Raw genomic sequence first — 270,369 nt, forward strand, 5'->3', positions numbered from 1 at the left:
AGGCTGAGATGTTTAATGTATTTCTTAAATTTGTTTTATGTATTTAATAATAGTTATATTTTATTTATTTATTTCTTATCACTAGAATGCTCTCACATTCAAACATATATTATTTAAACCGCTGAATAAACTTTTTTTTAGTTGCAATTTATTTTTCACGTGACCACCTCTAGGGTGACCAGCAAAACTTTCGATGCAGTGCATCATGGTAGTTGCCGTTGTTGGTGTTGCAGCGAGGCAAGACCATTGTCTGCCCGTCGGCGGTGGCCTGTAACTGTAACTGTAGCTATGCGAAAACCGGGTGCATATATGTATGGGTTCAGCCTGAAAAACTATGCCAAACAATGGCGCCTCAATGCCAAAGACCGAACTGCACTCCGCCGAATCAGAATCTGAATCTGAAGTTGCAACTTTCGGCCTCGCTTTGCATACATGCCACATAGATACATACATACTTGCAATGTGAAGTTGCTTCAATCCGCATCTGAGTCTGAGTCTGAGTATAAGTTTGAGTTTTAGTTTGAGCCTAAATCTGAATGTGAATCAGAGTTCGAGCCGTGTATCTGGCAGCTAGTGGTTGCCGGTGGCATCTTCCAGTCGCCTTTGGGGCGGTAAAAACAAAAACCGAAATTTTTCGTTGTAATGAAACTTGTTCGTTGCTGTTTTGTTGTTTGTTGCTGGTGTTGTTTCTGCTGCTTCTGTTGTAGTTGTTGCTGCCGTTGCTTATGTTGCTGCTGCATGTATCTTTTAGATAATCTTCATTTCTCGTTTGCGGCTAATGGCCTGGCACACTGGACTCGCACTCAAGGATATCGCCGCCTGCCGGAGTCATGCTTTATGGCCACTATCTTCTTGGGTACTAGCTGTTTTTTCTTTTCTCCATTTTGGTCTGCCCTACACTACACTGTCAGAAATTTTATGATTAATTTTCAGCATCAGCAAGATGCCTCAATTAGATGCATGTTTTAAAATTAACAAAAGAGCTATAAATTCTATGTCATATATGTTATAGTTACACATCATAATCTCTCTAATTTCTCTCAGTGTACTCATCTTCTCACTAGTCCCATCACCTCCGTCTCCTTCTTCCGCTATATCTTTTTCATTCTCCTCTAAATGGGACACGTTGCGGTCTGTGTGTTGATGAGTGCGCTCCGGCTAAGAGGACCAGCATCATCATCCTGGCCTGCATTTCGGCCCCGGACTTGCCTTTTTCCGCCGCACACACACCACACCACACCGTACCGCACCACACACACACTCACAAACATATGCATATTTAGAGATACTCAAAATGAGATACAAAGATACATTTGGATTTCCTACCATTTTAGCAGCGCTGTTTGATGGGCGGCACACACGACTTGGCCAAGAATGAGAATGAGAACGTTACGGAACGGGAACTGGCAACTGGGAACAGGGTACAGGGAACTGCGAATTGGGAAACTGAGATTCCCTGGCCAACAACAGCTTCCTGGGACCCAAAAAGTCCCCGAGACTGGGTCGCCTTACATTCCCGGCTCTTAGGCTTGGCCGAAAAGATGTGTGCCAGATTTTTGCGCGCCGCACTGAAATTTGAGATATTCAGCCTGATATTAATACAAAAAGGCCGGGCCTTGGATCCAAAGTCAAAAGTATCCAAAGGAGCGGCCTCGCCCAGCCCAGCCGAACAGACAAAAAAAAACCCACTTACAGTTAACCGGGATAACTGCAGACGCATCTTCGTCCCGCTTTTGGTCGCGTGGGCGTCTTCCCAAGATTGCTTTTTGTTTTTTCGGTTTTTTCTTTGACGACGACCGAGAAGATAGTGAGTCTGGAATGTTGCACAAACGGCTCGAGTTCATAATTTTCATGAATTTCATTTCTTAGCCGAAAAATAAGAGACTTGAAAAAACTTTGGTGGTGGTTCATAAAGCTGACAAAAAAGTATGTAGCTTTTGGACAAAGGTCTTCGCCATTTTTAAAGGGACTCCATCAGAATTTTTGATTGCAAATCCAAAAAAAATTGAGTCTGAAGTTCAGTCTCAGATTGAAGTATCTGATCTGATCCGAGTATCTGATCTGATTCCGAGTATCTGATATCTGAATATTGGCCAAGATATAGGCTTCGATGTGGCTCATAATGACACTATGTTCAACAATATCGGTCCCCAGGATCTTTCCAATTTTTAAAGGGGGTCCATCAGAAAATTTGATGGAAAATCTAAAAAATATGAAGTGTTAATATTTTTATGCAGATTGAAGGAGAATCGGCCCACAATTCATTTAAGGTAATCCGTTTAAGAATCGGATGAATATTGGCCAAGATATGGCTTCCGCAATGTGCCCCATTGTGGGTCCCCAGGATCATCCCAATTTTTCCCAAATCAGAAAATTTGATGGAAAATCTAAAAAATTTGAAATGTTAATATTTTAATGCAGATTGGAGGAGAATCGGCCCACAATTCATTTAAGGTATTCCGTTTAAGAATCGGATGAATATTGGCCAAGATATGGCTTCCGCAATGTGCCCCATTGTGGGTCCCCAGGATCATCCCAATTTTTCCCAAATCAGAAAATTTGATGGAAAATCTAAAAAATTTTAAATGTTAATATTTTTATGCAGATTGAAGGAGAATCGGCCCACAATTCATTTAAGGTAATCCGTTTAAGAATCGGATGAATATTGGCCAAGATATGGCTTCCGCAATGTGCCCCATTGTGGGTCCCCAGGATCATCCCAATTTTTCCCAAATCAGAAAATTTGATGGAAAATCTAAAAAATTTGAAATGTTAATATTTTAATGCAGATTGGAGGAGAATCGGCCCACAATTCATTTAAGGTATTCCGTTTAAGAATCGGATGAATATTGGGCAAGATATGGCTTCCGCAATGTGCCCCATTGTGGGTCCCCAGGATTTTCCCAATTTTTGAAGGGGATCCATCCGAAAATTTTATGGAAAATCTAAAAAATATGTAGTGTTAATATTTTTATGCAGATAGAAGGGGAATCGGCCCACAATTCATTTAAGGTATTCCACTTTACAATCGGATACATATTGACCAAGATATGGCTTCCGCAATGTGCCCCATTGTGGGTCCCCAGGATTTTCTCAATTTTTGAAGGGGATCCATCCGAAAATTTGATGGAAAATTGTAAAAATATGAAGTGTTAATATTTTGATTCAGATTGGAGGGGAATCGATCCAAAATTCATTTAAAGTATTCCGTTTAAGAATCGGATGAATATTGGCCAAGATATGGCTTTCGTAGTAAGCCATATTTTTACCACAGGATCCCCAGGATCTTCCCCATTTGTTTTAGGAAAATTTCCATTTTTAATATTAAAGTTGACATTTAATTAGAAAGCTAGTCAAATAACATTATCTGACAATTCGCTGGTCTAGACACAGTTGTCAGATTCTGGGCGGAGAGTCACGTGCAATTAACAGATTTATCAAATGCAGCACTTTAGCCGGGCATTAACATTCAATTCCATTACCTGTCGTGCATTAAAAATGTATTTAATTAAAATTTAAATGTGCGACTGCCACAAATTAAATAAACAATTTTTAATTGAGCTGGGCAAAAAGTTTAAGCAAATATCACAAAAATCCATAAAACAATACACGTCGACCACATCGTACTGGACTGGATCGGACTGGTCCGGACTGAGGACTGCGGACTTCGGGGACTGGGCAGGACAGAGCTCTGGCCAAATATAACATACATGGGACAATTGTTGGGCATCTGAGTGTATAATAAATATGCAAACGCATATATGCATATTGGCCTGCTTTTTCATTTTCTGTCAATAAACCAATTACAACAAGAACTGCAATCGAGGAGAAGAGCAGAAGCAGAAGCAGAAGCACCAGAAACAATGGTAATAACATGCTCTGGCATGCGTGCAACAAAATGCAATTAAAAAATATGCTTTTTAATTGGGTTCCACCTTTCACCCACCTGCCGTGACATTAATTTGTGTTAGCCAACACAACACCAAATGTGAACACGAACAACTGCTGTCCAAAATGCGAAATTCGAGACTGGGAATCGCCAAAAAAAAAAAGGTGGAATTCCAAGCAAAATAAAAGGGACGATGGAGGGCAGAGTTCTTAAAGTTCTTTCGCCTTATTGTGGAGCGAAAGTTTCACGTAATTTGAGCTGATTATTTATCATAAGAACTCATGGGGGGCCCGGTGTCATTGCCATTGTCACATTCAGTCGACTGGCGCCTTTTAAATCAAAGTGAAACCAAAAAGTAAAATGAAGACAAATTTTTGAAAGCAAAGGAGAATTGATGAGCCTCGGATTTCGGTTAGCGTATTGTTTTAACCGAATCTTATGGCATTGTGGTAAAAAATATGAATATGCCAGAGTCATGCATACTTAAAAGGTAAACTTTCTCAGGCTGGGAATATTCATATTAAAGATGCCAACTTTTGTGGGGTAGTTGTGTGCATTACGGGGGTGGTATTTAAATTATTTTAAGAATATTCAAGAAGCCAAAAGTGCTGAAGTGACGGAAGTTTATTTTTAATATGGATGCTTTCTCATCCTTATTGCCAGATAGATCTTTTAAGGGATGAAAATGGCAAAAAGAAAACTTAAAGATGTTCGAGGGTGTATTTAATATTCTAGAATCGTGATTATTATGAAAATGTTTGTGAAACTTTCTAAAATGTTAAAAAGTCTAATTGAAGCGTAATAATTTATACAATTTTTCTGGTAGCCTTTTAAAGTCCAATGGGAATGAAACTATAAATGTAAATTGCAGATACAAAAGACATTTTTTTGAACCACTCAACAGCAGATATAATCCCCCAAAAATGCCTAAATCCTAAATCCAGTTGGAAAAAAACCCCCTTGACTTGATTAGCATCCAACTGGCCGTAGGCAGATGCTATTTCTTTGGATGCCCGGGCCATAAACTATTTGGGCTTGTACGAAAAGATGGCCAAGGCAGGCCAAAGTCATCTTCATCTGCGGCCCCATTTCACTTTGACCCTTTTGGCCTCTGTCTGTCTCCCTGCTCCCAGCTCCCTGCACCCTCGCTCCTCTTAACGGCTCGTTCGTTGACTGGCCACATCCACTTTTGGCTTGACGCAAAGCTCCCATCATGGCCAAACATTCAAACATTACCAAACATTACAATCCCCAGCAGCGGCAGCGGCAGCACTGATAGGTGGGGCAAGGGGCGACGAGGGCAGCGTCATTCATTCGGCATGCAAATGCGCAGATCGAACTGATAACATCATGCCATATAAGTCGGGCCCCTAAAAATTGGGGGCATGATGCGGGGGCAGGGATGAATATTCGCGCATAGTTGCTTTTTTCTTGCAAATTTTTTTTCATAGGGTATTTGAGTTATTTGAAAGGTTAACAGATTTTACAAGAGTTTAGTTGTGAGTTTAATATTTGAGGAAATAAATTATGTCTAAGACAATCTTTCATAGAAATTAATTAAAATTGGATTAGACAATATTTTAGTTTTTATAAGACATATTTTTAAAATAATAGTAAAATAGGTTTAATAACAGTAGCGTAGATAGGGGGGGGGGGATCAGGGGGATCAATCCCCCCCCTTGCGTCTGAGAATTATAAGATGATATAATCTCAAAATTGAAAAGTGCAGTACAGCATTATTATTATTATTATCGCAGATTGCGGATTATTATCGCAGTGTAAAATAAAACTTACAAAAAAACAGGATATTATTCTGAGTCATATCCCCACCCATATCAAAAAGCTATCTACGCCACTGTTTAATAACATTCTTAAACAAAAGTAACTTGAATTTAAAATGTCATATGGTTTATAAAGTAGCTTATATAGTAAGGAAATTACACAAATATCATATCAATGCATATAGTAATAAGAATACAAAAATATCTATTTAAGAAACCGTAAAAAATCTAAAAAAATATTAATAGAGTATCCATTAATAGACTATGACTTTCACGGCTCTGTTCATTTCTCCATTTGGTGTGCAAATAACACACGACTAGATGGTCGGGCTTTCTCGCCTAGTCAGAAGCGGCAACAATGTGGTAGACAAACTTTTGGCAGAACACAGATAGTTTCGCAAATTAAATTGCGCCGACGGGGCCGGGGTGGGCGGGGGTGCAGCCGTCAGGGGGTGGGGAAAGTGCTGGTAGTGGGAGGTGGGAGTGCTAGGAGGGCCGCCCAAACAGAATGAGGTCATCATCACGACGATGGCGGCGACGGCAGCGGCAGTTCAAGCCCCGAAAAAGCCAATAGGCCAAAAAAAAAGACAGCCCTAATAAAAAGAACAAAAAAAAAGTAAAAGAAATAGCTGCCAGAATAGAAGCAACAACAACAACAAGAGCAACAGTGACAACACGAAGCCGTCAAAAACAGCAGCAACACAACAACTACAACAAGTGCAACATCCGTGGATGTGTGGTAACTGCAACACTTTCGCTAACAACCAACCGGCAACCAACTAACTTCGTCGGCAGTAATGTATTGTTGTCTGCCTGGCCCAAAAGCCCTGCCACGCCCCTGGCTGTTCCCAGGCTGTGGGAGGTCGTTTTTGAAAATGGTGGGAGGTCGAAGGTGGCGCCACCGCTAAGTGCAACTTTTGACTTTTGCCGGGCAACGCGCAACGTGCAACGTGCAACATGCGTGCATGTAACACATCACGTGTGTGGAAAACCGAATTTAACCCCAAAAGTCTTCTACACATAAGAAAATGGTTAATAGAAATTAATAAATAATTCTTTAATAATGGTTATGATTATTTTTTTAAATATTTTATTAAAGAAACTAAGAAGGTAGAGGAACTCTAAGATAATAACTAAAATTTTACATGAAAGATTTTGGCCTTGTGGAATTCCTTCATGCCCCTATTTAAACTCCAAGTTTTCCCAAAAATTTTTTATTTTAAATCAATATTTTTTGGCATGTACCGCCCAGCTATGAAAAAGTCGCGCGAGACGCATAAAGTTCGGTTATAAAAATGTTAACAACGCTGTCAACGACATGTCGACGAGCCCGACGTGCATCCACCAATAACAAAAAAAACAACAACAACAATGGCCCAAAACTTGCAACACAGGCGATCGCAGGCAAAGTAATAAAGTCTCAAGTAAGTTTCTGGTGGCAACCCTGCGCATCATCTATGCAAACACTCACACACACACTCACACACCCATCAACTCTGGCTCTTACACACCAACGTACTTCCATAAAATTCGCATTTTTATGGCAAGTTTTCGGAAAATGAATTTTTGATCAACTGCAGCAAAGTTCAAACGGACTCACATATTTTCATCCTGTATGAGTGTATGTGTGTATGAGTGGGGGTATGCAGATGTATGAAGGTGTGAGTGTGTCACACACACACTCTCACACACAGAAACGCAGTGGAAGCTTTCTTTGAAGCGGCAACGTCATCTTCATCTTTATTCGCCTGAATTCCAAATGCCGGTTGGGGGTCATCCAAGGAAAAAAATTAGTACCAGTGGATGGAGGCTTTCGGAAAAAAGTGGAAACTTTCATATGAACTTGGGGGATTCCAGCAAAAAAAAAAATAAGAAATGGGGATGAAAATGTTAAGACAAAGGAAATGATTGGGGATGGAATCCTAAAAAAAAGGGGGCATAGAAAACTGACAAAATAAGGAAAAGACTTGAAACGGCTTTATTTTTTAAATATAGAAAAGAAAGATTCAAAAAGGTAAGATGATACTCTTAAAATAGAATGAAAAGGTTATTGATTTATTAAACATTACCAAAGAAAATAAATTAGACTTTTAAATATCCTAAATTTTTAATAAAATCAAGAAAAAATGTTGTAACTTTCATTTACAAATAAAAGAAGCAAATGTTCCTACCAGCCAATTCCTGCCCCATTGGACTAGCCTTGCCTCACTTACCTCTCTCTCTGGCGAAGCATCCTTTTACCCATCCTCCATTCAATTAAGAGTCCTAGCATCGAGTCCTTTCTCGCACCCCGACTTCCACTAACATTTCCCCATTGGCTTATAAACTATATTTCCGCCACATACCCACACATGTGGTGGGCGGGGTGGATGGGCTGAAAAAGGGTCCAGAACAGAGAGCGAGAGTGCAAAGAAGCCACTGACAGACCTCCGGAGCATTTGCCATTATCAAAGCAAAAAGGCGCCGCACCAGTCCACCATTCCCCATACCCCACCCCCGACTCACACCCCTTTGGCAGCAACGAACACACCTCAAACTCATTTTGGTCGGTGGTTACTTTAGCCATTTGCCCCACGGCACAGCTTACAGATGTTGCTGCTGCTGCTGCTGCTACTGTTGCTCCTGGTACTAGTAATGCTACTGCCACTGCTACTAGTCGCCACTGTTTTGAGCTTGATGCGGTCCTGCAGCAACTTTGGCAAGGACAAACGTCAGGGAGCCAGCCCATCAGCTTGACTTTCTATTACACTTACACATGCCACACACGCACGCACACAGCGGCAATTGTCGCCCTCATGGTGACCCCAAGTGACATGCCAACAAAAAAAAAATAAAGTAGCGGCAAAAATTGCGTATAAGAAATTGGGAAGAAAAGGCTTCAATTGTATACCCTGAAGGACTAAATTGTATACAAAAAAATATAACTTTTATTTGATAATAAACTGCTACTAATACTAAGAACTGTTTCTACTAGAACTTTTACTAGAAGAACTTTTTAATCCTTAATAAACATTTTATTATATAACTATAATAGCTATAAATAACAAATTTATATTATAAATTATAAGTTTAATATAAATGAAAACTTGAAACTTTTATTTAAAAATTTCCAAGATGAACTACCAGAAACAACTACCAACCGTAAGAGTATGAAACGAATGTCGAAACGTTGTAAATTCATAAAATTTGCTGTTTGATGCGTTTTCAAGTAAATTGAGTTCCAACCCTCGAACGAAGTGAAATGAAATAAAAACCGCACAGACACTGGAAAGTGGAGGAAGTGGAGCTGGGCCGAGAGCAATAAGGGGGGAGCCTGAGACAAACCCCAAGATGGGAGACGAGACGGCGACGCCTGCCGCATGTTAAATGTCATTTTTATGGCGCTTTGATTATATTTTCTATTATCGAAGACATTTCGGGCCCCACACACAAACCATACACCATACACCATACTCCATACACCATACACACTCGCAACCGCCCCCTTCGGAAGTGAATGAGAAAAAAAAAAAAAACACCATCATCCCTTACCGCCTCCAAAGCCGCACACACGCGATGGAGAGCTTTGACTTAAGCTCTGGGAAATTGGTACGGGCATAACTGAAATCAAATTAAATTCAATAATATAATCATAATAATAATCATAATCAATGCTAAATTATGTGGACCAGCCAACACGGCGTATGCATAATTTCGCCCAAGCCCAAGCTCATGCCAGGGGAATGCCAATGCTCTCTGACGCTCTTCATGTAATCGGTTTGAGTGGTATGATGGACAGCTTGATGGATTTTACATATACCAATATTCCAATATACCAATATACCATATATGCATATATAGATATTTTCCTATTCGCATCGATATGAGGGAGTGGTGTATAGTATAGTATAGAGCCATCAAATTTTTGCATAACAAATCAATGTGAAATATTAAAATGCATTTGCCGCAAAACAAGACAGGCTTCGAATAAGCAATAAAAACAACAAGTACGACGATGAAGTGTACAAGAGCAGCAATAAATAACTAAAATTCATGTTTAAATATTAAGGGGTGGTGGCGGAATTATTTGCATTTTGGCTAAAAGTAGGTGGAAGAACAAAAGCACTTTGAAGCAAATGCAAATGTTTCTAGCATAATCAACAAACAAGCACATACTATATATAGACATGTATATATTCCTCTATACTTTATTTGTTGCCATTTTGTTTGCCAATCTCCTGTATTAATTATGACTTTGGCCTGAACGTCGCCCCTCGAATGTCTTTGGCCAATTTTCATTCTCTGAGCCAAAATCTTATCAATGTTTCAGGCCAAGATGTTGGATATTTCCGAACGATTTTATGCCGCCTCCGGTGTCCATGGATTGGCCATGCCGTTAATCTGGCAACATCATCAAATATGAAAGGCTCAAAGCTCCTAAGGATACGTTAACAAATACACACAAATCCAAAAGGCGTTTCGGCAAATATATGCAAACTTGTTGTTTGAACTAACCAGCTTGACTTTTGTTTGTTGTTCTAAACACGTCTCGGAAATTACAATATTAAAATCATGTTTGTAGATTATAGGTTATATAATATTTAATTTATTGTTGAATTTCATTAAAGGCTTTTAAATGGGGTATAAACTCAACTAGAATTCTAAATTCAATTATTTTCTAAAAAAAGAAACACTATAGAACCCCTGAAATACAAATTGAATTCAAAACAAAGCCGTGAGAATAATTTTTTTGAAAAACAAAAAATAAAATTTAATCGATGCTCCGGCCATGGATTACAATTGAAATTCATTTGTTTGCATTTAAATCTGTTTGTTCTGTGACACTCTATCTATTTACAGAAGGTAGACCAAATAAACTAAGCCAAAACAAACATGGGAGGGGAAAAAATGGTTTTTAAATTTCAATGTCTTTTGCAGAGATTTGCAAGCAGTTTGTCGATTTTCTCTAATTTATACTCATATCGATTGCAATTGAAAGCGTTTCCCTTCTACTTCCCTACTTCTAAAAAAAAATCAAATACAAAAAAAATAAATAAGACGGAGCCGAAGGGGATTGCGGTGATTGTGGGGAAAAACCAAAGCTCTTTTTCCAGCTAACCCAATCACTCGAGCAATAAATCTTGCACACAGCGCTCAGCGCCCCTAATAAAAAGAATAGATATATATAATCCAGATACATGGAAAGCCAAAGATTTTTGCTTATGTGCATTTTGGGGGGAAAAGATATTTGGGTGGCGATCGGGAGGTCGTGAAGTCGGGCGGTTCTCAAGTGACGGGAATAATCCGCTTGGCGCTTAAATGCAAACAAGTGTAGTTCTGTGTATGTAAATACTAATAGATGATTATGTAGTTGAGCAAACACCAACAAACAGCAACTATAAGCAAGGACAATGACAGGCAACAACATCGGTCACACATAGTTACATGTACACAAAGTGCACTCAACCAAGGGAAAGCTCCATTTGTTGTTTAGTTGTTGGCTTGTTGGGTGGATTTGTTGCCTTGAGGTCATTATATCGAAAACAGCAGTTGCCCAAAATGTTCCCAAAAGCTTTTGTATGACAATTCTCCCGAGGGCAGCACGGAGGATACAGGGGAAAGTTGCTGCATTACATGCTTCAATTACAACAGCAGCAGCGGGGATTGTTCGAATGTGAAACATGTGAACAAAAAAAAAAGTTCTATAAAACATGGAAATAAATGTCATTGACTAAATGACAAATAACTTGACAGTTTTATATATTTTTTTCACAGAATTTATAGCAAATGTATTGGACAGTTCGGCACTTGAAAAAATTACTAACAGTTCATAAATCATAATATTATTAAATTCAAATTTCAAAGCTTCTTTTTATTTAAAATTGTATTCTCAATTAATATTTTTTAGTGCACTTGTATTTCTATTATTTTTGACCAACAGTCTGTAAACTTATCCATAAAGACACAGCTTTAATGACAGGACATGTTTCCAAAAAAAATGTTTGCCATCTTGCTTTAATATATTTGTAATTGTATGCGTGTTTTCTTTGTGGTAATGTGCGTGATTTTGGCCAACACAAAGCATTTCAGATTTTAATGCATTTGAAAATCATGCCACCAACACACCCAGGCACACACAAGGGCTGTCAAAGACAAAATTACAAAATGCTAAAACCCAAAAATGAAAAAGGGGAATACCAAAGCAAAGCAAAATATCAAAAGCGACAACTCAATGCCTCTCAAAAGTTGTTGACTCTTGTGGTGGTATCAACATCAACAACAACAATAACAGCAACAACATTAACAATAACAATGGCTCGTGCTATAGAAATGCAAAAGAGTTGAGCTATTCATTGTTGGCGGGTTTATTGAGTGGTGATTGACCTGCCCCACCCCGAAAATCGTGAAAAGTTTCAAGGGATAGCCCGGCGACGCTGAGAAGTATGCTACAGTTTTTGGGGTCATGCGGGCGCTCAAAATTTAAATTTTGCGAAAATATAAGAAAACTGGCAAGAAAAACATACAAGTCTCTGCTACTTGTAAGACGATAAACTAAATACCCTTTATTTCAGTTATAAAATTAAAATATAATTATAATAAAGGGAAAATTTCTAACTAAAATGGCAAAAATATATGTTTAATAATGTGAAAACTTGAAGGACAAAAATAATAGTTATAAAATATTTTTTTTCTTTAAATCAACCAAATATTAATTTTTTTATTATCTAAAATTTGTTGAAACCCTTTCAAAATTCTTACAAGACCCTCCAACAAAAACTTTGTCCGCCCAAGAAGGTCAACAGAATTGGAAAATTAAATTCAAGTCCAGACAGAGATCAACTGAGGCGTTCGCATCTCCCGATACTGATAAAGGCATTTCTTTGGCTTGTCGATGGCAGTATCCCCATCAATGCCACGCCCACTTAGCGCCCCAATCCCTCGGCAGACAGAACAACTTCATCGTTGTCGGACCGGAGATGCCACAAAAGGTTATCTCCGTGTCAATTTATATTTGTTCGACGAGCCATTATATTTATTGTTAATGTCTCTCAGCTAGTGTGGTATCTGCATACTATCCATACATATGTGTGGGAGGAAGTGTCGATGTGTTTGTGAGGTGTAGTTTTCATGCTTTCGTATGAATAATAAATACGTTTTTGGTAATCGTAAACGTTTGTGCTGCACTTTTGACCCTCAAGCTGCTGTTGCTGCTGGGATCATAAAAAATTATTTTACCATCCATGTCGAAACGATAAATGTACACAGAAACAAGTTTTTATCAAGAAATATTTTAATATTTAATAAGAAATAAATGTTTAACATTTCAACATAAAATTCCAAATTTAATATGTGGGTTATACAACTAACATTTTTTTTTTTATAGAAATCTTTATAAATTTAATATTTTTTATGCTTTTTGAGTATCAGCATTGATGGCTGGGGCGTGAACAATTTGAGTAGTTTTGTGACCTTTCCGCTGCAATGGGATCGGGGCGGGTCACAACTCGTCGAAGACAACATCATAATCCATTTCATTTATATCTGCCCAGATTAGGTTAGCTCCGCGCCAAGGCCAGACTCATTTAGTTAATGTCTCGGCTCGGGTTCAGTGCCGTCAGAAGGATGCCTTAATTATTTGCATAACTCATAATGGACAGGGGCCGCGGGGCAGGACATTCGCCCACACAATTGATTGATGAGTGAAGAAAAAGGGGTTTTGCAGCTGAACGAGTAAGCCGGCAGACAATTCAATTGGTTTGGGCGACAGTCATTAATGTGATGGGCATATTAATTTCAGGCAAATTAGCCCCGAACCAGTGCGCCGAATAAAATGTGAAAGCAAATTAATTATTTTGAGAACTTTTACCCACACCACCAAAATGGTTTTAATAATTCATAAAAAAAAATACGGAAGTGTTGTGGCTTTTAGAATTCCCACCTAAAATATTGTCAACCGCAAAACCCACAGACCGGCACGATTTCTATGCGGTACTACTGGAAGAGGAAATACCAGGAATATTATAATAAATAATTCGCAATTTAAATATTTAAAGAATGAAAGCTTTCTATTTGATTTTGACAATTTTTATTTTTAATTTGTATAAAGAGAACGCTATGGTATTGTTTTATTTTGATGAATAATATGTTTGAAAAGTAGTACCATTGCCCCAGAAAACTGAAATTCAGTTTCACTTGAAACTCAAATGGATGCCGATGCCTATTCTTTCACCACCCACTCCATATCTCACCTTCAGCATTGACCTAATGGAGATCCCATCTGTGGCTAGATTTCACTCAGCCCCTCCTCAGTCCACACCACCCCCCCTCTTTATTTTCCATCTTCCACCTGGAAGCTGGAACCTGGAGCCGGGGACACAAAAGCCGCAACACAATGCCCGACCGCTGACGCCCCAAATATCAAATTCAGCTTGCATTTGGGCAATGCCACAAGCAGTAGCGTCAATTTAAGATGATGGGAAGTGTGTGGTGGGGGAGGCAGAGCCTCATGCCCCATGCCCCATGCCCCATGGCCCATCAATGCGGTGGCAGAGGGTGTTGGGTATGGGGTCGGCAAAACGGCATCACGAAGCCAGACAATATTAATGATTGCACATTGTCAAGAACTTTCACTGAGCCTAGGCCACTTCCATTCGGAATGCGAATGGCACAAGGTCTGGCACAGGCACAGGCACTGGAACTGGCACTGGCATTGCCACTGGCACTCCGGCTCTATGACTCTGGATTTGACCCCGCTGTTGCCCCCAAAAACCCTCTTCTACTTAATACACTGACATATATAATTTAATATCATTTATTTAGATGATTTAGGCAGTTTTCTCTGATTTGTGAGACAAAGTAAGAAGTCAAACTCGCTATGAATGACCTATATTAAGAACTACCTCCATTTTTGGTCAGTGCAGCTCGAACCGCAACCCCCAGACCCTCGATCTGGGGCCAAACCACAATGACACGCGTCGCCTGAATTGAAACCTCGGGCCGTCCGTGGACGCAAAAGATGCCGGAGGAGCTGAGGGGGCACGTGGAGCCGGAGCGGTGCAAGAGCTCCAATTGAGACGCACTCTAATGGCAATAATTATGCGGCAGCAACAGCTTCACCACCGAAAAGAGAGAAGCCAAGGCACGAGGGGAGCCAAAGAATCTCCATTAAAAAAGACAAAAACGATGATTGAGTGTGCGTATTTTGGGTTTCAATGGTGACCCACAATGCCGTAAGATGAGGTGGGGAGGGTGCAACCGGGAGTCGGTTTGGGTTTCTATTTTTTTTTTTTGGAGCAGCATTCACCGCAAAGATGCTGAGAACAACGGATAATGCACTTCAAGAGCAGCGGCTCATTGTGTCTGGCAGCTGGCTCCCTCTACTGCCCCCACATTTGTCGACTCTTTCGCTCAGAGTCACTCCGTCTCTATCTGGAGACTAAGTTCCAATTATTTGTGCGGTCGATGCTCAACGAGGGCCCTTCGATTGCAAATGTCGTTTGTTAGAGCGCTTCAAAGTGGGTGGAAGTGTGTTAAAGTGATTACACTGGGAAAACTAAATGAGGTCAATTTATTTTTAAGGCTTTTATTTCAAATTAATACTAGTAAGTAAAAATTATAGTTCTCTTTGTTGATTTTGTAAATTTAAGTCCAATTGTATATCTTAACTTATAATTCTCAGTGCATAGATGGGAAAATAAGGTTGAAGGTTCAAAGACGATTGCTTTAAAGTGAAGACCGTGGGGACGAGCGGTTCAAGGGGGCGTGCCTGCCTTCGTCACCAGTTGTTTTGCAGGAAATGGTATTTTTTTTCTAGCTGCACTTTACTCCTCCTTCACTCTTCAGGATTTTATTGTTGTTATATTTTATAGTTCGGTTGTTGCTGCCCCATTTTGTTGTTTCTGTTGGGGTTTTGACTTATATGGCCGCTTAATTGTTGTTAAGAATTGGGGGCCCTAGCACCGCTGCGGTGGCTGAAAGTGAAATAAATTCTTTGAAATAAAAATAATGCAAGTGAAATACGGAAATTAATGCGATTTTCACTCAGACGGTACTTTCATTATTATTGGGAATATTTCAAAATACTACAAAACCCAAAATACCTAAAGAATTATTAGTTAAGATTAACTCCACAAATGTTTACTTAAAGAAAACTTTATTATTCAAAATACAATAACATTTTAAAACCATTTAAATTTTCACGAAACGATTAATATAAGTATTTAAATATGTAATTTAAATCTATTTAATTTTTGGATGTGCACTATATGATCCAGTGGGCTTAGAGGAACTCATATCCATGGTCATATACGGGCTATCCATGTTTTGTGGTACAAAAACATCACTTCTGTAGGAATCTGTAACTTGGGCTGCTTCCATATTTTCTAAAGAAAAGTACAGACTTTCCTCGTTTGGTGGCCCATCAGCTTGAAGGGTTTCTTTGGACTTAAAAAGCACGCTGATATCCCGTATTGCTTTCGGAAAGAGATATCTTGGGATAGGAATGGATTCCTCGGTTGGGATAGAGGTCTGACATGAATCGGAAGTTTTCATGATCTCAAAACCCTCTGGAAGGATAACCTGAATGTCGGCCATTTGTCGTAACCTTCGGTAGGCGTAAGATATCAGGACTATCAGTACTGCGACCATAACAGGAACTATAAGGAAACTAAATCCATGATCTGAGTATAATGTCTCGTGTGAATGGATATTAATCCACTGTATTCCACCTGAGTTTTGATCACTGTAGTCAGCAGACACTCCCAGGTGGCTCAGGTACATCGATCTAGGGAAATGATATTTATTCTCTGATGCAGGCACCTTCAACCACGGAGAGTCTTCTTTTTCATGGCATAGCCGTGGATTTATCTCGGAGGCATTACACCAATAGACAACATAGCCTATCAGATTTTTCTGTTCAGTCGGTGGGTTCCAGCTGAAAGTGAAGTGTTCTTCAACATACCGAAGATTATTCGGCTGATGTAGTTTCGAACTGATTGGGGAGTTCACTCTCAGTTCACTGTAGCTGACCGACCGACCCATTGAGTTCTGACTCCTAATAAAAACGCTCTCGGAGAGTGAGTCATCCCATTCGCTAAATAAAGCGGTATTATTATTTAGAATTTGTCCCTCTTTTCTGAAAAAAAATTAATGAGAATTCTATTAATTACTACTTAATAAGTAGATTGCTTCAGCAGCTTACCCATTTTTAGTGTACGCATAATATGTAAAGTTCGGTCCATTCCATTCCAGCTCTTCTAGATGTATCCAGAATATGTAAAGCAGGTTCTCTCTTGGAACGTGAAAAAATCCGTTTGGCAAAATGGTTGGCGCCTTTTCGGGCAACATAGCATAAGTAATAGTTTTTATATTTTTTTACTTTCCGGGATGATGAAACATAGCCACAAGTTGCATTGAATAGATAGGGCTGGAAGGCTTTAAGAGGTTCTTTCATGCAATTGAGAACTGGACACTCACGAATGCAATTTGTTACAGCGTCTTCCCTTTTTGCAACATTAGAATTCAAGGGGATCATATTCCATACACATCTATATGGATAAATTAAACTACGGGAATAGTTAAAGAACAAACATGCCGTATTATTAACGGCTATTTTCACACCCAACGGAACCAATGATGACTCAATGATATTACGTATTTCAAAGTCAAATTTTTTAGTTTGTTTATCGCCATGGTACTCCATTTCAAGAGTCACATTAATGGTTTCGGCTCTATAGTCTACGGGAATGTTAGTGCACATCACTTTCGTGTCATTTTCAGCAACTTCCATGCACGGCGTTTTTATAAAATTTTCAATCACAGAGTACCTCTTTTGTCTGAACTTCCAGGATCCTACGCTTGTAAAATGACAAGTTGCAAGTCCTTCTCCTTCTCTTACAAAACAATCAAAGTCCTTGACATCCAACAGGGGAATTACATGAAGTGTATTAATAGCAGTTAAAAAGTGGAACTTTTCCGGGCATCCACAGGTGAATATTTCAGTTTTTTCAAAAGAATCCGTAACTTTGGTTTTGATGGTTTTATTATCAACAATAGTTATATTTATATCGTCAACGATGGGATATGTAATAATTCTTATTTCGGTCGGCTTTTCAGCGTTATTGCAACTGCAAAATAAATATTCACCAACTCGTACGACACTTTCACGCTTCGACCATATTCGACAAAGGGAGTGCTCGGCCCTGCATATCGTAAGCACTGTCAGATGGAAAAAAATATATATCCTAGTCCAGTCCATTAGGAAATAAGGAGAGATCGAGCTGATACATTCAAGTTTGTCTTGAAAAATAAAAGAGATAAATTTTATTTTTAGAACTTCAATCATTTGAGGAAGAAATCTATTGGGGATTTTAATAAATTAACTCAGCATAAACACATAAATCACATTAATTGATGTTAAATTATACAATAAATTTAATTTTTTCATTTATGTTTACTCTTTAAAACGGAAGTTTAAGATAACAAATCAAAACATACATATTATCGCTCATACGCCCCGTGATACAGAAGTCTACAGCAGTCAGAGTGTTTTAATTCTTGAAATACTGCCCTTGAAAAAGTAATTAAACCCAATTTTAACTCGGATTGTTGAAAAATAATTGTAAAGAAGTTAAGGCGAGGAGATAAGACGACCTACTTGAGTAGACTTTTATAGTTCGCTGGCGCAGCAATGTCCGACACGTATAATATTCAAAAATCGACTAATTTAAGTACAGAAATGTTTTTAATTCTAGAACCTAAATGTTCTTATCGCTAAAGCAAGCCCAATAGCTCAACCCAAGACCATTGAGCACGTGTCTTGCGACTATATTTTTTATTTCGTAAATTTGATGCTGGGTGTTTGTGTTAACTTGCATGCGGCAAGGCTCAGCCGCAATCATTTCGACGTTTTTGCATATTTTCATGCAGTTTTCCAGTTTGCCAAATTCCACTGCAGGCTTTATTTTTCGAACAATGGGATGAAATTTTAATTTTTAAGGCAAAACTAAAATAGTAAATAAAAACATTTAATATTTGCTATATTAAATATATTATATTTAATAATAATATTAATGTTCTTTAAATCTTTAATCAATTTTGTTTAAAATATCTATTGATAATTTGTAAAACTTTGTTAATTAGCGGTTTTAGTTGGGCCACCATTTATCAAAATCTTAAAAAATTGTCTAGTTTTTATTTCACTCACCATCATCACTTAGTGTGCTATTAATCACTTATCGATTTGACGGGCAGGCAGCCATTCCGGCCCACTGTATTTGGCCGCTTTGTTGTTGCTTCGTTTGCTATCATCAACGCCTACGAGCATGCCAGCCAAAAAATGTAAAAAAAACAAGAAAGGAAAGCTAACTTCGGGCGGAGCCGAAGTTGATATACCCTTGCAGTTCCGTCGCAGTCCGCTAGGTGGCGCCACGCATCTTATATTATTAGATATATAGAAGATCGTATATAGTCGGCCGATCCTTATGAAATTTGGCAAATCAGATTATTTTGTCCAAAATAGAATCTGTACCAAGTCCCATCTTTCTAACTTAAAAAACACCAAAGTTATGCCAATTCCGATCGTTGTATGACAGCTATAGGATATAGTCGGCCGATCCTTTGAAATTTTGTACACAAGATATTTTGGTCAAATATAACATGTGTGGAAAGTCCCAACCCTCTAACTTAAAAAACACCAAAGTTATGGCATTTCCGATCAATCAGTTATATGGCAGCTATAGGATATAGTCGACCGATCCCGGCCGTTCCGACTTATATACTGCCTGCAAAGGAAAGAAGGGTGTGTGCAAAGTTTCAACTCGATAGCTTTAAAACTGAGAGACTAGTTTGCGTAGAAACGGACAGACGGACAGACGGACAGACGGACATGCTCATATCGACTCAGGAGGTGATCCTGATCAAGAATATATATACTTTATAGGGTCGGAGATGTCTCCTTCACTGCGTTGCACACTTTTGACCAAAATTATAATACCCTCTGCAAGGGTATAAAAAGAAGGCAAAAAAAGCTGCTGCAACTACAAAAGGAATGGAGCCAGAGGAGAAAAGAAAGGAGAAGTGGTGGGGGTGGTGTGGGAAGTGGGAAGTGGGAAGTGCAGCACAGTGGCCGTGGTGTGGGGGCATTGGGATGGGAGCGCGAGAGTGGAACAAACGGCATTCATGGCATCGTCGCCAGGCATCCTCAGCGAATATTCAGTTGGTAGTTGTTGGTACTTGGTAGTTATGCGCCGCTTAGTCACAGCTGTGGCGTTGACAGTCTGCCTCACATCCCCACATCCCAATCCCCATCTCCATCCCCATCCTATCCATCTCACTCCTTTCTCCCGCGTATCTACACATCTGCCCTCCGACCGACCGACCAACTGCTTGCATATGCATACTCATTCACATGCTCCCAGCCACACCAGCAGTAACAATAATGCACTCGAAATAAAAATGTGTTCAAGAAAATAAATTTTTAAAATATTAAAATAAAAATATTATATTATCAACTGATAATTTTTATGAAATTAAAATCATTAGGATTTTTATATTGTATTTTATTTGATACTGGTTCAAGGTTATATATTTGTTATACATTTTTAAAACTATATGTTATTTTAGATTACTTTTGGGTTATAATTAACACACTTTTTTTTCAAGTGCCTGGCCCACAAAAAAATCATCGAAAAAAATTCACTCGCATATTTCTTAATCTTTTTCTTGCGCCGGCTCTGGAGCTCACTTCTTCCTCCGGTTGTGTGCGTTTGCGGATGAAAGTGTGTGTGCATATCCATCATGCTTGGCGAAGCGACCTCTGCTCCACTGCTGGCCCCCCCACCAACTGCATCTCCCTTTTTGCAATGCCGCCTCCTCCAATGCCGCCGCTGCCACGCGCCGCTGCATCCTCTGCTCCTATTTCCTCTTCTTCGCAACTCTATTTCGCATCTCTGCCTCACTGCGCTGAGCTCTCGGCTCACAGTTCCGCTCTTCAGCTTTTGTTGTCGCTGCCGCTGAGCTCCACTTGATCTTTGACCCAATTTTTATTGCATTGTTTGAATGGGAATGCAAAATCTCCATCAGTTCGGGCACTCTCCCTTTTCCCTCTCACTGATTTTTTGATTTTGTTTATTGATGTCGCCCTCTGTTTCTCTCTCTTCGATTTAATCCTGCTATCCTTTTATTTTAACTTTATTAATTTTTATAATTTATACACATGTATCCTTGTTTTATTAGAATTTTAGAAGATCTCTCCCAGTACCTAAGTACCCAAGGACTAGTCCCTGTATAAGAAATCAAGAAAAATATATGTTTAAGATCCATTCTTTATGGAGAAGATAAAGTAATTGGAGTATTTAATAAGCATGATATATGGAAAATTTAATATATAGCTATAGATGCAATTTAGTTTGTATCTATATTCTCTAGGCAACTCTAGATTCCAATCCTAATAGAAGTACCTAATAGTAATCCTAGTAGTCCCCAAAGACTCCAATGGAATCTGCCCGCTTCAGGGCCCACTTTTGATAATCGTTTAGAAACTTTTGGGCAAAGATGGCATCCATCTTGCGCTGCTTAAAGGCTTCATCCTGCATATTTTCTATACTATTGTCCTGGGCCAGTTCCTTGGGCATAGTGATCAGTGGTAGGAAGGCAAATAGGCCAAACAATCCGCATATTTCGCGGCTGCGAAGCTCATATAGTCCTCATAGGTGGGAATATCCTCGAAGCGGGCGTATTCCAACGTATCCTTGAAGGCAGCATAATAGACTTTTATTAGTTCCTCCCTACGCTCCTGGACAAGTTCGAACTTTAGACTAGTGTTTAGGAAGAAGTTCAAGTCGCACGCTGGACTGCCGTAGAAGCTCAGTTGAAAATCGACAAAGATGGCCCGCGTGGGGACCTCCGGCTTGAAAGTGTTCTCATACGCATACATGAAGTTGTTCGTCCACATATCACCATGGTTCAGAACAACATACCGATCTCCGGGCTTTGGCTTAACTGCCGCCACGCAAACTTGCCGGAAGTTGTCCATAAGGCGCTTCAGATGGGCACTAATCTTCTCAAAGCCGGCCCAGCCGGCTGAGCTCTTGATGAGACCCTTGAGAAAACCGCCAAACATATGTTCCAAGGCATCACTCTTCATCAAAATATCTTCGCTTAGCATGCCTCTGGAATACTGCTTCACAATGGCAGGATCCTGTAACATTATGTTTTATTATAATAATCCCTAAGACAAGTGCAATGCCTACCTTCTCAGCCAATGCCATTGAGGCGGCGTGGAACTTGCCCAGTTGTTGCAGAATTAGGGAGGCATGGTTCCAGTCCAGGCCACATTCCCGAGAAGCTACTTTAAAGCCCTCCACTTTTAGGTCACTAAACACAATAGTTTGCACCGGGGTCTTCACCGAATGATAGTACCTGGTAGAATTTTGACATTAAGTGATCATATTCCAGAGTATCGCCTTCGTACTTACTTCGCCCCGAACTGCTCATTGCGGCTTAGAATTTTCAACCGTGGAAGGACTTCGGTGTAGATCTGTTTCTCCTTGATAAACACACTGGCGTCCTCCAGGAACTGCGTGGCCTTTGTGATTGGAATGGTCTTCACAATTAGCGAGAGCTGCTCCTCCACTGGCCACTCCTTGCCATCTACCCATTTCGCAAAAGAGACCTTGACTCGATAGATTTTCGAGCAGTAGTTGTCCCCCGGATTACTGCCCCATTCAAAGTTTATCTCCTTCAGGGTCACCTTAGTCCCGTAGTCCCGTAGACCCTCCTCTAAAGTATCAGTGAAAAATTGTTCATTCAGATACTCCGGTATGGTGATCATCTGTTTGTGTCTTATGACTTCCATCTGGAAAGTATATCAATAACACAACGTAATCAGAAAAATCGATTCTCTTCAAAGCAATACACTCGCCCAGTTCTTGTGGGATAGACTGCGGGTAAGACTCCGATCGCCTCGCTTTATATAATTCGGCTACAATTGGTCTATATCCAGCAGTATATCCGTAGTCCGTAGACGTATCAGTCAGTATATCCGTTGTGGATGTTTTCAAATAGGAAGATCAAATCCATACTGACAATTTTATATTTAATATGTAAATAATTGGCAATTCTATTACCGGACTACCTACCAGGAATGTTAGGCGCGATGATGAGCTTATAAGAACAATCCCGGTGCTTGGCGACCTAAGTTTCAGCGCTCCCACACTATGGGCGAATAAGAGATAGCGGCATAAGCTCCCTAAGCTAAGAACACCCGCGAGAGACGAGGCTGATCAGGGAAGCAATGCATTCCGCGATAATGCACCGATAGCTGATAAGACTGCAGCGATAAGAGATGCGCAAACCGACCAGAGATGCCCAATCGACCGAAACTACAGCATATAAAGATATATATGAGTATCGTTAGATAATTTGTTGCTTACAATCACATAATCTTAAAAAGTATATACCTTGGAGTCCTTGGTTAGGATAAAAGGATTCTGCTACCCTATGAGGAATTCTGGCCCGGAATTTCCAGATGCCTTACTTTAAACCACAAAATTGATGAACAAAAGGACACATAAAGTTTCTAGGCAAATATGACATTAAATTAACTTTTAGAAATTTTTTTAAAGGAACTAGTCACTGGTTAAATTATGTTAAAATCCCTACTTTGTTTTCCTAATGAACAAAACTTCCGTTTAAGCGAATTCCTCTAAATAGTGAAGGCCTATTTATTTATTTAAGATAATCAGAGGTTACAGATTGTTCTTAGTTAAAATGAAAAAGCTGCAATAAAAAAAATTTTTTACATAATCTTACAAATATAAATACCTCCGTGGTACAGTCGCTGCTGTTGACTTTCAGGCGCTACTTTAATTAAGCGCATTAATGTCAAAAACTCACGGGCTGGCAGGACAATAAACTGTATTCATGTGTGTGTGAGGGGACACGTTCGAAAAGAGAATCATTGAGAACTTTAAGCGTTTTGTTGATCTTTAGTTTTAAGCCTGACTGAAAATATGAGGGACCTACCTTGAGGGACCTACCTTAAGGGACCTTAAGGGGCCAGGGTCCTGCCAGCTTAAATTTAATAAAGGATTGTTAATACCTTTTATATACTAGTCTTCTTTTTTAATATATGAGCTAAAATATTATATCTATAATTAAAAAAGGAAAAATATTATTTATCCAATTTTAATAATCAATATTTGTTTAATTAACAAAATTTATAAAAATTTGTTTTATAGAGATTTCCTCATAAAGGGCATTTCTTGTTCGGTGAGTTTATATCCCAGCTTAATTCTTATTTTTTTCGTTGGTGTCCCATGCAAATTTACGGCAATTGGCCGCTGCCATTGACAGACCCTCTCGCTTGGCCCCCCTTCCCTTAAACCCTGCCCCTGGCAACTCGCCCCCAATCCCGGTGGCAGTGGTGTATTGACAGTGTTGTCATCGCTCGTAATCTGCCTTTATTATGAATGCTGAAGATGCGCGTTGCATTAAACGAAATCAAAAGCTCTGCAAATTGCATATTCTCCCTTTTCTGTATATAAAGTTGTTTGTTGACGGGAATTTGCCCAACCACACACACACCCACACACAATGCCATTCAGACACACACATACACACACACAGAAGCCAATTCCAGTGCGTTTACATTTCTATGTGGCGCTATCATCCAACACCTCGATGGTAGAAGGTCCTTTATTACAGGACCTGTGTTGTCACTTTGGCTATTATAATTTTTCTGGTATCTACATTAAGGTCTGAAATTTAAACATACAATTTTTATTTTCTCATTAAAACAACTTTTGAGTTTAGACTTTCTATAAATTTTTGAAACAATAGATATAAAAAATAAACTTGTATTTACACAAATAAATTCTATAGAAAAAACATACATTTTATTGATAATATTTTCAGTATTGAAAACATTATAAGCCCAAATAGTCACGTTCATCATTTTTGCTATTGACAATAATTTTCTTGGCTTAGTAAACGGTGGTTGATTCGGTTTTGGCCATAGAGAGAATGGATGTCAACACTGCACCAGGCCCCATCCCAATTTCCGGCATCACCCCCACCACCGCCTCACCTCACCTGATTCAGGTGTGCTGCGAACCGCCAAGTTTGTGAAATTTATGTTATTTGCGGTAGCCGTTTGCATAATTTGCGTGCTTGTATACATACATGGGGAACACACGCATATTTATGCCAACACACTGCCATATATGGGTGTGTCCACTACCCCAAAATCTTAAATAATTTAAAAACCATCTTAATCTTTTTAAAAATATATTAGAAAAAAAAAATCTTTAAGTTTGCTAATTTTATTTTAATAATGAAATTTTTAAACAATTTTTTTCGGTGCATGTCGCACACGTCTGGCCCCTGGCTATTGGTATTTCATTTTCACGGAAATTGTGAAAACTATGTGTGCTCTACATAGCCAAAAACGCAACAAAATAAACTAACAAAATAATAAAAATACAAAGAAAATGAGCCAAATAAAAACAAAACCTGGCCAAAATACAAGCTCAGGCACAAAAAAGTGCACAGTCAACGATGTGAGAATTGGGAAACTTTTTTTTAAACCCAAATGTAATCATGGATGATATTTTAAATCCTTAAATAGGATTTTCCAAGAGATAATGGGAACAGTAATCAGGATAGAACTTTTTAGCTTTTTTAAGAAATATATTTTTATGATCTCTGATAACTTAAGCCTCATAATAAATCTCAAATTAAATGATATTTTTGTATATAAATTATATATTTAATATATAAAGTACATATGTATATTTCTCAATTAAAATTTGTATTGTATAACCTTTTTAGTTTAATCAAATTCAAAAAACAAGAGCCCGACAAATATATAATATATGTCAAAAATTTAACCAGTAAATAAGGCAAACTTTGCCACCAAACCGAGTGGGTAAAACCCACCCACAACGCGGCTTAAATTGAGCACAGATGAAACTTTTATTATTATGTATGTGGGAGGAGAGCTCACACAATTTTTTGCGTTTGAATTTTGGTAAACTTTTGGCTTTTGTTCTACTTGACACAAAAGTTTTGTATGGAATAACAAAATAAATATGGGAAATTCGGGCCGAACATGATAAATCAGATGGGAAATGTGATAACAGCACATTAATTAATGTTCAGCGAGGATTTAAAATTGTTGAATTGTGAAACAACCGGAGGGGAAGCTGGATAGCTGGTTTATGTATGACTTCCGTGACCTGGGACCGCCCAATCTAACGTATAATTCGATATTGTCCAAACACTAAACGGAATGTCAGATACAGTTTCCTAAATGGGTCAATAATTGAACTGCAGCTTCGGCAGCCGCCCATCCTACGAGACCATTGTGCTGATTATTCTACATGATATTTTGGTTAATTAAATCATTTAGGTCATACACTTTGGGTTTAGTCAAAAGCGCACTCAAATACCATCCATTGTCCTTTTCCATGGAATGGATTATAAAAACTACGTTTTGATAAATAACTACAGTGTTTATCTGTAATTTATCTTTAATTAAAATAGGAGTCTAGCTTATACTTAAGCTGTCTTTAGAGTATCTTTAATAATTAAAATATTATTAACATTTTTTTGCATGATTTTATTGTCTTATTGTTTGGCGTAATGAGGGCTTCACTGTTGGAGCTTTATCGTCGTTTGCATAATGCAGCAATTCCAATTAGTTTTGCCAACTAAATTTCAATTACATTTCAAACACACTCCCACATGCGCCAATGAAGTTGTCCAAAGATGATTACGCTCCACAGAATGTTGCATAGTTTTCAGCGCACGTTTTTAGCGGAAATATTGAAATAAATTTGGAAAAGCCCAGATATATTCGTTTGAGGTTTTTCGATAGCGGCCAAGTGGGTGGGCCGTGGAAAGCCTAAAAGCATATCATTTGTTGCTCATTTAAATACAGTAATTAAGTGATATCATGCTATCTAATATGAGCTCCCATTCCCCCACCGAAAATGGGGCTCGCGTGCCGCTTGCCACGTTCCCGATGAAAATGCTGGGGCTTTCAAGCGCAAACAGTTGCTTATTTTGAAATTTTATTTAGAGCTAATTGTTTCCTGCCGCCCAGCACTCCCCGCACGTCCTCAATTCTTGGCCAGGTCAGCACCAGGGTTTGTATAAGCCACTGAGCAATCAACCCAGGAACTTAAACACACACACAGACACACACACCGAGGGACGGATGGACACACACACAAGCATGCACATATGCATACGCACCGCTGGAAAAGCCAAAGGACGAACACTTTCCGCCCATTGTCCGCCGCCCCTCGATTGTTTGTTTATTTGCCTGTTTGCCATTGCCCGTTCACACCGCACCGAATCCTCATCGAATGGAATCGATGGGGGAAACGGATTTAAGAGGATGGGATTTAATATTTTCCTGCCCCGGCAGCCCAAGGGGGTAAGCTTTGAACTGTTTAAAATACATACATCGAAGCTGGTGATACTCCCACAAATTTATACTCTAATTCCTAAAAAATAATGATTTTAAGATACTTCTTGATTAATTATAAACTTAAAAGTAACTGGCCCATAAACTAATTTAAATAAAATACAATATTTTGATATCTTTTAATAGAATTTTTCATCTTAATGAGCTCATTATCTGTTTTTGATAGTCCGAATTATATAAAACGGTTGGTTGTCTTATACAACCCTTTCCGGCATTTAGAACAGGATTAGGCTCTGACAGATCCACATGGGGTCCCGGAGTAAGCCTTATTTAGTAGAAATCACCCGCTGTGAGAGAAAAGTCAGCGGTTGCCACCGGACAACCCTTAACCCCATAATGGTACTTAGCACATGCTTTCCCCTTTCAGAAGCCCCTCTTACTCCATCACTCATATACACTGACCGCATAACTACGCAGAGAATTATTTTTAATAAATAAAATGTTAAATTTGGAATAATTTTTGAAAGGGAATTTCTAAATAAAATATGTATTGAAAGATTACATTATATAGTTTATAAATAATTTATAATAAATATCTAATAAATAATATATCTTTTTTCTCCCCAGTGCTGGACAGCAGCGAAAGGGATGGCACGAAAAATAAAAAAGATGGAGCCCCGTTGCAGCTGCAGCTAATGAAACACATCTCTCCGCTGGGTGGACCGCAGCAAGACGTGTTTAAATTTAGTTTTCGTTAATTTTCGTTTGTTGTCTTTCATTGTCCAGCGGTTGCCTTGCCCTTGCCTTCCGCCCTCACCCCCAACCACTCTGGCCGCGTTGTTGTTGTTATCAGCAGCAGCCACTGATAAGAGAGAGTTGCGGTCGTCAATTTGTAACGAAACATATGTCTGCCCCAAGTGACAGGCGCACTCACGCTGCGTTCTCGTTCACTGATAAGGGGAAAGTGGGTATGGGTAGACAGTGATGGGAGCTGGAGTGGGTGCTGCAGGATGCGGGGGAACGGTAATGGCACTGACTCAGTGAGCGGTCAACGTCCGATGGCTGGCCAAGCGCCACATATTAATATACATATTACGGAATCAGTCTTATTAAGAACCAAGGAACTAAGAATTCATTTTAAGTACGATTTTTAATTATGACGAAAAAACTTATATTTAATTTTAGAAATTATATATTTTATGAATATTTGTGAAATATGTGAAATAAATTAATTCCTACTTTCAATCTCAATTATTTTCAGGGAATGCTTCACTGGAAAGTGGATCCTTCGGATAGTTATCATCTTACAAATACCTACTCACACTTTCATAGTATCTGTGAGTTCATGTATCTGCATCTGCTGTCCACATATTTACCTTATTACTCCGTTTAATGCCAATACACTCTGTCCTCGTATCTATTTCCCCATATATTTATTCTTCGTCGTGTAATTTTTCTTCATGTTTACGTTTTGCATTAACTCACATATCACATTTTTTATACATATATTTTTTATTTTTTCTTTCCTTTTACTTCTCAGCGTTGGATACATATTTATACTTTTTTTTTTAAATTTTTCCTGCCACTTTTGCGGTTAATTAAACCTTGCGGTCGCTTATTTTATGTAAATAAATGATAAAATACACACATGAGTTGAGGGAAAAAAAAGGAAAAGTCCGTGACCAGCTGAATCCGACTGGAAATTGTGAGAGACTCACATAAGGACGTGTGTGCGGTTCAATTTGTTAGTTAATTTTTATTTGCTTATTGATAACCAGCTAAGTAAACCATTCATAATAAGGGAGGTTTTGTTGATTCAGCTTATAAATATTTAAAGAGTGAACCATACTGGAGATTTTTTTTTTTTAAAGAATGGAATTCAGAACACAGATAACAGAAATTCAAATTTTTACCGCCCTTTTACTTTTACCCGAGACATAGGTGGCGCCAGTAAAGCGGCATGGCGCGTAACACGTCTTTTAAATTCTATTACATGATTAGGATATAAATTTAATGAATAATAGTTAAAAACTTCACTTAAAAAGAATAAAAAATTAAGCAGTTATATAATATATTATATTTCCACCAACAGGTTCTTTGATTTATTTCATAATATTAAATAATTCCTTTTATATTTTAATCCACTTATAAAAATCTATTTTTAGATTTAATCTTTATAGATAACTTATCTAAGTTGTAAAATTATTACAAATTCTTATGAAATAAAACTAAATGTTTCCAATTTATTGATTTATCTTTAACATATTGGTAAGTTAAATCCCTAAATCTTATGTTAAATAGTCTTTAATGTCCCTATCTCTCAACATCAGAACATAAACAAATATAAGTGCCCTTTGTTACTAACATAGAACGTCAAGTTTATCTCTAAGATAACCTACGTCATCCAGGTGAGAAAATTCCATGACTTTTATCACTTGGGGGGTATTTAAAAATGGACCAGAAGCTGCTAATAAGCAGAACGCATCGGACGGCTTTTATTCAAGGCTTTTAATTTTTGGAATGGAAAGTTTATAATTATTAATTCAGTGAAAATAGTGAATTAAGCCAAGTGAACCTTAAACTTTTAAATATATGTAGAAAACTTGATTCTTCTTAAGATAAATAATTCATAGTAACTAAATAATATAACTCAATAGTTTTATTACCTATTTAATGCTTTAAATCATAAAAAATAATGCAAGCTAATAAGCTTCCCAAAAATCCTCGCGAATCGGCGGGGATTTTTTCCACCTTGATGTTTTGGTATGTTTTTTAAAATTCAAATTACATAATCATGTAAAATTGGACATATTTTTAAGAAGAAAAATCGCAAATCTTATCTTGTAAATGCCCCCGGAAAATATGATAATGTTATCAGAAGATAAAAGATGCCACACAATAGATCACGTCTGTCACATTTGGTTATCTCTAGTTTAGATAAACATTTACAGCTTCCATCAAATAAAACCTAAGTTAACATAATTTAATAATATTTTTATTTATAAACAGCTTCGCGTTGCCCATCCTCTTCAAAGGCAGAAAGAAGACGTTACAACCCACGGACCTATATCAGGCCCTAAAAGGACATAAGGCTGAGACTCTGGGCGATATTTTTTTTAAGACTTGGCAGGCAGAGGTCACGTCCTGCAAGGATAATCCCAAAAAGGAGCCAAGCATTATAAAGGTTATACTGAAGGTGTTCGGATGGCGTTTGTTTGTATCTGGACTTTTGATTGGTATTCTGGAAGTGGGAACAAAGTAAGTATAGAAGCAGTTAAGTATTTAAGATAATGCATTTATATTTATTACTTTATTACTATTAAATAATTAACTTATATTTTCTTTATAATAGAGCTACCTTACCTCTTATTTTGGGAGCTTTGATATCCGAATTCACTGCCAATGGAAATGGCGATGGAACAATGGCCCAAATCTATGGAATCACCTTGGTATTGGCCTTCTTGATTGGTGTGGTTTTTCTTCATCCTTTTATGATGGGAATGATGGTGAGTACCAAACAACTAACTAATATTTTATTTATTTAATTTTTTATCTCTATCTCTTTAGCTCTTGGCCATGAAGATGCGAGTGGCAGTGAGCACGGCTATCTACAGGAAGGCACTTCGTTTGAGCCGAACCGCCTTGGGAGACACAACCACGGGCCAGGTGGTTAACCTTATTTCCAATGATCTGGGCCGATTCGATCGGGCTCTGATACACTTTCACTTTTTGTGGCTGGGACCATTGGAGCTACTGATATCCTCGTATTTTCTTTACCAACAAATCGGAGTAGCTTCACTTTACGGAATAGGGATTCTATTACTGTTCCTTCCGTTCCAAACATATCTCAGCCGGCTCACTTCAAAGCTAAGGTTACAAACCGCTCTGAGAACCGATCAGAGGGTGAGGATGATGAACGAGATTATATCCGGAATACAGGTGATTAAAATGTACACCTGGGAGAAGCCATTCGGCAAGGTCATAGAGCAACTTAGACGCAGCGAAATGAGCTCCATTCGCAAGGTGAACTACATTCGAGGGACTCTGCTCTCTTTTGAAATAACTCTGGGCAGGATTGCCATATTTGTTAGTCTTCTGGGCTTCGTCCTGATGGGCGGCGAACTGACCGCCGAGAGAGCCTTCTCGGTGACAGCCTTCTACAATATCCTGCGACGCACGGTAACCAAATTCTTTCCAAGTGGAATGTCCCAGTTTGCCGAAATGCAGGTAACCCTGCGGAGAATCAAGACATTCATGATGCGGGATGAATCAGGAGTCCAGGCAGGTACCCACAAAAAGGATATTGGCGCTTTGGAACCTCTGGTGGAACTAAAGTCTTTCAGAGCGCATTGGACTCATGAACATGCCGAACCAGTTTTGGATAATATAAACATCTCTCTCAAACCCCCACAGTTGGTAGCTGTCATTGGACCTGTGGGTTCCGGGAAGTCGAGTTTGATTCAGGCTATTCTCGGTGAGCTCCCGCCTGATACGGGAAGTGTTAAGCTGCAGGGTAGCTTGTCCTATGCCTCCCAGGAACCCTGGCTGTTCAACGCCTCCATTCGGGACAACATCCTATTTGGCCTGCCCATGGACAAGCACCGCTATCGGAGTGTGATAAGAAAATGTGCCCTGGAAAGGGATCTGGAGCTGCTCCAGGGTGATCATACAGTGGTTGGGGAACGAGGAGCAGGGCTATCCGGTGGCCAAAGAGCCAGGATCAGTCTGGCAAGAGCCGTTTACAGGCAGGCGGATATATATCTACTCGACGATCCCTTGAGCGCAGTGGATACTCACGTGGGACGCCACTTGTTCGAGGAGTGTATGCGAGGCTACCTTAGAGACAAACTGGTTATCCTGGTTACCCATCAATTGCAGTTCCTTGAACATGCAGATCTCATTGTGATCATGGACAAGGGCCGGATAACAGCTATCGGTAGCTACGAGGAAATGCTAAAGAGTGGCCAGGATTTCGCGCAGCTCCTGGCCCAGCAGACGCAGGAGGAAAAGGAGGTTTCCGATAATGAGGATAAATCAGTCAATGACAGTAAATCCAACTACTCCCGTCAGAGTAGTCGACAGAGTCGGAACAGTGTCTCTTCGGTGGATTCTGGCCAGGATTCTGTAATGGAGGAAACCAAACAGCCCCTGCAGGAATCACGATCCAATGAAAAAATCGGACTCAGCATGTATAGAAAATATTTCTCTGCTGGTTCCGGTTGTTTCCTCTTCGTCCTGGTCACTTTCTTCTGTCTTGGCACTCAGATTCTGGCTTCTGGTGGGGATTACTTTGTGTCCTATTGGTGAGTAGAATAAAAATATAATTTTATATGAAATTAATAAACCTTTTCTTCCACAGGGTTAAGAACAACGACTCCTCAACCTCTCTGGACATTTACATGTTCACGGGAATCAATGTGGCCCTGGTCATCTTCGCCCTCATTAGGACTGTATTGTTCTTCAGCATGTCGATGCACTCATCCACGCAGTTACACAATTCCATGTTCCAGGGCGTTTCCCGCACCGCCCTCTACTTTTTCCACTCGAATCCTTCGGGCAGGATACTCAATCGCTTCGCCATGGATCTGGGACAAGTGGACGAAGTCCTTCCCGCCGTGTTGCTTGATTGCGTCCAGATCTTCCTGACGATCAGCGGCGTTATCTGCGTCCTGTGCATTACCAATCCCTGGTATTTGGTCAATACGCTAATGATGTTTGTGGCCTTCCATTTTCTGAGAAAGTTCTACTTGAGCACTTCGCGCGATGTGAAGAGACTGGAGGCGGTGGCCAGGTCACCGATGTACTCGCATTTTAGTGCCACCTTGAACGGACTACCCACCATCCGGGCACTGGGCGCCCAGGAGCTGTTGACCAAGGAGTACGACAACTACCAGGACCTGCACAGCTCTGGGTACTACACATTCCTGTCCACCAGTCGGGCCTTTGGCTACTATCTGGATCTGTTTTGTGTGGCCTATGTGGTGTCGGTGACCATAACCAGTTACTTTAATCCTCCGCTGGACAATCCTGGCCAGATTGGATTGGCCATCACCCAGGCAATGTCTATGACAGGCACTGTGCAGTGGGGCATGAGGCAATCGGCTGAGCTAGAGAACTCCATGACGTCGGTGGAAAGGGTTCTGGAGTACAGGAACCTGGAGTCTGAGGGGGAGTTCGAGTCTCCAAAGGACAAGCAGTCTCCTAAGAATTGGCCGCAGCAAGGACAAATAAAAGCGGAACACTTAAGCATGAGATATAATCCAGATCCCAAAACCGACAACGTCCTGAAATCTTTGAAATTCGTAATCCAACCGAGGGAGAAAATAGGCATTGTGGGTAGAACGGGTGCTGGGAAGTCCTCGCTTATCAACGCCCTCTTCAGACTGTCCTATAACGATGGATCCTTAGTGATCGATAACCAGGATATCGGACAAATGGGTCTGCACGATCTGAGGAGTAAGATATCGATAATCCCACAGGAACCAGTGCTGTTTTCCGGAACTATGCGATACAACTTGGATCCCTTCGAACAGTATTCAGATGCCAAGTTGTGGGAGGCTCTAGAAGAGGTATGATATTGCATTAAATAAATGTTTTAAATTATAATTAATTATAACTTTGATTGTCAGGTTCATTTGAAAGAGGAGGTGGCCGAGCTGCCCACGGGTCTCCAGAGTCTGATTGCCGAAGGAGGTGGCAATTACAGTGTCGGCCAGAGGCAGTTAGTCTGCCTGGCGAGGGCCATTCTCCGCGAGAATCGCATCCTAGTGATGGACGAGGCCACGGCGAATGTGGACCCCCAAACGGATGCCCTGATTCAGTCCACCATTCGCAGGAAGTTCAAGGAGTGTACTGTGCTGACCATTGCCCACCGTTTGAATACGATTATTGATTCGGACAAGGTCATGGTTTTGGATGCTGGCAACCTCGTAGAATTCGGCTCACCCTACGAACTTTTGACCCAATCGGAACGGAGGGTCTTTTACGGTATGGTTATGGAAACGGGCCGATCCAGCTTTGATCATCTTTTCAAAGCAGCTCTACAGGTGAGTCATGGACATAAATAAATTTATATATGACTGAAAAGTTTTAATATTTTTCAGGTTCATGAAAGTAAACTGCGAAGCAAGTCAGAATAATCCATTGATATTGTATGATATCTCAATAATACATTTTCTTTAATTAAATACAATAAATTAATAAAATGATTACACTTATTCCTTTTAATATAATCAAGTCAAACTTAAGAATACATCAACAGTGGCTCGAAGAATTCCATATGCTATCCAATTAGATCTGAACAAATATTCTCCCTCTGGGAAGGGCAACAATTTCGTGAACTGATAATTAATGAAAGTCGTAGAAACCTTATCCACAATAAGGTCATGCTTCGAAATAATCAAAATATTGATAAACAATAAATAAATTATTATACATTTTAAAACTTACATCGAAGGGGCATGTGTGGTTCATATTAGAGTGACTTTTAAACAAACCGTACATATAGCCTAGAACCGGATTTGATTTTTGATTTTTCAAAAACTTGCAGCCATCTGCGGTAATATTGTAGAGAAATGGTTTGTAGCCATTCGAGCGCTTCAAAAACGACCAATTAATCTAATGGATGAAAATTTTAATGACTTTTAGATAGATAACTAAGACTATTTTTACATACAGTGACATTTGTTATGGGTACTTTGTACAATTTCACTTTTAATGAAATGTATTTGTAGGTCCTATTTATGGATTTTATACAGTAATTTGTAACAGTAATCGAAGTCGCAAAAATCTTTGTCCATGGATGTGCATTTTATGTTTGTAAACTCACTTTTGGAGAAGATCTGGAAGTCTCAGAAATAATTTATAAACTCTTGTAATATTTATATTTTTAATTAATTATTGCTTTACCATTGTTACTAAATAACAAATCAAAACAAGTTGAAAAATATTCACTCGCCAAAAAATCATCGTTAATACGAATTTGTATAACTTTATTTAACGTCGGTCAAAAATGGACTAAGACCAGACGACGGGTTTATAAAGAGCTTTTTATGTTTAATGAATCATTTTATAAATATAAAGCAATTAAAAAGAAGTAATTATGCCGTGCAACCATGTGTCACTTATAGCTCAAAGTTAAACCAAGATCATTATCCTAAACACCATTAAAATCGTTTTATGAAGCAATACCATTCAATTACTTTTCATTGAAAGAGTTTCTTTAGAAGATTTACAATAAACCTGAAAAAAAAATAAAAAATATTCCAGATTTTGGCGGAAGTCCTAGGTCCTAGTCGCGTAAAATCCTTGTCCGAGGATGTGCATTTCATGTTTGTAAACTCAATTTTTAAGGTGGTCTGGAAGTATAAAAAGTAAATAATAAACTCTTTTGATATTTTTTTATTAAATATCATATGCTTTGATCATATTTTCAAAGCAGCTCTACAGGTGAGTCATGGATATAATTAAAATTATATATGACATAAAAGTTTTAATATTTTTCAGGTCCATGAAAGTAAACTGCGCAGCAAGTCAGAATAATCTATAGATATTTTATGATATCTCAATAATACATTTTCTTTAAATTTAATAAAATAACTTTATATAGTAATTGGTTTAATTCCTTATAATATTATTAAGTCAAACTTAAGTATGCATCAACAGTGGCTCGAAGAATTCCATATGCTATCCAATTAGTTCTGAACAAATATTCTCCCTCTGGGAAGGGCAACAATTTCGTGAACTGATAATTAATGAAAGTCGTAGAAACCTTATCCACAATAAGGTCATGCTTCGAAATAATCAAAATATTGATAAACAATAAATAAATTATTATACATTTTAAAACTTACATCGAAGGGGCATGTGTGGTTCATATTAGAGTGACTTTTAAACAAACCGTACATATAGCCTAGAACCGGATTTGATTTTTGATTTTTCAAAAACTTGCAGCCATCTGCGGTAATATTGTAGAGAAATGGTTTGTAGCCATTCGAGCGCTTCAAAAACGACCAATTAATCTAATGGATGAAAATTTTAATGACTTTTAGATAGATAACTAAGACTATTTTTACATACAGTGACATTTGTTATGGGTACTTTGTACAATTTCACTTTTAATGAAATGTATTTGTAGGTCCTATTTATGGATTTTATACAGTAATTTGTAACAGTAATCGAAGTCGCAAAAATCTTTGTCCATGGATGTGCATTTTATGTTTGTAAACTCACTTTTGGAGAAGATCTGGAAGTCTCAGAAATAATTTATAAACTCTTGTAATATTTATATTTTTAATTAATTATTGCTTTACCATTGTTACTAAATAACAAATCAAAACAAGTTGAAAAATATTCACTCGCCAAAAAATCATCGTTAATACGAATTTGTATAACTTTATTTAACGTCGGTCAAAAATGGACTAAGACCAGACGACGGGTTTATAAAGAGCTTTTTATGTTTAATGAATCATTTTATAAATATAAAGCAATTAAAAAGAAGTAATTATGCCGTGCAACCATGTGTCACTTATAGCTCAAAGTTAAACCAAGATCATTATCCTAAACACCATTAAAATCGTTTTATGAAGCAATACCATTCAATTACTTTTCATTGAAAGAGTTTCTTTAGAAGATTTACAATAAACCTGAAAAAAAAATAAAAAATATTCCAGATTTTGGCGGAAGTCCTAGGTCCTAGTCGCGTAAAATCCTTGTCCGAGGATGTGCATTTCATGTTTGTAAACTCAATTTTTAAGGTGGTCTGGAAGTATAAATAGTAAATAATAAACTCTTTTGATATTTTTTTATTAAATATCATATGCTTTGATCATATTTTTAAAGCAGCTCTACAGGTGAGTCATGGATATAATTAAAATTATATATGACATAAAAGTTTTAATATTTTTCAGGTCCATGAAAGTAAACTGCGCAGCAAGTCAGAATAATCTATAGATATTTTATGATATCTCAATAATACATTTTCTTTAAATTTAATAAAATAACTTTATATAGTAATTGGTTTAATTCCTTATAATATTATTAAGTCAAACTTAAGTATGCATCAACAGTGGCTCGAAGAATTCCATATGCTATCCAATTAGTTCTGAACAAATATTCTCCCTCCGGAACGGGCAACAATTTCGTCAACTGATAACACTAGTTTACAAATTTAAATGTAATCGAGTGAACCTTAAAATTGATGATTGTTTTATAGTAATTTGGGGTCGGAGAACACGAAAACGACATCCGTTTATTTTTCTTAAGAACCGTTTTTGAGATATTTTTGAAAATCGTGTTTTTGAGGTCCTTTTTCAGTTTTTTGGTAATATCTCATGAAAAAAACTGTTTACAAACAAAAAAAAGGATATTGATTGACAGGTATTGAAGTAACGTTTACGTGGATATATAATATGTGCAGATTGAATCAAATCTCTGTAATGCACAAGCGAACAAAGTACAATTGCGTGAAGAGAAAATTGATCACAAACGAAAAAATTTGAGTGATAAATGTTTTTTTCGACCTAATTTATGAAGTGTCAAAATGTTAATATTACTATAACTTTTAAACTTCTTACTCAATTTGGATAATCTTAGGCTTAAATTGTTGGTAAATAATAAATCTTTTCCCTCAAATATTGAAACCTTAGAAAAAAAATTGTTTTTTTTGGCAAAAATCGATCTGAAAAATTGAAATTTTCAAAATTGGTCGAAAATGACACTATTTTTGTACTTTGTTCGCTTGTGCATTACAGAGATTTGATTTAATCTGCACATATTATATATCCACGTAAACGTTACTTCAATACCTGTCAATCAATATCCTTTTTTTGTTTGTAAACAGTTTTTTTCATGAGATATTACCAAAAAACTGAAAAAGGACCTCAAAAACACGATTTTCAAAAATATCTCAAAAACGATTCTTAAGAAAAATAAACGGATGTCATTTTCGTGTTCTCCGACCCCAAATTACTATAAAAAACACTTTTTTATGGAGGTTCATTTTTGGTGTAAACTAGTGTAATTAATAAAAGTCGTAGAAACCTTATCCACAATAAGGTCATGCTTCAAAATAATCAAAATATTAACTAACAATAGGTAAATTATTACTAATTTTAAAACTCACATCGAAGGGGCATGTGTGGTTCATATTAGAGTAGGTTTTAAACAAACCATGCATATAGCCTAGAACCGGATTGGATTTTTGATTTTTCAAAAACTTGCAGGCATCTGCGGTAATATTGTAGAGAAATGGTTTGTAGCCATTCGCGCGCTTCATGAACGAACAATTAACCTATTGGATGAGAATTTTAGTGCCTTTGAATAGATAACTCAGATTATTTTTACGTACAGTGACATTTGTTATGGGTACTTTGTACAATTTCACTTTTAAAGAAATGTATTTGTAGGTCCTATTTATGGGTTTTATATAACAGTAATCGAAGTCGCAAAAATCTTTGTCCATGGATGTGCATTTTATGTTTGTAAACTCAGTTTTGGGGGAGATCCGGAAGTATTAGAAATAAGTTATAAACTCTTTTAATATATTTATATAAATATATTTATATATAATTATATTTATAATGTTTAATTAATCATTGATTTACCTTTGTTACGAAATAAAAGATCAAAACAAGTTGAAAAATATTCACTCGCCAAAAAATCATCGTTAATCCGAATGTGTATACATTTATTTCTCGTCGGTCAAAAATGAACTAAGACCTCATATATGGGTCTATAGGGGTTTATATAGAGCTTTTTATATTTAATGAAGCATTTTAGAAATATTAAGCAATTAAAAAGATGTGATTATTATGTGCAACCATATGACATTTATATCTCAAAGTTAAACCAAGATCATTATCCTAAACACAATTGAAATCGTTTTGTGAAGCCATAACCATTCAGTATACTTTGTTCGTCCCATTTTTTGAAAGAGTTTCTTCAGAAGGTTAACAAAATATGTGAAAAAAAGAAAAATACTCCAGATTTTGGCGGAAGTCCTGGTTATCGAATTCGTGTAACAATAATCAAAGACGCTAAAATCCTTGTCCAAGGATGTGTATTTCATGTTTGTAAACTCAATTTTTGAGGTGTTCTGGAAGTATAAAAAATAAATAATAAACTCTTTTGAAATTTATTTATTAAATATCATTTGATTTGATCATCTTTTCAAAGCAGCTCTACAGGTGAGTCATGGACATAGATAAATTTATATATGACTTAAAAGTTTCAATATTTTTCAGGTTCATGAAAGTAAACTGCGCAGCAAGTCTGAATAATCTATTGATATTGCATGATATAATAATACATTTTCTTCAAATTTAACAAAATAAAGTAATAAAATGATTGCACTTATTCCTTTTAACATAATCAAGTCAAACTTAAGTATGCATCAACAGAGGCTCGAAGAATTCCATATGCTATCCAATTAGATCTGAACAAATATTCTCCCTCCGGAACGGGCAACAATTTCGTCAACTGATAATTAATAAAATTCGTAGAAAGCTTATCCACAATAAGGTCATGCTTCAAAATAATCAAAATATTAACTAACAATAAGTAAATTATTACTTATTTTAAAACTCACATCGAAGGGGCATGTGTGATTCATATTAGAGTAGGTTTTAAACAAACCGTGCATATAGCCAAGAACCGGATTTGATTTTTGATTTTGCAGGCATCTGCGGTAATATTGTAGAGAAATGGTTTGTAGCCATTCGCGCGCTTCATAAACGAAAAATTAACCTAATGGATGAAAATTTTAATGACTTTTAGATAGATAACTAAGATTATTTTTACATACAGTGACATTTGTTATGGGTACTTTGTACAATTTCACTTTTAATGAAATGTATTTGTAGGTCCTATTTATGGATTTTATGTAACAGTAATCGAAGTCACAAAAATCTTTGTCCATGGATGTGCATTTTATGTTTGTAAACTCAATTTTGGAGGTGATCTGGAATTATAAGAAATAAGTTATAAACTCTTGTAATACATTTATAATGTTTAATTAATCATTGCTTTACCTTTGTTACTAAATAAAAGATCAAAACAAGTTGAAAAATAGTTACTCGACAAAAAATCATATTTAATACAAATTTTTATACGATTTTTTTACAAAATTTTTATTTTAACGTCAGTCAAAAATGAACTAAGACTTGACAAAGGGTTTATATAGAGCTTTTTATGTTTAATGAAGCATTTAATAAATATTAAACAATTCAAAAGAAGTAATTATGTAGTGCAACCATGTGTCGCTTATAGCTCAAAGTTAAACTAAGATCATTATCCTAAACACCATTAAAATCGTTTTGTAAAACCATAACGATTCAGTACACTTTTGATTAAAGCTTGTAGTATTGTTTCTCCCATTATTTGAAAGTGTTTTTTTAGAAGATTAACAATAAACCTAAAAAAGGCGGAGGTCCTAGTTTCGGATTTTATGTAACAGTAATCAAAGTCGCTAAAATTCTTGTCCAAGGATGTACATTTCATGTTTGTAAACTCAATTTTTGAGGTGATCTTGAAGTAAAAAAATAAATAATAAACTCTTTTGATATTTATTTATTTTTTATTGCTTATTTATTACGGTAAAAATTAGACAAAAAGTTGATTTGGAATAGAGTTATTTTATGTTTATCGGGGTAAAAACCATAAAATATATATATTTATTATTATATATTTGTTTTATTTCAAAGTTCAGCAAGTTCACAATAATAATTTTCTACTCCTAGAAATTCAATTATTTTCTACAAACAATTTGAATTGCCCGCCAGTTAATATTCAGTATTTGAAAAATACTACTTTTTAATAAAAATCTGCAGCCACACTGAAAAAAATGTAAACAAACATCGTAAACACAAATCGCACAACAAATTAATAATATGGCTAAAAACGTTAAAAAGCTATCATTGGCCAACAAATTGGCCAAAAAGGGAGGTGTCATTACGCCAACAGAAACAATAAATAAACAGAATCCGGCCGGAAATTTGAAGGTAAGCGGGAATCAATATGTTTTTTACCCTCTTATTATTTTATTTTGATTATTAAAGGATATAGAGGATCTGGTGCAAGCATCGTCCTCTACTTCTTTATACTTCTCGCCAATTCAAACTCGAAAGCAGCGCAATTTAAATGGAGAGCCTCAAAGGATTACAAATATTAAATCCGAACCATTATCACCAACTCGAGTGCCGCCCAAAATCAAAAAGGATGAACCCTTGTCTAGAATTGCAATGGGTTCGGCAGTGGTGGTCAAGTGTAAGGTGATTCCCGATATCGTGGACTCGCCCATCAGAACCAACCACATTAAAAAGGAAAATGAGCCTCTCGTTAAACAGGAAATCATTCAGGAAATGATCGAAAAAATTAAAAGAGAAATAGATCCGCCAGTGGAACCACAAATAAACCCAGATGTGAATGCACCTAATCCACTGTGGCAGCAGCACCTGGCAAACATTCGCACCATGAGAAGCTTCATGACTGCTCCAGTGGACACTATGGGTTGTCATAAATGTGCTGACGCCACTGCGGATGCAAAGGTAAGACGCAATTAACCAGAGAGGGAACTATTTAGATTGAAAACTTAACAAAAACTTTAAGGTTTTTAAAGTAGAGATATACCATTAAAGACTCATTATTTTGTCTAGGAAATAGTCAAAGCAAGAGACTCTATGAACTTAATCCTTTCGACGTGGAATTTTGTTTGCATTCTTTTGATTTATTTTAAAAATTATAAAAATATTAACGATACAAAAAATAACACACAGAAGTCACATAAACAGATTGTAATTCACAGTCGGGTTAATTATAGAAACTTCATTAGTTTTTTTTTAAGATTATAGTATAAATGTGGATAAATTACTGGCGCGATTCAAAATCCAACCAAATACCTCCTCGAAGGCTGGCCAGGATCCCGGTGGCTTCAAGTTCGTTGTCTTTGCGGGTCTTGGGATTGACCCGGACGTTGAATTTGGTGATGAGCTCCGCAATGGCAGCCTTGACCTGAACAGTGGCAAACCGCATACCTGACAATGAAAGAAATTCGTAAATAAGTAGAACTTATTTAATTGAAAATTAATTTCTAACCAATGCAGATTCGTGGACCGTCTCCGAATCCCATGAAAACGCCACTGTCTTTGTACTTTTTGGCGGCATCAGGCTCCAAGAATCGTTCAGGCTGGAAAGCCTGTGAGTCGTTGAAAAACTCCTCGTCCTGCATGAAGCAATAGTGCGGCACAATCACAGTGGTGCCCTTTTCCACCACAAAGTTGGGACCATCCTTGTTGGGCAACTCAATGGTCTCAGTGCACAGTTTGTTGGACATGAAGGCGGGTGGGAAGAGCCGAAGACTCTCTAAAAGTGTCGTATTATGTCAGTAATCGTAAGTGATTTGTTTTAAAAATAATCGTACCATTCAGGCAGGCATCCAAGTAGGGCAAATCGTTGAGCTCGTCGAAGGGAATGATGCCGTTTTTGAGACGCGGTAGGATCTCCTCCCTCAAGCGCTGCTGTGCCTCCGGATCGCGTCCAAGGAGTAGCAACATATGGGCTAGAACTCCGGCCGAGGTCTCAAAACCATCCAGAAGGAAGGTCATGGTGCGGGCCAGGAGTTGGCGATTATTCAGGTCCTTCTTGTCGGCCAGTTGGAGGATGTAGTCGAGGAAGTCGGTCCGTTCAAATTGCTTTCCACCGGCTTGCTGTGCACGGCGAGCCTCAACCGCCGAGGCCATCAGACCGAGGAAGAACGACTCAGCTTTAATTGGAACAAATCGCAATTTAATCAAGCGACTCAGCAAGGGAAAAGTGTTGGTCAGGATGAAGAAAATCATAAAGGTCCAAGGCTGGTTAAAGAGGTTCTTGATATGCGACATTATAGGGGTCGGCTTGTCCGAGAAACTGTCGGCCTTTAAGCCCAAAACACAGTCGGTAACCGTCTCCGAGGTGAAACGGAGACTCATCTAAAGAAATTAAGTTTTATTAATTATAGTTAGGAACTCTTTATGTCCTTTACTCACATCCTTGGCATCAATGCCACCAGTTGCCGAAGCTCCAAGACGTATTTGCTTCTCAACCCACTCACTTAGTTGTTTGCAAACAGTGTTTGTCACTGGATATACGGTTTTTACCTACATTTTTGTTTCAATAATAACTTGTTTAGGGCCTACACTGGGAAGGAAAATATTTAAAAACTCACTCTTCCCATGGTCAGGCCGGGCGTTACTTCGGCACGCCTTTCCTTCCATTCATCCCCGGTCAGTGAGAACGGATTGTTGGCGAAAATAAAATCGGTTTTCTCATCTATAAACTTGGCCACCTCATTGTCATGGAAATGCTTGAAATCAGAGACGAATACCCGATGGGCCAGGTCTGGATTAATAACCAGCAATTGAGGAAGTCGACCTCCGTATACGCCCACTGCGTCGTATTTGCTTTTGTATTTCCTAAGTTGAATAGAATATTGCATATTATGACATCATAATTCATACGAAGCTTCGAGCTTACCTATATATGTCTTGCAGATCGTATATGAGATGACGCTTCATCGAAAACATGTTGGGATAGTTTCCTACAAATAGCTTGGGCTTTGGCCCCGGAACCCTTCGTCGTCTCCAGTAGTTAAAGTTCCATGTCATCATCAAATAGAGCAGCCCGACGACCGCCAGGGTCAGGGCCAGAGTAATCAGAACCATTCTCGTTTCAATTGGAGCTCCGTCTGCAGCGTTTAACGCGAATGCCGCAACGCTTCTGAGCTGCCTTCCCACCTAGTGGCCTCTATTTGTAGCTGTTGATTGGATCCGGTTCCCGGAGAGCTGAGTGACCAACACACTGATTGGGCTCCTCTCGGAGATAGTGACACCAGCCACAAATATCGGCACCCACTTCTCAGAGAGAATACTCCTCACCTTTCCCGTAATGGACGCTGTTGGGGTACCAATTACAGATAACAAACTAATCTCGATTGCACCCCCATATATTTTATTGTTTATACCATTATTGTTTGCTGTCGCAATTCGGCCAAACAATATGAAATTTCAAAACTAAAAAGCTTCTGACTTCTGATAAATTAAACTACAAATAAAAGAAGAGTTTAGATATTGTTATGATAGTAATATTATTATAATGATACTCATTTTGGTTTATATTTCTATTCTATTTTATAAAGGTTATGAAATAGTTATAAATTTCTATCCAATGCTAGTATCTAGTAGCTTTATTTATTATCATTTTGATTTGATTATCAAACATATCTGAAGTACCTGAACTTGAGTCCTAATCTCCATTACCAAATACAAAAAAAAACGAGGTCATTTAACTATTTAAACATGTTAACTTATTATTATAAATCTAACACATATTTTAATTTTATTTCACAGACCCAACGTTTTCAAAACCTGGTGGCCCTAATGCTCTCCAGCCAAACCAAGGATCAAACCACATTCGAGGCCATGAATCGCCTAAAAGAGCGAGACCTTTCCCCACAAACCTTAAATGATATGCCGGTAGAAGAATTGGAGGGTCTTCTGCATCCCGTTTCTTTTTATAAGGTTTAAAGAAACTCTAAATATTGACTCTATCTCTGACTTAATTTATATTTCAGAACAAAGCCAAATACCTTAAGCAAACTGTGCAAATACTAATAGAAAAATACGATTCGGATATACCCGACACTCCCAAGGAACTCAAAGCCCTGCCAGGAGTTGGTCCAAAGATGGCCCACATTTGCATGGCCGTGGCCTGGAACAAAGTCACTGGAATCGGAGTGGATGTGCACGTCCATCGCTTGTCCAATCGCTTGAAGTGGGTGCCAAGACCCACCAAAGAACCGGAACAAACTCGAGTTGCTCTGGAGAAGTGGCTTCCCTATAGCCTTTGGTCGGAGGTGACTCCCCTTCTTGTGGGATTCGGGCAAACAATTTGTACTCCCTTGAAGCCAAATTGCAGGGAGTGTTTGAATAAGGACATTTGTCCGTCTGCCAATATCGAAGCCCAGCCAAAAAAGAAGAATGATAGATAAAAATTATTTTATTGAAAAGTGTATACAACTATTCATCAGTGCCATTCATGAATTAAAATCTGTTTAGTTTTAAGAACTAGTTTTTAGTAAGCCAACTCAGGAAAAAAGAGATAGAAATGGAATGTAAAATATATATATTTATAAGCCATTATTTAAGTACAGATACAATCTCAGGAAATGAATATGAAATGGTAATCCAAGCCATAAAAAATTAATCACACTCCACTTATAGAGATAAGAACCTGAAATGTGATTAACATCAAAATGAAGCACACTATTTGGCAAAATAAAAACTAAATTCTTCTAAAAGGAAATAAAAATATAAGCCTTATATTTAATCAGTTTTTGGTTTAATATATATTTAATAATTAAGTTAAAATATTTAAATTGAAAAATAATAATTAACTTATTTGCCTATTTTACGAGAGATTCAAAGTCAAGCCAAACGCCTCCTCGCAGGTCAGTGAGGACACCGATCGGCTCGAACTCGTTATCCTTGCGGGTCTTGGGGTTGACTCGGACATTGAAATTGGAGAGAATCTCCACGATGGCTGCCTTGACCTGAACTGTAGCAAATCGCATACCTGTGGGAGAAAATTATATAATATTTCTTCAAGGATAAAAAATGTCTTCACTAACCAATGCAGATTCGAGGACCATCTGCGAATCCCATAAAGACACCACTTTCCCGATACTTTTTGGCGGCATCGGGTTCCATGAAGCGATCCGGCTTGAAAGCCTGGGCATCTGGGAAGAAGTCCTCGTCCTGCATGAAGCAGTAAAGGGGCACGATGACGGTGGTGCCCTTGTCTACGACAAAGTTGGGCCCATCCTTGTTGGGCAGTTCAATGGTCTCGGTGCAGAGCCGGCTGGACGTGGAGAATGGCGGGAAAAGGCGGATCGATTCTGCAGGATTCTTCGTTAACAACAAGGACCTAGCTTGACTTCAACTTGAACTCACCCTGCATACAGGCGTCTAAAAATGGCAAGTTGTTGATCTCGTCGAAGGGAATAGTGCCCTTCTGCAGACGTGGCAGAATCTCCTCTCGTAGGCGCTGTTGCGCCTCCTGATCGCGTCCCAGCAGCAGCAACATGTGGGCCAGTACCCCGCCCGTCGTCTCTATGCCACCGAGCAGAAAGGACATCATGCGAGTGAGAACCTGTCGAGTGTCGAGATCCTTCTTCTCGGCCAGCTGCATGATGTACTCGAGCAAGTCCGTCCGCTGGAACTTCTTATCACCGGCCAGTTGAGTCCGACGCGCCTCTATCGCTCTGCCCATTAGCCCCTGGAAAAACTGCTCCACGTGCCTCGGGACGAAGTTCACTTTGATTAGGTGGCTCAGCAGTGGAAAAGAGCTGACCAGCATGGAGGATCGTATGAAGGACCAAGGCTGGACAAACATTTCCTTTATGTAGGACATGACCGGCGTGGGGGTATCCGAGAAGCTTTCAGCACTCAGGCCCAAAACAGAATCAGTGACCATTTCGGAAGTAAATCGCAAGCTCAACTATAAGAATTATTTTAATTTTATTAATATTTTTATTGAAATTGGGAGGAAAGTTTTGAAAATCTTACGCACATCCTTGGCATCAATACCATCAGAGGATCCAAGGCGTATCTGCTTGCTGATCCATTCACCCATTTTTTGGCACACAGAATTGGTCACAGGATACACTGTTTTTATCTATTTAACACAGGACTTTAGTTTTATCTATCACCTTTAAAAATGAATCCAACTCACCCTTCCCATTGTCAGTCCAGGAGTTACTTCCGCTCGCCTGTCCTTCCAATCCTTGCCAGTCAGGGAGAATGGATTATTAGCAAATATATAGTCCGACTTTTCGTCCAAGAACCTGGCCACCTCGTTGTCATGAAAACTCCTGAAATCGGCCACGAAAACACGACGAGCCAGTTCCGGATTAATTATCAGCAATTGCGGAAGTCGACCACCAAAAAGGCCCACGGCATCGTATTTTTATTTGTACAGGCTGAAAAAAAAATTAAATTAAATTATTGTATATTTGGCTTTAGTTTAAATTATTCTATTTAAAATCACAGGACCGAAAACTCACTTGTAAACATTGATCAGACCATACAAAGGATGTCTTTTAAACATTGAAAAATTCGTAAATATCGAAAGGATTCTGGGCGAAGGACCCGGCACCTTTCGTTTGCTCCAGTAATCAAAGTTCCATGTTATGAACGTGTAGAAAAGACCGACGGCCACCAGGCCTAGGATTAAGGAAATTATAGCCATTCTTCGATTAGAATTAACTTCAGCGTGCGTCTTTCCCAAATGCAGAAAACTTTCTAAACGCAATTGGCTTTAAGAGAGCTCTTAATAAGAGCTTATAAATGCCTGTTGCGTAACTATAAGTATAATCTACCATATCTGCCGGCATATCTTGCACGAACAAAAAACAATAATCTAATCCCAGACAGCAATTTTTTGGGGACCATTAAATGCAAGTTTCAAAAACTAATAAATCATAAATTTAATCAACATCAAAAATAAAAAATAAAATGCATTATTCCTTTAATTCAAATTTCTTATATTATATATTATATCCTATTTCAGGATAATTTTTAGAATCACTTTCACCCAATAAATTTATTAAAAATTTTATTTCAGCAGGTGATGAAATGAATTCGCTGTTGCCATTAAAAATTAATCAGTTGCAAAAGATCTTGATAAGAAATCCCAATAAATCGTGGAATCGTCATATTAATGTCAGATTAAAATCACTTGATGATTCCATTTTTTATTTTTTAATGTTCAAATAAAATAGGGATACGAAATGAAAACGTTTCACCAGGATTTTACTTTCATTTTCAGAAAAAAAATTGATTTTAAAAATTTAAATATATTTATAACTGATTATAATCAGGTTTAAAAACTTATATAAAAAGAAATATAAAAAAAGACAATTTGATTATTCAATAATTAAAAATTACATGCTTTTTCATCAAATTTGTAAAAATATACACTTTTTTAGGCTAAAATTTGTGAAATAAACAATTTTTGAATGATTGAACCTCAAATTATCTGGCACTGTAATGATTATAATTTGAAAACAATCAAAAAATATTTTAGCTTATAATCTAGGAAATAAATATTTCCAATTTAAAATTCACGAATTATAACGTATTTTTTTAATTTAAATAATTTGATAAAATTCTAAACTTTACAAAATGGGCGGTACTCTACAAGGAAGTATACTGAAAAATACCAAATAGGTAGTATTTTTACATATTTTTCCAACAGGCCACATTAATGCAGAATTTTCGCGCGTTTTGTTGTTTACTGCGAGACCTTGTGAAATTAATTTAAAAATCACTATTTCTAATAATTAAAAAACAAGCAACATGAATGATTCTTGTAAGTAAATAAATTTTCTCAAAGTAAAGCGGGTAATCAACTGTTTTGATCTTCTAGTTGGTGATTTCAATGCCACTCAGACGGCACCGGCTGGAGCGGCCAGCAGTCAAAAGGGAGAGGTTCGTAAAATAAAGAATATTTAATACAAATATTTATAATTCATATTGTTAAATCTCTATCCTTAGGGTATAGTTCCCTTGGTCGTGAAGCAGATTGTGGACGCTCCTGAGGGAAACATCGAGATGTTTGGCATGCAATATGCGATGGCCTGTGTGGTGGGAATTGTTCGAAATATCGAGACCTCTTCGACGAAGATTACATACACCCTGGAGGACCACAGCGGCAGGATCGATGCACACTACTGGTTGGAAGAAGGCGACACTCTCAAGGCTCCCGAAGTGATGGTCAACAACTACGTAAAGGTGTATGGTACAACGCGCTCCCAGGCGGGCCAAAAGACGCTAATGGTGTTCAAGCTGCTGCCCATTTTGGATCCCAATGAGGTGTGCACCCACCTCCTGGAAGTGCTCAACGCGCGCTACAAGGCGGAGGACTACCAGAGCAAGGGTGGAGCAACTGGTGGTGCTGCATATTCAGGAGCGGGCTCCATCGCAGACTTCACAGCTTCGCAGAGCAACGCCATTGTCAGCGGATTGGATCCCAAACAGCAGGCTGTGTTCCAGGCCATAAAGGGCAACGTTTCCGAAGAGGGAATCAGTCGCAAGGAGCTTAAAGCCAAGTTCTCGCACATCAGTAACTCCGAATTGAAGTAAGAAAATGTATAAATATTTGAGTATATGTTTCTAATTACAATTTTTTTCAGCAATATTCTCGACTTCATGATCTCTGAGGGTCACATTTACTCCAGTATTGATGCGGATCATTTTATATGTACAATGTAAATCGAATCTTTATTCCAAAAATGTAAATGTGTGGGAAGAATTAAATTTATTAAGTTTTGTAAAAATTAAATTTGTTCCAATTGGCTAAATTTAGTGTGACCATTTTTGTGAAAAATTAGTAAACCAGAATCTGGTTGCAAACGAACTTGAACATGTTGGAAGGCGCAATGTTATCGATGTTGTGCCATCTCTATTACACGGCCAGCTTTATTTTGATTTCGTTTAAAAGTTCATCGGAAGCCGGCTCGGCAACACGTCTTATCAATTATCCCTTATCAATGAATTAAATTTGAATACCTAAGTCTAGTCTAACCTAAAAATAAGTAAAAAGTCGAACAAAAGCAACAACAAACACAATGAACAAGCTCAAAAACTCAAAAGAGGTGCACTTTCTGCTTCTACTATCATTCTTTTTGGGATGCTTCGGTAAGTAATAATGCGAATATTTAATGATAAATTGGGTAAGTTTGTTTAAGCGAATGCCAGGCACGTAGAAAGTGGTTAAGTAAAGTTGAATGAACTGTTTACGAGGGGGTTTAAGCCCACACACACAGCCAAAAAATTGGTAACAACAAAGAAGCACACAAAGAAATAAAATGGAGAGAACTTTTATCTGACACACATTCCTAATGGAGCAGCTGATTTTGGACAGTGGGCCCAAAGGCAGTAAAAAATGTTAATTTTGAAGGTCAAGGCAATTAAAACAAGGGCTTTAGTCAACAGAGAACTACAAATTCAAGCCCAAGAACCCTAGTTTTATCTCAGAATTCTATAATCTGAAATAATAGAATCACTCCACTCATATTTGTTCTTATCACTACCCAAAAACTAGTTTTAATCATAGAGAATGTGAGGGTCCCACCCACTGTGCAGGGCCACTTGTTGATAACCTCAGCCTATGCTGATTATTGCTCGCTTCTGGGTGAAAGTTATAGCAATCCGATGGACTAATGAATGACGTGTTCCAATCTCTTTCCAGCCGAAGGAAGTTCTTTTCTGGTTCCCCCGCAAAGTCAGCAGATCTTCAAGCTACGGAATCAGGTGATTCTTGAGGATGCGGGCAGGGAATCCAGTTCCCAGGAGACCGGATACATTTTTGAAACGGATCTTCATGTAAACTCAGTTTGGAGCCGACAGGAGGATCAGTTGCTGGAGATCTTTATCAGCGAAAGTCGAGTGCTGGCTTCGGGAAAGGATCGCTCCATCACAGCCATTCCGGACAGACCTTTCTACGTTAGTCTGGTTAAAGGGCAGCCTGATAAGGTTATCGCCCATTCCGGCAGAGATCAGTCGCTTCTGAACTTGGAACGTGGCATCGCCTCGCTCCTGCAGTTGCGATTAGATGGACCCGTCGAAGAAGAACTGGATGTTTCTGGTCTCTGTCGCGTCTCCTACAACGTCAAGTCATCCACGAAGATTGAGAAAACCAAAAGAGATTGTGCCCTTTGGGATCTGAGGGTTAACTATCATCCCGAGGAAGCCCTGGGAGTTACCCAGCGGTCGAAGGAGCTCACCAGCTACGAACTCTCGTCAGATGGATCTCTTCTCAAAGCGGAATCTGTGGAGGAACACCAACTCACCCTGGCAGCCAAGCCGGATGTGGGTAGCTTGGTAAAGAGCACTTTTACCCTCCAGCATGTGTCCCAGGGACCGGAGAATGTGAAACAACTGGAACAGGACACCTTGGATGGAGCCATCGAAAGCCTCTTGGAATGGTATCGTGTCTTCCAACTGGAATCCGACATCGATGGGCTAATTAGTGCGATTAAAGAGCAAACTGTAAGGAATAATAACTATATTTCCCAAACTTATTGTCTAAACCATATATATTTTTAGCTTGAAGAACAGCTCAAGGCTTCTCTGGATGATTTGCAGTCTGTTGACGTGGGCAAGTCGTCCCTCGCACTAGCCTACGTTAAGCTCATCCCCCTGGCTCGCATTGCCAGGCAGGAACAGATCGAGGCGCTACTCAAGGAGCACACGGAGCTGTTACCCCAGTTGGTGGATTTGTTTGGAGCTGCTCAGACATTCGATGCCCACAATGCCACCTTCAGTTTTATTTACAAAGAGGCGGAAACCACAGACGAAGAGCTGGAGCTACTGGAGAAGTATTTGCAGTCGTTGGCGGTGGCCACCCACCCGGAAAGGAAAATTGTTGAGCATCTGCACGACTTGCTTCAGTTGGAAGCCATCAAAAAGCAGGCCAAACTGTCGGATAGTATCATCCAAACCTTGTCCGTCTTGACTCGACAGAGTGAATTTGATGTGAATGATGTCTTGTTGGAGAAAGTGCGCGCCTTCCTCCTCCAGGGACTGACTTCCAAGGAGCCCACCTTGTATATCCGGGCATTGCAGAATCTTCGAGACCCTGTTACCATCGAACCCCTGCTGGATCAGGCACAAAGTCGCGAGGAGCCTAATTTATCGGTGGCCGCTTTGCAAGCTCTGAAGGCCTTCCCTGTTGGCTCCTTCAACTCCTCGCACCGCCAGCAGTTTGAGGGAATCTTCTATCAGCGGCGACGCCGTTTCGATAGCTCCGCTCGTACCCTGGCCTTGGATATTATCCTTTCCCTGCGACCTAGCCAGGAGCAGTTGGGCCATCTCTTGGACTACCTGGCCTCCACCGATCGTCAGTTCGAGATCAAAACCTACGTGTTGCAGAAGCTCCGAATGCTGGCCGAGCAGTGCCCGCGATTCAAGGCATTATTCAAGACGGAGTTGGTTAAGCGCAGCAGGGTAAACAACTACAATGTCCTGGGACAGAAGGGTAAGTATTTGTTGTGATTTGAGAGACTTTCAGTAAGTATTACTTTTAATTCTTGCAGGTCTCACCACAGTGCTTGCCCGCCAGCTCTCCCTGTCTCCCGCTTTCAATGAATCCCTGCTAAGCACGCAGGAGGTTTACCAGGGCATCCTTAAGCGTGGATCTGTGGAATTCCTGTTGCATGCCGGACGCGCCCAGGCCAGCAGCTTCAAATTGGGAATCTATACCGCCGGATTGGGCTCCATGGTGGGCGATGGCGGCACCGATGATGGCACGGATAATATTCCCGCTGATGATGACCTGGGCGGGGAGGACACTATTACCGCCGGCATGGAGATCAGCGTTCAGGGCTCCCAGCTGCGACCATTGGTCTTCTTCAACGGACAAACAGAGCTGATGGGCCATGTGTGGGGCGGAACTGCCTCAGACACGACCCCCGCCTACCAGGCTACCACTTTGGCCCAAGATAACGAGCACTACATCGTCTTGGCATCGGGAGCCACTCTCCACTGGCAGGTTCTGGGAGCTAGGAGTGTGGATCTCAATGGCAAAGTCGGCTTCAGTCTTTGGAATCGTAACGCCCAGACGGAGATCCAGCAGAAGTAACTAATAGAAATCATAACTTTAATACTATTTTACAAAATATTTCCCATTTTAGTGCTGGAAGTGCTGTTCTTGGGCATCTGGCCGTCGGATTCACATATGCCAAGTTGGTCCAGGACTTTACGCTCACCCACGAACCTAAACTGAGCCTGGAGGCGCATCTGGACTTTTACAGCGGCATTAAGCTCTGTATGCAACTGCAGCGGCCGGAGCAGCTGCTCAAGTAAGCCCCTAAAATGTATATTTTTTATTTCTTTTGTAATAAATATCTTTTTTCAGACAAACGAGCATTCGTTCAGTTTTCCTGCAGGCCGTGGCCCGACCTTATGCCAAACATGTGCGCTCCACTCTGTCCCATAAAACTGCGGGCTGCACTTTCGCCCTCAATCAGAAGAACAATGAGATGTGCAACATAATATTTAATGATTACTAGAGATTTTCTAGAGATTCGTGTTATATTCCACACAAAATGAGATTCAAGCAATGGCTTTCAGTAACGAATCTGTATGCACTTTAAAACTATGTGAAACTCACAGAGATTAAGACTCGAAATAGTTGTAAACTCAAACGAACAAAGATTAAATTTTCTAAAGTTTTGTAAATTTTATTTTGTTTTTATTTTGAAAATTTAAATAATAGCGGGGAGAGCAGTTTTTTCAAAACGGACTTTTTGGTATTTTTTTTAGTTTATCGAAGTCCCATCTCTAGCTGTCATCTCTAACACAATTATCGAATTCCTCAACACTTTCAAACACCACGGCGTGCTTCTTCTTAGACCCGCGGCATTAATTGCAAAAAAGTAAATAACAATTGTGAAATCATCAATAAAAGAGCATCGGAATGCGAAAGAGAATCGAGCAGATGGTAAACGCGCGTGCCTCAAAACACGCTAATTGTGCGAACAAACCGTGCGAATAATTAGGCCAACAACTGCTTCTTCTTTTTTGGAACATTAGAAGAGGAGGCCCGTCCTCTAACACACACACGCACTACACACTCACACACACACACACACTTGTGGATGGTGGCAACACAAACGTATTATCAAAATACCCAATACCCAATTGTCGTGCGAAATATAAATAGTCTTATTTACCAATTTAAAGCGGGCGCTAATCCTTGTTTACATGTCATAAATCGATAATTTTGTCACCCATTTTGGCACACAAAAAAGCGTTAACTAAATCTTTAATAAAGTGCTTGGCGGATTACTTAAGTAATTTAATTATTTTTGTTGTACACATTATTTTTCTTGCCTTTTTTGGCACAAACACATGCATACAATTGGAGTGAGCCAGAGCAAGAGAGAGAGAGCGGGAGATCGAAAGAGAGGGAGTTGTTGTTGTTGTTTGGCTATGTGACGTGTTCCGTTTATTTGTAGACCTTTGGTAGTGTGTGTTTGGGAATTTCTGTTGCGTGAAGTTGCAATAAATAAAATAAGTAAGAACCTCTTCTAGTTAATCTCTCGACTACACGATACCTGGGTTATAGATCATCCAAAAAATCGATGTGTATGTGGCCATAGCTCCTAGGTGATCCCTAATATATTCCCTTTCCGAACAAACACCCTCTTGTACAGAACATACCCTAATTTCTTCGCCATCGATCCCTTTGAAAACCACGTGTAAAAATTACTCAATATCTGCAACTATCTTTGATAAAAATTATAGAAAAAATGCACAACCATAGTACAATATTGCTGAAAAATGTGTGTTTTGTTTTGTGACCAAATTTAAAGTCCTAAACAGACGCTTTTAACATAAATTAGCCGGCGAAAATTAGCATTTGTATTTATCATTATCGCACCCATACACAAATAGAGATTCTCGAAGAAAGAGTGTCCAATAGAGAGAGTAATGTTTACATAGAAAATGGTTCTCTCAGGTAGTTGTTCTCTTTTTACAGTGCGATCGTGTGTGTTTCTTATAGAAATCTCTAAGAAATCCCAAATAATCATCATAATGTAATGCTAGAGATAGTCAGAGAAACATGCAAGACCATAATTATGATAGTTTTCATAGATATTTCATAAATTTCTAGAAACTTCTGAGAAAAGACACCTGCAATTGCATCCAACGTGTATCTATTCGCATGGACACCACTGTTAGTGGGCCATCTCTAGCTCCCACACACACTTGCGCACTCAGCGGGCGTTCTCTTGCCCAGTCTCCCGAGCTCCCACTTTGGTAACGGTATCACGCGCCCAGCTCGGTACGTTCCAATTGGATTTCAACTCTCGCAGCGAAAAGTCGACGTCGCTCCGCAGATCCGCCAGCTCCACCAGCACTCTCGTTCCCGCTTTCAGTCACTCAGTCAGTGCTGTGTGAGTGTGTGTTTGGTGTGTGTGTGTGTGTAAAGGCCAAAAGCGCCCCGTCGCCTCTCCCGCACACCACACCCCCGCGACTAACGCGACGGGCAGCAGTAGAATATTGTATTTTCGGGAAAAAATAAAAAAAAATAAATCCTCGTCCTCTTTTTTAGAATTTACCTGTGAAAGTGAAAACGTGACAAGCCGATAAACGAACGAGGCAAGCAAAACAAAAATCAAGTGCATAAAAAACGACGACGAGGCACAAGAACAAGTGCAGCAAATCAGAAGGCAATCCGAGGGCCTAAAAGAGAAAAAAAAACAAAAAACAAAAATAATCAACGAAAGAAGGGCAAGAAAAGAATAAAAACAACAATAACAACAGAACACAACCCTTTACAGGTAAGAGAGGCACTCGAATTGTATTTCTTCTTCTTGCCAAATTCTTTTCTTTTCTCCTCCCCCCACCCACTCTTGACCAGAAATATCCATATCTCTCTTTTTTGTCTCCTTTTTTTCTCTTAGTGTTCTATGATTCTGTGATTCACTTCTCCGATAAGTTCCTGCAACTCACGGGTAGTAGCCCGATTTCTGCATGATTCACAGTGATTGTAAATTTTATTTGAATATTTTATTTATTTCACGAAATCTAGCCACTTTTTTATAAGCCATAGTGCCTTAAAAAGTGTACTTTTTTCCAGGTCTTCATGTGCCTGCCTCCTCATACGTAACTGATTAGATAGACCTTATTTCTTTTTTTCTTTTTTTTTCGTTCTAACCTTGCACAATTTATGACGGTGGGCTAGCATATTTTTTCCAGTTTTTGATAATAGGTTTAAAAAAAGCATTTTTTTTCTTGTTTTGAAAAAAAATGCTCTAATAAAAGTTTACAAGTGGCTTTAAATCATATCTGACTGGGAAGATGGTTTCATTATTTATGATATTTGAGGGTTTATGTTGGATTTTAAGTATTTATTTTGAGAAACCTTAAATAATTAGGTTTTGTTATGATTTTCATTTTAAAACTTAGAAAATAATGATTATGGATCATTTTCAGGTATGGATCAGGTCATAAAACGTAAAATATGATTATTTTTATGATTATTTTTATGATATGAGAAAATAATCACTATGTATTGCTTTTTTTGCTCAGAAGTTAATTATTCTTTGAGAAAAAAAAAATCAAGCCTAATCATAATTTTTTTCTCAGAAATATTCTAAGTAAATCAAGATTGCTTATTAAATATTTTAGATATATTTTTGATTCCTCATGTTCATAATTCCTTTTGTGATTTTTTTCAAGATATAGTTCCCCGAATGTCATAGACATAGATAAATATTTGATGTCTAAGCCCATTACTGCCCGTGAGTCATCAGAGACCTATGAGATATTTCCACAGAATATCCCACCATGTTTGACATTTCCAACAGTTGTTTTCAACTCCCTAACCCTGCTAACATTTGTCGAAAAAAATCAATTTGTTTGCTTTTTTTATCTTATCTAGAGTAGATTGGCCCAGAAACCAACCAATTAAATCTGTTACTGTATCTTTATCCTAATATTTCTGACTGGTAATGGACAAATTGTATTTTTTGGTTAAGCAGACTAGGCTCTAGACTCTATCACGTGAGTTGTCTGATTCAAAACGACTTTTCAAACTCAACTCACAAACTGACAATCTGACAAACTCATAAACACAGTCAGTCGTGCAATTTACAGATCCGGCAGGCAAGTCGTCTAGGGTAAAAAAAATGGAATAGAAACCAAAGCCGACAGACTGGAATCAGAATCAATCGATTTCAATAAGTCACCATAAGCTTAGAGACTCGGATCACATCCATCTAGCTGGGCAGCTAGCCAGCGAGCTAGTCGCTTATCCATTAGACTGTCCATATCTCGCATATTCAAAGATTCGAACGTGCCTGGGCGACGACAACGTGATTTATTCGGTGATTCACGTCGATTATTGTCCAAGTGCAGCTCTGGGCTGAGTTGGTTGCTCAGTTCATTGAACTGTGGGCTGGTCTGTCTTTTAAACCCCACGGGTAGTAACCAACTAACCCAGTGCCCAGCCCTCCTCAACCCTTGACAGAAAATCAATAATATTCTTGGCCTAAAAATTGGTCGTTTGTTGTGAGTCTGACTAGGGGTTGTGGCGAAATATGCCTTGTTTTTAACCCTCTTTTCCAGATATGATCACCTGACTGTACCACCTCCTAAATATAAACCCCCACTCGGCCATAAATCCTAATCAAATTTATTAAATCAAGTACTAACCGCGAGAACCGAGAGAAGCGAAAACAAAACTACGCCCACTCGATGGAAAAAGCATAAAAATGAAAATAAAACAGTTTGCTCGCTGGCATGAAGAGCAATTTAAGCGATATGAGCTACGTATAGTATAGGACTATACCCGATATAATGTATAAATCCCTATATAGCAGCAGGCATATGCCCGAGATACCAAAACAATCAATTGTGCCCGACTTTGGGGATCTGGCTTTGTCGCTTCCCGGTTGCCATTAATTTGTGCAAGTGGGGTAGAAAAAAATATTAAACAGATGTCTGTTGAGGTATGGCGATATCTATACCGTATATAGTGCATATTATATTATATTGAATAAAAGTTAATAACAGGCTGGAGGGTAAATATTTTTTTTACATTTCCCTTAACTGCCTTGATTAAGTAACCTTGGTTTTGGGACAACATCGAGTTGAGAGATACTATATGCTAGAGTAGATACTAAGTAATAGATACTATATGGTATAGTATAGCTTGTGTTGTTATAGTATCTATTGCTGTTATAGTATCTTTTGGGCTAGTTATGATGGGTTTTCGGGGATAAGAAGTGTAGATAGAACTGTCCAAGTCTATAATCTAAAGAGCTATTTGTATTAGTTCCTTGAGGTACTTGTAGAGTTAGTAGCTCTGTAGTTAGTACTTCTGTAGTACTTATCTCTCAATAGCCTCAATTATCCTCTTATCCTCTGGTATTTCCCTTGACAGTCTCCTAGGAATATATGGACTGCTCCCCATGGACTGCAGCCGCGACACTTTTCATTCCCAAGCATCATCCAAGTGATGATGCTCCGCCTTGTCACTCTTCATTGAGGAGATTGTAAGTTCAGATCGCACAGAGCCTTAGTTAGTTGGGGAATCACTTGAAAACATCCGGCCTGTGGTCTCTGGTCTCTACAAGCTTTTATTTTTGAATCTGAAAGTGAGAAGGCTGCTAGACTGCCCTAGAATGGCACTTGAAGAAATAGAATACTATTTTAAATTTTTATTAAAAGTATAAGGAGAATATGACTTCTCTATAAACTTCTCTAAAAGATTAAATAAAATATTGCTTTAATGAAAAACCGAAACTATAGATCCTTTTTCTCTCTGCATGTGAACAGTTTTTTGGTTCTACAATGGTCTGCGTAGTTCTCTTTTTTTTGCCATTGTGCCTGGCTGGCATACAGGCGTTTATTTTATTATACTCATTCGCTCATTTGAATAAAGTGAATTATGCGCCGAGCAGACAGGCACAAAAAGCAGCAAAAAGCTTAAAAAAAGGTCCCCCAGTCGCCAGGTTCAGACGAGTAAGGTTGAACTCCGCCCGCCAGAGTGCCAGCGTGCCAGTCTTTAATTGAATTGAAAAATTGAAAATAAAAAACTGAAACTGAACTCTGAAGGAAATTGAACCAGAGAACCTGAGTTCTTGGCTGCATATCTTACTCGTTGCTTGTTTTTTGGATTTATGTATTTTCCCCCAGCTATGTAGTTGAAAGAATTCAATGAATTCGTGGCCCCCCAATTGCAGATTTGTTTTAATTAATAATTAGACTACTTGGCCTCCGGAAGTGTCAATCAGGGTCACTAATTATTCAGCATCTGCTTTGCTTTCCGTTGGTTTTATTTTCTAAATTGAAATACTAAATGGAAATGAAAATTGCTCAGATTCTAGGCCTTAGTTTATACTATAATTTATAGAACAAGATATTTAGCTCAAAATCGAACTAATTCTTCTTATTAACTCTACACTTTTCTTCCTCAGCTATTAGCTCTAATGTTTTTCACATTCTTGTGCTAAAAGATTAACTTTTTAAAGCCTAATTATCAGGGATTTATGTTAGAAATTATAATAATGTTTATCCCTAAGTAAGAGTCACTCTTTTTGGTAAAAATTTCCATTACAAAGCCTGCAATTGAAGCTGGGCTTTGGGCCTCTAGGCTCTGTTCATTTTGCGTGTCTGGGAAATTAGCGAGTCTTGGTCTGCCTACGCATCCATATTCCGGCCATTTGGCGAACGTGATCGCACAATAAGAAGGCGGTATTAGGCGGATTAAGAAAGTTTAACACGCCCACCTCAAGCCCAACCATCCAACCACCCAACCATCCAAGTGAACTCGTGCCTAACCTAAAATGGTATTGTATAATAAATGATATACCGAATTACACAAAATACACATTGGCTGGGGTGGGAGGGAGGGCTATATGAGGCAGCCAGCCACCCAACACTGGCACGCAAATGAACACGCTATAAATATTTAGAAACAAGCCTCCCATTGTTTACAAAACCAAAAAAGCAAAAAAATTAAAAACAAAACAATTGCTGCAAAAAGTGAGCGAAAAAAAGGCGGCGATAAAGGCGAAAAAGCGAATCGATTTGAAAAGCACGTGACGCTTTTGGCGGCTCGCTGATCCCCCAGCTCCACAGCTCCACAGCTCTGTAGCTCAGTGGCTCACCTTTCGTAGCTTAAGCTCTCGAATATCAGAGCAGAGTTCGTTGGAATGCCGAAAAAAAAACATACACAGAGTGTGTGTGTGCTGGAACTTGAGTCACTTTATGGGCAGGCTTTTACACATTTTGGCAGAGTTTTTGGCGAAAAAAATGTGCCATATAGGTAAGGTATAGGTACTCCTGGTATATATGTACCGGCCGAAAGTAAAAAATACATTATGATGCCATGATGATGGCATCGAACCGGTTCCCACCTGGTCGATCGGTCTACCAGTCGGCTAAAAGTTCAATATCAGAGATTGCACATCGATGATGATGAGGCGACAGTAGCTAAGGCACTAAGGTCGTCTAAGGAGGTAGTATTACAAAAATAAAGAACTAATAATGATGTAAGGAGGAAGCTCTATCTAGAGACCTGCCACTGCCAAGATTTACAATCCCACTTATGCCATCCTCTGTTAGTTCTCAGAACTATTTCCAGTCAGCAGACTGGACCTTCCAACTATCAGTCTCTGTAGGCCAGAGTCTATAGTTTCTTCCCTTATCTTGCTACCAAAATATGCCCCTCGTTTAAAAATAAATGCCAACTCCCAAACTCTTATCAACTAATGTCGAACAAGTAAGTTCCACACGCATAGGCGCCTATCTTTTCGAAGGAAATATAAATATTGTTCTATGAGTTCTATGAATATTTTATGCTTTTAGCAGGCACGTGTTTAAACTCAAAAAATTTACATCACACTCCTAAACTTTTGACATAATAGCTTAATTTTTTATGATAAATGGATATGCTAGAGTTTCATTTAGAGATAAGATATAATATTTTACATTTTTAATAAGTCAGTGGGAGACCTACTACTTGAATAATAATCTCGCTTTTTTTTTTTTGCAGAATTAAGCTATTAATATGCCAGCTTATCTTGTCCACGTTCTCAAGGATTTCATTGATTGCTAATCGACCCTAAAATCATTCAGAGTTATAGTGTTCCAATGAATTATAACAGATTGGCTTGAAGTTTAAACTTTATAAGAAAAAAAAAGTAAAAAAATATTCCTCCAAAATAAGAATATTTATGATATTATTTAAGAAGTTATAGATTGCAATTGGGAAGGGTAAATAAGCCACCATCTCCCGCTGTTTCTGGCCCCTGGAATGTTATATAACAACGCTTCTCTTGCCCCGATATACAAGTAGTTTCTGGCACTCACATTTCTCCAGCCATTTGACGTCGTTTTAGGGTCCATTAGCTGCCCCCGAGGCGACATATGGGAATGTCTATTAAATTGCCCGTGTAATTAGCCATAATGCGAGTGCAGCGGGGCGAGGGATGGGATGTCTTAATAAAATCCACACTGACCAGAAGGCCAGAAGGCACACACTAGTCTATGATGGCCACAAGGCGCCTTCTTTTCGGATATATAATATTTGGAAATTCCCCCATATGGCCAGGATCAAATGAGTAATTATTTTTGGTTTTATATGAGTAGAATATTGATATTCGAGAGGCATTCCCTTCCATAAAAAATAAAAGAAGTAAAGACCAGCAGCCCACATGTCGTATGAGTAACAAAAATTACCCATACGCCCTGTGGTACTCTAAAGTAAACAATAATAGTTTTCCCTACACATCTCTGGATGATTCATTTTGGCTTCATTTCGAACAAAAAAAAAGAGAATTCTTTGGAGAAAAATGCTGCTAACGTTGCATTCTTTACTTTCCAATTTCCACTGTTTCTGCTTCTCTGTTATTTCTAGGTTGCATTGCAAACTTTTTCTTTATTTTCTTTCTTTTTTTTGCAAGTTGAGCAAAAAAATGTTGAAAATGCTCGCTTACATAACACATGCAGTGGAAGAGTTGGTGGCTCCTTTGGGGAGTTGGGCGGTGGGATAGTTTTGGTGTTGGGTGGCCAAAAATGGGAGGGAAAGGGGGTGGCAGAAAGCCAAATCCATTCCAAGTGGCTCCAAGAGTTACGAGGTTGCCTTTGTTTGGCGGCTTCTGGTTTTGCTTTTTTTTATTTTTTATGAATTATGCAGTTTACAGTCTAAAGTTGCATAATTTTATGCAATTTTAGTTTATTTTTGGTTTAATAGAAGTATAATAGTACTAAAAAATCAAAAATAATAGAGTAGTAATATAATAAATATCATTAAATATCAGTAATAATATAAATATAACATGAATCTTCTGACATGAAACGATAAGAAGTTAGATTCTTAGAGGTGGAAAGTTATAATTCTGAAGGACTATATCTCCCCTAGACCAGTTCCTATAATAATCCCATTTGGTTACCCAACATCAGAGACCCACTTCCCAGGGTCTATCGGTTCAGCTGACTTGTTTCCTTGTGTCTAGGCCAAGTCAAGTTGCTTTCAGCCGGAGATCCAGAGGCCTGGCCAAGTGCCCAGGGCTGCTGGTGGCTGCCTCGCTGCTCATGTGCAATGATTATGAAATAAAATGCTGCCACAGCTACTGTTGCTGTTGCAGTTGCTGTAGTTGCTGCAGTTGCACTTTTTGTTCAGTTTTCCTTTGTGGGTTCAGTGACCCTCTAGTCGAGCATGAGCCGCCCGATTGTGGCAAGTGCATTGTACAGGTTTTCTTTGTTGCCAAAAAATCAAAAAAAAAACAAAGAAAAAAATACTCAAGAGAGACCCATAAAAGCCTTGCGTGTGTAAACTGGCTCTGGCATTTCCAGCCGTCACGAAGTCTGCCGCCAAAAAAAAAGATATATATATATATCTAGAGATATGTAATAAAAACATTAAAGAGGAGGGTAAGGGAGACTCTGAAATCAGGTCAAGCTTGATGGCAGCAGCAGTGGCAGTTGGCAGTGGCAGTAGTAGGAGGCTCTTGGGGCTCTGTTTTAATTGTTGGCGGCAATTTCTGACAAATTTCAGTTTCAGTTTCAGTGGCCGTCCTTGCGCCGTCCACAAGTTGAAGTTGATTTCCTTGCCAATCTGTACTGTGTCCTCTGCTTGCCCTTAGACCTCCTCCTCCTCCTCCTCCCTCTTGATTCACGAGGGAAATAAATGGCTTTCAATTACGTCAACAGGAAAAAAAGTATCTTTAATACACTTTACTTTAAAAGATAGTAAGAGCTACTAGTTAGTACTTCCCCCTCACTAACTCCATTAACTAAAATTGATTTCTCCTCCAGCTAATCCATTTATTTTTAGAAAATTGCCAGAAGACTCTCTGAGAAGCCATCAAGGAGGGGGACAACTTTGTTAGAGAACCTATTCCCGGCTGTCCTTAAATGTACATTCATTCATTGATTCCAACATCCTGTCTCTCTCTCTCTCTGCACCCCAGAGGTCCTCTCTTTTAAGGACACACGCCCTGCTCGAGTTGCCACTACGCAGTTGGGTGCGCTTTTGTTGTTATTTTTCGGTCTGGCGCTGCTGTTGCTGACTCAGAGTGTCCTGTCACACCCACGCATTTAGTCCTGCCTTGTCCCACATTCTCGGCGCTTTAAGGACTCGCTGAATTCCACTTCCCTATTGACTGGAACAGTTTCTGAGCTGAAATCGACACAGTTTACAGCCAAAGGGGCCTGGCCTAACTAGAAGAGTCATTGCACTTTCTCAAGGCATTCGAGGCTTTTTCGTTCAGTATCCTGACAGCTGCTTGGCCTAGTTAGAAGCCCTTGTGGCCCTCGTGCTTCGAAGGGCTTAAATGGAAAGCCTGCCACTCACAGAGCTCTCCTTATAAGGTAAGCAGGTTGCCACCTACCAGGTATGACCTACTTACATTATTAATTAGAAGGGTTTTGAATAAAAACATATATTTATAATAAAGCAAGAACTCTCTTCCAAGTTTAATAAGGTTTGTCATCTCTTCCAGTATTACTTATTAAATGGAGATTAACTTCTCCCTTCAACTAACCCCCAATAACTACAAGAGCAACAATCCACCAAACTCTAAGCTAATGGCTTTGTGGAAAATTACTTGGAAACCTCAAAAGTTGTCCCCATATTCCCTTGGCCAACTGACGCAAATTGCAGCAAGAGTCGAGAATTACGTGGCAAGAGTCGATAGTTGGATTGGAATAAATAGGGCTCTCGACTTGACCCCAAAACAAATGTTGCACTTGCGTCATAGATGGCCAGTAGCCACCCACTAGCCACGATTTGGCCTAAGAGTTGGCTTTTATTAATCATAGATTAACCAAACTTTAGTCCTTCTAGCCAGAGTTAGTTGTCAGGTTTAGTTTCTAAGACTGTCTATTGTAGAATAAATATTTTAGAGCAACTTTAATGCCACTTTGCAAGCAATTATAGTCGGATTTTAGATTAAAATATTTCAAGCTATTAAAAAAGATTTTCTAGCCACCTCCCATTTGCTATTTTTTTGGCTTTTCTCTAACACATTGCGACATGGACATGGCGGCGAGGTGTCTCATTAGCATAAACGTTTTAATTAGCAGCCCCCGGCTGGCGAACGTTAATCGATTCGAGGCCCAAACATTTCTAGCCCAGCTTAGCCACGTTAGCCAAGTCAGTCACATTGTAAACTGTCCAATTGAAGCCAATTGAGTTGTGCTCCGGTCTGTTCTGTTTGATTTCATTAGCGTAAATGGATGCATTATGGCATTATAGTGTTCAGATAACGTTCTCAAGTCCAGTGGCAGTCAGCCAGCCGACCTGCCAGCCGGCGAACAAACAAACAAGCTGGTAACTCGATTGTTAATAACTCCATATACAAGTCCATTCGATAGCTGTGTGTTTGGCTTTGTTTTTTATTTGTAGTTGTAGAGCTTGTAACCCGAGGCACCTTGAAAAAACTAGACATAGCATAATATTGACATACATATGAAAATTGCACAGCGAATCGAGTCGGGGAGTATTTATTATAAAATGAAACTGTTGGGGTAATTAGCGAGATATTGGAGGAGCTTCTAACAGAAGGCTTAAGGAAAGGGCTTATAGCCAATAGAATAGTTATCTTGGCCCACTTTTCTTTCATCCTTTCTCGGCGATAACTACAAAGAAACATTCCTTTTTAATTATGAGCCACTCGAAGCACACTACTCTTCTTATCTATCGACCAAATAAACTTGGCTCTCCGGCTGCCATAGATACAACCTGTCTGGGCCACAAATCCAACTGTCAGTGACTGCCTGCCTCCCTCCAACCGACGACACCTTCTATCGGACAACCAATCAAGCAAACGCAGCGATCTATCAGACCTGTCTGTCTCTCCATCCGACCTCTCAGACCCGATAAAGCCCCCCTCCTGAATCGAATTCTGTTCTTGGCTGCAGTTGACAGGCGAAATCATTAAGAGTGTCACAAGAAAAATAATAAAAAAATAGAAATATATAAAGTGGCACCTCCGTTTGGGGTTCAAATGCGTGCTTGGAATTTTGTTGGAAATTTGCAATTCAATTGAGACTTTGAGTTGTTTTCTTGTTTCCGCCCTCTGTATAGCTTGGAGAATCGTGACAAAAACAGAGAAAATCGAGAGCAGTTTTGGGTAAAAACAATTTAGATAAATGGCAGAGAGGTTCTGGAGATTTTCCAAGCGAGAGACACTGATTTTCCAAGTGATTTATTTCGATTGGCAATTCTCTCTATAATATTTAGTCATTATGTCGGTTTTAATTAAAAGTCAAACCGGTAGCTCCATCACAACATCACATGCGTGCAATTTTTGTAGAAATATATTATTATATATGAACACTGGGACAGTTTTTATGGCCGTCTTGCAATTAATGAGATGCCAAGTATTTTATGGCCAAACGGCGCCGGCCTTTCGGCCATGCCATTGAACTGAAATTTGAAGGATTTGGATTTGTTTCCATTTACCGATTGATGTTGATTGACTCGCGGACTCGCTGTTTGTTTGTGGAAAGCGAAACTCATTCGAAAATAATAAACACACTTTCAACCGCTTCTCTATCTTGTTGCAGATCCGATTATACGATTATCCAGCTATGCTTGCCCAGTATTGGCTCTAAAGCGTTCTCTATAATGAATTCCGCGCGGCATCATCGTATTGGAGTGTTTCTGTCTCCATAAGTTGGCCCCGAACACGGCACACAGTATCTACAAATAGAAAATAATCGAAAACCGATCCAAACAAGGCCAGCAACCAATACTTCTAAATCAAAAGCTATCTAGTCAAACGGAAACATCGAAGGAAATTCGCACATCAACTGCCTGAAGGAGTCTGTGGAGTGACACCAGTGGAGGTGGTGTAAGTAGGAACCCAAATCACAGCTTGACAGACGACCCGGAGACGACCCGACCGCAAAGCTGGCGAGGAAGATGCCATACCACAGGGGCGGAGATGCCTCGTCCCAGGCCGACAAGCTGAGCGGCATTGTTGAGGAGAGCGACCTGTACGAGGGTTTCGCGCCGCATGTTGAGACCTCGGAGATCAAAACCCTCGACTTTTACAATCTACCAAAGCAAACTGGTGAGTGGATAATTATTATTTTAATAATAGTGGTTTTTAATAGATATTTAATAGATTTGAAGAAAAAATCAGATTTTAGACAAGAGAGGTTCTATAATAGCTACCAAGTATGCCTTATAATATGAAAAATTTAAAAAAAATGCTGTTTTTTTTGGATCATAGCATTTAATGAGTTTTCACGTGCCTCCCTAACATAAACATTCAAGAGCTCATGTTTTCTTTTAGTCAGAAATTTTAATTTATGCATTTTTCGAAAGCATATTTGTTTGGTTTTTGTTTCGGGCCGCTTTCGGGCTAAATACATTAATCAATAAACAGGCCCAAATGGACGACGACTGAGACTGAGAACGGAGAGTAAACACCAAAATAAATTAATTGTAGGTATTTGAAAATAATCAAAGCCAGTATGTAGTATGTAGTATGTATTGCAAAAAAACCAGATTCGGTTCTCGGTGATATATATTCGGCGAATGCGGCGAATGTTGAGTGCTTTTTAGACAAATATATTTTAATAAACCATTACGGCATGTAGTCGTAAAAAATGTATAATTTTTAATTAAATTTTATTGCCGTTTTGTAAGGATTGGACTGTTTTGAAAGTAATAGAAATTGATCTTGATTTTATTTTTAACATTCTAACTATTTTTTCTATCCTTCCTAGTCCTATCCTTCCTAGTAATATTCTACACTTTTTTATTGATCTCCGATCTATCCCCTCGATTCCAGCCGTACGCTATACGGCAGCGCCCCTGTACAGTTTGAAACTCATTATATTTTAAATATGCCCACTTTATTGTGCAATTCTAGAAACAAATTGCAACATAATGTGCACAACTAGCCATTAAATATAATTATGTGGCCAAAAACTGAAACTGCGACTCATTTTTGATTGGAAATTGTGCCAAAAGCAATCGGCAAATGGCAGATTCGATTTATTTTAATGCGCCATCCATAGAAATTGCACTTGAAAGCTCCAAAGAATTTGTTTACGCTGCATTCGATTATGGAACCAGCTGAACCAGGGGTTGCTTGAGTAATTTCCTGCCCCGGCACATAGTTCTGCTTTAATTTGCAGGCAACTCTCGCTGTCAGAATGCCAGAAAGACGAAAGAAGACACTAAATGAATTTCTGATTCCAAAAGCAATCGGGCGATACATCCAATCGAGCTATTAGTCGAGCTGACACTGGCCTTGAATGGCCAGTCTTGTGCACTGAATCACTCACTATATACTATATAATATGAATAATTGGATAAAACCCATCTATATCCAACCGAATTCCTGCACTTTAGATCTAAGAATAGAAGAAAGCGGGGGACGATCGATCCGATTCGGAATATAAATCGAAATATTTAGTTTCAAAATCTTGATTATCTTGGATAATTTATCTATATTCCGATTATACAAATATTCAATATTCGCGGAGCATTATGGATTCAAAGTAGAGATCTCTTCTAGCCTCTAGCTTTAGCCCGTGGGAAATAAAAACATTCACGTTTTTATGGCACTTGGCCGCTGGCCAATTAATTTGTTTAAAAATAAATGCAACTTTTTCCTCACTCTCGTGCTTGTTTTTTTTGCGTTTCGATAAAAGTTCTTTGATTTGTATCAGCTGCTTGGTCATATGATTAGGATTTGGAATATTTTTCTTACTAATACTATAAGTTTTTTGAAGAAATGTATTTTTAATAAAATCTATATTAATATATTTTTCTAATAAATTACTTAAATCCCACGCTCGCATTCTTTTTAATAATGAATTAAGTGAAAACCCCAATTTCTTGGCACACTTGCCACGTGCCATTCCAACAACGGACCATATTTTTAAAAAAAATATACAAATATTTATTAAAATAGAATACAAAAATTGGGATCTTTATGGCTTAAAATTGAGAATTTATTTGTTATTAGCAAAAACACTTGCTTACGTAAGCAGAATTGGAAACAGAATATTTTACCCCATTTTTTTTCTTCAAGCCTGTGACGTCCAACGAACCCAACGGGAGGAAAGAATCTTGTTTTGCCATTTAATGCCCAATGAAATGCCAAATTATGTTTTCTTTTCCCCAAAAACAAATATTATATAGAGAGAGGGTGGGGAATAAATTTTCATTCAAGAGGCATATTCTTTTTTTATTATCCTCTTGTCCGATTGGAAAAATATTTCCCTTCATAAAAAAATTTAGAATTATATACATTTTTGCGAAATAGAAAATTTTCCACTGATCAGGCGATGTATTTTTTTGCGAATAAATATTATTTTCTCGATACCCCTTAATAACATATGCCTCACTTGTGGCACACGACTTCCGAAAATGATAGAAACACGTGCCTTTTTGGGTGGAAAGTGGGTGAAATGGTTCTATGAATGAGTATTCAGAAATTCTGTAACTGACTGAAACTGGTTTTCGCAATTATCTTTCGATCGGTGTTGAGTTTGTTTATGTTTTTCCTTGGCATTTCATTTTGTTTTGGTTTTCCCCATTATTTTTGGCTAATTGGTGTTTAATTTTTCAAGAGGATTCCCTCTTGAAAGTCACCTATTTTCATATTTTACAGTCAGCACTAATTAAATATTTCTGTTTTGTCCGAATAAACATTTTTTATATTCATGTTGCTTATGGTTTTTTTTTTTATATTGACCGCTTTGACCGCTGTCTCGGAATAAGACTTCGAAAAATGGGAAATATCCATACTATACCTATAAGAAAATCCCCCAAAGTTCCTACAACAGTTTGTTGCTGACTGCCATTGCCACTTCAAAGTGGCTTTAAATTTTTTATTTGATTCGTGTTTTTTGATTAGATTAACACAATTAGGAATTGTTCTTTTTTGGAGGCTTCCGAGATATCATTTTGTCTGTTTTATCAATATTGCCATGTTTTCTGGTCTGGTCTGGTCGGTGCTATAAGGAGGAATATTTATCGTGCAAGATGGCATAGCTGTGTCATGTTCTCGGCAAATGTTGTTTTATTTTAGTGCTGTCAGACAACAATTTATTACAGCTTGTTTTTGTCAGTTTCTTTCCTAAAATAACTTTTTAAATAATTTTAATATATAGTGTGTTATGTTATATATTAATTTTAGGGTATTAATCCTATATGATCCCTTCAATATGATCTCTTCAATTTGAGGTCAGAGATCACTGACTATCCGCCAAAGAGACAAAACCGCAACGCCCACTTGTCTTTGGTCTTTTGATCTTCGGTGTCATAAAACAATCAACGGCCCAGTCTTGGGGATTTGGATGATGGAGGAGCCGAGTGATGGGGCGGCGGATTTATTTTTAATGAATCTTTGTGTCGGAGTGTCTCTATCACGATACTTTGCGTGTCAACCGATCGTGAACAGTTCTCCATGGGTTTTTGGTTTTGTGGGCCAAGTTCTGGATTCTAATTAAGAGCGGAAGGTCTTTAATCAAAAGTGAAGATTACTTTTTTATAGTAATTCTCTAATGCTATTTTTTATTTGCAAATATTTTAACTAAAACTAATGCCACTGTCAACCTTTGGGAATAAATCATTAAAACTAGTAAGCGTAATCCCCAGTCGATAAGGTCTGCTAATAGGAAGTGCCTACACTGTAGGGGGATGGTGGGTTGGCTTTGCTCTTTTGGCCTCTCTGTCAACAGCGGCGCCTCTAATTAGCCGAGTGTGTACATTCTACATAGATATCTCACAGATAGAGTGGGTGGGTGTGAGTGGGAGGTCACTCAGCATACGAAGCTTTTTTCTTAAGCAATCTTTCTTTTTGTTTACATGCTCTTTGATTTGAAAAAAAAAAAAAACAAAAAAATAAAAGTTAAATTAAGTTACAGAAAAAGCTAAAGAGTCAGCTGGGTCGGGGCCCTCCCACACATGAGAGAGGCTCTCTTTATTTATTTTCGTTGAATTCTTTCTCCGCCTGTGATAACATTGTTTGAGTTGCTCGCCGTTATCTAAACAGCGTTGTTGGAGCCAGCCCGCTCCTCTGTCTCTATTTTTTCACACAATTTGGCTTCATGGTGGGTGTCTCGTAAAACTTAATATTTATTTTAACCTCCCCACCTGACTCCTCCTATCCCTTTGAGCTCTTAAGCAGGAAGGCCCTGCCTGCCTGCCGGTCTGCGTGTGTGTGAGTGCGAGTGAATGATAATTGAGTTGCCTGCGCCCGGGAGCTGTATTTTAATGAGCTGCCTGGAAGTATGCTTTGAAATTTCCATTTGATTGCCCACTGCTGTTGCTCTCGAGCAGGTGTTTCATTAATTGAATGAGACTGTGACACAGTGGTGGTTCATGTGGCCTGCTCTTATAATGGCGGATGTCAAGAAATTAATAATATTACAAATACTTTAAGATCTTACTTATAATTTGTTTACGATTTCCTTCAAACGTCTAAACCATTTACCCTTTAATTTCCATCTCACTTGCCTTCCAATGCGACACTTTTGATTCACACTTTGATCGCTCCACCCGAGTAACCACAAATCCGCAATCACATGACACTTACAAAGTTGCTTTTCTCTAAAAAGACTTTATGGATAGTTTCAAAAGCGATTAAAATCGCGGTGAATGATTTTATTTGTGGCTCATTGAATTGCTGATGCTGGGGCTCGACTAATTGCTTTCCAACACGCTAAGGGCCAACCCTTTGTTGTCATTTTTGTGACGCGCCCCCTCTTTAATATCTCAGCCTGAAGTTGAACGAACTTCCGAGTGCCCATCCATAAAAAAAACACAAACCTTTATTTGATATTTCCGATTGAAGCTTTTAATTAGGCAGCTTTTTTCTGGCTATCATTGGGGGAGAGCTTTTATTGAAAAATGTATGTTGCTGCCCCGTTGCATCGTTCACCTGTCGCTCGATCACCGATTTCTCGCTCTCTTTCACCGCTCATTTTCACCGGGGAAAGAGATACCCGGGGGAAGAGAGACTCTCGTGGCGATCGGTCGAGGCGTCTCAGCCTTAATCTCAGTCTCGCTTCAACCCTCGGGCCTGGTGGTTGCTCTATAGATCGATATTACTATACTCGTATGCCCAAAAGTTGTCAATTGTTAGATCACGAAAATCGAGAGAAACATACAATACAGAAAGGAAAAACATACAAACTCGCCGATAAAGAAAAAGAAAAATCGAGAAAACAAAACGAGCAGGCGATCAATTGGAATAGTTTTCGAAACAAGTCGCGTGTCAACGTAATTACTTGATATGTTTACAAAGTGCGTGAGTCAACATACACTCATATATCTCTATACTATAGTATAGAGGTATATATGTTAGTGCCTGTGTGTTGCAGCCTCCAAAAACTGCAATTGGAATTCACATTAAAAGCAAATCGACTTTTAAATCACGGCTCGTTAATTATCACGCCTAGCTGCCAAACTGAAAAGTAAACAAGAAAAAAAATTTAAAATACTTGCATTTTCAGTTGAGAAAAATTTTACATAAAGATTGATCTTAAATAAATATATATATATAAAGAGATGTATATAAATCGTGCGTAGCGTTCAGCGGTCAGTCACTCGATCAGTCAGTCAGTCAGTCATTACGCATACGCCCTGTGTGCTCTGCAGAGTTACTACTAAAACAGGGTTAATTCATAAAAAAAATCAATGCTTTGTTTATCCACTTGTGTTTTGTGGAGCAAAAACTAGTCGCAGATAATCAAAAGTGAATGAATCGCCGGCACGGTTTTTTCCTAGCCATTTAAATTGAATGCAAAATTATGCCCATTATAAACGAAACGTGTTGCACTAAATACAACAGCCAACAATTGAATATATAATTCAAAAGATTAAGTACGATATATTGACAAACCAAACCCGTTTTCAACTCGATTCATCTCCAGAATAAGGGCCAAAAAATATATATTTTTGTGGCAAGCTGTGGGTTGCAGCGGCGTCCGTCAATGCGGTTAGCACTTCAATAACTTAATTAATTTTCATTATGGACCGGCCATGTCCGGGGCTCGTGGTTCGCAGCGAATCAGAGCCACCCACTACCGCCCAGTTGGGCCCGGCATTATACGATCCTTGGCAAATGGCAATTAATACCCATTTGCGAATACTCTCCCTCTGGAGATCGATCCCAAAGGTCGGCCGTCATGTGGCTGGTCCCTCGAAATTCGGTCCACACACGGGCCACAGAATATGACAGAGTGGAGAACACGATGCTAATTGGCAAATAGTTAGCTCACGATCGATCAATCGATCGATCGATCGGGCAGAGATATTTATAGCGCGTGCTAAACAATCTGAACAATCTGGCAGAGCCGATGCAGGCTCGTTGACTTTATTCTTCGCTTAAAACGGGCTTAATTGATATGAATAATAAATGTATATTTTCAATGTTTATTAGAGAGTAAGGGCTTATAAATATTATTCAAATAAGGTTCTATCTTTGTAACCTTAAAGTCTCAAGTTCAGGAAATATTTTCCACTGACTCATACTGTCATGGTGTTGATTGAATTAAAAGGACACTTCCTAAGGTCTCTTTTCCCAGGTGACTTGCCACTATGACACTATGTTCTGCCCAATGACGCCTTTCTGTTCTCTTGATGCAATTAAGCCGAAAAACGCTGACAACTTGGAAGGGAAAAAACACGAAAAACGGTCGCAGGGCACCGAGGGGCAATAACAGCATTAATCTGCAGTTTGCCAAAATGAAAAACGGTCGAACGTTGTCAAATTAAATTTAGCCCCAGCCGGCGATTGTTACCGTGTTCTATGTATCTATGTATTTCTGTTTTCAGTTTCTCTGTGCTTCTGTTGTTGTGTTTCCCATCGGGTTATCGAGTCTCTGTCTCGTTTGGCAAACGGCGACAATGTCGTCAGAGGGGAGACTTAAGACTAAATGTAATAAATTGCATTTGCAATTGCAATTTGCATGCCCAGAATGTGTTTTTGTTGCCTAGCGCCTAACCTTTCGCTCTTCGGTCTGGCCCCTTCAACAGATCGCACTTCTTGATTCCGCTTAATTGTATTGTTTCCGCCAGTTTTTCCTTCTAAAAATTGCCCATTAGATCATGTCACAATTATTTTCTATTCCTTGTATTCCCCTTTTGTGTATCTGAAAGATATTTCGTACCAATTATAACTAGTCTTCACAATTTTTCAAGAATTAATAATTCATGAGAATCTAATATTCTGGACATATTCTTGTCGTGCTGATCCTATTATTTCCTCACAAAAGACTCACGATTTTCTTAATAAACTACGTCAATTACCATTCAAATTAATAAAACAGTTGATTGGCAAGTCCTGTACTGGCTTCGAACTCGAAACTCGATCGATAAGCAATCTCTATCGATAATTACTTTATGGCCTCTCCAGTGATACAAATTAAACAGCAATTGGCTTGCAGATAGCGTATTTTGGTAGACTGTTTATAGATTCGATTTCAGAATCTAAAGACGTAAACCCAGAGATGATTAATGGGCCAGGTTTCCATATAGTATGCGAACTGGGAGAAGGTGTGTATCTCTATCTTTATATCTGTTCTATAAGGCGTTATGGGGCAACACTTAAGTGTCGCCGAAATTCTTGGCAATCGTCCCCCCATAAATATACCTGCCCAGAGAAAACGCAAACAAAATCCGATACAGCCAAGTGAAAGATAATTGCCATCGGGTTTATATTGTTTTTGGGTTTTCCTCCTGATTTTACTCATTTCAGAATTTTATGTTTGAACATTTTGGTTAATTAATCATTTTCTCGGCTCGGTGGCATGTGTGAGTGTCATGAAAATTGAGTTTTTCCCCAAAACGATGGCCAATGGCCACGCGTTGTTTATTGTACCCCGTTTTATTTATACATTTCTGGTATAAACAAATGGCACAGAGTAGCTATCTTTCGTTGTTTCGTCGTCTTATTTATTTTATTTCATTTCGCCTGACGAAACATGTGAAAAATCAATTTGTGATGTCGCTAAAAAAAGATCAACGGATCAAAGAAAGAAAAAACAACACATTAGCCAGCCTCCTATACTGACTTGTGTGAAAATTGTGTTGAAATGCGTTTGAACAGAGCATCTCGTGATTTTTTCACACTTGTAGCTGGAATTAGTGGGTTAGATATCTGATGTTTGCATATTAATCGGTTATAATCGATTATAATCGATAATTGATAGATAGGGGGAGAGAACTAACAAGTTCTTGTTAGATTTGTAACTATTTTAACAAGGTAACTTTACTTACCACTTTTAGTAAGAATTAGCAGGTTAGATATCTAATATATGTAGGTGAAAAGTAATATTAATCGATTATAATCGATAATCAATTATAATTCGATAATCGATTATAATCGATAATTGATTGAAGTAGGCAAGACTTTATTCTAAAAACTAACAAGTTCTTGTTAAATTTTTAATATTTTAACAATGTAACTTTACTTGTAGTTAAAATTAGTGGGTTTGATATTTGCATATTAATCGATTATAATCGATAATAATTGAAAAGGAGTGCGCGATAATAACAGATTCCTAAACAATTTTGTAACTTTGTTTGTTTTTCAAAATAATACCTTAAAAAAAAAACATTCTTTTAAATGTAAACCCATAAATCTTTTTCGCAATAGAAGCCATAAAATAAATACCCTTTTGTGAAGTTCTCCATTTGTGTGTTTATTTTCGCAATCCATTCAAAATAAAAGAAATTCCTACCACAAAGTTTCTTTCATAAATTCGTTTGTTTGCCTTGCCGTTGACTTGGTCAGAAATTTTTCCATACCATATTGCCAAGATTTTCTCCGCCAAGACCGCATTTATACAGGTTTATGGAGAAGGCTCATAAATTAGGCTTCGCACATAAATATTACGTATACGTAAATATTACGTATACGCCGGGATGGCCGAGAATTTGCTTTGTGGCAAGAAATTCTTGCCTGGGATTTTCCAAGCATATTTTCGCCATTGCTTACGAAATTTCCCACAAAAGCTATTTCTGTGAAAACATTTACACTAGATTTGGGTAACCCGTTACGGGGGGTTGGGGCGTTCTCTCTTCATCGCCCCGAAGGGAAATTTAAATAAAATAGAGATAGAGCCTCGAAGAGAGACTGCCGCCACAGTAGGGAGAGAGCGAGGGAGGACAACAGAAAACAGCTGTTTGTTCTACGGCTCTGATAGCGAAAATGTGAAAACAAAAATATGTGGAAAATGGAAAATAAATCAGAAAACAAATATATAGAACAGAGCAAACGGTGTATAGACCCTGCGGAAACGGAGCTTTTTAAAGCTTCTGTGATCTTTTGCTCAATTTTACGGACGCTCTGCTCTCTGCTCTTTCCCCGCGGCGGAGCTTTCATTCAGAAGGCAGGCAGGGCGGGCTATATCGAAATGAAACCGGCCTGTCCGCCGGAAAATATCTGAGAACACTGAACGCATTCGAACGCTCCGCACGTAGGCCTGGCCGAAAAATCCGCCGTACTCACCGATCGAGTATCTCGAATGTATGTATAAGGGCAGTCGCGAGATGATTTTGGTTAATGATTTCTTTCAACCCTCGTTAAAAAAAAATAAATATTAAAATTAATTCAATTCAAAATACCAGCAGAGGCGCAAAAAACGAAGAAAAAAAATAAAAAAAAATGTGAATTGAAAATTTAAATGTGCTGCAAATTAAATTCAAGTGCTGCCGACGTCGCTGCTCGGGCGACAGCAAATTGCAGATCGCAATAAATTAAAACAATAAAAGGCAGCAGTGAACAGTGAATAAAAAATACGAAATACGAAAAAAATTAAGAAAGCAACAAAAACAACAAAATAAATTTAAAAAAAAAAGTCAACAACGAGACTGAGAAATCTACATAAATGATGTCGTTGTTGCTGTTGTCGTTCGTGTGGCGGTTGACAAACAGCGCGAAAAGTACTCGGTGCCAAAAAAGCGAGTGAACAAACAACAAAAGAACAAATAACAAATAAATAAATACATTATACAAACAAAAAAAAGCATAAAACTTAAGAAACCAAAACGGAAACCCTGTAAAACCGAAACAAAACAGAGAGACTACACTGAATAAAAAAAATGGTTGGCAAAGTCTTGGGCATCAAAGACTTGGAGCAGTTCAGCAGCCGGCGCAGCAGTGTCTACGTCGATCCCGAGTGCGACAAGTTCTTCGAGCTGCCCCTCTTCATAGCGGCCAGCTCGAACGACATAACCACCAAATGCCAGTGCTGGCAGTTCAGTCCAGGTAATAAAAGCCACAAATCAAGCCTCAAAGTCCAATGGGTCTCATAAAAACCTCAAACCCCCCCAAAAAGCCACGATAAAACTTAGTGATAAAGTGTATATGGTTGGAAATAATATCTAAGAGTTTCTAATAATATTTATAATAAATATTTAAGAAGAACAAACTCTTTTTTTTTATTATAAACATAAATCCAAAAAGTCGAACTTGAACTGTCAGTGGAAAATGGAAATGTTTCAATTAATTCTGAAACGATAATGTTTGACCTAAATTCATAAAATTTTGTGTTTTCTGTTTATAAAATTTTCTCTTACAACCTTGTACATAAGTATAATATTCTTTCCATTCTTTAGGGCCCTAAAAAGTTGCCTTGGCCCGAAACATATGGATTTTTTCTCCTTGTTTACAAAACAAAAACATTTTTTAATATGTTTAGCGGCAATAAAAATTAAGGTGGTCATAAAGTTTTAAGAAAAAAAAAAACAACAAAAAATCAATCAAAAGTGTTAAGTGTAAGTGTTGTGAAAAATTCTCTCAAAAAGTGAATGATAAAAGCCATAAATGTTTAAAATCCGATTGCGGTTTAAATTACATTTTTGGCTCCTAATCAGATTGCACAATTTTAATGAGACTTAATATGCATTTAAAATATGCAAATAATTAGTTAATTAAGGCAAGTGCTTTGTGCCATTGATGGCTCATCATTGTCTATTATTTTATACGTGTTAGAGTGAGTTATAAGCCATCGCCTGACATAATATCCAATTATGGAGCTTTCACAAACCAATAATATTGATTGCGTTGATCGGAAAATTACTGCTGCGTTGCTGTTGTAAATGGAAAATGTATTATATGGAAAGAGAGGTGACGATATATACGAGTACATCGCACAATTTCCATATTTGTTTCTGTTTCTGTTTTGAAAAATGCAAATGGATCCGAGATGCTGTAGATGGGGATGGGGATTAATTACCCCCACAGCCAGCACTCAATTATACCCGTTTTTATTATTGTTATTGCATTTATTATCTTATCGCTCCCCTAAAAGTAATAGAATCCGCCAAACTTTTATTGGACTAATGCCATTTAGCTAAACGCTTTTCTGTGACATTCTAAACAGTTTTTAAATCGTAATAAGGCGAGTGAGTAAATAAATCAGAGGCTCTGCAACTTAGTAACTGATTTGTTAGCTGATATTGATATGGCGCTGCCTGCTGTTCGCTGGTTACCTGGATTTCCACCTTATCAGTTATCAGATGATAACAGAAAAGTGGGCTATGGAGGACGGACTGGGTGGACTAGGGGACTGGGGGAGGCATGCAAAAATCGATCAGCTGTCGATGCCTGTAATGAGACATGTCCGCAGCGCAATCAATTACCCCCATGCCGATGAGGCCGATAGCTAATCAATATGCCAGCTCCGATGATGATGAGGTTCAATGCGGCATTGAGGTGGCAGTGGCAGACCGACCACAGGGGCTGGGTTCTCGGGGTTGTCCTACATTTGACGCAGTTGACCAGCTGACCAGCGAGATAGTCCATCTACGGTTGTCACTACTATAATTGACACATCTATGGGACAACGAACACTGGCTATTGACAAATATCGGGCTATTTTATTCAAAGACAAAGGTTTGGGTGGTTACTATATAGATTTAATAGATAGACTAGCTAGCCTCATTTATTCCATCAAAATAATCAAAAAAGTAGTGACAAGTTTTCCCAGAAACTCAAGTATTTGATAAAATTCTATCACTTTTGATATCAAAGACTCATAGGAAGCAACCTTTTCAGGGAAAAAACTAAAACTGCAAAATTCCAAACAAATTACAATCATTATAATATATAATTTCTATTTTATCAATACTTATCGGATGGCCGGACTTATCAGATGCACTTTTTCAAGTATTTTATTTTGACCACTCGGGCGTATGAGTAATGCGGCGTCCTTACACACGAAATTTAACTACTTATCGGTGGTGCCATGGGGCACACAAGTATTTATTATATCTTGAGCGTTGTTTGGCCGAAAGCGACTTTGATGATAGTGGAGAAGGTTCCCCATAGAGCGGTGATAACCTCAAGAACCACCATTATTATTAGCAGTAACAATAACAATCGTGTCATATGATTGCTAAACTGAAGTGGCAGGCTCCTGGCCACTTGGGGACTTTGTTTTCAGGCAGTTCACTACGGCGCAGACTATATGGGCCAGTAGTAATGTTGATCGGGCCTCAGTTAATGACCTAACCTAAGTGGGATTAACTTAAAGTCTAATCGCATGCAAAGTGTATTTTTAGCCCTACAAATGGTTTGTACTTAGACTTAATCAGAGTGTGTGTGTAGAAAGCCAATTGAGATTAGATGATAGCTGTTGAATAGTTTTTCTTACTTTTAAGTAGAAATAAAATGAAATATAAAGGCAATAGAAGGTACTTGAGTAGTTATACCGTCAAGAACCATGCTCATCGATTGCTTTTTTAATATTTTTCAGGCAAAGAGCCGGCACTGCGCTCTCACACCGAAATCCAACAACTCCTGCAGCAGGGCAAGAAACGTGACGTGAAGAACATACTCAGGGAGAACTCGTGGCCCATCAACTCCCCCATCCGATCCCAGCTATGGCCGACACTCTGCGGCCAACACCAGACAAAGCAGCAAATGCTAGATGGCTTCTACTGGGAGATGGTTCACCAGGTGGGTTTACCTTTTAATACATACTATAGAGAATGGAATTTAATCAATATTTATGTCATTCCCATTATGAAGGTCTTTGGCACCACGGAGCTCTCGGAGAAGCCGATCATGCTGCCCGCCTTTGTGGATGCCACCCACTGTTTGCCGTATCACTTGACCAGCACGGGCAGGGCCGTCGCCGATCGCATTGTGAATGTGCTGGGCTACGACTGTCCCGATATTACCTATAGTCCAGTATTGTATCCCATTACATCGATACTTTTGCATTTCATGTCGGGTAAGTTATCGATTCTACTCTCTAGTCCGACAGTCCAATCCACTCCACTCCGATTTTATTCCATCGCCATTCCATACTTCAACGCCTCGCACGTGAATGTCAATATTTGGTCAAGTCATTTTTATCGCCTCTACAAAACACACAAAATAAGTGGCACAATTGTAAAGATCCCCCCTTGGAACAGTCTTCTTCCCTTCCTCTATATCAGTCTATTTCGTTTCAGTATCTCTCTATATAATATAGAGCCTATATATGAGTGCTATGTCGGCGCGTATCGCAGATGGTTGCAAATTGATGTATCGTGATTTTCTGGCTAATTGATTTGGCCAACATGCAATGAGCCACCAAATAATTTCAAATGTAAATCTTGTTACTCTTTAGACTGATTGATACAGTAAGGAATATGAAGTTAAAGATAGTATTTGTTTGGAAAGTGTTCTGAATTTCAATTTCCCGGGATTTCAGTCGGGTTTCAAACCTTCGGGTTATCTAAATAAATAAATTTCCCTCAAAAGGAAATCCTGGGAAAGAAATTAAGTTCCTGACAACTGAAGCCTTCCTGTCTGATAACCTGACTATCTTTTCATAAAATATATATATTTTTTTTGTTTTCCTGTCTCTGTTTGTAATACTTTATAGCTATGTCCGCCACTGTCTCGCCCTGTACTTGACCATAGTCAAATGATCAACGTCTAACTGTCTGCTTTAGTTCCGCATTTGTTATTGCTATTGCCTTTCCCGTACTACTTTATTATCAGCTAATCACTATTTGATTGTTGTTAGCGGCGAGGCGACACAACAACCGACACAAATATTAAACGAACAGTGTATATTGTTTACTTGGAATTTGGTTTCATCCAGTCAGGTGTGGAGTAAAAATCCGCCAAATACCGCTCCGTCAATGAATGGGGAAATTTTCTGAATACGAAATGAGACAAATTTAGTGGGGATTATGAAGTATAGTTCGTAGGGAATCGAGGTTCCCAGGTCTAACCTCGGATTAACTTAACAATTGGTCATGTGCTCGACCCCCTGATAACCCCTGATACCCCAAATGAGGGCTCTTATCTCTAAAATCGAATCAATCGCAGATGTTTCCCAATAAAAAGTAGAACAACCCAGGGGGACTGATCGATCTCTCAGAGTTCATAGAATATTATCTCATGAGGATTTCCAATTATCTGGGTGTTTATTTTTTGAATATACTGTATGGACTGGGACTATGGAGGTAAGGAAAGCTCATGCGCCTTATTTGCGGGAGCTGTGCTGATAAGACGATTTTTGAGGGGGAGGTCAGACAGGCGGCTGTCATTTCGAAGGTTTGTTTACACTGAGAGAAAAACCTGTCAAGGTCTACTATTACAAGAATTCTGAAACAGGAATTGTATTTAATATTGCTACAAATCTTTAACAAAAGCAGATAAACTGAAGGGCACTTAAAATAAAACAAAAAAAATTCAATTGAAAATGAAAATGGAAATGAGTGAAGCCTTCAATCAACGCACTCCAGTATTATTTATTCCCTGAATATTTTCACGCCCGGCTCTTCCTTTTTTCGCGTGTGCACTTTTCAAGTTCAAGAGTCGCCCATAAACAAATGTTTAAAGTGATATAGATAGCATATGGTATGTCTTTCAGTCTTTCTGTCTGTTTGTCAGTTTGCAGTTTGTTGACGTCATTGCAGTTCGATTCGAATTCGATTTCGATTCGTTGTTCTTGTTGTTCTTTGCAATTTGCGAATTTTCGCCTTTTAGCCACTTAAAGTAAACAGAACAATTCAAGGCTCTCCCTCCGCATTTGCATTCGTTTGGATTCTTAGTTTACTGACACATATTTTAAAGTTGTCTTATTTCTTGGCCCCATAATCTCTACACATTTGTTTATACTGGCATCTAGTATAGGCGGGTGTATATATTTAGACCTTTCAGGTTTGCTTTGCTCGCCGCTTCTGCTTTTCGGCCAGTTGTGCTTTGCTTTGGCTTTCTGCTGGCTGGCTAGTCGGCTAATAATGCCAACACGTGAGCATAAAATTCACATAAAACAGGCAGGCAGACGGGCGTACTCTTTCGTTTATGGATCTGTTTGGCAATTCTATACTATTTAGCTCCGTTCTCTGTCATAAGACCCCTGGTTTTTGTTCCGCCCTACCCAAACATTGTGTCGCCTTGTGTGCATATTTGCTTTGCCCGATTTCTATATGGAGTGCTCAAATAGTGGTTGGTTGGCTATTCCTGGCACGCACAATGCAGATTAAAATATATGGAATATTCTATCTAAAGTACTCACTTTTAATGGCCAACAGTCTCTGACGTCAGTCTTCATTCAGGTGGCATATATAACCCGGACCTCGCCCATTTGCATTTCTTGGCCCCCATTTTCTACCCCCATTCATATTCATTTTAGGTAATGAAAGAAAAGGGTTTCCAGACGCTGCATAAATAAAAAATTAAACAAAAGAAAGGTCTCTTGGAAAGTAACCCTGAATAAGAAAATCTAAGAGTTAGACTTTAAGGAACTCTACACATTTTATAGACTTCCATCTTGTGTTTTGTTTTGTATATTTTTCTCAAATACTTTTATTGTTTGTTTTCGAGTTTGTTGAGTTAATTAAACCAGAGCTGCTATCTGGATAGAAGATGTTTAGATTGTCAGATTGGCGGCGGGCTATTTTTAGTTGAAGTTTAAGTGTGAGAACCGCATAAATTACTCGACACGTGCCCTCTGACGTCTGTTGGCCCGGAGCTGTGCCTGATTTGAGGCTTTGTTGCCATTTATTGCAACCATTTGAATTTAGCTCGCCGCTTATCAAAAGCGATTTATAGTTTATAGTTATAGTATATAGTACTCCTTGCCTAGATCTTTAATTGCCTAATTAGCGACTGCGCTCGCCTGCTTCTTTGATTAAATTCAATTGGAAGTTATTTACTCGCCGGCTGACTGATAATCATAATGATAATGGTAATGGTGGGTCATTAAAATTTGAGCTGCATGCAAATGTTTGCAGAATTGCAATGCCAACTGAGCCTTGCGGCTAAAGCCTTAGCTCTCAGACGTACGTCATGCTCTATAAATATCAGTTCTTGGCAAAAGGGCCACCAAGTGCTGTCTTAAATATTTAATAAACTTATCAAATATTTGTCCACTCACTAGGCGGACTCGTTCCGTTCCGCCACAGATAAAGTTCAAGTCGGTGTACTCCAGTCCCGACAATCGCTCGGCAAGAGCAATTCCAATCCGAAGGAACTAAGCCGAACAAACCGCCTTGGGCCAGTGTAATCCACTGATAAGCCGGCAGAATCCACTGATAAAGTAGCAAAAATTCATTTTGCGCTTTTGTTTACCCCGCTGCCGAGGCATTTGAATGTAATTAAACTTTGTAATGCGGCAAGTGACTCCTCCCCCTCCATCCAATCCTCTTGCCAAAGTTCAGTATCTTAATTGATTTTAAATCCCCGTCGAACTCCATCCATTCGAATGATTGCTAATTGATGAATCGCACGAAGAGTTGCCACAATTACACTTTAAATGCCTGACAAATTTTCGCCACTGCCTTCTGATTCTGATTGTTGAATCATATCTTCAATTACGCTAATGAATCGTTCACGACTGTCCGAAAACTGAAAATAAAAACAAACAAATCGAGCTAAGGTTCTGAGTATTATTTTTAGACCCTCGATACTCGATAGCCTCGTTGCATAATTTGCTCTAATTCCCAAATCAAATAATCGCAAACGGACGTTGGAAACTAAAAATTGTGCCGACTAATTATGGGAATATTGAAGGGGGACTTGGGGGCACTCGATGGTCAAAGTGCAGTTCCGAGTATTCTCCAATTGAATTTTCGCTGCGTCACTGCGGCATTGCAATGCCGCACCACCGCACTCGCATCATCCCCCTCTTCTGCACCACCTTGAGATTTCTCACACCGCAGATGCCATAAGCCTTCACCATTAATTGTGGCTAAGGCCTAGGCCTGTTATTAAATAGATAATTGCGAGGAAAGTCTGCCATACGATCTTGTTCGCCGGCCAACGGGGCGTATTGAATATCTAATATTACGTATACGACGTGTTGGCTTATTGGCTTGTTACATGAAATTGATGAGCCAAAATAAATCAATAAATTTATATTCTAAATTCTAAATCAAATACAAGTGCTAACTAATTCATGTGATTAAATGAAACATAATCTCCTTAAACTCATCAAAATCATTACTAATTGGACAGTTTGTGGAACAATTAATGTCGTGACTATCACCCATTCGGGGTTTATCATTTAAACTTTAAACTGTGAACTAATACATCCCCTTTATGCTTTACAGAGGAGGAGGCGTACATTTGTTTGGCCGGACTGGTGGGCAGCAAGGAGAAGGTATTCATCAATCAAACCAAACTACAGCACGAGGTCACCTGGAAGACGGTGATGCAGATAGCCAAAAAGCACACGGTGAGTGTCCAGAATGTCAACCCCCTAGAACCAACCATCCATCAATTGATAATAATTAAATTGGTTTTTTTTCCTCCTCCAGAAAAGTGCGATTTCATATTTCCAACGTATTTGCCCGGGCCTGAAGCTGGAACGCGTGTTTATGGACTGGTGCTGGTGGATTCTAGCGGGCCTACCCTTCCAGCATCTGGTGCGGATAATGGACTGCTATTTCCATGAGGGCATCAAGGTCCTGTACCGTGTGGCTCTCGTCATACTCAATCTGTTTCACAAGGAGTGCCAGTCGAACAACGAATGGAGTCCGGATAATATTAAAAACGACATTGGCAATGCGCTGATCAAGTTCTGCAAGAAGATACCAGTGTCGCCGGCGAAGCTGCTCCATGCCGCTTTTAGTATTAGGGGACTCAGGTAGATAATTACAAATATCCATTAACTATTTTGTATTTATTCTAATTAATTGTTTCTCTATATTTCAGTACCCAGTATATTTCTAGAATATTTATCAAGACTGAAATGCTATTAAAAAGCCGTTCCGTGCTCAACAGCGGTTCGAAGCAATTAATCAAATCGCGTTCAAGTGATAATCTGCCCACTAGTCAGTCGCAGGTCAACATCCAAATGATGTCGCACACCTTGACCATCCGCGAGGTATGTAGGATATTCCCGATTATCCAATCGACACTTTCCCCAGCCCACCCCCAGCATCACACAGAAATCAGAAAACGAAATACAAACAGAGAAACCGAGCTAGGCACCTTTTCAGTTAGTAATGTCCCAAAAAAAAAAAAAAATATAATACTTACCACACAGCACCTATAAACACTATCTCTAATGGTATACTCTCTGATTTATTTTTCATTCGTTTTCCGTTTATGTTCCTTTCGAATAAAACAAAAACTTCTTCAATTCTGCACCCAAACAAATAATCAAAAACCAGAAGCTGCACTCCGAGAGCTGTCGCAATTTGGTATGAGGCTAAAAAAAATTATTATAAATCAAAAATAATGATTATTGATTACTGATTACTGATAATGCTGATGTTCGATTGATTCTGCTTGTTTTATTGGTTTTTATTTCAATACTACTGTCTATGAATGAGTTGAAACTGATTTCGGTTCGAGTCGATGAGAAGTTGTTTCAACTGCAATTGCTTGAATGTGCCGCATGTTGAGAGGATTCTTAAAGATAGCATTTTGTATATAACTTGCGCGGCGAATCAAATCCAGCAATTTTTCGACTCGATTCTTTTCATTTTGTTCTGCTTTCACTGCGATTTTATGTTGTGTTTTCTGACATTCTGACATTATTTTTTTTCGCTGAATAATATCTATTATTTATCCATCAAAGCAAAAGCACAGCCTCAACAGTAACCACATCTATAATAACCACACAATAAAGCTTCTTAAATTCGTTCAATTATTGGTTTTGCTTTTTTCCGTTTATCGATTATCGTTTGTAAAATGCATAAAATTATTGCAAAGCGAATTACTCACAAACAGAATTACATAAACAAACAAACAACAATCCTCAAGTTTAATTGCTCCTTACAAGAAATCTATATATAAAAATTGTATTTCTATTTTTCTTGTACTTTTTTTGCTGCCTTGGCAACGAATGAATGAATATTAACAAAAATCCAACCAAAAAAAATAATAATAATTGCGAATAATATAAAATTTGCAAAACGCTTGATCAATGTATACATACATCTATATATATATAAATATTCGAAAATGGGTTTATTTTCTACATTCTGGGGTGCATACTGTTAATTATTCCATCCATTCATCCACGATTATGTATGTGTTATGTGATTCAAACCGATAGGGCGAAAAGTCGCCGGGTCATAGAGCCATCGCGATGGGCGTCTATCCCATACACAATCTGAAAAGTCAAGTTTGTACGAACGAAGATGTAAGTGAAAGTGTCCAATCCACTGAAATGTCAATCAAAAACCAATCCTCCACCGAGATAAACACACACTTTTAATCCTGCTATTTATCTATTACCCGTATATCTATCGAAGCTTTTGGCTCCACACTTTATGATTCCACATTCCATCCAAGTCATAAAAACTGCATGGATTGCCGGATACAATCGCCTTCAATCTAATAGCAATTATTTGATTTTGATTTGAGTTACTCCCATGTGTTTTATGGATTTATTATTACTTATATATTGTTTTTGTTTGGTTTTAGTTAGGAAATATTAGATAAGAATAGGACAAGAAGTCAAGGAACTGTGTCGTTTTCATGAGTCCCCCAAGTTCTTCATCCGCCATATTGCATATAATTTTTTGCTATATCTCCATCTATATCTTTTCATAGCATTTTGGTTTGCCGGGCACAAAGAATTTCATAAAAACCTGGACGGATAGACAATTTGTAAGCATTGCATTGCATATTGAAGACCCTCCAATCTCTCCAACTTGTCCATTATCCCTTATATCATACATTACTTCTTCCATGTTGAATGCAATTTTCCTCCAAAAACCCATCCAAAAACTACCATGCCATGTCTTAGAAACAAATTTTGGGAAAGTCTTTTGTCTATGTAAAGTGTCCTTGTCCTGACGTCCTTGAATGTTTTTGGTAGATCCCATAGTTCATCCGAGAATTGGAAAAAACTTCAAAAAATTGAAATCACAGAACAGCTTACAGTTTGAGAGCCAAGCTACAGTTGGACAAGCGCTGCTGCTCTGCCGCCGCCGATGCTGCTGCTTACAGTTTGAAGCGTACTTCGCCGTAGCTTAATTAATTCCGTAGTTTTTAGTCATTTTAGTCGAGAATTTATGTTTTCTCGTTAATGTTAATACATATTTTTTGTTGTTTTGAAACCTAACCCCTGGCTTTTAGTTGTTTTCCGTTGAATTTTGACCTTTTAGTTCATGTTCTTTCACTCTACTTTACCCGCGCCCAAGTATTTTGTTTTGTCATTGGCTAATTGCTACCCTATTTCAATCGTTACTCGTAGTTGTAGCTTATTTGAAGTTATAATTTTAAATATTCAAATAGATTTTCTAACAAATATTTTGTCTGTTTCTAACATAGCTATTTACGCTGTGGTCCTGGCTGCCCGTGAGGATAACAATGTACCAACCGGTGCTGCTCTACACCACCGAGGAGCACGGCTGCTCACTGACCACCTTCTATGTCCGGGTGGAGCAGCACGAGCCCACGCTGCTCATGATTAAGACGTGCAATAATGAGGTAACTTATATTCATAATTCTAAAGACTTTAAAATAAAAATATTAAAAAATATTAATTTTTAAAGGTATTTGGTGCCTATTGCTCCTCCCGCTGGTTCGAACGAAATGTTAAAGATGACAAGGGCCAGCGACAGGCCTACTTTGGCACCGGCGAAACCTTCTTGTTCTCACTGTATCCCGAGCGAGCCAAGTACCCGTGGGTGGGAATCGAGGGCGACAAGGATCTGGGACACAGTTCCGAGCTGTTCATGGCGGCCGATTCCAAGATGATAACCATCGGTGGAGGGTATGTTTGTGTCACTGCTTATTGTCATAAAAAGTATTCTAACTTATGATTTACTTTCAGAGAGGGTCAAGCCATTTGGATGGACGAGAACATACGATTCGGCAAGACGGACAGCTGCAAGACTTTCAACAATCCGCCGCTTTGTCCGTCGGGCGACTTTGAGATCCGGGTGCTGGAGGTCTACGGCTTTGTTGGCATCTAAAATACCCCCCTTCCGCTACTTCAGTCTGACCGATATTGCCCGCCGATGATCAAGTGCTCAGTCAACCTGCTCGACCTCCCCCCGCGTTTCCATCAACCCACTCAATACCCATCAGAATGCTTTCGCTTCCGCAGCTATTGGCGGATGCTGATGATGATGATACCAAGATGATTAAATGTGTAAACATTTATTAAAAAAAAAAAAAAAAGAAAAAAAAACAATTATTTATAAATATGTATCGAAAGTGGCCAAGCATCGCCGTCGTCGTGTTAATGTTAAATGTGTTTATGAAGAATAACAACTAAAAGCAAACAAACTAAAACAAAATTATATATTATATAATGGAAATACTCTGTGAGTTCATGTTTCAAAACGCAAAGCTTTGAAATTACAATACACTAGTTGTTATAACCCCTTTACATATATATTATATATACATAATATCTATACAACTACATATATACATAATGAATTACTATAAAGTGTATATCTAAATGTAAATCGTATTTCTATAGCCATATATCGCAGCAAAGAAACAAAAAAACAAAAAATGAACTATTCCTTAAACGAACGCAGAAAAATAACAACAAAAAACCTAGGCTGCGATTGATTTTTGTTTATTAGAGTTAATGTTTCGTTTAGTTTATAAATATGTATGTATTTTTTTCTTTCTGCAAACCAAATTTACTGACTTGACTGAATTCGTTATTAATATGTTATTAATATTATTATTGCTATGTGTATAGAAAGTGTAACTTGTAAATTTCATTGAAAACCGAATGTTTATTTGGAATTTGTCTCCCATTGGTCGCAAAACAAACAAAAAATATACCTATAGTTAAAGCATTAACCAAACATCTTTCGATTAGTGTTGCTGCCGACAATGATATGCTCAGATACTACAGATATATATTGTGTAGCTAAATAACCTAAAATTAATTCATAATTGTATGGGGGCTAATGCCCCGCTGAACCAACACCATTTGCAGTCATTTCGAAGTGCATTACGAGCGAATAATTATAGACGAGGGAAAGAGAGTTTTCATTCATGTGGAATTGATCTCAAACCGATAAACAAAAACGAAAAAAAAAAGTGAAAGAAATTATTACAAGTTGAAGGCTAAACGAGTGTACATAAGCACACAAAGGAGAACAATCAATAATTATTTTAAGATTCCATTCCAATTTCAGTTCCAACGAAATTCTTTTGCTCACCTCCTCCAGACACACTTTTTGCGCACAAACAAAATTTTTGCACATATTTCTAGTCAATTTTTATGTTTAACAAAACGAACATGGTGTGTTTCCTCTCAAAGTACCTCTCATCTCTATTATTATTGGCCGATGAGTGACTGCAGATTCTGATGGTTTATTGATCTTTGCACTACTCAAGCGAATTGTTACAACTTAATGGCAGAAACACAACGAACATTGGGGAGACGGACGTGGGCAGCCACAGATTGCCACAGTAAGCGATAGACACAACACTCCACTACAATTGCGGAGCTGGTACTCCACAAATCCTCCCACCCCCAGTCCATCAGTCCCTGCCAAGAAAATGAGAAAACAAACTATATATGTATTGAAGATCAGGTGCAATCTGTGGCGGCATAATTAACGAAGAAAAAATAATATATGAATAGTTTTAGGTTTTAAACAAACTCTCTGTGTTGTTGTTACTATAATTCAAAGTATATGTACACATTATATAGTACGGCATATGAAATAACCGAACTCTACATTATATACCACAACTAAAAATAGTTGAAACAAGTTGATCCATTCAATGCGAAAGCAAATCGAAAATATGCGAAAAAGCAAATCTGTTTGTTATTTGTTTCCGAGTGCGAATTGTAATAAATTAATAATTTTTACTCTATTTGGTTGACTAATTCTTATAAGCCGATTGATTATATAAATTGTTGGTAGAGCTTAAGTCGGGGAGTGCTTGGAGAGGAGATTGTTTGTGGCATTGACTCGGCAGTTGTCCATCTTTAAAAAGATTCTTGGAGACTCTTCGGGACGCTGCCAACATGGACAGTATTTGGTATAAAAGCAAACAAAGCAAAAAATTTGTAAGAGATGAATTAACTCTAAAACTCTTTTGTACATAAATTGTTTTCTATCTGAATTGTTCTCAATGTGTAGTTTAAACAATATCTTGACAAATATCCATATATTTATATTTGAATGTTATTTATGTGACACGAATAATCAGCAGTTAAACGGTAGACGATGTTATATCTACTTACCTACCCACATACAATAATTTATCCCTAAAACTGGAAAAGTATGTCCATATATTTGACTTTAAAAACCACTATGTGTATTTTTTAATTGAAACAGCGATCGTGTGTCGATTTTGAGATGTTATTTTTATTTAATTTATGCATATTTTGTAATACATAAATCCTGATTATAATACACACAGTACATGTACACACACACGCCGATAAAGTAGGAGGACGAGTAAATTTTATTCGATAATAAATTATATTAAATCAAACAAGAATAATTATATTATATAAAGATATATGTATGTTAAATCATTTTAGTGGATGTATAAAAATCAATGGAAACAAGATCAAATAAAATAAAAAATTACAAAAATATCTCAATGCTGTTAAAAACATTTCTTTTTTTAGGATACTTGGACTTGACGTGCTTTTCGATAATCGTTATAGTTTCCAATAAAGATAGGGTCTTGAGTATATTAATATTATACGGTAGAATACAAAGGATGCTCTTTAATTATAGTTTACAAAAAGCATTCCAAACACGAAAATCATGGCTAATATTGAAAGGGGAGTTCCTTTGCCAGACGCGTTGCATAGATCCGTGGTGCAGACCTTGCATCCCAGGAAATTCAGATAAGGCACTACGGGATCCGGAGTCTCATCGCAATTGAGTTCCAAGGGCGAGGAGTCGTCGTAGTAACAGGAACGTCGCATGAATAGCATTTCTCCGGGCACTGCGAGCAAAGGGCAATATATATTTTACGGTCGATGGATAAGGACGTCCGTGGGATATATACTCACTTCCGCCGTAATACTTGGTCAAACACGTGGGCTCCATTCCGGGCGCTCGCATGTCCGCCACCGCTTCGCAGTCCGACGTAGCTATGTCATCGCCCGCGAAATTCTCCCCACACCCTGGATTATTGACGGAATCGCATTCGTAGCAGGTAATGGCCCGAGCTGATGACGACATGCGTAGATATGTGTGTCAACGAGGGCACACGCAAAAAAAAAGCACACAGAAAATTACCATCAGTTTTTGTCTACGGACAGTCACTGTTTCTCATTAAGACAAAATAACACAAAAATATAGAGCTTTTATCTCTTGTTTATATTGTTTCTTCTTTAAAGCAAAAAAAAAACGAAAAGTTTGCTGGGTTATCAGTTTTTTTTTTTGGAGAAAAAATTCTTTTCACTGTTTATCTCGATGTTTATATTAATGTTTGTTTTCAGAACTAGTCACTGGAATTTATTGTTTATTTGTATTTGTAATTAAACTAAAATCTGGGCCTTTTTAAATGAGTAAATGGTATGTTTCCAAAACATTAAAAATTTTATTTTAAACGAATGATATTAACCGAACCCGACCATCATACGTGACGGTTTTTTCCGCAAAGATTAGCGATTCTTTTGTATGTTTTTTGTTGAATACATTATTTTGTCTGTTGTTTTTGAAGTTTAAAGATGCGAACGGGCGGGAATGGAAGTTCGGTCGGTATGGTGAGCTTACCTGTGCTGGCCAGCGTGACGAGCAGAAAGAGAAGGAGAAACGCACGCAACGCCATCGCCTCCATCGTACCGCCCCCGAAAACAGTTGATCCCACTGTCCGCTGTCGCGGTGATTCAATAGGTATAGCTGCTATATGGCGATACGACTACAGATGTTGTCTTCTCAGCTGCCGATCTGCTCCGATCACAATCACATGATAGACCCACTATATAGCCACTGAATAGCCAACCGAACCGCCACCGACTCGTAGCGTTGCACACACGAGACTAAACTGAACTGAATTGAAATGAACTGGGCGGGCGAGCGAACAATCGCATTTAGAGTGTGATTTCCATGGCAGATTTTCGTGGCAGACTTCTCCTTCGTTCGCATATATATTGTATGTGTTTCCTGCGGTGTTGACATTGCGGTTAGCGCGGAGGAGGCGGATACGATGGGTGGTGTCTTTCCAAAGATATAGCCAGGTTTCCAGAGTCAACCCTACCCTACCCACCCCCAAACACATCTATAGGATAAATAGCAGGAGCCATCATTTATTTCAACGACGGCATCAGACAAAAGTTCATTAGTGGCATTTTCGAACAAATAAACAATTTTGGCATTCTGTGTAAAATTAGTTTTTATTAGTTTTGTATTTGGATCGCTTGATATTTGTTTGCCAGCTTTTCGGCTTGTGTCTGCTAATGTTACTCATACGCCCTGTGTTCGCCATTAATTGGCCATTAACACAGTGGGGCATAATCCTAGCTAGCTTGTCTACTTGAGGTCTTCTACGTGAGGATTGTGAGGTGCTGCTTAAATTGAACTATGTTTACTAACGTTTCATGTCTGTTGTTTGTTTTTTCATTGTTTTTTTTTCCATAGATGCCTCATTTCGGCCAGTGTCTTCCGAAAACTGTTTCAGGGTACTTGCGCTGCCAAAAGAAACAAGACCAAACTCGAGAATAATTTCCATTTATCCAGTCCATCCCAGCCGATGACTGCCTTCGCTCCGTTGCAGAAATTTTCATCATCGCACACATGACAACTGACATTCTGCACTGCAGTCAGAGTGGGATCCATTTTGCATCCCACATCGGTGGCATTCACCTCGCCAAAGAAGCATCCTCGGACGATTTTCCGCACGCCATTTTCTAAGGAAATCAAATATTTTGTTAGTCTACTTTCGGGCACTCTCCAAATAAACACAAGATTTTTAGTAATTCAAGTTTTTATGTTTTTATATGTATTGTTTCTAAACCGAACTATTAAAAAGATATCAAAGACACTCGACAAGATTACCGGAAAGTCTATGACAATTTTAAAAATAAGGTCACGGCTGTTTTTATATGAAAAAATATATTTTTTTTTTTTCTGATAATTTGCGTCACAATTCTTGAGGGGGAATTCTATAATCCTTCATAATTATTTTGTATAATATTCGAAATTCTTCGAAAAATCATTAACTTGAGTATTTAAAAAAAGGCAGCTGTTTTCATTTTATTTCTTTTTTAAATTTCACTTCACGGGCAATAAAAAGAACATAAATCATTTAGCAATGTCTGCTAATCTCTTAAAATTTTACAAACAAACACTATGAGAAACAATAAATAATAGCTTAGCTTGGGTTTATGACGAGACATAAAAAAAACTTTTCTGTAAAAATAGTCTTTAAATATTTTTAAACAATTAACAAATAATAATATTTAAAACCCCTAAAATAAAAATAACATTTTGTCTAAGTCTTACCTTTGAAAACGCGTTTTAGGCAGGCCGTGGCATTTACGGTGAGAAGATCGCTCTCCAAGAACCGAGGCGGGGCAATAAAGGAGCAATCGTACTTGAAATGGTTCTCGACTTCAAAGTCCTCGCCACAACTCTCCTCGTAGACGGACTCGCAGGCATAGCATTTGATGGCGTAAGCTACATGGCATTGAAAAATACGCAAAAGATCAGAGATTGGTTTTATTTATGGCAAAAATAAGATCAGACAGAGGACAGCCTGTCTAATGGCATTATTCACCACTTGGCAAACACAAAATACAAAAATACAAAATACAAAAATCCAAAAACAAATTCAAAAAAATTCGAATGGAAATTCTAAAGCAAAACAGAGAAAATACAAACCTGAGGCCGAAAGTGAGATGAGAGCGCTAAACCAAAGTAAATATTGTTGCATTGTTGCAGAGAAGAAAATAGTGTTTTTCCACTTGCAGGTTTGTATTTTGTTGGAAGGTTTTATGAATAAATAATGCTTATATATAACTCTGCTCACTCGCCACTCAAATACCGCACTTGAAATGATCCATTCGCACAAATTTTATAAATACGAAATATTTCCTCTGACGTACACGAATTAAAATATATATTCTCAAACAAATGAAAAGAGTACTTATTACTGGGAAAATGATTTAAACTGATTTGGTTTGAATAGAAAACGAAAAGTAAACACTAGTCTATGATTCTTTTTTGAGTTTTTAGGATTCTAAAGATTTCAGTTTTCCCGGGTAATTTTTTTAGAATCCGCCAGTCTTTCGACGGCCGCCAACGAAATCGAACTAAAAGAATTTCCAAATTCAACTCCTTGCCACCATGCCTGGTCGCTCTTTTACGCTGGCTCTCTTTTATTTTTATTTTTTGTGAGTGTGTGGTGCGGGAAAAACTTTATGGCCATTTTGCCTGGCGTCATCGCTTCGCCTGTTTTAATTTGTCTAATTTTAATGAACATTTTGTGTTTCCCTTTTCTTTTAGATTTCCCACTTTTTTTCTGGGGGGCGTGCGCCGCTCACTTGAGCGAATTTATAGCACCCACGAGGGGCTTGGGATGGGTGGGAAATGTGTCAAAAGTGGGAGTGTAAATTGAGGAAAATCACAGAGAAAACTGTTCACATATTCGGACTATTCTGGTATCGTCTGGCAAGAGAAAATTCCAAAATAAATCTCAAAGAGTGAAGAAAGCCAAGAGAAAGATATTGTGCCTGTGGATATGATTTGAAGTGTGGCCAGGCACGCAAGTTTTCCGATTTATTCCTTATTCTATTACTTGAAAATCAATTAAATAGGGTGCGTCAAAAAGGCAGCGATTAATTACATTAATACTAGGAAATAGAAATTAATTGGGCAATCAAAAATAACATAGCCCTTGTATTTATTGCGATTATTAATACCCTTAGAGTCAAGTCCAAATTGTCTAACAAGAATTTATATAGTTTAAGCAACTCACTGTAAGTCGGTGCCCAATAGGTTTTTACAAAAAGGTTTAAATCTTAAATAATTAAATAATCTTTATTAAAGAAATATTTTTATTGGAAACAAATTTTATGGTTTTACGATACGATACTGTTAAACGATAAGATTTAAATATAAAATAAATATTGTTGCTTATAAAATGAAATAAAAATTTATTTTAGAATGAATCTTTATATTAGTCATTTAGCTTCCGTCAGAGAATAAAATTTGTCACATCCTTAAAAGATGATATCATTCTAAGCCAGGAATCGTGCAACTCCCAACATTAAAAGGATGCCACCGACCATAGGAAGAAGTGATGAAGAGCTGTTGCATCCATCCGTAAAGCAGACTGTGCAATTGCTTGCATATGGAGACTTATTACATTCAGCCGTTGCATTCCGTCTATTTCCGTAGAAACACTCTCTGGTCACAGTTGCTAGTATATAAAAAATTAAATATAAAAAGTAATTATAATAGTTTAAATAGCTTCCATTTGTGTACTAACTAGAATTCATATATTTTGAGCATCCCACTGCGGGTCGATTCCCATTCGCATTTGGGCAGTTATAAAGTGAATTATTGGCCTTAAGGAAGTGAATTCCACAAGAATTATTATACACGGCGGAACTGCAGTAGTAGCATTTGATAGAATATCCTAAAAAAAAGGAATTTTATATTCATAATAAATCGAGGGATATGTAACCCAGATGGCTTACCAGAACAGACAAAAGTGGCCAAAATGGCGACAGTCAGAATTATTTTAACACTTGGAAACATTTTAAACTTAGGTTTTGTATTTTTTTTCAAAAAGGACTATTAATTTAAGAAGATCTTTATAGCTTGGACGCTGAACTTTAACTGCGATCATTTCAATTATTTTCAACAAATGTAATTTCACAAACCACAAGACTCTGAATAATGAGAGATATCTCCGAATGAATAATTTTGGGATTATTTTTTTTTTTGCATTTTGTTATTTGATATGAAGTTCAAACATAAGTCATCATTTGGGTGATGGAAAAAACATAAATTCGCATTTTTATTGCTCAAGCGAAAGGTGTACAACAATTAACAGAGATTCAAAAAAGTGACTTAAGCGTATCCTTGAGGGGATTTTAATCGTAGCATGCTCACAACATCTAAGATATGGATGGGGCAGATGGGTTATTCGTCCACAATTCGTCCTTTAGGCCAGGATTCGGGCCACACCAAAGAAGAGCAGGATGGCAGCGGCAATAGGGGCCATGGCTGCGGATCCATTGCACTCGTCCTTGGGGCAGGCTTCACAGCTGAGCTGCTTGGCGAATGGAAGGGAAGGATCTGCCTGGCAGCCAACCTGTGTGTTGCTGATGTCTCCAAAGTAGCAGCTCCTCACAACCTGGTTCTTGCCGATTCCTATTGGAGATAGATAAAAATTTGAAATTTTAAATCTTAAAAGTATAAAAGGAATTTTAAAATATAATTTCATTACATTTTTAGTCCAATCCGTAAAATAGTTTTAATCTATATTACTTTTCTTGACTTTGTACGTGCTTTTATTGAAATTTATTCCTCTAAATTCCGGATACTCATTTTATATTTTGCTTGAACTTTTCCCTTCAATAGTCTAAAATTTTCTTGATCGTTTTGTTGTACATCATTACTTAGCAAGCAATTAAAATTTTGTAATCAGATGTTTTATTCATTTATGCTAAAGATTCCTTTAAAAAATTGTGAGAATGGCAGAAAGCTAAAAATGGACCAATAGCGGTAAGCCACTTAATGATTTGTAGAAACATTTTCATAAATCATTTTTGTTTTTTTCTATCGGGCCCTATAGCTTGTATAAAGCGTATAATCCTTTATTGATTAACAATACTATTCCCTATGAAAAGGCAAAATAGTTGCTGAACAAGAAATAACTATGAAGTAGTTTTAATTTATCCCAACCCACGCTATTAAAACAATAATTCTACCCACCAATAAAAGAAACGCTTGTATTCCTCACTTAAGTGATTAAGATCTAGAACAGTCCTATGAATAGCTGTGACTAATTAATTGATGTTTTTTTGCCTGTCAGTTAATTGAAGCTGTCACTCCCTTATCCCGCCTTCAAATGATTTTGCAATGAGAACTGAGGCGTGCCTTGAATGTTAATGCAATTAACAAATAATGGTGGAAGGTGATGTTGCGGTCACTGAGCATAAATACTCCGCGGATCCCCAAGAGAAATCAATGGAAAATACTTGAAAAAAACAACGCCCGCATTAATTATTCAGACAATAATCGAGAACTACGGAGCGAAAGACTCTAGGGAATATTTATGCATGGCAATTACTGGGCAATCAAATAAATTGCCTGAAAGTATCAAGCAAATAACTCAAATACTATTGATATTAATATTCCAAGCTGGCGATGCATTTATAATCGACCCTTTATATGTATACTGTGGGATAGGTTTTAATCTTCTCTGGGTTCGGTACTTATCGTTAGCCCTTCATTGAAAACGAAATGAGTAATTCCAACTTGGGAAACTTTGATAATAAGAAAAGGGAAAGCATAAATGGTAAAAAAAATATATTTCCACTATCGGTTTACTTTCCATTCATATATGTACTTCTTCTCTGCATTGTGAGGCTTTATAATCTATAGAGAAATGCCGCATATCAAACTGGAAAGCGTCCAATAAAGACTTAAATATTTTGAAAATTTCTAAATATAAACTCTAGTCTCTAACAAGATCGCTGCATTAGCTTTTCTGCTGTTCGATTTTTTTTTGGTTCATTCATAATACGTCATACATTTTTAAATGAAAATAGGAGAATTGTTTATAGATTCTATGGTCTTTGGGTTTATATTTTAGTAAAAAAAAAAATGGTTCAGCCCATTGTAGTAGCATCTACTAATTTAATCAATAATTTTCTTTCTTATCAAAAACCAATGTTAGATCATTTAAGTTTAAAACTGATTAAAGTATAGTGCTTAATAAATTCCTGGTATTTCTAAATATTAAACAGTTTTCATATTAAGGCCAAAGGTCAAAGACATTTGAACAGTGATTAAAGTTAATCAAGTCAATTGACTATGTGCTGCCTTAATGGCGGGGGCGATCAATACGATGAGATCACAATTGTCATTTTGATCGGAATACTCACCAGTTTCGATGACCTTCCTCATGCAACCCGTGGCATTGCGGACGGGGAAGAAGCTCTGGAGGAACCGCGGCGGGGCAATCCTGGAGCAATCGAATAGCAATTTTTCATCAGCCTCGAACTTCTCGCCGCATGCGGGAGTTGTAATGGAATCACACTGATAGCACTTGATGGCATAGCCTGTGAAAGCAAAGATCTGCAGATGAATGCGGCGGGAGAACTGCGGAAGTTGGCATACCCGTGCAGGCCAGAGTGGCCAGAATGGTAAGACCCAAGAAAAGTTTTACACTTGACACCATTTTTCCAGATTCGAAAGAAACTCTTTGGGTTTCGAAAAGTCTTGTGTGTGGGAAATATTACAAAAAACAGACCTTGACGGAACGACGGCTGGCGAGCGTTTGTTGGCCACTACTTGGCGTCGAGAAGCGTCCGGTCCCCCATCAATTTTTTCACTCACAAAGTCACTCAAGCAGCTGCCCCTCACTCAGTGGCGTTGAGTGAGAATATTACGTATACGTTGCGTGTTGGAATAGTGTTTTTAAAATTCTTTAGAAGCTGGCACAATGTTTTTTTCTGTTCTGTCCCACCATTTGACATACAAATTGTATATACAGACATATACGCATGAATATATCATACATTTTTTTTGCCAACTTGTTTGGGTGATGTCAGCCGTTTTGTGTTTTTTTTTGTTTATTTTTATTTTGTTTAGAAGACGCTCAAAAATGCCGCAAAACTCTTTGAGTTATATTCTATATTTTCGGCGTATTGTGTAAGCCTTATAATTATTATTGAATGGACTCCTTATGAGTCCATTGGAATTCCAGAGGGGTCTCTCCAATTTCGTTGGACTTCATCGCTGACTTATATTTTTTTGCGAAACCGGTTGCCATTTTTGACTTTTTCATTCAAATGCGCAGTTTTGCACAAAAAAAAACAGAAAAACGGAAAAATACTCGAATATTTCACTCAGTTAAAAGTTCAAATTCTCATTATTGTGCAAATCACAGCAATTAACAAGGCTTGGATATTGTCATTTGTTAACGAAAGCTGTTTTATAGTATATACTATATAGTATACGCAGTTCACACCCAAAGCCCTTTTTGTTTTAAAACTATTTGAAAATATAATATTATATTATAATAATATCTAGTCCAAAAATTCAAATAATAATATATCCTCTCATGTTTTTTTTTTAGCTTAAGTTAATTAAAAACACTGTTTAATTGAATATGGATATTTAATTGATTCCAAATATAGGATGCACTCGGTTTTCAACCCTCATAACGTATTACTTTTCTTAAATTGGCTTTGTTTTTGTTCAGTACAAGTATTCTGTTTCCTAATTTGGAACTTGAACACTCACTCATTTAAGTGGCTTGCCCACAAATTTCTATTTTCTTCAATTAAGTAATTTTTCAAATTATGCTAAATGAGTTTGGGTTAATTGGGCAGGCGGGGGTGGAGTCTGCAGCCAAGAAATTATACATGCTGCATCTGGGGAAGTTCTTTCCGATCTACGATCTTTTCTCAGGTTCTTGAACTTTTGCTGAACTGCAGTTAACACTTTGTAAAGTCGTTTTGGAAGGGTAGAGCGGCATTACTGGAACTCATGATGCAAATGAAATTGAACCCAATTAAAAGAGATTAAAGTGGCAGACAAACATAAACCCCACTTCCCGCATGCCGGCCTTTTGTCTGAACTGACAAATTTTCGGCTGCGATGTGGGTGCACATACTAATTGGATCCCAGGTGTTTCATTCAAAAATATTTAAATGTAATGTATAATGATTCTGGAGTTGGAGTTCTGAGTCATTAGGCCGCAGCCTTTGGAAAAGTTTTTGCTATATGTGATGACTCTTTATGAGAAATGAGTTCTCCGTAGAAATTGCGATTCGGTGAGGTCTACTAATGATCGACTTATTTTTCTACCTGAAACCTTACTCACGTACGAAAGTGAGATAATTTTTAAGGGATTGGCCATAGTTACAAATAGTTTAAATATTCAAAAAATATATTTTTTTTAAAACTATGAATGCGAGGGAAAAAAACTTACTCATTGAGTTGAGACTTACACTGTTCTGTGAAAAACAATTATAGTTTCAAGAACAGCTGTATGTTATCACAGTTTTTATAGCCCCAAAGACCAAAATAAATGAAAATTCATATTAGTTTGGCATATTGCTAGGATTTGGTTCTATCCTTCTTTTATTAATACATAAATTTTATGAATTTACAAAAAAACAAGATCTTTCCATTAAGGCTGGGTTTTAAAATTACTGAGGGAAATACAAATTAAGAGCTAGGTCTTAGGATCTATGCCAGGAGACGGGCCACGCCGAAGAAGAGCAGGATGGCGCCGGCAACAGGGGCCAGGGATGCGGATCCGTTGCACTCGTCCTTGGAGCAGACATTGCAGTCCAGTTGCTTGACGAAGGGCAGGGAAGGATCCTGCTGGCAGCCAACCTGGATGTTGTTGATGTCACCGAAGTAGCAGGACCTTATGATCTGCGGGTGTCCGGCCACTGAAATGATATGAAAGTCGGGTTAATATTTCGGGTGAAAAACTTTCACAATTTAAACGTAAAATGAAGCGATTGTTCTCTGGCACAATAGTAACTTGTTAATTGTTTGTTTTCACGTCGGATGTTTGCTTTTTAATGAATCAACAGCACCTAATTGTGGCAAAACATGTAAAACACAATTCGCTGAACCCCTTTTTGCTTTTCTGATCTCATCGTTGAGAAATAAAAAAGTAAAATATGCTCAATTGAAGTGCTGCAATAAATTAAAAAGCTCAGATCTGGGATGCAAATAAATTCGGAAATGCAAATGAGAGTAAGAAATTGATGGGGCTTCAAACCGCAGCAAACGTCACAGCTCTATTGCCATAATACATTTTTAAAAGACTCCGGATTAGGATTCATGGTTGATGTAATTACACATAAAAAATTCATAAACAAGCTCAAAAGAAACGTGAGGAGAAATCATGACAGAAAATTCACGCATGACATCAGAGTCTGATTATCTAAACAAATTTCCTACGATGATCTCAGGGGTACGACCTAACCTTTCGGGTTTAGGTAGGTTGGGTCTTGAATTGTGGTACTGCGGTAGAGAGAATTAATCATTTTATTAAAACTTACCACTCTCGAGGGTCTTCTTCATGCAGCCAGTGGCGTTGCGCACGGGGAAGAAGGTCTGCAGATATCGGGGCGGTCCAATCCGGGAGCAATCGAGCAAAAGGTTGTCATCTCCCTCGAATTTCAGACCGCATTTTGGTGTTGTCAACGATTCACATTGGTAGCACTTGATGGCATAAGCTATAAGGAAAAAAATACGGAAAAAATCATTATATTCATTCTTTTGAAATACTGTATTATATATAAGTAAAAAGTTTAAAAATATAATCAAGTTTTTACTGTTTCCATTTAATCATCTGCTTTGAATAATGCTTAGAAAATTATTAAGAAATGCATAGAAATTTTATGACCTTTGTTCAAAAAATAATCAATATTGAAAGATTAAAAGATTGCTTGAGAGACAAAAACAAATGAGAGACATAAATCACACATCGATTTCACAATTCAATGAATTTAATTTCCTAATACTTTAATAATTTCTAAAATACGTATGCTGTATTCGTATAATGAAATCCCAAGGATCTTTAAGGAGTAACTTTTTCCTTAAAGTATCCTTGAAATTCAAAGAACGAAAACCGGGTCTCCACGCCCAAAACAAATCACTTTCAAATGCAACGCACCCGAACAGGCCAAACTGATCATAACGGCCACGGCCAAACTGCATTTCAGAGCGGACACCATTATAGAAACACTTGGGATATTTGGTTATAAGTATTTTTTTTTAACAATTTCAACCGTGTTCCAACCGCCTCAAACGAAGATTGCTGAACGTCTGTTTCTTCTGACAGAAATCGAAACTGAAACGTTCGGCAAATGCGACTCGAAGTGAGTTGTAATGAGCTCCCCACTCCGCAAAAGTTGCTCAATAAATGGGGGGAAATGCGCCGTATTGTTTTGAGTCGAAAGCTAATTTTTTTGTGTTGTGGAAAACCGGTTCTAATGTTGTTCAAGCGTTGTTTATATAAACAACCAAGTGTTTGATTCAATAGGGCTATTTTTAAGTTGCAACTTAAAATTTTGAGACAAAACAAAAAACTCAAACCGGAAAAATAGGGAAGATCACTTGGGAGCAAATAGGATGATTCAGGAGCAGGTTAGCATTTGGTCGCTAAATTGTTGTTTACACTAGTCTCAGAACAGTGACAGTTCTAAGTTTATGACTTAAAGTGTTAATTAAAAGCTTAAATGTGCAACGGATGTTGAATTTCGCTCCCACAGATTGAGTGAGTGCCTTTTGAGATATGTCGCTCACGTCCTCCTAAAAGTATGCCACAGAAATGTGCAACGAAGGAAACTAAAAACAAGAAAGGAAAGCTAACTTCGGGCGGAGCCGAAGTTGATATACCCTTGCAGTTCAGTCGCAGTCCGCTAGGTGGCGCCACCCATCTTATTTTATTAGATATATAGCGGATCGTTTATAGTCGGCCGATCCTTATGAAAATTGGCAGATCAGATTGTTTTCCCCAAAATAGAATCTGTACCAAATCCCATCTTTCTAACTTAAAAAACACCAAAGTTATGCCAATTTCGATCGTTCTATGACAGCTATAGGATATAGTCGGCCGATCCTTACGAAATTTTGTACATAAGATATTTTGGTCAAATATAACATGTGTAGAAACTCCCAACCCTCTAACTTAAAAAACACCAAAGTTATGGCATTTCCGATCAATCAGTTATATGGCAGCTATAGGATATAGTCGACCGATCCCGGCCGTTCCGACTTATATACTGCCTGCAAAGGAAAGAAGGGTGTGTGCAAAGTTTCAACTCGATAGCTTTAAAACTGAGAGACTAGTTTGCGTAGAAACAGACAGACGGACAGACGGACAGACGGACAGACGGACCGACGGACAGACGGACAGACGGACAGACGGACAGACGGACATGCTCATATCGACTCAGGAGGTGATCCTGATCAAGAATATATATACTTTATAGGGTCGGAGATGTCTCCTTCACTGCGTTGCACACTTTTGACCAAAATTATAATACCCTCTGCAAGGGTATAATAAGTAATTTTTTTTATCTCATTGAGCACGATCGTATCTTGATGATATGACACTATTTTGCATAAATTTAATTAGAAATGACCAGCTGGGCCAGATTCATGAATGGAAGGCTGCCAAGTAAACAAGGACAATGGCAGGATATCCGTGAGGGTTGCATTGCCTCGTATCTAGGTCGACTAATTGGATTCCACTTCTATGGCTATCCGAGTGTCACTACGGATTAGTGAGAAAAGATACACAGAAGCAATAACAACAGGGGGCTGGAGTCTATAAAAGTGTCACACTATATTTTGTACTTTCTTTTTAAATAGACTTAAAGCGAGATTAAAGTCGAAAAAGAATAATTTATTCATATTTCACTGCCATTATAACAAAGTTTGAGAATCAGGGACTTTAATGCTAAAATGTCGGACAAAAGCTAACTTCGAGTAGAGCCAAGACTCTTTAAGCAAGTTAAGAGTATGGAAAAGCCAAAAATTGAAAATTGGGGTCGATTTTGGCCAAAATCATGATATTACCCCTTTGAATATTTTCGAAAATCGGTTCAGATTTTAGTTGGCCAGGTTTTAATGTAGAATTGTGGTACTCGGTTCTGCGAGCTTTGAAAGATCGCAATGCGAGCTAAAATCTGGGAGGCAATTTTTTTTTTACATTTTCTTCAAAATTTTCTGATGGACCCTCTTGGAAAATGGGGTCAGCCAAAAAAACCCACAAATGCTCCCTTGCGAGGGATGTATCTTGGAAAATATCCATCTGATCCTTAAAAGGGATACCGTTTTGGAATTGTGGATTAATTCTCTTTTAAACTGCATTAAAATCTGGGAGCTCATTTTTTTTTACATTTTCTTCAAAATTTTCTGATGGACCCCCTTGGAAATTGGGGTCAGCCACAACAACCCACAAATGCTCCCTTGCGAGGGCTGTATCTCGGAAAATATCCATCTGATCGTGAGAAGGGATACCGTTTTGGAATCGTGAATAAATAAATTCTCTTTTAAACTGCATTAAAATCTGGGAGGCAATTTTTTTTTACATTTTCTGATGGACCCCTTGGAAAATGGGGCCAGCCACAAAAACACACAAATGCTCCCTTGCGAGGGCTGTATCTTGAAAAATATCAGTCTGATCCTTAAAAAGGATACCGTTTTGGAATCGTGGATTAATTCTCTTTTAAACTGCATTAAAATCTGGGAGGCAATTTTTTTTTACATTTTCTTCAAAATTTTCTGATGGACCCCCTTGGAAAATGGGGTCAGCCACAAAAACTCACAAATGCTCCCTTGCGAGGGCTGTATCTTCAAAAATATCCACCTGATCCTAAAAAGAGATACCGTTTTGGAATCGTGGATTAATTCTCTTTTAAACTGCATTAAAATCTGGGAGGCAATTTTTTTTTACATTTTCTTCAAAATTTTCTGATGGACCCCCTTGGAAAATGGGGTCAGCCACAAAAACCCACAAATGCTCCCTTGCGAGGGCTGTATCTTCAAAAATATCCACCTGATCCTAAAAAGAGATACCGTTTTGGAATCGTGGTTAAATTCTCTTTTAAACTGCATTAAAATCTGGGAGGCAATTTTTTTTTACATTTTCTGATGGACCCCTTGGAAAATGGGGTCAGCCACAAAAACCCACAAATGCTCCCTTGCGAGGTCTGTATCTTGAAAAATATCAGTCTGATCCTTAAAAAGGATACCGTTTTGGAATCGTGGATTAATTCTCTTTTAAACTGCATTAAAATCTGGGAGGCAATTTTTTTTTACATTTTCTTCAAAATTTTCTGATGGACCCCCTTGGAAAATGGGGTCAGCCACAAAAACCCACAAATGCTCCCTTGCGAGGGCTGTATCTTCAAAAATATCCACCTGATCCTAAAAAGAGATACCGTTTTGGAATCGTGGTTAAATTCTCTTTTAAACTGCATTAAAATCTGGGAGGCAATTTTTTTTTACATTTTCTTCAAAATTTTCTGATGGACCCCCTTGGAAAATGGGGTCAGCCACAAAAACCCACAAATGCTCCCTTGCGAGGTCTGTATCTTGAAAAATATCAATCTGATCCTTAAAAGGGATACTGTTTTGGAATTGTGGATTAATTCTCTTTTAAACTGCATTAAAATCTAGGAGGCAATTTTTTTTTACATTTTCTTCAAAATTTTCTGATGGACCCCCTTGGAAATTGGGGTCAGCCACAAAAACCGACATATGCTTCCTTGCGAGGGCTGTATCTTGGAAAATATCCACCTTATCCTTAAAAGAGATACCGTTTTGGAATCGTGGATAAATTCTCTTTTAAACTGCATTAAAATAGTACTCGATAGTACTCGAAGCTTCAAGATTGGGAAGGTATAACAACTGATGGGAATATGGCGATTTTCCCGAAATAAATGGATGGCGAGGACCTTCTGGACAAGTTAAAATAGGGTTCAAAAATGGCAACTTTTTTAACACTTTTTAGCCAATATTAATCCATTTCGTATCGCATTTAAGAATCAAATACCATTCATTTATCAGGGTTTTAATTGCCGCCAATCTATATTCAAATTTCATGAAAATCGAGAAGAACTTTTTTTGGTTTATTTTTTGGCAAAATCATGAAATATTCAACCCTTTCAAAATATTAGAAAATCATGTCAAATTTTTGTTGGCCAGGTTTTGAACTATAGAAGTAAAACATCGGGAGGTAAAAATCGTTCCCAAGAACGGGAAGGAATAACATTCACGGATCGGCCCACAATAAACTGAGTTATGGCCTTTGGAAATGTCTGTTATGCCAAAATGAAAGAATTCAATAGTTTTAACTAATAATTTCTTATCTCTTTTAATTCTGATTCAAAATAAAAATTTAATTGTTTTATTCAAAGTTAAGATTCATAAGTTTTGAATGCATAAGCTTTTAAGTATACCTACAGTGGATTTTCTGTTACAAAATAAATATAAGTAACAATAAATAAAAGATTGTGAATGAGATTGCTTGAATTATCAAGAGCGCACTTCTCGCAAAAGCTCTGATAAGCCACGAATAGATGATAATCCAATTCAATCCATAGTTTAGTAGCATTTTAGTCGTCAAAATGAACACAAAATTATTATTTTTCATCTCGATGCTGTGTGTGCTGGAAGCTGTTGATGCTCTGGGTACTCAAGTGCCGAGCTACGACTACAATAAGATGCTGGAGCTGATCGAAAATCGAAAGGGACCCGTTGACGAGCAGCTTTCGTTGGCGGCCATCACTTGGGGCAAGTTGAAAGCTGATTATCCGAAGGATGTGTCCAAAATGGAAGACCTGGATGGGACGCTGATCCGGGTTCTGTGTCGTGCCGAGAGTAATACCACCCTACGCCAGCATTTGAAAGGATATCTCATACGAGAAAGCATCCGTGAGCATCTAGCGGTCCAGAATACAACAGAAATTTTCCAAGAGGCTCTTGAGGCTGAGGAGCATGAGGTGGGCAAATGGCAACTGGCCATTGGCAGGCACTCCCAAAGACTTCACTACCTCTTCAAGCCGGAGAAACTGAAACAAATCATGGAGATAGTGATCCGTAAACTGTATAAGCTGCAATCTTCCGGTCAACTGGCTTCGTTTTTGTATCAGCTCTATATAGCCGGTAATCGGGACTCGTACAAGTTAATGGTCCAAACCGAGCTAATGCTCTATAATCGGTACAAAAGTTTCGGAAAACCCAGCCCCAACTTCAGCAGTTATATGGCCAAGCTCTGGCAGAGTCTTCAAATGGAGGATTTCTACGCAGGACTGGATCCACTCACAAAACAAGAACTCATAGACGCCATTATCGATTTGTTGGGATATCTTTAAAAGTCAAATTTGTAGTGTATACTTTATTCGGTGTGTTTCTTTTTTTAAAGTGCTATATAGTTATTTGATTTGAGTTGTTTTTGTTTGTCTAGCAACTGTGATAATTACATATGCGAGTGTTCTTTACATTCTGTTAGGCTATTTAGTGAGCGTTTACTGTGCTTTGGACTTCTAAACTCTATTACTTTAGTTTTGTTTAGTTTGAGTTGATAGTGTTTATTGTTTTTAAATTTCTGGGCTTTGAGCTTGGCAAACATTGACAAAATAACTTATAACGAAACCTTAAATATCATCCGGAATTTAGGCTAAATGAGTGCGGAGAACTAGAGTCCCGAAACTAAACTAATTTAAATCGATTTAAACTTAAGTCATTAATCAGCAACAGCTGGGCACTTGTGGCCAGGCAAAATATCACGTTCCAACTTAAATAGAATGCAGAGAGGTGTGTGTTCTTGGCCCAAGGTAGTTCCTTTAATTAGCCAACTGTAAGATTAGGGCCAGAACTGGTAAAAGGAGTATGAACTCCATGAAGGACACTCCCGGATAGGCGCCATTGCAGCGATCGGTTAGACAGTCCTGGCAGAAAATCCGACGCACATTTTTGTCCGGAGTGGTAATATTGCAAAGATCCACGGCATCGGACTTGTTGGTGTAATAGCAGAAGCGTTTGGTTATTATTTTTCCATTATCTGAAAGATAGATTAGTTATTTATAAGGTGTAAATAATAAAGATATTTTTAATGCTCTTTTCTCAAATAATTTTTATTCAATAAAGTAAAGACTTTACTTACTCTCCTCTACAGTTTTTCGGCACACAGGTCTCTCGTGATCCGAATTAATAGTGCTATTACAGGTTCTGAGCAAATTGATGTTCCTTTCTCGGATCAAATCATTGGGTATATTGTCCTCCTGGAAGGTCACATCGCAGAAGTCCTCGGCCCCATAAGTGTCAGAGCTGCAGTGCCAACATTGCAAATGATGGCGATTATTTTGCTCATTTCCAGATGCTAAAATAGAATTGAAAACACTCCATTAGTTTTGAGAAGAAAAAAGATTTAAATGACCTTTGACGGGGTCACCCAGAGCAGACAATGAAACTTTTTGCTCGCAAAGTAAAAATAACATCAGTGACATAGTTTTCTTTTTGGGAAGTTTTCTTTACCAAGGATTGTTCAGGGGTTGACATCATCGTCATCTGTGAACTTCATGTGCCGCCCCCTTTTTTTGGGGGGGTGGGAGCTCGTGGCCAGTCAGGGTGGCGCCACAAACAAATTTTATTACGTATACGCAGCCATGAAGAAGACGCTATTAAAATGGTAAGTAATTTGTGCGTCCATTAGCAAAGAAATTCGGGAATAATAGAGCTACACAATATATTCACTTTAAGTTTCATATCCCCTCTTAATAAAGAAAGAAATATATATATTCTTTTAATTTAAAAGATTTTTTTGTAGCCAATTTTGTTTAGGACTATTGTACTTCCTTCCTCAACAATTTTAGGCGGAAAAAACAAAGTGCTTTTCTGAAAATGTTGCTCTATTTATTCTCACCTGATAAAATCAGAGAGTTTAATCATTTGATTGATCTTTCTTTCATTTTCTATTTAAAGATCTCAACGTTCTATAAATTTCTTTTAAAAGTTAAAAAATGATTCACTTTATAAAAGACTATGACCTCTTCTTCTGTATTTTTTTCCAGCTTTTTTTGATTTGATTATATTGACTTATTTGTTTATTTGCCTTTTCATTATAATTTGTTTTTCTTGGTTTGCTTCGCCACACACCCATTTTATTTTCACATTTCACACCTCCATAATTAAATTTCTTGTATCAAACTGATTGCCAACTATTTATAGAACTGTAATTAGTGAATGGATTAATTAAAGAGGTAATTTATTTAGTCGGCCCGCAAACTGGCCTAATTGGGTTGATAAGTTGGCGTGATTTGCCGTGACAGTAAATCAAGATCGTGTTGTGTCCTTGGAACATTTTTGCATGTCCTGGCAGGCGAGAGTGCTGGGACTCGCCTTGTTTGCTTTCCACCAAAAAGGGGAAAACGCCAACATGCCAAGGGACCAAGGAACCAAAGGGTCACTTCGGCACCTTGAAGACAAACAGTCCTAGAGGTAAGGGCACTAGGAGTGCTGGCCTGTCAAATATTGACTGTAAAACATTTATATTTTACTTTTCCCAGCTCCTCTCTGGCAAATTACATTATAACATCGGAGTTGGAGACCCGGGAATATTACGTCTACGTGTTCTAAGGCTTTCAATTGGCGCGGCCTTGGCGTGTCAGTGGTTTTAGTGGCTGGTGGTTGGGTGGTTTGGTGGCTCTAACCCTTTTTAAACTGGACATATGCATAAACAAGCTAAGACTATTTCTTAGCATTCTTCTAAGCCGCTTTCTTAAGTTTTCTTTAAGTATTTTTAGAACAGTTTCTTGTAATTGGCGAATACCTATTCTTGATTTTGTTTGTAATTGGTTTCTTTTTGGCAATTGAACACTTGAAATAATTGTTTAAATAACATAAATGTTTCTTAAGCAAATTAATATTAAACAAGTTTCAAGGCTGCAGCCAAAAATCGAGTCTTTAAAATAGGTTTCGAAGGTCCTTTTTAGTATTTTCTTCCTATCTCAAATATGGCTTAATCTCAGCCCTTGTTCATGGACTCTTTTTAATGATTTGAATGTACTTTTCAGTGTAGTTTATAGCCACATCAAGGTCGTCTGTCATGGGTCGCCCCCGCTTGCCATTCTGGAAGTATTCGCTGAGGTCACGCATATGCCTCGGCCTGGTTTGGCTTCTTTTCTGTTGTTTCTTTTTTTTTAGCTGGTAATTGAAAGCTGAGACTTGTCTGAAGGAAGTTGCACTCCACACCCCTGAACCTGACTTTTGTTTGGAACTTTGAAACAACCCCGAAGACACAGAAATTCAAAACAGTAGAAGCAAATTAAACATCCCCCGAACCATAACAAAATATGACACGATACGGATCGGATGTGTGTCAGGACAATCTCCGCTTCCGGAATAGAAGCTCTCATTATCAGTTTCAGAAAATTACGCAATTCATGGTATTGACCAGGGGTTAGAGCCCTGAAGAACTAACCCCCAAAGAAGAGGACCACGGCCAGACTCTGACATAGTTTTCAGAAGCTGACGCAGATGGGGGGCGGAGGCTGTCAAATGGCAAAGACAGCGGGAAACTGGAGCAGACGACATCCTGGCGCCACTTGGACATGCGCAGTCTCCACTACTCGTAAATCCAGATTTACAAACAACATAAAGGCAACAAAAAATTAAAGCAATTAGATAATTACAGGACATATAGCCAAGTTAATTGAGAGCAACAGGGTAGCCCCTAACGACCCAATCACAATCATCAATGGCTCTTGTCTTCGGAAGACGATTTGAAAACGCTAATCGGGGCATAAAAATGTGCAAACTGCATTCAAAATTGTACATTCTGTTTGGGAAATCGAGTGAGAAACACAGAAATGTCTGGGAAAATAAATAATGGAATGTCTGGCAGATGGATAGGAATATTTGTATTTGTAAGGCGTACAGGTTGCCAATCACTAGAAAGCGTGAAAATCAACAAAATTGTAGAAAAGCAATGACCCCAAGAGCATAAGAAGAAAGTGTTCTCAAGAGAGCTTCGATAAATGGAATTTTTCTTAATTTTTTCCACGTTAATTAAATTACTTTAAAACGCATAAATCTTTTTGAGAAATGTTTGCCTTCATATGGTAGAATAAATCATTTCAAGGAATTTGCTTGTTTTTATTCCTTTCACGCGTGTTGGCCATCCAAAACAAACACCTTCCTCTATTTCTGAGCCACATCACCCCTATTAATATTTCATTATAGCCTCCATTCGATATTAATTTGTTTATGACAGATAAAAACAGCGAGAACCTCCATCATTCTGAGTGCTAAGCAAAGTGTCGCACATAAATCTTAAATCAAATCGCGAAAAGCCCACAGAATGTGTTAAGTAAATCTAATGGATATTACCTGAAAACACTTTTTTTTTATTTTCAATTTTTGTAAGCCATTTCGTTATGGGCCAAGAAAACTATTTGAAAGAATTTTAATAAACACCGCAAGGGAAAATCGTAAAATCACGAGCTAAATCTACATAAACAAAAATGTGCGGAATATTGGAAACAAAAATTTCATTCATGGGCTTTGTGCTTAAAAACCATAAGTTTGAAAAACTTTATGCGCATCTGTGACCTTGGAGGGCAGATGGAATTACAGGTGCACTGAGTACAAATTTTAAATATAATTATTAAGAAAAATCAAGTATAATTTTCTCAGTTTATTCAAACAATTATGAAAACTGTTTACAAGAAAATTAAAGAGTGTGTTTTCATTAACTGATCGACACTTGAGGTGAAAAAACAGAAACATTTCTCACCTGTGATGGACCAGGCATTGGCCAGCAAGAAAGTGGTGGCCAAAAGGGCTTTCATGGACATGGCGGACATGGCTTCCTTTTCTGGAATGTATATCAAAATCCTTTTCGGGATGCGGAATGCGACTAGCTGGCGCCTTTGAAAAGTTATCTATGCTGTTGTATATCCTTCGAGGGGAGTGCGAATTATGGCAAAAAATCGAAAGCTTCGAGAGCTGCGCGCGATGCAGACGGTTGCTCGGCCAAATAACGACTGAGGATTTTGCCGAAGCCCAAGAGCCAATGTTCTGAAAGCCATAAATGCCTCGGTCGCAGCGCTGCTGATGCTGCTGCCCCTGAAGGCAGCGCAGTTGTTGACGTCGCTCCTGGGGAATCCCCCAAACCCTTCATTTATGGTCCTTTTTTTCTTGCCTCTGCGACAGACAGTTGGCCAGACAGTGACTTTTGTTTTTACTCGGAGTTTTGGCGTTTCTTGTAATTTCTTTGAGGAAATTAAATGCAATTTGATTGATAAAGTTTTTACTATTTATCTTAATTTATGAATGAGATTGTAGTGTTTATGAAATGGAATCGAATAAAAATGCAGAAAATAATGTTTGACTATATAAAAATGAACATACATTTTAATATATTTTTCCTCTTACCTTATAATTTCTCTTAAAGCATTGAAATGCTTATTTTTGTAAGCAGCAAATAGTATAGGCTTCAAAGGCTTATTACGTAAAATATTTTAATATCTCTTATAACCAATACTTAAAATAAATACTATAATGCATTTAAATAAAATCCAATAAATTTATACTTTAGGCTTCAATCTTTTAGCTTTTAGGCTAAAAAATCTGGGTAAATTGAAAAACTTATAACTACTTAAAATAATTCAAATAAACAGCGGTTACATTTCTTTAGAAGCTCTTAGCTTTTCAATCTGGTCACACCAAAGCAAAATGGTGGTGAACTCAGCTAAAAGCTTCATAAGTTTTCACTTTCCAACGCATCTTGAAAAGTTTATAAAAGGGCTGTAAAAATACGAATAATAAATATTATAAACTGTTTATTAAAATATAATACTTTATTTATCTATTTAATTCAATTATATTCAAATTATCTTAACCACTTCCACCCCATTTGGCACTGACATATCTGGATCTGGATCTAACGAAGCGTAAGTGATTCATATCAGCACCATTTGGTGGCAAATGATTCATGAGCTCTGGACGCAAAGTGCAGTGACATTTGGCAATTGCAACTTTGCAACTCAACGGAATTAGCCAAATTTGGCAACACTCTTACCAAATTGGCAACTCACGCACCTGACAGATATATGCGTCTATCCATATAGTATATATGATTTCGTATGCAAATCTTGACACTAATCTGCGGCGTTACTCTTGCTCCTCCCCGGCCACAAAAAAAAAACCAAACTATAAGAACCAAAGAGTTGACAAAAACTGTATGAAAAATGGCAAATCGAGGGTTAAAGCCTGTGCAGTGAAAAATTAAATTCGAAATTCGAATCGGTGACTGCGCATGAGCAGCTTGAACAGCCAACAGCTGCCCTCCGGGGCGTATGCGTAACATTCGATTCGATTGTCGATTCTCAATATTTTCCAGGCCCCACCAGCCCCATGATAAATGGCCAGTTTTATTGGAAACTCTGTACGACATTTTCGCCTAGCCAGTAAGCCAGCTAGATAGATGAATAGAAAAAAAAAAAACTAACAAAATAAGATGAAAAACGAAACTAAATCCAAAACAAATAAAAGCCGTGCGACAAGTTTAAATGGCCAAAACGTTTTATTCGTGGCTTAGACCTAGTGGCCACCCATTTTTATAGTTTATTACATTTTTATTTATTTTGTAGGTGTTTTTTCTACACATTTTTTATTTCTTATTTTTTTTCGTATGACAGCCTTCGCTTTTTCGCCATGCCATGTGACAAAATTTATTTATATTCACCGCTGGTTTTATGCGATTTTAATTAAAGCATAATGGAATTATCACGCTGCCAGCCTACCAGCCTTCCAGCTAACTTCAACAGCTATTTGTCTTTTTTTTTTAAGTTTTGATCGGGAATCCCTTGGAAGTCCTACGTTTAATTGAAAGAGTTCAAAAGTCACCCAGGCCCGAAGACCACAGAGGGATTCAGAAAATTGCGTGGTTGCCAATTAAGAAATCTCACAAATTGAATGTCGGTCTGAACTCATTTCCGCTTTGTGTGGCGGTGACTGAACCGATTTATAAGAATGTACATATATAGTACATTATAATACGTTGTATAATAGAAGGCTGAGCCAAAGAAACAGCAGTTTGTTCCTCAAATCAAATGCATCGCAGTCAACGGCAATGTCAAGCGCACTGATGTGAGACAATTACTTTTGATTTGTCTGACAAAATGTGTTTTTAATGTGAGTTACATTGGGGGCAGGGACTATAAAGCCAGTGACTATATACCTAACTATAGAATTACAAAAATTTACATTAAAATGGGGATTCTCCGGGTGAATATTGAAATATTAGTATTAGAGCATATGACTTGTATTTTAAAAACAGAAGTATCCTGAATTAAATATTACGTATAGAAATGCGGGAGGTTTTTTCTTTTTTTTTTAGAATTCTTCCATAGTAGTTGAACAGACCGAAAACTATTTGGAAAATTTTGTGATCCCCCATTAAGAATCGAGAACTAGGTCTTGGGTACACAGGCGACCTTATAGATCCGGAAGGGCACGTTGTGCTGGCGCTCGTCCAGTGTTATAAGGATGCAGTACAGAAGCTGCTGCATCTGTCGCATCCGCAGGACATACGGAGCCCTCTCGGAGTCCTTGAAGAGCGGTTTGCCACTGGCCTGGCAGTGGAACATGAAGAACGCCCCGCCCGCAGAGTATTCCGGTATAAAGCCGAAGGCCAGGGCCTGGTCTTTCACCTGCAGAATACCCGTCTGGAACTGCTGGCCAAAGAATAAACTTAGTGCCCCGCCGAGGCTCTTGCTCCTGCTGTACAGCTTGCCGCAGACCAGTTTCTCAGTGTCCACCCAAAATTGCTGGCTCTGCAGGGAGCAGGACGTGTGCAGATTTTCCAGCGCCACATCGCCGTTTGGGTCCCTGCGCTGGCGGAGCCCAAGGCTGGCATCGTAGTACTCCTGCCCGCATTCCATGATGCTGTCCAACAGCTTCGCGTCCCAGGAGTCCAGATCCAAAAAGCTGCCGGCACAACAGGCTACCACGCAGCAGGCCAACATGGGGCCCGGCACCGTGGCTGACCCGGCACTCAGTTGGGAGCTCCGTGGCTCCCTGGGCTCCACCGCTCGGGGTGTGCCCCACAGCGACCACAGTCGGTTGGCGATCTCCACCTCATAATGATCCGACTGGCCACTGCCTTTCTTGCGGTGCCGCCCATCAGCATTGTGGTCCAGTAGGCGACTCCACAAGGGCAGCGGCTCCTCCCGGTTACCTCTGGAGGTGGACATGGCCTTTGCAGCACTGGAGTGGGGTTTTCAGTATATGGGGGAACGACAACAGTAAACGACAGACTAAATGGCAGGAACATCAAAGCCATCGAGATAAGTAAGGATTGTAATTTATGATTTGAAAATAGCATACCTCTCACTACACCTTTCCATCATAACTACTTCCAAATAAATAATAAGTCACTTAAATATTTACGATTTATTTATTTACGTAAAGAACAGCATCCCAAGAGGAGCTGAGGCGTTTCAATTACAAATACAATATTAAAGATATTACAAAGACGTACAAATTACAACAAAGTTAAGTGTGATTGAGTGATTGAATGATCCTTGTGGTGTGTTGTTGTGGTGACTACGAGTGATTGCTTCGATTGAGGGTGGCCGAGTAACATTTACATGATGCTGGGATCCTGGATGACAAACGAATGTGAGACGTTTTTTGTGTGATTTTTGTGCGGAATCGGGTGAAGGGCAAAAGTGACTAAAAACTCGTTGAAGAAATTCAGTTAAGTTCGGGTCTGGGCCCCGACAATTCCCCGTCTTTAAGTCTGTATCCGGATGCCGGGTGCTCCGCCTTAGTTCATTTGCATATCTGCCGGAAACCCGCGAGGAGCAGGGGTATCAGGATAAGTGCCGCCAGAGGAGCAGAGCCAGTGCCGCCGTTGCAGCCGTCGGTGGTGCAAGTGCGGCAGTAGACTGTCTTAATGTAGGACGAGGTCTGGTCCATGGCGCACTTGTCGGATGGATCGTCCACGTCCTCGTAGAAGCAGGAGCGCGACACCACCCGCTTGCCATAAACTGAAAGTGCAAAAGAGTTTAAATATTTTCATTTAGCCAGTTTAATTAACGTCTGCCGAGTGAGCATTAAATTTAATTTATGTGTACGTGCCGGCGTGGGCTTACTCTTTACCCTGACTTGTTCTCGTTTCTATGGGTCATGAAAAAATCTCAGAAATGACATTTCGAATAGCCGCGAGTCAAAAAGCAAAAATAGACATGTGGTCATGGTTTTCATTTAAGAGAAAAAACGGAAAAATCCAGTTGATGGATTGGTCTAGGAATTCTACAGAAAATACTATGTTTTTTATGCGATTTTTGCAGTAAAAATAAAAGTTTTAAAGTTTAAAAAGATTCTCTAAAATTAAAATAGTTCACAGTATCTATAAGCCATCTTAATACAGCCACTTTTGAGGCAGAAAGAACTCCCCTTTAAAGAAAGTAACTTGAGATCTGACTTCTCAGAAACCTGGAACGGGTTCAAGGCTTCAACAAATTATATACATTTGGGTTCAGCAAAAAGTGGCAACAAAATGAGGCCTGCAAGTTGGTCTGCGAAACGCACACGATTTGGCCAAAACGAACATGAGACTCGGCGAGAAACTAGAGACAATTTGCAATCAAACAGAAAATGAAAACCAGAAAGAGCAAATCTCATGGAAAAAAAGCCAGAAATAATAATAAAAAAGCCTACAAATTGCGTGTATGAGTCTTGCAACAAATAGAACAAAACAAGTCAACGACAAAACTACTAAAAAATAAAAAAAAAATCCAATGGAATGGAGTAAAATCAAAATCAAAACTTTAAAAGCCGCTCGAAATGGTCAGTACTGGCCATATTTGTGATTGGCTCGGACAGACAGTGGACAGACAGTGGGACAGACCCAGACAGAAAAGCTAAGCCAAGCTCACACGCACCACGTTCGGGCTAATAAAATTGTTGACAATTGTCGCCTTATCACGGCCGTCGCATCAAACATGGCTTAGAATGCATTGCGCATACGCCGCGTGCTCCGCTCTTGCCACTGCAACGCGACAACGCAACAAATTCCACAGAGACAGCCAGCAACATCGCTTTGATGTTTCATACCGCACACACCGAGCAATAAATTTAAATTTTAATTAATTTAATTATTTATGGCTCGTTATGTGTGTTTTTTCTACCAAGACAAAAAAACTAAAACCAAAAAACATATTTATAGGCGAACATGGAAAATAAAATTTGAAATAAATGGTGACAGTTTAGGTCGATTCTTTTAATACTCTGATATTTTTTAATAAATAAATGAATGTTTATTTTAATATAAAAATAAATCTATAATAGCTTCCTCTTTTTTATGTGAAATATGTATTAAAAATATCCAACAAAACCCCATAATAAAGAGCTATTACTTTCCAAAAATCACAGCAATTATGAATCCTTGCCAATTATAATAAATCATGTTGCTGTTCAGTGACTTGTTAACCGAAACTTTTATAGCCAAGTGACTTTATAACTCTCCCTTTTGGACTGGCAGCGGTCCCCCCAGAGAAAAGTGTGTGCATGAAATAGGCTTATTGCCGGCCAAAAATGGTCACTGGGCCGGCAATCCACTTTCCGGGCAACAGGTTGCAAAATATTTGGCCAAGTAAAATCGACAAGCGGCAGCTAATTGCTTGGCTTCATATTTTGGCTTTAAGCCGTTGGTAAAATTATGGAATACATTTTTAATTTGACATTTTTGCCAAAAACTTTGCCAGTCAGCTAGCCAGCCTCTCAGCTTCATAAGCAATTAATTTAACGGCATATAAATTGAGAGGTTGCAGTGGCAATAATAACAGACAACAACAAATACATAGTTGCATCGCCTAGTTGTATTTTTCTCAGACACATTCTGCTGCCTCCCCCCCTTCCCCGGTCTATGATTGCCGCAGCTTCTTATGGCCGGTAATTGAGCGCTTCACGCTGTGCAACAACTTAATTAATTTATATGTATTTTGTGTTTATTTTTTCAAACTCGACTCGTATATTATGTATTTTGCGCATTACAAGCGCTGCTCATGTAGCTCGGGGACTTAAAAACCCAGCCAGAGATATAGATAGAGCCTCCGATTCATTTGAGAGTCTGCAATTGAAATTTTAATTGCCAAATGGCAACTGGCCACTGACCACTATCCACTGGCCACTGCCACTAGCCGGACAAGTCGAGTGTAAATCTTGCAAATATTCGCCAAACCAATTTGTAGACGCTTGATTGCAAAAATTTAATGGTGTTCATTAATTGGCCATCAAAAATATGTCTTAAATACTGCCGCCAGAGAAAAAAAATAATATAAAATCCCTGCAGTTGTTTGCTTTTAGATGATTTTTTAAGTGTAATTAATACATTTTTAATTTATAGATCAAAATGCTGTTTATAGAGACTATTGTGTTCAATAAACTAGACACTTTATGTAGAAAACTTGCATCTTATAATTATTATATTATTTTTAACAAAACTTACACTATAATTTATTTTTACGAGGCCTGAAAATTGCTACTTTGACACTTGCAATTACATAATTTTTTTGTATTTTTTGTTGATTTGAATTCATGACCCACATCTAAACAAATAAACAAAGCCTGACTCGTCTGCCGGCCGACAAATTTATGCAGTTGTCGTGACCAAACGACAGTCACTGGAAAGTGAATTTAGATCAAAATGCCAAGACACGGATCGCTTGGCAAATTGGCCAAACAAAGTCACATTTTAATTTCATTTTGTTGTGCTTGTATATGCAAATATCGTACAACAATAAAAACCAGCAATAAACCAGTAAAAATCAGACTTAAGATCACTGATACCTACCGCCAAAAATATCACTCATACGCCCCGTGTCTCTATACCGTGACTCTGACTCTCTCTCACCATAAATTTGCCGTAAATTAGCGGCACATGCAGTTGCAATTGCTCTGCGGGCCAAAATGTCGCCACTTGTTGTTACTGCATTGATCTTGCCCCACGCCCGACCACTTGCCACGCCCCTCCTCAGAGCAGCTGCTCTGGTCTGCTTCCATTGGCAATTGTCAGCTTAGTGCTGGTTGCTGGTATTGTGTCGCCTGCACTTGTTTGGACTTTGTCAGGGCAATAAATTTCAATCTTGTTTGACTCTCAGCCACAGCCGGGTGTGAGTCTTGTCGATCTAGCGGTCTTGCCCCACCACTCCCATTCCCGCCCCCGATGAGCTGCACTGCTATTTATTTTTCATGGAATTTTTATAATTTAAGAGATTTCTTTAAGAAGGCTTCATACTTTTTACGGCTTCAAAATAATCTACAAATAATGCTACAAATTCTAACCTACACCTATTTTCTTCAAGTGCACTTTAAGACCGCACACGCCGCTGTGGCAACAATGCAAATGCAACGGGTGCACTATTATTCATGTCTCCCTAAAATTTTCAATAGGCGTTTCTTGGGAATATATTTTCTAGTTCGAGTATCTCACCTTCTTGCACCAGTTTCTTGCAGACAGGACGGGCATTTACCGACTTCACACCCACGGAGTATGTGCAGTTCACGTAGCTCCAGTAGCGTTGCTGTTCCGAGATGGTGCTCGGCTCGAAGGGATCATTGCAGAACTCGCCATTGGAAACGTCGGTGGAGCAGCGCCAGCAGCGCAGGACAGCGGAAGCTAAAAATATTTAATGAATTTAATTATAAGACTTTTAAAAAACATTATAATAAATTAAGGATAAATTCCGGGTAAGGTAATCAGGCCTTTCTAAGGGCTGTATTTTAAGTATTTAGAATGTAAACTTGGAGAACTTCCTTTGAAATATTTTCATACTTGTATCTCTTTTATCTTCTTGATTCATTTCCCCATTAATAGTGCTCAAAATCATTGAAATAACCAACCCATAACCAATCATAATAAAGTAACTAACAAACTCTTATGCTCTCGAAAAACGATTCGCTAATGAATCGGAACACATCAAATGGATCTGAAGAAAAAAAAAAAAGCCGCTAAGAAATCATTTCCAGCTGCGATGCCGTTGGGGCATATCTTTGAAATACTGCATTGCTGCCACTAATTTGAGTCGGGAGCCTTTTCGGCTGAGTAATTTATGTGGCAGGCTATGGGGCAAGTGCCTTATAAAAGTGTCAAAAAGTTCGGCACTGGCTGGTTTATGCGTGCGATTATCCAGTGCCGAGGAGTGTGTAAATAATTATTTGATTAAACTGAAACTAACGATTATTAGTGCACAGAGAGAAAAGAAATACTATTTATTTAGGGCTTTAATCTATCAAGACCTAAACAAGTGGGGATATAGTTCTCAAAAATGTAAAACTAATAAAGGTGAAAGTTGAAACCTAAATAGAACATTAACTTTTAGAACCTATATTTTATTTCTCTATATTTTTGAGAATAGTTTCTGAATGATGATGATAACGGCCGTTGTGATGTTGGCCATAAAACCCGTTTCGCCGGCCAATTTAAACGTCAAGCTCTAACGTTCGGGTTAAATGCACTTAGCCAACACTTTGAAGGTGCGTTTAAATGAAAGCCTAGATAAGTCGGAGTCGGAAGGAGGAGGTCTTGGCTTGGAGGTCTTGGAGTGGGGGACTGGGTGGTTGACTGGAAAAAAAAAAAAAAAAAATACGCTGGAGAAGTGTGCCAACGCATTGGCCGAAACGAGTTTTTTTGGCCAGCGACCGCATTTGGTCATAAACAACCAGCATAAACATTGCAATTTGCGTTCGATTCGCATTCGCATTTCGCATTGCCAATTCGCAATTGAGAACCGAAAAATTGCCGCCAAAAACTGCTCGGCAACTCGGCAACTCGACAACGATACTGAGATGGAAATTATAATCATTTACAATATATTGAAATTAATTGACAGTTGAATTGTCAGATCGTTTGCAGAATTGTTTATTTGCGCGTCCGTTCACAGTCGGTGGCAGTTTACTAATGGTAATGACTGTAATTCCGTAGAAACTGAAAATTGATATTGTGGCCTGTCAGTCCACCACCACTGCCGCACCACCACCATCACCACCATTGACAGCGATGGTGGTTGCATTATGCCAAATGTTGTGGCAGCCACAACTGCCTCCCAAACATGGTCAAAAACATACGAGTCCGATTCCGATTCCGAGTCCGAGTTCGAGTCCGAAAAACCAAATCGGATTTTTTGGGTCCCCAAATGCCGAGCCGCTAAGTGCGTAAGTATTTGTTGGACGAGATGTTTTCGCCGATACTTTTGGCAAATGGAATTTCGGCTTTAATCATCGCTGGAAAAAAATCTACTAAGCGGGTAGCAGGGAGCGAGCAGAGATCTAGCCGGGTAAAAAGCTGCCCCCAAAGTCCAACTTTAATTTCCAACCATGCCAGATTTTCGTGCCTGACTGGCTGTGACTAGAATCGCTTATGTCAAGCCACCAATTGCATAATAATAGACCACATCATTAAATTATATTAAATTAATACTTTTGAAAATACTTTAAAGCTACGTTTTGCTTTGTGGGATTTGTGGTTCATTATTTTTTTATAAATTGTAAAAATGTGGTTTAGAAATCTTAAGTTGAATGCCTTGAATATCCAAAGCTTTCTCCTAATAACCACCCACCTTAACCCCAAAAAAAATAGGTTATACCTCAACTATCCAACCCTTCACAAACAAATCCTATTTTTATAGATTTCCATCACAACCTGTCAGGGCTGAAAAAAATTGCAGAAAGTTTATTGCCCCCTGGTTGCAACTGTAACCCCATGGGTTATGAAATTACAGCATTTTCCGCATAACTGAAAGTCAGAGTCGCCAACAATAGGGTAGGCCCCGGAAGAAAAAAAAACTTTTCCCACACATGCAATTTTTCCATTAGGCAGCAAACTTGCTACAAGTAGCAAGTTGGACTTGCAACATTTGGAATCTGTCCCTAGACAAGCGCAAATCCACGAACCCCAAGAAAATGTGTTGATTATCTCCTCCTCAGTCTTAAACTTCCACCCACAAAATGTCACCCCATATCGGTTCCCATTAAACTTTCCAAGTTACGAGTATGTGGAACTTTTTTTTTGTAGAAAAGTAGAAAAGTGGCAACTTTGTGACCCTAAAAAGCAACAGCTATTCGGTTCAAGCCACAGTAGAAAGTTTCCATTGCTTTTGACTGACATGCAATCAGGGTTCGTTCAACTGCAAAAATGCCAAATGCAAAACTCGTCAAGCGTTTATCAAAATTGCACCCAACTTGCCTACAAATGCCTTCAATATTCGTAATTAGTTGCAATGGAATGCTAGGAATTTCGAGGGAAGGGCTATGGGAGTGTAGCGAAAGGTTATACCAGAGCAATTATAAACAGAATCATAGAGGTATTGCTCTTAACAATCGGATGAATATTGGCCGAGATACAGTCTTTCTAAGAGGTTTAATTTTTTGACCTTGAGTTTCGAAGGGGACCCCCCAGAAAACTTGACAAAAATATGTAAAAATAATATCTATCCAGATTTTGATGCAGATTAATGGAGAATCGATCTACATTTTTTAAGGTATTGCTCTCAATGATCGGATAACTTTTGTAAAAGATATATCCTTCAAAGTGGGTTATATTGGCCTCCCATAAATATTTCAAAATTTTTGAAGGCACACCAGAAAATTCAACAAAAAAGGAAAGAAATAATTTGCTCCCAGATTTTGATGTAAAATAGTTAAGAATTGAAATACAACTCATTGAAGACGTGCCGCTTAGCTATCTGATGTATATTACCCAAGATATGACCCAAGATTCATGATCAAGATTTGGATTTATCTAAAATTTAGATTCTAAATATAGCTTTTTTAATATGTCTTTTTTCCAAAAAAAAAATGCCACGCCATTAAAAGATTTAAAATTCTTTTTTGCTTTAGAATGAGCTCTTAAATAAAATGTGACCAAAATGTAATGAGCCACAAGAATAGTTTTATGGCTTACATGTGGGCTATTTCTTACTATAATTTTTCAGAATTTTCTTTAGGAAAAAGTTTTTAGAAGAAAAAATTGCATCATTTCTCCGATTTTCTAAATCGAATAAATTGAAAAGTTGGTACTAAAAGTCATTTATTGAATCAATTTGTGTTGTGGAATTTATTTGCAAATTGCATTACAAATTCAAGCAAATTATTAATAATTTCCACAATTCTTCTATAGTGGGTGTGCCATTTTGTTTTCCATATTCTAGATGAGTGCCTTTTAAGGTCTAATTAAACTGCATTGAATTATTAATCAGCCGTATGCAGTTAATTAGGCTTGTTCGAGGAAACGTCGGACTATTAATTAAACAAGACCTCCGCTAAAGACGACGATCTGACTTTAGAGATAATGTTGAAGGTTAAGGCTGACAATCGGATGAGTTGTTTTTAAGTGGAAAAATAATCACATATTCACAAGCTGACATGCCGCTCAAAATATTCCTTTTTATTACCAACCATCACTTGCATCATGCAAGTGGGAATGGGCTTAGTTTTCAGGGGTTTGGCCGAGTGTTTAGTTCGGATTATGCCACTCATAGTTGTCATTCGCCACGCCCACGCAGCATAATAAACACAAATAGACTTTTAGTTGATTACATGACCAGATATGTGGCACGCTTCTTCTTGGACATTAGACATTTTATACTTTTAATGAAGAAATTACTATGCATCACATTAAAGTAATTGTATATTATTTTCTCAAAGACCTCCCCAAACATTTCTGTTTTCTATTAATAATATTGATTATTTTTCCGTTTTCGAGAAATTTTAAGGTTGAAAACATATTTTTGTGCTCATTGTATTCGAACGTCAGGCGTTTGAGGTAAAAATAAACACAAATGAGCTAAAGAAAATATCGTACAAGTGCACAAATATTAATAAATCATGGAAAAATAAGCTATAGGAGATCTCTGGCTAGAATTTGTTTACGATTTGTCTTATGGGTTTTGTTTATTTTTAAGATATTGCAAGGTATGCTTGGCTTTATATTAAATGATATAAGAAATGCACAGAATACACTCTTGCTTTACTTTTTTCCCCAATCCCTCAATATCCTTCAGAAGCTTTAATCTCCCCTCTTAAAGCAGACTTCCCCCTTTATTTTGCTACATCTGCGAACCCTTTTTCCTGTGGTTCAGTGAACTCCTGGTTGGCATTTTGTTGCACATTTAAATGGGAAATCACGCCCACGCACTTTACAAACTCCCCAGCGCTTACTCCGCCTAATTAGCTGCACTTTCATGGGAACTTCGAGGTGGAGAGACGAGAAACGCACCTGAATTAAAAACCAGCAAAAGCGAGAATAAGCCAAGTAGAAGGCAGCCTGTTGAACCATAGGACGCCATGTCTTTTTCCTTTATTTTTTGTTTAGCTGGGAACTGCAGGTGAATAAATGAATAATTATTTTCACAACACTAGCACACACTGCACTTAAATGTGGGGCTCTGGAATTTTTGCCTTCACGTAGCTTTTCTTTATTTTTTAAGAGACCCCAAAAAATGATATGCTTTGGTATTTTTTCCGTTTACCCGTAACACGCATGCGACCCGTTGACAATCTGACAGCGAAATGAAACCCAGACCGAAAGCTGAAGCTGAAAAGGCGACAGTTGAAATTGAACAAATAACAAAACGAACTCAACCCCAAAAACTACACGAGTGCCGATCGTTGAAAACCGACGATTGAACGTGCGAGAGCGCGATTGAAAGGGGGGTTTTCGTTCAACGAGAAGAATATTTTCCATTACTGTGAGTGGGGTTTTCAAATGAGGGGACGACTGTATGTAGTTATTGGGCAGTTCGACAGCGGATTGGGTTGAGTGGCTAAGAGTTGAACGAAGTGGAACTGCATTGGTCTGGGTCGGTTTACGAGTTTCAGTGCCCCAAGATATGGCTGCCACAAACACTTGCAGTTTCAATGTTAAGACAGTGGTGTCATGTTCTTATATTCATTTATTTTCAGATTCAACTTTATTTCTAAAGATTTAAGATTAAGAAATTCCGGAATTCGTATAACTTAAACCATTGAATTCTGAATTTTGAATATTTTTAGCCAAAGAAAAACTTTTTATTAAAAAAAAAAAATAAAAATATATATAATATAAGATAGATTTTTAACTAACTTGTTATATATTTTTTCATACAGTTTAATTTAAAATTAATCAAAAAAGCCCATCCTTGCCCCACTGTCTCATTCGGTCAATGCGTTTTGCCACACCATTTGCCGCCTAATGGCCACTCATTCTCCCCAGACAGCTCCAATTGAATGCTGACTTCGATTTGGCCATCAGTGTCGCCGTCTAATCAAGTGCAAGTTTTTGATAAGGAAATGCACTGTTGGCACTTTGGTGACACCACCAGAAGAGAGATAAAGAAAGAGAGTGAGAGGAGTAGCTCTTGCCACAAAATGTTGCAAATAGTTGATGCATTTTCAATTGCTGACGCCGAGTGTGGTTTATTATTTGTTTTGGTTGCGACTCCGCTTGAGTGATTGCACTCGAATTTATTGAATTTTTATTGGCATTTTTGGTTCAGTCATAAAAACTTGATATTTTTATGAACTTTTGTGGAAGGAAGTAGTTTCTAAACAGTTTTTTTTAAGAGTTTTCTGGAGGAAAATAAATCTGAGAGCTCTCGAATTATAATAGTTCTGACATTTATAGAAAAATATAATAAATTTTATATAATTATAGAACCCAATTACATTTCCAAATCCAGACAGGCCAGTTCAATGCCCAGACAAACAATCAGCCAATCACTTTCCTTTGAAATTATCTACCTCAAGCCAGAAAACCTACTTCTTATAAATCAAATAGTTAAGTCCTTGAACACCCTCCATACAGGACCCATTCAAACTCAAATAAAGGAAAGGAAACCTTAATGGAAAATCTAGTAAGACAATGTACTAGAGCATGAAAAATGAGTTGGCAAGTTCATTGAACATGAAATATGTCACTTCTGTCAAGAAAGTCCAATAATCCACGCCTCCGAGTGGAAACCAAACAAGACCCCATGATGTGGGGGATGATAATACAAGAGTACAAGAACCCTATAGTAATAGATGGATTTCGGTTGATATGCAAAGCCAAGAGCCAAGGGCCAAGAAAATTGGTAACAATTTTAGGGCAATGACGTGTGATGGTCGTTTTCTTAGGGGTGTGTATTAGTCCGATTTCTACCGATTTATTGATGAAATTCCTTTAATGGCCACAAACAAATTAGAAAATAATTGAAGCCCAAGTCCAAGGAATCGATTAGCGTTTATGTTGCTAATTATGCTGAAAGTCATTAGGAAGGATTAGTAATTCAAGATATCCGAAAGTAATCAATTAAAGTTGAGGTAGATTTTATTTTCTTATTCCGAATCTGATCTTGTCACGTTTTCGTCTGTGAAATCGTATTTATTTAAACAATTCTCATATGCGTCTCAGTCACTGACAATGATTATGGCAAATTGCTGCTGAAAACAGATTCGTTTGCTTAACTAAATAATAAACCTTAATTATAGGTGGGTTGGCCTAGCAACTTCCAAAAACAACGAAAAATTTTACAACTGGGAGTACTTTTTATCTGCAACAATTTACTTACAACGACGGAAATGGAGCTCAGTAATTGCGTGGCTCCAAAAATCTTAATTACTGGCAATTAAGATATTAAAAAATACATCCAAAAGACTTTACAATATAAAGGAAGTAATTAAGCAAGCGAAACAGAAAACTAAAATGTCACGAGAGGCGGTATTAACATGAAGATTATAAAATTATGATGTAAAAAATTATAAAATATAACTACTTAAATATTACAAAATTAAATAGTACAAATATTTTAAAATTTAAAAAAATTATAAAATTTTAATATAAGTAACTTCTATTATTATATTCTTGTGTTTCTTAACTTTATTTAAACTTAAACACAGAAACTAAAATTCCTTTCTGCCACCGATCACCAGTTGGGACTTTTTCACGAATCTCGTAAGGGAAATTTCTTCTAGCGCATGCTCCAACCGTTCAGTCAATACAAGAACCCAAAAACTTCAACCCTCAACTCAAAGAGACTTATTTTTATTAATCTCCATAACAACCGATTGTTAACCAAAACAAAAACTGTGTTTTCATTCTTAGTTGCCGCAAATGCTTCTAAAATGAAGTTGAGAACGCGTTTCTGTAAAAAGAATTTCTTAAAAACCAACGGGGCAACCGAAGAAAGTGGCCAGAAAAACACAAACTATCCATTGATCTGCGTGGATTGGAGCAGTAATGAGGAGATATACTTCGTGAGGTAGGTTGGTCTTCATTTTAATACACTAAAGGGTATAAATAATTAAATCCCTTTTCTTTAACCCCAGTGATGACCATCAGATCTTCAAGTGGAGTGATGTGAGTCGGGATTCCGTGGAGGTGGCCAAACTTCCGGATGACTTTGTGCCCACAGACCTGCACTGGCTTCTATTGGGCGGCCGGGGCAGTGGCGGTGGCAAGGGCAGTGACACCCTCCTCGTTTGCAGCAACGATGGTCGGTTTGTTATTCTCAACAAAAGTGCTCGGGTGGAAAGAAGCATCTCTGCCCACGGGGCTGCCATTAGTTCGGGTCGCTGGAGTCCCGATGGCGCTGGTCTGCTCACCGCGGGCGAGGATGGAGTCATTAAGATCTGGTCAAGATCTGGAATGCTCCGGTCCACCGTGGTGCAGAACGAAGAGGCCATTCACTGTGCCCGCTGGGCGCCCAATTCCACATCGATTGTTTTTTGTCAGGGCGGACATATTTCGATAAAGCCATTGGCTGCCAATAGTAAACTGATTAGGGTGAGTCATGGATTATATTCCTAATTCTAATATTGATTTCATTATCTTATCCTAAGTGGCGTGCCCATGATGGCTTGGTTCTGTGTCTGAGTTGGTCAACTCAATCCAATATAATAGCTTCTGGCGGCGAGGACTTTCGCTTCAAAATCTGGGACGCCCAGGGTGCCAATCTCTTCACGAGTGCAGCCGAGGAACATGCCATTACCAGTGTGGCTTTTAATCCTGAAAAGGATTATCTTTTAGTGGGAACTTTTAATCTTCTCAAGCTATGTCACTCTACAGGGGTAAGTCTTGGATTTAAAAACCCTCAAGTACCATAATCACTTTATATTTTTTGCATTAGTGGACCTACAGCAGCTCTAGGTTTTCGTCTCCGGTTGTAGGTTCACTTTTCAGCCTCTCCTGGTCAGCGGATGGCACTCAAGTGGCATGTGGCACCTCCACGGGCCAACTAATTGTGGCCTATGCCATCGAGCAGGAAGCCGTCTCAAGTAACCTGAAAGCCATCAGCAATAGTCGGAAGTCCATAACCCTCAGGGACATTTCCACTGGCACTCGCGATGTCCTGGACTTTCCCCAGCGAGTGATTAACTTTTCCTTGGGTTATGGACACCTGGTGGTGGCCACCACCCACCAGGTGCACATCTACAATGAAAAGTACATCAATACACCGATTATAATAGATGGGAGAAATGATACCAGGGTCATCCAAGTTGGCAAAAAGTGAGTTTACTTTCCATAATCAGATTGGACTGTGTACTTAAAACATATCTTGATCTCTCAGATACTTTATGATTCTGGATGCCACATCCATTTGGGTTTACACCTACACCGGCCGACTGCACCTGAATCCCCGCTATCCTGGTTCCCAGGCCCAGATTCCTCTGCTCACCTGGCGCTCCATTTCCTTGGGCTTGGATGTCCTCGCTATTCGCGATAACTCCGACCCCACGATGGTCTACCTCTTTGACTTGATTCCAGGTGCCTCGCGGCAGTATGAACCGCACTCTCTGAAGGCCAAACAGCAGCTGGCCGAGATTGCAGCCTGTAGGGCAGGAACGCCAGATGATCAGTTCGTGTCCTTTATAGACACCAATCGGGAGTTGTTTGTCAGCGAGTCGAGGAATCTGAACGGAGAACGTTCGGACGAGATCTACAAGATCGGCACCCAGCTAACGGCCATGATGTGGGCCAGTGAGACGAATATCCTGGTGGGGGTGCATGACTCCTGCTACAGTATTTGGTATTGCCCGGGTGAAGGTGCCTCCGATCCCACTATAATTGCTTTGACAACAGTTTCATTGGACACGGCGTAAGTTAACAAAATTATCCTTATAATGTCTTTGAAGGATGCCGGATATCATATAGTCCCATCCTATTTGAATTCTTTTAATAGAAATTTTCTAATTTCAGTGAATTTGGCAAACACATAACCATTGAGAGTTTCGAGGACTCGGTGGTCACCTTCTGCAGTGCCGGTGCCCGGCTCCCCGTGACCGTGAACCTCTACTGCGAACTCCTCCATCGCGCCCTGCTCGAGGGCCAGTGGCCACAGGCGCTGAAGATCTGCCGCCTGGCCCAACACGCCAACTTGTGGGCCACCCTGGCGGCGGTGGCCACCCGGAAGCACCAGCTTCAGATCAGCGAGGAGGCCTACGCCGCCGCCCTGCAGATCGACAAGGTCAGCTACCTGCAGCACCTGAAGACACTGACGCCCTCGAGTGCCGAGCAGATGGCGGAGAATTCTCTGATGTTGGGGAGGATGTTGGAGGCGGAAACGATCCTTCTGCATGGTCGGAAGTACGAGCAGGCGGTGGGCTTGGCCCTAAGGATGCACAATTGGCGGAGGGCACTGGAAATCGCCCAGAAGCACCAGTCCGAGGCGCCGGATCTATTCCAGAAAGTCCTTCAGGAGCGGTGGAAGTATATCAAGGCCTTGCAGCGTGAGGAATGGGATCCACTTTACTTGCCACATGTGGTAAAGGAAGAAACCGATAACACACCAAGCGAATAAACTAAAAGTTTTCTTCACATTTTGGTTTAATTTTTTTTAAATTAAATGCATAATATTTTGTATTAAAAAATCTATTTAATAAGCAGGTGAGGGCATGGGCTCTCCGGCCAATCCTTTTAGGATATTTTGGACTGCCAAACTGGCGGCATCTACGCGGGTTCTTTTTGTGGCATAGCCTACATGAGGAGTGACGACTGTAATGCAAAAAAATATATTATTGAAGTACTTCTGATAATGGTTACTTGAGAGATACAAGATAAAGATGTCAAGAGGTGTGAAATGAGTGAGTTTCTTTTTAAGAGTTTGCTGACAACTAAACTAAAGTGTCAAATATTACCAAACATAAATCACAAATTAATTTATTATACTGACCAACATTATCCAAAGCTAGGAGCTTATCATTGGAACGCAAGGGCTCTGGGACCATGACATCCAAGCCAGCGGCAAAAATGCGATTAGATTTCAAGGCCTCATAGAGGTCATCCTGGTTGACAATTTCTAATTTAAAACATACCTTTTTAGTGTCTGTAAAATAGTGTTAAATTAAAAACTTACTGCCCCTGCCAATGTTAACCAGGACGGACGTGGTCTTCATTTTATTAAAGGCTGTGGCATTAAAGAGTCCTTCAGTTTCTGGAGTCAGGGGAGAGGCTATAACCACAAAGTCACTTTCCGCCAGGAGAGTATTAAAGTCCACTTTCGTGGCATTGAATTTCTTCTCAATATCCTCGCTAACTCTGCTCCTGGTGGTGTAAAGGACACGACCTATCTCAAAGCCGGAGAGACGCTTGGCAATCGCCTGGCCGATTCCTCCAAAGCCATAGAAGCCCACTGTGGAATCCCGGATGTCCTGGCCCAGCATCCAGTTACGGTGATGGGTTTCCCAATTATTGCTTAAAAGGACAACAAATTATAGAAGGATTTTAGGGTTTAATTCAAGCTAGACTCACCTGTCGATTTTCCTTCTGCCCTCCTGGAATCTTCGAGCTGCTGCGATTAGTAATCCCACGGCCAAGTCAGCGACCGCCACAACTAACATGGCAGGAGTGCTTCCCAAGGGGATTCCCCGCTTTTTTAGTTCTGGGACATCCACATTGTTGATGCCCGAGGACATGGTGGACACCACCTTGAACTGAGGTCCTGCGGCATCTAGAACTTCGGCATTTAGCAGATCCCGACCACCCCAAATGGCAGCATGAACTCCCTTGATCTTCTCCAGAATCTCTGCCCTATTTTTGGGGTAATCATTCACAATTCGAATGACCTCGCACTTCTCTCTAAGGACCTTCAGTCCCTCCTCAGGAACATCAGTGTGTGCTATCAGCACTTTATATGCCTTGTTTGTGGACATATTTCTAAGGGCTTTAATGATCAAACAAAGAGATTATTTGATGGTCAAAAATATAACAAATCTCGGCAATTATCACGAAACACAGAGCATGCAAAAATATCTCTTTCAATGCAAAAGCTTTGGCTTACTATTCGTAATTCTCTTCATTAGCTTTGAATTTAAGAGAAAAATGTCAAACTATTGTATAACTAGTGTTTGGGTATTATCTGTAGAGACTTCTTCACTGTGGCACGTTTGCCATTCAACTGAACTATCAGCTTTGGGGGAATACTCTTTTGTAGAGGAGCAGATATCTCTAAGCTAAGTATGTTTAAAGCTTTTTTTAATGATAATGTTTAAAAAAACTCCCTATTTATTCTATGATAGAGGAGTATCGGGTATTATATACTCAAATAAATGGTTTTATATTTATATTTAAATATAACAAATTTATTTCTGTAACTTTATTCATTTATCCCTTCATAATTATTTAACAAATTCTCTTTTTAATAGGCAGGTCTCACCATGGGTTTTCCCTCCATGGCATTAATAATATTATTGGCAGCCAGAAGACTCATTTCGGTGGTGGTTTTCCAGGTTTGAGTGCCCATATGAGGAAGAATGACTAAAATATAAATTAAAAATTAAACCTAAAACTTTACATTTAATTAATTAATACATACTACAATTAGGCAGAGTGAGAAGTGGATTATCGGCAGGCAGTGGTTCTGGGGTGGTGACATCCAAACCAGCGGCAAATATCTTTCCAGTGGTCAAGGCATCATACAGATCAGGCTGGTTAACCAGGCCTAAATAAAATTATAGACAATTAAGTAAGAAAAATATTTTTTAAAATAAATATTAAATAATACTCACCACCTCGCGCCACATTGACGAAAACCGAACTCTTTTTCATTAAATCGAAAGCCTTGCCATTGAACTTTTCCCTGGTTTCGTTTGTTAGAGGGGCAGCTACGACCAAGAAGTCGCTTTCCTGCAAAAGTTCCTCAAAGGACACATGCTGAGCTTTGTAGTCGATATCGTTGTCCTTTCGCGTCCTGGTGTGGTAGATAATCTTAGCCACATTCCAGCTCTGTAATCGCTGGGCAATGGCCTGACTAATGCCGCCAAAGCCAAAGAAACCGATCACCGAGTCCCGAATCTCCTGGCCCATCATCCAGTTTATTTGCTCCGTTTTCCATTGGGATCTAGGAAGAGGCATTATTTTGAATATATTTGAGTGACTTGACAACCCTTATCAGAGTAGCTTTTTATGCCAAAAGCTCTTTCTGTGGGAAGCAGCTGTTTTTGAAACTCTTACTTTTCGATTTCTGTGCGTCCGGCATGAAAGTGACGCCCGGCGGAAATCATCAATCCAATTGCCAGATCAGCCACCGAATTCTTCACCACCCCCGGGGTGTGTCCCAGTGGAATTTGTCGCTTTTTGAATTCAGGAATGTCCACAAAATCAATGCCCGATGACATGGTGGTGACACAACGTAACTGCGAGCCGGCAGCATCCAGTATACCGGCATTTAAGGGCTGATAGTGGGCCCAGTAGATGGCATCCACACCGGGAACTTTCTGAAGGATCTCCTCCCTGCTGGGGGGCACACTCTGGCAGATGATGGTCTCTGCTCCACGGGATCTAAGCAGATCCAGAGCCGGTAGAGGTACATTTGGATGGGATATGAGTACTTTGAAGGCACGACGCGACATGGCTTTAGGATTATATATAGGATTTATATTCTACTGCACTATCAGTCAGTTTCAGCGTTAAACTCTTGACTGCTTAGTGGAAAATTTTGCAACCCAAAACAAATCTTAAGCTTTTATCAGTTCTCTCTAAATTTCATAAGCTCTTAAGTTTTAAATACGCTCTTAAGACAGAAACTAATTGCTCTTAAATATGCAATGATATAGGAAGCTTAATTGTATAAGTTTATTATTGTTGTTATAATACTCTTCCATGAAGTCCTTTTGTTTGTTTATGAATTAAATAAGATACATATTCATTTCTATTTCTTATTTATACTCTAAATAAAAATTTTAAAAAATATTTAGTAATTGATTTCCCCCATAATTGTACTTAAATATTAAATATTTTCTTTGCAAACTGAACTGAAAAGTATACTAAGTATCTCCTCTTGTTTTCAAATAATTTCAATATTCAAAACCCAAAGCCAACCATTCTACCCTCTATTAAAATTAAGCACTTTACTTAAGTGGTTTCTATTGTAATTATATTTTTTATTTTCACATTTACAAACATGGCAAGGCCACTGGTGGCCTTTCACACCTGGCTGGTCTGGTTTCCCACACAAATTTCCATTGGAATTTGATTCAGAGTTTCCTAGTAGGCGGGCGACAGCATGGGCTCCCCGGCCAGGCCGCGGAGAACATTGTGGGCGGCAATGGTGGCCATGTCGGCGCGGGTTCGCTTCGTGGCAGATCCAATGTGGGGCAGGATAACTGAAAGGGAACACAAAATCAATTATGTTTAAGGTCAAGGTGGTCACTTAAAATAAACCTTTTAATGGGGTTTTGCCTTTTTTTTATATGTAACCTTCAAAAAACCTTAATAAAATCTCTCAAAATACTTCCAGACTATGTCAACTACCAAGTAGATAAGAGGAAATCACAAAAATTGATAACAAATGCTACCCAAGGTGGGGGCCTCAAAAGCAGGACAGGGTGATATCAATAAACCGAATTTATTTTGATGATTACCCCCCTCCACTACTCACCAGCATTGTCGAGTGTCAGCAGCTTGTCTGTGGGTGACAGCGGTTCCGGATCCGTGACGTCCAGGCCGGCGGCAAAGATTCGGTTGCACTTCAAGGCCTCATAAAGGTCATTCTGGTTGACGATTTCTTTAAAGGACAAGAACCATGAATGATAGAAAAATGTTTGTATAACTGAGGGACTTCCAACTCACTTCCTCTGGCAATGTTGACCAGGACGGCGGTCTCCTTCATCTTGTTGAAGGCGGTGGCATTGAACACTCCCTCTGTATCCTTGGTCAGGGGGGAGGCAATAACAATAAAGTCACTTTCAGCTAGGAGAGTATCAAAGTCGACCTTCTTGGCATTGTACTCCTCCTCAATGTCCTTGGCAACGCGACGGCGGGTGGTGTACAGGACGCGATCGATGTCGAAACCGCCAAGACGCTTGGCAATAGCCTGGCCGATTCCGCCAAAGCCATAGAATCCCACGGTGGAGTCACGAATGTCCTGGCCGAGAAGCCAGTTCAAGTGGTAGTTCTCCCACTGGTCACTAAAAAGGATATTTAATAAATAGAGGGTATAACTCTTTGTCTTAAATGTCAAAAAAATAAAACTTTAATCAAGATTTTAAAACAAAAAGATTAAGTTAATTTCTCGAAGTTTGATTAGATTTGTTTATGGCCTAAATAAAGTTAAAAACTAATAAGTATTAAAAACTCACTTGTCGATCTTCTTGCGTCCCTCGTGGAAACGACGACTGGCGGCAATAACGAGACCCACTGCCAGATCGGCGACAGCCGTGTTGAGAACTGTGGGAGTGTGTCCCAATGGAATCTTTCGCTTCTTCAGCTCCGGCACATCCACATAATCAATGCCAGCGGACATGGTGGAGATGGACTTCAGCTGAGGACCAGCGGCATCCAGAGCCTCGGCATTGAGAGCAGCATGTCCACCCCACAGGACACCATCAACACCACGCAGCTTCTGCAGGAGCTCTGCCCGATCGGTGGGAACACTGTTCACCAGGATCACCTCGCAGTTCTCCTTGAGCAGGTCAATGCCCTCCTGTGGCACCTCGGGATGGGTCACCAGGACCTTGAAAGCCTTACCAGTGGACATGGTCTTGTTTTGATTCCTGCGCAAAAGGGAGGCATTACTGCTGCTGGCAATGGCCAATGCCACAATCAGTGGCAACACAACCGATTTCATATTCGAATATTATTTGAGGTGTTGCGATCGAAGTCGAGTTTGGTGAGCAACTGAGCCCAAAGGCGGAATACGAACCCAGCTTTTAAAAGCGACGCAGGCAGAAAGCCACTGCGGCTGCTGCGAGCCGCAATAGTAGCCGATAAACCAATGAACCTGTTCAGCATTCTGATCCGCGCTCAGTCTCTTTTGTCTTTCCTATATAAGTATGTATTTTTTTGTAAATGTTCTTAAACCTTTCAGTATCAGTCAGATTCTCTTCTACAGTGTATAAGACGCACAACTGGTTTGGGAAGTTTTATATTTTTAGAGGCGTGGTAAAATAAAGGGGATTATTTTAAATTGAAGCCAGAATTTTGGGGTATTTTTAAAAATTGTAAGTATTGAAGTATTAAGTACTCTATTAAATAAAGAATTTATTACATAAACTTTAATAAATAAAATGAAAAGTCCGATTATGTTTACATATTTTGTTTATTATAATTATTTAATTAAATATAAACATATAATGACAGTATTTTCTGAGTATCTATTGATTCTTAAAAGAGAAGAAATTTTGAGGAAAGTAATATTGTTCCAAGTCAACTTCATTAAAACACCACCAAAGTCAAAAGGGTTAAAAGTACAACGTTATGGCTGCTCAACACTATCTCCCCACTTGAGACCCCCATAGATTTATTGCGAAATTCCAAAACACAGAAACCTTCTAGATATGTTCACATCTAATCACTGGCCCACGACAACGAATTCCATCAAGTTTTGACAATTTGATGCTTTTTGGCAACACTTTTTTAGGAGGAAAGTGGAAAAAACCCACGAAAATCTGATATTAATTACAATTCATGTTCAATGTCATAAAAATAACTATCTCTCACTGAAAGTCTCTTAAATTTTGGGGGGGTTTACAAAAGCACAAATCGGAAGAGAAAAACTATACTAATTAATCGCATTACTAGTATTCTTTTTATTAAACTAATTTATTCTCTGCCACCAAACTCGCGCGGAGAATAAACCGAACTGAATGTTTTTAGGAGACCCCATGGGGGGAAAGCTTTTTTTGCAAGTACTCGCGTTCTGTAATCTTTCTAAATTTTCTCTTTTTTTCTCTTACCGTAAAATTAGAAATTAGAATACTATACTGCTCTGAGCTTGCCGCACGACTGAATGATCGTGGCCAGAAGCTAAACCTTTATATAGAGTCCCAATCATATCGCAAAATTATCAGATTCTAAAAAAGGGGTAAAAAAATGGGAGTAGAGTAAAAAAATTAATAAAAAGTTAAATAATAAACTAAACTAAATTAAAATATATTTTTAAAAATTTGTTAAATGTTTATGCTGTATTTTTTTTTATATTTTCCAGCATGATGAAACACTATTGTAGATTAATCCAGAAAGTCATTAAAAGTCATTATGATCTATAATAATAAATATAAATAAATAATGGAATATTCAATATATTTATTAACAAATAAAATAAGTAAAAATAATATTCGTTTTTTCTTTAATATTTTTAACAAATATATAAAAGAGTTAAATATTTATTAATATTCAGGTGCTATCACTCTCACGATCAGTGACTTTTTGATTAAACCTTATACCTGTGATTTCCCCTCTCTATCTTTCGGTGCACACTCTCTTCTGCCATCTCTTTCTTGGGGCCCTGCATCGTCGTTCTCTTTCTAGCTGCTTATCTCGCATTGTGTCATCGCTTCTTATCGCTTCGAGTGAAACGTACCTACATACAAGTATACAAAACGAATAACCATCGAAACTCTTCGGGGGAGTGAGCAGTTGGGAAACATGCGCGCCTGCTCGAAATACCAGTTGGGGACTTTTCCCATATGAGCGGTGTGCGCGTTCGCAGGCCAATTTCCAATTGGAATGGGCACCACCGCCACCGCTGACGTTGCGGTGGAGCCACTGGAGCCAGTGGAGCCGGCGGTTGGAACGCTGTGGAACCTACGCCCATTACTATTTCGTAGTTCCGTACATAATGCCGTTTTTTTGTGAGCGGATCTGCTCAAATTTTGTCCGCAAAGCAGCAGGCGCTCAGAGATGGCCAACAACACATGCAGACGCCGCAGGCCCTCGCCACACAGTTGGGTTTGGCCCTCTTGCTTGCCGGTCTCTCCACCTCCTTTTTTTTGTGGTATCTTTTGTTGGCTTTGTGTGAAAGCGGCAGCAAGAATCATTGGCGTTGGTGTTTGCGACGCCATCAGTGTTGATCATTTGGAGCATTTGCGGCATACAATTAATTACAAAATATTATATTTTTTTATTGAAAAAATGTGTTTCTATTTCTGACAGGTTCTTTTAAATGCCTTTGCTTTTTAATATAAAAAATATTCTTTCATATTTCCTTATATTGTATAATGAACATTTCCTACTTCCTAGAAAGTGAAATTATCCCTAAAAGCAGGCAACAGAAAACTTATTTAGAAGAGAAAAGTTCCTTGGCCTCTTTAATTAACCTTTACCGTTAAGGCTTAAACGTCTCTATATTAGATTTCATTCTTAAAATTTCCCTTTAAGGGATATAAAGTATTTCAAATGAATAACTGGTCATAATATCGGTTTAAGAGTCATATTAAGTTTGTTACTCATACGCAGAGTTGCCATAGTCAAGATTGTTCATAAACTAAGTGTTACGAGGCGTACGATGTAGCCACGAAGTAACGGGCCAATTTGAATTTGTCGGTGTTGTATAATATAATTTGAATGCAGTCATGCCCAACACTAAATAGGAAAATAGTGTAAGAAAAGTTTCAAATGCCATTAGTAAATGTAAAGAGCGGCAAACCACAAGTGTAAGCAAGAAAAGCTTCTATTTTATAATTTTCTACATTTATAATTTTGAAATTTAAATAAAGATTTCAGCGTTTCGTTCATAAAAGTCGGCTTGATTTACGTGGAAGGCTCTAGGGACCTGGGAGTGTCCCAACATTCTGAAATACTTTGCCATCCGGAAAACCACGCTGCAAGAGTGCACGGCTTCTGGAAAGCATTCCTTTACCAAGGGTGTGAAAGGAGTGAGGACGTAGTATACAGGACTATTTGAAGCAAGATCTGTTGACGCATTACCAGCCAGTGAAGAGTGGCGTCAAATTTCTGAAATGGATGATGAAATTAGAAACGAGTCTGGCGATTTAAATATTGGAGTTGAAGACGGTTCATGGAGAAGCTCTGGGTGTAGTCTCACTGGACCGTTCGCAGGATTCGACAATGGAACATTGTCAGGACAAACAGTGACAAACTCAGGTCAGTTCGTGTCGCTTGAAGGTACAAGCACGCCAATAAGCACGAACCCAACAAATAACGTTGTGTCTCAACCACATGGTGAAATAGCTACACAGATGTTCGAGCATCATACGAACACGGGTATAGCTCGAAATGTTCATTGGGTAACAGCTCCTAATATGCAGGAGCTCTACCCTACGACTCTACCCTATTGAGTGAACTGGTTGCTAAGCTGTCCAGTGATCTAAAGCTGGATTGGGGCAGACATCGTTTAGCAGCAGGTGGGGGCAATCTAGTTACCTTCGACAATTGGCTCTTTGGCGTAGCAATGTGTGCTACAATGGTGACGCCGTACGATTACCAAACAACGGAAAAAGATAAAGGAAGCAGACATATTAAGGAGCGCTTGCTAGTGCACAATATAGCGGAAGGTTCGAGCAAGGACAAGCAGAAAATTGAAGATCCAACAAAATCATTGTGCCCGGTATGTGACGGCGAGCACGATCTGTCTGAATGTGAAGGATTTTTGAGTATGACAATCAGGACTAGACTTGAAGTCATTAAGGCTAAACGACTATGTTTCTGCTGTTTTGGAAACCATACTGCTCGAAACTGCAGAGTGAAGAAGCCGTGTAATTTTGATGGATGTAAATTACTACACAATGAGCTTCTGCACTTCTGCCCTACGATAAAGTTCGACGTCGATTGGATTTTAATATTTCCAGCTAAATGTTCATTTTGCAAAATTTCACCACTGCCACCAAGAGTAGCAACTTGTGCTAACATTGCAATTTACACCACTACTGACTCTGTTGCTTTGTGTTTGGAGCTTAGGGCGCAAGAATTTTGGCTTTGTCGCACCATAAGTGCTGGCTCCACCGCCATTCAACCCCAACACCCACACTCCCCATCTCACTCTATCGCCCGGCAGACACTGCACTTAGTGTAATTGAAAAGGAAACGAGACACCAACAACAACAAGAACAACAACAAAGCATTTTCAGCTCATGGAGCGAGGGTGGATTTTTTTGTTGTCGTGTCGCTGCGTCGTGTGTTTATTTTCTTTTTTATTCTTCTTCTTTTTCTGTGTTCGGCTTTGTTCTTTTGTTTCGTGGTGATTTTCTTGCCGCCAGCCCCAGCAGCAGCTCCAGCTACAGAATCGGCGTCGCATATTGGGCGTCTTTGTGGCTTTCATGCTTTCCTGTTACCAAAACACGATGCGTCATTTTGACTGACGTAACCGGGAGACAGCTGTCTATCAGATGCGACCGTCGGCGATGGAGCTCGGTGGAGTCGCGTAGCTTCGTTGTGGTCGTCGGTGGGGCATTGTCATTTACCGTTACATCCGCTGCCGCCGGCATTACCAGCGCTGACTGCGGTTTGGCAAACAAGCAATCAGAAATCGTTGAAAGTAGACAAGCGAAAAAAAAAATGGGTGAAAAAGAAAGCGGGACAGACAATAACGGTGAAAATGTACATATACACGTACATAACTACAATGGTGTGGTGGCAGACAACGCTCTTGATCTCGCTGCTGCAGCATCAGCTTAACCCTAACCAGTCAACTTTTGTTAAAATTTTAATAAATTTTTATTTTTTCAAGAACAAAATATGTAATACATTTTAATTAAAATTAAATCAAAAGATAAACAAATAATTTCAACTGTCTTATTCCAGCTGAAAACTCGACGGGTTAAGGTCAAATGTCAAGGGCAAGTTGCTGGCATCTAAGCAGCATCCAACACTCAACATCCCACACACACAAAACATTTGCAACCTCCTTGCAGTGCCTTCTGCTAGCTTCATATTTGGCGACATGGCAGCGGGAATCACAAATGGCGGCCGAGCGACAAAGCTGCAAAGCGTCGCACTCCGCGCAGGCGCCTTCACTCCACCCAACTTCACACGACTAATGAAAAATGTAGCTGTGGGGGAGCCCCGTCTGGGACAGGGGAAGTACAAAGCAAAAAAAAGGTGGCCAAGCGTCGCCGATTTTTATGGTGTAGGCTCCCTAAAATCGACGCGCAACATTGAGGCAGGTCCCTCTACGCGATACGAGGGAACAGGCGAACAGAGCTCCAAGGCAGCAGAAAAGTCGCCACAAGAAGAGAGTGGCCCCAAAACGAGTGAACGAAAGCGCCATGTGTGTTAGTGTGCGAGAGTGTGAGTGTGCGGGAGAGCCCCCAAGTCTCTGGCGGGTGCCTACACTGTGTTGAGCCACACTAGCGTGAGAGCGGGAGCGTAAGTTGGCAAGAGAGGGAGCTCAGGTGAGCCCCAACGGAAAAGTGAGGGGAATGAGAAGAGTCAGAGAGCGTGGGAGTTGATGCGCACATGCATTTGAGTTATGCATACATATTTATGTATGTATTTAAGTGCATATGTAGAGGGGCCCTACATGTTTGCACACCCTTTAATAGTTGCAGGGGGGTAGATTCGTCAATATTTGTTTTTGTTTATAAATCTGCTAATTTTTTATTTAAATTATAAAAAATAAAAATGACACTGGAAATTTATTTTTTCTAGTTTGTAAAAATATTACTTATACGACCCGTATAGCAAAACATTTTTATTCTATAAAGATTTTGAATTTTTCTTTAGATATTATATTAAACTATATAATATTTTTTTATCTATATACCCATGAAATTTCTGTTTTTACAGATAATTATAACTTTTAGGTCTTTGAGGCCAAGCCCACCCTGCGTATGAGTAATAAAAGAAATTAGTACTTCTTAACTAATTTTAAGCAGTTGAAATAAATGTTAAATTATTTATAAGGTATAGGTGTAGTCTTTAAAACTTTCGCCAATTGGAGGTACAACTTTCAGCTTAATTTACAGTTGCTACAGTGACGCAGCCTCCCCTACTCCCATGTAAATACAGTTTGTAATGATGTTAACACTGACTGACATCAGGCACGGGTCGTAATTCACATGACTGTTTGCTGTTGCCACCGTTACGTTGCTTACCACATGGGATAATTATGGGAATGTCAGTCAGTGTTTTGTTCACGCTGCATTTGGCGCTTTGGGGGATTGGGAACACGATCGGGGTCACTGGGCGGAAGAGTTGGGTGGCACTTTAAATTCCTTGCAAAGATTTGCAATTAAACTCAACAATAGCTCTCTTTTATTATGCTAGCCATTCTTGGGGTTATAGCTCCAATTTCGTAAAAAGTAAAACCTCTCACAAAAAAAATATTGCAGAAAATCTGGTGTCTGAACTAGCAGAGATCTAACGATAAAAGTGGTATGCTTCAATTTTCATTGGAACGATTGGGGTTGGGATCTACTCCAAACTGCTCCTCCTCCTCCTCATCTTGAAGGTGACGGCGCTCGCTGATCAGGGCCTGTACGTACGGGGAACTGCCATCCAGCATGATGGGTATGGAATTGTGTCCCGATGGAACATTCCGTCCCAGCAACTGGATGAATCGCTCAACAGCCGGCAATATGTCCGCTTCATTCCTAGCTGGGGCATCCTCGGCCTCAGAGTCATCTGCATCACCCTCAACGCCAGCTTCGCTGTTCTGCCTGGGGAACCGAGGCGCCTCTGAACGCCCCATCGAACGTCCAATGCGACGTGCCGCCAAGTAAAGCGAACGCAACTGCCGGAACTCTGTCAGCTCCATGGGATTACAGCCAAGGGAGCGGGCATAATCGGTGGTCAGATTCCTCAGAAGAGATAGTACGGAACGGAAGTTTCGGCGTAGTCTACGGCGGGTCTCCACATTGCTTGGATCCATAAAGCTGCGATCGTGTCTGATGCGACGCAGGTTGAGGCTCAACAACTCGCGGATGTACTCCTCCACATAAATAGCTCCTTCACGGACAGCAGTTGAATTGAAGAAGAGGGAATTACCCGGATAAAAGGAGACAGCCGGAGGGGGAGGTGGCAAGGTCGAGAATAGAACAACTCTGCTAAGGTTCACAAAAGTGGAGTAGACTCCGCGGCGGGAACTGCGGCCATCAGAGGAAGAGCTACTTCCGGCATCCGAGCTAGTACACAATGGACTGGCTGTGTAGGTGGGGCCAGGGATGTTGTCACGGGCTGAAAGAAAGCGGGAAATGCCGTATTCCAAGGCGGCAACCTGGGCATAATCAAAAAGGCTATCAGCCTGTTTCGAGTCCTCGTCCAGACGACGTGGTTGCACAACAGCCACTGGCCTTACATTGTTCGGCTAAAAAAAAATTAAATAAAAATTATTGAAATTAAATTCTTGAACCTTACCTCGTCAGTATTGGTGGCGACATCGCTAGTCTTGGGAGTCAGTTCTGCTGCTGTATCTTCCTCAGTTTCCTGGACGACATTCGAGGAATCATCTTCGGGGACCACAACCTCCATGGCATCTTTTATCTCACCCGAATCGGACTCCATTGTTCTTCTTTCCTCTTTGATGCCTATTTACTGCTTTGTATTACTAAAGATTTCGGAAACTTAGAAATTTTTAATTCTTACAGAAAATTGCAAAATAAAAAAAAGGCGTTATGAAAAAAAACCAAAACAAATATAACCAAAAACGAAAAAAAATAAGTTGTGAGTTAAATTATGGAGATTACTCTTATAGACCGTACGACACACTGTACTGAACTGTTCTACGAAAATCCAACCCAAATCCACACAAACTGGAACTTCAGAGCCTACTTTTTATATATTTTTTTTTTAAATTTTCATAAAGTCCAGTATTGTATCATGACTTACTTTACATTTCAGTGACAGATTTCAGATAGCACTCGACACAATTATACGAAATATTAGAAACATAAAACATGGAAGACGATTATTCGTTTCATAATTTCTTTTCCACCAGGGATGACTTCTTTTTCGACGACGATGACAAAGATGATGAACCAGAGGAGGTGGAGGTCACAAAGTACACCTATAAAGATTACATGAAGAAGATTATGGGCCTGTTTCCATTGCCAGAGAAGCCAGTGCATATGTGTCATGATGCGTTTATCAAAAAATTACTGGCTCCATTTGGCCTGCAGAAACTGGACCGTGACCGTAAGCTCAATTACGAGCAAACAGATCCTTTTGAATTTACCTTTGAGAGTGCGAACGAGGACTTTCTGGCCAATCTATATGCCACGAACTACAAGGCTCGGGCCACTATGTATATGGCCAGGGCCACTTTCTTGGCCAGACAATCCACTGATCAGCGTAGTAGGTCAGTTCTTAGCGTGGATCAGCGGAAATCGGCCTTCAAAACGGCTCAAATGTTCAAGACCCGGTTCCGTAATTTGATATCAGATTTCCGTAATGTTTGCGTCATTTATCAGCTGGTCCAGCTCCAGGAAATCCTGAATGTAATGAGGGAGCATCCCCCCGAAGGAACTGATCCAAATAACACAATTTTCGTGTGGTGTTACAAGGAAAATTTGAAGCGATTCCAGGAACAAAGTGCCACAGTATATATAGATATTTTAGAGGAAAATAAGTCACAGACCACACTGGATGATCTTAAGTTTTATGTCGACCTAACTGAGATAATTCGTCTGGTACGAATACTGCACCGGGATGTGGTCAAGGAAAAGGATCTATGTGCCGTCCATGGTTTTATGGAGCATCTTACGTAGGGGTTTTTTCATATTCAATATTTTTAACGTATTTAATATTTTAATTTCAGAGACACTACCATGGATATTGATAAGATAATTGGTTTGCCATATGAGACTGTAATGGCGGAACATGATGCTTTGGTTGAGGAAAATCAGAATAAACAAGGAAAGTTTCAAAATCCAGGTTTGAAGGCCAAGCAGCTGGCCTTAAAAAAAGAGCGTTTTCAAAGCGATTGTGAGTATTTGATTTCTTATAATTGTAATTTTAATTTTTATTAAAATAAAAATAAATTTTAAGACATCATGCCTGTGGAAACTCGATATAGAATAAATTGGACGTACGACAAGAAGGAACAATTTCAGTTCAAAGATGACTTACATTGTAAGGTTAGTACTTTTTAATGGTTTATGTATATTTTTTCATTTAATAGTATCTATAATCCAATATAGGTTTACACCGATGAGTTGCAAAGATTGGCCGATTTAACCGAAAAGGATATGAGAGTGCGTCAGAGTGTCACTTATGAATACCTCTACCTGATCGAGTTCTATAAGAAGCGCATCAATCAGGTCCAACAGGCCTACGACGAGGACATGGAGTCAGCAGAGAATATGGTGCAGACCACACGCAATCGCGTCAACAAATGCAAGGAGGACCTCAAACTGGCCATTGATAAGGTGGAGATGTTTAGGCGAAAAACCAAAGAGGTGCGCGATAAGATAGCTGAAGAAAAGGAGGCAGAGAGGGCTCGATTGTCAGCGGTACGTAGTATTACATAATTATAATTATTATTAAGTTGAAGACATCCTTTTCACAGGCTCGTCCATCCAAAAGACCATCTCAGCAAGTCCAAGTCAAGGAGAAGGGCAAAAAGAAGAAAAAGAAGTGAAAGATTCATACTTTTTAAGTACTTTGATATCTTTTTACTCACGATTCATAAAATTTTTAAATTTTTGAAGTGATCCTTTAAGGACTAAAGGCAAGTGTGAATCAAATATGAATCACTAAAACTGTCTTTTAAAAAGACTATTTGGATAATAAGCAAATACATGTGTTAATAATGAGAAATAAAGAAGTTTATCTTAACTAAAATATTATTTTTAATTATTTGAATTTATTAAACACATATATAATATTATTGCATACTTTTGGGATAGGCAAAATGGCCTTGTAAAAATTGTCAGAATAATTTAAACCACAACACACACAACCCCCTTACACGTAACACTAAAACAACACAACAAAAAAAACATCACATATCCTGCAGGATACAAATAAAATCCATAAAAAGTTAATAAAAAACACGTACCACAAGATAAAAAATACACAAAATATGAGTATAAGTGTGAAGACACTCATGAATGACATTATGGAACTGTTTCCGTTGCCAAGTAAACCTCCGGAATATTGCCACGATGAATTCCTCAAGAAAATACTACCAAAAAGTACTCCAATCCAGGTGAAAAAAGTCGGTGTTACGACAGAGACACCTATAACAAATAATAACGTGGAATATATTGATGATTTTGATGCGAAGCTGTACAGAGTTGACTATGCAGCTCGTGCCACAGTGTATATGAGTCGAATGTCTACTGTCCACAAGTCGAGTCTTTCCCTGCGACAGCGAGACTCAATATTAATAACAACAGAAATGTTTAAAACTCGTTTCGCGAATCTAATTTCCGACTTTAGCAGCGTGTGCATAATAGTTCAGTTGTTGCAACTAAAGGAGTTTCTGCGTGTAATGCAGGACCTGCCGCCGGAGGGTACCGATCCCAATAAGACAATTTTTGGTTGGTGCTACAAGGAGAAATTAAAGCGATTCGAGGAGGAAAGTAGTGCCGTGATTATTGATATTATGGAGAACAATAAATCAGAAAATACTTTAGACGAACTCAAATTCTACGTAGACTTGGGAGAACTTATACGATTGGTAGAGGTCCTAATTAAGGATGTCTCTTCAGATTCAGAATATAATCAGCTGGCTAAATTTAATAATGCAATCTCGTAAGCAAAATTGTGCCTTGTGATTATAATTGTATAATATTTATGTTGATAGAAACACTACAATGGATATCGACAAGATTATCGCATTGCCCTATGAAACCCAAATGGCTGTCTACAAAGAATTGTTTGAGGAGAGCCGCAAAAAGAATCGGAGGTTCCACAATGAACATTTGGCGAGAAAGCAGCTTAAACTCAGTAAAATCGAATCCGAACTCTATAGTAAGTAATACCCCATAAAAAATAGAATACAATTTAATGAAGATTGCTTTCTATCTAGACCTGAGTCCCATAGCCACACGATATAAAATAAATTGGGTTTACGATAGAGCAGAACAAGCTCAATTCTATTGCGATCAGCGTTGCAAGGTAGGTTCTAAACTTTAAACCTTAATAATATTTAAAATATTAATATTTTAGAACTACCAAGACAAGCTTGAAAAAATCAGAGATTTGAGGAGTAAGGATATGTCCGTTTGGGATAGTGTATATGGCAAATATCGGACCCTGATTGAATCTTATAAACAACAAATCCTTTCGGTTCAGCAGGAGTTTGAAAATGATATGGAAACGGCAGAGAATATGGTACAAATCACTCGCAATCGAGTTAACAAGTGCAAGGACGATCTTAGCCATGCCCAGGAAACTGTTAAAATGTTTAAGAGAAGAGTTCAAGAGGTCCTCGACAAAATAGCTGAGCAAAAAGAGCTGGAACGTGTAAGTAACTTACAAGATACCAGACATAACTTACAAGATACAAGAATTTAAACAATTTTAGATCGCCGCCGAGAAATTAGAAGCCAAAATTGTCAATAAGTCGGATAAGAAAAGGAAAAACAAGAAAGGATGAAATCAATATTCGTATCGATTTTAAAACGATTTCATACCTTTTTACTCAAAAATATGTGTATGAATTCGCAATGCTTGATAAACGAAAATAAATAATTAAAATTGTTATTTTTAAAACTTTTATTGCGGGAATTAGGTTTTAGGGTTTCATAGCAAGGCCTGGTTGATAGTGTTATAACCACAAAAAATTATTACCAATACCAAAATACTCCTCCAATAAATTGAAAAAATAGGAAAACTATAGTATAGAAATAAAATATTTAAAAACAAGTAGCAAGAAAACGAGAGTATATGGTTTCACATTTGCTTTCCCAAGGAAAGCATCTAGAATTTGTTACCATTGCCGGAGAACCTGCCGGATATATATCATAATCAGTTTATTGACCAGCGAACTCCTGGCTTCATTGGCCAAAAGAATATATAAATTCTTACTGTATTCTGGCCCCCACGGATGATAATTTTTGGACGAATATCTATGATGTCTATGAGTATTAAAGTCTGCATGGCTATGTCTATGTCTAATAGACTCTTAACTCAGTGGAAAGTCTGAAAATCAGTTTAAGGATTCTTCTGGGTATACGGCCATTTTTTACAAGATACGTTTGTGTAATTTCATTTCCGATTTTTAGATTCTTTGCGTCATCTTTCAGTTGGTCCAACTGCAGGAGATTCTCATCAAGGTAATGCGAGAATTTCCAACCGAGAATCTTAATCCAAATAATACAATATTCGGATAGTCCCATAAAGGCAATCTGAAGAATGTATTACCTTTAATTGTATAATTTTTAAATCCTGTAAGCCAAAAAATCAAATAAAAAGAATAGACAAATAATCATTGGCATTGATAACTTGTTCCTACATTAAAAGGTTTTATTAATTCCAGAAACTAAAATTTGTATATAGATATATGTTGTATATAGTTCTGTAATCTGTTTAAATTTCTTAGCTTGACATAAAATAGTTTGTTTCTATATAGATCCAATATCATTCTCCCATGTTCTCGGTCTGTATCTCTGTCTTACTTTCTATCTTATACCCCTGTTTACAGCATTATCGTTCTCCACTAAATTAATTGATATAGATATAGTACACATAACTACACTAAATACATTATTGACACCCAAAAGTGTTTCAAATTTTTCTCATTTCATTAATTTTTGTTGCATTTGCATTTGTTGTGTTTTTGTTTTTGGAAGAAATGGAGAATAGAAAAAATAATTTTATACACATGGTTTATACACACAAAGGGAAAACATAGCGAAGAATATTAAAAACTAACAAATTAAACGATTAAATGACTTAGGTCTAGGCGTAAAAGTTAATTACAAACAACTAGTTTTGCATAATATCAAAATGAAAACTGCTATAAAGTCAACGTATTAAACATAATTACTTCCTCACACAATTTGGTTACGATTGTTATTTAAATTAAACATTAAACATTAAACAAAATGAGGATTGGAAAGACTCCTTCTCTAATTGTTGGCAGCGTGCGCCGTTCGAAGCTTAGCCCGGACATTCAGATACTCGGGATTGACGTACTGACGCTCCTCGGCCTCCTCCTGATCCTGTTTCTGGGCCGCCGCCTCGTGCTTCTGTGCCCGCTCCATGATCACCCTGCCGAGTTCACCTTTAAGTCCCGGAATACCTCCGACAGTTTCCGCATCCGGCGAATGATGTTCGGCGGCCGCATGGCGCTCCTTTTGCTTGTCGTAGGCACGTTGCAGCTCCGATTTCTGGTTTAGCACGCTTTTACCACTAAAAATATATAAAATTTTAAATTAAAATTAATATTTATTTTTTATAAATTATTTTTACTTACATTCTGGCATTAAACTTGAGCTCTCGATGCAGTTCCTTGCGATCGGTGCTCTCCATGCAGGGATTAATTAGCTTCTTAGGGAGTATCAGGCCATCGGAGTCCGTTTGCACGCCGGTGGGCGTGGCCGGCGGGGAGCTGGTCATGGACATCATCGTTCCGGCCGCGTTCTCAGCCTCTGTCAGACTGTGCCTGAATGCCGTATCTGAAATCGGAACAGAATAGCGAGAGTTTAAAGATAAGTGAAGGGATTTGCATTCCTAAAGATGTTCTGCTGAAGATGCAGCGAGAGAAATAAAGTTTAAAAAAATATTTAAATTAATCTATAGAATAAAAAACAATTGTAGAATTATTGTGGAAAATATAAAGATATTTTTTACCCAATTCTGGGTCTTAAATTCTATAGAATATTTTGTCTAAATTCTGTAAATTTTCTTCCAGTGCATCTCTGGTCAGTGTCCCCTCGCAAAGTTTAATTGGCACTTGGCCTTCCCCACACAAATCAGTTCGGGCCTTAACCACCCAACAATGCAAGCCAGCCAGCCGCAAGAGCCACAAGAGCCACCGTAGGAGCCCCGCCAAGAAAACCAAACAAAAGACGTCCAAAGCGGCGTCGTTGTCTTCGCCATTTATTAAGGTTAAATATTTCTTCTCATTCATGTCATTGTCAATTTGTTATTACAAAAAAGAATAAAAAACAGATAGCAACCAACAAGCTGTAAACCGTAAAAAAAAACACAACCTGAGAGCTTGAGGAACAGCGGTAAAGTTCTTTTATTTTTTATTTTCTTGTTCTGGTTTGCTTTTTCTTTTTTTTACTGAATTTTTTTACTGAACCGTCACCAACAAACTTCTTTTGTTCACCCATCATATTAACCCACATCGAGGCGGACTAGTTAGTGGCAGTGGCCCGAAGCCCGAAGCCCAAAGCCCAAAACCTAAACTAGATTAATAGGCGATGATAAGGGATAGGCGAAAAAAAAGCTAAAGAAACAGCGCTGAAAGGGCAATGACATGGCTGAAAAATGGCTAGAAGGCAAGACTATTTTTTTAGCCCAAAAATTTAATAATATATAAAAAAATAATAATTGTCTGCAAATTGGAAGTATGATGAATTTTTAAAGAAAAATACTTTAAGCCAAACCCTCTGGGCAAAGTGGGCCATCGATCGAGTGGGCGAGTCGGCTGAAGCGAAATTCCGCGAATAAATATGCAAAAAAAAAGTCAAGTGGGCCAGTAAGAGCCAATAATAAAAGCAAATTATAGTCAAATTGAGGGCCATAAAAAAGTGCAATTCAAAAATGCATACACCCAATAAGTAGACCTACAAGAAGAAAAAGTCTTAAATTGAAAATACTAGTTCACACGCTTCAAGTATTTCTTCTTGAAATTAAAAAATAAAAGGGTTAACCAACTTTAATTGGCAACTCCGCTGGGCTCAAAGTTCGCGGCCGGCGATCAATCAATCAATTTCATCAGACTCATTCCGAACAATTGAAACAAATTATGAGTGATTCGATGGAAAAGCCACTAAACTAAGTCTCTTGTTTGCCGACTCTAATGGCCATGAAATCGTCAAGTCTTCCGACCTTTAACATTTTCAAGCCCTCTGGCGAGAATTACGAAAAACGGAGTTTTATCAACAAATATGCATTAAGTAAAGCCCAATAGAGTATATAATATACTATCCATATGTGGCACAATCGGAAATCGCATGCAAATCCGTTTTTGATTGATTTTAAGTTGGATTTCAAATGGAAATTAGCATTTGCCGACTTTGGTTGGGTCTAGTCTGGGCTAGGGACCTTATTCCAAAAGAGTTTTTCTTGCAACTATAAAGGGTAATGGTGGAAATTGTCATTAAAAGTATTAGAAGTTAGGATGCCCTATGAAACCTCTATATTCTAAAAAGATTGCTGAACAAACCCGAATTCCATTCCACTTGAAAAACTTATGCAAACTCTGTCTTTTTTAAAATTCCTGTGTTTATTTCTTGAAAATTGTGTTGTTTATTTGGGGAAATTGTTTGTATGGCAAGTTGCACGCACATTCCTTACAAAATACCTCCAATTGGGAGGGTATATCGAGTCAGTCGTCGCCCCAACAAGTTTCCAGTTGCGCAATCGAGTGGTTCGACCTGCCACCAGACCCCCAACTCGCTCCTCCTCCTCCAGCTGTTTAGAAATTTTTGTTCGGCCCACTAGCTCCCATGTGGGTTAATGAGCTGCACTGCACATATGTTGTCTGGTTTGGGTGTGAAATTAACGTAAATGAAATAAATGGCGGGGAGACTCTATAAGGGAGACTCCACTCAGGGGGTAATTATATGCAATTTGTTTAGTTTTTTTTTTTTTCACCCAATGACCGAAGGCGACCCAGTCTGGAGCGCATAGGAAAAGAGTTATGATACAAAGAGCTCTGAATTATTACCAAACGAAAGTTTTTCTTTTGCCTAGAAACCGACCCGCCCATAAGGGTAACCGGGTTAAGGGCCCAACAAGCCATGACAGCCCAGTTAAGTGGCCAGGGTGGAGTTAAGTAGCTCGGCTAGTTAAGTAGCTAGGGGGTTAAGTAGCTCGGTATTTATTTCAAGTGGCAGGGCCAATCTTTATTATCTTTATTTTTTTGGTTTAAAAGTGATAAAGTATAATTGTAAATAGTCTGTGGCTTGTTTTTCAATTATTTTTCCATTACTGAAATAATTTAATTTTCAAGAGAATGTGGATAGATTTTTTCCTCTTCAAAAATCAAGTTATAAATCTCTCAAGTTTCTCTAAGACATTCCTTTGCATAACTTAAGTCTAAGTCTTTTTTAGAGTCTTTTCAGAGTCTTTCAACCTTATCAGCCATATGTGATGGCATGTGACTTCGACTGCAGGTCTGCTGGCCGAATTTTCAACACTTTTACCAACACGAGTAGTGTATTTAATCATTTTACACCATCGCAGCGAAACAATAAGAGCTAAAAAAGAAGGCTTTATGGCCTCCACGATTTCACCGACCCGAAGAATACATACACTCGATGTTTTGTTTGGAAGACTCCAAAGAATAATGGTTTGAATGAACAAATACGTATGAATTATTCACAGAGTCGTTGTTGAAGAGAGAGACTCACTTTCAAATATGGACATGCGGTTCATAATGCTGCTAGAAATATTCGAAGAGGGTCGCTGCATTTTCGGTTCTTCACTTTAAATTTTTATATATATTTTTTCCTTAAAAAATATTTATTAATTTTATGAAACAATAAAAGCAACTGTTGCTTGGATTAATTTTAGTTTTGAGGTTTTTTTTAGTTGGTGGTTGAGATTCTCTAGTGCTTCTTGCAGCTGATGGCTTTTGTTGTCACTTTCTTGGTCACATCTTAGCTACTTTCGCTTTCTGCCCAACCATATATACGTTCTTATCAACACGACAAACGGCTAAAAACTGCGAGCCGAGAAGGAAAATGTTGGTAACCGGACCTCTATAATCGATTGCTGGCTGCAACTGCCACTGCTGCTGTTGCTGCTGCTGCAAGTTTGTGCTGCAACGCCAACACGTAACGCGTTTGGCTTGCTATTTTAGGCTTCCTCATTTGCAGCAGCTAACCAAACACGGCAGGGTTGGGTTTTGGGTGCTGAGGATTGGGGGTTGGGGGTTGGCTCTTTTGGGCCGTGTTTCTTGCCGCCGCCGGACTGGCTGACTGGCTTATGCAAGCCCCCATCAACTAACAGCTGACCCAGATATGCATTTCAGCCACGAATAGAATAGAAAACGGAAAAGAACAGAGAACATAGCCGGCGGGGCTACTAACTAAGCTAAAACGGATTAAAATCCTTCGAAAAGTGAAAAGTGAAAGCTCTTTGTTCGCCAGAGAACCTCTTTTTCTGCCAAACATGAAGACACATAGGGGGTTTTGGATATAAGATTCTTAGGCGAAGATATTAATGCTCTTTCTTCTTAAAATATTATTTAAAGATTTAGAAGATCCTAGAAGACTTAAAGCCAAGTTACTAGAAACCATAAAACACTTTTTAAACCCTTTCCAAAATGACTTTAAAAACCCAATCACCTAAAATCCCATTACCCTTCAATTTCGAGCTGAACAATGGCAGTCAGCTGCCACAATGATGTTGCATGTGGCGCTTGGCATTTGCGACATCTGTGGGGAGGCAATAGCCTTGACCCGAGCCGAAGCTCCTCTGCATCTGCACAAAGGACACGCGTATGTGCAGACCCAATGATGCCACCTAGAGGAGGAGATGCAGCCAGCATCCTCCCAGGTAAAGCTTTTTCCGGAAGCTCACGCCACTAGCTAAGCTCTCTGGCGGTGGCTCTCACAATGGTATCCCCATATAGGGGATGTAGGAGGAGCAGCAGCCTCCTCCATGGGGAAGAATGTGGAAAATCGACAGCCATAGGCGCCAGAAGGCAGCCGCCCGACGCCCGACATCCGACGCCCATTCCGGCATTCAGCTCATTGTTCCTGGTCGCCTGGTGCTAATTGGCTCCATGGAGAAAATGGCCGCTCCACACACAACACAAACAAAACGTAGCACCACCACACTTTTCCGGCATTTTCCGTCTCCTCCGCTAATAAGACGCTGGTCTAAGACATGCCCCAACTTCTTGCAACGAATACCAAACAAAAAAGGAGCAACAGCAGGGGAAGTTCCTGTCACTCCACATGGGGGGAGGGGGGACACACAATTCTCCCAGAAGCGGAGATTTTTTAGAGGCGTTTGGGCTGTGGGCGGGGCATGGACCAGGGGTTTGGGGGCTGGTGGCAGAAAGGGGCGGAACCCGGAATCCCGCCATTGAGCAACTCTAACTCAAATACTCCGCCTCAAATCAACCGGCGAGCAGCAAGTGACAACAGCAGGATATGCGACAGGAGCAACAGGAGTCTTCTGACAAACAGGAGCTATGACGTCAGCGACAGGATGAGACAGCGATGATAGACAGGGACAGAGTGGGTGGAAATGAGAGGGAAATAGTGTGCCACAGCAAGGGGCGCCAAAGGGTGGCGGCACAAGCTATCCGGCAGCTTGCAAAGCTTCACTTTTGTCCAATAAGCTCTATTTTGTCATCTCTTTCGCACGCTGTGAGCTGTCTCTCTCCCGCACTGACGTCACAATAGTCCATCCAGCCTCGACCCTCAGGAAACCGTCGCCGGCTCCGCGCTTTGGCTTTTGTGCGAAAAACATCAATAAATAGATTTCCCTGATTTTTCAACAGGATAGCAGAAATAGAGACCTGTCTCGCTTGCCCCAGCAGTTGCTGGATTCAAACACAAGCACCACCCTATGAACCACCCTAATCGCCACCCCCACAATCGACAAATAAAAGCTCTTGGTGTTATATTTCTCGAGGGGGGCTCGTCAGGTGTCTTCAGGGCTTTTCAAGAGATTAAAGTGGTTATGGGTTAATTTCTTGCCTCAAAATCAGCTGTCCATGTAGGCAGGGGTTTAGGGATAAGTCTTTAAAGGGTTTTGTTTCAAGAAACATATGGTATAAGGGCTTAGCTTATACTTTTTTTAGGTATTTGTAAGGGAAGTTTTCTTATAAATTTTAATATATAATACAATATAATAAATAAAATAAATAGTAGTTTTTAAAGGGTTTTTTCCAGAAAAAATATGGTATAAGGTATAAGGGATTATCTTAAACTTTTTAAACCTATTTCTTAAGGAAGCTTCACTTTGAATTTCTATTTAAAAAAATGTCTCATTAATTTCTAAAAAAATGAATATCTAAACCAGTTAAAAAGGTCATAACAGTTCAATAAATAAAGCAAAACAAGTAAAGCAATTGTTGGGAATAGTTATGTCGTGACTAAAAGCAAATTTGTGTAAATTTTTCTTTGTTTTTTGCCCTAGTTTTTAGTTGAAATTTAAATAAAAATGTTTGTTTATGTATGTTATTTTTTTCAAACAGATGACAAGTTTTTTCCTAGAATTTAATAGTTTCATTAGTTATATTATTTGTAGTTATCTAAACTCTAATAATAACAAACTTTTTCTAGTCTCAAACCACACTTATCTAGAGTCAGAATCGAGTCATTAGAGAAGTCAAAGCCCTCATTGCACTCCTATTGCACCCCTTTATTTACTCAACTACTTTATCAAAATGTTTACCTATTACCTGTCCTATTGGTCTTCTATTTCCCGAACTGGCCACCAACAGTCGCACTTATGTCATGCCCATGGAACCTAATTGCCAATTGTCTTCTTGGCCCTTCCACCCAAGTAACTAACCAGCCCAATAGCCGCCATCCGCCACCCACCTTCTCTCAAGTCGCCTCGTTGTAGGCGCGTGTTAGTCATAGAAATTTTATGTTTACTATTTATTTGTGTTTGTCACATTGACTTTTGTTTGCCTCAACTGGCCCAGCTGGGTGGGGGTGACCACACGCAAGGCTATACGTTATAGTGCCTCACCCCCTAACTTTTACTTTACTATTTTGTGCCTCTTTTTGAAATACCTCTTTTTTAATAGCGTGTCAGAATTTATTGGCCACGTTTAGACGGCTCACGCCCCCTTCCATCACCCCTTATTAGCCTGTTCAGGTGAGTCATTAAATTAGATAATCTGCCACTCCCCCCCCCCACGGGCGGGTCAATCACCCAGCGGGAGATGCAACCACAGGAAATACTCCGAGTGGCTAAAAGCGTTCGGCAATGTAAGTCAGTCACTCCCTGCCACCTGCCACCTGCCACCAAGTGGCTTACCGGCTTTCACTCTCCACCGCCCTACCCCCTACCCCCCCACCGTTTCCTATCAAAATGTCCGCTTCAGTCACTCATTCAGTCAGTCATTCATTCATTTAGTCGCAGTCGAAGTCGCAGTCACAGCCACTAATTTTCCGCGTCGACATCGTTTGTCGTCTTGTACGCTCTTTTAATAACAATTTTCAGTTTAATTTCTTGCCTTTTCGTTTTTGGCCAAGCGGCTTGACAAGTGGCCACTGGCCAGCCGGCCACAAGACTAAAAACCGGACAAAAGTCCGTCCAAAGTCCATCAAACCAAAAGCCAAAAAGTTGGCATTGCGCAATGGGAAAGCCTCTGGTGAGTGTAGCGGGGAACTTTGTACTAAACGTTTCCCAGGAATCCAAAAGGGGATTATGTGGGTATAGCAGGAGGGAGGGACTCCACGCCACCAGAAAAACCTGCCCCACAGAACTGACCTTTCCCAGAAACCTACCACATAAGCCATAAGAACGATTCCTGGAAATGGGAACCCAGGCAGAAAAATGCATTTTTCTAAATCTAAACAGTAATTCTGAACTGATTTATAAACAGAACAACTTGCCACTCTCACCCCCACATGTGGCATTCCACAGTCAGCATTAGCATTCCGCATAAACAAAAACAAAAAACAAACAACAATTTTTTGAACAATAAACAGAAAATTTGTTTCTGCCTAGAGTCGGAAGCATTTATAGTTCGAAGCAGGAATAATATGTAGAGATAGTAGATAAATGGACTAAAAAATACCTAGTAAGGAGGTTTTTTAGAAAAAAAAAATAATAATAGGGATTTTGGAAGAATTAAATACAATAATTGCTTAAAGTTTACTAAAGAAAGTCTGAAAATCTATCTCCCAATCGAAAAATATTATCATAAAATCAAAATATCATATCATATCTCTAAAGAATCCTATTTTAAGGTCTCTTTACAGGGACTTATTACAAAAAATATATATGTATAATAGAGACTTTTAAAGAATTAAACACAATAACTTCTCAAGGTTTGCTAAAAAAAAAGGTCGTGAAATCAACCAAAAATATAACAAAAATATTACCCTAAAGTCAAAATATGGTATATATAATAAATTATTATATAAAGGGGCATTACAGAGACTCATTAAAAAAAATTATTACATAAATATGTATAATAGAGATTTTAAAAGAATTTAACATAAAAACTTCTTAAAGTTTACTAAGAAAAGTCTTGAAATGTACCAAAAATATACCAATCATATCTCTAGACTTGGCATTACAAAGACTTATTACCAAAAAAAATATATATACGGATTTTGGAAGACTTTAACATAAAAACTTCTCAAAATGTACTAAAGAAAAGTTTTGAAATCTAACAAAAATATCCAAAATATACAAAAAATATTCAAAAATAATATCATAGAATCAAAATATCAAATGATATCTCCAGAGAACCCCCTTAAAGGGCCATCATAATATGCAGGGTACTAAACCAAAAGAGAAAATTTGAGGGGGAAACTGAATCCATTAAAAGAATTTCGTAATCGAAATCCCACAGCGGGGCTAATCAAGCTAAAAATTCTGGACGCCAAGCAGAACGCCCAGAGCCAAGAGCCAGAGCCAGAGCCATGCGGGTGCAAAACGCTTATCATCCAAAACAATAATAGCCCGCCCGAGCCAACAACACTAACTGAAAGAAATAAATTTAATAAACATTTTTATGATTGCTCTTCATTATTTGTTTTTGTTTTTCGGGTTTTGGATTTCGGGTTCAGTCGCGACCAGACACAGAGCTTTATGGAAATATGTTACTTTTTGATAAAGTTGAATGAGGGCCCAAGTACTCTTTGGGGAGAATACTTTATGGGCAAGAATTAGACTTTAAATCAACACCAAAATAAAAGGCATCAGTTTAGATAAGTCGAAATTGCTTAAAAGGCTTAATTGTATAATTAAATATTATTAGATTTTATGAGTTTATTGGAGGAGTGTTGTAAGGTAATTTTCTATATTTTATTGGTGGTATTTGGGGATCGTAAAATTGTTTATTTTATGAGGGCTATTGGAAAAATGTAGGTATGTTTAGTAGTTCAGAATCCCCTCTCTCTAAAAATTTATTATTTTCTAGATTTTTTCTTTAGTCTAAAATAGCTGAATATTCTTCTTTTTTTAGATCATCCATCATTCTCAGCATTCTTCGAAATTATATACATACATTTTTTTTTCGACTACGAAATAGCTGTATTTATGACATAATTTTTGGGCCATTATATGGGAAATATTCGAAACGAAATGGGTCATAAAAGTGATTAGTTAATATTCAATCGACTCAATGGCTGAGGCGGCGACTTAACAAGAAACCATCATTTTAAATCATAATGCGTGTAAATGAGCATTACAACAAAGTGGCCTTGGCAGCCCGAAATCCCAGTTAAAGCCACAACAAAAGTAACCACAACAACAAGCCCTAAATTAGCCAATCAAAAGCGTAAGAGAGGGAGGCGAAAAAAAAAAACATTTAACGCGCTTGCAGACAGTAATAATCATTTCAAAAAGCTAAAAAAAAATAAAATATTTATGTAAGCCACTAGACGTTGAAGAAATTGCAGCACTTAACAAATAAAGCACAGATTGCAACCGGCTTTTGGCCAAAAAGCTTAAAAAAAAAAATAAAAATAAAAAACAATTAAAAGAGCTACAAAATCACTTAAACCTTTCACTCTTTTTTTTCACACACTTGCTTATCTTGGTATGACTTGGCGAAATGATTTGAATGAAATTGAAATTTTTATTATATGAAAGCTCCATTAGGACGACAACAACAATTGTAACAACAACAAATCAATCAGTGCCGGAAACGGAACAAAAATCCGAAAGACAAGAAACGAACGAAACCAAATGGAACCAATCAAAGGAAAGTAAAAACAAATTTGCATAAACAATATTAATCAAAAAAGAGATACACATAAATTTTTATGGTTTTATTTGAAAGTGAAACAAATCTTTCATCTATAAAATACTTTTTTTTTCGATTAATAATTTTCAAGTAATGACCATTAAAGATATTTTTTCTTAGGATATCCAGTTGCTGCTGACGTCATTGGGGTTCAATTTTATTGTGCTCTATTTGCCTCTCTTTCACATTTCTCTGAAATTAAAAACAAGGCTCTCTCTTTGTGTATCGCATGCAACAAGTTCCTCGCTTGGAGATATCCGAATTGTTCACAGGAAACCATCAAAATGTGCAGCACGAAGTTCAAAATCGAACAGAGCCGCCTTCTTTCTGTAATGTCTTTCGCTCTTTTTTTTTTCTTTTTCTCTCTTTGTAACGGTGGGGTTACATCTAACCCTCCTCCTCCTCCCTTGTTGGGGCTGTTGTGCTTATGTATTTGTAGCACTGCCCTATGCTCTTCGAGAGACTCGCGTCATTGCACTTTGTATGCCCATTTTGGGGAGTAGTGGGGGGCTCCCGATTTGGGGGGTGTTTGGGAGTGCGTGAGGGGTTGCCAAGGCGAAAGAGAAAATTGTGTATGGGTGGAGGTGAGTTGGTGGTGGCTTCCGAACAGTGGGGCATAACAGCTGTTAATGCAATTATCGCCCTAGAGAAGTGTAATGAATTGCAGTAAACTGTCAATTACGGTATTTTCGAAAATGCAATTTATTCTCTTAATTGAAAATGTTCAAAATGGAATGCACTCTTGAGGGAGGTTTCTAAGAGAAAGGGTATTATTTAAATTTACTTTTTTAAGTGTGATTTTTGTAATTTTGAGTTTAATGTCCATAGTAAGACCTTCAAGTTTTGTTTAAACTTTAACTTGAAATAATTTTTTTGTTGTAATTACAAAGTTAGCCCCGAAAATCATCAAAGGGTAACCATAGACCGGCCTTGAAGATGGCCACTTGGCTTCAACAAACTCCAATTGGTGGAGCAACGTTACACTGTAACTCGGATATAAGACGGTTACTGTGACCGATGACGATACCGCAACAAAGGCGGTAAAAAAAAATAGAAAAAAAAATCAGAAATGAAGGAAAAACAGACAATTGGAGTGACGACGTTGCCGCCTCGGTTGAAAAGTCAAAGTCAAATGCAAGAGACATAACACAATAAAACAATACAAACTACACAAGAAAACAACAAACTAACAATAATCACAGAAAGGAAAACAAGTTTTCACTTTTTTTTTTTTTTTAACATTTTCTGTTTCATTTTTGTTTTTTTTTTTAAAGTTAGTAAAGTTACTACTCGGGTTGCTGGCACTCGAATGTTAGGGGGGCATTCATTTCCAAACGCGATTCAATTGCAGTTGGCCGCTTGGGCAAATTGTGGCCATAATGATGAATTGCATAAGCCGGAATCGTAATTGCAATCAGTGACTAAAACCGCTTCAGTTGCTCATCCGCTTTTGGTCATACAGTTTAGACACAAAAACTCGAACTAGCGAAGAAATAATAAAAATATTATTTTTTTAATAGCTTCCTTTTCAAATAAAACTAGAAAAAATACATTTTGATGTATTATTTTTCCACAAATTTTACTCAACAATTCCCATATGGTTTCTTGTTTCTAAGAAATATTTCAAGAGTGTTTCTATATAATTTCTTTTCATAAAAAACAGGAAACAAAGCTTTTAAAATTTAAGTTTATTTTTAAAATATTTTTTTCCCTTTCCTTTCGTGTTATTATAATTTTCCCCTTTAGCCAATTACACCTGTAACTGAAACTCTGGATAAAACCTGATCCCACACGTTGTATCTATGTATCTTTGTATCTCGGATCTTTGTATCTCGCCTCTTTCTTCGGCAATCTCGGCAGGTGTTGGGAGGCACTTTTGGAGCTTATCAAGCTCCACAAGCGAATTACGCACATTTCAAAAAATCTCCGCATAAAACATGACCATATAAGGAGCCACCGTGGCAACCCAAAAACTAAACAACAACGAAAATGGCTATTTGTGGTGGGGCAGGGCAACACCAACAACACCAACAACAATAGCAACAAAAAGTGCCATGATTACGTATCAAGCACATGGCCGACGCCCCTCCTTATTTGCACCCTCTCCAGGCATACGATTATTGCCCCCACCATATAAACAGTCGAAAAAAACACTTTTCATTCATTCACACAGCGCCTGTTCGCATTTTACTCTATTTTATGGAGATCTTAGCTAATCCAATGGGTTTGGACAGAAGAAACTGCAGTAACAAGATATTTTTAAACCTGATATGATAAGATAGTGATAAGAAAACAAAGGGGTAATGGGGCAAGACTTCTATTAATGGGTTATCTTTTTGTGTCTCAGATTTCTTAAGTCATGTCACAATAATCACTTTATTAAAAGATAAGATTCTAAATAGAAATAAATTCTTTTATAATATTATTTTATTATTTTTAGGTATATGATGTACTTAATCTTAAGTAATATTAAGAGAAATTGGTATAGAAACTGTCTAAAATTTAATAATAATATTGAGAGCATTACAAGGTTAGAAACTATTCCCCAAAAATAAAAGATATAATTCCAGAAAGGAAATAAATATTTTCATAATAATATTGCATAATTTATTTTTGTATAAAATACTTTATCCTAAATTATAATATTTGTATAGAATTTATATTTTTATAGAAATAATAGATAAAATTCTAAAGAAAATAAATCCATTCATAATATTATTTCTGTTTTCGGAAGGTTTATAAAATACTTTATCCTAAAGTTTAATCTAATCTATAATAGAATCTATATCCTATAATAGAATATAATAGAATATTTTAAAGTCAGATCATTACCTTATGGATTAAAACAACATTCACATTATAAACAACAGGTTTATAAAATACTTTATCCTAAATACAATAGTATTTTTATAGAATCTATCTAATATTTCTAAGTCAGAGCATTACCATATCGGTTAGAACCCATACCCATTCCCCCATTTGTTCCCCATTCTTTTTTTATTTTTTCACTTTGATTTGTTCGCTTTTATGACCTTGCTGCCTATTTTTCTTTTTTTTTTTTTTTTTGCAAATCTAATCCAAATGGGAAGTAAACCCAGAAATGGAATGTTTTTTACATGTTTTCTATAAAAAAAACAATCATTAGCTAAACTATCAAACAAATGTAATGCGCAGGCTGCCACAATTAGCTGCCACATTGACGATAAAAGCTCTAAAGTTTCTGCAGAGATTCCGTGTGGCAATGAAATAATAAAATTTTATTGTTTAGCTATAGCGAGTATTAAGATATCGGGAATACTGCTATGCCATAAAACCATCTGTGCAAATTTTAAATATTTTCAGCAGCTGTAGGGGGAGATTTTTAAGGAATGCAAAAAATAAACGGCAGGGTCATTATAATTTTTAATATGTCAAAAGCTTTAGGATGGTTCATCAATCAAGCCAAGATTAATAGCATTTTATTTTTTTTAGAGACTGAGCTCATCAGTGACACTTTATCAATCATTAACCCAACCCAAATGGGCAGCCATGTGACGAGGATGAGGACTAATAACCCGCAAAGAGAAAAAAGTAACCAGTAATTAGAAATTCATTGATAAAATCAAGGGAAATATGAAACACATGAGGGCCTTTCTCTCCATCTATCTGTGTATGTGTGCGTGTTAGAAGAGCCAGAGAGGCCCAAAAAAGGGCTGGGAGCTCAGGCCTCCCTTTTTATAGAGAGAGAGTAAGTAAGGAAGGGAGGGAGAGTGAGAGAGAGCCGTTGGGCATGCTAATCACGCACACACACCACGAAAAAGGGGGGTCGAAAACAAAAGGAACAAAAACAAAACAAAACCCAAAAAAGAACAAGAAACACTCACAAACAAAAACCCGATTCGATTTTTCGGCCTTCTGCAGTTGCTTAGCGCCTGTTCAAATAAGTTTCAAATTTTGACAAATAAAACCATGGTTTTGTAATTTACGAGCGCTATTTTCATAATGATTGAGAGCGCGAGTGGAGTGTTTGCTGTTAAACATGTCTCGGGGCCCCAATGATCCCCAAGAGGAGCCGCCAACAGTAAGGACCCTGCTGTCTGGCTCCACATCTCTTATTTATTCATTTGCTCTCACTTGCTCTCTCTCTCTGGCAGGCTTAAATGCTGTGCAATAAAACGGGATTATATACGAGTGTGTTTTTGGTGTCTACTGTTTGTTTGTGCATATAAATATACAGTGGAGACTCGATAGGGTGAAATTGATAATTAAAATGTAATGGTATAAAAATTATACTAAAATATTATGAGAACTAAAAACATAATATTTTAAATCATTATATTTTTAAAGTTTATTTTTTTGGTTTCTGTGTAGAAGAGGTTCTACTGTATGTCGGGAGCCCTTTTTATAAATAGTAGTCTGGGGGGTTGCTTTGGGTGCAGCCTGCTTCTACCAAGAGCCAAAGGCTGTACGGGTTACTGGCTCTAGCTCCTGCCTCCTCCAAAGAAGCTGCAACGACAAACGGACGGAATGCTGTCTAGACATTTGATTACCGGACAGACGCAGACGGAGACGCCGTCGCGAGGTCGAATCACAGTGGGCCCTAAATCAGAACTCGATCGCCGCCTCTAATCATAATTGTCCTCGATTATGATTCCACTTTATTGGTATTTGGGGCTTGGCTTGACTCCAGCTGACATCGAAGTGTTGGCTTATCAGTTCTTTTTTTTCGTTCCCAGACGGTCGCAGTTGGGTCTTGTCATCGATGACACCATGATGGTGTAATGCAGATAATGGGATAATGTGCGAGAAATGGGGCTAGTACTGGAAGTGGCACTGGGGGGTAATTAGGCTGGGAATTTATGACAGCAGGTTCAGGGAAGATTAGGGAGTAATGGGAGATGGGGTGGACTTTTTTTCGAAGACATCACCTATTAACATTCTTAGAATACAAAGGACTTTCAAGGGATTAGACCAGTACTCAGACCAGTATCATTACAACTGAGTAACTCTCATCCGGTTCTGCCTCATAAAACCCCGAAATTATTAGAGAATAAGAGGATCCTAAAATCCGGTTTAGGGATCACGTCATCAAAGCCGGTTCTGAGACCAGGTTCTGCATCAAATCGCATTCCGACAGCGGCATTTTTCGCCACACACGATCGGTTTTTTTTTTTTCGGTTCTCGATTCTCAAGGTAATCCAATGCCATGGCTGGCCCGCCCCTATTCCCGATTCCCGATTCCCCCCCGGAAAAAAGGCACGTAATCTTGTTCGGGGGTTGGCAATCGGAATCTCAGGCCCTTTTTTCTACCTGACCACATTTTGAACTATTTTCAATTTCGTCACAGTGCATTAATCAGCATTGAGTTACTCCATTGTTTCGTACTAATATTTCATCATTACAAAAAAAAATATCCTGTGGAGGAGAGCTATGGCAACCACTGTGCCTTGCAGACTGTGTGTGTCCTTCAAGGACTGCCATCATCGAGGCTCTCGGTGTGTGCAGTCAGTCTCTTGATTTTTTCCACACTTGCGGGTAAAAGGTCAAAAAGGCGCAAATCAAAAAGTGCCATTGAATGGGAGCCTTGACTTTTGCACTTTTGCCAAAATGTTTGCTCGAGGACATTGAACAACCAGACGAAGGACGAAGAACAAACCATAAAAAAAAATAAAAAAAAAAAGAGGGGCAAGGCAATCTGGGGACCAATCTAAAGACTGTCGAACTCACCACAAATGCTCCAAGTCCTTCTGAGAGGGGGAGGTGATGGGTGAGGGATGGGGTGGTGGTGGTGGTGGGCCGTTAAACTGGAATTTCTGCCTCTCGCCGAGATGTGTTTTGATTTTTCGCCGTCTCTCTCGCTCAGCTGCTTCTGCTTTGGGTTTGTTTATTTGTGTAATCCTTTTGTTTCTTTCGCTTTTGGCGCGCAATTTTTTGTTGCGCGTTGCGTTGTTGTTTTTGTTATTATTATTATTATTTTTGTTGTTGCCTGTTAATTTGCAATGCAATTTTTCAACACACGCGAAACCGTTTTGTTGTCTTGTCTGTATTTTTGTTGCAATGCGTTGCTGGTTATTGTCTCTGTTTTGTTTTTGTTTTACTTTGCTATTGCCTCAATTTGCATTTCACGTTTCGCAGCAGCTTCGACGACTTTGACTTTGTTGCCGCACAAAACCACACACACACACACACACAACAACAACACACACGAAACACGACGAAGACACAACAAAACAATCTGAGGAAGCTGTGGCGTCCGCTTCTTCTTTCCCAAGATTGCAAATCCGATTTTACTGCCTGATTTGTGGCTGTTGCAATTACCAACGGACCGACCAGGCGATTGTTATTTATCTCCGGAATATTGTTGCACGGCCAAGGCTGAGATTTAAAACGAGTATTGTGATTTTTTCTGATACCAGGTCCTTTTGTTTTTATGCAGTAAAAGAGCTATCTAGTTTATTTATCGAGTTAGACTTGGTTTTATTTACTTTCATTCAAAACATAAATTTAAATTCTTCCGTTACAGTCGCGACGTAAGTCGTTTATCACTCCGTCAACGCACCAATCCGTCTGGCTTGATTTCTGCGATTGAAACCGTTGGGGCAGTGGTTGTCGGACGGTGGCCCCCAAAACAACAGCTATTCTGGTATTTTCATCAGGGCCACCAACGGTCATACTATTTTTTTAAATAAATGTCCTTGGAAAATTTTTATGAATTAAAATAAAGGAAAATATTTATTATTTAAGTAATAATATTAAAATATATTAGAAAATTAAGAATTCTATTTTAGTTTTTAAGAAATATGCTGATTATAAATTTTCTTGATGGAGAGATATAGTGTTGGCTAATACCGCGAAAAACCGTTTATTTTGTAAAAACATTGAGTATGCTCACCTGGTCACACTGTAAAATAGCGTCCTAATGCCCATTGGCGCCTGAAAAGTCTTAACTGTGGATTCAAGGAGTTAAACGTTACTTTGCGTTTTATTTTATCCAGCGACACGATGCAGAAGGCGCGTGCCAGCGTGGGCACTCCGAAAGCTGGTCAGTTTCGGGTGCCAAAAACCCCACAGCAAGTACAAAAGCAACAGGAGGAGGATGACGCCGCCGTAGACGCTCTGGACGATGCGCTAATCTTCGACGACGAGGAGGGCGGCACCCGGATCGGCGATATCTACATCCCGCCGCCGGTGCCGCCGCACTGCTCCATGGAGAGTACCGGACCCCGGCTAATCATCAAGAAGATCGTCAACCGGAATTTCAAGAGTTATGCCGGTGAAGTGGAGCTTGGACCCTTCCACCAGAGCTTCACGGCCATCATAGGACCCAATGGCAGTGGCAAAAGTAACGTCATAGACTCTATGATGTTTGTTTTCGGCTGCAGGGCGAATCGCATTCGTTGCAAGAAGGTATCCACTCTGATACACTCTTCCTCGCAGTTTCCCAACATCCGGAGCTGTTCCGTGGCGGTGCACTTTGAACAGGTCGTGGACAAGGGGGATGGGTCGTGCGAATCTGTGCCGGATTCCCAGATTGTAATAGAGCGTACCGCCATGTCGGATAACTCGTCGTTTTACAAAATCAATGGCCAGCGGGCCCAGCTGAAGGACGTTGCCAAGCTGCTCAAGAAACACCACGTTGATCTGGAGCACAATCGTTTCCTGATTCTCCAGGGCGAGGTCGAGTCCATTGCCATGATGAAACCGAAGGGCCAGCAGGAGAACGACACTGGCATGCTGGAGTATCTGGAGGACATCGTTGGCACCCAGAGATATATTCGACCGCTGCAGCAGATCAATCAGCGAGTGGATCAACTGACGGATGACCGGACGGAGAAGCACAATCGCTGCAAGCTGGCCGAGCGCGAGATGAAGGATCTGGAGCAGCCATTTAACGAGGCTGTGGAATATCTCAAGAAGGAAAACGACTTCGTGAGGACCAAGTCTTGGGTAACCCAAAAGTACATAAGTATTAAGAAGCAGAAGCTGGAGCAGTACACCAAGGAGCACGAGGTCTATGTGGAAGAGTTGAGGGTCCATGACGAGGGAACTGATGCATTGAAGAAGGAAAGGGCGGAAAAGGAACAAATCATCAGAAAGGAGATAGAGTAAGTAATCAGCAAAGGGGAGGAACATGATCTATAATTTGGTACTCTATTTCCAGGGCCTATGAATCTCTCGTGAAAAAGCGGGAGCAAATCAAAAAGAAACTGGTGGCAGCGGAAAGAGCCTACACCGAAGTCCAGAGCACCATGGAAAATACAAACAAACAGAGGAAAAAGGACAAAACCCAAATAGAAAAAAACGAAAAGGAACTGGAGGATCTGCACAAGTTGCCGGAAAAGAATCAACAGGAGATCGAAGATTGTAATAAGAAGCTAGAGCGTCTGGAGAAGGAGAAGGGCACTCTGAGCGAAGAGCTGGAGAAGCAGCTAGGCCTTTTGAAGGAAAAAAGTGAACCCTTGACCGAACAGCGTCTCAAGCTCAGTGACGAGCTGGTGGGTCTCAAGGAGAAGGTTAATGCCGCAAAGGCCGAGCTCCAGGTGTTTGAGTCTCAACTGAAAATCCTAAAACAGGCAGAGACCACAGAGACTAGGAAATATGAAACCCTTAAGAGCTCCTACGAGCAGTCGCAGCAAAGCCTCCAGGAAAAGGTGGCCAAAGTGGATGAGCTAAAGGAGAGTATTCCGCGAATGAAGACGGAAATTACCACGAAATCGGCAGAAGTGGATAAACTGGTCAAGGAAGAGAGGAACCTATCCATGCAATGCAACAAAATCAGGGTGGAGGTAGGGATATGGATATATTCTATAATTCTAATCCCTTAAATTCTTAAAAACTATACTATTTTCATTACAGATCAATGAAAGATCGAGTAACATGCAAGCCCAACGTTCCAACGACAAGGTTCTCGACTTTCTCATGCGTCTGAAGATGGAGGGAAAAATTCCTGGCATCCTGGGTCGCCTTGGTAACTTGGGTGGCATTGATGCCAAGTACGATGTGGCCATTTCCACCGCCTGTGGTCGCTTGGATAACATCGTGACAGACACATATGACACTGCCTCGGAGGCCATTGCCGCCTTGAAGAAGTACAATATTGGCAGAGCCACCTTTATAACTCTGGAAAAGATTGAGAATCTTCGCCGGGAGGCTGAGACTCCAATTAATACGTAAGTGGAGTTAACAAGGGTTGTAGTTAGGTTTATTTTACAATAATTTCTATCCCCTTAGTCCGGAGAACGTCCCTAGGCTGTACGACCTGGTGCAGATCGAGGATGAGCGCTTGAGAACCGCCTTTTACTTTGCCCTGCGCAACACCCTGGTCTGCAATGACCTGGAGCAGGGAACTCGCATTGCCTACGGCAGACAACGCTTCCGTGTTGTGACCTTGCGCGGTGACCTGATCGAGGTTACGGGGACCATGTCTGGCGGTGGCAATCGCGCCATGCGCGGCAAGATGGGCACTCAAGTGAAGACAAAGACGGTGGAGTCTGCGGACAGTTCGCAAACATCCCAGAAAGCCCTCGAAGACATGCAAGTGCAGGCCGAGGAACTCCAGTCTAGGATAAATTACTGCCAGGAGCAGCAGGGCAGGTTGGAACGCGAGGTGCAAACCCTACAGATGACCCAGCAGCGGGACGAGGCAGAGTACAAGCGGCTGGCGGTGAGCATAACATCGCTGCAGCAGCAAATGGCCAGCAACCTGAAGCAGTGCGAGGCCCAGCGACAACGGATGCTCAAGAAAACAACGGACGAGGGAGCCGTAAAGGAGCGCCAGGAACAGATCGAAGCCGCCAAGCAAGAACTGGAACAGGCGCAGTTCGCCGAACAGGCCGTTTCCACTCAAATCGAGGAGATCCAAAACCAGTACGATGCTTTGCGAAACGACAACGTGAAACCGGTGGAGGCCAAGATCAAGAAGGTTACCAATCAGATGGAAAAACTGGCCGCCAATGTGCGATCCATGAATGTGGCTCTGGCCACCGCGGAGCGAAACATTGAAAAAATTACGGGAAACAATAATAATCTCCGGGAGAACATCAAAACGGCGGAGGATAAACTGAGAACGCTGAGCGATGAGCGACAAAAGTGCCAGGAGAAGAAGGAGGAGCTGGAGAAGGAAGCCGAGGAGGCGGAGGAATCAATCGGGAAAGCAAAATCCCAATCCTCCGACATAAAAAAGGACATCGACGAGCTGAGCAAGAAGGAGAATCAACGGAACATAGAACGCATCGAAATAGACACCAAGATGCAAGCTGCGGCGGGAAAGATGAACGAGGTCAAGTCCGACATACCCAAGTGGAAGGCTCAACTGAAGCCCCTGACCCTTAACGAGATTCCAGGCGAAACAGAGCCACAAGCGCCGCTCAAGGAGCTAACGGAGGAGGAACTGGATGCGGAGACACTCGAGGACATGCAGTACAAGCAGACCTTGCTGGAGGAGCAGCTGAAAAAGAAGCCGAATCTCGGTTGCATCAAGGAGTTCAACGAGAAGCGCAATGTCTACCTGGATCGTGTCCGTGTTCTGGAGGACATCACCTCGAAGCGAAACGAAATGCGCGACAAGTACGAGGAGGTGCGAAAGCGTCGCTACAAGGAGTTCATGGACGGATTCAGCATCATTACGAGAAAGTTGAAGGAAATGTACCAGATGATCACCCTCGGTGGTGATGCTGAGCTGGAACTAGTCGACTCCATGGATCCGTTCACCGAGGGCGTTAACTTTACGGTGCGGCCGCCCAAGAAGAGCTGGAAGTACATATCCAACCTCTCGGGTGGCGAGAAGACCCTCTCCTCCCTGGCTCTGGTGTTCGCCCTGCATTACTACAAGCCCTCCCCCTTGTACTTCATGGATGAAATCGATGCCGCGCTGGACTTTAAGAACGTCTCCATTGTGGGTCACTACATAAAGGTAACTTTTAACTTAAATATCTATTATATTTTACTAAAAATTGTATTCCATTCGTAGGAGCGAACCAAGAACGCCCAGTTCATCATTGTGTCGCTGCGCGTGAACATGTTCGAGTTGGCCAACTATTTGGTTGGCATCTACAAGGTCAGTGACTGCACGGACTCCATTACGCTCCTGAACCATCCACCGCAGCTGGCCACGCAACAGCCGACTCTGCCCTGCAATCAGACCTTGGACGACACACAGAGGCCGGAGAACGAGAAGGACAAGGAGCAGGAGAGCCAAGCCAGACCATCGGAGGTGGAAAACCCCCCCGAAAAAGAGACCGGCGGTAGGGAAACTACTTTTGCTCCACCCATGGACAGTACGGGTATAAATGAGACGCAAACACAGCCACGACCAACGAAGTCCGTGGGACCTGGAAGGGAAACCACATTTCTGCCGCCAGTGGAAAGCACGGCCATCGAAGATTCGACACCCACGCCAAGACCATCCGTCGATATTTCGTTGCAGAGTCCACCTAGCTCTCCGGATCCTGTCCAGACCTAACCTCCAAGAGATTCTAGTATCCTTCATCTATTGTTAAAGAAATCGCGACTAGGGCTAAGTCACTCCTTCATTTTTTCTTATATTTTCCATACCATGTTACCGTAAAGTTTATCGAAAAAAATACAAAAATTATTTTATTCAACGACATTTGGCTTGCTAACTGAAGCTTGACATAATCTTGGAGCAAATCCCATCCAGAGCCTCTGTAGTTGAGTTCTTGATTTCCGTTATATCGTCGCCAGAATCGCAGGCCTTGGCTATCTGGGGATCCAAGGGCAGGGATCCTAGTAGAGGTACCTCCATCTCTGCACACATGGCTGCTGCTCCTCCCGTTTTGGCCGGAAAGATCTCGGAGCTGTTCCCGCAATTACCACACCGGAAACTGCTCATGTTCTCGATAACTCCCACAATGGGAATGTTCTGTTTCTTGCAGAAGTTGATCTCCTTGCGGACATCCAGCAGAGCCACCTCTTGCGGCGTGGTCACAATGACGGCACGCAGCGACTCGGGCTGCGTGTCATCTTTCAGATAGGAAACCACCGACAGATGCTCGTCGGAAGTGCCAGGAGGAGTGTCCAGCAGCAGGAGATCCAAGTTCCCCCAGTCCACCTCGCTCAGGAACTGCCGGATCATGCCATTCTTCTTCGGGCCACGCCAGATAATCGCATCATCCACTGAGCCCAGAAGGAATCCAATTGACATCAGGCACACGTTGTCGTCAATGCCCACGGGCGACCAGCCGGAACCGGATTGGTGGACATTCTCGCCCAGAGCCCCCAACAAGCGGGGCTGCGACGGACCACAAATGTCGATGTCTAGCACCCCGAAGTTGCTGTTGGGACAGCTTCTGGCCAAGTACCGGGTCAGAAGACTGGTCACGGTGCTCTTGCCCACACCTCCCTTTCCGGAGAGGATCAGCAGCTTGTTCTTAACGTCCTTCAGGGACTCTGCCACCAGAGCCTTGCCGGGATCTTCGACTTTCCGGTTGGGATCACTGCAGATGCCCTGATTGGGGCAGCCGGCACAGGCGCTCACCTTGCCCGCCTGCTCGCTCTCCACGCCAGGACAGTGTTCCGGAGGTGCCTCCATCTTTCCAGATTTTTGTTTAAAACGTTTTGTTTTGGTGAAGCTGGTGAAATTCTTATCGCTGATAACAGTGGGTGAGTTCGGCAAAAAGAACAGTAAAATACTAATAATTGGCAACACTTATCACCCTTGGTATTTTCTGGCCTATGTTATACGGCCACACTGCAGCTAACTATTGCTTGTCATCGCATTCGGCAAATTCTCAAACAATTTGATTTTCTCTTGAATTACTTTAAAAGTACGTGAATAATTGCAAAATGGAAACTCTGCTGGGTATTAAGGGTCCTGACTTCGTGATGCTGGCCGCAGACACCACTCACGCCCGCTCCATTGTCGTCATGAAAGATGGTAAGATACCGAGCTCCGAATCCCATGGCGGCTTGTGTCTCATTTGATGGCTTCTTGCTCCTCACAGATCAAAACAAAATCCACAAGGTGTCGAACAATCTGCTTATATCGACCATCGGCGAGTCGGGTGACACCGAGCAGTTCACCGAGTTCATCTCGAAGAACATCGCCTTGTACAAAATGAGGAATGGCTACGATCTGAGTCCGCATGCGGCAGCACACTTTACCCGCAAGAACCTGGCGGAATACCTTCGCAGCCGCACTCCCTACCAGGTGTTCATGTTCGTGGCTGGGTAAGGAAAGAGTAAAAGTGTTAAGTTGCTTATTTTTTTTTAATTTTGCAATCAAACTTTGCAGTTATGACCCCAATGATGGACCCGAGCTGACATTCATCGACTACCTGGCCTCCGCCAAGTCTGTTAACTATGCCGGTCATGGATACGGTGCCATTTTCGCGTCCAGCATCTACGATCGCTACTGGCACCCTAAGATTACCCAGGATGAGGCCTATGATGTCCTGAAGAAGTGCGTTGTGGAGATCCAGAAGCGTCTTGTCATCAACCTGCCCAACTTCAATGTTTCTGTGGTGGACAAGGACGGAGTGAAGAACCTGGACCCGATCACCGCCAAAAGCTTGGCCGCCGAGCCCGCCGCTTAGTTAGGATTTTAGCATTTTAAATGCAAAATTAATAATAAAATGCGCCTGGAAATGGGCTTATTTGGTACGAAGTTTAAACAATTAATGGGTTGGAAAGTTGATTAAACTAAAAAGAGATTAAATAATTGGAATATATTAAAATCAATCCAATAAACTCATTAAAAACAGGAAAAAAATAACTTCGCTTCAAGCTTTTTTATAATTTTAACTTTTCAAAGCAGATTTTGTTGGAAAAGAAAAGTATTTTTCCAATTTCCAAAAACGGTCACACTAAAAGTTGTGCTCTGGGACTGAACAAAATAAATAGTATTTTTAACACAAAATGAGTCTTGAACAACAGCCGGCGATTGATCCAAGAAATCCTCATGGATTGGGTGAGTTGTGGTCATTAAATGGAAGCCTCTTTACTGAAACTCCATCCTGCAGGAGATCCAAACGACACATCGTTGCGCAAGGTGGAACGAGAGGTTCTGATTCCCAAGATTATGCGCGACCGGGCCCGGGATGAGTTCTGCGCCAAGGAAGTGGCCGATTTTGGAGAGTGCTGCAAGGCCAGCAGCATCCTGATGGTGGCCACCTGTCGTAAACAAAACTCCGCCCTCAAGGAATGCCTCACGCGCTGGTATCAGGACGAGGGCTTCAAGGAGGACTGCAAGAAGATATATCTCCAGGAAAGGTCAGACTATCGCAGCACCGGTATACCCAAGAAGCATCGCCTGGAGAAGCTGTAGTCCATTCTGCATTGTAGTTCCTTAATGTTGTTTGCTTTGTACAAAAGATGAGTAATTGAAACGCCGCACAATTGTTTCTGTCACTGTGATTTCCTGGATGTCTTCGGGAGTGGTTATTTCCTTTGGTTGGGAGACTCTTAGTATGAGGACATCCTTGTCGGACGTTTCCGCCACACGTTGCACTCCTTTAAGGTTCTTTGGTTGGTAGTAATCCCCATCATCGGAGGTCTGAACAATAACCAGGAAGCTAGCATGATACAAACGAGGGCTTTCCTTGTAGATAACTAAAAAAATAGAAGAATTCTGAGTGAGATTATGTTCCAGCCATGAAGGAACACTTACGAAAGTCGCCGCCAAACTTGATGCCGCTCTTGATCACCCAATTTTTGGCCTTCAGATACAAATAGCAAGCCAAGTTATCCAAGAATCTCTCGTTCAGTTCCTTGGCTGCGTTCAGGAATGTCTCCCAATCCATGGTATCCCCGGATAGGGATTTAATTTCCAACTTTCCCAGATAGAAGGCTAGAAAACAGGACTCTTCCAAGCCCAGGAGGAGAGTCTCATCTTGTTCTCCAGACGCCGGTCCTCCTCGGGACTTGCTTCCCTTGCCATAACAGCCGTTGTCATACAGTGACCTGCCCTGCTGCGCATCAGTTACTTCCACAGAGAGCCCATTGAAGACTCCCTGGCAAATTTCACCTGTGGGAAACGGCGCGAAATTGTAATTTTTGTACGGACATCGCTTTCTTTTGCAGTTGAATGTGAAGTCCATCTTTTTGAGATGCCAGAGCTTAAAAGCTATCGATAAGTCCGATAAATAAGACAAAGTGCCAGCTCCAGGCGCGGCGAAAAGGTCACAAGACTTTTTAAAACTCAAGGTGGTCTGATTTAAATAAAACCAATAAAAAACAATAATTATACTTATAACTTAGCCAATAATTGACTTAATTTTCTATAATTTACTAAATAAAGTGCAAATTTCTGTCCCGAGCGCTATGCCTTTAAATTTTCCCGATAGGTGGCAACGCTGTGGTCACGGCGAAGTGCGGCGAAAAAGTCACAAGACCAGTCAGCTGAATTTCTGTCTTTGCTGTGTCGCAGTGGTGTGAAAAACACTGGGTAATTTCAATAGATTTTCATAAATTCTGCTCTTGAATTTGTGCGCTCGAGCGACAATTGTTTCTGCATAACAACCGCCGTCGAAGAAAAGCCAGCAAAATGACTACCGCCCTGTATTTGCCCGAGGAAAACATCGGTGAGTGACCACCCAACGGCTGTGAAAAATCGAAGTGAGCCTGTATGGGTGTGTGTGTGAAACAGGGGGGGAGCACCCCACTGGAGCACCCCCTGTCACATAAAATTCAGCTCCCCCCTAACCTGATTAAACTTATTTTATTTGCAATGCCGCTAGATATGATTGCTGCCACTTCGGTGCTGCAACAGCAGGCCGCGGATATCCGCACCAGGACCATCAACTGGGCCTCCTACATGCAATCGCAGATGATCAGCGAGGAGGATTACAAGACAATCAGCACGTTGGACAAATCACGCGGCACCTATCTCGCCCAGAACTCGAGTCAGGTGGTCAAGACCCTCCTCAACCTGGTCTCCCATCTGTCCAAGGACTCTACCATTCAGTACATCCTAGTTCTGTTGGACGATCTGTTGCAGGAGGATCGCTCTCGTGTGGATCTCTTCCATGAGACGGCCGGCAAGCTGAAGCAGTGCATCTGGGGACCGTTCCTCAACCTGCTGAACCGTCAGGACGGCTTCATTGTCAACATGTCGTCGCGGATTCTGGCCAAGTTCGCCTGCTGGGGCCATGAGACCATGCCCAAGTCGGACCTGAACTTCTATCTGCAGTTCCTCAAGGATCAGCTGGCCACCAATGTAAGTTTTGCAGGCAGAAGCTGGTCGAGAAGAGCACGTCTATGTTGTAAATGATCTGTATATGGAGCCTAGGAGGGCTTGAGATGTGCATGTGGAGGCTGGAGGCCTCCAGCAATTGTAAATAGTGTGTTTTTCGGAGGAAATATTAAGATTCTATATATTCTACTATTCTGAGCATGAAACAAGGGAATTTTTATTAAGTTTCTAGCATGTTTTGTACTCTTTTTTTGATAAACTATTGTTTGCTTGATGAATTAGCATGTTGGTGGTTGAAAAATATTCTTTATTCAAACAATTATGTAAAGAATGCCATCTAAATTGAATGATTTTAAGGGAAAACTATCCCAACTATTCGAAATTAGTTAAGAAACTTGAATCCTAACTAACTAATGATCTAGATCTTTGCATGCCTTACCAGTTTTGCTTCCTATTTTAATAATAATACTATAACTTGTACTTGAAACCCAACAAAACTGACCTCGTCAAAGTCTACAACTGACCTAGTCTGTGTTCTACTCCAAAAAATCTCTAAAAATGAGGAAAATCACACCATAAATGCCATGCCATGAGACCATTCTACCACTCAGTATCTTGTCACAATCATCTATCTACGAACCTGAATATCCTCATGAACTCTCGTGTCACACAAGCACCAGATATATAATTATGTTAATTACCTTGTGTTCTTGTCCAAAAATGTCCAACAATGTGTTATATCTGTTCCCGCTGCACTCGATTCGTGTGAAGAATTTAAATTATATTTTTTTTATATCAAAACCCCCCAAAAACACAAAATGACCAACCTACAAATGATCCTTTAGGGATTAGCTTATCTGCAAGAGATGGCCCAGCTGGCCAAGCGGACACAAACGATCATTGTGCATACGCATGGACAGCATGGGAACAAAGACCACCATGGCCATCAGTACAGTCCGACATTGGCCCAGCTGCAGCAGCAGCAGCTCAGCCTGGCCAACGAGAGCTATCGGGAGGTGGGCGGCGGCATGGGCAGTACCAGTGACCAGCAGCAGGATGGCAAATGTGTGATACCGGTATTCCAAAAAACAAGAACTCCCATCGCAGAAAAAATAAAAAACATTCTACTTACAACACACTTTTCACACCAAAAAAATCACACAAACACTAAACAAAGTCGAAAAGATTCAAAAACATAAAATTATAAATTATATTATATATTTTAGTTCAAAATCCTTTCGACTTTGTTTTCTGTACTTTATTATCTACTAACCCGACTAATAGAACGTTAGGAGAAGCCACCAACTACCATCAGGACCAATTTAATTCCAGGTGATGGTTGACACAGAAATCCACGAAAAAGATACACACAAAAAGATACATACGATATGGCATCAGGTGAAAGGTTGCACCTCCAAGTCTCCACCTCTACTCTATCCCTATCTCCACTCCTCACTGTGTTTCTCTGTGTTCTCTGCAGTAGCTTTTTGTAATTTTATGATTGTTGTCGTAGTTAGTGGAAGAATAAAAATAGATTCCAGCTGAAATCGTCATAAACTAACAAGGCTAACCATTGAATCGAATTAAGGAGATCGAAAGATTCTAATCCCATGTCTTATCCCTCCCAAAACAGAACAACGAGTACATCCAATCGGTGGCCAGGTGCCTGCAGATGATGCTCCGTGTGGATGAGTATCGATTCGCCTTCGTTGGAGTCGATGGCATTAGTACTTTGATCCGCATCCTGTCGACCCGTGTCAACTTCCAGGTGAGTTTGAAATTGAAATGCGTAAATTGTTTGGTACAATTTAAATTCGATTTCTTATTCATAGGTCCAATACCAGCTGATCTTCTGCCTGTGGGTGCTGACCTTCAATCCCCTGCTGGCCGCCAAAATGAACAAGTTCAGCGTGATCCCAATCCTGGCCGATATCTTGAGTGATTGTGCCAAGGAGAAGGTGACTCGCATCATACTCGCGGTCTTCCGTAATCTGATCGAGAAGCCCGAGGATTCGTCGGTGGCCAAGGACCATTGCATCGCCATGGTCCAGTGCAAGGTGCTGAAGCAGCTCTCCATACTGGAACAGCGTCGTTTCGATGATGAGGATATCACCGCTGATGTGGAATACCTTAGCGAGAAGCTACAGAACTCTGTGCAGGATCTTAGCTCCTTCGATGAGTATGCTACCGAGGTGCGTAGCGGTCGCTTGGAATGGTCGCCCGTTCACAAGTCTGCCAAATTCTGGCGTGAAAACGCCCAGCGACTCAACGAGAAGAACTACGAACTGCTGCGTATCCTTGTCCATTTGCTGGAGACCTCCAAGGATGCCATTATCCTGTCTGTTGCCTGCTTCGATATCGGAGAGTATGTGCGTCACTATCCTCGCGGCAAGCAGTAAGTATTATTTCTGATAGAAGTTGGATGAAATCTGTTATTAACACTTCCCACTTGCAGTGTCCTGGAACAGCTGGGTGGCAAGCAGATTGTGATGCAACATCTGGGCCATGAGGATCCCAATGTCCGGTATGAGGCCCTGTTGGCCGTCCAGAAGCTGATGGTACACAACTGGTTAGTATGGTTCACCTAGACATATCCCACTCACCTCTACCCCCTTAGGTGGTGTGATCTAGATCATCCATTATCCTTTCAAGACATCATCCTCACGAAATTCAATGTGCGTTTATTTCTCTCTCTATTTCTAATCAGGGAATACCTGGGCAAGCAACTGGAGAAGGATAACGAGAACCAGAAGCAGGGAGCTGCTCCCATCGCCGGCAAGGCCTAAACAGAGTCCAATCAGTCCAGTCAGTCATCCATCAGGCACAGGCAGAAACCTTACTAACTAACAATAAGAGTCGCAGGAGGATGTCATCTCCAACTCGTCTCCAACTTAACATGATGTTTTTGTTCTTGCTACATTGTGTTGCAAGTGCATGTGTTTGTTCCCTGTCTAAACTAAGTTCTTGTTAGTCCATATCCATATTACTTTCTTTTACGCCCCCGCCCCCGCCCCATAGAACGTATTGAGAGAACAATTCGATTTTTTGTTGGCATTCCAATTTAAAAAAAATATATATATTTTGAAAAAGCAATTCTTTGAAATGGCAGAGCAGATATCCTCTAATATTTGTTCCAATATTCAATTGTTTATATTTTGTTGTTATTATTATTTGTGTTCTTAATTACATATGTATGTGTGCGCCGCTGTACAGAGTTTTTTTTCTAAACCAGATGATATGCACTTTTTAATGTATTATAATCGCGTCAGCGCACCATAACAAAAAACAAAAACAAAAAAACAAAAATATATTGTATAAACCTATCAAGTATTTTCTTTCATTAAAAACTATAAAAAATTAAATCAAATAAGCATAAACTAAATGAAATGTATTGCATAAAAATGTTTGTTATTAAAGTGTACGATAAAGATTTGCGAGTGTAAAAGAAAATATACATAAATTAGCCAAAAGTATAAAATGTTTTTCCATTTTTCTCAGTGCATAAAGCGCTCTTATTGTCCAGTGACGTAGCAAGGTGGTTCTCTTCTGTTATCGGATCTTATCACCGTCACGAGATATTCTGGAATCTCTTACTGCCTCTCTTGACATTGTTGTCATAGGGCACGTGATATAACGGTTATCGCTCTCTTTGGGGTTTCCAATCACCTGTTACCAAACATTTTCGCACGCCCATAATTCTCTTTGCTTCTGTTTATATTCTCAAGAAAGAGCATAATAAGAAAGAGATCAAAGTTCTTGAGACAGAAGAAAGTTAAAAGCCTTTCTCTTTTGTGAGATACAGTGCCCTCCCCCTATAATCAACAAAAAACATTTAATAATTTTACTTTGTTTTTTTGTTATTATTTAATTTTTTATCTTGTGGCTGTCACAATTCTCATCGGTTTTAAATTAAATATTCCACTTTTTATTTAAATTAAATAATAAATTTTCCTATTTAAACTTTATAATTAACATAAGTGTAGTTTTTAGGTCTGTACTTTGTTGATTTGTAGTTGTTGGTTGCATCTTTTTGCTGTTATTTTATGCCGGATTGTGACTGAACACAATAATACAGTGAGACATCCTGTAGCACCTTACTTGGTGGCAGATTTCAGGTAAGCGATCAGATCACCGCGCTCGTTGGGCTTCTTCAGACCGGCGAAGATCATCTTGGTGCCGGGGATGTACTTCTTGGGATTCTCCAGGTACTCGAACAGAGTATCCTCGTTCCAGGTGATGCCCTTGGCCTTGTTGGCGTCCGTGTAGGCGAAACCGGCAGCCTGTCCGGTCTTGCGGCCGATCAGACCGTGTAGGTTGGGTCCAACCTTGTGCTTGCCACCGGCCTCAACGGTGTGGCACTGAGCGCAACGCTGCACGAACAGCTTCTTGCCCTTCTCAACATCACCAGCAGGAACGCCCATTATGGATTAATTTGTTTTAAAAATGTGTTAACACGGACTCGACTGTAAAAGAGAAAAATTGTTAATTATTAAGGGTAAAAATTTTAATAAAAAATATTTGTCCTATTGCCCTGTTATATAAACAACTGATAAGCTTTGTGCGGAAACTGTGGCTATTAAAATCACCCAGTTAAATACATTAGTCAGTGATAACAGCTCCATTAGCTCGGAGATTATCTAACTGTCGCCTACATTACCTATTTGCGCCCACTGTCCACCCCGCAACACCTTTCGATTCGCGCGTGTGGAGGGCAACGTCATCACCTACACACACACACACACACACACACACACGAATTGTTTAAATAAAAAAAAATAGCAGACAGACGCTGGTCACATGTTGTTGTCCCCCCCACTCTCTGGCTCTCTTTTCGTCGCCCCCAATACACTCTCGCACTTCGCCCTCGTCTGATTTTCGCTAGTGTGGAATATTAATTGCGTCAGATGTCTGAACACTCGGCAACAGTCATAACATCTCAGGGATGCGGAAAATGGAAAACTTTAATCAAGAAAAACAGTTAATCGCAAATGAGAGAAAAAATAGGCTTTATATTCAGGGTCGGTGTTACGGCCAAGTATGAGTGCTACCATTACGGTTAATTGGTTGCATGCAGCTATGCGAACTTGGGACTGACCAGAGGCGTAGTAAGGACATTAAAAAGGGGGTTTAGGTGAAAAGGGAATTTTTTAAAATATGAGTTTGTTTGGAAGAAATGAAATATCCTCTCCCAGAATATAACTGTATAACCCCCCCTTTTCACCACCCCTGCCTCAGAGTGTGTAAAGTGCCGTTGCAATGAGTAAGTCACCTACACACACACACACTCTCTTTAAAGAGAGCTTACAAAGGCAACAACAATGTCAACATCTGATCTGGCCTTGGTGGGAATTTTCTCAGTAATCTCTTTCATGCGTGTGTGTGAGAGGATAAATCACTTTTCCGCTCTAGAAAGTGCAATTGGAAGCAGGCCAAAGGCAGGCAGGCATCTGGTGAGAGTGGGAGAGAGAGGCTGATGAGCAAAAACTGGGCCAGCATAAAAGTTGCCTTTGTTCTGCCAATGTTACATAAGCAGCCTCCTTTCTGCAAAAGGAAAATCTCCATCAACTTGCCACATGAAAAGGAGGACTAAGCTTTTTGGGAAGAGGAAAAAAACTGGCCTAGCAACCACGTGGCGGCGGGTTTTAAAAACTCCACAAGCGCGAATAAAAAATTCCAAGAAGTGATATTGCCACTAAGTGCGAGAGAGACAGAAGACGATCGGGTAGTCTGGCGCTCTCTTCCACTTTTTTTTTTTTTTTTTTTTTTGCTCATGTAATCGACGCTTTTTCAATGGCAATGTGACTTTGGTGATCTGTGGGATGCTATTTTTGTCATTAATAATACACTGCTAACTTTATCACCTGGAAAATATAGCTATTATGAAAAATTTGTTAAGAATCGCACACTTGTTCAGGTCTTCGTATACACACAAGGACAGTTTATGTAATAATCTGCTGAATCAACCCCCAAAAAAATAGAATTCAATTTCCTTTTTCTGCGAATAAAGTTAACAGATGATCACAACCGTAAATTATGTAATTGAAATAAGCCCGGAAGTATCTGCCGCCAGTTATCTCGCAACTTGCTAATCAATAACTATTCAAGGTAATATTTACGTCACTAGAACACCAAGGAGCACACCCGCTACTTACATTGAACACAAACCGTCGGTTCGGTTGATTTTTTGCGAATGAACCGTGTGTTTTCGATGAACTGTATATTTTCGATGAATCGTTGACTTTCGATGAACTGTTTTTCGATTAATTGTATATTTTCGATGAACAATGAACCTCTTTATGCTAGAGATAATAAATATATTAATATAAGATATTTATTTTATATAGTTTATGATATTTTAGCTAGATATCTTGAGCAAGCTTTTGAAATTAACTTTTAGATACTGTTTACATATTTCTTATTTTACAGATACATTCTACATTCTACATTTTACAATCGAGTTTAAATTCGATAAACTTTTCCCGATAAATTTTTTTCCCGCCTTATCTGGTTTGTACATTTTCAAATGGTTTTATTTATTTTAAGTAAAAAATAAATAGATTTTGGAATATTTAATATAATTTTTGTTTTATTTTCTATATCATTTCTTGCTTCATGTCTAAGAGGCCTATTACAAGTTTGTCCCGATAATGTGTTGCATTCCAAGGCTCGATGCTATGAAACTCCAAAGCGCGCGCATTTTAAATTCAAATGTTAGATGCGCTGCTGCTTTCAATCAATTGTGTGATTATAGTTTCTTATCCTATATTCAGTGTATAATTAAACTGGAGCACACTCGGGTCGCTATCCAATTAATAAAAATAAAAGTTTTAGGGCAAAAAGAAGAGTTTGCCAAAGTTCGTTTGTATGTGATTTCATCCAAGTTAGTGTTAAGAGAAAGTTTGAATGTCGATCTTGTTGTTTTCCAGGCGTATTTTTTTCTACTTATTTTTCTTGAGGTAGGCGATCAAATCGGCCCGATCCTCGGCTTTTTTCAGTCCGGCAAACACCATTTTGGTGCCGGGAATGTATTTCTTCGGATCCTTGAGATACTCGTCCAGGTTGCCCTCGGTCCAGGTAACACCCTTCTTGATATTGGCATCGGTGTATTTGTAACCGGAGGCAGTGCCACATTTGCGACCCACGATACCGCCCAAATTGGGGCCCACCTTGTGCTTGCCACCCGGTTCAGCGGTGTGGCACTGAGCACACTTCTGAACGAAGATCTTTTTTCCATTTTCGGCATCCGCACCCATCTCGAAAGGCTGAAAAAAAGGAGAATTTTAATATTAATTGTTAAGATTTTAAATGTTTAAAAGTTGTTAAATTTAAAGATAATTTTAATTTAAAAACTGAGAAAAAAAAACCGCCAAAATGTGTACCTGTGTAACGAGATAGGTCATTCATAAACATTTATAGACCGTTAGAATTTTGTATAACTGGGGGCGGGGGGGGGAAGGATGCGCTGTTGGGGCAGTCTCTTTTTCTTCTCTCTCTCTGGCCCTCTCTCTCTCGCTCTTTTGGCTGCAAAATACCAGACAGAGGCAGCTGCAATTGCACAAAAGCAAAACGAAATTGGGTCAGGAGAATAGAAAAAAAAAACACAAAACAAAACAAAAAAATAGAATAAAAAATGGTATTAAATGAAAAGCAAAACATACACACACACACAGAGAGACACTTGGCGGTAGCACTTCTAATGGAAAAAGCCAGCGAAAGGTAATTCAATTAGCAGGCAGAACCGCCTGCCCCAAAGCCCTACCTACCTCCCTCCCCCTTTGGCCAAGTAACAGCTGCACATGTGCTTTGAACATTTCCTTTCAATTAAAACGCATTTTACGCACAACACTCCCCATTCCCATCCGCTGCCGCTGCCACCCAGCCCCACCATCCACCATCCAACCCACCTTTGGCGGCAAAAACAGATGCCACCAAAACAACAACAAAAAAACAAGAAAACAAGAAAGTGGAGTGGCTACTAAACCTCTATATTTTAAATAAATAAAATAAGATTTAAAATTTGTATCTAGTAGATAAAGATACTAGCCGACCAACAGACAACCCTCTGGCGTCAGGTGTTTTAGGCCAGAAATCCACCAGGATACACTCATACCCAACCACCCAACCACCCACTGGGTCCTGGAAGCTAACCTAATTTGCTTTGGAACCATAATTTACCCGCAGGCAGAACAGAACTATCCTGGCTGGCTGGCTCTCTGGCTCTTGGCCCGAACTCCTCCTGACCACTATAAATAAATGGCGCACAAAATTAAATTACGCTTCAACTGGTACGGAGGGGTGTGTGTTGTGGAGTGGGGACATTATTGTTTACTAGATCTATTGCTGCGGAAGTCCATAAAAAGGTGAGAGGTGGTACAAGGGGGGGCAGGGTTTGCAAAAGAGGATGCAGGATGCAGAAAACAGGATATAGGATACAGAGGTAAGAGGAAAAAAGTAGAGTGCGGATATTAAATTGGCCAGGAAGTGAGGATATTGCAAGGGTTGTAGGGATATTGTAATGGAAAAGGACACAAACAAGTTAAAGATATTAAATAAAAGCCTTTTAAATTTTATTTTTTTACCTTTTCATTCATAAAAGGGGAATTTCATTTAATTCCATGATAAAACTTGCTTATTTAATATAAATTTTGAAAAGTTCATACTTCAACTTGACCACTGGAATTTGAGACTCGAGTTTAGCTTTTGAAACGAGGCTTCCTAATAACTTTTCCCCAAATCCAGGGCCTAGGCCCCAGCCCCAGTCCCAGTAAGTTACCAAGAACAACGCACCCTCACTGTGTTGCGCAATTTGGCATGACTTTGATGTTCCCGACAGAGCCACCCACCGCAACACCCCCACCCACACCCCCCACAAAGCACACATTTCTGGTTTTGATTTGCCCTCCATGGGTTCTAGAGTTATTTGTAAATTTTTTTAATAATAATTTAAATAAAATAAAAACTAAAAATAGATTTAAAAGTAAAAGTAATAGTTTTAAAAATTCTTAGGGGCTAGTAGTGGGTGGTAGGAGGAGAAGGAGGAGTGCTAGGGAGATGGCTTCTTTTCTAGAACGAGGTCGAAGACTGCCCTTCAACGCTGTGGATGCCCCGAAAGTTACATAAGCCCCCGAGAACAGCAAAAACAACAACGCCGCTAGTTGGCTTTGCATTTTATGCTACATGGGGGAGAGAGAGAGTGGCGAGAAAGAGTGGGCGAGAGAAAGCCCCAACATAGGGGACACAATGATTGGGAGAGGACGAGCCGAGCTGCAGCGCAATTAGTGAGAGTGGAGAAAAGTGTGAATGAAAGAAAATTCTTAAAAAATATATATTTTTCAATTATTTTTTTACTTTTGCATTAATGAATTAAGAGACCAGTTGGTGAGGCTATTTTTAACAAAATTTTTAAATTTAAATTTTAAGACGTTCTACTATAAATAAGACAAAATCTTTTCAAATAAATAACTAATTTTTTTAAATTAAAAAATTTAATAAAATATTTCTTATATCCCTTTTGTTAAGTATCACACCCGTATAAACAGCAACAAGCTCACCTGATGGACGCTCTCTCGCTCTCTCTGCCTCTGCCGCTGTCACTGCTTGTTGCTCAGCTGAGTGTCCCCACTTCTGCAGAAGATTCTCTCGCTGGCTCACAGCTGCCACAAAAGAGCGAAGAGAGCCCCAACTATGGGGAGCTCAAGCAGCAGCAGCAGCAGCGACGTCGACGTCAACAGCGCAGTCTACTAGCAAGAGAGCGAGGCCTATATAAGGCGCCCCGCCGCTTGACTATTTTTCTGCTGAATAACGTAACGTTTCGGAGCTAAATAATAATTACCTGAAGATAAAATTCACCGCGCGGTCCGCTTGTCCTGCTGCAGATTCTCTCTCCTCTACTCCGCTTCTAATACACCGATCGAAAAACGGCTCGATCGAGTGTTAAACAAATTGCAAAAAAAGGGTATTTTTTTCGAGAAAAAAAATTCCTTAAAAACAACAAGTTTCGACGAGAACGGAAAATTTGTTAGCTGCGTGCCGACTTCGAAAAGTTTTGTGTGTGTTCTGGGGCCCGATTTACGACCGATTTGTCAAAAAGCGAACTTACCAATCAAGGACTACTTTGATCCCCAAATCAGTTAATTGGCAGTTACTCTATAGGAGCTGCCAACTTGCATATTACGGTAAGTTTTGTTCGCTGGATAGTGTTGTGTAACGTCTAACGGTTTTTGCTGTGTTGCGTGTGTGTCCTTGCGAAGGCTGCACGTGTCCTTGAAATGCGTCAAGTGGTTCCATTTGCTCGCTCGCTGTCCACCTACCCCCACCCCCGCCTCTCTTTTTATTCTTTTACGCATTTACGTAATCATGGCTAAAAGTTTATGTTTTTTTTTGTAAGTTTTCCCTTTGAACGTGAATCTGGAGTCGTTTTTAATTTGGTTTTATGGCCTTCTTGACTCCCACTCCCTAATTCCATTTCCCTTTCCACATCCACTTCCATTACCATCCGAAGTTCTTTCACATTTCCTGCATAAATCCCGATATGAACGAGAGCTTATGCGTTTCCTTTTTAAGAACCAGCTTATCCCACCAAGGGGACTTCCTTTTTGTCCCTCTATCGGCAAAGGACATCTGCCTGAAAGGACCTAAGCTATTGCTTTATTTAGTTTGAATAGGAAATTGATTTACTCAATGGAGTGGTGTGGTATGGAGTATCTGATTATTTATTAATATGTGATTTTTTGGATGAAGTACTATCTTTTTTTTTTTTTTTTGGAAAATGGGTCAACTGTTTGTAGTTCTGAACTTAGAACGTCGAAGAAAATGTCTTATTTTCACTCGCCTTGTTGATATTTTCATGTTCTACTTTTTCATAAACATTTGACAAGTACGAGTATTTTTTCCTCATCAATTCTGAAATATATGTGCTTTCTGAGAAATACATTAAACATTTCTATTTCTATGAAGCTTAATTCCATTTCCATTTTTTTGAAAAGTTAACGAACAGAGTGACCTCTGGACAGAGTCTCAAAAAAATATATTAGCTAGAATTCTTGGGAAGTAGAAACTTCCGATTTTTATGTTCTTGGTTAAGCATTAACCTTTTGTTGGAAAAGTTGGTAAGTTGGTAAGTGGCTCTTATGTGAACTCAACCAAATAATCTTTTTTTTTATTCCTGTTTTCTGTTTGTTTGTTGAAAGGAATATTGGCTGGCACTCTGGTGGCAGTTGATTACTTTTTGCTTCATGTACTCCACCCAGAAAGTTCTCAAAGGCTTCCCTCAGACCCCCAGTCTCTGCCCTTTTCGTTTCAATTATGTCACTTCATCTGTATTCCATACACCAACAGTACTACTCCCCATCCCCAAAGCCTTCCCCCAAAGTTTATTAATCATTTTTGCCTTTTGTTTATGGCCTGAAATGTTATATAGGCCACTGAGCTTCACTATATGGCTATGGCTTTTGTTGAGAGCCTCAGTTCACATACTCCAGATCGAGAGTCGAACCTCAACATCAATTACCGCACAAGTGTTGAGGAATTGCCATAATTTAATTAATTTGCTGGCAGCGACATAAAAATTAATGATTAATATTCATCAAGTGGGACTCATTGGGACTAATCGAACTGTTGGCGGCCATTAAAGCGGGCATTCACTGTTCACCCATCGAGTGTACAAATTAGTTCGTAATATGTGGGTCAGCAGCTCTGGGTTGTTTCTTATCATATCATTAAGTGCACTTGGCGTCCCTCAACCGAAACTCTAACCAACATATGGAGCAAAACCAACCTTATCAGCATAATATCACTCGGAACTTGGGTAACCCACCATAAAAAAAAAAGGAAATCAATATTTGCGGTGGGAGTTGGGAGTCCAATGGGAGTTGAAGAAAAGCCAAAATAACAAAACAAAGAGTAGTGGGCGGACTGACATAGTTATCTCCCCCATTTCCCCATTTCCAAGATAACACTAAGTGCATTTTCATTAATGATAAAAAAATAAGAGATAAAACATCAATGACAAAAAAATAATTGCAGTTTTAGGCCATCTGGTTAGGGGGTTTCAGACAGGAAATTATTTTAATATTTATTTTGAAACATTTTTAAAGGAAAAAGCAATAAGAGCAATATGCTTTCTTTCAATTAATAAACTGAGAAAAGATCTAAATTATTTTTAGATATTGTTTATAGTCATTCTGGCTCTTCAAGAGCGATGTGCAAAATTAATATTAGAATATGAATAATTATTTTTAGAGATATAATGAATAAAAGAGAGATATATTACCTTCCCATTTCACAGACAAATTGGAATTCTATTTATTTTGTGGCTATTTTTAACTTGATTATTGCATTTTAATGGATAAATTTTAAAGATAAATTCGAGTCACAACCGTCTCAAAGAGATTTAAACCTTTCCCTTAGAAAACCCCCTTTAATTGTGAGTTTCCTAAAACAAATTCAATTACCTCAGACCGGAAATGCGCCATTACAATAAGATAATGTCTTGAAAAAAAAAACCCAAAATGAGCCTTGTCACTCCGAAAAAGCTCCGATAAAAGTTCACAGCTGAGTTATGGATGGAAAAGTGGAAACAGAAATTGGTTGGGGGAAACTGTTTTTCCTGAATTTTCCCAGGCCCCCATCGTACTTGACTGATTGAGATTAGCTGAAAATTAATGGCAAGCCATCGGTTTTGGGGGCTTACAATGAGCCTCGAAACAATTTCGCCAACAAACAAACAAACAGATATTAAAGCCGGCACGATGACTGGCATAAATTATGTGAAACAATTTCAAAGGATAGAGGGCGCTAGAAGGGGGTTAATAGAGGGCGCCAGGCTAAAAAAATTCCAAAGCGTGTCAAATGGAAATTGAAAATGGTCAGTGGAAATGAGCCGTCAAAAGAGGAAGTTATCCACCATCCTTGACAGGAGAAATGAAGGCGAAAGAGGGCGTGTCCTGTCCCGTCAATTATATTTAATCGAAAATCGATGTGTTGAGGGCTCGAGGTTGCAGCAAAGGTCACAAAAAGGTTGATATTTTATGCAAAATGTTACCTTTTCTCCGCCCCCCATCTCTTTCACTCTGATATCCCTATCTCTCTCTCGAGTAGTGTGTGGTCTTCGATTTTTTTTGAAAGCGTCATCTTTGTTTATTTTGTGGCAAGTCGCTCTCGAATATCCAAAGAGTTCTGAATTATGCAGTGACCACCAGTTATAGCACTTGAGTGAGGCAGCCTTTATTTTTATTTTTATTTCTATTTCTTGGTAAATAAAATGGTAAAAAATGGTAAAATTGAGAGGAAATAGTGTTTACAGTTCACGTACACTTCCCCATTAAATTGGTTTTAAAAACTATTTTATTTTCCAATCAAAACACTTTTTAATGTGAATCACTTGAATCTCAATAATTCTTTCATTTTCTCAAGCAATTAAAAAATTTATTTATATTAGAAGCCCTTGAAATTGTAATTTAATTTGTTATTTTCAACATTTTGGGAGTTAATTAGTTTTAGTTTTATTTGTTTTTTATTCCTTTTTTGTATTGTGAAATTCATTAATTTATTTAAATTTTGAAAACCATTTAACGAGCCATAAAACCCATGCCCAGAAAATCGTGTTGGAGCCCATCTTTTCCCGTCTTTGTCACCAGTAATCCACCTATCTCATTCCAACTAACAATATTTTTTTTTTTTTGTCTTTTATTATGATGTCCCCCCCTTTAGTAGTATTTTGTTTCGATCCCAAAGAGTTCAATGTGAGCCGCATTTCTTATCAGCCTGAAGTATTCAGATTTTTCCCATCATTATGTAAGAGGTTAGTCGAGTTCCGCCCCTCCAGCTCCACTCTGCGACTTAACGAGCCGCTGCCACAATGGGGCATCATCGGTTTTTAGCTAATGAGTCGACTTGGTCGCTGACCGCGCAATTTCTTTTGGCCAAACTTTGAACTTCGTAGCCTCTTTCTTATTTTTTCTTTTCTTTTTTGTTTTTTTTTGTGGATGCCCCCATTTGGCTTATTGTTTATTGGCTTTTCCTTCGCCTTCGTCTCTTTGGGTGTTTATTATTATTGTTTACGTTGGCATTTCATGCGCAATAATGATTTAATATTTGCATTTGTATTAGCTACGTGGCGTATACGTAATGGTCTTTGGGCCAAGAACAGGAAACGAGAGTTGGTGGCCACTATGGCCTTATTGGCCGAGGTCTCTCTAGTGATTTTAGTAATATTTTTAAAGCTATAGTTTAGTTCTTCCTTCTTCTAGTTACTTTTATCTTTAAAATAGATTTAATCTCATCTGTTTGCCTTTGAAATTACTTAGAAGATGGCCCTATTTCTTCACATTCTTGGCAATTTTTTCCTCGGCCAGCTGACATAGCTGGCTTGGAGGGCCCCTCCTGGCCCTCCTGGCCTGTGACGTCTAACAATTTTCCATTTAAACGGCATTGTCTGAGTTGTTTGCATCTCACTCCATCTGTTCTCCATTGTCAATTATATTTGTCTTTCTCAGGCTGTGGCGGCTACCTCCTCGAAGTCTTCTGGCAGAAGTCTTCCCAACTCCCCACTCGCACTCCCACTCTTACTGCCTTGTGTTTGTTCTGTGTATCTGAGAGATACTTGCAGCAGCAGCAGCAGCATACATAGCTGCATGTAACTTGTATTCCTCAACTAGCCCGCAACATGGCAGTGTGTGTCTGTTTTTTTTTTCTGTTTCTTTATTCCGTTTTTGGTTAATTTACATGACAACACGTTTGGAAAGTCAGTCAACACATTGGAGGGAGCCATGGGCCATTGTAAAGTAACTTGTAGATACGTAGATACATTCGCTTGTAAGTTGCAAGTTAACTAGACTGTTACAATGTCGCAGTTGCCCAAGAGGGCACTAGGCACTAGGGCACTTGCCGGCCTTTTTTGCGGTTTTTTTTTTGTTTTTTTTTCCATCCAGCCTCTCTCGCTCTCATCTGCCGCCAAAAAGCTATCGCTTGAGTGCGGTTCTGGGCCACAAAGTATCTGCATCTGTTGGGTATAGTTTTTCAAAACATCTTCTCTCTCTACCACTAGCTTTTCCTCCAGCTTTTCCCTTTGGTTTACTGTTACTTCAAGCCTCCTAGCCCAGCCACTGCAATCGAAAATTAGCATTCTTATAAATATTTATTCAGGTTTTCCCATCTTCCTGCCCCATCTACTGGTGTGTGCTGTGTATCTTTGAACTCGCATTAGGAGTGTGTGTCTGTGTGTTTGTGTTTTGTTAATATTTATGAGTTATATCTCTCAAATATACTGCCTTCTAATTGCCGCCTCAAGTTGAACGGGTCTGCCTGATGTCATTTATTTATCATTTATTTTTTTTTTTAGCTTGTTTTGTAGTTTGTAGTGAGATCATGGCGCTCCCCCAAAAAAAAAAGAGAAGCCTATAGATCTATAGTTTCTTTCCAAGATTTTGTCATGTAATGCCTCCAAGGCTGTCGAGTTTCCCATTTAAGATTCATTGAATCAATCAAACGGCTTACAATCAAGCGTAATATGCGTATTAAAGTAGAGTCTGACCCAATTAGATATCGTTATCTATTTACATAGATCTGTCCAGGCCTCTATCTGGTGTCTAAATTACAATACAATTCTACAGATAGAAAAAATAATTAAAGTTTTAATCAGTTTTAAATCAGAGAAGACTGAACACTAAATAACTATATTTTTTTAAGTGCAAGTTTCAGCTCAAGTGTGGCTATTTGACAAGTGATATTGAAGCCTCATTAAGACGGATGTCACTGTGGGCGGTGGGTGAGAGGCAGTGGTTCAAGTGGGCAGGGCAGTGGGTCGTCTACTATATTGCGGTTGTGGTTGCAGTGGCAGTTGCGGTTGCAGTGTTGTGTCAGTCAGCGACGCTCTGAAGTGGCACGCTTTTGATAACAACACCGAACCAGCTTGATTCCAGAGCTTGGAGCTCATTTGAAATGCAATTGAAACCGCCTCCCAGAGGCCGAGGAGTGTGACATGAAAGCAGATAGCTGTAAGTGACAGTTACTGGAATAATAATAATAACGATAGCAGAACAATAAGGCACTAACTTGCCACTACTACTACTAGCTGCGGCGGAAGTGGGTTGTGGATGCAACAGTTTTAACAGGTAGATGCCAAATGTAACAAGACTCTGATAATTATAAATGACTAGAATGTTGATAATTAGAAGAACCTAACTTCCAAAATTGTGTCAAACTAGACATACTTCCAGACTGTCATTTATAACCCTCTTTTTCCCATTTCCAACTGTCACTTTCGTGACGAATGTTTCGCATTTGAAATTTCCAAGCCAGCTAGAGGAAAAGCCAGCAGTTGAAATGAAAAATTCATGAAAAGCACAAATTGATAATTGAATTTGGCACAGGCTCTGTGGCATCAGAGACTGCAGTTACTTTGGCTGCCTCTGCCAGCAAGTGTGCCAAGTGGGTCAATGTGAGCCGGGTGACGGCAGTGACGGCGACAAACAACAAAAAATATTATATATTGAAAACCATAAAAGCCAATTAGAAGGAAAAATATAAAAAAAATACTAGCAGAGACTTTGTCTAATAAAGTGCAAAGGGCAGCAGAAAATATAAGACTAGGTATTGTAGAATAGAAATGAAACCAAGGGGGAAACCCGAGCAGTTCTCAGAGATTTTTTTCCCGGTATTATTAGCTGTTATGGCTCCCATTACAGACCCTAAAATATGTCGAGCTGTCTGCGTGGGCGATTAAGCTTCCAGCCACAAAATTACCCCGAAAGATACATATTCGATTTCCAGCACTCGTCGCTCATAAATTTGAAGTGAGATGGCTTGGCGCCCAGGATATTGAAGACCATGACCCGCAGCCGAGACACGAAATCTAAAGTATTGCATGTTCGCACCCATTTCTCCAGTAGTTCCTCCTCTCCCCCAGACTCCTTCTTCCAGGGCTTTCGATTAATTTAACGGCAATAAAAACATCACGCATACGCCCCGCGGTGCCGGCAATAAAACAAATGCCTCCAAATTGTCATCGAACATTGAGGGAGAAACCAGGGGGACTGGAAGACTGGAGGACTGGTGGCTGGAGAGGAGCATGAGTGATTGGGAGCCCGGTGGGCAGGTAAAAGTTCAATCATTAGTTTCCACGTGACCTGCTTCGACCCGCTTCTCATTAAGTTTTAAGAGTTTTTCTCTATTTACCTTTTTGGTAGAAAATTTTGTTAGAAAATATAAATTGATTACAAAAATGTTGATGCAGAATCGATCCACAAATCTATTAAGGTTTATTGTTTGAAGATCGGCTATAAATTGGCTTTCGGAAAGTGATATATTTCAACATTCTCGGTTTCTCATTATTTTAAAGGAAGTTCTCTAGAAAATTTCAACGAAAATTCAAACAAAAATTTGAGCCCAGAGATTTTAATGTAGATTGAGGTCAAGTTTATCCACAAATCTTTTAAGGTATTCTTTTTAATTGTCGGATAAGAATTGAGCAAAATATGGATATCGGAAGGTACCATATTTTGATATTCACAGCTTTTCAGTGTTTTCAAGGGGTCCCTCTAACAAAATTGCATTAAAAATCTAAAAAATATTGAGCCAAAAAATTTTAATGGAAATATATTAAGGATCGATCTACAAATCTTTTGAGATATTCCGTTCAGGGATCAGATAAAAATTGGCCAAGATATGGATATCGAAAAGTACCATATTTTGATATCCAAAAGTCAGTGTTTTGAAGAGGCTCCCGACAGATAATTTAACGAAAAATCTAAAAAATATTGAAGGCAAGGTTTTGATGCAGATTTATGAAAAATTTAACTATAAATCATTTAAGGTATTCCATTCAAGGATCGGATAATAATTGGACAAGATATGGATATCGAAAGATGCTTTATTTTGAAATCCGAAGTTTACGGTTTTTTTTAAAGGGAGTCTTACAGAAAATTTCATAAAAAATCTTTAAAAAAAATGTAATACCAAGATTTGTATGCAGATTTATGGAGAATCCATCAATAAGTCTTTTGAGGTGTCCCGTTTAAAAATCGGATAAGAATTCGATGAGATATAGATATCGAAATACAAACTTTTATACTCCATAGTCCTACCAATTTTTTAAATCATGAAAATTGTGTTTGTTACTTCAATTAATTTATTATTTTTTTAAATTATATTTCAAAATACAAAGAAATTGTTCCACCTCTTACTGAAAAAGTGTGAGTACCTTTTGGAAGGGTAAAAATAAAAAATGTGTCGCACTAGTTGTGAAATGGAAAAGGCATTGAAGTAGTCGGACTGGGTGGTGGTGTGGTGGTGGGGGTCGGAGTAAATGTGGGCGCGAGCATCGTGTTGGCCCGTTAGCTTTGAAACACCCACGCTGGCACGATCTTCCAGCCAGCCCTCCCACTTCCCCTTCGGGCCCCCTGGCCTTGCCAAGCCATCCTGCCCCAAACTGACACCGGCGGCAGCTGCAGTCTTGGTATCAAAAGATTAAGGCCCAACAACAGCAACGACAGCAATGAAAACACAAAATATTTCTCATTCCCGAAATGTTTATGTCAAAGCTAAGGCAAAGAAATGGAAACCAGTGCAGAGGCGTCGTTGTAAATGGATCAGGCTGTAGAGGGGGATTTGTAAATTTCGAGGGAATTTGAAATTTGAATTTCAAGAAATATTTAAGACGAAATTTCAATGCTCTTTAAGTGATAGCTATTTTTATGTATTTTATAGAATTTATGGTTCAATGGAGAGAATAGAAGATATATCTTGAAGAATTTAAATAATTTAGGGAGAAAGTATTTTAGATAATTGATTTTTTTTTGGAAGAATTTCTTGTCTAGCCTAGAATTTCTCTCCGATTTATTTTTTAAAAAATATGTTCAATGGGGAGAATAGAGAATATATATTGAGGAATTTAAACAAATTGAAGGAGAAAGTATTTCAGATAATTGCTATTTTTTTTGGAAGAATTTCTTGTCTAGCCTAGAACTTTTCTCCGATTTGTTGAATACTTACCAATATTTTTTCAAAAAATGTGTTTAGGATCCATGACTATTGGTATTTGGGGGTCAATGGTGAAAATAGAGAATATATCTTGAAAAATTCAAACAATTTAGGGAGAAAGTATTTCAAATAATTGATTTTATTTGAAGAATTTGAGGTAGAGGCTTGCAATATTCTAGTCTTGCCTAGAACTTCCCTCCGATTTGTTCAAAACTCTCCACTATTTTTCAAAAAAATGTGTTCAGGGGCCATGGCTATCTACATATCGCCATGATCTCAGCAGTCCCAGCATTATAATGAGCTAAGCGAATGCGCAGGCGTATTTTGGGCAGTGACACCAGCTAGAGATTGCTTGGAAAACATACAAAGTGGAAAATTATTTAGCAAAAAGCTAGAAAGAAAAGCGAGAAAAATAAAGAAACTCAAACAATATTTTTATGTTGTCGCATGGAAGGAAAAAGATAGCTGATGGCGTAGCTTTTTTTTATTGCTGCTGTTGCTGTTGCTGTTGCTGTTGCTGCCACAATTGATATATGTATGGAAATGTTTTATGAGCGGGACTGCACTTTTGGACTGTCGCCATAGATGTTGGACACAAACAAAGAAACAAAAAAATACAAAAAAACATTGCTAGAAACGATTGTAAAAGTTGACTGGAAATTGAAATTAATTTGCTGCCACAAGGCGGCAGTCAGTGGGAGTGGAAAATTGGAATGAGATAGTATAGGGTAGGAAAAGATACACGAGTACTGGACATTGCATAATTACAAATGACGTAGAACAAATAATCTTTGTCGGCAGGAACAGAAACAGGATTCTGTTCAATTAAAGCAAACATCAATTTCAGTTTCAGTAGTTAGTGAGTGTTTACATATCCGACTTTTTAGTTGGAGGTAGGTGCTAGGTGTGTGTGCCTAGTGTGTGTATCTATGTAACGAACCATTAAGTCGTTTTGTCATTGAATCGGTCTCTGGTCTGTAGTCTCTGGTCTCTGGCTATATCCAGATCTGGAAAAACTAGAGCATGCCATGCAATTCATGCCCCCTCCCCCGACTTTTCGATTTGGGCCTCTTTTTGGGCATACGGCTTGCAGATACATTTGTATCTGTATCTTTTTACGTGTATCTGGGCATGTGTTTCTATGCATATAGGCAAGGTCATCAGCTTTGGATGGTTGGGCATGTTTTCTTTTTTTTTTGTTATTTTATTCCATGGGTGTGTATTAATGCCCCGATGAAGCCAATGGAGCATTGCGATTAAAACTCACTAGCTTTTTGTTTGAAAACAATAACTAGCTGGGCTTTGAATGAAAATTAAATGAAAAAAAATAATAATTGGGAAGGTCAAAGGCTTACTCCCACTATCCTATCACTTTAAATCCTTTAATCCCCTCTTGAAATCACCTTTTTTGAGGGTGATTTTTGGGGCTTTTCGCTGACAGCCTCTCAAATATCACGGCATCCTAAAGGATGCTTGAGCGACTGAGCCATCGACTTGCCACTTTGAATAGCACTTGACTAACCCACCTTCCAATCTCCTCTCTTTTCAGCTTGTGCGTTTCGTTTTTTTCCACGCTTGTGACCCCGTAGCCCACGCCCACATTTGTGGCGTGTGCAATTTAGAAGCCGCCAAGACGACTTACTCGATAATGAAGATGAGCTCGCCCCGGATCGTGCAGCAGAAACGGACCAGCAAGTCCTCCAATTCGTCGCGGGTATCGATGACCACCTCGACGGCGGAGGAGAACCTCTTGGAGTCGAAGCTCTTCAGCTGGATGCGTCTCTTCCGCTTCGCTACCCTACTCTGTCGCGCCGAATAATGGAGATATATTATAGTTTCTTAAGATCCGCACCCGAATGATCCTTTCCCAAAATGTTAGAAAGCAACGCATATAACAGATACTCGTACTAGTTGCCGCTTTTCAGTCAAGTTTTCCTATAAATACATAAATAAAACACTCGAATACACTCGAACAGATGAAACACCAACCAACCTTATCTTTTCCAGCAATGTAGCGATTAAGTATTAAAAACAATGATTAAAAATAAAATATCCAATCCCATGAAATACAATGTTAAGTTTAAGCTGAAAAAAAAAAACACAAATAATATCATTTTTAGTTTAAGCTTCTTCCGAGAAATGATTAAATTCAGTTAACTCTTCAACAATTAAGTCAATTTTTAGTGTAAATTCCGTATGTCGGAGTTTCTCGCGCCTTTCGTACCTTTTGTATTGTAATAAGTGAAATGAGAAATATGAGAAAAAAAAAAGAAAAAATTACAAATTGCAAACTACAAGCAAAATAAATATTATACATAATACAGTTTTTGCGTTTATTCGGGTTTATTATTAGAGCTTAAGTTTCGAGAACAGCCAACAAAAAAATACAAAGTATATTTTTGTAATTTAACAACACTGTTTTTGCGTGTCACAAATGGAAAACAAGAGAAACGTTTATGCAAGGCTATTAAATAGATAAAATATATTAACTAAAGATGCAAGCAAATGCAATACTAACAATAATAATACAATGTATACATGTAGAGGAATATATTTACACATCCAACTCGAATCGGAGTCTATGCAAATGCGCTTAACCAACACTGAAAAACACACATCCATTCACAATAGTTATTCAAGCCCAGCAATATGAAAAGTGCATTTATCCCAAAGAAGTTGCCAATCGACTATAATTGCTGTTAAAACAATGAAACACACAAATGAAATACAAAAACCACATACAGAAAGCAATAGTATCTTAAATTCTGTACAAGACAAGAAAACTTGGAAAATTTCATAACCTATAATGGACAATTACAAATATAAAAACAACTACCAAGACAAAGATTTATCAGAAATTTTCATAATTCAATTTTAATTATTAATTAGTTAGTAAGCCAGAATGCAATCCTGCATCATGAACATAACGGTAATAACAGTAATGCCAAACCAATGAGAAATGTCTACTAGAACCTAGCAATACAACTACAGCAGAAAAATGTTGAGAAAAATGCAATAAATCGATATCGATCAATAAATAAAGTCTTTAAGCTGTTGAGTGTTCAATACAAATAAAATATTTGACTAGTAGTTTTTATTTTGTGGTATTTCAGATAAGGATCGGGGTGCTAAACTTTATAATGGTAAAAAGTGGTCTATTCTGTTTTTCCAGGTTATCCATAATTCCGTTTTTTAACGGACAGAAGCAGTTGCAGATTTTTGAATTTCGATAAACAGGCCACCTTTATCCGATAATTTCTGTTAACATAAAAGCACTTATCGATATTTGAACTGGATGAAGAGCCGATTAATATTTTATTTGAAAGTGTGCCTTTCTATAATTTATTACGTTTCTATTTTATGTTTAATATTTTCTTTCGTAAAAATAGATTTTTGTGATTTAGCGCCAGAATTTATATTGGCAATTAGTGTTGCCAACGACGTTGCCAGGTCAAACTTATGTAGGCCCAGCTGATTCGAAGTGGGACCGCGTAGGCTTCTATCGGAAACCCCAAGATATTCCCATAGTGCCATAAGCCCCAAGACAATCCATAGAAGTCTCAAAAAGTCCATGTTTTTTTCATACAAAACCCCAACCTGAAGAGTCGGAATTGAGTTGACCGAACTGTGCTCGATATAGTTGGCGCGGTGCGCATTAACGTTTATGTTACTTTAAGATAAGACTTATCAGTGAATTTTGTTGCAGTTGCATAACCTGGTCATTGCCGAAAAAAAAAAAAATAAAAATTGGCTGCACCAAAATAACAACAACAACAAGGACGAAGGTTCTATTTTTTTGGGGAAATAATAAAAAACAAGTTAAAAGTAACAAAAAAAAAAGAGAGGAAAGAGTGTATAACGATTGCAGTTAGCGGGTTAAGAACCCCAAAGCTCTGGGGCCCGCCTACCGCTCTCCACGCCCCTCGTTCGCCGCCCACGCGTTTTTTATTTCGCGACGTGCCTTAAAAAATAAGCGTGTTTTTAGTGTTGTTTTTGCAAAAATTAAAAAAAATTCAGAATAAAATCCAAGTGCGCGATAATTACGCAAAAGCTATTTCATTAATCCCAAAAAAAAAAATCGCGAAGAGTGTGCACAGAGAGAGAGTGATAAAGTAGAAGCTAAAGAAGATGGCCCAAAACACAGCAGATACTTTCATCCATCTGATTGCCGGCGGGTAAGTGGAAAAAAATCTATTAAATTTTCTCCCGGTTTCTAGCCAGTATTGCGTCTTATCGCAGGTCAGGCCATTAAAGCGAAACCGGTTTCATGTCGATTTGTAGTTTAATTCTCACCGGGAACGTCGCAATTGCGATTAGATTTAGTTTTTCTAGCCCTCCGATGATCGCGAATGTGAATTGAGGATTTTTGGCGCCATTGCCAAAAAGGAAATAAAGGCCAGAATCCGGGGGAGAAAAAAAGGGAGGATATATTCGAAGTCCAGATACCCTAAAGCCTTAATATAATAAACAAATTTATGATAAAAAATAACCTTAAAAATCATAAGAAATTTATGATGAAATTATTCAAAAATATTATGAAATACCTTTTTTTCTATATCCCTATACGAACCACATTAATACCCTTTTTTTTAAGAACAAAATTTTTATGGCAACATGCTCTGTTCACGTGTTTTATTTTTACGGGAACGACAGCTGGCGAAATCACTGGCCAGATAAGCCAAATATTTGACGTACAACCAATAAAATGTTAAAGAAAAACAAAAAACATGCAACAAACAAACAATTATAAATAAACAAGACAATCAGGAGGAGGTCTCTTCCCCCCTTTTATCTAAAAAAGTGCCCCCCTGAAAGTGATTTTTGTGATATTTCTCCCAAAAGCAATGTTCAATTTCATTAAAAACGACAAAATGCCTCAATTGCATTGTTTGTTCAGTTCAGTTCTCAGTCTTTTATTATTACTTTTATTGTTGCTTTTATGGTTTCTATTTTTAGACTTGTCGCATCTGACATTTATTTTTGTTTTCACAGATACCCTACGCACACACTAAGGGGAATATTAGTTGTGCATTCAAACAAAGATTTTATTTTTATTGTTTATTTATTTCTAAAGTGATTTTTTCTAAAGTAATTAATAATATAGATTAAAGAGGAAGTAATATAGATTTATTCAAATTCATAAATATAATTGTTTTACGAGTAAATAATTATTTTTTTTATATTTTACTTATATTTTTAAGCAAATATTTATATTTATATTAACAATTTTATATTAACAATTTATATTAACTTCAAAATACTTTTAACTTTGGTTTTTCTTTTAATAAATTTTTTTTTTTATTTATTTATTGATTAACAATAAGTTATTTCTTTACAAAAAGTAAATTTTCTAAAGTATAAATAATATAGATTAAAGAGAAAGTAATAAAATTGAATTAAAATTAAGAAATATAATATTTTAATAATGTTTTAAAGCAAATATTTATAATTCTGCTTAAGATTCTCTCTATAAGTATCTATATACTCTATAAAATTGTCTTGATTCCTGTTGTTTTTTTTTAATATTTATATTTTTAATAATATTTCATTGATAATATTGCATAATACGCCTTGAAAATATGTTTAAACTCTTAATTCTGAGCTCATAAACCTGTTTATTAATTTTATTCAGTTTTTTTTTGTGCAGTGAAGTGGGAAGTGAGGTGAAATACACACCAGAGTTCAGCTTTTAAGTTATTGTTCTTGTTTCCGTATTTCCGACTGCCAGCCAGGCCGAAGTCGAGCCTCTGGTCATTCGGGAAATGTATTTAAATAAGGTGCAGGGGCTTGAAAAATAGAGGGCCTGTTTTTTGTGTTTTTTTTTAAGGTGGCAGACAATCGTTTAATATTAAAGGGAATGTGAAGTTTTTTCTCTATAAAGGTGAACAAAAAGGTGAAGAATGAAAAGTGCTCTCCAGAGAGATGATTACTACCCAAGTAGGTACTAAGTAGTAATCTAGATACCTTATAGTCTCTAGTATTTTATTAACTTTTGCCTTGACAGTGGCCTTTAATCAGCACCCCCCTTGTATGGTAGTTCCAGTGGAGCTCTGAATGGTCGTCCAATTCGCCGGCCGGCAGCTTAAAGCCACTTATCAACAAATACAAAAAAAAAGAATATAAAAAACAACAATTATAGTAGCAACCTCTGTAGTAGTATAAGTTTCAATGTGAGAATAAATTGTCGTAAGACTTCTTCCACACAAGTGCATGCTATATCAGCTATATCTTTTGTGGACTTTGTTTGTAAATACTATAATACATACTATACTATATACTTTAACTAAAGAAATGGCAAAAGGAATGAAATTCACGTTGCCGCAAGAGACACAGCCTTAATCCTCAGGCCCCCAATGGGGTTGTAACCGCAAACTCGTGTTGGGGACACACGTTGGAATAAAAACAGAAACAAAAGCAAAAGCAGCCTTGTGCCCTGCCCTGCACTGCACTGCCACACATTGTTATCTCTATAAATAAGCCAGAAAGCAAACAATTAAGCGACTTGCATCCATCTAATCAAGCATCAAGAGCCTCCAAAGGCGACTGGGTCTTATATAAGGAGACTATCAAGATTGCAAAATGGGTCAGAAATAAAAAAAATGATTCTACAAAGTATCTATTAACTATTATAACTAATATTTTAGCCAAAGACTTAGCAACTAGTTTAACAATTTTGATAAAAAAAAAAAAAATCTTGACAAAAGGAACATAAATTATTAACTTTATGGCTTTAAAGAGCTTAGGGATAGATCCTATAGACTATACGACCTATAGACTTAATAAAATAATAAATTAAATTTTAAACTATAAGATATAGAACTCTTGTAGAAAATTGTTTAAAATATTAAGTAAAATATCGCCAACAATCAGCAATTAGCGACAATTGTGAAATTTGTTTCGACAACTTAGCAATTTATTCTAACAAAAGTTGACTATTTTTTTTTTCCTTTTTGGCAAAATATATTCTACATTTGTTTCTATTCTCTAAATATTCTATATATCTATTACCAACCAATAGCTTATACTATATATTTGTCTAGAAAGCAATCTAAATTGAGCTTGGCAAGCGATTTGAATTTTGTTTTGGTTTTTCTTACCAGACACAGACACAGACAGACACCAACACGGCTAACAAAACACGGTCGGTGCAAATAAACTTTTTCTGGCACACTGACTCAGTTGAAGGCAATCGAATGCAACAAACAACATTGTCGTGGCATTCAAGGGGGGGTCTTACCAAAACAAACAATATCAGTTGTAAATAAATATTAAATTTTTGTCTGCCAATTAAATGTCTGCCGGTTATTTATAAAGCATTTTTTTAAATTATTTTTTTTTTGTGAAATTTCATAACCAGTAATTTTCCCTCAGCTGAGTTTTGTTTTGGTTTTTGGCCTTTATTTTGGTGGTTGTTTGTCGGCTGACCCGGCCAAAACAACATAAATCTTGGCTCTCTCTTTTGGGCCTTTTTTCGTCGTCATGTCGCTTCGCACGTAGGCATATTTTTGGGGGAGAGTGTAGATAGATCTATAAGATATATAATAGTATCTCAAGGATATTCTCTAAAAAGCAAGGTGTTTCCAGGTTTTAAAAAAAAAACTAATATTTACAATTGAAATAAAATAGAATTTCAGATTTTTTTAATTTTAGATTTTTTCAAAAGCGTGTCAAGGGCATATTCCGCATCTTCTCTTGATCTAGACACCAATTTTATTAAAAGAATATCAACATCTACATATGTATATAATTGAAATATGTATAAAAATGAGTCTCTTTAGTCAAAAGATAGGAAATTAATAAAGTCTCGTGCCAAGTTTTCTTTCTTAAATGCCAATTAAAAACATCTCAGCCCTGGTGTAGGTCAAAAGAAATCATTATACCCGGTACTTGTAGAATAAAAGAGTATATTATATTCGTGGGAATGAATGTAACAAGGAGAAGTTAGCACTTTCGATCCATAAAGTTTATATATCTAGATCTGGATCAGAAATCACTGCCGATTGTATGAATGGGAGGATCTTAGAGACTACAAGAGATAGAGCTATAAGAGATACAGATTTAGTTATTGAAATTTTGATGCGAAATTTCCCAAACAAAATTCAGCCAAATTCAGTTAAATTCATCAAATCAGCTACAACTAGAGAAGTTATAGAGATTTTAATATGCTTCCACCCTGAATTGTTTCAGTTTTTTGTTTAAAAAATATAAAAAATTATACAAAAATAGGAAACCACATTTTTTAGCAATATAACCTTTATAAATATACTTTAAAAGGTTAGTTACATTTAAAATTATTTATAGAAGAATTGGAATATGTAGAAGGGTACAGAAGAGAAGAGTACCGGGTAACATACAGTCGAGTAACTCTACTATAGATATCCTTTCTTTTGTTAAATTTTAAATCCTTATAAAATAGTTAAATTAATCACTTTTTAATCTATAAATACAAGTTCCCTTGCACTTCCTTTGACCTACAAACAAAAAATGAGAAATTTTCCATCGATTTTGCTATCAAAAATAGCCACAAAAATCATCAAAATAAGAACCGCATTGATAAGAGACAGTTTCAGTCTCGCAAAACGCAAAAAGCACCGAAATATGCGTATTTTTTTGTTGTCACTAGATAAGCCAGCCAGGTCTGGTAGGTCTGGTGGGGCCTAGGAGGTCTACAAGGGAAATCATTTTCAAGCAGCTGGACAAAAGTCACCCCAAGCATGGTGGAGATGACGCACCGGTCCGGTAATTGAAATTATCAGAAACATGTGAAGGTTACGGTTACGATTACGATTACGATTCCTCATAGCTCTTAGACCTCCTCTCATACCGAGAACAATGTCTGCTGGGCACCAAAATTTCCACTCTTATCGGGTGGGATGGCGCGTGTTTTTAAACAAAATGTCAAAAAACAGATAAATGGCACATTAACCGGTTAAGAATTGCACGATTTTTGCACATGCGACGCCAAAAAGGCCATCGATCTATATAAGATATAGACGGCATCTATATAAGATCTTAAATTCTTGAAAAAATAATGTCATAAAAACATGACAGATTGTCAAAATAATTATTTATTAAATAGGAAACTGATATTGCTGGACTGGAATTATTTAAATATTTCTATTTTATTGATAATATTGAAGACTTATGAGAAGCATGACTTGGTTTCCAGTCTAGATCTCAACACTTACATCCCATTAGACCCATCACTTCCAAGTCATTAAACTCATTCCCATGAAATCCGACTTATCCTTGAATTGTTTGTCCAACTGTCTGACTGAAAATTGCTAAAGTTTGCTTTATTTTCGCGTGATGTGCTCCGGCAGATGCTAATTGAAATTCAATACTCGAGTTTCCCGTTAATACATTGATTAATCACAATTAATTGGTGTTTGGTTAGAGAGCTGGAGAGTTATAGAGAGGGGGAAGAGTATCTTCGAATGTGTGTCAAGCAGATGGTGGCGTGTTACCGGTTCCAGATCAATTATTCCCCACTAGAATACCAGATTCCATAGACGTACTATATAGTTTAATAGACGTGGCCTGCTGATAGCTGGGAATCATTAGCTGATAAGGTAATCCGGTCCCGGTCCCGGTCCCAGTCCCAGTCCCGGCCATTGCAATTCATCTGGCTGGGGGCCATCAAAGGTTATCTTTCTAGAAGAGCCCCGGGTCGCTTGATAGCCAGTTGAAACCGGTTCTGTAACATCTGAGGGATTTGTGAAATTCCGCAAAAAATCATGAAAACAATTCCTAAAGTCTAGAACCAAGGGAGACATTCGTGTCTGTCTCTGAAACCCCAACTGTCCTTTTTTGTTTCATCGATCAAACTTTGTCTCGTTGTTGCCTTTGTGATTAAATTACAATTGACTTTCCGGCTATATAACTCTTTCTTCTTAGTAGGTTTATGGCCCCTTTATTTCCATGTTTCTTTATAATTTAATTTAATATTCTCCAGTTGGCAACCGCCACTTTACAAGTCGCCGATCACGAGCTAAACCTATAGATACTCTATGCTAGATAACAACAAGTTGGCGTTTTTGTTGATATTTATAGAAGTAATCGGTGTTGGCTCTTTTGGGAGCCTTTTGGGTAAGGTCGTGTATAATTAATTATGATTTTTTTTAGGGAAAAATGTAAACAAAATTCTTCAACACGATTATCTGAAACTTTAAAGTCAAGGCTTGGAGGTCTTAGGGTTATGGAACTTGATGATAATCCCTACTCCCTGATGTCTAAACAAATTTCACAATTCAGTAAACAATTATCTGACCTTGTTTCGCCTGCAATGGCACTTGGCATGTGCAATGAATCGAAATAGAAAATTGTCTATAATTTGCATGAACTATAGAAGCCTCCATCTCCCAAACCACAAGACAAGAAATTCAATTCATTTTCCAAATCAGCCAATCAAAAAGGCCCACACTTGTTATTGATTTTTGTAATGGAATTGGGACTTGTTATACTTAACATATTTTGTAGTCGGATATACTAAGTGGTGGAATATTTTTAGTAGAAATGGGCAGCAAATGGCGCAAATCGAAGAAATACGAGTTTGGGAAATGGATATTTTCGTGCGTCGTTTGTCGAAATGGTATTTATTTTTAAGACAAGTGCAGAGAACAAAGATCTTTTGAAAAGAAATAAAAGAAAATATATTCTAAAATAGATGAAATAAATTATATTAAAGAGTTACAAAACATAAGAAGTATAGAGATTTTGAAACTTTAAACTTTATGACTAAAATTATAATTATTTCTTGAGAGAAAGATTGCTAGAAATTTTTTTAAAAACTATTTTAAGAAAACCAAATTACTCATTCTGATATATTATATCTTTATAGATCGGCTGGCACTGTTGGCGCCGTGGTCACATGCCCCCTGGAGGTGGTTAAGACGCGTCTGCAGAGCTCCACGGCGTTTATGACGCCGGCTAGGATGGTGGAGAATGCCGGCGGTGGACCGGCGAACGGTGGCCAATCGGAGCTTCTTAGGCCGGAACAACGACGTAAGCTAAGCACAACGATATTACGTAACAGATCACAGCCACAGGTGATTGGGGGTGTGCGTAGGGTAGTACCAAATTCTTTATTACCTATTCTCTTCACTCTCTCATGCCTCAGACCATCCTAACTATCCAGCTCTCAAGCGCTAATAAAAAATCATAAAAAAAAATCATAAAAATCAATTATAAATCAGCTATATAACTTCAAAACCTTCATCTTCATTATAATAATTCTTAATTTAATTGCTTAATTAATTAATTAATTGTAATATCTTGCAGATAATGGCCATTTCACATTGTGGGATCTCCTCGACAACACCCAAGTCCATGAGCATCATTCAGTGTCTGAGGTGGGTTGTGATTTTTTTATTTTTAAAAATTAGAAACTATATAGATCTCTTATTTTTTTAGACACATTGTTCAGAACGAGGGTCCGCGCGCTCTCTTCAAAGGTCTGGGACCGAATCTCGTGGGCGTGGCCCCCTCCAGAGCCATCTACTTCTGCACCTACTCGCAGACCAAGAACACGCTCAACAGTTTGGGGTAAGTCCACTTCTTAAGCCTTCCAGTTCCCACTAATATAGATTTAATTTAATTTCCAGCTTTGTTGAACGTGACTCGCCATTGGTTCACATCATGAGTGCCGCCAGTGCCGGATTTGTCTCCTCCACGGCCACGAATCCCATTTGGTTTGTCAAGACCCGGATGCAACTCGACTACAACTCCAAGGTCCAGATGACGGTGAGGCAGTGCATCGAAAGGGTCTATGCCCAGGGCGGTGTTAGGGCCTTCTACAAGGGCATCACGGCCAGTTATTTTGGCATCTGCGAGACCATGGTCCACTTTGTCATCTACGAGTTTATTAAATCGAAATTGGTGAGATACTAATTGGACTAACTAATTATAATCCCAACTAATTCTAAACTTATTCTAGTTGGAGCAACGAAATCAGAGGCATACGGACACTAAGGGCTCCCGCGACTTCCTTGAGTTCATGATGGCCGGCGCCGTCTCCAAGACGATTGCCTCCTGCATCGCTTATCCCCACGAGGTGGCACGTACTCGCCTGCGGGAGGAGGGCAACAAGTACAACTCCTTCTGGCAGACACTGCACACGGTGTGGAAGGAGGAGGGCAGGGCAGGACTGTATAGGTGAGGGAGGAGTTAAATAGAATCTACAAGGGTTAGGTTAAGGGTTAGACTTTATTGTAAATATTTTATAAACAAAATATTTATAGTAGTAAATAATAGTAGTTCCCCTCTGAAAAGAAATCCCATGTGATCTCTTGACTTCCGTCTTGGGGAAAACCACTTTTTAATGGTTTTGATTTAAAGGGAATCCCATCTAGATCTGATTAATAGAGTCTGATTAATAAGACTACCTGCCATATTTTAAAGGTGTTTTATATTTATAGATTACTTCTATATTTTAAGAATATATTCCCCTAGAATATATTCCCCTAAAAATTCCCCCTAAAAAAAAGATGCCAACACGGATGCTCTGCAGATATTCGCAAAATGCCATTTCTTAAATATATTTTTTTTGTTAGCTTTTTATTGCTAATGAATTATCATAATGCGCCACCCACGAATTTGTTCCTCGCTGCCTGGCGTGAAATCTATTTAAACTTATTCTTTTGCGTCGCAATATTTTTTTTTTATGTGTATGTTTGTTTACCTTAATTTGATTATCACACTCTGGTTCTGGTGGCACAGTGTACTCAGTATGGGGGGGGTTATTAATATTATTACTGCTATTTGCGTAGTAACTCACAGTAATTCACAGACTAATTTGTGGCATCTGTTTCTATATTCAATTACAGAGGCTTGGCCACCCAGCTGGTGCGACAGATTCCCAACACGGCGATCATGATGGCCACCTACGAAGCTGTGGTCTACGTCCTAACCCGTCGTTTCAACAACAAGTCCAATGAGTTTTACGATTTTTAAACAAATCTGGATCTGGATCTGTATCTAAATCTGGATCTGGATCTAGTTACTACACTTTAAATTGATGGAGGAACCCAATCTGTGCATATGTAGAAGACGCGACTGCTGCAACCTATCTGTAATTGTAATCCTTTTTTCGACGACGATCGACGAGCGCAAATCTTAGTTAACTTAGTTAGCTTCTAAGTCACAACCAAATAACGATTTCGATAGACTTGAGACGTTAAACGTTGAACGTTGGCCAACGAAGCAAACACGCACCACGAATCCTTACTCCTTAATCCAAAAAAAAAATCCAAACAAAAAAAAAATAACATATATACGCCATAATCTGCTATATATTCGGATGGATTCGCTGAAAAACGTTATCAAAATTTCTAAAACATAAAAAAAAGGCTGCTATTTAGTTAAAGATACAATTATATGTGAATGTATAAACGTGGTTGATATTTTGATATAGAAATGTAAATAGAATTCGATTCGCTCAGAGTGTATTGTAAATAGATGAGATGATGGATGAGTCCAATGGATGAGTTCGCAATGGCTCCCCCCCTAGTAGTTTTGTTAGTTTTAAGCACAAAATGTTGAATCGGCCACAGTTGCCAATAGAAGCCGCTAAATTATATATAAATATAATAATAATATAAAATAGTAACAACCGATCCGAGCTGCACTTTAATTGTAATCGTTTTTCGTTAAGTTTCCTCAAATTGCGATATACATTTTAGTTACCATTACTCTATAATTACTATTATTATTATTATTATTTACTGTTATTATTACTGTTTATTTAGTTTATTAGTTAACTAGTTAGTGAGCACCACTATAAGTTATAGTGCCCCCTACACCCCCGAAACGTATTTCATTAAAAACGAGCAAAGAAACAAGAAAACTACTGTGAATAATTGATTGCAATCTGATTTAATGGTGAAATCAATAAATACAACATTTTTGTTTAAAAATAATCCAAGTCTTTATTGCTTAATGCCGCATTTGTCGGAGTGGGTCGTGAATAAACCGCATTATCTTATCAGTTTGGAAAGTCTGCAGACCCTCGAACATAGTTCAACTCCCGATCGCAGACTGTGTCGGTCATAAAGACTGCCTGCCAGGTTAATAAACTTGTTAGGATAACTGATATAATATGATTTATTAATAGTTTATAAACAGTAGTCCGAATAACAGAGAATAGAGGGGAATTTATTGCCCAGATTGAGAAACTCCTGGGGACTTTAAGGGGATTCCCACGAGATGACGATAAAGGACATTTTGTCGGATAAGTATTTTAGGACTACGAAGTTCTGGTTTCCCGATATTAACAATAGAATAAAAATAAACAAAAAAAAATTAGTTTATAATTTAGAAATTAATTCGGAAAACATGGTTGACTTTTATATTTAACAAAACCTATCACTTATACTTCTAGTGTTTTTAATCAAAAACATTTAAAATTGTGAGTAATCCCAGTAAATATAAATTTTTAAATTTCAAATTTAAATAAATGGTCCTACCAATAACTATCGATTAACGATAACCGACGATCGATAGCCAGACAGCTGATCGAAACTCACCACAGCCAGTCGTGGTAGGGCAGCAAAAAAAGTGTATCACAACACAACAAAATTAGAAAATTACCTGTTGATCGCGGATTAGTAAATAGTAGAAACATTCGAAACATATTCCAAGTGGCCAAGTGGAAGACAGTGCAATCTGGTAACTGGAAAGACCCTCAAACGGAAAAAAGAGCGAGTTCCAGAAAGCATCTTGCCGAGCAGTTGACACCCATTCCGCGGCCATGCAAATCGGAGCAATCGAACGCTGATTACCACCGATCTGATCTGGTCCAATCCGATCTAATGCCACAACAATGCTGCTAAGCGAGACCCACTTTTGGACCACGTTGCGAGATGAAGTGCGCATCAAGGGCAATGACCTGGGCGCCTTCCGCTACCTGCGCCAGCGTGAGAAGGAGCAGGAGCAGCAGGACGCCATATCGCTGGCCAAGCGCGATTACACGGAGCGTCGAAATGGACTAGCCGTTCTGAAGAACAGCAGTCGTAAGTCCGCTGGACGACTCAAGGACAACCTCAAGAAGCTGGAGGATCTACTGCGCCAGCATAGAATCATACATTCCGAGTGGCAGGACGCCGCCCAGGTGCTCCTCCTCTTTGCCAACGGTCTAATATGCCACATATGCGTGGATATCTACACGGGAGACATCCTGAGGATGGTTTTCGAAAAGTATCTGGTGGGGAAACTGGCCTCGGAGGTCATCACCGATGGTGAGTCGGCGGGTGGGAGGCCCAAATCCCATGGTTTTATGTTGTAATTTGTTCCTTGTGGCTCTCTTCTTTGAATCTTATAACTAATTCGCATATATAATATATTTTAAAAAGATTATTCTTTAAGATCATCTTTTTTTTTATAAATTGCCAACAAAAATGTTTTCTTTTCTTAATTTCTAAACTACTCCCCTATTTCGAATATATTAAAGAGAGTATTTCTCAAGATATGATGGAGCCTATAGCTTGGCTAGGCATTAGTGTATGTCTGATGTCGTGGCCTTGCTCCGGAGGTGCAGTTATGGAGAAATTTGCATCGGCAACAAGTGCGACTTGATTTGCACTTTCCCACACCAACACAGCCCGGCACGCACACATCCACGGCCATGCAATTATTGTAATTTTTAATTAATCTGCTTGCTTGTTTTGTTGCCTGTAAATATGCGAACCCCACACCATGCCCCCATGCCACATAAGAAATCTCCCTCCCCCCACAGTAACCACAGCTTTCCTCAATGTTTTGTTCAAGTCACTCATTCAGCTTTGTCGCTTGTTGTTTTTTCTTTCGTTTTTTGTACTGTCTTCAGCTTTTTTCACCCGTTCCCACATCGTCTTGGCTTACAATACCAACCAGCTGACGGTGGTTCATCTCCAGCGTCCAAATTCACGGTCACAGGGTCCCGAGAAGATCGCCAATATGGATCCCCGCATCTTTCACGTGATTATCCCGGGAGCCACCGAACGCAAACTGGCCCGTCACCTGACCGTCAATGGAAGCTTCGATTTGTTTGTGGTGTGGACGCAGTCATCGCAGAACGAGGTCTATCCCTGGAGGCCAACAATACGAGACCAGGATCGAGCCAACATCCATGTGTTTAAAATTAAAGGGTAAGCTCTTAGACTCTCCAGAGACTAGACCACTCTAATCCCTGTTTTCTTTTGCAGATTGCAGTTAGAATCGATTGCCTATTGCTGGTCGGAGAATGACCCACTCTGCGTGGACTTCTTGCGGAGCAGCGAAAGCCAAATCATCACCCTGGAGCAGAAGGTGTCGCGCAAGGGCGACATCAGTGCCGAGATCTGTTCCTATGAACTGGCCGCCGGCAAGATGCAACGCACCGCCATTACCTCGATACCGATGGGAGCCCAGATCTGCTCGTTCGCTTTTAGTCCCGACCAGGAGAAGCTCTTCCTGGGCAGCATTGATCGGAACATCTGCCTGCACGACCTGGTCCAGCAGTCGACGAAGTACGTCAACCAGATCGAGATCGTTCCGAATCAGTGCGCCTGGCACTGTGACTCCGCCATGCTGTGCGTGGCCAACGAGCGATCCGTGCTGCAGTGCTTCGACCTGGCCCTGGCCACCATCGGTCATCAGCTGGTCAGCGAGAGTGTCACCCCGTTGAACCTCCTGGATCTGTCGCACTATTTTGTGGCCCAACCGACGCTCCTGAACGTAGCCTTCAGTCGGAAACCGGACCTGAGCAGCTTCAAGCACACCTACGCCCAGACCGATTGTCTTCTCTTATTGATTTATGAGCAGGGACCGCTGGCCTGCATGCGAATCTTTGGCGGCGCCGGGATGCGAGGGGATATCCACAACTCTGGCCTCACAGCGGACGTCATTGCGGACAAGTATCTGCGACTGCAGCAACCGGAGCGGGCGGTGAATGTCCTGGCCGCCTTGAACTGGGAGACCTACGGCGCCATGTGTCTCATCACACTCCACAAAATAGCGAACTATGTGTTCTTTGGCGGGGATCAGCGTCGGCCCCGCATCGAGCTGATGGCCCGAGCCCTCAAGACGTTCGCCCACAATCTCTCCGAGGAAACAAAAGACGAGTTCAGTGATCAGGTATTCGACTTGAAGCGACGCTTCTGCTTCTACCTTTTGCGGTAAGATTTCATATTTTTTCCATTAATCCACAACTAATGATAACTATTCCATATCCGCAGTAAGAACCTCTTTTCGGAGGCATTTGAAATTGCACAGGACGTGGGGGACTACGACCTCTTCATGGATCTGTACAACCTGACCAAGTGCATATCCAGTCTGGGGGAGTTCTCCCAAGTGGCCTTCAGTCAGGCCGCTGCCATAATCCACGAGGAGGACCGTGCCAATGGAAATTTAAGCCTCACCTGTGACCTGCGCTCCGAGTCGGCCTGTTCGCAATCAACTTGCTCCGATTTAATGCGTGGCCAGAGCACGGAAACAGGATCAGGACTGGGAACGGGTTCTAGTTTGGTGCAAGGACAGCCGACGATGAAGACATACGTGCCACCGCTACCCTCCTTCAAGTCAAAGATCTTCAATGCCGAGATGATCAAGATCAACATACCCAAGCCGGAGCTGAGGCCGCCGTTGCCGAAGGTTTCCCTAGCACCGCCAGCCACCTCACTGGCCAGCCTGTCCCTGAAGAGCAACAGCCTCCACCAGGCGCCGGTCAAGAGTTCCAATACGAATGGCAATGTTTGGTCCCAGGATGTGCCAGATCAGACTGTGGGTCTTCCCATGCCCAGCAGTCCACCGCTTCGGCCTCAGCCACAACATGTCCCGGATCCTGGAGCGCAATACACCATGCCAGCGACATCTCCCCCACCAGCGGCAGCCTATCAGCCGAAGTTCTATCAGCACCCTTTGGTGTCTGGTAATATTCCTGCCATGCTACCGAACGTCACCAGCGAGGATTACCAAAAGCGATTGCTGGCCAAGAAGCCAACTGCTTCTATACTTTCCAATCCGGCCAATCCAGCGCCGGCGAACGGCGAGGCAGCCACACCCAGTGCCAAAACACAAACGGCCGAGAAGAACAAGGTCAAGTTCTCGGACACCATACAGGTGGCTGTGGTGCCGGTAAGATTTTGAATCAGAATTTCTCAAGACATTATGTATTAAAGTTGTAATCTCGTTCAGGAGATTCCCCGGAAGGAGAAACCGATGCCACCCAAGAGGAATGGTTACTCCAGGCCTGCCACGCGGCATCTGACCAATCCTAAGAAGGAACTTGCTGACAGCCTGCCACTTTGTCATCCGAACGATGAGTATCTTAAGGATTTTAATCCAATCACTACAAGTATGTTTCTCGAAATCATACTTTCCATTTAACGAAGAGGAACTAATTATGATTCCCTTCCAGATATGACCAAGCCACCGACACGACGGAGGGATGAAGAATCGAAACAAAGCAGCAGCAAAAACGCCTCCTCCTCGTCGTCGTCTATTAAGGTGGTACACTTCGGGGTGGTCTAAGCTAATAATTCATAGTGCAATTTCTAAGTTTACACGCTTTCGGTTTAGAGCTTCCACTCGTTTGTAACTACTGCCGTCCATTTTAGTTAGTGCAAAGCTTTAAATAGGAAAGTTCTTTATGCATTAAGTTCCGCTCTACACTTTATACAAGTTACTTATTAAAGCTTAGCATTAGATGTTTGCCAAATCGGATGTAGGAGTCTGTCTACTTCTTCTTGGTGGGGGTAGCGCCGCCCATTCGTTCCAGCTCAGACTTAAGATCCAGCAGCTCCTTGTCGGGCACATAGCGACGCTCTTCACAGTCATCCGTGTGCTCCTGCACCTGCAAGCTCACGCCCTCCGGCAGTGCCGCCTGAGCGATGCGCAGGAATTGAGGATAGACCGGGGCATCCACGTTGTTCAGTTGCAGGTTGCGCTCGTAGGTGGTCAGCTTGTACTCTGATTCGATGACTGTGGAATTCGGACGCAGGCGCTGCACCTGGGTCTGTTGGGGCGGCAGGGCGTAGCAATCGGAGACATCCAGTTCCAGGTACTCGGCCAGACCGTGCAGGAAGCGCTGGTAGCTCTCCAACTGGGGATAGTCATAGCCTTTGATCTGGACATTAAGGCTCTCGTACTGAGGGAACTTCGGCTTAAGGGACTGCAAAGTATTTTAATATAAATTAGATCCAAAAAGACAAAAATGTAACCAGAAACCCACCTCCAGATAATCCGGTTCGTAAACACTGCCACTGGTGTTTCTCACGGCTGTGATTGTGGTCCTCGGCACCAGCCACGTCCGGCACACAGTGGGCAACAACTGAAACGTACAAAAATATGCATTTTAATAAACAATTTATCATATTTAAATTGGTTTATTTACTCTTCGGAGCATTTTGTCGGTTTTAGTCAGGTTATGTCACAACAGCTGTTATCCCGCAAGCAGGGCACTTTTAACAGAGTGTTAACAGTGCTTATTTGAAACTAAGGTGAAAAAAATATTACTTGAGAATTAAGGTAAGATAGTAATAATAAATATAAATTGTGAAAACTTTTAAGCCTAAAGATAATTTCAGAAATTATTAATTTTTTCAAATAATTCATCTGGCGCCTTCCAATTGGATATTTGATGTTAAACAACACTGATTCGTACACACTCGAACTCTGGTCACACTATCCGCCAACCGAATAGCAGAGGAAATAATATTTTTATTTATTTAGGGTCCTATTGTGGGGAGTATATAACACGTCAAATGCAGAAAACGTCAACGCTTTTGGTAGTCGCGTTGGCGCTACTCACTTTGGCAACTACAACATCCGCCAAATCCGATGCAGGCATTGTGGATATCCCCGTTTTTACGGTAAGAATTTCGCCTCTCATCCTCCCCCGCGGAGAAACAAAACAAATATGTGTATGCCGCATGTCGGGTTCTTTTGTTTCCGGCTACGTAATCAATTCGATTCCTTTTCTGTTGCAGGACATTCCCAACATTCGGGAGCAACGTCCCCTGCTGGCCAATACGAAAATCTACGCACAAAGTAAGTACACGAGCTGTGACGAATCCTACTACCCAGCCCCAATCTCTTCTAATTCCCACACCCTTTCTTGCTTCCAGTTAAGGGATGCATTTCCAAGGTGGAGACGGTCCTGAACATAACATTCCGGCTGACAGAGCATCCTTGTATCTTTGACGATCGCATCGTGGGTTATTCCATCTTACTTCCCTTTAATTTCTTCTAATCCAACGACTCCATTTCAGCTCCAATCCATAGCCGAGAATCCCGCCCAGCAACAAAACGCTAGTATAAACAACGTATTAGTGGTGGTCAGCAAGTTGTATACCTGTAACAATGGCCTCATCGCTCTCCTGCCGGACAAGGAGAAGACAGCGGAGGGACTGGCCGCCACCCCGGAACCCAAACATCCCATGAAGGAGAACAAGCACCCGCTTTCGGTGAGCTTCACATGACTCAGTACGGGAGTGTGGGAGTGCAATTATATGGGTTACTACACCGCCAATTGGAAGTGTCTTTTTTTTTTGTATTTCGCGTTATCAGTTATGGGGGCTTATCGTTTCCCCGAACATAGGGTGCTTGACGGGTAGTGGCATGACGGGTATGCCGTTTATGTGGAAAGTTAGCCATTAGTTTCCTTGGCAACCTTGTTAGAGAACTATGTCTTGGTGTTCCGCTTCCGTTTCTTATAACATAGATTGATAATTTTAATTGGAAACTAAAAAAAAGTCTAGATAAGAGACATGGAATGTGCATGAAAAAGAGTTTGTAGTTCAACATAAAGACTTTTAAATGTTTAGGACTCTTTTTTAATCCTTAAAAAGGCTTAGAATTGAATTTCAGTATGTTGAAAACTTGTAATACTCTGTACTGGAGCATGTTAATTCCATATATATATTTTAAAATAATAGTAAAGAGTATCCTACAGTCGTAACGCCACAAAAAGCTTCAACTTGTCTAGCAAAAACGACGTACTTCTGATAAAAATGTAGAAAAATCCAAGCATTAGTCTTGGAGACATTCTGTTTTCGTTTTTCAAAACAAACTTAACTTTTTTTTAGCCCACAACAAACCCGATTGCGAGCGTCAAAGAGGATGGAATCTACGAAATTGAAGTGCTCATCACACCGGTGCCATCCCAAGCCCAGTTCAGCGCCGTGGTTCACATTGAGTTCCTTGGACCGCACGGATTTATATCGGCCATAGACTGGCCATTCCTACCAGTAAGTGGTTGACTAATATTCGAATTTCTATATTAATGGTTTTTGTTTACAGTTCTACTTGATAATGTGCATTGTTTACGTTATTTTCGGAATCATTTGGCTGTTTGTTTCGTTCGCCCAGTGGCGAGATCTGCTGAGAATTCAATTCTGGATCGGTGGCGTCATCCTGCTGGGCATGCTGGAGAAGGCCTTCTTCTACGCCGAATACCAGACTCTGACCAACACGGGAGTGGCTGTCCAGCATGCCGAATTGGTGGCCGAGTTTGTGTCCTGCGCCAAGCGCACTCTGGCCAGGATGCTGGTCATCATAATGAGTCTGGGCTTTGGAATTGTCAAGTGAGTGGAACTCTCTCTTAAAACTATTTAAGATTGTCTTTAAAATTATCTTTTTTAGACCCCGCTTGGGACCCATGCTGCACCGCGTCGTGGGAGTCGGCACTCTTTACTTTGTCCTGGCTTGCGTGGAGAGTTACTTGCGCATCACCAACGTAAAGAGTGATCGGAGTGAGCTCCTGGTGGCCAGCATACCCCTGGCAGTGCTGGACACTGGTATCTGCTGGTGGATCTTCACCTCTCTCGTCCAGACTACCCGAACTCTTCGACTGAGAAGGTGAGGAAGTGAACCCTCTGCCATCTTAGATTCTTTATAGCAACTAGACTTGTTTTATTTTAGGAATATGGTAAAGCTATCGCTGTACAGGCACTTCACCAACACCCTAATCTTTGCGGTTATTGCTTCCGTCATATTTATGCTGTTTGCCTTGCGTTTGCGTAGAACCGAGAACTGTACGCCTGTGAGTTTATCTTGCTATCAAAAAAATTAGGAAAAGACTGTAATTTTTACATATTCTGTTTCTGCTTAGGGCTGGCGTGATATCTGGATCGACACTGGCTTTTGGCACATTCTGTTTTCCGTTTTGCTGCTGGTGATTATGATCCTATGGCGACCCACGAATAACAATCAACGCTACGCCTTCACGCCTCTGCTGGACAACCCGGAGGATGAAGACGAAGAGGGTAGGATAGATAGATAGTCCTTTAATGCTTAATGCTTATTAACAAAAAAATTGTATTTCTACAGATGAGGAGGATCAGTTTGTGGCTGATGCCTATGGTGTGAAGATGCGCGGCCAGAATGGCACTCCAAAGACCTCAACTGCAACGCGAAATGCCACCACAACCGAGGAGGATGATCTGCGCTGGGTGGAGGAGAATATACCATCCTCAATGGTGGATCCGGCTCTGCCAGTTCTCGACTCGGATGAGGAGATCATCAACACCAAGTTTGAGGTTTCCAAAATGCAATAAGCTGTGACTTTTCGCTGGACCTAAGAGACTTTATGCATATTTGTTGCACACATTCACACTTCCGGGTCGTGCCGCAGTAAAGCTGAAATGCGCAATGTGTTTTTATTTATAACCAAGAACTTTTACTGCTTTCCTATACTGCTGATCTTCCCCATACCAGTCGGAGATGGGCATCTCTCCCTGCTCCAAAACCCGTGTAAAATATTGTATGTAATCGTAGTTACTTCTACGCTCACGTCCTCCCGCTAAATAAATCTAACTTATTCGTAATAATACCTAGTCTAAGTTGTAGATAACTATGCGACGAATCGTAAACTTAATGGATTTCGATTTCGATTTCGATTTAAATTTCAATTTTTGATTTAAATGATGAGCTAAAAACTTTGTCGCCTCCTTGTATATAGCTGGTAACACAAAGCGAAAACGATCTAAACGATATAAATGTACGATTCTGTTATAATTAATGAAGAAAAAAAGAACACAATCTTTATCTTCTGATAATCGAAAATAATTCAAAAAATAATTACCTACGTAAGCACACTATCAAATACGACACAACACACACACACCGTAACGTATTTAAATCTATTTTCAAGCAAAAAAATTAAGATTTTTTCATAAATAAATGCAATCGTGTATTGAAGGTAGATATAAAGTAAGTTTTTTTCTTTTTAGTCAGGGGGGGTTCTTATCGGAAAGTGTACTTATCAGTCCACAAGGTAAATATCAGAAATTGCATGACTAATGGGGTTTAATTTTTTATTTTTTAGTTTACACACTAAACACCCACCCTTTATTAAATACAAAACTAATTTATTTCATTATTTATTAGTTTTTCATTTTTTTTTTTTGTATAAAATTTCTCATTGCCTTCAAAAATGTTTTAATAAAAAATAATCGCGTATTGAAGAAAAGGTAATGTGCATTTCTTCAAATAATACAATTTAAAAGAAGTTAGTTCGTTTAACTAATTCGCTTCGAGCTCCTTACTGTTATTAGAGTATACAGAACACAGACACAATTAATAAACACAATATTTATTCGCGGAAGAATTATAAACGGTCCACAAATGAAAATTACTAAGAACCGAAATTGAATTGAGATCTCATTTCTGAGAGCGATTTCGGTACAAAAAATATTCATTTTACAAATAAGATACAAATACTTATAAGATACTGTCTTGAGGGCGGCGAAGGTTTGGCATTTCTGCGCTGGGCTGGAGGAGGACTCTAAGATGCAACAATGACATAGGACTGACAGTGTAAACTGGGCTGGCAAAAATTTACAATTAATCATTTTTTCGTGTAACAATTCTTTTTTGTTTTCTTCTCGTTTAACAAATTTTACTGCCTACAAATGCATATTTCCATAATTTTAGTCTGCTTATTGCCCATCGCATCTGATGCGAAGTCCCACAGAAGCCGACCGACTTACTGACCGGGTGTGAAATAGTGGGGAATTGGAGCTGAACTGAAATATTACACAAAATGACTCACAGTTCATTGAGGTAATATTTCTATATAATAGCTATATAATTCACATCTTATTACATCCGATCATCCGATCTGGAGTCTGAAAGAGACCTCGCATAGATTGGGGCGAAATGGTTGGTTTATGTTGAAATTGAATTATGAGGGCGGGTGCAGATGCAGCTGCAGCTGCCGCCTTCAGCCGCTCAGTGCTCGGTTCTCGGCTCTCAGTTCGAATCGGGCTTGACGTTGCGCTGCCGGATGGCGGCCGCCAGGTCCTGTTTCATGGCCGCCTGCTGGCGCTGATCGGCTAGCGACTGTGTGCTGCGCAGTCCATTAACAATGTCCTTGGTCTTGCCAAAGTATATCTCGTTGAGGGTGTTGCGTATCTTGTTCTCCATCTCCTCCACCATTTTTCCAATATTGGCAATGTGCGGCGACGACTCGCTAACATTCGCATCCTGTTCCGTCTGGCGGGTCAGGGAGCCGCCCAAGTTCATCGTACCAGAGCCCTGCTTGTTAGTCTGGAGCCACAGCATCGCCGTGGAGGTGAGTTTGTAGTGAGCCGTCCGACCGGTGGTCTTCTCCTGCACCTCCACCACGTGAATGGAGTCCCAGCAGCCGCGGATCATTTTGCTGCCATCACCAGCCTTCTTGATGAGTATCACAGCGGCGAAGCCGTGATCGAGATCCCACAAATACACCGACGACACACCGCCCTCGTAGTACATCTCGCGGTACTGGTCGAAGGCGTAGTTGGCCTCGATCTCCAGCTTCCTCAGCCGCTCCGACGGCATCTGGCCGTCCTCCAGCGGCGGGTAGTAGGTGTTGGACCACGGCGACCGATAGGAGTCCCCATCGCGATTATAGTCGCACAACAGGTAGTCCTTTCCATGCTCCTTGTCTTTGGCAATCTTCAGGGGCTGGTCCACCGACGACAGCAGGTCCTCGCACAGGTCCGGCGCCAGATCGATCAGATCGATTAGATTCTTTTCGATCTGCTGGGGCGGCAGGCGACGCATCAGATCCAAAGCACAGTCCATTTGCATCTCAGACTGGAAGATAACGGTACATTACATACTAACTTGAGTCATTTGTATCGAAGATAAGCGGACAAAGAGAGAGGGTGGGGGGAGGCAGGCCACCGGTAAGCAGTTGCCACGATTGCCATATATGGGCATGTTTTGGGCACCCGCACTTCCACCCCAATGACCGACCCTTTTATGGATTAATTTCCAATTTCTTTTAGCCACTGGCAGGGCGGCACCGATCTTCGACACTTTTTTTTGTTGTTTTTTTGTCATTTTTTGGCTATTACTCACCATTTTTGTTGCGATTTGTTTTCCTTTGTCGCGCTTTGCGGCTCTGTTGGTATGTTTCAGACGAGCTGAAGTCGGGCTATTACAGTCTTATGGCTAACTAATTTTTTTTGTTTTTTCTGCAATAAATTGCACTAAATTGACGTTTTTTTATAATCTAGTTTAAGGTTTTTATTTAGAGGTGGATAAACGCCGATAGATACTACTTTTCATCGATAACAGAAGCAGCGCCACCAATGGGGGAAAAGTGGAACCAAAACGGCGCGCCAACTGAACGGATGGCCACAAAAAAATACCGTAATTATTGAAAAATATAAGCTTTTTCTTTAAAAACTTCAAGTTTTGAATTTAAGTTATATTAAAACTTTTATTTTTATTTAATATATACTCCTCTATTTAAAATATAAAAAATATCATGCTATTTGGATTGATTTTCTATACAGGGTGGTTAGGCCAAAAAGAAAATGTGGAAATACTGCCGAGGGTGCTCCATCATTAGCTCCCCAAACTTTATTTCTCGGTTGGATACGTTGTAGAAGAACATAGTGCTGCCACACTGCATTCGACTTTGAAGAACAACAGGCGGGCGGCGTAGAAAGCTCGATAATCCTACGGTCGCATCGAAAATATGCAGGAAGTGCCAATCGGAAAACGAAAAACGCCAAAACTGCAGCCTGTCTTCACTTGATTTGCATAGCGCGGAAAAACCGAATTTGCACTTCTTGTTTGGATAAAAAAAAAAAAAAAACAAAAATAAAAGCATAAGTACGCGGGAGTCTGTTCAATAGCAATTGCATTTGATTGATTTTTGCGTCGTCGGCGGCGTCGGAATTTGTATTATTGTATCATTTGTTTGTCTGTGTGAATTGCAGTCGAAGCAACAACAAAAGAAATAGTTGCAATCATAAAAAAAAAGAAAAAAAAAAACACTGATAAACACGATTTGTGGGAAGAAATCAACAAAGGCGAACTGCATTTTGCGCGTTGGTAAGTTTTTGCGTTTGTTTGCTTTACCGTTATCTGTGTGTAGACGCTCTTTTCCCGTCTTTTCGTCTCCCCCCCTCTCTCTTGGCTATTACTTTTGGCGTCTCAAAACAATTTGCCAATTAAAAGCATTTTGACCTCTCACTCCTGTCAATAGAACTTTTGTGTTACCCGACCTGTCTCCTCTTTCTGTTACACATACAGTATGTATGTATGTATATACTTCTGTGCTTCTTCCCCCTTTGTGCCTTCCAATCCCTTCGATTTGCAATTGAAGCATGACACCAACAAATAAGAGGCGCCGCCGCCTCTGTGTGTTTGTCAACTTGTTTGTGCTTGTTCTATTCATTGCACTTTAGCTTTTGACATTGGTCAGGATTTATTTTTTTTTTGCCTTGGCTCAGTACCGAACGGGGTGGGTGGATGGATGGATGGTCGGTCGGTCGGTCTGCCAGGAAGCTGTGGCCTTCCTGCGGCCTACCCTCTCTCTCTCTCTCTCTCTTACAAGCTCACTCTTTCAATGTCAGCTTTTCATTGAACTTGATACAGAATATTTCGAGGGTTTCATTTTATTTTGGCCAGAAGTAGTTTTCTAAGGCCATGTTTCCATGGTCAGGTCATGGTTTTAAATATTTATGGAGAAATATTATATAGAATTGCTATTTGAGGGTTATCTCTAAAGATTTGAGTAATTTTTAATAATAATTTCCAAACAAAAGGTGTAACTAGGTCCATAGTATTAGCGGTTTTAGTAAAATAATACCAAAAACCAAAAAAATAATTTCAAAACTCATAATAAATGGCAAAAATGGAAAATGGCAAAAGATTGTTGAAATTCCATAACATAAAGGTGAAAATAAATACTTTCTTATAGCTTTTCAAGTTTTTTGTATTTTTTTTATAATACATATTAAATATTTACATATAAAATATATAATACATATTTTTTTACACCTTAAGTACCGATTTTGGTACACTTAATCTAAAAAAATAACGTTTTAATGCATAATAATAAAAGAAAAAGTTAAAAGAACTCTTGAAATTACTAAAATACCATAACATAAACCTTTAAAAAAATGCTTTCTTTACAGTTTTTAAGGTTTTTAGTATTTATTTTCCATAATAATAGAAATTTTAGGATAGAATTGAATCAGACTCATTTAAAAATGTAATTATCTTACCTTAAACATAACATCAGTCCTAAAAAATAACCTAAAAATGCATAATAATAAAAGAAAAAGTTGGAACAACTCTTGAAATGACTAAAATTCCATAACACAAAGCCTTGAAAAAATACTCACTTTGCTCGTAAAACCATAAACTTTTCATTAGTCTAATGAGCAAAGTTAGTTCGCAGGGATTTCATAAAATATTTTTGCACAAAATTTCCTTAAATCCCAGCCACCAAGGAGAGGGGGCCGAGGAGGGGAGGAGAGTGTGTGTAACAAAAGCAAATGAAATCCCAGCTAAAAATAACAAGCTCAGCGAAATGAAAAATATAAAGGAGCAACCAAAAAAAAAAAAGAAAAATACGAAAGAGAAAGGGCCTCTAACTTTTTCAGTTCCGATTTTGTTGGTTATTCAATTTCCATTCATGTTTTGGCCATTTTTGTTGGTTGTTGTTGTTTTTGCTCGCTTTTCGCCTTTTATTGCCAGTGACAGTTAAAGAGGAAGAGCAAAAGCAGTAGGAGCCGTGAGAGATGAAAGGAAATGACAGAGTGTGGAATAAATCTAAGCAAATGAACGGAAAGGAAAGCCCAACAGCAGAGCAGAAAATGCTAAAATTTTATTTACTGCTGGCATTTTCACGCCCACCAAGAGCCGCCCCCTAGCCTCCTCCCCCCTAGTCTTCTAAAGCCAAGACAAGTCGGATATTGTTTGGTATTCATGAATGAAATCAGAGGCCCCACTTTCAGATCGTTGGAGCAAGGGAGAAAGGGAGCTAGGGCGCGGATAAGGTTCCACAATAGATAATATGTCTTGCCTGCTCTAGCCCCATCCCCACATTCTCTCCTTTTTTGCTTATATGTATGTATGTGTATGTGTGTTTCCCCTCTTCTAACGCAATAAGACAGGCGCCAAAGCTCTCTTCCTTTTCCTCCATCCTTTTCTACAGTGGAAACTTATAAATGGGATACCGTTAATTATTCAAAAAATGCATTATAAATATTTATTAGGGGGGGATGACACAGAAAAGTGTCATAAATCACAAAATTAAATAATAATATTATGTAACAGATATTGTAATGGCTTTTTAAAGATCCCCCCCCCCTCCCCCCCCCCCCCCTGGGGTTCTGGGTTCAGGGTTCACTGTGCACTTGTTCGCCTGTGTGTGCACTTTGGCACATCAACTTTTTATGGCCCAGCCGAGTAGCAGCAGCCGAGTAGGCATTTTATTTTTACGCCTGAATTAATTTATAGAAGCAGAAAATTGATTATGCAGAGCCATGGAAATAGGAGTTGCAAAGGAGGATACTAGAGGGTATCTATGCCTATAAATAGATTCAAAGAGCACCAAGGGGTCGCCGCAATTAGATGAACTTTTCCTTCTCACCTCCAATCGCATGAATTTATGCATGTTGCATGAAGTGGTAGGTGGGGCCTTTTGGGGCCATAAACAATGTGTGGCAGGTGTCGTTAAGTGTCCAGGAGGTCAGTCATTGACGTCAGCAGAAGAGTGTCAGAAATAAAGGTTAGAAGGTGATTATTAAAGTTATATTACTTGCAAGACTACTTCTTAAATCTAACGTATATTTTTGCCAAAATATCCTTGATTAGCTAATGATATGTTATCCTTACTAGCCCACCCTGCCATAGCCTAAAAGATATCTGGAAAATAAAGCAATAATCGGCCCATCCCTCGCCATTAAAACACTTCCAAGCTTATCTTCGCAATAACCGCCATCCAGAGTAGAGTGCTTAACCCCCTGACACCCGACAAAAGCCAAACTGACAGGTCGTTTCACACACATTCATACACGATCCATAAACATCCAAGTGGAGGTACAGTGCAAAAAAAATATCAAGACTTCTTTTATTTTTAGAATTTAGAAAGAGTTTTGAAGACTAGAGTTCTCCACTAACGTCATCAAGTGACGCGCCAAAGTGACACTTCTGGCACCCCACCATGTCCGATGATGTCCAGTGTCCAAAGTCCACTTTTAACCCATGAGATGTTGGGCTATTGTTGCTATTGCGGCTGCGGCTGCCCCTTTTTTGTTGCTCTCTTGTCGAAAGCAATTTCATAAATGGCTTCCGTTTGAATGAAACACGCGCCGCCAGCCACCAGAACCAGTCGGCAGGAGGAGAGCACTCCCACACACGTCGGTTGTCTAGGAGCCTTATTCCTATCCCAGTATCCATTTCTACGTGCTGGCAATGGCTGTTAGAGGCTTAATAAACACATAAACCAAATATACTCTCCTATTTTAAGGTCTGAAACAAACAGGGTTAAGATGAAAAAAAGGCAGTTGGAAAAATATACATTAGTTTTGAATAAAAAAAGATAAAAATACATATTATATTATTAAGATAAGAGAGTGTATTAGCTTCTTCGTTAAAAGGCCAAGTTCAAGAGCCATTCTCTGGCTTCTGTTTTTGTCTTGGGGTGCTCTCATGAGTTGTGGCGCCACCTACAGATGATAAACAGAACAACAGAGACATCAAGGTCAACTCTATGAGCTCAGCCCTCAGCCCAGGGCCTCCTTTATTATTCCATAACGGGGTTAAAGCATCACCATCTGTCACGGACCGTTAGTCAGTTATCTGGAATTATATTGGAACTGGAGAGCTCCAGAAGAGAAGAGGAGAGGAGAGCAGAGCAGAGCAGAGCAGAGCAGAGGAGAGAGTCAACGAACCCCATCCTCATGACAAAGCACTTCGATTTGGTTAGCGACTAACGACCAGGAAGCAAAAGGAGATGATGCCTGCTTGCCTGGCCTGGCCTGGTCTGGCCTTGATTAATGCTGAATGTGCATTTAAAAGCTTGCCAGTCCAGTCCCGTCCAGTCCAGTGCAGTACTCTGCTCTTAATTCAATTTGCAAGCTTTGGGGCGAGGAATTGTTTATAAATAAATTAACAAAGCCATAACAAGGGGCGTCACTCGAACCTCCAACTAGAACAATGCCGGTCAGTAACTGGACTACAGTGTGGGGGGGGGATGACACTGACCATCAGTGGTGCAAAGTGTTTTTTTTTAATTTTTTAACATTTAGAATCTAGAGTCTATATATTGAAAACTTTTTAAGGACTTGAGATACTTTTAATTTAATAAAGAAAGAAGAAGTAGTTTTTAATGGGGCATCTCTGATGGAAAAGGAGGAGGAAGATGAGTGCAAGTTCTTTCTTGCACTTGCCATCGAAGGCGCGTGGCAGAAGCTGAATGCCATGGGGGGATAACTGATGGGGGAGATATATATAAAATATATAGTATATATGTATAGTCTGATTGTGTGGGTAGGTGTTCGCTAATGGCCGAGAACAAAGAACTGTTGCAGGGGCCATTAGTCAGCGGTTCTCAATGCCCCTCTCCAGCCTGCTGGGGCGCCCATTTACAAATATTTCCGCATTTTTTCAGCTACTGCACCAGGCAGAAGATTAACGAGAGATTCCATAAGAGAACTACACTGTAAGATAAATATTTAAGAAATTTTAATAATTTTTTTTAATCAAACAAATAACTAAAATCCTACAAAGAATTTAAGTAAAAAATTTAAATTTAAAAAAATATATATCTCAGTTAGATTGAATTTTTTTTTCAGTGTCGCTTAGCATTCGGAATGTAATTAAATAAAATAAAATTTAAAGAAAGATAAATATTTAAGAAATAATAAATATAAAAAATAATACAAAATATTTATAATCCTACAAAGAATTTAAGTAAAAAAATCTAAATAAAAAAATATATATATCAATAAGATTGAATATTTTTTTCAGTGTAATTTCACGCTTATCATTCGGAATGTAATTAAAAAGTCAGTCAGCAGGAACAAAAATCAATAAATAAAAAAAATTCTGCCCCTTAAGGAGAGCATAGAACCCGAGGCAGTGTCTGGTATGTGTATTTTTTTGTTTTTTTCGCCAAACTGACACAGTTATTATTCTGGTATTCTTAATTTCTGCATTTTTTGCATTTTTTCTTTTCCCTTTTACTTTCCGTGCTTGCATATTCGGATATTTGCATGCGACAGGCGAGGAAATTTGCATGCAATATAACAACAATAAACACGACTCGACTTGTTTATACATACATGACTGTATACTGTATGGACACTGAACACATATACTGTTATGTTTCATCTGATAGGGGGGGGGGCCTACTGTGTATATGGATTTTATGGATTTAAGGAAAGAATGTTTTTATTAATTGTTTGGTTTACTTGTTTACTGCACCTGATTTTCCCACGCTTCAGGGCATACATATATTAGCCAGGTTTTAATTAAAATATAAATATAAATATTGTTTTTAATTAAAACAACCCATTCACTTTGATCAGATTAATAATTATAAGAGAATTAAGTGCTGTACCCCTTTGGCTATTATTAAGTATCTTAATGGCATAGGTCAGTAATAGGGCGGGGATAAGATAAGTGGGTGGTGCTTTCAAGCTTTTGGCATTTTCTATATCGATTTTTGTGGCGCCAGATAAGATATATTTCTGTGTACTATAACTGCAACCCGGGCAGTCAATTTGTCGCCAAATCTATCTGTACATAGCCATTAGGGTGGTATTTGAATTAATAAAATATAAAATAATTAAAATATTTAAAGGTTAGAGTGGGAGATATCTATAGAATATTTGAATAAAAATTCTTTAATAAATTTTATAAATAAAAAATTTTTTTTTTTCACATTCCTAACTAGTTTCACCCTTATCTGGTATCCTCTTATATCAAGAGAAAAAAAATTCTTTAATAAATTTTATAAATAAAAAAAATTTTTTTTTTCACATTCCTAACTAGTTCCACCCTTATCTGGTGGTATCCTCGTATCTCAAAAGACCGTCTGCGTTCGAGGATTGGAATATATGTCAGCCATTGTTGACATTTATTTGGTTAGATAAATGGCGAAACTCTGGAAATGTTGAAATGTGTGTGCGGCCACAGGAAATATTCCTACTCCTATTCCCCTCTACTGCCATGTTCATGTGACTATTTTCCTTCTTTTCCTCCCTTCGTTGTTTGCATTATTTGCTATTTTTTCACATTTTTTTTCTGGTTTTTGTTTTTTTTTTGTTGAAGAGATGCCTGTGGCGCCTTTGTTTCGGCCTCGGTCAGTCGGTTTTGAAAGCAAAAGTGTAAAAACTTTTTCTAAAAATAGCTCTACATGGTAGGTATCTGCAGGAAATGGCCCATAACTGGGCGGAAAAGGCCAAGGAAGGAAGGAAGGATGGGCCCAGAACTCGGATAGTTCGAACTTCGAACCTTGATGAACTCTTAATGAGTCTGAAAGGAGGGGTCATTTCAGGGGGATAGTCAGGGTGGGGTCATAAATCAACCAATCAATTATCATTTGTGAGATTAAGCTAAGAGATACATATTTTTTAGACATTTTATTTATATGAAGAACAAGAAATATCCCTCTTTACTGCTATCTTACGGTATATCTTCCCACTTAGGGGAGAAATAAAAAATTCCATTTAATATTTAATATAAATTTTTTTCTTTTTTTTGCAATTTCCCGAGGTTTTGGCAACTCTCTTTATGGTCCCTTGAACTGATTCCATCTCGGCTCGCATTTATCTCTCTGCCTTTTATAATAATAATAGCTCCTAAGTGCCACCCACCCACGACACCCTCGACTGTTGTCCTTGGCCACAAAGTTCAGGTTTTTTGGCTCAAAGCCCAGAGAGCTCCGAGAGCCCAGAGCCCTGGAGTAGTGACCCAAGGAATGAATCCCTTTTGAGAACTTGGGGCACTGGGGCCAAAGCTAATTATGCGCAAAGCAAACAATTTGGCCAGACCTCGCTCGGTCAACACCTCGGACATAAAAAGATGAGTAATCTTAGGGTGCGGGGGAGGCTCTTCAGGGTGCAGGTTCAGGCTCTGGCTCTGGCTCAGGCTCAGAGGATGAGAAAACTTTTCTCACAAACTTTGGAAGCTATTCTCCAATTCTGTAACATTATCTAATTTGGGGACACTAAACGCGGGAATATGATTTAAATTTTAAAATAATAAATCAGATGGTGGTGTGAATTTTTAATATCCTTGAAAGTAGCTATCCTTGATGATTTATGAAGATCCAGTTTTAATTTTAAAGCCTTGTTATTAATTCAAGTCATATATTTGGGAAATATTTTGTTTATAATTTTATTTCTTGTGTTCTTGTGTGGGTTTTAGGACCCAAGGACCTTCTTCTCTCCTGCCACTTGATAAGTTTCTAAAATGTTTTGTTTTTTTTTTCCTGCTTCTTGGCTGTTCTTCTTGTTGTTATTCACTCGAAAAGTTCGTCCAAGGATGATGATGATGTGTTTGTCCTTATGGCTCCTAGACATGGTAAAGTATCATGTGGGTGGTTGGCAGAATGGCTGGGGCCCTAGTTCAAGGTCGCCCCGGCTTCGGGGGCTACTAAAATATGAAAATATGAAAATTGCTGGGAGGGAATCAAATTCCGAGTAATGGCACCCTCAGCATGCACAAGTATGTTAATTTTTGCTCAACTCTCCGCCCCACAAAGAAAATGCTAATGTCGAATTATTACAAGCGATATATACGTACTGGAAAGTACTCTTACTCTTAAATAATAATATTACACTTACTATTTAATATTTGTATTTTTTTTCACTTCTAGCATCTGCACACCAGAAACAATTTAATGAAAAAGACTGAACCACCCACACCCACACACCACTGTACTTGTTAACTAGGAAATCAAAAGCCACCGCTCAAAAGAACCACTCGACCACTTGGCACTAAAATCAAAAAGAAGTCCTGTCCAGTCCCGGTAGGAGCAGCACCACAGCCCTTTAAAAATGTCATCCCGTTCCAAGGAGAGAGTCGTCACTGCATTCCGCAAGATCTTCCACAAGTCCAGTAACAACAACAACAATAACAACAACAACCACAACCACAATAACAATAACAATAATAATAACAACAATGACAAAGTGGACGGTGGAGGAGTAGCCACTGGAAGTAATCCGAATCTAAATAATAACCATGAAGGAGCAGCAGCAGGGCCAGCCTCCACTTCCGCGATGGTTGGTGGTGGTGGAGCCATGGGTGGTGCACCAGCGCCATCCGGATCATCCAAGAATGCAGCCGTAGTCCGGATGGCAGCAGCTGATCCGCCCGTTTGGGACTCACCAGGCAAGCGGCGACGTCAAGATCACAAGTAGGTGAAAAGTTTTACAAAACAAATAGTCCAATAGTCCAGTTCCTTTATGTAAAAACAAAAATAACAACAAAAAACATAAAATTCATAGTCTGTCATTTTTGTAACAGTCGAAAACTTTTTTTTTCAAAACTTATTACAGAGTGGCGCCCACGGCGGGACGCCAGTTGGTGGCGGCACCGGATCAGTCCATCAGATCCCGCCGCCTCATGAAGGAGTACCGCGAAATGGAGCGACTGCAGACCAAAAATGATGCAGTTTTCACAGTGAGTTTTATTATTTTTCTTCCACTATCATGGTTGAAATACTAATTGGTAAACATTCTCCCTCTCCCCCCATCCAGGTGGAACTTGTGAACGACAGTCTATTTGAGTGGCACGTGCGATTGCATGTCATCGATCCGGATTCCCCGCTGGCCAGGGATATGCAGGAGCTGGGCGTTCCTGCCATCCTGTTGCACTTGAGCTTCCCCGATAACTTTCCGTTTGCACCGCCCTTTATGCGGGTGGTGGAGCCGCGCATCGAGAAGGGCTATGTGATGGAAGGTGGTGCTATATGCATGGAGCTATTAACGCCACGCGGATGGGCCAGCGCCTACACTGTCGAGGCTGTTATCATGCAGTTTGCCGCCAGCGTTGTCAAAGGTCAAGGTCGAATAATGCGCAAACCAAAAAGTACAAAAGAGTTTAGTCGGTAAGTAAACTTAAAAGATATTATTTAAGAATAATAATTTAATATTCTTCCATCTTAATAGGCGCACAGCAGAGGAGTCTTTCCGATCGCTAGTGAAGACGCATGAGAAGTACGGTTGGGTTACGCCAGCCCTGGCCGATGGTTAAGATCGATTTAGTCCAGATCCTAGGAGAAGATCCCAGACCGATCGTCAGCTCTGCATTTGCCAACTCTTTCAATGCAATTTGATACTCCACCACGGCCACCCATTTAGAATCGCACCGACACAGTAATGCTATACAGCCCCCCATAAATACATCTCGTCACTAATCTTCGACAGCTCATCCGTTTCACATATTTTTTTAGCCAAGTAACGAACGATTTCAATTGAAAACCATCCAGAATGTAACAGAAGGAAGTCTTGGATAAAAAATATAATACTGAAATTAAGGGAAATAATGAGTAAAATACAAAACGAGGCGGATACAGAATGAAAAAATTTAAACAAAACGCGTCAAGCAACAAATTAGCTTAAAATGTAACTTTAGATCGTAGTCATCAGTAAAAAAATGAACATTTTCGCCGATTTAATTAATGTATATTTAAATCTTAAGTATTATTAGTTGTGCTAAAAAGAGGAAACGGAGAAAACTAATCTATTGCGACGATAAGTATATATACAAAATATTGAAAACTGTTTGAAGAGCTAATATTTAGTTAAATATGATTTATGGATTCAATTAGCCAGTTATCTTGGTTCCAACTGTGTTATTATAATTTGTTGTGATTTTTATTAACGATAAACACATACCAAAACGATGGAAAACCAAAATAATACAACAGTTTGTAAACACGAGTATGATAGAACCTCATACATACATCAACTTTTCTTATTATTTATTCATAATTAATAAATGTAACAGTGTCTATCAATGCATTTCACTTATTTCAGATTAAACCTCGATAGGGATGCTCTTTTGGGTTTTATTAAACGGAGTAAAAAGTGGTATTTAGCATTTTCTATAATTCCCCTTTAGCAACGAGTGATTTTGAATTGCGCGCCACAGTGTTGAACAGCGACAGCAGTTGGGGCTGCATGATGCGTGTTCTATCAGACAGATAAATGTTGCTATCATCACACTGGCTTATAAATCCTCAATTCTGGTATTTTCGTGGGAGTTGGCTGACAACCAAGAACATAATTTAAATCTTAAATTGTACATGTATATTTTGATTAAGAAAATAAATAAATTTTATTGATTTTTGTGTTATTTAGAACCCATGCTTGGTGTGTCATACTGACTGAACGTGTGTGAGGGAGCGTGTGTTTTGACGTTTGCCAACACTAGAAAAAAACTAAACGGGCTGAAGAAAATTACAATCGCAGGACACAATTTTGTAAGTATTTTGGGGCATCTGCGTGTGATTTTAGTAGTTAGAAGGTAGTGCAAAGTGACCTACATGATTTGGCGATCCTAATTTGGCAGTTATTTGAAATGCCCCATGTAGTTAGAGTGTGAAAATCCGCTGTCAAAATTGCCTCGATAGGCACGCAGTTTTTGGTAGAAAAAAAGAGCAGTCAACCTCTCTGCCCGCGACAGCAGAGACGCCTACTGCGCTGCCGCTGCTCACGAAGTCCTGCGGAAAAAGGAGACATTCCCCAGCCTACTTTGGTGATTCCAAAAATAGTTCCGAATATTGTTAAAAATTAATGGAAGAGCTCAGAGCTCCATAACAATTAAGATGGTACCCCATCGATCGCTTCAACGAGGGCTAGAGAAGGGCTTTAATCGAACCCGGTGGTTTTCTATTAACTATTAACTATTATTAACACTTAGGGCTAGTTTTGGATTTTAATTTAAAGCAAAAGTTGAAAACAACCTTTGTTTTTCCACTGTTTAGTCCGTGGCAGTAAGCAGATTAAATTTAAACTAAAGTGGTAACCTTAATCTAGTTTGTTTTGTTAATATTTCTTTTATTAATAACAGTAGGATGTAGTTAGATCGTTTCTGTGATAAGTATAAGATACTTATAATCCCTAAGTATCCTTTTGAGGGGCCAAACATAATAGAAGTCTTAAATTTCCATTAGAAATCAAACCACAAACTTTTATCTTGAAGCACAAAAATGAAAGGGCCAAGTCGAAGTTGTTATACTCTTTCGCATATAATTTTTAAAAAATCCATGAAACCAGTTAGATATAGAAATAACTGATCTATAATTTAACATTTCGGAATGCAATTTAAAGCCTCATAGTTTCCATAACTCCATAGATATAGCTCCCTTGCATCGAAATGTGATCATATCCGCATAGACTTAATTGAAAGTCTTGAATAAATACTCTTGAACTCTTCCAATGAGCAAATAAAAATGCCCTGGAACCAATAGACAGACGATCATGTCTATATCGACTATAAAAAATCTATAAATAAACAAGTACAAGTTAAATAAAATATTTTTGCATAAATAAAAACCCTTTCATTTCGAATACACGGCCGCTCGTGGTCAATTGGGAACAGACAGATATTTTTGTAATGCGCACCCCCCCTTGAGGGCTTTAAAAATACATACTCGAAAATTATAAACAACTCCTACCTATTTTTAGATAGACCGCAATGGAAACGGAGACGAAAGCCAGTGGCGATGAGAAACAGCAGGAAAAGTCCCTGGCCGAGCCAATGGATACGTTGGATCCACCGCCGCCCACCGCCAGCTCAAAGACCCTGAAACGTTGCCTCAGTGTGCCCATCATAAGGACACCACCCGGATCCAAGTCCGGTAAAACACCGATGACCACACGGGCGGCAGCAGCTGCTGCAGCGGCGGCCAAGGAGCACGAGCAGACCCCGAAGAAGAACCAACAACAGCAGCAGCCACAATCTACAGAATATTCCCAGTTCTTCGGGAAGAATATACACATAAGATCGCAACCAAACTCCAGGGAGGTCTCTCCAGCTCCGGTTTTTAATATTTTTACACCGCGAGCTCGTCGGTATTCGGCCAGTTACAGTCCTCTGACCACCGGCGCCAATGGAGCCACTCTGTGCTTGACCCCACGGGTCTCCCAGCTCAGGCAGGAGGAGTGCGCCGACTTGAACAGTCGCGAGGTGAATCACGAGCGGGAGGTGCACCGGGAAATTCAAATATCACAGAGTTGGGAGGACCTAACACTGGTGGCCGAGAACTGGTCCTGCAAATCGGATGAGTTCTCGAATCCCCTGCAAGTCACCCTGCCCCCCACTGGCAGTACTAGCTGCTCCAGTCCAAGCCCGACCAGCAATCGGGCAGGAATGAGACTGCCCTACTCGCCTTCGCCAACGCGGCGTACCTTCGCCACCCGGAGATCCATGTCGCCAATACCCATGAGACCATCACAACTGGGTCCGGTGAAAAGAAAGTTCGAGCTGGACGACAATCCTGCCCAGGGCAGCAATTGGAGTGTGTACTCGCCGCCGCCGCTGAAAAAGATTTTCACGGAAAGGTAGGTTCTTAATTGAAGTAGTCACTTTGTTAGAAACCTTTTATTTTTATACTATTTATAGACTTTGTGTAATTAAAGCCAAGGCACGTTTTAAAAAAAAAGTCAGGTACTACACGGCTTCGATAGGATCTGTTAGGGTTTCAATTGTAGATATTTTTAACATTTTAGGAGCTTAATTAAAGCACTGTCATCCCTTTTATTTATTTTTTATTAAAAGCCATGCACCTGTCATGCCATCTTATCGCAACTTAAAAATTTGACAGTGATATCGCCTATCAACATAAATATCTTCTAGCATAGAAATGGTTAGAATGTCAGCTCTTAACTGGGCCAGAAGTTAAAGGTAAATTAAATATAGCCACTCACGAGCTGAAGGCACTTGTGGGGATGCTGAAAAATGTGTTCAAAAAAATTCTAAAACTAAAAATAACACTTTATAGTTTGGGTTCCCAATTAAAAGAACATTCTGAATAGGCTATTGCACGACAATGTTTCAAATAGTTAAGCAATGAGATGATTTCAAACAAAACAAGCCAAAAATATTTAATTAAAATTAAATATTTAATTTCACAGCCGTGGTTCCTCGCCCGTTTGCCAATCGCCCTCGTCGGTGTGCCCCAGCCCGGATTCCGGAACCTATGATGGACGCATCACACCCAAACTGTTCATCTCGAAGCTCTGCACCAACAATGCTGTGAGTGGATCCGGCAGTGGTGGCACCAACAACAACAGCAGCAGCTCCGGCTGCCCCTCACCAGTCTCCGCTTCACCTGGGGGAGTCGGTAGTGGCCCCAATCTGGAGGCAGCCATGTGCCTCGTTTCGGGTGGGAGTCAGAGCCAGAGCATCGACGAAGGCATCTCCATACCCGAATCGGAGATCAACTCATCCTCCTGCCGTAGCCGCACCTCCTCCATCGTATCCACCGCATCCTCCAACGCTCAGGTGCTGGCCAATGACCTGGCCGATGACGCCACACTGATGGACGATGCCAAGAGCGAGACGTCATCGATCGGTGGCTGTTCCACCATCAGCATAGAGTCCTCATCCTGCGACAGTGGTGCCAAGACGGCCGCTACCTTTCTCAATCGGCTGGTGGTGGACTCGGATGGCGGTGGGTCGCCCTTAGCCCAGAAGAGCTTCTACATCAACAAACAGGGATTATCGGGGGCCAAGAAGTTCATCGTCAATCACGAGAGAACGGGGTCCTCCAGCAAGGATGTTCAACAAAAGCTTTAAGGTCCTTCAATTAGCTAAGGGTTCGATTTTTTTTTTAAATTTACAATTAGAGGTTTATCTTGGGCGTAAAGATTGAATCGTTGGATTGTTTTAAAAATTTTATTCAGTGATTATTCAAAAATGGTCATATTTTTCCTGTACATACATTTATTTTTTTTTTCATTTACAATTTTTTTTCTTTTTTACGATTTAAAGTCAATTATAAAGTATAGTTCAATATTTTAAGCTTAAAAAACGTATTATTTTTTCTCTACATATGTTTTTCTTAACAATTTTACTCTTTATTTTATTTTAAGATCTAAAAAAGAGTAATTTTTAACCGATCGTATCCAAAGATAATTTTTTTAAGATAGTCCTACGATTAATATTGACTTCCTTGGTACAATTATCCTGAAAAATCGAACCCGATTATATAGAAACGCTTCAGTTGGGGTCTCTATATTTCCCTGATTTGCTAAATATTAGTTAGTAGCTTCTTTGTAAATAGTTAATTAGTTTGTGTGGAGTTCTGAACCATCTGCATATCATCAAATCACAAAACACTCACCCTCAGAAACTTGTTTTTAATATGTTAGTTTAAGCCTATATCCCGATCCTTATGTTATGATATGTTCTTCATTTCCAATGTTTCGAATTAACCCAATAACTAATATATGGTTCATTTAGTTTCGTTAGTAGATTTTAGCTACCAAGAACCCGATTTTGCCAAATATGTTTCCTCCTTTATATATAAATAATATATAAACATATATACATTTATGTAATTGATCATTATATTGTCTATAATGAGATCCAATAATTGCGGCGATATCTGCTTATATGCCGATCCAACAGACGATATATATAGACACACACACAATATGTATATTATAGGCTTACAGTTTGATTCTAATTACTATAAGTGAGTTTCAGGAAATGTTATACTTAGAATTGATCCAAACCGCAAGAATTGCCTATTAAATATTTTTTTTTCAATAGATCGGAGTGTTTTAATATTTTTTCTAGGGAGTTTAAAGTTTAATCTTTAATAATAATACAAAAAAAGGCCTTTTACCTTTTAAACTAATTTTTTAAAAGCTACTTTATAGTAAGTATATATTTTTAAAAAGTAAGTATTACATTTTATAATTTCTAACATTTATAATTTTATAATTTAATAAAATTCTTTATTTTTAGAAGCAAAGGAAGCTAGTCAGAGGACTCATTTATCATTATTCCAAAATCCTCTATTTTAATTCTAATAAAAATCTATCTGTTATATTGTTTTTTTGTATATTTTTTCTAGGAGTTTAAATTTGAAATGAATTATTTAATTATATTACAACAGAAGAAGCTACTTTGGAGTAAGTATATTTTTTAAAAGTATAAAAAAGTATATAATAATTTAATTTAATCTTTAGCATAAAATTCTTTGTTTTTAGAAGCAGTAGTTAGTCAGCAGTTAGTCAGAGGATTCTTTTATCATTATTTTTAAACCTTTTTAAGATGGTTTAAAAATCTATAATTCTAAATCTAGTAAAAATCTACTAAGCTCCTCCCTTATTCCACAAACAAGTTCACCCTTAAATAGTTAAATTTAATTGAAAGCCAAAGCCATTTAAGAAACAATTTCGCCGAGCACGCCACCATCCAAAGCCTTATAAAGCACCTGGCTGCCGAGGTACGAGGTACAGGTACCGAGTATGTATCCATATATGCATACACACGAGTTGAAATGAAAAAGTTCGAACACCTGGGAGACTGAGGCAGAAACCGAGAGGCCGAGCATTGCTCCCCAGGAGGCACATACTCTTGAAACACACATTTGTGGCACAGACACGGACATTAAGTGCATATGTGGTTGGGATGCAACGAAACACGGATGCCAATCGGCCAGGCCAGGCCATGCCAGGCCAACTCAGAAAGCCAGAGCCCGTAACCGACACATTGATCCACCGATACCACACGGACCAAGTCGAGTGGGCGTTCTGTTGATATTGACTTCATGCGACTGGACTGGACTCGACGACGTGAGTTCGCGGATCCACAACAAACGAGTTTTATGGTTAAAAAAAAAGAAAAAAACAGAAATAAAAAAACAAAATGAGTGCGAAATGAATGTGCGGTGCAGTCACGATTAACGAGAATTCAAATGGAAGCCTAGCTGAGAGCGGATCTGGACAATATGCTTTCGAAGGTAGGTTCTACCTGGCCCACGGCCATTGCATACAAATGAGCCAAGATCACGCTATCCTAGACCTGGGGAGCACCTCCCACCGAAACTGCTATTTCAGGTGATCTTAAAAGTTTCAAGTTTATTTCTAAATTCCAATCAGATTCTCTAAATAAGTGGAAGATAAAGCTTGTATTTTTGGATGGCTCCTTTTTATTGGTAATAAAATATTTTCAGTTTACCTTAAATTAATAAACTTTAATTATACTTTTAAAGAAAAGGACACAGTTTTCTGATCTCTCAACTGGATTATCAACAAAATTATGAATAATTTCAACAAGAATTTTAATAAATTATTCTGAAATAGTGATATATATTTATAGTGATGTGAAATAAATTAGTAACAATGATTTATAGAAAATGTCACAAGGTGAAAATGAGAAAAACTTGCCGTTATTATTGACTTTTATCACCTTTTATAGACTTTTATGATTAGCCCTTATTATTAAACAAATGACTCGTCATACTAGGGCAGCTCTAAAGTCTAGAAAACTATATATTATGAATAAATTAGAAATTTAGACGACTGATTTTCAAAAATATACAATATAATAAACACATTTTGACAACAAATTCAAAAGAAACAACTCCTAAACCTAAAAAAATTATACCATGTTGGCCTGTGTAATGAAGGATCTAAAAAGCTTAAAAACGATCAAGGGCTTTGTTACATTTTACAACACTATAATAACTCTCCCCAAGACGGACAAAAGGCAACGAACGATAGGAGGAGGCCAGGCCAATAATTAAGTCAATTGCTGGAAGAAATTAAGGAAAGCAATATCAACAATAAAAGCTAAAGAGTAGGAAAGAAAAAAATAATGAAAAGCAACTGTGAATTAAAAAAATGAAGGCGCACGGTTTTGCGCTGTTGCTCGGACGTCAATAAACGTCGACGTAGACGCTGACGTCTCTGCTGCTGAGCGGTTGCTGTCCTCTTCTCTGAGTAGAGCTGCTCCCCACTGTTGCTCCCCAATCGTTTTTGTTGTTGTTGTTGCTGGTTGTACTGCTGCTGTCGTGCTGCTCCCTTTTTTCCTTCTTCTGCCCAGCTACTCCCCCCTCAGACATACGCCCACAGTGGGGCTCTCCCGTTTACGTCCCCCCACCCCTTCCTCTAACTCTTTCTCACTCTCTGAATCTTGAAATTCGTGCCTGTTGCTCTGGCTGTAATTGTTTTTTGTTGTTGCTATTTCTTTGGGGCGCATTTTCTTTGTATATTTTTTATTTTTTTTTTTCGTTTTCGTTTTTTCTCTGCGTGGCCCGAAGAAAAATCAAGTTAACACACACGCGAAAAATGGGGGATGGGGGGCGGACGGACAAGGAGGCTCACGTATCTCGAAAAAGCCTGCAGCTTTTATTGTTGTTGTTGTTGTTCTGCCGCTGCTCGCATGGCTGATTCAGAGCAGAGGCAGCGCTGTCGGCGTCGAAGCTCGACTTTTGCGGCGGCTCATTGTTTTTGTTGTTGTTTTTTGCCGAGAGGTTTTGCCGGGGAGCTCAGAGCCCACCAAGCCGCAAATCGCGAATCGCGAATCCAGTTTCTTCTTCACTTCTTCACACGGCAGACGCTCAACGCACTGAAAACGCGAAAAAAAGATACTGAGAGCGGAGAGTGCCGAAATAAAAAGAGGCTCCACACAAGGCTATTGGTGGAGAGTAGCGATCGGAGGCTCCTTGCCGTGGAAACATAATTTTTTTTATGTGGTATGTTTAGGGGTTAGAGTCTTTTATCTATTCGACCGGTACATTGTTAGATATTAGATACATGGGTTGTCGTTTCAAATAAGTATCTGCGAGATACAATTTTTGTCACAAGGCAGTGCAAGATATAAAGGAAATACTAAAGATATTTAAAAATTAAGATGCCTATAAATAGATTTATTTTTCTCCTCTTCCCAAGATTAAGATCATGGAGCTGGCTTTAAATAAATCATCGTCCTGCGCCGACTGCTGCAGCGACTGCACCCTCATGCCCTGCTGCTCTGCCTCTGCCTGCTGTGACGCCAACTGCGGAGCCAGCTGTGGACTAATACCCCCCGATCCTGTGCGATATGAGTACCAGGAGCCCGAGGAGAACTTTGTGTCCATTGATGATGCGAAAATCAAGGGATTATTGTGGAGGATCGGACAACAACAGCAGCAGCAGAAGGAGTTGGAGCTGAAGAGGATCCAAGAAGAGGAGCGAAAGAAAAGGGAAATGGAACTCAAAAGGAGAGAGGAAGAGAGGCGAAGGGTTGAGGAGGTCATAGACCTGGATCCGGAGGATACTCATCATCCTAAGGGATTAATAATCAGTGCAGCCAGGAGCCTGGCTTCTTGGAACTGTTCCATAAACAGGATATCACCGGACATTGAACTAGTTCCCAGACAGGAGCAAAGGATCGTGGCGGAAATCGAGCTGAGTGACAGTGAACAGGAGGAGGATCAAAAAAGCGACAAGGATCTAGGAAGAAATCTTCTGCCCCCAGACCAAGATGAAAGTGATCCAAAAAATAGTCAAAATCAAGATCAAATCATAACACTCCAGTCTGAGGAGGAGGATCAGGAGCCCAAGAAAATTCTTAGAAGGCGGAATACTTCCTCCAGGTGGTCAGCAAAGAAGAGACGTCCTTATGTGAACCGCAGAGGACGTCCCATGTACGAGTGTCCTGCCTGCGGCAAGAAAGTTCAGTCCAATTACAACCTGCGACGGCACATGATGATCCACACCGGTATTCCCTCAAGGATGATGAATATTTTTATATATTTTAATTACTTTTCCATTCCAGGTGAACGTCCTTTTCCCTGCGATTTGTGCGAGAGACGCTTCCGGGAGTTCAGTGACTTAAAAAAGCATCGTCGAAGGCACTCCCACGATCCCCAGTACATCTGTATGATCTGCCATGTGGGGCAGCCTTTGGTGCAGGACTCCACCAGGTGTGCGGATTGTGAGAGCAAGAATCTGATGATCAAGCCCCAGCCAGAGGATTTGGGAAATAAAACGGGAGAGGAGCAGGAACTGGAAGATGATGACGAGGAGGAGGATGACATGGAGGAAGAGGACACGGAGGAGATGGAGGAACAGCTCCCCCAACCTGTATTACCACCAACTTTGATGGTCACTTTAATTCCGGCCACGAAATCCCTGCCAGAAACAGGTTCCTCTTCCAGGCTACCGAATCGACCACCACTTCCACCCAGTTGCAGCAGTGCCAATTCCTCATCATCGTTGAGCAATGATGGGAATGTATCGACCAAGCCGAGGAATCGGAGCCGCCGATCCTATCCATGCCCGCTGTGCCATCGTCCGTTTGGAACCCGCCACAATCTCAAACGCCATTATATGATCCATACGGGCGAGAAGCCCTTCAGTTGCTCCAAATGCCGAAAGCCATTCAGGGAGTGCTCCACTCTCAAGAAACACATGGTCACCCACATGCGTGATCGGTGGTACAAGTGCCTTCGGTGTCCTTCGAAGTTTCGCGACTACCTCGAGTACTCGGATCACAAAGAAAACCACCTGGAGCAGCTGAGGATCAGGAAATCCTCAACCTACGAGAGTGATGAGGACGAGGACAGTTCGGTGGAGGATTGGCTGGAGTGCTGCGAGTGCCAGCAGAGATTTACGGAATTGGATGCCTATACGGAGCATTTGAAGAAGCATGATTTGGAGCTATATGGAATGAGTGTGGATGACGTTGATGAGGAGCGGGAGGATGTGGATGTTGCCTAGATGACATCCTTTCTATATTTTAAGACAATAGTTTATTGCCCTCTTAAGAGTCCTTACATTTTCGGATATTTAATTATTATTTATGTTTTAAAATTAAAAATCTAGTACTAAGAGTACTAATTGTATTATTACATTCCTTAGGATTAGATCCTAACCCTTATCCCTAAAAGATTTAAAACCACATTCAGAACTGAACATTGAAATAATTATACGTTCTTATACTTTTTATTTATAAATATTATGACATGTATTTGTAATAAAAAAAATTATAAGTATTAAGTGCACAAGAGTCGGTGAATTATACACAAAAAATTGAACCTTAAGGGGGGACCCAGCTTTTAAAAGATTGAGCTAAAATCGTTTTAAGTAAACATTAACTACGTAAATAAATAGTCGAGAGAAGCGTAAGCGTAGGAAAAATGACTAAGATTGGGCGCTTTGAGCGGGAGAATCCAACAAGAAGTAATCTTTAGATGTCCAGAAGCACGGGTTTGGTTTCTTTGGCGCATTTAAACACCGATCGCATCATTTTGAGGAAGCCAGTGTCTTTGGGCTTCTCCAATCCTCGCTGGACACGATTCTTCATCACCGAAATAAACTCCTTGTTGCTTAGTTGGTTGTCATCTAAGAGGGGAGAGTGGAATGTAAATTATTTCATAGTTCCCAATTTAATATTAAAAGACATACTGTTCTCATCGAAAATGGTAAAGACCACATCCACCACATGATCGGAGAGGTTCACCAGGGCCACTGTCTTAGCCACATGTTGCAGGGTTTGCTGATCTATGGAAGCTCCAGCAATGTGATAGAAGGTCAGGGCCGTGTCCACATCATTAATGTTGTTCAGGAAGTGGAAAAAGTCTAGATAGTCCTGCTTGGAGATTCCCTTGCCATGATCCCTGAATCGTCGCTTCACTCGCTTCAGTTTCTTTTGCTTCTTCTTCAAAGGATACCCGGCATAGGCCAAAAGGAGCTCGGCGAAATCAGCTTCTGATATATTTCCCTCTTCATTGGGCTCTTTTCTCTCAAACTCCAGAGATAGAATCTCCTTTTGGAGTTGCTCCTGGAAGTCCAGGAACTTTTCGATCGTCAGCTTTTCATCCATGTTGGGCCCAAAGAAGTACGTGATCAAGGCCGAGTTTACGCCCTAAGGAATGCATTTTTAAAATTAAAATTAGTATTTAATAGCCACTAGGATTCAGACATCAAGAGGCTTGAAGGTGTGTGCATGGGAGCAGGTGCATTAGTGGAGTTTCTAGCGAAGGTATCAGTGGTTCAGTTCAGTGCGAATGTGGGTAAATGATTTCAAAAAGAATAACAATTGAAAGGGCAAAAGAAGAAGTAGACAATAAGCATTATTACACAAAGTACCTTTAAGGACTGTTAGTACGTCAAAAACAGAGGAAGATTAAGATTTGATATGTACACAGTTTAGACACGCGTTCAATATTATAGGATTAAAGCCAAAAGACAGAGAATATACAAATATACAAAAAGGAATCATTGATTTTAGTACGGCTCGTGGTACTTTCTTCTTATTTTTTTGCTATATTTTTTTTTTAATAAAACCTTTTTTCTGTATTACCTTGAACGTGTTTCCTGTATTGGCATGATCTCTATGGCGGGTTCCCATGCTTGTTTGCTGTCTTACCAACGTGGCCACCATTTCAAATTCCTCACAGTCGACGTCTCCATCGCCGTTAAGGTCGAACATGCGGAAGGCAATCTCAAAATGACGACGGGAAACTGGGAAAAAGAATATAACTTTAAAGACATCCTATTGGAGTATTCAGGACTACCTACTGGAAAGCACTGTGAGCAGGAAAATGTAGTCTGAGAAAGTAATCAAGCCATAGGAGCCTAGTTTATAAAAGATGCTGTTCTTTTCTAGGTGAAGATTCAACTGCTCTCCAACAGACTGAAAAGAAGGAATTTTTAATAAAAGATATGTCATAAAATTAAAAACACTTACCTTAGGGTCATACCGACGATATTGATCTAGGCCCAAACCTAAAATAACGAACAAAATTAAGAATAAATCCAATAAAATACACTTTTCAGTTAGTAATCTATAGCTACGAGTATCCTTTCTTAGCTAACACATACCATCTGGCTGTTTCATTCCCGGCGTCATACTGGTGAGAAAATCTGTGGGTGTCATATAGACCTCATGCCGATCATCGGCCACTGGCACTTGGATGGTGGCAAAGTAACGAAAAACTTTGTCCGGCGTAGAAAACTGCCGGATACGGTTCTCATACTCGATGATCTAAGGCAAAGGACAATGACTTTAGCTCAATAGCAAGGCTTTAAAAACCAAACAAGAGCTCAAAACTAACAAAAACTATTCAACTAATAAGTCAAGTTTACATAAAAACTAAACTAAACTAAATGTTAGTTAAGGATGGATTTCTGGGTGAATAATTTACCATCTGGCTGCTTGATTCCTGGATAAATGGAGCGTAGAAAGTCCTCGGGTGTCATACAGACGATTGTTTGGGTCGCATCCTGCAATCTTACGGTGGCAAAATACCGGAATATTTTGTCTGGCGTTGAAAACTGCCGTATACGGTTCTCGTATTCAATAATCTTTCAGTTTTTCATGTGATTTTTGGTGTGTGATTTGGTGTAACATAAATCAAGACGACACAAACATAAAAGTAAAAACCAAGATTTTCGGAAAAATAATTTAACAAATTGAAAAATATATTCAAAGGAAATATTGCATAGTTTTAAACTGAATTTCACTTTAGATAAACCTTTTTTTTCAAGACTTTGTGTGTAATATTTACAGAGATATTGGTTAATTTCTCTTGAAAGGTTTAAGCCAAGGTAAAATTCAGTATAAACTTTTAAATAAATAAAAAATATAACAACTTCTTGGACAAAGCATTAATATATTGTTTGGTTAGCAGAAGCCTTGTACCTTCCTCTCGCGGAAACCGACTTTCTCGCGGATTTTCTTGCCCTCATGCAAGTGCAAATCGGAACCGCCCTCCTCGTCCTCGCTATCATCCGACTCGGAATCAGATGATTTATCCTCGCCATTGACCCCCGCAGCCGATGACGGCCTTTGTCCAGCATCTGCGTCCACTTTCGGCATCAACAGGCGTTTAACTCTATAAATAGAATCTTTAAGAACGTTGTTTGCAATGATTTTTTTGGTTAGTCACTTACTTGCCCCAATCGGTCACTGAGATGAGAAATAAACTCAGTATGAACAAGTGAAAGTACTTCGTTACATTGGGCGTCTTCTCCGATTGGTGTCCAAAGCGTTTGTGTCCTCTGGTTTGAATAATATTGAAATTTCCATCCGATTTTCCAAAGTCTTGAACAAGTTTATTGCTATTTTGGTTACACAGCGTTGAGGCCAAAGCTATTTGAGCTCGATTTTCGATTAGGTTTAGGGTTCTGGGCCGGGCCAAGGCAGCCAGAGCCTGGCGCGTTACCAGAAAACGCAGCACAGACATTTTAACTATATTTTTTCGTTTGTTTTTTCCTTTTTTTAAAAATAAATTATGGTTTATATGCGCATTTTTTAGGCAAAACGTGTACAATGTGACCGGAGTTGTTTATCATTAAAATACCATCCCTACATGTGAGCGCCAGGTTTGTTTACATTTTTTTAAATGGGTTTTATTGCTTTAATATGTTAAAAATAATTGATTAAATGATTTATTATTCATTATTAAAGATTAAGCTGTAAGAAATATATGAAAAAAGTAAGGATTTCATTGTAAATACCAAATTGTCGGCTTTAAGAATATGGTATTTTTTTCGTTACAACTTTTGTAGCATTCTGCTCTGTTTCATATGCTTTTATTTAAAAATATATTTTGGCGCCTAATTTTTCTAGAAATCCTTAAGATCTACATAAGAAAATATTTACAATTAATATTAACATTTTTCTTCAGGCCCTACACGAATTCTCTTTCTTTCTGTTTATGATTGGCAAATTGCAGCTTCAGTGTTAGCTATTTTCTTTCCCTAACGAAATGATTGAAATGTTTACCTTATAAATTCGCACCTTTGGATTCCCCACAACCAGCACGCACGTACTTTAAATGCCATTAATCAATCAGAATTAATCAATCTGCAGCGGCAATTACACACAAAAGATACGCAATGGAATATAAAGTACCGTTGCACTGCCCACCGCGTGGTGTGAAAAAATTGAATTGCTGCATAAAGGGGGCCGGAAGAGATCGAGGAGTCTTGGAACTGCAGGTGTAATTTTCCTGAAGTTTTGATTAATGTTGCATGCACGCCCAACTGTCTGAATTGTTGATATATTTATCGTTTGCCTCTTATTTATAGTTTTTTCTTTATGAAGCTAATAATAATGTTTGAGGAAACTATTGCAATACTATCCAAACTATGTAATTATATTAAAACTTTAAAAAGATGATTTTTAGAGAGAGGAAGGAGTTTCACTAGCTTTAAAACGCTTTCAAGGCTCACGACTTGCTGCTCTAATTACAATTTGGTTTTTTCTTTAAATCGAAAACAATTAAATGCGCATTAGAGTCCAAGCGGGATCGATGCCAAAATTGGGAAACTCGTGCAACTGTCTGACCGGCAGTCTTAATTAAATCACTTCGATCCGTTGCCCAGCCAGCCAGCTTCGATGGCAATTTGTTGGAATTAGAATGGAGAATGCTGACCAGCAACCAGACCAGCGATAGCAACTGCCGCCGCTTGATTAGCATTTTGCAAATTAATTTCTCATTAGCAACAATTTCAAATAATTGGAAGTGCATACGCAATGGGTGCGTAATGTTCATGTTTCCCATTTCGGTTTTATAATTTCTTGTCCCGGAAATTCGTTGCCCTATTGGCAAGTACTCTATAATGGAGATGGATAGGCCAACTTTTATCGGTTGGTTGGCTGTAGGCTGTAGGGCCCTGCTAAATCAATGCAATTAATGTCACTTCCTCTGCATTTAATGTCTATGTTTTCAGTAATCGTCGTTGGCGCCATTAGGCCTCGGTATATCTGAGTTCTTGCCAGTTCTTCCAGCTTGTTAACCGGTTTTCCACAGCCAGAGGATTCACTTAAACAGAGGGAGAAAAAATTTTAATATAAAATATATAATTTTATGATATTATTCTTATGGAATACTAGTCTCAAAGGCCTCGTTCTAGTTAAAATTTGGATAGAATAGTTCTGGGTATCATATAGAACCCCCATTTATTTCAGTGCACTTTGATGGGACAACAGGTCTTTGTATCTCCACGTCTGCTCATGTTAATGATGGTCAGGACTGCGTGTGGAGGCTTTTGTTTTCGGTTGGCTTTGGGGAATGTCTTGAATTGATAGGAGCTAAAATGCGTTGGTCATTTCGAGCATCTGTCGATGACTCAAAGCTGAGATGGTTGATGGGGATTTCGCCTGGGCATGTGATGATGGCCTAATATGACTGTAATTCCAGGAATGGGTAATTTATTGGCTCAGAACAAGTCGACTATAAGGCTTCTACTATTACCAATTGAATTGGCATAAATTAATGAAAATTGGGAAGAAGGGATCTCGGTTTTCAAGTCAATTTAATTGGGTCAATAATTTTCATAATTATTTATTAACGAAATACCTTTCGACATCGTTGCTCATGTACCTGCTTTTCCCCCGTTAGTTTTATGTTAATTTTTTTTTGCGCCATGTTCAATGCTCTGTTCCAAGCCCACTTTGGTTTCCATTTATGTTCGTGTTTATATTGATTCTCATGCAAGATCTGGTCACGCCATCTCATTGCTATACTTACAGCATGTGATGTCTTTTTTTTTGCCTTTTTGCACAACATTAAAGTGCTTTGTTTGGTCACTTCGTGGCTGATATCAGTATCTAATGAATTTATATAGCCTTGTTTTGTCGTGGACTCTTGTAGGGCAACCTTTAAGCAATTAGTTTATATTGTTCATCCATTCCCTACGACTGCATCCTTTGGTCCTTTGTCAAGCAATTGATTTACGTTTTGCCATGCAAATTGTAAAGGATTGCGAACAAAGGAGGCGAAACTGCAGACAAACCATTAGCAAAAGGACCTCAAATACAAACACCAAAATTGGCACACATTTCGCCCAGGACTTGGAGGAGGACAATTTTCGAGGACTGTGTCGGCTGGCTTTATCTTCGGCACTTTGGGTCTCCTTTTGTACCTTTTGCAGCTGATTTCAATATTGGTTGGACTACAGAGCTATATAAATGAGGTCAAAATAGTAGGGCTTTAGGGTTTTTATTCCTAAAATATATTTTGATAATTTAGAATTTTAAGAATAAGTTTTTCTAACTTTTAAATTGCCTCTAAATGATCTCTCATAACTAAAAAAGCTTAAAACTAAACTGGTAACACTATTGTGTCCTTGAATGTGACCATACTCCGTTGTCACACTACCAAAAAGAAGCCAACGTAACTGAAGTAGGATATAGAAGGGAATACAGAACAGGATAGTGATGATGCAGCCTAGGAAGAGGTGTAGAAAACCCACACATCTAGACACCCATATGCAGCATCAAAAGAGCTTTTAATTAATCAAGGGGCAATCCACTTTGGCGTTTGAAAACTTCGACCAGTACGCCAATACCAATTGGGAGTAAGTCAACTTACCTGGCCAGGACTATGCCCGACTATGTTGCTATCGCTTCTCGGCCACCAAGCTCTTTCCCTTTCTGTTCTTAAGTGCCTCCCGCTCCTTCTATTGGCTGTAAAGCCCTTACCGTCTTTTCTTGTTTATTCCGATTCGTTGTCCTTGTTTTAGTTCTGCCATAGAAGCAATTCTATCGATTGCTTATATTTTCCCTTCCACTCAAATCCTTTTTACTTTTCCCCCAAAACTTTTCTGAATTTTTGGCATGCTTGATTAGTTTGTTTCGTGTGCAATTTGTAGCGATTTGTAAATGTCACTTAGGCAACTCAAAAAGTGACAGACTCATTTGACAGTCGAAAAACAAGGTTTTCGGGTTGTACAGTGTGTGTTTAAATGATTTACATAAAATCTCTAACAGTTTAACCATTAGGCTGAAATTAATTTGATAATTACAAAAACTTTAATTGGCAGTAAAAGGTATTTTATTTCAAAATATTTAATAAAAATTTAAGAGTAAAAAGAGTTTTATTATTGTTGCATAAAGATTTAGGAATTGCAGACTTAAAGGCTTAAAAATTTTTATATTTTATTTATGATCTTTCTCTTGTCGATAGATCTTGATCTTGATCGATACGATCCCATAAAGCTTTTATCGATAGATCGGACGTAATCTAATTATTGGCTTTTAATATTCCAACAGTCCTTAAAGCTATAAGTAGTTATATGAGTCTGGGATTAATCTGGTAATATAACTATATTTTAAATCTAAATATGTTTAAAAGTTTGTCTTCTATGTGTTTGTCATCTTATTCCTACAAACAAGCCAATTAAAATAAAAAAAAATCAACTTCCTTTCAATTAATTTTAAGCGGATATTAAACCCCAAAAATAAAGAAAACTTTGTAATGCCGTCATAAACATAATTTCCAGAAGTCTTTCAACGAAAACGCCAGAAACATAAACCTTAACAAAATGCAACCCACTCAACGAGAAGTTGGCTAAAAAGTTGTAACCAATTAAACCCAAAATAAATCCAAAAAGGAAGTATCGGGTAAGCGTGTTTTAATTTTTATTTACGCGACATAAAATGAAAATCAGCCAGGAGCAGGAGCTAAGCATTTTAAGAGCGTTTTAAGAGGCAACCGCGAAGATGGGAAATGCGGAAAATGAGTGGGGGAAGGACAGGCGGTTTAAGGACATGTGGCTTGTGTAAATATGTGTACTTAATTAGGCCAAAAACCAGAGCATAAAACAAAAAAGTGACTTAAATTTTGCTCAAAAGCGCGTGAAAAGTGCGACGCTCATTTTGTAAAATAAACAAATTCATTTAATTACATTTAAGCGACATGTGAGTGCCTTTTACATCCTTTTATATCCTTGGCATGTGCATGACAAATGAGATACAAAAGTGAGATACACGAGTAAGTGTGACAGGGCAGCATAATGAAATTTCGCGCTTAAAGCCAATTGTACCTTTTACACTTTAAATTCAATTCGTGAAGAACCGATATATTTTTAATTTCATCAATTCGATTAAGAATGGAAAAGAAGGAAAAAAATGGCAGAGGGACACGTGCACAAAGGCAAGAAATCAAACGAGAGAAAAAATGCAATCATGGTGAAAATATTTGCATATGCCGTGGCCCCTTTTTCCCGCCGGAAACGGAAGTAAACAATGGCCAGAGACCCGTCACAAAAAGGATGCTCCGCTTTGCCCCGGCCAAAAATGGCCAAAAGGGGCGGCCAATAAAATTTCAGCGAACAATAACGAAAAAAGCGGGAAAATAAAAAAAGCGAGTAAACTGCAAAGAAATAAGTCAAGCCCGAAAGGAAGAAGTGCTTCCCATTGATGATGAAAAATCGAAAATGGATGCTCGTTTTTTTCGATTGTCCAGCCCCCAGCCATTGTTGTTGGTTCGAAGCTCAAAAATCGACCAAAAAATAATCAAAAAAGGACTTTAAATGGTGAAAACAAAAATCAAAACGCTTCGGTCCAGAAAGGACATATTTTGGAAGAGTGTGTACATGGAAAATTATATGTTTGTCAAATAACGTTATTGTTCCTGTCAAAAATATCAAAATATTTGTTAAGAATCAATTATTTTGCAATCATAAATGTAAAAAAATGTAATTTTATTGCAAAGCAAATATTGATAATGAAACTATTTTTAGTGATTTAGACTTTGTTTGAAAAATCCCCTTTATTTTTTTTTACTGATAGTGTTGTTAGTTATTTATTATCGTTCTATTAAAGTCTTAGTTTATTTTGTAGAAACATTCTAAGAGATTATTACCATCAGATAATTTGTCAGCAAATGTAACTCTTAATTGAAGATGACTTTTTCAAAAAGTACAATAGTGCTTAAAAATAATAATTAAAAACTAGTTTTGTTGGCAAATTTCTTCATCACTATTATTTTATCTTATCTATAAGACTGGTAAAGACTATTTTTATATGAAAAGATATCTTTAAAATAAAATAATTTAATAATAACATCTTAAAAATAACTTAATCCTTTTCTGGTCGTTTTACCGCCCAGAGTGATTTCATCTCATTAATCTTAATATTATGAAAGGACACCAAAAAGTCAATAGAGTTCTCAGATATTTCTCCTTTTACGAGAGCATTCCGCTGTGATTCGGTGATCACAAAAGGACTGAGGTTAGTAATAGTGATATTGGCTCGTTTCGACATTGTTCCAGTAATATAAACATCATCTATTCTGAAGTAGGACGCTTTCTGAGCCTCTTCGTAAAGTCTCTTTACAGTATCGGGAGAGTAGATTATCGCGAAACCCGCACAACATTCCGGATAGTAATCGTCAGGGTATTCTTCAATGCTCACATACCACTTTGAATTCGGATTTCGGATTACAGGATTCCGTCTATTTAATCCACAAAACAATAAACTTTCCCTCTTTTGGAGAAAAGTATCGAGCTCATTAGTTGGAGGTTTCGGATCTACGAGGTTTTCGATAAGTTTGCCGGTGTTTATGAATACGTCATCGTCAACTTTTATCAAAAGTTTGGCACTATCGCAATATGTGTTGAACCATTTCAAAACCATTACGTGCTTATAGGTCACATTATCGTAGGAATCTATGAAATTCCCTTGCAGAAGGTCACCAAATAAAGATTGTTCCAAAATCAAGGACGATTGGAGGATAATATTTTCAGATTTTCCGAACGCAAACATAATGCGAAGTGGTGATTGTTCAATGGAATTAACACCTCCCCACGTCTCACGTATCACTGCACGTTTTTCAAAATTTTTCGGAGCGGAGTGAATTAAAATTAGTCCTTTGGTTTCCATTTGGCAAGGTGGCTGCTCAATTATATAGGAAAAATTCGCGAAATCCATAAGGGGATCTTCCTTTCTTTCTGTTTTAAATTCTCGTTGAGGTTCGATGGTTTTTGGGGTATGGTTTTGTTGGTTGCTTATCAGGTGAATCAATAGGCAAAGATTTATAAAAACCACAAAAGCTATTACAATTCTACTTCGAACCATATTTGTAGGTTCTTTTATTATTTTGTTCCGCTCTGGAAAAGGTCCCGAATCCGACTGAGATTTCTGGGCATAACCTTGCACGTTAAGTATGTTTCTATTAATTGGGTAACTTGATAAGAGTGTATTGAACGGGCCAAAATATCTTGATATTGATAAAAAGTAATTTAGAAAATGTCATAAATTTTGGTATTTCCAGATACATACGTATGTATATCTGCCAGGCATGATTCAGACATGACTACAACAAAGAATAAAGATTAAAGGCTAAGTGTCAGTTGTCCAGAATAGTCAGACAATTAAGCGAATTTATGTAATAATAATTTGCATATATTTGCCAACACTTAAGTGTTGCAAATTTTTACACTTGGCCTGCAGCTGTTTCGGCCCAGAGAATGGCAGCCAGACAGCGACACAGATACATAGATACAGAATCAGATATGAGAATATATACAAATACCGGGTATTTTTATCCCCAGCTACCGTTTAAGAGATAGACAATCTGAGATAAGCCTCGGCTGCACTATCGGCTGCAGTTTTGCAATTCAAATTACCAGCCTCAATGGCCAGATATATCGCGATACACAACTGCCAACAAGATATGGAAAATGCGATATGTTGACTTTTGCTGTTGAGCTTAATGTCACGGCTCGAGAGTTGAGTAGGAAACCTATATAACATGTATGTATTGGAACAATAAAATCCATTGAACGTTATTGGCAAGCTATCTGAAAGATTACGCCACTTACTACCACTGATATGAGAGATTGAGATTAAACCTTATCAAGGCTACTGATAACAAAAACTCGTGTGTTTTCAAAATTTTTAATGTCTTTAATATATTAAAATTTGAACAAAATTTAAGTTATTTCTTACAAATGAGAAAAGTATAATACTGATAGGAACTGATTGAGATTGAAGTCTGCTTGGATACTCTGCTTTTCAAGTTCACTTAGTCTAGGAAATATGAACTTGAGTGTCCGTTTAGATAATGCATCACACCCCATATACCAGATTGGCTTTTCATTCAGCTCCGTCCGGCTTCATTGTTGGCCAAAACAGCTGCTGCAACGCATCCATCAAAAGCCAGCAACAGCTTCCGTTCCGAATGGCCAAAAAACAAAGGCCGGCAACAAAGGACGAGGGTTTTTGGCCCCGAGAACATCAGTCAAAAATATGTGCGGTAGTTTCAGGCTCGATTTCCAGCTACTGCCCATTCAGCCGGCGGCATTCTGGAGCCTCCAGAAACTGATGAGGTAAACAATGTCAAGAGCCAGTTGGCCCTCGTGCCCTGCGGGGCCATCGTCTGTGATTTATGTTGGAGTGGGCCAATACGAAGCGAGTTGTGTACTTGACTTGCCATGAATTGGAGATTGCAATTGGGGGGGACTGAGATGTCCGCAAGCATCTTCGGCTCAAACAAGGGCCCAGAGTGATCTCATCTGCATGGGGTTAATATTGTGATGGGAAACCAGAAATTGCATGGCACTCACGGGCACTACCCCTTCCAGAAGAGCATTCATTTGGTTTGGAAAAAGCACAAAGGGACTGAGGTCCGTAATCGTGATATTCGTTCGATTAGACATAATGCCGGTTATGTAAACGTCATCCAAGCGAAAGTAGGGCGATTTCTGGACCTCTTCGTAAAGCCTTCTCACCGTATCGGGGGTGTAGACTATTGCAAAGCCGGGACAAAAGGCTGGATAGAATGCATCTGAATACTCCTTATAACTCACTCGCCACTTGGATCGATAGCTTCGGGCCACTGGATCGTGATTCTTTAAGCTACAAAACAATAAATTGTCTCTTTGTTGAAGGATAATATCCAAGGTCCGGTTATTGGTGGTCGGCTCTAAGAGGTTCTCAATGAGTTCTCCGGTGTTTACAAATATATCATCATCCACTTTTATCAAAAGTTTGGCACTTTCACAGTGAGTATGAAACCATTTCAGACCCATCACATGCTTGTAGGTAACATTGAAGTAGCCATCCAAAAAATTCCCCTGCATCAGGTCACCAAACAGAGTTTGTTCATTCTCCAATGTGGACTGGACGATATCACTTTCAACTTTTCCCAGTGCAAAAATTATACGAAGTGGCGATTGCTCAATGGAATCAGCACTACCCCATGTCTCACGTATCAAGGCACGTTTTTCGAAATTTTTCGGAGCAGAATGAACAAAGATTAGTCCTTTGGTTTCCATTTCGCAAGGTGGCTGTTCCATTATATAGGAAAAATTAACGAAATCCATGAGGTGTTCTTCGTTGCTAACTGATGTATAGTCCCGCATGATGGATTCCACAGAAATAGTTTGATGGGTGTTTATCAGGTAAATCATGAGGCACAATTTGAGCCAAATGATAAAGGCGATTACCATCCGTACTCCGGCCATAATTTGTTGGCTCTTAATGGGTGTATTCCGCACTAGATCGCTGCCCGAATCCGACTGGCATTACGTGGTTATAGCTCGCACCTCAATGTACTTACCCCAAATAATTTAGTAAACTGATAAGCTAGAGTTGAATGGGTTAACAATCTCCCATTGGCTTACCGGGAACTGTTGATAAAGGTTATTGAGCGGAAGAATTGGAAATGCAAGATAAGCGATACCTAAAAATACGTCATATTTATTTAGGATTGTTGAGGGTGGAAACAGATATACAAAAATGGGTGATTGAACTCATACTTTTTCCTAAATTATATATTTTTACTACAAGTTTTTATGTTGAAAATTTGATTTAAATTGTACTCTCTGTATCATATTTAAATATGCATGATTGATTTCCTTCGTCGCACTGACAACTTTCGATTCGGCCATTAGAAAGTTGCCTTTCGCCTGAAAATTAAATGCCAGTTACGTCAATTTTTTTGCAGCAACTGAAGTTTTTTATTTTATTTTACTTTAGTTGTTTTTATTAGTTTCGAGTCGCCTTTTGTTTCGGTTTTTTTTCGCCAGCCTGTTGGCCATAATTTGCATGGCCATGCAAATTGTTAAGGCTTTTCATTTGATCGATGGCAATTGCAACATTGTTGTCCAGATGCAACACAATGCGTGCACTTTTATGCCATATTACGGCAATTAATGCACTTACTTTTTTACATTTTTATTTATTGATAGATTTATTAAAGTGACGGGAATTTGTGGGAATTATGTGGGTTGTCATGGGGAATGTAAGTAATTGAGTGTGGAGCGAAAAAATGAAAAAAATATTATCAATGGGGAGTACTTGAAACTGATTGATTGCAGGGCGAGATAATTTAATTTTAATTTGGGTTTTACTTTTTAATATCTTAGCTTTTAGGGCTTTATAAAAAATATTCAAAGGCCCTTTAACCTTATTGGAGATACTTCCGCATCATTTTTAAGTAAATTGAATGAAAATGTAAAGCATTTTGTGGGCGATTTGTAGTGGATTGTTTAGCTAGTGGCCAACTCCTGCTCTAAATATTTAAATTAACTCAATTTGTCAGATCGTGAGCAGCTCATTGACCTTGACCATTGACAAAGAGTCACAGCTACAAAAATGCTAATCACAGTCGAACCAAGACTGACTCATCGAAATGCAGATGCCGCTGACACCTACTGCGCCTCCCAGCTAGTCCCCAGCTATTTTAACCAAGTTTTTTTTTTATATTTTATTTTCCGAAACCAGTTTGTCATTTATCGACTGCCCTTGAAAACCCAGCGACTGCTTCTGTACGATATTTTTTCTGCTTCGATTCAGCTCATTCACAAGACGATGCACAACAAGTTTATATTTCGATGTTTTCCAGATTTTGATTATGCCTCCTTTACATATATGGATTTAATTGGGCAGTCAGGGTACCTAGGGCAACCTCTGGCGGTCTGTAATTTGTGTCTTCCGAAGACCTTATCAATTTATCAAAAACGAACGCGACCCTCATTCGTCTTGCATCTTATTAAGGGCCACGTTTATTTCAAAACTGACAGCAAGTTGTCAAAATATTGTGACTTGATGAACAACTTCATACGCATGTTTTGTGTGGGAATGCTTGAACCTTAATTAGGCTACACATTATTTAAGATACTTAAAAATAGATAAAGGCCTTTTCTTAAACACTTTCCTAAACAACAATTTAAGAAATTCCCCATTTCAACTTTGATAAATATCCAATAAGGAAGTAAAATGGCAAAAAGTTCTTAAAGTCTCCGGCAGCTGCTTGGCCATTTATCAGAATCATTTTGACCCACTTATGGCCACATTTTCCAATGGCTAAGCAATTCATTGGCCAATTTTCCAGACCATAACAGCCAGCTAGTGTTTAAATCGACTTTGACTTCACCTTTCCCCCGAAAATGCGAAACTTCAAACACATTGGTATCGGCCGGCACTAATCGCATTTTCTTGCAAATTTACTTTAATTGCTGCTAATTTTTTTCATTGCCTAAAAGCTAAAAACAAAAAAAAAAATGGGGAAATAAGAAATACAAATCTCAGCTGAAAAGGCAACAATTGGCCAATTGCAATCTTCATTAGGCTTATCTGTTGCATTCGTTGCGGTTTCGTTTTGTTTATTTTGGCCTTTCAGTTTTCGTCGCTGATTTGAGCAAGTTTTTTACATGTTTCACATTAGACTGTCGGCAGCTCAGTGATTTCCGCAGTTTCCCTGAATATTTTGTTTACTTTTTAATTGCCCTAAGTGCTTTGCGGCATAATTTGTCTAAGGCATTCGAAAGGTTGGCTATTTCGGTGGTCCAACTTTGTGGTTTGACTCGAGTGCATTCAAAATTTTTTGTAGGAATATTTTTGATAAAGCCACTTCACTTTAATCTCAATTTTACCAACTAGGTTTTCTTTAAAATACTTTAAAGCTTTGGAAATTAATAATAAATTTAATATGCAATAAAATACTCCACATTTAAAAATATCTCCTTTATTTTTCCTGTCAAGCACTTGGCGGTTATTTGCTTTATTCTTGATATTTGAGGCAACTTTGCGCTATTTGTCCTAAGCCCGCCAGGACAGCCCCCTTTGCCATTAAAATTCAAATCTTTATGCAAATACTAAGCTGCAGCATCAGCCGTTGTAAGCCAAACCGACTGACAATAAGCGAGCAGCTGCTTCGGCACACATGGCCAAGTGCTTTTGGCCACTTCGGGCTTCCAACTGCAATGTTTGCATTCGGTCTCAGTTTGCCATCCGCTTGGTGCTTGGCCAAAATTGTCACGTTTTTGGTCAGTGGGTCGTTGCAACCGCAGAGAAGCGGCTAAAAGGTTTGCCAGATGTTGCATGTTTATCTATCTTTAAAAAGGATACCAAATATTCTAGTAAAATAAAAGTCACTTTATACCGAAGAATTATTTAGTATTCAAAGCCCCAAAAATCTATTGATATTTGATTTTCATTAATATGCAATAAATGGCCAATAAGTAAATGCAAATATTTAAAAGTCAATTATGCGACACACTCGACGAAAGTGTCAAAAGCACCCCCATTGAAATGGAATTCTAATTTAAAAATAGTTTTTCCAATTAAATTGAATAAATTGCAGCATCCATTTAAATTTACACGCCTCACGTTTAAATGGAAATGGACATTTAAAAAGCCACAAAAGGATTCCAGTGTCGAAATAAATTGCAAATTGCCAATATTAAATTCCAAACAAAAGGTGTAAATAAAGTTGGCAAAAGTTGTGTTGATGGAAGTGGCAACAGAATGAAGCGGCAATCTGGCTGTCAAATCTGGCTAGCTGGCCATGACAGAACCGGAGGTGGGCCAAAACAGCTAAAAGCAAACGGCTAAGAGCTAGTGGTAGCAGTGGCAGCAGTCAAACGTCAAGTTCTACAGCAAAATAAATTGTTTTCGTTACACAATTTTTTGGTGTTATGCGCGCCACTTGACTTGTAAGCGGGCGATGGCCCCGACAATGGCGAAGCAACCAGGATAACCACAAAGCAAAAGCGGAGGATAAAGTTGGTAGTTGGAGGGAGGAGCAGCGAAAGATGGAGGCGGGAAAGCAGACCTCAAAGAGCTTCTATTGTTGACCCAGTTATGGGACACAAAGTAGTCAAAAAACACGCAAATAAAAGTCAAAGAGTTGTGACATAAATGTTTTATATTTTAGGAAACATTTAAGACTAATTAAAAATAGAAAACTTTTTCTATAAATAATCATTTATATTTTTTTTGTAGTGTCCTTTAATTATTTCTCCTTGTGTAATATCTCCTTCATTCTTCTTGTCCACAATCTTTCCCACTAATGACAAGCAACTCAAGCTTTGTGGCTGCTGAAAAGTATGCTATGGCAAATGTGCTGACATAACGGCGAGCATAAAAAATTAAAGATATATGAACCAAAAAGCAAAAACAGGAGCCAGGAGACAGGAGTACGGTTGTGGGGGTCGAGTAGCTGGGAAAATGTTGACCATAAAACTGGCAGCGAAAAGCCACAAGCACAGACAGCATGACGCCCAGGGGAAAGTTTTCCGAGACCGAGACAGGCGTGGAAAGCGGTGTGGGTGAAAGCCGGGAGACGTTCCGAAGACCAGCAGCAAGAACAACAAAGTTTCCTCCTCTGGCGGAACTCAAGGAGATAGAGCGAGGAGTTCTGGCCAAGATGTATGAGCTTTTTGGCCAAGTTGAACACATTAAACAGCCGGATTAGTTTTGGAAATGAATAAACAAATTTAATTGAGTTTTGGCCAAATGGCAGTCGCAGCAAGAGATTAAGCTGATAAAGTAAATGGGAATAATGGAATATCATTTTAAACCACAAGCTTATTAAAGTCTTTGTGTTTTTGAAAGCCACTTTAAATAGAAATTCTGAAAAATAATCAGGGATAGACCATAATTTCAAAATTGAGTTTTAAATAGTTTTTGTAAAATATACAAAATTGTTTACAAAATTCCCATAGACTAACCTTCATTTAGAAAATTACCAAGCATCCAGAAAACAATTCAATTCCATCTGTGAGTGTTGTGGGAAAAGTCAACTTGGGGCATAACTACAAATGATATAGTTTTGTCGAGGGAAAATAGTTGTCTATCCTAGCCATCATCCAAATTATTTCAAACTAAATGAGTGAAACTAAAAATCTATTATAACTTTTCCTCCCACAAAACGTCAAACTTTTCCACCCTTCGTTGCATTTTTTTTTTGTGTCTATTTTGGTTTTGGGGTCTCATCCCTGGCAGGCTGGGGATGAAAAGTTTCTGTTTTTTTTTTTGCATGCGCCAACGCGGCGTATGCGGAATGGGCTGCCAATTAGAAGTTTATGGGCGAGTTAGGGCCACGGCCAAAAGGGCGCCAAATTAATTTGCCAATCCTGCCCAGAGTAGAAAAACTTTTAACTAGATTTTTTTTTCGGTGCTCTCTCATCGCTCTCCTTCTGTGTGTGTGTGTGTGCGTGTTAATTAAATAGACAGGCCAAAAGGGGGGGTCGGGACATTTAACATTTGGTACCTTGGCAGTTGTGTCAGTTTATAATAATTGACTGCGTGACCTGGTTTCTGGATTGAGGACATAGGGTCTTAAAGGGTTGAGCCAAGTGAGTGAAAGGCCGAAAGTAAATCTCAGACACGACCGCAATAATCCGCAACAAATGTTGCATACTTTACGGTGGCTTAGGGGCAAATTATTTCTGTCAAGGATTTTGTGGAATATTTCTGCTGAAAAACATTTAAATTTTCTTTACTCTCTTTATAATTTAAAACTGTGAAAAATTCTCTGTACTCTCAAATAATATTTATTATTTATCTTGATTTTATTCAAAGTTCTAGTTATGAGAACAATGTTAAAACAAAGTTTTGTTTGAAACTAAACAATATTTTAGCAAGTAGCTTATGTTACAGAAGTTCAACTCTGCATTATCATGTCCAACTTGTTCAGATTTGTAGCTTCCTCTCGCGAGCTTCCTCCTTTCGACCTCTTGTGCTCAGCCAAAGTTGGCAATGAAATATGCGATTGCATTTCCCATCCACGAGTAAACCCCATTAAATGCCACTTACTGTCCTTAATAGTTTGCTTAGGCAACAAAATGTTGCCTGCCCCACTGCTCCTGGCTAGGCTACTGTTCTATGTCCTCTGACCCCTTGGATTCCCTTCTATTCTTTCTACCATGAATGTGATGTCTAGCCGGCTTTTACCACATTAACCTCATGTTTTACGACATGGCAGGCCGCATGAGAAATTTATTTACATTTCATGGCACTGGCAACATGTTGCACTGACTTCTGCACACGCTTAGAATATATAGCCTTGTTATATATATATATTCCTTTGACTGTGTTGGTGGTATGTATACATATACATGTTTGACACGAGGCCAAAAGTCCAAAGCCAACCGACAATGCATAACTCAGAGTGCAGGCAAACATCTGGCGGATGATCAGGAGTTTGCTGGACAAAATTTTAGGATAATTTTAGGAGAGTTTTCCTTCCTTTTTAATATATATTTATATTCCTAAAAAAATAATCTTAACATTAATAAAATTTTCTTAATCTAAACGCATATATATTTAATTTAAAATTGATTGCTAATTGTGTCGGTTTTTCTCCTAAGGATTTCCCAGCTTTCCGCCAATATCCTCAATATCCTCCGCGAAAATTGTCCCGTTTTTCATTTTGTTAAGAGAGCGGAAATTCTATTTAAATTTTCCTGCTCCTCTCCTTACTTTCTTTTTTTTTTGCCAATAAATTTGTTGCCATAAATTTGGCTTCGCTTCGATGGTATTGCCTTTCGGCGGAGAGAAGAATCAGAGCCGTGTGAGCTGGCCACGCCTTAAATACTCGCCGCCCACTACTTTATCCATACTCCGACCATCGTCCCTCCACACCATCGCCGTCTTTTTCATCTGGGGCAGTTTTTAATTGCGCCATAAATCAAATCTACGATAAATGGCAGCAGTTAAAGGGCTGCTAACCAAATGGGAGCCATAAGCTGATAACAGACTGTGTAAACGAGGGGGACAAGTGGGGGGCCCCCATAGGGTAGGTGGTAGGTGGTAGGTGGCGCTGCGATAAGAACCACGCCGTCTGGCGGCGGCTTTAAAATGTCAAAGTGCTGTGACCGTATCCGGATTTTGTCTCCGGATCCGTCTATCCGGACGTAGGCTCTCCCCATCTCCCTTTGACGTCTCTTTAGCAAGTCCCAGCGCGTTTAATTTTAATTCCCATGGAAATGGACGGCATTCAACGTAATCAAGCCTCTAATTAAGTTGATAAACTTTGTGCCGCCTTCTTCGGAAAAAAAATAAATGAGGAAGGACGAAAAGTTCCGGTTTGCTAAAATTTATATTATTTTGTATTCATTTTTCAATCATAAGATATCTACGTGGTAGGTCTAAGTATGAGGCCTAGTAAGATATTTTTTGAATCACATTCCTTAACTTATTCTAAAATTAAGAAAAATATATTTATTTATTTATTTGAAATTCGAAATAGTCTTTAAAATTTGTTTCAAAATGTTCTCAGCCAAACGCCCGAAAATCTCCGGAAGTAAAAGCCGGAACGGGTCCGACAAACTAAAATCCGCTTGGCCGACGAAAGTTGTCGGCCATTTCACGGGACAATGAGCTGGGTGACAGGCCACGCCCACGCGACTTACACGACCACCAAAGTCAGCTGTCAGCCGCCCTCTGGAACCCCCTATCCAGCCCATATTTTTCACCTCCCCACCTAATGCCCCACTGCCAAAAAATAAAACGTTGGCATTAGTTTTGCTGATTTCCCGCGACTGTCGCCGTCTGTTTGCGAAAATTTAGCTCAATTTTTCGCTTGTTCGTTTCCCGGCTTGTTATTGTTGACTTTTCGCAGCGTTTTGGTGCCACTGTGCTGGGATGGAGGGGTTTAGGGGCAATCGGTGGCAGCTTCTTCTAATTTAATTAAGTGCGGCGACGCGACGCCTGTTGGTTTTTTTATTTTTTTTCCCAGTCTTTGTGCAAAAAGTTTGCCAAAAGCAGCAGCTGAAAAAATTCGCCCAGAAAATAGAATTTGTCGAAAAAAAATAGAACGAAAGTTTGTCCAACAGTTGGCGCATTTAATTTGCTGGTTTTATACTTTTTTAATTGCTACACAAATAAATGAGTGCGGAGTCAGACTCGAAGCTTAGAGCCGGAAATCCTTTAGGGATTCCCCTTTTTTTTCTTACCAAATTGTTTGTTGAATATGGCAAATATTTGGCTTACAAAAGGGCCCAGACAAAGGTTTTTGGGGCGATAATGGTTTCTGGCTAAAGACGGGATAATAGCCGATGATTGAGGTTGGCTTAGCAAGAGGTTTCCACGATTTGTAGCAAAGTTTTTATTTTGCTTTTAGAGAAGTTTTTAGAATAAAAAGTCTAAGAAGATTTTAGAAAAAAGTTTCAAATGTTTAATAAGATAATGATTGCTTGTTAAAAAGGTTTTAATCAGAGGTTTGATAAGGTTTTATAATTTTAGCAGACTTTATTAGATTGTGGAAGGTCTTGAAATCAATAATTGATAATCTTATTAGATAAGAACTTCACGAGCCACTCATAGTCTTCCGCCCAAAAGGGGAACTCCCCTTTTGTTAACTCTAAAATTTTCTTTCAAAAACTAAAGACATTTCAAAACAAACACTAAGCTATTTTAATTGCTGCTATTTCGTTGGGGAAATTTCTCTTCCGTATCATACCTGTGTGGAAATTTAAGTTAAGCAATTACAGGTTGTAACCATTGAAATAGAACTTCCTCCTTATGCTGCCAGTCCGTCATCAGCATTTGCTTTTAGCCGATTTTTATTCAGCTATTGCAGTTGGAAATTACACCTCCATCGACAACAGCAATTGAAGTTTTTACGATGGGAAATTAGTGAGTTTTTGGCCATGGCAATACGAAATGTGGCCAAGGGACATGGCTGCCGGATGGCCTGAGGAGCAGAACACCCTTTTGACCCCCTTGACTCACCGACCCTCTCGATTCACTTGAGAACTTGGTTCTATTCGATTTGTGTAACGAGTTTTCTATAAACATTTTAAGCTTTTAAAGTTAGCAGCTGACAGTTTGCAGCAGTCACTGGCGGAAACTGGTGGATGGCCAACACAAACACTTGTTTTTATGTGCTTAGGTATATACTGGCTATATATAGAGAGAGAGACACTTGTACCATGTTCCATTTTCTTTTATGGCATTTTGGGGCCAGAGGGGTTACCCTTTTGGTTTGGTGTTTTTCCTTGCTTCCCTGCTTGAAGCTTTGGACATGTCGAAATGCATTTCACAGTTGTTTGTCTGCCGGTTTGGTCTTGGCCTGGCCATGTGTCGTGATCCTGCCAGTTCATACCGACAAATGGCCACCAGGATGTCTGTGTGCGGCTGTCTGCGCGGGTGGAAAGTGCATTTTCCTTTTCGCCATTTCAACGTCACGGCGATTTGACATTTAGCGACTTTAAAAGCCTTCTTAAAGTCAAGTCAAGATGTGTTTTCTTGTTGGCCTGAAGAGAAATTCCGGCAACCAATTTAGCCTTATAGTTAAGTCACGTACTTAAGAAAAATATAAAAAAGTATGGGGGGGCATTTGTTTTGTTAAGAAAAGCTTCTGTGTTTGTTTATTCTGGCGGAATTGATTGAGTTGGAGTGGCCGGACCATTGGCCGCCCCGTTGACACTTTCATTGAATTATGGCCAACATATGTCTGCATAAGCATGTGAAGTCAGTCTGGGCCAGAAGTCAGATCAAAGTTTGGGTCAAGTGTGCGAGTGTGGCTGACCGCGCATAAATCAACCAAAAAACGAGAACCAAATACCGAAAACCGATTTCAAGTCACATTGATCTACCCAACAAATATTTACGGGCAATTTTCAAGCAAATATTTTCCTTTTTTTACTAGCCACTGTCGATGTCCATTTACACCTACCCACACCACACACCACATACCCCCTCTGTCATCCACTCCACGTACAGTGGGCACTCGACAGACAGTATGCCACATAGCCACGGAAGCGTGACCCAAATATTTGCTTGATTTATTAGCTTCGAATGTTTTTTATGTGCCTGGCCTGAAGAAAAATACTCATAGGTTGTTGGGGTTTTGTTGGCATTTTGGGCATCGAGAATTGATGATTTAGTTTGTGTAAATATGGGAAATACTTTTTGAAGTGGTCACTATGGATAAAGGATATTTCTGTGTGAAGCTGCCGCATATCGTACGGCAGGAGTCATGGGGATAGCGCTGAAACTAAATAAAAGAAATATTAAGAGGAAGGATATATGTATGAGGATGTATTTTGTTGACATTTATGTCATTAAACCATATCTAATTAGGAAAAATTTTATTGTTGAATAAGGGTATCTGGAAATCTACTTAAAAAGCGGTTCTTTCCATGAACAATTCTTTGCGACACTTTGCACAACATTAAAGATGCAACTGACAGATAGAAAGCAAAGTTTTCGTCTTGAAACATTTTGTGGCCAAACTAAAAATTCTCACCTGATATTTTTTTTTGTGGCGGGTATTTAAAGCTATCTTGGATAAGCAAACAAGTGGATGTGCCGGAATCGAATTGTATCTTTGGGATGCGTTTCTGTCTATTGCATCTTTGGGATACCTGTAGCTTGTTTATTTTGCAGCTGCCTCTTGTTTATTTTCCCTGTTAGGGCCGATGCTGTGCCGTGGAAATCTTTTTGTGGCAAGTACAGCTGCAACTCTTCATTTGAGCCAGACAGAGAGGGCGAGCTTGCGTAAGTCCGTTCGTGCCTTCAACTTTGATTCAATTTCGAGCAGGGCATTTTTATACGTTTTGCCGACTTTTTGTTGGTCAATTGGATTTGCTTTCTGGCCTGGATTGAAACGGAACGGAGCGGAGTGGAGGAGGTTGGAATCAATTGGCTTGGCTAAGCCTGATAAATTTCTTTGCTCAGGAATTTATGACTCTCGGCTCCTTTTCCTTTGCGGTCTCGTTCAGTTGTGATACTCTTCCCGGAGGTATCTTCCTTTTTTAAAAAAAAAACATGATGGCCGAGACGGCAAGATTGTTCTACTTAAATAAGCACAGTTAAGATAAAGTTAAAATTATTTTCAAAAAATAGTCATATTTGTCTAAAATAAGTTAAGACCAAATTAAGAAAAATTTTGAGTCACATTTAAGTCCGTTTGGACCATTTAGAGTATCCATTATTGGGTATCATTCCAGAACCATTTAGGGTATCTGGAAAAGAAATACCATTCATGAATCAGGGTTCTAATTGCCGCTAATCTAATATCATTGAAATTCAGAACAACAATTTTTGGGTTGATTTTTGCCAAAATCGTGATGTTACCCCTTTGAAAATTTTGGAAAATCGGGTCAGATTTTAGTTGGCCAGGTTTTAATGTAGAATTATGGTACTTAGTTCTCCAAGCTTGGGAAGGTATGACATTCGATTATCCGATAATTATTGGCAATAAATGGCGATTTCCCTGAGATAAATGGATGCACACAAGTTAAGATAGGGTTAAAAAATAGGAACTTTTTTGACACATTTTTGCCAATATTTAAGATTTGCCAAAAATCGGAAAATTTTAATACATATTGAAGCCCTGATTTGGTAATAGAACGGTCCTTAAATAAAACGCTATACATAATTACACAACATCATTAACTTGCAAGGGTGTAGATGCTGCGGCGTTGTCCCATCTTAGTTTTCCTTTCTTGTTCTTTTGCGAAAACGCCCCCAGGACCTCCCTCAAATACAAACAATTTGTCACGCTTTTCTTCGGCTCACAACGTCAAAGCCATCGACAATTGGCAATTTGCCAAACAATGAAAAAAATCTATGGAAGGGAACAAGTATAGAAAGGGAGCAGACGGAAAACTTGTTGAGTATCTAAAGGAGTATCTTTGTATATTATAGGCCCTTTGTGCTATGGCCAACACTTCAATTATTCAAATACCGACCGATTCTGATGGGCCACAAGACCCCCATTGGAAGAATCTCGATCGTAACTTTTTCCTTTTTCCATTTCCATTTTCAGTTTCATTCCAATTTCCATTCCCATTTTCAATTTCATCTCGTTTTTTATATTTTGCTGCCTCTGTGGTTTCATTTGCATTTCACTTGAGTGCAGCATTGGGGCAGGTTCAGGTTTTTCCGTCTATTCCTTCAAAGTGAAATGCTTTTAGCTGCCGACTGGTAACATAAAACTCTTTTCTAATGGTGGCTTAAATGGGGTCTCAGCCAGAAGGAGGCCTTCTCTCCTATTTGTTTGATAAGTCAATGTGGTTAAATGTGGTCTGGCTCTGAATTAAAGTAAGATGGTTGTTTACAGACCAACTTGGCACTATTCTTATTCACATTCTATACCTATTTCTTAATTAACTTGCAAAATAATAGACGATGTGTTAATTAAAAATCTTCATCCAGTCTTGACTTGGAGTCAAATTCATCAAATAGACGACTATTCAGAGTCTATATGGGGTCTTCAACCAATTTGACAGACCAATCCATTCAGTAGCTCCGATTGAGATTCAATAACCAGCAAAATGTGCACCAGAAAAGGGGCCAAAAGTGATTGAGCCATCCACCACCCGACCACTGACAGTTGGACGTTTCAATCAACCCAGTGGCCAGTGGCTAGTGGCTGGAGATGCAGTTGCAGTTGCAAATGCAGTGGCTTCTGCCTGTTACTTGTTACCTGTTACCTGTTGGTCAACAAAACGTTGATGGCTAATAACCTGGTTGCTCCATTTGCCATTTGGTAGCTTCTACTGCCAAGCAATCTGGCAATCCGGCAGATTCGCTTGCCGAGTGAAAACTGTTGGCAAATGAATTTGATTTATGCAACGGCATTCGATTGCCACAGCTCTCGTAGCCGGACTGTGTCTTCTAATAACTGGAACCCAATCGCAGGCCATAAATCTTGTCCACGTTGGCGGTCTCCCTCTCTGGTGTCTGTTGTCTGCTGTCTGGTGTAGTACGGATACTGGATCGGATACCGAGGTACTATCTGCTGCTATTCCCACTTGGGCGGGAGGAACGTGCCTCGGGCCTAATCACAGGCATCAGTTGCCGCTCAGGGCCACCTTGTGCCGATTTTTCCATACGTTTCCATATGCCACAAGCTGTTGTGTCGTCTCAACACCGTTTCCTTTTCCTTTTAACCCCAAAAACTTTTTCAATTTTCTGGCAAAAAGCTGAAAAAGTTTAAGTCCGCACAAAATATTTAAGTCATACATGTTTTCAGAACAAGATGTATAGCATTGCTATCTGCATAATACTTGCTCTATATGTATCTGCATCTGTATCATACATAAAAAAAAACACATACACGGTGCTGCATCTGAAACTGCATCTTTGCCGCAACATCTCCGGGACCTTTTCCTGCTTCCACTTCCTCCGGTGGTGGTGGTCGGGTGTTGCATGCAAATTTGATGCAAAAATATGTGAAATTTTCGATTTTAAATGACGCCGCTACGTCGGTCTCTTATACTTCTCTTAACCGAGCACTCGAAGAAAAATATTTCATATTAGGCTTCAATTTATTTAAATATTTTAATTTTATTAGAGAAAATATTCAAAGATTTATGATACAGTAGCTTACTTTAGAGCTTAATTAAAAGAAGAGTTTTGGATAAACCAATTCTCATAAAGAAAGTAAATCTCCATTTAATTTTTAAAAATACTTACAATTGAATTCTTTATTTTTAAATTTAACCTAAGCTTTTAGCTTTATGTTATGATTTCTTTTACCATATGTTTGTGTTTTCCGAATTATTCACAAATATTTAGAAAACCTCTTAAATGCAACGATTTATACTTAAAGCGTGTATATATTTTAGCCTAGTTCTTAATATACATTAATTATGTTTATTATAACTCAAAACAATACTTTACTTAGCAAAAAACGTTCACGTTTTTTGTGGTATTCCAAATATTTTTAATATTTCGAAACTAGTTTGCTGATAAAAATGTAAAAATTCCAGTGAGTTACGGCTACTGTGTTACTGCCGGCACAGTGCTCCTCTTGGTTGCCTCGCAAAAATTTATGGCGTTTGCATGTCTGAATTTATCTGCTTGTTTCACATGCAAATGCAGTCAAAGGGGCGTGTAGGAGGAGGGTCTGGGTCTGGTCAGGAGGGTCTAGTGGGGGCCGCTTGGGGTAGGTAAAGATCAAAACCGGGGGGTGGGGAATCTGGGGGTCGGGGGGAATACGTCGTGGCGGTGTTTTCCATTTCGTAATGGTGATAAAAATAGAAACATTTTACTGGCAAAACGCGAACACCGAGAGAACATGCCAACTTTCATACAAGTATTTGTTCGTCTCCCCGGCATTTCATACCCCAGATTCTCAATTTCAGTTTCAGTTTCTGTTTCGGCTTGGTTTGGTTTGGTTTTTGGCCGTTACCTTTAACAGATTTTCCGTTCTGGCCTGGTTAACGAAACCATGCCAGGTTTTCAGTACTGAGCTGGCCCCCAGGGACGTAGTTGACGGGGCAGCATTGACGGGAGGAGGGCGGCTCAGGTTGGTGATTTTTATGAAAAAGGATCTTAGTACAATGGGAATCTATGAAATTATTTAAATAAATTAAATTATTTTTATGGTTAAACTCTGTTATTCGGTTAGAAATTTTGGTTAATGACTGTTAATATTTTTTAGATTTTTTTTCAAACCTTTAAAGCGGATATGTACTACTACCTTTTTTTTCTAACAGAAAAGGCTACTTGTTTAGTTTTATTTCTATTGTTTCTATATATTAAATATTAAATTATTTTTTAAAATTTTTTCTGAGAACACCCACTGTGTTCCGTGTATGTAGAATCCATAGCTTCGTTGCTCTTTCATCATACGTGTTCATTCATAAAAATTTTATATTTATTTGCATGCACAAACAAGCGAAAAGGCACCGAAAAGCCGAGCCCAGCTCTTTGGCATCCAACCTGCTATGACCTCCTGGGCGGCCCACTGGGTGGTTGTGAGGATTGACCTTGAGCTATGGCGAACACGGCCCAGCTGAGCCGTACCTATCTTTGACTTACTTTTTGGGTCTCCTTGTTGTATTTACTTTTTTTTTATACGAGTGTGTTTTAATATTCCTTTAAAATCCTTAAAAAAAAGAGAAAAAAGAACTTCTGGATTCGTATGTGTGCCCATTTGAGGGATTCCTTCGGTTCTATCGTATACTTCTTTTTTGGGTCGTTTATAGCTGGCGGATATTTGTTGCCACCTACGTGACTCGGCCTTTCCTTTGAGACCTCCCCCAGCCCCCGTTTAGACTACGCTGCTGTGGCAACAAGTGTGTCCAACTTCAAAGCTGCCATAGAAATGCCCAGGCATTCACTTTAAGACGCCTCCGCAAAAGTTTTCGGCTTAAAAGTTTACTGAGTCCTCCACCAAGTCTGATGCCCGATGTGTGTAAGTGGGATTTTGCATTGCCGTTTATGATGGATTTCATCTGGAAGATTGAAGTTCTTTACAAAGTCCTTAAACTATTAGGTTTTGAGATGGTTCATAAATCATTTCTTCTTAAATGTGATTTCTTTTTAAAGTAATAGAATCATTAAAGTCTCTTTTAATAAGGATTATAGTAAGTTTAAAAATATAAACTTTATTTTTGTAAGACCGTAAGATTTTGAATTAAAATTCTTTACTTCTCCCAGGATAATCCAACTTGTTGATAAACATTCTTGTGACTTTAGTCCCTATGGTCTCATCCACTGATAACAATTGAGTTGCTTGAATGGCATTCCCAGGCCCGTTACTTGCCCCTTTTTCACAATTTTTTCCTCCACAGAATGACTTGTTTGCCTCGGTGGCCAGAACTTCCGTTTAGTTGGGAGCACCTTCCTGTTTGCTATTCAGGCTCCTCCATCATCACCATCAATGGTGGCATATTGTCTGCTCTATTCTCTATTCCATCCGCCTTCACTAGCGTTAAACATTTCAACTTAAGCTGCCGGGGGGGAGCAGCTCAAAAAAAAAAAAAAGAAAAACATTTTAGCAGACATAAAGCGGCGCCTTCTTTTCTCAACAAACAAAAGGGGCCTATAACCCAGAAAACGTGCAAAAAAAATATGTATATAGCCATATATATATAGAAAAGAATGTTAATGGAACAGGGATGCGGTGGGTAGTTTTGTGGATAAAACACGCGACTTGGGGAAAGGATGCTCAAGACAATGCGGAAACGAAATGCGTTAAGTTTACACTGGAAAAATATTTTTAATAATCTATAGACTCTCAAAACTAACTCATAAACCATTGGTGATCATAATTTTTATAATTTAAAAATATTTTTTTTTAAACTCCATCACATTTTTTTCAGCGTAAAAAGCAGAGGGACCATGGAAGCCCCAGGAAGTGTCTACCTCCTGGTGTTGTTAACAAGCCTCCAACACCAACAATAACAACAGAGTGTCACTAAGAAATAAGAATAAAAAGAATGGATATTGTAACCCTACAGATATCGCCCTGTATAACGGAAAGCCAGACATATTTTTTCACAGATTTTAACGAGGCAAGAGAGACAAGAGCCAACGACACCGACAATGATGGCAACGCATCTTCAATGGCAAACCATTTGTCTTTGGCCAGTTCCTAGAAGGACTACCATATACACACCCAACATATAGACAAGTTCCTTGTGGCGGTATGTGGGTGGGTGTAAAGTGGGCGTGGCAATGTGTACGCTTATGTGGGAGTCAGGGAGCTGGCAACTTTGTGTGCTTTTGGTATTCTTTTAGGGTTATATTTGTCATAAAAGTGGCTACAAAGTGTGGCAGGTAAACTACCGATATGCAACTTAAGTTGGTGGCAGAAAGGAAAAACAGAATAAAGGCCAAATCCATAAATTTTTGGTAATATGTACGTATAGTTAAAAAATTCTTAGTTTATGTGGAAATTTACTTTCCAAAGTCAATTAATTTTTATCAACTCTCAAGAACAGTTTGCATTTTAACACCTCGCCAGGAATCTCTGGATTCTGGATCTCAGCTTCTAAATTACAAATTCCATTTTGGTTTACCCAGTTAGCTGTGTGGCTGCCCGCTAACCTTTTGCCATCTCACTATCTTGGCCAATTTAGTTTCTTGGCCATTTTATTTCCTGGCAATCGCTTACTTGGCTCTGTTTGTTCTAGAGTTTGTTTTTCTGAATTCCTGCACACACTTGGCCACTTGGTGAAGATATCAACTTGAAAATTGTTAGAGACACGCCCCCAAAACACGAAAGAGACAGGGCAAGAACAACTTCATGTTCTTCTTGGCCTGGCCGACAGCAAGTATCTGTATCTTATAGGTTGCCCAGCAGCTAAGCCAAAAGAAATTCATCCATAAGAATCACAGCAACAACGGGAAAACAATTTGAGTCCCTAAAGTTGCCACACCCACTCATTGCCTCCCCCTCTGACATGCCTCCTACCACGCCTCTTTGCCTCTTGCCACGCTTTTGCTCTACTTTGTTTATCGCTCTTGACTTTGCTGCTGGCTTTTCATTATTTTTTCTTTTGTTTTTTAGTGTGTTTTTGTTTTTCCTTGAAGTTTATTGGCATTTAACCTGCAGCCACGCCCTCTTTATCCGCCCCCTTCCCTGAAGCTGATTGATTAGGTCGATCGGGAAATGCTAATTACTGTCTGCCGCCCCGAGGGCTATGAATTTTTCCCTTTCGGGAAAATGCAATTAAAATTGATTTGCCGTTTTGTCTCAAACGACAGCAAAAAAAAGTAACTAAATGGATTTAAATTAAAAGTTTGGCCAATGAAATTAAATTTAATTATAGTTCTTAAAGTGATTCATTTGTTTACCTTGCCGATGTTGGCAAAATTAATTTGAAACATTCTTGTTTTTTTTTTTTAATTCTCATCGCTGTTTGGGGAAAACTTTACAGCCGGCAATTAAGAAAAAGAAAACATCGCCAGAGTTGCTGCCACGATGGGAAAGTTTGGCATGGATTACGCCAGGAAGCTGGAGGGTGCTTCCTTAACCCTTTCCACTCCAAAGTTTTTGACGCTCTAGCCGGCAAGCAACTGGAGCATTTTTAGTCAACCTAATTAGCAACCTAATGATTTTTTAACGCTTTATCGAGCACTGGCAATGATTTCATTAAAACTCTCGTCCCGCAAAAAAGAGGAGGAGTTCCTGTGAAGTGCAGTGTAAATTGCTTCATGATTATTAAATTGCCTCGTGCTCCACAGCGTGGGCTTTGGGTTTTTGGGGGAGTAGTTGTCCTGAAACTTGTTGGTAAGTTGAAAATGTTGCAAATTAGTTGGCTTTCCAGGGCTTAAGGGGGCGGGAGTTTTCAGCTTTTAGGTTTTAGGTTTTTTGGTGTTGCACACGAAAATTCTAGTAGAAGTAGAACTTAATTGGATATGAGTTGGATTAGGCAGCTCAATTTGTGGTTGAAGGTGAATTAAAGTTTAGTTATGTAAAAAATTTAGAGCCTTTTAAGAGCCATGCATAGATGAATTTAATTCTCCCCATTTGAAGTCTTCAGTCATCTCTTAATTCAACCTTTTTTGGTGCGATTCCATATAAAATCTTAAATTGGGCGTAAAATTCAACACATAATACATGTTTTATGAGCGACGCCCGTAGCTTTATAGCTTATCACCTACCGACACTGCCCATTCCAGCCCGGAAAGTAAACAAAACACACACATAGATGTTCATACAATATGTACAAAGTAACAACAATGATATAACAATCTTTACAATCCTCAAGCAATGGAAAACGAAACTTGTTTGCCTTGGAGCTTACAACGAGACAAACAAGAAAGGCCATTACAAGAGACCAAAAAGGGAAAGAAAGGCATTTAAAGATCAAAAGGAAAGGAGACGAAACTTAAAGGTTCTCTTCTACAAGAAGTCACACTAACCAGTGACTATCAGAGATACATAACATAATTCCCCCTAATCAGATATCTTAGCATCTGTGATTTAGTGGGAAATGTAGAATTTTTTATTGATCGCCTGACAAATCCTATTTGCACGCTTAGCTATACGAAAAATAGGAAAATCAATTTTTCCACCTCGGCTAGACATTCATAAAATGCCTTCTTAAGTCTTCATTTGAGGTTGCAACCCTTTCTGGGCCTTTGTATTCCGCCTTTTATCATCGATCAGTCTTATTTTTTATGATCATGCTAAGAACTTTACCTCGGTGACTCATCCCAGTGGAAACCTTTTCTTCCACATTTTTATAAACATTTCGTTTAATGGCAATTAGTTGGAAAATTGGTTTTACTTGCTGTGCATTTGTCCCCCGCCACAGGGATGTTACGTTTTCGGATTCCCAGGAAATCACACTTGGTTGAGGCGGAAAAAAAGTACAATCTCATTATTGTTATTATGTAATGAAAGCCTGTGCAACGGCCCACACATAAAAAAACCGAATAAAAAACCAACGGCCAACGCAAAAATATCTTGAGAGTCAGAAAACTTAAAAAGAACTTCTCAGACGGCAGAAAAGTTAGCAGACATGGGCGTATGACTGGAGCTGTTGATTTTAGATGAAGATGATTGCTGCACAGATGAAAAATATTAAAAATGTTTTAATTTTAATATTAAGAACATAGAGAGTTAACAAAGGAATATTTTAAAATATTTTTCAATAAAACAAAATGATAGTTAAAAGTGTTCTAGATAAACTTTTTAGAGCACAAATAAATCATTGAGAGAACTATTATTTATTGTGAATTCGGGTAATAATAAATCATCTCTAAAAATTTAACTACAAATAAATATTTTTAAAATACAATTAACCTTTATTTAATCTAAATATTTTAAATTAAAGTTAAAAATTAAAAGCTCGCCATATTTTAATACCTGTTTCCAACAAAAATTGTAGTGCCTTATGAACTTATTAAAAAACTTAGATATTCTAGTCTGAATATTATCCTTTCAACATCAACTTTCTTAAAGTGCAACCATTTTCAGAGGATGCTGCGCTTCTGAG

At 39.1% G+C, this 270,369-nt stretch overlaps 45 protein-coding genes, 1 long non-coding RNA gene and 3 pseudogenes across 72 annotated transcripts; 20 read left to right on the top strand and 29 right to left on the bottom strand.

Annotated features, from left to right (window-relative positions):
• Window positions 1-15,888: 15,888 nt before the first annotated feature.
• On the bottom strand, window positions 15,889-17,027 carry LOC123257385 (cytokine receptor-like). Its single transcript, XM_044716214.1, has 2 exons — window positions 16,850-17,027; window positions 15,889-16,783 (listed from the first exon to the last, which is right to left on the bottom strand). Exons 1-2 carry the CDS (start codon window positions 16,993-16,995, stop codon window positions 15,889-15,891), a joined length of 1,041 nt encoding a protein of 346 aa, XP_044572149.1. The 5' UTR covers window positions 16,996-17,027.
• A 649-nt stretch (window positions 17,028-17,676) lies between these two features.
• Window positions 17,677-18,371, bottom strand: LOC116656087. The gene is made up of 2 exons (XR_004311101.1): window positions 18,305-18,371; window positions 17,677-17,946 (listed from the first exon to the last, which is right to left on the bottom strand). It is a non-coding gene; the product is annotated as an uncharacterized LOC116656087 (long non-coding RNA).
• Window positions 18,372-20,954: 2,583 nt separating this feature from the next.
• On the bottom strand, window positions 20,955-22,977 carry LOC26514176 (annotated as a pseudogene).
• A 6,561-nt stretch (window positions 22,978-29,538) lies between these two features.
• On the top strand, window positions 29,539-35,269 carry LOC6506852 (probable multidrug resistance-associated protein lethal(2)03659). Its single transcript, XM_001965225.4, has 7 exons — window positions 29,539-29,845; window positions 30,092-30,340; window positions 30,435-30,588; window positions 30,650-32,385; window positions 32,442-33,651; window positions 33,712-34,128; window positions 34,186-35,269. The coding sequence occupies exons 1-7, from the start codon at window positions 29,778-29,780 to the stop codon at window positions 34,219-34,221; spliced, it is 3,870 nt and encodes a 1,289-aa protein (XP_001965261.1). The 5' UTR covers window positions 29,539-29,777; the 3' UTR covers window positions 34,222-35,269.
• Window positions 35,270-37,108: 1,839 nt separating this feature from the next.
• Window positions 37,109-38,594, bottom strand: LOC116656021 (annotated as a pseudogene).
• Window positions 38,595-39,441: 847 nt separating this feature from the next.
• Window positions 39,442-40,936, bottom strand: LOC26514047 (annotated as a pseudogene).
• LOC6506863 (endonuclease III-like protein 1) lies at window positions 40,881-45,341 on the top strand. Its single transcript, XM_001965227.4, has 4 exons — window positions 40,881-41,079; window positions 41,137-41,625; window positions 44,461-44,631; window positions 44,685-45,341. Exons 1-4 carry the CDS (start codon window positions 40,969-40,971, stop codon window positions 45,099-45,101), a joined length of 1,188 nt encoding a protein of 395 aa, XP_001965263.1. The 5' UTR covers window positions 40,881-40,968; the 3' UTR covers window positions 45,102-45,341.
• LOC6503719 (probable cytochrome P450 28a5) lies at window positions 41,857-43,858 on the bottom strand. The gene is made up of 6 exons (XM_001965228.4): window positions 43,589-43,858; window positions 43,281-43,527; window positions 43,102-43,212; window positions 42,498-43,044; window positions 42,173-42,439; window positions 41,857-42,111 (listed from the first exon to the last, which is right to left on the bottom strand). The coding sequence occupies exons 1-6, from the start codon at window positions 43,774-43,776 to the stop codon at window positions 41,945-41,947; spliced, it is 1,527 nt and encodes a 508-aa protein (XP_001965264.1). The 5' UTR covers window positions 43,777-43,858; the 3' UTR covers window positions 41,857-41,944.
• Window positions 45,342-45,515: 174 nt separating the features above from the next.
• On the bottom strand, window positions 45,516-47,547 carry LOC6503708 (probable cytochrome P450 28a5). Its single transcript, XM_032455252.2, has 6 exons — window positions 47,175-47,547; window positions 46,844-47,090; window positions 46,682-46,786; window positions 46,063-46,609; window positions 45,741-46,007; window positions 45,516-45,685 (listed from the first exon to the last, which is right to left on the bottom strand). The coding sequence occupies exons 2-6, from the start codon at window positions 46,850-46,852 to the stop codon at window positions 45,516-45,518; spliced, it is 1,098 nt and encodes a 365-aa protein (XP_032311143.2). The 5' UTR covers window positions 46,853-47,090; window positions 47,175-47,547.
• A 797-nt stretch (window positions 47,548-48,344) lies between these two features.
• On the top strand, window positions 48,345-49,448 carry LOC6506874 (replication protein A 32 kDa subunit). The gene is made up of 4 exons (XM_001965230.4): window positions 48,345-48,481; window positions 48,539-48,600; window positions 48,667-49,250; window positions 49,305-49,448. The coding sequence occupies exons 1-4, from the start codon at window positions 48,469-48,471 to the stop codon at window positions 49,381-49,383; spliced, it is 738 nt and encodes a 245-aa protein (XP_001965266.1). The 5' UTR covers window positions 48,345-48,468; the 3' UTR covers window positions 49,384-49,448.
• A 139-nt stretch (window positions 49,449-49,587) lies between these two features.
• On the top strand, window positions 49,588-53,352 carry LOC6506885 (microsomal triglyceride transfer protein large subunit). Its single transcript, XM_001965231.4, has 6 exons — window positions 49,588-49,809; window positions 50,363-51,162; window positions 51,220-52,150; window positions 52,209-52,749; window positions 52,806-52,973; window positions 53,030-53,352. Exons 1-6 carry the CDS (start codon window positions 49,740-49,742, stop codon window positions 53,181-53,183), a joined length of 2,664 nt encoding a protein of 887 aa, XP_001965267.1. The 5' UTR covers window positions 49,588-49,739; the 3' UTR covers window positions 53,184-53,352.
• A 12,475-nt stretch (window positions 53,353-65,827) lies between these two features.
• LOC6506907 (GTPase-activating protein skywalker) lies at window positions 65,828-88,343 on the top strand. 12 transcript variants are annotated; one of them, XM_014905099.3, is made up of 11 exons: window positions 65,828-66,209; window positions 78,868-79,070; window positions 79,143-79,347; window positions 83,669-83,793; window positions 83,876-84,204; window positions 84,273-84,444; window positions 84,734-84,763; window positions 85,624-85,710; window positions 86,847-87,005; window positions 87,071-87,291; window positions 87,352-88,343. In XM_014905099.3, exons 1-11 carry the CDS (start codon window positions 66,059-66,061, stop codon window positions 87,491-87,493), a joined length of 1,824 nt encoding a protein of 607 aa, XP_014760585.1. In that variant the 5' UTR covers window positions 65,828-66,058; the 3' UTR covers window positions 87,494-88,343. The 12 variants fall into 12 exon arrangements, with proteins under 12 accessions (XP_014760585.1, XP_032311365.1, XP_014760579.1 ...); XM_032455474.2 differs by having other exon boundaries at window positions 84,737-84,763; XM_014905096.3 differs by lacking the exon at window positions 65,828-66,209 and adding an exon at window positions 75,511-76,376.
• A 1,506-nt stretch (window positions 88,344-89,849) lies between these two features.
• Window positions 89,850-91,517, bottom strand: LOC6503697. The gene is made up of 3 exons (XM_001965234.4): window positions 91,241-91,517; window positions 90,532-90,690; window positions 89,850-90,464 (listed from the first exon to the last, which is right to left on the bottom strand). The coding sequence occupies exons 1-3, from the start codon at window positions 91,302-91,304 to the stop codon at window positions 90,241-90,243; spliced, it is 447 nt and encodes a 148-aa protein (XP_001965270.2). The 5' UTR covers window positions 91,305-91,517; the 3' UTR covers window positions 89,850-90,240.
• A 324-nt stretch (window positions 91,518-91,841) lies between these two features.
• On the bottom strand, window positions 91,842-93,798 carry LOC6503686. The gene is made up of 3 exons (XM_001965235.4): window positions 93,347-93,798; window positions 92,969-93,142; window positions 91,842-92,373 (listed from the first exon to the last, which is right to left on the bottom strand). Exons 1-3 carry the CDS (start codon window positions 93,396-93,398, stop codon window positions 92,141-92,143), a joined length of 459 nt encoding a protein of 152 aa, XP_001965271.1. The 5' UTR covers window positions 93,399-93,798; the 3' UTR covers window positions 91,842-92,140.
• A 478-nt stretch (window positions 93,799-94,276) lies between these two features.
• LOC116656076 lies at window positions 94,277-95,364 on the bottom strand. The gene is made up of 3 exons (XM_032455476.2): window positions 95,167-95,364; window positions 94,956-95,105; window positions 94,277-94,886 (listed from the first exon to the last, which is right to left on the bottom strand). Exons 1-3 carry the CDS (start codon window positions 95,225-95,227, stop codon window positions 94,705-94,707), a joined length of 393 nt encoding a protein of 130 aa, XP_032311367.1. The 5' UTR covers window positions 95,228-95,364; the 3' UTR covers window positions 94,277-94,704.
• A 92-nt stretch (window positions 95,365-95,456) lies between these two features.
• LOC6503675 lies at window positions 95,457-97,992 on the bottom strand. Its single transcript, XM_001965236.4, has 3 exons — window positions 97,820-97,992; window positions 97,585-97,761; window positions 95,457-95,845 (listed from the first exon to the last, which is right to left on the bottom strand). The coding sequence occupies exons 1-3, from the start codon at window positions 97,878-97,880 to the stop codon at window positions 95,637-95,639; spliced, it is 447 nt and encodes a 148-aa protein (XP_001965272.1). The 5' UTR covers window positions 97,881-97,992; the 3' UTR covers window positions 95,457-95,636.
• A 1,758-nt stretch (window positions 97,993-99,750) lies between these two features.
• LOC6503664 lies at window positions 99,751-101,583 on the bottom strand. The gene is made up of 3 exons (XM_001965237.4): window positions 101,346-101,583; window positions 100,729-100,905; window positions 99,751-100,107 (listed from the first exon to the last, which is right to left on the bottom strand). Exons 1-3 carry the CDS (start codon window positions 101,404-101,406, stop codon window positions 99,899-99,901), a joined length of 447 nt encoding a protein of 148 aa, XP_001965273.1. The 5' UTR covers window positions 101,407-101,583; the 3' UTR covers window positions 99,751-99,898.
• A 4,186-nt stretch (window positions 101,584-105,769) lies between these two features.
• Window positions 105,770-106,557, top strand: LOC6506918. Its single transcript, XM_001965238.4, has one exon. The coding sequence runs from the start codon at window positions 105,811-105,813 to the stop codon at window positions 106,555-106,557; it is 747 nt and encodes a 248-aa protein (XP_001965274.3). The 5' UTR covers window positions 105,770-105,810.
• Window positions 106,558-106,560: 3 nt separating this feature from the next.
• Window positions 106,561-111,236, bottom strand: LOC6503654. Its single transcript, XM_001965239.3, has 3 exons — window positions 110,979-111,236; window positions 107,349-107,564; window positions 106,561-107,246 (listed from the first exon to the last, which is right to left on the bottom strand). Exons 1-3 carry the CDS (start codon window positions 111,046-111,048, stop codon window positions 107,029-107,031), a joined length of 504 nt encoding a protein of 167 aa, XP_001965275.1. The 5' UTR covers window positions 111,049-111,236; the 3' UTR covers window positions 106,561-107,028.
• Window positions 111,237-113,494: 2,258 nt separating this feature from the next.
• Window positions 113,495-114,520, bottom strand: LOC6503643. Its single transcript, XM_001965240.4, has one exon. It carries the CDS (start codon window positions 114,439-114,441, stop codon window positions 113,659-113,661), a length of 783 nt encoding a protein of 260 aa, XP_001965276.1. The 5' UTR covers window positions 114,442-114,520; the 3' UTR covers window positions 113,495-113,658.
• Window positions 114,521-114,630: 110 nt separating this feature from the next.
• LOC6503632 lies at window positions 114,631-123,795 on the bottom strand. Its single transcript, XM_014904907.3, has 4 exons — window positions 123,721-123,795; window positions 123,468-123,570; window positions 118,686-118,871; window positions 114,631-115,239 (listed from the first exon to the last, which is right to left on the bottom strand). The coding sequence occupies exons 2-4, from the start codon at window positions 123,535-123,537 to the stop codon at window positions 115,022-115,024; spliced, it is 474 nt and encodes a 157-aa protein (XP_014760393.2). The 5' UTR covers window positions 123,538-123,570; window positions 123,721-123,795; the 3' UTR covers window positions 114,631-115,021.
• Window positions 123,796-126,233: 2,438 nt separating this feature from the next.
• Window positions 126,234-129,023, top strand: LOC6506929 (intraflagellar transport protein 80 homolog). Its single transcript, XM_001965242.3, has 6 exons — window positions 126,234-126,468; window positions 126,536-126,992; window positions 127,049-127,276; window positions 127,336-127,715; window positions 127,777-128,304; window positions 128,406-129,023. The coding sequence occupies exons 1-6, from the start codon at window positions 126,332-126,334 to the stop codon at window positions 129,004-129,006; spliced, it is 2,331 nt and encodes a 776-aa protein (XP_001965278.1). The 5' UTR covers window positions 126,234-126,331; the 3' UTR covers window positions 129,007-129,023.
• Window positions 129,024-129,061: 38 nt separating this feature from the next.
• On the bottom strand, window positions 129,062-130,620 carry LOC6503621 (glyoxylate reductase/hydroxypyruvate reductase). The gene is made up of 5 exons (XM_001965243.4): window positions 130,486-130,620; window positions 129,957-130,368; window positions 129,562-129,899; window positions 129,379-129,504; window positions 129,062-129,200 (listed from the first exon to the last, which is right to left on the bottom strand). The coding sequence occupies exons 1-5, from the start codon at window positions 130,502-130,504 to the stop codon at window positions 129,082-129,084; spliced, it is 1,014 nt and encodes a 337-aa protein (XP_001965279.2). The 5' UTR covers window positions 130,505-130,620; the 3' UTR covers window positions 129,062-129,081.
• A 165-nt stretch (window positions 130,621-130,785) lies between these two features.
• LOC6503610 (glyoxylate reductase/hydroxypyruvate reductase) lies at window positions 130,786-132,146 on the bottom strand. The gene is made up of 4 exons (XM_001965244.4): window positions 131,658-132,146; window positions 131,213-131,544; window positions 131,020-131,145; window positions 130,786-130,961 (listed from the first exon to the last, which is right to left on the bottom strand). The coding sequence occupies exons 1-4, from the start codon at window positions 132,053-132,055 to the stop codon at window positions 130,843-130,845; spliced, it is 975 nt and encodes a 324-aa protein (XP_001965280.1). The 5' UTR covers window positions 132,056-132,146; the 3' UTR covers window positions 130,786-130,842.
• A 411-nt stretch (window positions 132,147-132,557) lies between these two features.
• Window positions 132,558-135,464, bottom strand: LOC6503599 (glyoxylate reductase/hydroxypyruvate reductase). Of its 2 annotated transcripts, none has more exons than XM_014904906.3 (5): window positions 135,380-135,464; window positions 133,784-134,197; window positions 133,275-133,612; window positions 133,084-133,209; window positions 132,558-132,808 (listed from the first exon to the last, which is right to left on the bottom strand). In XM_014904906.3, exons 2-5 carry the CDS (start codon window positions 134,179-134,181, stop codon window positions 132,690-132,692), a joined length of 981 nt encoding a protein of 326 aa, XP_014760392.1. In that variant the 5' UTR covers window positions 134,182-134,197; window positions 135,380-135,464; the 3' UTR covers window positions 132,558-132,689. The 2 variants fall into 2 exon arrangements, with proteins under 2 accessions (XP_014760392.1, XP_001965281.1); XM_001965245.4 differs by lacking the exon at window positions 135,380-135,464 and adding an exon at window positions 134,347-134,466.
• A 5,149-nt stretch (window positions 135,465-140,613) lies between these two features.
• On the bottom strand, window positions 140,614-142,101 carry LOC6503589. The gene is made up of 2 exons (XM_001965246.3): window positions 141,738-142,101; window positions 140,614-141,687 (listed from the first exon to the last, which is right to left on the bottom strand). Exons 1-2 carry the CDS (start codon window positions 141,882-141,884, stop codon window positions 140,764-140,766), a joined length of 1,071 nt encoding a protein of 356 aa, XP_001965282.1. The 5' UTR covers window positions 141,885-142,101; the 3' UTR covers window positions 140,614-140,763.
• Window positions 142,102-142,204: 103 nt separating this feature from the next.
• Window positions 142,205-144,166, top strand: LOC6506940. Its single transcript, XM_001965247.4, has 5 exons — window positions 142,205-143,082; window positions 143,137-143,303; window positions 143,367-143,455; window positions 143,519-143,830; window positions 143,887-144,166. Exons 1-5 carry the CDS (start codon window positions 142,277-142,279, stop codon window positions 143,956-143,958), a joined length of 1,446 nt encoding a protein of 481 aa, XP_001965283.1. The 5' UTR covers window positions 142,205-142,276; the 3' UTR covers window positions 143,959-144,166.
• Window positions 144,167-144,264: 98 nt separating this feature from the next.
• Window positions 144,265-146,030, top strand: LOC6506951. Its single transcript, XM_001965248.4, has 5 exons — window positions 144,265-145,076; window positions 145,129-145,295; window positions 145,354-145,442; window positions 145,494-145,790; window positions 145,852-146,030. Exons 1-5 carry the CDS (start codon window positions 144,403-144,405, stop codon window positions 145,921-145,923), a joined length of 1,299 nt encoding a protein of 432 aa, XP_001965284.2. The 5' UTR covers window positions 144,265-144,402; the 3' UTR covers window positions 145,924-146,030.
• A 727-nt stretch (window positions 146,031-146,757) lies between these two features.
• On the bottom strand, window positions 146,758-163,991 carry LOC6503578 (protein FAM107B). 2 transcript variants are annotated; one of them, XM_014904905.3, is made up of 3 exons: window positions 163,108-163,991; window positions 147,745-147,946; window positions 146,758-147,680 (listed from the first exon to the last, which is right to left on the bottom strand). In XM_014904905.3, the coding sequence occupies exons 2-3, from the start codon at window positions 147,894-147,896 to the stop codon at window positions 147,398-147,400; spliced, it is 435 nt and encodes a 144-aa protein (XP_014760391.1). In that variant the 5' UTR covers window positions 147,897-147,946; window positions 163,108-163,991; the 3' UTR covers window positions 146,758-147,397. The 2 variants fall into 2 exon arrangements, with proteins under 2 accessions (XP_014760391.1, XP_001965285.1); XM_001965249.3 differs by lacking the exon at window positions 163,108-163,991 and adding an exon at window positions 150,857-151,175.
• Window positions 163,992-164,244: 253 nt separating this feature from the next.
• LOC6506962 (structural maintenance of chromosomes protein 4) lies at window positions 164,245-168,983 on the top strand. The gene is made up of 5 exons (XM_001965250.4): window positions 164,245-165,485; window positions 165,542-166,166; window positions 166,237-166,550; window positions 166,612-168,292; window positions 168,350-168,983. Exons 1-5 carry the CDS (start codon window positions 164,383-164,385, stop codon window positions 168,839-168,841), a joined length of 4,215 nt encoding a protein of 1,404 aa, XP_001965286.1. The 5' UTR covers window positions 164,245-164,382; the 3' UTR covers window positions 168,842-168,983.
• On the bottom strand, window positions 168,949-170,018 carry LOC6503567 (cytosolic Fe-S cluster assembly factor NUBP1 homolog). Its single transcript, XM_001965251.4, has one exon. The coding sequence runs from the start codon at window positions 169,928-169,930 to the stop codon at window positions 168,998-169,000; it is 933 nt and encodes a 310-aa protein (XP_001965287.1). The 5' UTR covers window positions 169,931-170,018; the 3' UTR covers window positions 168,949-168,997.
• A 46-nt stretch (window positions 170,019-170,064) lies between these two features.
• Window positions 170,065-171,000, top strand: LOC6506973 (probable proteasome subunit beta type-2). The gene is made up of 3 exons (XM_001965252.4): window positions 170,065-170,275; window positions 170,343-170,568; window positions 170,633-171,000. Exons 1-3 carry the CDS (start codon window positions 170,185-170,187, stop codon window positions 170,931-170,933), a joined length of 618 nt encoding a protein of 205 aa, XP_001965288.1. The 5' UTR covers window positions 170,065-170,184; the 3' UTR covers window positions 170,934-171,000.
• A 156-nt stretch (window positions 171,001-171,156) lies between these two features.
• Window positions 171,157-171,735, top strand: LOC6506984 (COX assembly mitochondrial protein homolog). Its single transcript, XM_001965253.4, has 2 exons — window positions 171,157-171,307; window positions 171,360-171,735. The coding sequence occupies exons 1-2, from the start codon at window positions 171,256-171,258 to the stop codon at window positions 171,662-171,664; spliced, it is 357 nt and encodes a 118-aa protein (XP_001965289.1). The 5' UTR covers window positions 171,157-171,255; the 3' UTR covers window positions 171,665-171,735.
• LOC6503556 (tRNA-splicing endonuclease subunit Sen2) lies at window positions 171,660-172,478 on the bottom strand. Its single transcript, XM_001965254.4, has 2 exons — window positions 172,007-172,478; window positions 171,660-171,948 (listed from the first exon to the last, which is right to left on the bottom strand). Exons 1-2 carry the CDS (start codon window positions 172,434-172,436, stop codon window positions 171,686-171,688), a joined length of 693 nt encoding a protein of 230 aa, XP_001965290.1. The 5' UTR covers window positions 172,437-172,478; the 3' UTR covers window positions 171,660-171,685.
• Window positions 172,479-172,706: 228 nt separating this feature from the next.
• LOC6506995 (V-type proton ATPase subunit H) lies at window positions 172,707-177,003 on the top strand. Of its 3 annotated transcripts, none has more exons than XM_014905104.3 (7): window positions 172,707-172,919; window positions 173,076-173,554; window positions 174,376-174,606; window positions 175,164-175,298; window positions 175,363-175,925; window positions 175,986-176,088; window positions 176,148-177,003. In XM_014905104.3, the coding sequence occupies exons 1-7, from the start codon at window positions 172,883-172,885 to the stop codon at window positions 176,154-176,156; spliced, it is 1,557 nt and encodes a 518-aa protein (XP_014760590.1). In that variant the 5' UTR covers window positions 172,707-172,882; the 3' UTR covers window positions 176,157-177,003. The 3 variants fall into 3 exon arrangements, with proteins under 3 accessions (XP_014760590.1, XP_001965291.1, XP_014760588.1); XM_001965255.4 differs by having other exon boundaries at window positions 172,709-172,919; window positions 175,986-176,099; window positions 176,238-177,003; XM_014905102.3 differs by lacking the exon at window positions 174,376-174,606 and having other exon boundaries at window positions 172,711-172,919; window positions 175,986-176,099; window positions 176,238-177,003.
• Window positions 177,004-177,369: 366 nt separating this feature from the next.
• LOC6503545 (cytochrome c-2) lies at window positions 177,370-179,770 on the bottom strand. 2 transcript variants are annotated; one of them, XM_001965256.4, is made up of 2 exons: window positions 179,683-179,770; window positions 177,370-177,993 (listed from the first exon to the last, which is right to left on the bottom strand). In XM_001965256.4, exon 2 carries the CDS (start codon window positions 177,949-177,951, stop codon window positions 177,625-177,627), a length of 327 nt encoding a protein of 108 aa, XP_001965292.1. In that variant the 5' UTR covers window positions 177,952-177,993; window positions 179,683-179,770; the 3' UTR covers window positions 177,370-177,624. The 2 variants fall into 2 exon arrangements, with proteins under 2 accessions (XP_001965292.1, XP_044572265.1); XM_044716330.1 differs by lacking the exon at window positions 179,683-179,770 and adding an exon at window positions 179,556-179,609.
• Window positions 179,771-180,088: 318 nt separating this feature from the next.
• On the bottom strand, window positions 180,089-183,668 carry LOC6503534 (cytochrome c-1). 2 transcript variants are annotated; one of them, XM_014904904.3, is made up of 3 exons: window positions 183,363-183,668; window positions 180,910-181,075; window positions 180,089-180,792 (listed from the first exon to the last, which is right to left on the bottom strand). In XM_014904904.3, the coding sequence occupies exons 2-3, from the start codon at window positions 180,928-180,930 to the stop codon at window positions 180,469-180,471; spliced, it is 345 nt and encodes a 114-aa protein (XP_014760390.1). In that variant the 5' UTR covers window positions 180,931-181,075; window positions 183,363-183,668; the 3' UTR covers window positions 180,089-180,468. The 2 variants fall into 2 exon arrangements, with proteins under 2 accessions (XP_014760390.1, XP_001965293.1); XM_001965257.4 differs by lacking the exon at window positions 180,910-181,075 and having other exon boundaries at window positions 183,363-183,661.
• On the top strand, window positions 183,567-195,587 carry LOC6507006. Its single transcript, XM_001965258.4, has 2 exons — window positions 183,567-183,705; window positions 194,058-195,587. Exon 2 carries the CDS (start codon window positions 194,157-194,159, stop codon window positions 194,325-194,327), a length of 171 nt encoding a protein of 56 aa, XP_001965294.1. The 5' UTR covers window positions 183,567-183,705; window positions 194,058-194,156; the 3' UTR covers window positions 194,328-195,587.
• Window positions 195,588-196,027: 440 nt separating this feature from the next.
• On the top strand, window positions 196,028-206,424 carry LOC6507017 (mitochondrial carrier protein Rim2). 3 transcript variants are annotated; one of them, XM_014905106.3, is made up of 7 exons: window positions 196,028-196,683; window positions 203,349-203,577; window positions 203,789-203,859; window positions 203,921-204,052; window positions 204,112-204,385; window positions 204,444-204,661; window positions 205,333-206,424. In XM_014905106.3, exons 1-7 carry the CDS (start codon window positions 196,637-196,639, stop codon window positions 205,457-205,459), a joined length of 1,098 nt encoding a protein of 365 aa, XP_014760592.1. In that variant the 5' UTR covers window positions 196,028-196,636; the 3' UTR covers window positions 205,460-206,424. The 3 variants fall into 3 exon arrangements, with proteins under 3 accessions (XP_014760592.1, XP_001965295.1, XP_044572266.1); XM_001965259.4 differs by having other exon boundaries at window positions 203,349-203,556; XM_044716331.1 differs by lacking the exon at window positions 196,028-196,683 and having other exon boundaries at window positions 203,349-203,512.
• A 585-nt stretch (window positions 206,425-207,009) lies between these two features.
• Window positions 207,010-211,183, top strand: LOC6507028 (WD repeat-containing and planar cell polarity effector protein fritz). Its single transcript, XM_001965260.4, has 6 exons — window positions 207,010-207,741; window positions 208,329-208,629; window positions 208,687-209,637; window positions 209,698-210,595; window positions 210,656-210,815; window positions 210,879-211,183. The coding sequence occupies exons 1-6, from the start codon at window positions 207,327-207,329 to the stop codon at window positions 210,989-210,991; spliced, it is 2,838 nt and encodes a 945-aa protein (XP_001965296.1). The 5' UTR covers window positions 207,010-207,326; the 3' UTR covers window positions 210,992-211,183.
• LOC6503523 (39S ribosomal protein L48, mitochondrial) lies at window positions 211,090-211,975 on the bottom strand. Its single transcript, XM_001965261.4, has 3 exons — window positions 211,854-211,975; window positions 211,692-211,790; window positions 211,090-211,631 (listed from the first exon to the last, which is right to left on the bottom strand). The coding sequence occupies exons 1-3, from the start codon at window positions 211,863-211,865 to the stop codon at window positions 211,197-211,199; spliced, it is 546 nt and encodes a 181-aa protein (XP_001965297.1). The 5' UTR covers window positions 211,866-211,975; the 3' UTR covers window positions 211,090-211,196.
• A 118-nt stretch (window positions 211,976-212,093) lies between these two features.
• LOC6507039 (transmembrane protein 87A) lies at window positions 212,094-215,671 on the top strand. Its single transcript, XM_001965262.4, has 10 exons — window positions 212,094-212,331; window positions 212,449-212,509; window positions 212,587-212,672; window positions 212,731-212,925; window positions 213,547-213,708; window positions 213,761-214,044; window positions 214,103-214,318; window positions 214,382-214,502; window positions 214,572-214,725; window positions 214,790-215,671. The coding sequence occupies exons 1-10, from the start codon at window positions 212,224-212,226 to the stop codon at window positions 215,014-215,016; spliced, it is 1,614 nt and encodes a 537-aa protein (XP_001965298.1). The 5' UTR covers window positions 212,094-212,223; the 3' UTR covers window positions 215,017-215,671.
• A 365-nt stretch (window positions 215,672-216,036) lies between these two features.
• On the bottom strand, window positions 216,037-218,034 carry LOC6503512 (F-actin-capping protein subunit beta). The gene is made up of 2 exons (XM_001965263.4): window positions 217,808-218,034; window positions 216,037-217,540 (listed from the first exon to the last, which is right to left on the bottom strand). Exons 1-2 carry the CDS (start codon window positions 217,808-217,810, stop codon window positions 216,713-216,715), a joined length of 831 nt encoding a protein of 276 aa, XP_001965299.1. The 5' UTR covers window positions 217,811-218,034; the 3' UTR covers window positions 216,037-216,712.
• Window positions 218,035-218,327: 293 nt separating this feature from the next.
• Window positions 218,328-228,729, top strand: LOC6507050 (ubiquitin-conjugating enzyme E2Q-like protein CG4502). 3 transcript variants are annotated; one of them, XR_006507459.1, is made up of 6 exons: window positions 218,328-218,791; window positions 226,578-227,120; window positions 227,263-227,386; window positions 227,464-227,813; window positions 227,875-228,081; window positions 228,159-228,729. XR_006507459.1 is itself a non-coding variant. In XM_001965264.4 (5 exons), exons 2-5 carry the CDS (start codon window positions 226,759-226,761, stop codon window positions 227,957-227,959), a joined length of 921 nt encoding a protein of 306 aa, XP_001965300.1. In that variant the 5' UTR covers window positions 218,328-218,791; window positions 226,578-226,758; the 3' UTR covers window positions 227,960-228,729. The 3 variants fall into 3 exon arrangements, 2 of the variants coding, with proteins under 2 accessions (XP_001965300.1, XP_044572267.1); XM_001965264.4 differs by having other exon boundaries at window positions 227,875-228,729; XM_044716332.1 differs by lacking the exon at window positions 218,328-218,791 and adding an exon at window positions 223,818-223,841 and having other exon boundaries at window positions 227,875-228,729.
• A 329-nt stretch (window positions 228,730-229,058) lies between these two features.
• Window positions 229,059-233,487, top strand: LOC6507061 (flocculation protein FLO11). Of its 2 annotated transcripts, none has more exons than XM_001965265.4 (3): window positions 229,059-229,190; window positions 230,402-231,273; window positions 231,847-233,487. In XM_001965265.4, the coding sequence occupies exons 2-3, from the start codon at window positions 230,408-230,410 to the stop codon at window positions 232,508-232,510; spliced, it is 1,530 nt and encodes a 509-aa protein (XP_001965301.1). In that variant the 5' UTR covers window positions 229,059-229,190; window positions 230,402-230,407; the 3' UTR covers window positions 232,511-233,487. The 2 variants fall into 2 exon arrangements, with proteins under 2 accessions (XP_001965301.1, XP_014760593.1); XM_014905107.3 differs by having other exon boundaries at window positions 229,077-229,190; window positions 230,398-231,273.
• Window positions 233,488-234,124: 637 nt separating this feature from the next.
• Window positions 234,125-238,795, top strand: LOC6507070 (zinc finger and SCAN domain-containing protein 10). 2 transcript variants are annotated; one of them, XM_014905108.3, is made up of 3 exons: window positions 234,125-234,686; window positions 236,620-237,430; window positions 237,488-238,795. In XM_014905108.3, the coding sequence occupies exons 1-3, from the start codon at window positions 234,675-234,677 to the stop codon at window positions 238,429-238,431; spliced, it is 1,767 nt and encodes a 588-aa protein (XP_014760594.1). In that variant the 5' UTR covers window positions 234,125-234,674; the 3' UTR covers window positions 238,432-238,795. The 2 variants fall into 2 exon arrangements, with proteins under 2 accessions (XP_014760594.1, XP_001965302.1); XM_001965266.4 differs by lacking the exon at window positions 234,125-234,686 and adding an exon at window positions 235,954-236,423.
• Window positions 238,641-242,020, bottom strand: LOC6503501 (calcium uptake protein 1 homolog, mitochondrial). 4 transcript variants are annotated; one of them, XM_014904903.3, is made up of 9 exons: window positions 241,609-242,020; window positions 241,358-241,550; window positions 240,538-240,700; window positions 240,404-240,441; window positions 240,235-240,349; window positions 240,017-240,177; window positions 239,803-239,811; window positions 239,119-239,578; window positions 238,641-239,055 (listed from the first exon to the last, which is right to left on the bottom strand). In XM_014904903.3, the coding sequence occupies exons 1-9, from the start codon at window positions 241,899-241,901 to the stop codon at window positions 238,901-238,903; spliced, it is 1,587 nt and encodes a 528-aa protein (XP_014760389.1). In that variant the 5' UTR covers window positions 241,902-242,020; the 3' UTR covers window positions 238,641-238,900. The 4 variants fall into 4 exon arrangements, with proteins under 4 accessions (XP_014760389.1, XP_014760388.1, XP_001965303.2 ...); XM_014904902.3 differs by lacking the exon at window positions 240,538-240,700 and adding an exon at window positions 240,861-241,020 and having other exon boundaries at window positions 241,609-242,019; XM_001965267.4 differs by lacking the exon at window positions 239,803-239,811 and having other exon boundaries at window positions 241,609-242,019.
• A 5,062-nt stretch (window positions 242,021-247,082) lies between these two features.
• Window positions 247,083-248,646, bottom strand: LOC6502748 (beta-1,3-galactosyltransferase 5). The gene has a single exon (XM_001965268.4). The coding sequence runs from the start codon at window positions 248,522-248,524 to the stop codon at window positions 247,526-247,528; it is 999 nt and encodes a 332-aa protein (XP_001965304.3). The 5' UTR covers window positions 248,525-248,646; the 3' UTR covers window positions 247,083-247,525.
• Window positions 248,647-249,334: 688 nt separating this feature from the next.
• LOC6503490 (beta-1,3-galactosyltransferase 5) lies at window positions 249,335-250,987 on the bottom strand. Its single transcript, XM_001965269.2, has one exon. The coding sequence runs from the start codon at window positions 250,912-250,914 to the stop codon at window positions 249,937-249,939; it is 978 nt and encodes a 325-aa protein (XP_001965305.1). The 5' UTR covers window positions 250,915-250,987; the 3' UTR covers window positions 249,335-249,936.
• Window positions 250,988-270,369: the final 19,382 nt, after the last annotated feature.

The sequence above is a fragment of the Drosophila ananassae genome, chromosome 3R (assembly GCF_017639315.1).
Source record: "Drosophila ananassae strain 14024-0371.13 chromosome 3R, ASM1763931v2, whole genome shotgun sequence".
NCBI lineage: Eukaryota > Metazoa > Arthropoda > Insecta > Diptera > Drosophilidae > Drosophila > Drosophila ananassae.

Bases quoted from the DNA above. Each gene is read 5' to 3' on its own strand.
- LOC123257385 (XM_044716214.1), bottom strand. From the start codon at position 16,995: ATGTTGCCCGAAAAGGCGCCAACCATTTTGCCAAACGGATTTTTTCAC. The intron at 16,784-16,849 runs GTAAGCTGCTGA...ATTTTTTTTCAG, and splicing joins TATGCGTACACTAAAAATGG to AAAAGAGGGACAAATTCTAA.
- LOC6506852 (XM_001965225.4), top strand. From the start codon at position 29,778: ATGCAAGCTAATAAGCTTCCCAAAAATCCTCGCGAATCGGCGGGGATT. The intron at 29,846-30,091 runs GTATGTTTTTTA...ATTTATAAACAG, and splicing joins TTTTCCACCTTGATGTTTTG to CTTCGCGTTGCCCATCCTCT. The intron at 30,341-30,434 runs GTAAGTATAGAA...TCTTTATAATAG, and splicing joins ATTCTGGAAGTGGGAACAAA to AGCTACCTTACCTCTTATTT.
- LOC6506863 (XM_001965227.4), top strand. From the start codon at position 40,969: ATGGCTAAAAACGTTAAAAAGCTATCATTGGCCAACAAATTGGCCAAA. The intron at 41,080-41,136 runs GTAAGCGGGAAT...TGATTATTAAAG, and splicing joins ATCCGGCCGGAAATTTGAAG to GATATAGAGGATCTGGTGCA. The intron at 44,632-44,684 runs GTTTAAAGAAAC...TTTATATTTCAG, and splicing joins ATCCCGTTTCTTTTTATAAG to AACAAAGCCAAATACCTTAA.
- LOC6503719 (XM_001965228.4), bottom strand. From the start codon at position 43,776: ATGGTTCTGATTACTCTGGCCCTGACCCTGGCGGTCGTCGGGCTGCTC. The intron at 43,213-43,280 runs GTGAGTTTTTAA...ACAAAAATGTAG, and splicing joins CCGGCCTGACCATGGGAAGA to GTAAAAACCGTATATCCAGT. The intron at 42,112-42,172 runs GTTAGAAATTAA...TTTCATTGTCAG, and splicing joins CGGTCCACGAATCTGCATTG to GTATGCGGTTTGCCACTGTT.
- LOC6503708 (XM_032455252.2), bottom strand. The intron at 46,610-46,681 runs GTGCGTAAGATT...TAATTCTTATAG, and splicing joins ATGGTATTGATGCCAAGGAT to TTGAGCTTGCGATTTACTTC. The intron at 46,008-46,062 runs GTGAGTTCAAGT...AGAATCCTGCAG, and splicing joins TTTAGACGCCTGTATGCAGG to AATCGATCCGCCTTTTCCCG.
- LOC6506874 (XM_001965230.4), top strand. The intron at 48,601-48,666 runs GTTCGTAAAATA...CTCTATCCTTAG, and splicing joins CCAGCAGTCAAAAGGGAGAG to GGTATAGTTCCCTTGGTCGT. The intron at 49,251-49,304 runs GTAAGAAAATGT...AATTTTTTTCAG, and splicing joins ATCAGTAACTCCGAATTGAA to CAATATTCTCGACTTCATGA.
- LOC6506885 (XM_001965231.4), top strand. From the start codon at position 49,740: ATGAACAAGCTCAAAAACTCAAAAGAGGTGCACTTTCTGCTTCTACTA. The intron at 51,163-51,219 runs GTAAGGAATAAT...ATATATTTTTAG, and splicing joins GTGCGATTAAAGAGCAAACT to CTTGAAGAACAGCTCAAGGC. The intron at 52,750-52,805 runs GTAACTAATAGA...TTCCCATTTTAG, and splicing joins CAGACGGAGATCCAGCAGAA to TGCTGGAAGTGCTGTTCTTG.
- LOC6506907 (XM_014905096.3), top strand. From the start codon at position 76,211: ATGGTTGGCAAAGTCTTGGGCATCAAAGACTTGGAGCAGTTCAGCAGC. The intron at 79,071-79,142 runs GTGGGTTTACCT...CCCATTATGAAG, and splicing joins ACTGGGAGATGGTTCACCAG to GTCTTTGGCACCACGGAGCT. The intron at 85,711-86,846 runs GTAAGTGAAAGT...TTTCTAACATAG, and splicing joins AAGTTTGTACGAACGAAGAT to CTATTTACGCTGTGGTCCTG.
- LOC6503697 (XM_001965234.4), bottom strand. From the start codon at position 91,304: ATGGAGGCGATGGCGTTGCGTGCGTTTCTCCTTCTCTTTCTGCTCGTC. The intron at 90,691-91,240 runs GTAAGCTCACCA...TGTCGTCATCAG, and splicing joins CGTCACGCTGGCCAGCACAG to CTCGGGCCATTACCTGCTAC. The intron at 90,465-90,531 runs GTGAGTATATAT...CTTTGCTCGCAG, and splicing joins GACCAAGTATTACGGCGGAA to TGCCCGGAGAAATGCTATTC.
- LOC6503686 (XM_001965235.4), bottom strand. From the start codon at position 93,398: ATGCAACAATATTTACTTTGGTTTAGCGCTCTCATCTCACTTTCGGCC. The intron at 93,143-93,346 runs GTTTGTATTTTC...AATGCCATGTAG, and splicing joins CATCTCACTTTCGGCCTCAG to CTTACGCCATCAAATGCTAT. The intron at 92,374-92,968 runs GTAAGACTTAGA...TGATTTCCTTAG, and splicing joins CCTAAAACGCGTTTTCAAAG to AAAATGGCGTGCGGAAAATC.
- LOC116656076 (XM_032455476.2), bottom strand. From the start codon at position 95,227: ATGTTTCCAAGTGTTAAAATAATTCTGACTGTCGCCATTTTGGCCACT. The intron at 95,106-95,166 runs GTAAGCCATCTG...CCTTTTTTTTAG, and splicing joins GGCCACTTTTGTCTGTTCTG to GATATTCTATCAAATGCTAC. The intron at 94,887-94,955 runs GTTAGTACACAA...TTTATATACTAG, and splicing joins CTCAAAATATATGAATTCTA to CAACTGTGACCAGAGAGTGT.
- LOC6503675 (XM_001965236.4), bottom strand. From the start codon at position 97,880: ATGGTGTCAAGTGTAAAACTTTTCTTGGGTCTTACCATTCTGGCCACT. The intron at 97,762-97,819 runs GTATGCCAACTT...TTGCTTTCACAG, and splicing joins GGCCACTCTGGCCTGCACGG to GCTATGCCATCAAGTGCTAT. The intron at 95,846-97,584 runs GTGAGTATTCCG...TATCTCCAATAG, and splicing joins GAGGAAGGTCATCGAAACTG to GAATCGGCAAGAACCAGGTT.
- LOC6503664 (XM_001965237.4), bottom strand. From the start codon at position 101,406: ATGGTGTCCGCTCTGAAATGCAGTTTGGCCGTGGCCGTTATGATCAGT. The intron at 100,906-101,345 runs GTGCGTTGCATT...TTTTCCTTATAG, and splicing joins GATCAGTTTGGCCTGTTCGG to CTTATGCCATCAAGTGCTAC. The intron at 100,108-100,728 runs GTAAGTTTTAAT...ATATCATTTCAG, and splicing joins GAAGAAGACCCTCGAGAGTG to TGGCCGGACACCCGCAGATC.
- LOC6506918 (XM_001965238.4), top strand. From the start codon at position 105,811: ATGAACACAAAATTATTATTTTTCATCTCGATGCTGTGTGTGCTGGAA.
- LOC6503654 (XM_001965239.3), bottom strand. From the start codon at position 111,048: ATGTCCGCCATGTCCATGAAAGCCCTTTTGGCCACCACTTTCTTGCTG. The intron at 107,565-110,978 runs GTGAGAAATGTT...ATTCTATTTTAG, and splicing joins CAATGCCTGGTCCATCACAG to CATCTGGAAATGAGCAAAAT. The intron at 107,247-107,348 runs GTAAGTAAAGTC...TCTATCTTTCAG, and splicing joins CCGAAAAACTGTAGAGGAGA to ATAATGGAAAAATAATAACC.
- LOC6503643 (XM_001965240.4), bottom strand. From the start codon at position 114,441: ATGTCCACCTCCAGAGGTAACCGGGAGGAGCCGCTGCCCTTGTGGAGT.
- LOC6503632 (XM_014904907.3), bottom strand. From the start codon at position 123,537: ATGGCGTCCTATGGTTCAACAGGCTGCCTTCTACTTGGCTTATTCTCG. The intron at 118,872-123,467 runs GTGCGTTTCTCG...AAATATTTTTAG, and splicing joins TTTGCTGGTTTTTAATTCAG to CTTCCGCTGTCCTGCGCTGC. The intron at 115,240-118,685 runs GTGAGATACTCG...TTGCACTTTCAG, and splicing joins CAAGAAACTGGTGCAAGAAG to TTTATGGCAAGCGGGTGGTG.
- LOC6506929 (XM_001965242.3), top strand. From the start codon at position 126,332: ATGAAGTTGAGAACGCGTTTCTGTAAAAAGAATTTCTTAAAAACCAAC. The intron at 126,993-127,048 runs GTGAGTCATGGA...TCTTATCCTAAG, and splicing joins CCAATAGTAAACTGATTAGG to TGGCGTGCCCATGATGGCTT. The intron at 127,277-127,335 runs GTAAGTCTTGGA...TTTTTGCATTAG, and splicing joins AGCTATGTCACTCTACAGGG to TGGACCTACAGCAGCTCTAG.
- LOC6503621 (XM_001965243.4), bottom strand. The intron at 129,900-129,956 runs GTGAGTCTAGCT...TGTCCTTTTAAG, and splicing joins GGCAGAAGGAAAATCGACAG to CAATAATTGGGAAACCCATC. The intron at 129,201-129,378 runs GTCAGTATAATA...TTTGCATTACAG, and splicing joins CCTAGCTTTGGATAATGTTG to TCGTCACTCCTCATGTAGGC.
- LOC6503610 (XM_001965244.4), bottom strand. From the start codon at position 132,055: ATGTCGCGTCGTGCCTTCAAAGTACTCATATCCCATCCAAATGTACCT. The intron at 131,545-131,657 runs GTAAGAGTTTCA...GCCTCTTCCTAG, and splicing joins GGACGCACAGAAATCGAAAA to ATCCCAATGGAAAACGGAGC. The intron at 130,962-131,019 runs GTATGTATTAAT...TTTATATTTTAG, and splicing joins TCTCACTCTGCCTAATTGTA to TCATTCTTCCTCATATGGGC.
- LOC6503599 (XM_001965245.4), bottom strand. From the start codon at position 134,435: ATGCTGAACAGGTTCATTGGTTTATCGGCTACTATTGCGGCTCGCAGC. The intron at 133,613-133,783 runs GTGAGTTTTTAA...TATCCTTTTTAG, and splicing joins GGACGCAAGAAGATCGACAA to TGACCAGTGGGAGAACTACC. The intron at 132,809-133,083 runs GTGAGTAGTGGA...GTTCCCTTTCAG, and splicing joins GCTGACACTCGACAATGCTG to TTATCCTGCCCCACATTGGA.
- LOC6503589 (XM_001965246.3), bottom strand. From the start codon at position 141,884: ATGGAGTCCGATTCGGGTGAGATAAAAGATGCCATGGAGGTTGTGGTC. The intron at 141,688-141,737 runs GTAAGGTTCAAG...ATTTTTTTTTAG, and splicing joins TCGCCACCAATACTGACGAG to CCGAACAATGTAAGGCCAGT.
- LOC6506940 (XM_001965247.4), top strand. From the start codon at position 142,277: ATGGAAGACGATTATTCGTTTCATAATTTCTTTTCCACCAGGGATGAC. The intron at 143,083-143,136 runs GTAGGGGTTTTT...TTTTAATTTCAG, and splicing joins GGTTTTATGGAGCATCTTAC to AGACACTACCATGGATATTG. The intron at 143,456-143,518 runs GTTAGTACTTTT...AATCCAATATAG, and splicing joins AAGATGACTTACATTGTAAG to GTTTACACCGATGAGTTGCA.
- LOC6506951 (XM_001965248.4), top strand. From the start codon at position 144,403: ATGAGTATAAGTGTGAAGACACTCATGAATGACATTATGGAACTGTTT. The intron at 145,077-145,128 runs GTAAGCAAAATT...TTATGTTGATAG, and splicing joins AAATTTAATAATGCAATCTC to AAACACTACAATGGATATCG. The intron at 145,791-145,851 runs GTAAGTAACTTA...AAACAATTTTAG, and splicing joins AGCAAAAAGAGCTGGAACGT to ATCGCCGCCGAGAAATTAGA.
- LOC6503578 (XM_001965249.3), bottom strand. From the start codon at position 150,917: ATGCAGCGACCCTCTTCGAATATTTCTAGCAGCATTATGAACCGCATG. The intron at 147,947-150,856 runs GTGAGTCTCTCT...TTCCGATTTCAG, and splicing joins CCGCATGTCCATATTTGAAA to ATACGGCATTCAGGCACAGT. The intron at 147,681-147,744 runs GTAAGTAAAAAT...ATATATTTTTAG, and splicing joins CTCAAGTTTAATGCCAGAAT to TGGTAAAAGCGTGCTAAACC.
- LOC6506962 (XM_001965250.4), top strand. From the start codon at position 164,383: ATGCAGAAGGCGCGTGCCAGCGTGGGCACTCCGAAAGCTGGTCAGTTT. The intron at 166,551-166,611 runs GTAAGTGGAGTT...CTATCCCCTTAG, and splicing joins GCTGAGACTCCAATTAATAC to TCCGGAGAACGTCCCTAGGC. The intron at 168,293-168,349 runs GTAACTTTTAAC...TTCCATTCGTAG, and splicing joins TTGTGGGTCACTACATAAAG to GAGCGAACCAAGAACGCCCA.
- LOC6503567 (XM_001965251.4), bottom strand. From the start codon at position 169,930: ATGGAGGCACCTCCGGAACACTGTCCTGGCGTGGAGAGCGAGCAGGCG.
- LOC6506973 (XM_001965252.4), top strand. From the start codon at position 170,185: ATGGAAACTCTGCTGGGTATTAAGGGTCCTGACTTCGTGATGCTGGCC. The intron at 170,276-170,342 runs GTAAGATACCGA...TGCTCCTCACAG, and splicing joins CATTGTCGTCATGAAAGATG to ATCAAAACAAAATCCACAAG. The intron at 170,569-170,632 runs GTAAGGAAAGAG...CAAACTTTGCAG, and splicing joins GTGTTCATGTTCGTGGCTGG to TTATGACCCCAATGATGGAC.
- LOC6506984 (XM_001965253.4), top strand. From the start codon at position 171,256: ATGAGTCTTGAACAACAGCCGGCGATTGATCCAAGAAATCCTCATGGA. The intron at 171,308-171,359 runs GTGAGTTGTGGT...TCCATCCTGCAG, and splicing joins AAGAAATCCTCATGGATTGG to GAGATCCAAACGACACATCG.
- LOC6503556 (XM_001965254.4), bottom strand. From the start codon at position 172,436: ATGGACTTCACATTCAACTGCAAAAGAAAGCGATGTCCGTACAAAAAT. The intron at 171,949-172,006 runs GTAAGTGTTCCT...CTATTTTTTTAG, and splicing joins CAAGTTTGGCGGCGACTTTC to TTATCTACAAGGAAAGCCCT.
- LOC6506995 (XM_001965255.4), top strand. From the start codon at position 172,883: ATGACTACCGCCCTGTATTTGCCCGAGGAAAACATCG. The intron at 172,920-173,075 runs GTGAGTGACCAC...CAATGCCGCTAG, and splicing joins TTTGCCCGAGGAAAACATCG to ATATGATTGCTGCCACTTCG. The intron at 175,926-175,985 runs GTAAGTATTATT...TCCCACTTGCAG, and splicing joins CACTATCCTCGCGGCAAGCA to TGTCCTGGAACAGCTGGGTG.
- LOC6503545 (XM_001965256.4), bottom strand. From the start codon at position 177,951: ATGGGCGTTCCTGCTGGTGATGTTGAGAAGGGCAAGAAGCTGTTCGTG.
- LOC6503534 (XM_014904904.3), bottom strand. From the start codon at position 180,930: ATGACCTATCTCGTTACACAG. The intron at 180,793-180,909 runs GTACACATTTTG...CCTTTTTTTCAG, and splicing joins TGACCTATCTCGTTACACAG to CCTTTCGAGATGGGTGCGGA.
- LOC6507006 (XM_001965258.4), top strand. From the start codon at position 194,157: ATGAAGATGAGCTCGCCCCGGATCGTGCAGCAGAAACGGACCAGCAAG.
- LOC6507017 (XM_014905106.3), top strand. From the start codon at position 196,637: ATGGCCCAAAACACAGCAGATACTTTCATCCATCTGATTGCCGGCGG. The intron at 204,386-204,443 runs GTGAGATACTAA...AACTTATTCTAG, and splicing joins AGTTTATTAAATCGAAATTG to TTGGAGCAACGAAATCAGAG. The intron at 204,662-205,332 runs GTGAGGGAGGAG...ATTCAATTACAG, and splicing joins GGCAGGGCAGGACTGTATAG to AGGCTTGGCCACCCAGCTGG.
- LOC6507028 (XM_001965260.4), top strand. From the start codon at position 207,327: ATGCTGCTAAGCGAGACCCACTTTTGGACCACGTTGCGAGATGAAGTG. The intron at 208,630-208,686 runs GTAAGCTCTTAG...TTTCTTTTGCAG, and splicing joins CATGTGTTTAAAATTAAAGG to ATTGCAGTTAGAATCGATTG. The intron at 210,816-210,878 runs GTATGTTTCTCG...ATTCCCTTCCAG, and splicing joins TTTTAATCCAATCACTACAA to ATATGACCAAGCCACCGACA.
- LOC6503523 (XM_001965261.4), bottom strand. The intron at 211,632-211,691 runs GTGGGTTTCTGG...AATACTTTGCAG, and splicing joins ACGAACCGGATTATCTGGAG to TCCCTTAAGCCGAAGTTCCC.
- LOC6507039 (XM_001965262.4), top strand. From the start codon at position 212,224: ATGCAGAAAACGTCAACGCTTTTGGTAGTCGCGTTGGCGCTACTCACT. The intron at 214,045-214,102 runs GTGAGTGGAACT...TATCTTTTTTAG, and splicing joins CTGGGCTTTGGAATTGTCAA to ACCCCGCTTGGGACCCATGC. The intron at 214,726-214,789 runs GTAGGATAGATA...GTATTTCTACAG, and splicing joins GGAGGATGAAGACGAAGAGG to ATGAGGAGGATCAGTTTGTG.
- LOC6507050 (XM_001965264.4), top strand. From the start codon at position 226,759: ATGTCATCCCGTTCCAAGGAGAGAGTCGTCACTGCATTCCGCAAGATC. The intron at 227,387-227,463 runs GTGAGTTTTATT...CCCCCCATCCAG, and splicing joins AAAATGATGCAGTTTTCACA to GTGGAACTTGTGAACGACAG. The intron at 227,814-227,874 runs GTAAGTAAACTT...CCATCTTAATAG, and splicing joins AGTACAAAAGAGTTTAGTCG to GCGCACAGCAGAGGAGTCTT.
- LOC6507061 (XM_001965265.4), top strand. From the start codon at position 230,408: ATGGAAACGGAGACGAAAGCCAGTGGCGATGAGAAACAGCAGGAAAAG. The intron at 231,274-231,846 runs GTAGGTTCTTAA...TTAATTTCACAG, and splicing joins AAAAAGATTTTCACGGAAAG to CCGTGGTTCCTCGCCCGTTT.
- LOC6507070 (XM_014905108.3), top strand. The intron at 237,431-237,487 runs GTATTCCCTCAA...TTTCCATTCCAG, and splicing joins GCACATGATGATCCACACCG to GTGAACGTCCTTTTCCCTGC.
- LOC6503501 (XM_014904903.3), bottom strand. From the start codon at position 241,901: ATGTCTGTGCTGCGTTTTCTGGTAACGCGCCAGGCTCTGGCTGCCTTG. The intron at 240,350-240,403 runs GTAAGTGTTTTT...CCTTCTTTTCAG, and splicing joins ATCGTCGGTATGACCCTAAG to TCTGTTGGAGAGCAGTTGAA. The intron at 239,056-239,118 runs GTATGTCTTTTA...CTCCCCTCTTAG, and splicing joins TACCATTTTCGATGAGAACA to ATGACAACCAACTAAGCAAC.
- LOC6502748 (XM_001965268.4), bottom strand. From the start codon at position 248,524: ATGGTTCGAAGTAGAATTGTAATAGCTTTTGTGGTTTTTATAAATCTT.
- LOC6503490 (XM_001965269.2), bottom strand. From the start codon at position 250,914: ATGGCCGGAGTACGGATGGTAATCGCCTTTATCATTTGGCTCAAATTG.